The following is a 288,358-nucleotide window of genomic DNA, read 5'->3' on the forward strand; positions in this document are numbered from 1 at the left end:
GGGGACACCGGCAGCCGCTCGAGAGGGTACAGCCGAGTCCCCCGATCTCTACTCCCCGCAAAAGAAGCCCTCACTCCCCGCCCCCGCGGTAACAAGCCCAGGGGCGGGGCGAGATCGGGGCTCCCTCCTTTTCCCCCTCCCTCCCCAGGACTAGAGCAGCGGGGATCCCCCCAGTGGAGCTGGCGCCGGGGTCCCGGGCGTTGACACTTCCTGTCCCCCTCAGAGTCACCAGATGCTACCAATGCCGTCTCGTACCTCAGATCCCCATGACAAGCCTCTCGCTGGCCCCTTTCCTCCCAATCACCCTCGGTGCCTGTCAGAGAGTCTCTCACAGGACCGCCCCCGCCCCTCCGGTTGCGGCCGCCTCTGCGCTTGCGCAGGACTCCCTCCTTATAAGGCCGGGGGCCCGCCCCTACCGCCCAGCCGAAGGGTTCGCATTCTCCCGCCTTCCCTCCGCCACCCGGGCGATTGGTCTGTCAACTCTTGGCCCGCGGGGAGGGTGCGGAGGGCGGCCAAACGGTAGGTTGCGCCCCGCCCCCCCTTAAAGGGGAAGCACTGTCGGATCCGCCTCTTCGCTCAACGCCTGAATGGGACTTGAGAGGGCAGGTGGCTGACCCCTTCCTTCCGTCCTTCCCACAGGGAGGGGGAAGCTTGGCCCAGCTCCCTCGGCCCGGTGTTACCGACTTTTTCCCCATCAGATGGATGTAGCGCGGCCCCTCGCGAGCCTTAAAAGGAGCAGCAGGCGGCCACCTTACGCAGCGACCCGGAGGGAGTCCTGCGGGGACTACGCGGCGGGCGTGAGGCGAGCGTGGCTCCGGGCATGCGCGGCGGCTGTGTGCCCGCCGGGCCGGCACCGCCCTCTGGCTGTGTCTTCCTCCCGCCGCGGCCTTCGGGCTCCCGGAGCACCGGGGCTGATCGCCGAGGTAGGCGGTGCCCTCGCGGCCCCCTGCGTTTCTTTCTCCCTTAGTCCGTCCGCTTTTTGAATCTCCCTCCTGGTTTCTGCGAGCTCCCGCCCTTCCGCAGACGCGGGGGTCTCCCGCCGCACCAGGACGTGCAGGTTTTGTCCACCCTAGGGCTCCTGAGGAATCGCGTTTAGTTTAGGCTCACTCAGCCCCATACCTGTTTGTCCGACAGACAACCTTTAAAAAAAAAAAAAAAAAAGTTTTCCCCCCCCCGGGAATCAGAACGTTTAAACATTAAACGTAGGCAAGGGCTTCCTGGCGGCGTGAGGGGCACCACCACCTTAACATCTACGTAAGACTGAAAACCACTGGGGGCCGGGGTCCAGGGGTGATGGAGACGCCAGGACAGACCGAATCAGGAATCAGGCCCACGTCCTCATCTACGTGACCGGCCGACAGGGTTTAATTCCTATCTGGGGTTAAATGAAATGCCAAGCAGAGGAGTTGATTTTAATTCCAGATGGACTCAGTGTATATAACAGCGTGTATTTTTCAAAGAAATGGGTGTAAAGAGAACGAATACGCGGAGAATTTTAACGGAATGCCTATGTAAACAAGCACTATTGTGAGTAGTACATTTCAGTTAAAAAGAAAACGTGAGGGGGCGATAAATTGGGATTTCTCCTTATATCCAGTTGGTCTGCAGCGGTGGGGCACTTGTATGGTGACCTATTTAAGGCACTTTTGAAACAGCTGTTAATAGTTCGTAACCACTGACAGGGAAAGAGAAATCTAGACCTTGATCTAGAGGATATTTTAAATTTCAAACCGAAACAAACCACTCTTGGAAATTTGAGTCTTGGGAACAAGATAATATTGCTCAGGACTCAGAGATTGTCTTGTATTATTATCCTGTGACACTTGGAGGTTTTGACCACTTGAATATTAAGTCAACCCAGGCAGTCCAGTGTCTCGTATTTCTGAGAACCGTCTAGGGATTTTCTTGTTGTCATTCTTTAAATCAGATGAAGCAGCCAGGTCTTGTCAAAAAAGTCACTGTTAAGAATTGAATTTTAATCACCTTTTACTTAAACTCTACTATTTTTGTTTAGTCATAGATTTAAATCAGCTAGTTTTTATTGAAGGCCCAAAACAATGCAAGATGCCTTATTATTTATTGATTCAGATTAGACACAGGACGCACATATGGATTTTATTCAGCCTGAGAAGTGGTCTGCAGGCAGATATAACACATGGTTAGAGACTAGAAGTGAGAAAACGCAATGATTCATAATACCTCGAGCACTCCTTCCAGGAACCATGAGCAGGATGAGGAAGGAAGGATGAGTATGGAAATGAAGACCTTTTAGAGCATTATCCTGACCTTTCATAATTCTGTTGAACCGGCTGAAAGGAAGCAAAAAGTCTAAATAATGATTTTGCAGCTTGTGTTGATCTAAACCTATAAAGAACACTCTCATATGGTAATCTATGTGTGTATGTGAATTGTCAGACATGTGCTTTTTTTGCTATGTTAATTTATAAAAGTTAATCAAAGACTTACTCCTGCGGTACTTGTGAAAGCAGATTGTGTGAGGAGAGTAAAAAAAAACAATCACTGTACTCCCCAGACTCAGCCCTTTGACTTTGGTTATTTATCATGTCCTTTTCTTTTTAGTAATCACTTAACTGGAAATTTGGGACCTTTTGAAATTGGGTTCCTGTACCCTGCTAAATGCAATATTTAAAAGTCCCCAATTCTCCACAATATAGAAGTTAATTGGTGATATTTAATTATGAATAAAGCAAAAGGTCATCTTATTTGCTCTTAAGTATATTTTCTGAAGTAACCTTAAAAAAGATAAGTAACTGACACCCCCAAATTAGTAGAACTATCTGAGATTAACTTTAATTTCTAAATCAGTTACTGTGACACATCCCTGGTAGAAATGTTTAAGAGATCTCTGGTAGGCCCTTATTTATACTGTAAGGGGAGAGGGGACCACTTCAAACTCTGATGGAAAACAAACTAGCAAGTAGTTCTGAAGGTTTCCTAAAGATACCTCCTGAGAAGATTCAGCTACTGCTTGAGTCAGGACAATTAAATTTGAAGTCCTTTTTTTCTTTTTAATATTTTTTAAAACTTTATTATGGAGGGCCTCCCTGGTGGCGCAGTGGTTGAGAGTCCGCCTGCCGATGCAGGGGATGTGGGTTCGTGCCCCGGTCTGGGAGGATCCCATATGCCGCGGAGCGGCTGGGCCCGTGAGCCATGGCCGCTGGGCCTGCGCGTCCGGAGCCTGTGCTCCGCAACGGGAGAGGCCACAATAGTGAGAGGCCCGCATACCGCAAAAAGAAAAAAAAAAAAAAAAAAAAAAAAAACTTTATTATGGAAAATTTCAAGCACACACAAAAGTAGAGGTAATAGTACAATAAATCCTAATATACCATTCACCCAGCTTGAACATTTATCAATATATGGCCCTTAATATTTCACTCCCTTATCCTTGCTGGATTATTATCATTTTCTCTGTACTTTAAATATGAACGGATAAGAGAGAACTTTTTAAAAACATCCACAATACCATTATCCCATCCAAAAATTATCTTACTGTCATTTAATATCCAGACAATTGAAATTTCCCTATTGTCTCATTAATATTATTTTACACTTGGTTTGTTCAACAGGATCTAAACAAATTCCACACTGCATTTGGTTAGTGAGGTCTTTTCTAAACTAGTAAAAGGCAGTTAATTCCCTATTTAATTCAGGGAAGCAGATAGCAATGTTTTTTCTAAGGAAGATATTTGGATTGTTAAAAAGCACTGTTCAAAATGTAGGGAAATTCAAGAAAATCACTTTAAACAAAATCCTCATATTGAAAGGTCACCAATTGATAGTCCACTGTAGAAATGTAATTATACCTAATGCAAATAAATAAATCCTTTAAAAATCTAGGCATTTGCTTTAGAGTGTAATTTGTTCTAGAGAGTCCAAGTGAAGCATTTTAAATTGTACTGAAAAAACCTGAAACTTTAAATCAATTCATTAGTACAATAGGCGACAACAGTAACCACAAATACGAACAGTCTACAGCTCCACTGAGGTCAGTTTTAAAGCATTTTTGATTGCTTTATTGCATAAGTAGTACACCTTAATTGTAGAAAAAATAAAGCAAAAAAGAAGACATAAAATCACTAAAAACTGGAACTAAGTCTTCTTGGTATCTAAGTATACTCCCAAGATGATTCCATTTTAGTTTTTTGTTTTAAGGAAACACTTTGTCTAGGACTAAAGGACAAAGTTAAGAAAATACCAGATTCTCGAGATGGATTATTGCTAATATGAGTACTGTTAGCCTGTACATTTAGTTTATGAGGTAGGCAGCGCAGATGGGTGTATACAGTCAATCATCCTATGGGTTATAGTACTGTGCAGCAATTAGAATGACCACTAACAGCAAAAGAGGATCCTAAACCTTTTAATGAAGGTACTGTGAATGACTGGGTCTATAGTCATAGAATTTTCAGTATGATAAAATGTCATTCCCATAACCAAGAAGAGCAAACACATATTATCCACTTTGGTTATCGCAGAGAGAAAAATAACACGTATGGTATACTTTGCATATTGCTGACCAGAAAAACATTCAATTTTCCCTGGATGGTTACCATAGTTACATGAGCCGTTTATAACATCAAGAGGAGGAAGTAGGTCACAGTATTAAAGGAGTTTGAATTATGCAATTATGTTTCCTAAAAGCAGGGGAAAGGGTTTAAAATTTAGGGAAGAGAGATTTATACTGATGTTCAAAATTGAAATTCTAGTGTAATTTTGCTGGTGAAACAATAAATCTGTCTAAAATTAAATGGTTGATATTGTAGGTGTAAATAGTTTAACCTGTACAAATAATGAAATAGCTTGATCCATAAGTGTGATAATAGAGATGCCAGCACCTTCTGTCCTTGTGGATACCCCTTTATCTTAGTGAGCTACCTTACCTTAAAATCTTTTTGTAGATAATCAATAAACCCAACAATAGCCTAGAATCTTGGAGTAGCCAAAACATGTAAACTGAAGCTTTGACCTCTTACCTTTGCAAGTTTGAGATTAAAGCTTGGTACAAGGCCTGTCATATGCTACTCTTAATTTGTGGTAGAGATTTTCCTAGTAATTTCATCAAAGGGACAGAGAAGGGTGGTAAAGAGGGAAGGTGTTGAAAGCCATGTTAGCATAGACTTCATCCTCTTTAAATTATGTCTGGTTTTGTTTTTTTTACTAAGAACCTCAAAAAGATAATTTTATTCAAGAACTGTGTCTGTTGTATCAGAGCCCTGCACAGTGCTGAATAAAGAGAGGTTGGATGAAGGAAAAGCAAAGAAGGGGCTTCCCTGATGGCACGGTGGTTAAGAATCCGCCTGCCAATGCAGGGGACACGGGTTCAAGCCCTGGTCTGGGAAGATCCCACATGCCGTGGAGCAACTAAGCCCGTGCGCCACAACTACTAAGCCTGCGCTCTAGCGCCCATGAGCCACAGCTACTGAGCCTGCACGCCACAACTACTGAAGCCCGCGCACCTACAGCGCGTGCTCCACAACAAGAGAAGCCACCGCAATGAGAAGCCCGCGCAGCACAACGAAGAGTAGCCCCCACTGACTGCAACTAGAGAAAGCCCGTGCGCAGCAACGAAGACCCACCGCAGCCTAAATAAATAAATAAATAAATAAATTCGTTTAAAAAAAAGAAAAGCAAAGAAAAAGCTTCATCTCAAGGTTGCACAATTTCAGATGGTCATTTATAATCTTCTGATCACTATAGACTCATAGACTTTGTATAGCTAAAACTAATCTTAGTTCAGTGATTTCCCTCAAAGGAAGAGAGAGCAGGCAACAGGCAGCCTCACTGAGTAGCTGGATGAGCCACTGCTGCTGATGTTAATTCATCATAACCATCATGTCTGTAGGGAAGGATGGGGAAGAGGTTGAGAATCCCTATTATAACTCACCTCTAGACCAATTTTTTCTTTTACAGGTGATAATATGGGGACCCAGAGAAGTTAAATAACTTGCCCAGGGTCACACAGCAATTCAGGAAGTAAGTGTACACTTAAAAATTTTAAAGTAAAACAAATATTAGTTAATCTTAGCTGATAATCATTGGAAAGGAGAAAAGTACCCATAGAAAAAACAATTAAAAACTTGGGATATTATAAAATTACTTTTTCTGAGAAGTCTTGCAGCAAATTTGACAAAATTACCTCAAAGGAAAATTAGAATTTTCTGAACAATAATTTCCAAAATAATCATAAAATCAAAAGTACTAGAAATCATGTATCCTTTAGACATTTATTTTCAAGGGCAAATGCCTTATGCCTTCAGCTCTAGTTAAAATAAGAATGGCCTTTTAAAAATAAAACTCAAGCTACTGTTGAGCTTTTTGCTGAATCTTTTGTTCCTTGTAATGATTCTAATTGATTACTTAATGAGGCTTTATTGGAGCTATTGTTACATTAATTGCTCTTGGCAAGGTTAATTTAATCCAGCACTTTGGTGAATATTGATTTAGCTTCTGAGGGTAAATTTTTAAAAATTATTTATCTAATTTATTTCCGTATATTGGAGTTCTCTGACTCTTTTATCTATGGAAACCAGTATATCTTGCTTTATTCAATATATCTTTCTGGGAAATTGTGTTAAAACCTTATTTTGCTACAAGTAATTTTATAAATTTATTTATTTTATTTATTTATTTTTGGCTGCATTGGGTCTTCGTTGCTGCGCGCAGGCCTTCTCTAGTTGTGGCGAGCGGGGGCTACTCTTCGTTGCGGTGGCTTCTCTTGTTGCGGAGCTTGGGCTCTAGGCGCGCGGGCTTCAGTAGCTGTGGCTCGTGGACTTCAGAGCGCAGGCTCAGTAGTTGTGGTGCATGGGCTTAATTGCTCCGCAGCATGTGGGATCTTCCCAGACCAGGCCTCAAACCCGTGACCCCTGCATTGGGAGGCGGATTCTTGACCACTGTGCCACCAGCGAAGCCCCTACAAGTAATTTGAAATGTGCTGGTTCTATAAAATAAAAGACCCACATTTTAGAAATATTTAACAAATAATTTATCTCATTTTCTTTTGTTTTCTAGACTGCCCTCAATTGTTTTCTGCTTGAGAAAACATAGGTTGTGTTCTTCATTATCTATCTGCAGCCACGGTGTGGCATCTTTTACTTGTTCTAACTGTGGTATACATTCCAGATCCTTTAGCGTAATATCCTTTGGTCACAGAAATGACATCTTCAGAGAGACGACTTTGAAGAAATGCCTGAAAGTGACGGTAGAAATATTTTCTTCTGTTACCTGCTGAAAGTAAGTACTAGAATTAGAGAGATTAAAAAAAACAAAGATATAAAAGATATGGGGAACAAGTTCTATGGAAAGTATTAGAGGCTAAAAAGCTTACTGTTATGGGAAAATAGAAGAAACAGAGAAAGGAATGATTACTTCAGCCATTAACGGTGGTGGTACAACAGGAGAATTAAAATTTAGGGACCATGATATTTAAATTATATCTACAGAAACTATGTTACTCCTTTATGCATAACAAAAAATACAGTTCTAATACAGGGTTGGACTAATAGCCTATCTAACGTAATCTTTGAAAAGTGGCATGTTGATTCAAAAATAACTGCAAAAGAGCCTGGTGACTTCCTTACATGATGTTATTTTTATTTTTTTAAATTTATTTTATTGACATATAGTTCATTTACAATGTTGTGTTGATTTCTGCCGTACAACACAGGGACTCAGCTATACATATATATACATTATTTTTCATATTCTTTTCCATTATGGTTTATAACAGGATATTGAATATAGTTCCTTGATGTTAGCTTCAGAATATGCCTAACTTTTACTCTTCAGGTAAAATATCTCTGGAAGAATAGTCCAGTGTTATCTATGGTAGTAGTTGCCTCTGGTTTAGCGCCTGGGGATCTGGAGTTGGAGGGAGACTTAGTTTTCACAAATATCATTTTGCACATTTGATTTTTTTGATACACGTATTGCTTTAACAAAATTTAAACTTTGTTTATCTTTAATATAAAAGAGGCAAGAAGCTTTCCGTACATTCTGCAATAACAAAATGCATATGAATACTACCCACTGGGAAAGGAGCACATGAGTAAATACGCTCAGTATTTAGATTTAGTTCACTTTTTTGAGAGTTTTTCTGCTACTACTGCTAGTAATGTCTAGACTTTACATACTAGCCTTCTAATTGCAAATATATTGTTACACAAAAATAAAATTAATAAATACCATATTGTTAAGCTTGAAGCTTTTGAAGACGTCACACTTTAGAAACTGATCTAGGCAGTTTGGGCTCAGAAATACATTTTTTTGTGAAGTTTTGTAGCAGTTTAGGAGAAGTTATGTGTAGCTTTTTTCTCATTCAGTATAGCCCTCAACTTGTTAAGAGCTTTCTAAATTTTTGTGTGATCTTACTTGAATACATTAGGTTAAGATGGAATACCTCTTATCATTTTTATGAGTTAAATGTTTTAAAAATTCACATTCAGGCTAATGTTCTGTGTTCATGCCATCTATAACTTGTACCTACAACCTCAGAAGGGAACTGTGAACTGTGTCTACCCCAGAAGGAGTCCTTCCCTGATGTCTCTTACTGAGCTGTGGTCTTCTCTATAGGATTGAAATTTAGCAGAAGTATCTAATGAAGAGGAATCTGAACACAGCAGTTGAGAAAGGAAAAAGATTGGGAGAAGAGCCCAGATGTCATAAGGCAAAGGGAGGATGAGGTACAGGAAGCAGCTATTATTATTTCTGTTGCGTGGCTCAAAGAACTCCAAGAAATTGATTCCATTCCACTGGGCATAGTTTTCAATTTGGGATAGGAATTTATTTTTTAATAAAATTGATATTAGTGGAAACACACGGGAAACAGACAGGAAAACAATTGAACATAGTGACCTGAGTGGTTGCAATACCTCATGTAAGGCATCTTTTTCAGAAATTATTCTTCGGTGTGTGGTGGGTTGCTTTCTAGGTAAGAATGGGAGTGACAGCTCTGCTGTAATGAATAATGGCCTGGGTGGGGAGAGGGAAGGAGAAGCCAGGAGGGAGTAACAGGGAAATGAGGTTATGTGGAAGGAAGGAGATAGATTCCGGAAATTTCCAGGAGGCAATATCGGCTGGGTTTTGTGACTGTTTTTAGGGGACGGGGCCATAAGGAGGTGGTGGCAATGTTGTGCAGAATGGAAGATCCAGGAAGCAGAGCTGGTGTGTTGGGAAAGATCCAGATTTAAATCATACACGGTTTATAACCCTGTAGGTTTTTTTTTTTAGGCCTCCTCTTCCAAACAGCATAAACTATTGCTTCCTAGATGTATATAGCCAGCTTGTCTGTAAAGAGCAGCCAGCCATAGAAACTGGAGGCTGGGAATGTGTTGGGAAGGGTAGAGAGACTAGAGGAAATGATTTAGATGTGCAGTGGTCTTAAAAATATTTTCCCGCAAGCCAGGACTTAGCTAGCTTTGTATCACTTCTATTAGTAAGACGGGAGTCGGTAATAGGGGATAGCAAGGATGAACAGACCCTTGGGAGGAAGAGTTAATGCAGCAGGTCTGGTTGCTTATTCCTTGCATGTCTCCAAGGAAACCATGACTGACCCAGCCAACCCTGGGAATTTGGCCTGTGGAATGTTCTTTATGTTAGTGATGATTTTGTTGTGTACACCTGGAGAAATGGAACACGCCATACTGGCTTGTCAGGTTGCTTTGCACAACACGTACACCTGGTTTCATTGTTGGAGTCCTGAGTCTCAGTTGCCATAGCTGATTGTATAGCAGAATGTGTGGACGTTAATAGCTCCCCATAAAAGCCTTGGACCCTGAGACTCAAATGGGCTTCCTCGGGTAGAGCTATTCCATGCATGCCTGTAGTTTTGCTGCTAGACAGAGAGAGAGAATTCCTTGCAGCTTCAGGCCAAGAACATTGGAAGCCTGTGCTGACCTCTCTGGACTTCCCCAATGCATCTTTTTCCCGTTGCTTTTGCTCTCTCTCCTTTGCTGTAATAAGTCCTAGCCATGTTTGTAACCTGCTATTGAGGCTTGTGAGTGATTCTGGGATCACCAAAGGAAACGACCATATATAAAGTTCTGAAGAAATTTAAAACCCAATTTGTCTATTCAAGACTTGATAGGATTCACTGAAAAAAAGAATAATCAACATATGCAAGTATGTGCTATGTATGGATTTAAACCGAATCAAATCTTTGGTCCATGTCCAGGAGACATTTATAGTCTCTGTAGGGATATAGAACACATATATAGAGTGTTAGGAAAATGCCTACAGGCATAAGTATAAATAAAATCAAATTAGCAATAAATGTAGAAGCAAGGCAGAAAAAGAGAGTAAAATTTGTAGGAGTCAATCATGGTTTATGGAAGATGGTGCATATTTAAGAGGAAATATGGGACCATGTTGTCAAATAATAGCTTTTGCTTTTTTCCTTCATATGTACTTTCACAGTATGTAAAAAAAAAAGAAATGAAAAACATTTTTTTCTGGATTTTATCTGATGAGTGCTGAGTCCAACAGAACTTTGACTGAATTATTTGTGTGGAATCAAAATTTGCACTAAATCAAAATGTAAGTATTCTATGTAACCATATTTTTTGAGCCCTACAGTTATTAATTATGGCTATGAGTTAACATTCTCTTATATTATCATTCCAAAGACTCCACCCAACTCCTGTTATAATAATAAATCATATCTGGTATTTCTTCAGCTATTTAGTTAAACTGCTTACAGCCAAAGATTAAGAATGAACTTTGAAAGTTCTGCTTCTGGTACTAGCCAGTTAGGTCCTATCAAATCACCCTCCCACAAATAACACCTATAAGTTCTGGAAAATTTTTTAAAAATACCAAAAGGCACTGGAAAACAAGCAAAAGAAAGCAAATTCTGGAGGGAAGTCAATACTTGGAAGAACGAAATGGCACTTCAGGCGTTTCCTATTTTTATGTCTTTAGCCTGCAGTGCCCAGTTTTGTAGGATGACTTAAACTTAGAAACTTGCAGATGTACTGGCTCGAAGAGCCAGAGGTTGGAGACCAGGGCAACCACAGTGTGGTACAGGGCCTAGAATTAATATCATGTACTGCCTTGACATCTGGTAGAATCAGGACTGTTATGAACAGCCTAACACCAAGTTCCCTTCCCCATCTGCTCCCATGGTCCTAAGATCCCCTAGCCAAACAACCCTTCTTGTCTCGGGGACCAGGTACATTTCCTGCTTGTACCTGAGTGGCAGGTTTCATTTCCCCGCAAGCCTGTGGAATTATTCAAAGAAACCAATCCCATCCCCCCACAGGAACCAGGGACTACCTTGATACTACAAAATCTGCCTCCCTCAGTACCTGGTTGTTTACTGTGTTCTCTGGTGTAACCCTCATGTGTCCCTGAATGGTGTCTGGTGTCCTCCCCCAGGCTATGAGTATGCGTGACTAGTAAACTGCTATCAGTCTCACCTGACAAGTGCTGGGTGTCATGTATTAGGCCATTCCCATAACCCTAGGGTGGGAATCCTTGCCTCACCAAAGAGATGAAGAAGAGGCAATTAAAAGAACAAAAATGGAAAGTGGAGGAGAAATCCCAGAAAGAAGAGAGTCACAGAGAGGGACCCTTAAAGTCTGGGTGGAAACTGCCCAAATCTCAAGCTAATTCCTAAACCACACATGTGCAAGGTGGACTCCAGGCAGCCCAGATAAGGCCAAGAGCACTGCACTGAGTTAGAGTTTGAGTTCAGCCAAGTGAACAGAATGCCAAAACAAAAACATTGCTGCTCTTTAGAGAAACATAACAGAACTGAGCATCTAGAGATACTCAGTACATCATTCACTATGTCCAGGATGATATCTAAAACTACTAGACATATGGAGAAGTAGGAAAATGTATCCCCCAAACCAATCAATGGTGACTAGCCCAGGATGAATCAGTTGTAATTCGAGACAAGGATTTATTTATTTATTTATTTATTTATTTATTTATTTATTTATTTTGCGGTACGCGGGCCTCTCACTGTTGTGGCCTCTCCCGCTGCGGAGCACAGGCTCCGGACGCACAGGCTCAGCGGCCATGGCTCACAGGCCCAGCTGCTCCACGGCACGTGGGATCTTCCCAGACCGGGGCACGAACCCGTGTCCCCTGCATTGGCAGGCGGACTCCCAACCACAGCACCACCAGGGAAGCCTGGCAGTTTTGCTTTTGATACCTGTTAGCACCATTCCATTTTCTAGTAAATGTAAACTCCTTGGGTGTTTGGCACATAAAAGGACCAATACATGTTTGTTGAATAAGATGTTTATCTGCGTTTCCTGTGTTTTTGTTTATTCCCTGAAAAATCAATGCCCTAATGCTGCCTCCTGGTGGCAGAGTGTTGTGTGCAATACAGAGACTTTCTCAAGGAAGGTGGGAAAAGACTAGAGAGGTAGGCTGCTGTCAGACTCTCCTGAGATGGACTTTGCCGGAAAAAGCATAATCTTATGAGGCTGGCTCTCTCCTCTCCTAAGGAAGCAGCCCTTTTCATGAGTGTGACATCCACTGGTTTTGAGTTATATCACAAGTCATGTTTTTGGCTGATATTTCACCAAGTTTACTGATTGAATGATTTATTCTTTTTACAGGTTACATCAGAGTTTAGAGCATGTACTGTGTTTGTGATTGCCATCTCTTAACTGTTGGAATGGAACAAAACATTGGAGATTATTTTAATGAGAAAAGCTTCTCCAGGAAGTCAGTGATGACCAAAAAATTAGGGGCATAATTTTTCTTTCTGGGGCAAAATTGTTTGGGGTCTTGTTGGAAAAAAAGACTTTGAGAACGGGGAGAGGCTGTGTCCAGGACCTGGGTAACTGGGTGGCTTTAATGACCATCGTCTTACGGTGTGGGCCCTGGGAAGAACTTACTGGGGAGTCCCAGTAGCTAATTTTTCACATTGTCACTCTACAGGACGTCTATACCAGCACATCTTCCCCATTTTGTGGTTAAACATCCCTCTGGAGAATTATCCCTGAGGCACTAAGAACTTTACTGTACTTTCCCCACCCCCGCCCCCAGCCTCTTGGTCTCAATTCCGATGTCAGTCAAGGTGCCCAGCACAGGACAACCTCTTTAGCTGGTTGGAGAGCTATTGCCCACTCCTGGAAACACAAGTAACTCACCTTTGTTCTGGTCCTACAGTTTTAAACCCTTAAGTGAGGGCTTGTGAATCATCTAACCTGATGAGGATATTTGAGGCCCCATCTGATAAGTGCACTTTGTACCATAAACTCAAGTAAAAGTAAAAATCAAATCAATCGACAAAATACAAAGATTTTCTACCACTAAATCGCTAAGGCAATTCCAAAGAATATGTTTCTGGAACAAAAGGCAATTCCAAAAGAGGTGCCCTAAAAATATTTTGAAAGTGGTAGAATAATGGAATAAAGATACTCTTTCCAAATAAAGATATTTTTCTTTGAAGTACACAAAATTGGGATTTGTAACTTTGTTTTTTTTTCTTTAAACATAACTCTGATTTTAGAAGTATGCGTATTATCTGGAGCAGAACATCTGTCAGGTTCCTCATGAACACTTCCCTTTTACCCCTTTAGATACTTGCAGTGACATTTTAGATGTTTAAAGTCAATCAGTGTGATTTTTCAAATGCCTAGGATTATTTATTATATACTTATATGACTATGAAGAATGTAGAATTGAGTGCTTTAATAGTTATACATGACTTTTGACTATTTGTCCAGCTATACTTGAGAGCTATAAATTTAAGATGTATTTTGCTCAGCAGTGAGAAGCTGACATTTAACATTTGCGAGGTCAGTCAGGCAGTAAGTAAGTGAAGTCAGCCACAGAGCACTTACTTTCCATCTATTTCCACACCCTCCAGCCTCTTTAGGGCAAAGTTGTATTCGTTCTGTCTACCATGATCCAAATGAAGCCTTGAAAAACTGTCAACTTGTTGGCCATCTCAGCTTCTATGTTACTTCTGTTATTTGACCCTTAAGAGAAAGTCTCTTATTGAAGGATCCGTGGAGTAAAAAGAGGTTCCCTTATTAGACTTTAGGGATTAAATGGTTGAGGAAGTACTTGTGATCAGCCATCATTTAAAATCAGTAAGTCATCTTATAGCAATGTATCACGCTGCTCGGCAGAACTCATTTTTAAGCTGTAACACCTTCCACACACTGTCTTTCTCAGCAGTAAGGCAGTTAACACTTTGTGATTTATGAAGTTAGAAAGCCAACATTCTTAAGATAAATGTGGGTGGTGAATTCACACCTCTTTGTGGACTCCCGAAGGTATCTGTGTCCTGATCCCTAGAACCTGTGATCCCTAGAACCTGTGAATACATTACGTTACATAGCAAGGGAGAATTAACGTTGCAGACGGAGTTTAAAAAGTTGATCACATGACCATCTAACCAGATGATCTTAAAAACAGGGAGGCTATCTGTGTGAACCCAGTATAATCGCGAGGGTCCCTGTAAGTGGGAAAGGGAGGCAGAGAAGTCAGGGTCAGAAAAAGATGCGACAGCAGAAGCAGGGTCGGTGCAATGCGGCTTGAGGACTCAACCCACCCTCGCCGGCTTTGCAGATGGAGGAAGAGGATCTGAGCCAAGGAATGCAAGCGCTTCGAGAAGCTGGAAAAGATACGGGAAGCAGACTCTCCTTCAGAGCCTCCGGAGGGAAAGCAGAGCAGCCAACACCTTGATGTGAGCCCGGGGGACCTCACTGGACTTCTAACTTACAGATTTGTATTGTGTAAGCCACCAGATCTGTGGTAATTTGTTACAGTGGCAACAGAAAATCAGTATGTTGTTATTGTCATTTTAGTTTGTCTGCTCTAGGCCAAGACTCAGTAGGGAAGCTTTGCTTTGATATAGGGCAGCATAAATTCCCTTACAATAAGAAAGGATAGAATTTTGAATTCTAAAAAGCCACCAAAGGGCTTCCCTGGTGGCACAGTGGTTGAGAATCTGCCTGCCAATGCAGGGGACACGGGTTCGAGCCCTGGTCTGGGAAGATCCCACGTGCCGCGGAGCAACTAGGCCTGTGAGCCACAACTACTGAGCCTGCGCGTCTGGAGCTTGTGCTCTGCAACAAGAGAGGCCGCGATAGTGAGAGGCCCATGCACCACGATGAAGAGTGGACCCCGCTCGCCACAACTAGAGAAAGCCCACGCACAGGAACGAAGACCCAACACAGGCAAAAAATAAATAAATTAAAAAAAAAAGACACCTGACGTTAAAAAATGTATAATAAGAATAAAAAAAAAGCCACCAAAGTCTACAAAAAATTCTTGAGCTGACCTTATATTATTTCTATCTTCCAATCCTTTCCCCTCTTGCTTTATATTGACAAAGATCAAAAAGGGGTCAGCAACTGTCTTTCACGATTCTCCCAGAACCATTATTACACTGAAATTTACAGGATGTCTGACGTATGAAGTACTATCGTCCATGGTTTCAGAAAGTAAAAAGCTTAAATCTTTACTCATTTGTTAGCTCACAACAGCAAAAGGTAACAACTGAGAAAAAAAATAAATGAAGCAAAGAAAGAAATATCAAAGGGAAACTGAGCAAGAGCCATTGGGTTTACACAGAATGTTCAGAAGAAAACTTGGGGTAATTAAGGAAAGAACGCAAAGACGACCCTGTTTTATTCCATACTTGAGCCGACGTTTAGTCTTCATCTGCTTAGTTCCTGGATTTCTCCCACGGTTGTGAACAGAGAAAAAGAAATCTACCAGAACCCCAGCAGCCGTGCTTCACCTGCTATGATTTGATTTTAGGCTACTGTCTCGAAATAATTCCTCCCCTAGAAGAATGTGTCGGGCAGAGTAATGCCTGACCAAGTATCAATAGTGCCCCGAGCTTTATCAAGTACCTTTAGCATAGGTACCACCAATTAACAGTTTGTTAGAACTTTTATGCTATCCATGCTTCATAAAAATCACCAGTATTTAATTCAAATTACTTTTTTAAAGTAAGATTTTTCGAAGTTTACTCGTACAGCAATCTCAGGGATCCCCACAAGGGCCACCTTGTTCCGCAACCCCAAGGACATCAGTGCACTGAATGACATCCACGGTATCCCATGTGAGTGCTGCCCCGTGCTGTGCAGCTCAGCAGCTTTGGATTCAAGGTCTCGATGCCTTCAGGATTTCTTGCTCAAGCCCTCTTTGTTTCAATCTCTCGGACCCTCCTAAGGAAGGATGCCTTCTTTGATTATAGTCAGGGGATAGATGAGGAGGCTCATTACACGGGAACTCTCATTACTCCCACCGCTGCAATACGGACACACGCCAAGTTCATGCTGTCGAGGTCAGGACCCACTTGCCTGGAATGCCCGCTTCCCTGCTTTACCCTCCGCAGAATCTGCTAGGGCTGGAATGGTGCACTTTTCTTTCCTTGCTATCCCTGCGTGGACTTCCCTAAAGTCACATTATCCTTCTCTCCTTCCCTATATGAGCCATAACGGCAGAATGACTGCCAGAGAATGTGAATTTCAAGGTAAAGGAATGAGTATTTTCAGAATAGTATTCTTATTTACCTTTATCATATTTCTCTTGTTAATCGCATTCAATATTTTGAAATGAAAAACGAGGACAGAGGTGCACATACTTTATCCCATATTGGTTTCCAAATTGCAGGTTATTGGGCATGTGTGTAACTCCCTCGTTAAGTAATCCATGACAGTCCACACAGGTATGACAAACTAGAGATGCCTCTGTGGACCTCTATGAGTTTTTATTTCATGAGAACCATTTTTTTTTTCCTCAGCTAGTGTAGAAAAGTATTTAATAATATACAAATGGTGAAGAGTAATGAGACAGGATTCATTAGGTTTATAATTTGTTTCAACCATTGGTTACATCATTGATTATACCACTGCCTCTGCAGATTGTCCCTTTAAAATTCTACAAATAATGTCTAGAAAATATTTTCCAACGATTTTTTCAGATACATTTGAGCAACTTCCCTTAAAGTTTACTTCTTTACAAACTTCCTAATTTGTTAAATAAAATGTCTCAAATTTTCCTCCAAGTGTGATTACACTATTTTCTAGTACATAAACAAATACCATGGGCCAGCATGTCTCATTGGCATCCACATTCAGTGCCCTAAATTAGAACCAAGTCATTCTTTAGTCTTCTAGAATGCTGGATTTGAGTCCCTACGTCAACATTTACTTGTTCTGTGATTTGAGGGAAACAAGTCAAAATGGTCATGTTTTCTCATCTGTGAAACAGGATCAACAATACCAACCCACCTAAGGGTAAGGAGGCTTAAGTAAGACGTACATAAAGCATCAGTATATCGTAGGCACCCAATAAATGAGCTACCCACATGGTGAGTTCTTGTACTGCTGATATTTTGTTTTTTGACCTAGGTAATCATTATGTGGGCATTTAATAATTACTGGACTTTATATATGGACTTCTGCAATGATAGTTCACAAAAAGTAAGAAATGGTAGCTATTTTTGGTGTTATCTAAATGTTAATTTGCGTGATGGTCCCTTAAGCCCGACCTGAGTCCCTACTAATTGCAAATTCTAATATGGCATATTACTTTAAAACAGATGAATTCCATTTAGTAAATTGGTAACTTTCTGCCTTACATCGCTCTAATACCAGTTGCAGAAGGAAGCTGGCATCTACACCAGGCCTCACAGTTGCTAAACCCCCTTCTGTCCAGTCCAAGGAGGTGCCAAGGAATTGAGAAAGGAAGGTAGAGGAATTCATCGATGTGGTGTGGCTGCCCTCTTTTTTCTTTGAAGAAACATGACTAAAAGAAAGTTTGAAAACCACTGACCACATATTCAGAGTTCAGGTTTTATCATTCCCATGTCTGAGCCCTGGTAAACTGACCAACACGAAAACAGTCATAAGGAAAACACTAGGTGATGATCCTTTTGTGCCTGTCTTTACACTCCTTTTCAAGTTTTATGTGCATTATGTATAACAGTTCCACTTCCTATCATGGTACAGTTCTATAACTCCACACACTTACTGTTTATGCTGTTAGTTTGGTTGCTCCTAATGACTTCCAAGGAGGATTCTAATTCTACTCATGAGTTTCAAGATCACAAAAAGTATTTGCTTGCTTTGTGTTAAGGACTGGCACATGAAATCTCTAGCTTTTACTATAAAGAATATCCTGTATCTACACTTCCTGTTTAGTATTACCTTCCCCCCCTTCCAAGTTAGTCAATTTTGTTTGGGTCCTTGTCCACTAACTACACTACTTTCCTTGCTGTATAAACCACAAAGGAACAGATAAAGAGAACTTTAAAAATTAGGATTTTTAGATAATGATCTTCCTGCAGTAGTCTTTCTAAAGAACAGAATAGAAAAGTGGATAGAGTAAAGCTGGTAATAGGGAAGAAAAGGAAAAAGTAATGTTCTAGCTGGATAGCAACTAAGCTACATTCACTGAAATTTCTATTAATTTTTTTTTGCAGAGAGGGAGTAGGAACATTAATGGCTTGACAACCCTCAATTTATGTTTTTGTTTAAACGGTAGAAAGCTACAAAGAATTTCTTTAATCATCAACCACACAAGTTATTTTTTTTTAAGTCGTGCTTAAACAGATACCCATAGATTTGCCAGTGTCTAGGCAGTGAGTCGATATAGGGCTTCAGCACCATTTTTTAAGACAAAGCCTACAAATTCCCCTTCAACTAGTAACAACACAAATTTAAGACTGACCTGATTCCCAGTGGCTGCTTGCTTTGGTTACCTCCTCACTGACATCGCTCACGAATCCAAAGAGGAAGGAGAAATCCGTACCAAGAAAAGCTGTCCTTGGCAGGGAAAACGACGGCCCCTTTTTACCTAATTTCAAATGGAGCATGCTTTTGATAACACATACCAAAAGCCTTGGAATTACACATATCCTCATGACAATTATCCCCGCCAATGGCAGCAGTGGCAGGCCCCAAAAATTCGGGTTGAAAACTCTTAACAGTACCATTCTTTAAAGTCAACTCTCTTAACTTTATACCGTTAAAAAAAAAAAAAAATTCTGGATTTTAGCACCATCAAGAAAAATTAGTTTCACGTCATCATCTCACCTCATTGATTTAGAAGAAAAATCAGTATTTCCTCTCTCAATATCCTATTCAGTAAACTTGATTTCAAATCATTTTAACAAACTTCAACTGCACCCATATGGGATAATTCCCTAGACACGAATATTCGAGACGTGCAAATACTAAGGAGAAGCAGTACAAACATTCGATCTCCTTATGTGACTCAGTTCAAGGAAAGGAGCCTTTGGAATGATGTGGTCACTTAAAACTAGAAGGAAACCAGTCTGAGGGGTATTTTCAGAAATGTTATCACTTAGAGAAGTGAGAAAGGTAATAAGCAATAAAACATAGTAAGAGCTTGGACTCTGGAATCAGATATGGGCTTGAATTTGATCTTTGACCAAATTACTTTTTCAGTTTCTTCATCTGAAAAATGGACCGAATGACAATAGTTACTCATCAGGTTCTGAGAAAATGAGAATACATACATAAGCCGGTCCTCAACTGTGCTATGTACTTTGCATGTATTATCTTGTTTGATCCTCACAGCTGAGGCAGCTCTTCTATTTTACAGATAAAGTTAAAGGGTTAAACTTCCAGTTACATGCTTACTTAAAGAGGAAGAGCCAAGATTCTATCTCAAGATTCCAAAGCTTGTTTTCTTCTGCACTACACTATTTTGAAGAATTGTAAAATATGCATTTCTCTTAAATCAAGGGTTCTTTAAATTCTGATTATACGCTTTTAATAGTTATAGAAAATGTTTATTAATTAGATGTTTTACATTAAGCAGCTTCCTGCAATTCTACCATATAAGTTTACTGTAATTTGAAATATTTTCAGTAATTTTTATATTAACTTGAAATTTAGGAAATGTAGCCAACTCAGGAAATTACTAAACCACCTAATTAGATACATTACAGAAATTTATTCTTACTTTTCTTGCAATCGTTGTCCCACAAAATACACATTCCAAGGCTGAGGAAACTGAGGTAATTAAAACTGCTTTCACAACACTCATGTTATTTCTCCTCACAATATATTATATAAAGGCAACCCATTTACATAATATGGATTTTAAACTTTGGTATCCAATTTAACATGCTCAAAAATAAACTTTTTAAAGTTACCGAGTGAATTAAAAACAATTATTTCAATTCAAGTATATAAAGTATCCTCTATTATTTCTAGAATATAAAATAGAAATAACTTCATGACTTAAATTTTACTGCTTATGTCCAATTTTCTTACTCCAATACAACTGCCACATGCAAGGCCATTTCCTGGTTTTTCTCAGTACATTATCGCCATCACTGCTCAAAGTGCAGCAACCAGAAAGCCAGAAAAAGGCTACAAAGGATAGTACAGTCCGAATCACCTAAGACACAGAAGCAGGATTTCATTTCTTAACCAACAAATGTAATTCAACTGAACAGCCTCATTAAAGAGCTGAGCTTGGCTTCTCTTATTCTGCCCAGTGTTCTTCTATGAGGTTTTGTAAACAAAAAACCCACCCAGTTCTAGATTTGCAAACTGTTAACTTGTCTACCCATAAAAAGCTGTGTATCAGCTATGAAAAATTACCTAGTTGCAACTTAAAACGACTAGTGACAGGTGACAGGAAGCCTATTCGCAGGAATTGGTTCCGACTACGGGGAGAGGGGGATAAAAAAACCACAACTTCTTGAAAAGGTAAAATAGCTTAAAGCATTTAATATCTAAACAAATCAATCTGTTAATAGTAGTAGTCACAAAATATGCTTAATATAGAAACCCACATTTACGTCTTTAAGAAAAAGTGTAAATTGTACTTTACCTCAAAACATAAATTAACCCACTTAAAGACTCTGCAGAGGTCAAAATCATGGTGAATTTCAAACAACTTCAGAATAAAATAACCTTAAGTATTTAACACTGCTTTATATCTAAAAAATGCTTACAGCTTCTCATAAAAATAGTCTGAGGCAACTATTTTCTCTTTTATTCTTTAACAGACATGTTCAACATTATAGGCAACATTCTTAAAACCTTAAGTTTCACAGACTTTCAGACAATTACTATGGTCCCCTTTTCTCTGATGTGAAAGTTTATTCAGCTAGGAAAAAAAAAAAAAGCATGGTAGACAACTTAATACATTTTCACCAAATTCAAAGTAGTACAAAAATTTTAAGACTACAGAACTACACATCGTACCTAATGTGTCATTAAAAATAGAAGACAGTATTTTTTTCAGCAAATAAAACAGCATACTGGTATGCTGTTAATTCATAAACCTTTTAATGTATACTGTCATTCACAAATTATTTACAACTTCCACTGTGTGAAGAGAACTAGAATGTAAATTTTCTGCAAAACTGGAAAAAAGCAATACAAAATTTGTGAAAGCCTGTGTTTCATATTATACAAAAGTAAGCCAGTTTTTCTCTTCAAATACCAGATATTGTACACAGTGACATTTTAGACATATTACAGTAATTCTTGAGGATGTTTTAATGCTGGAGGCAAGTTTACAGGCCTTGACTCTTCATCGAGGAGTACTAAGTCTTCGATTTCACTGCCTCTGTATTTCCTTTTACATATTTTTACCACCACCTTTTTCTTGAGAAATAACTTCAAGGCTTCTCTTGATGCAACTGCTTTTGCGTTTTCTTTGCTTTTTCCACAGCCAGTGCCCAAATACACAGACTTACATCTCAGTTCACAAACAATACTTTCTTGAGAGCTCTTGTTTTGAGGCAGATCTGCCAGTTCCTTTAGCGGGACGAAAACCACATCCAGCGTTGCTTTCAGAGCCTCGACAGCTGCGTTTAGGAGCTCTCCGTGATTCACGCTGGGACTAAAGCCACCAACGGCCACCAACTTCCATGCCACCGTTTTGTACAGTCTATTGAAAAAAGGCTGCTTCTGTTTCACATCTTCATTGGTTAACTTGCAACAAGAGAATTTGACAGAACTCTCGCTCGCCTGCGCAGTACTCTTAGAAGGCAGCTGGGACGTGCTGGTCTGAGAGCTACTCTTAGAAGCCAGCTGGGACACACTTGCTATGGAAGTGCTTTTGGAAGCCAGAGAGCCGCTGGTCTGGGAGCTGTTCTTGGAAGCTAACAGTGATGCAGCTACCTGCGAAGTGCTTTTGGAAGTCAGCATCGTGTTTGCTGAGGTGGTGCTCTTGGGGGTTAGTAAAGATGCGCCTGATGAGGAACTGTTTTTAGGAACTGATGATGAAACACTTGCCTCTGAACTAGCTTTGGAAGTTAACCCACTTGAAGCTGTCTCTGAACTGGGTTTAGAGGACAACAGTGGCAACTCTACTTCTGAGCTTCCTGAGGAGCCCAACAAGGGCACCTCAATCTCTGAGATGCTTTGAGAGGCTGAGACTGAAGAGCCTTCCAAAGCACTCTTTTTCGGGGATCCACTTTGTTGTCTGGAATCAGTGGACTGGGTCACGTGACTATTCACACTGGATTTCAACAACGAAGAAACAAACGACGCTGAACCATGTTTATCTGGAGCTTCTGGTTCAGAAGCTTTTCCACACCCTACCGCTGTTACCTGGGAGGGAATGCTGCTGCTGCTTTGGCTGGAAACAGAGCGCTCTCCATCACCTGCGGAGCTGTTCTGACTCAGGGCGCCAGAGCTCCGAGCTGAGTTCCCACTACTCTCTGATTTGGTGGTTGACCCCGAACACGCGGAACTGCTTTCCTGCTGAGCTGACGCACGCTCTGTTTTGGCAGGAATTTTCACGTGATCTTGCTCAGCTGCAGAACTGCTTTTTCCTTCTGTGGCTCTTTTTTTTGTTGGCTCTCCTAACCCTTCTGAAAAAAACGAAAACATGTATGTGACTCAGCCTACCTCATACATATCAGATGAAGATCTACAAGACAGATACGCATATTAAAATAAAGGCACAAGGTGAAAACATTTCAGGATTTGTAGATTCTTTAAAAAGTGTGGAATAACTTCATTAATTTCTTAAAACAGCGTTGAATAACATCAATAATCTTTTTATTTTAAAAATTTTTTGTTATTTTTTTGTTTGTTTTTTGGCCGCCCCGCAGGGCATGTGGGTCTTAGTTCCCTGACTAGGGCTCGAACCCGTGCCCCCTGCAGTGGAAGCGCAGTGTCTTCATCACTGGACCGCCAGGGAAGTGCCCTCAATAATTTCTAATACTAAAAAATCAACAGCATAGACAATATTTCACACTTCAAAATCTCACAGAAGTCAAAGGAAACGATCAAATTCAAAGCCTAAAACACAGAGACACGTAATTTAGGTTTAACATTCCAATTTGATTAATAACATTATATAAATTCTAACTTGTTAAAAACTTAGTAATAACGATAATTCCTAATAACATCAAATTTAAGTTCTAAACTCCTATGTATGTTCACATCTATGATCTGCTAACCATTGCTACTCGATATCCCTCTTTTCTTCACCTTGGCAACCAGTTCGTCTCTTGTTGTATGGATTGGAGCATCTGTCACTTTGATGCCTTCAGCCATACTAAGTATTTTATCCATAACTTTTTGAGGGTACCTGAAAAAAGGAAGGGAAAGACACTTTAGGAAGTGTTTTTGCTAAGCTGCCACCTCTGGGGTACGAAAACAGGCCACAGGAACTGCATTTCCTGGTTGTAATCAAGAAACGGAATCAACCGCCAGGAACTTTCTGTTTCCTGGAACGCCGTAAACAAACGCCCGGGGTCTGGGAGGCGGGGTCCCTTCTTACAAACCTAATTTAGATTCAGTGCCCCTCTCCCCCAAGAGCGTTGTGAGCTCATCGCCAACAACTCCACCGCCAGCTCCCCACCCAACGGGGGCACCTCCAGACTGTTAACCATGGCAGAGACGCCCTTCTCGCCCTTAGAGGGCAGCCTGTCCCGCGGATTCCCGCGCTTCCACCACTTGCCCTCCCGCCGAAAGCTCCGGACAAAACCGCGAGAGCAGCTCAGGGACGCCGGCTCACTCACCGGCACCCGAGGAAGACGTGGTTGGCCCAGGCCATGGAAAAGGAGATGAGCTGCTGCAGCTGCCGACTGCGGGTCCCGCTCTCGGCGTCGGCGGCCTCCTCCGGGTGAGCGGAGGCAGCGCCGCCGGCGGGGGCCAGGTCCCCGGCGTTGCGGAGCAGGAACTCGCGGCGGTGGCGCCAGTGTTTGTCGGTCTCGCCGTCGGAGCGCAGCGTCTCCACCCAGGCGGCCACCCGCGGGTTCTGGCTCAGGTACTCCGACACCTCCTGCGCCATGTTGGGCCTGCGGCTCGCGGAAGTCGCGATCGGACGCTGCGCCGAGGCTGGGGGTTGCGGGGCGAGCGGCCCTGTCACTGCGGCCTGCACCGGCGGCCCACCAGAGAACGCCCCTCGAGAAGCGCAAACACCAAACAACAGCGCCGGGAGCAGCTAAACCACCCACTTCCGCCCGCCGCCGGCTCCTTCCCCTTTATAACCTCGCTGCCGCCGAGCGCCCGCGCGTCCTTCCGGCGCGAGCCGGCTCTCCCAGGACGCTTTGCGGCGCCCGAACCGCCGCGACGCTGCGGCCCCTGCGGCGGGGGTAGGGGAGGCGGGGCGAGAGGAGGCGGGCGAGAGGAGGGGGCGCGCGCCTGCCTTTACCGCCAGGGCGGGCCGCTAGTGGGTTTGCCCCGGGCGCCCTCGGCTTCGGCGTCGGCCCCAGCGTCCCGAGTGGGCTTTGTGACGCCACGCGCTCCGGTCGCCTCCCTCCCGCGCCGGGTCCGCTACTCCGGGGGGCGGCGGAGGACAGCGGGCTGCGGGGCGGCCGGGTGGGGCAGGCCGAGTCCTCGCGTGCCGCGCGCGTCCCCGCGGACTCGAGCCGCCTTCCGGCCGCGAGGTCTGGGCGCCTCGGCCTGAGGACGCTGGTTTCGAGCGGGGCCAAAGTAAACAAAGATCGCCTCCATTTTTTCTGATTATGCAGAAAATCGAATGTAGGCAAGCGAGGCATTCTGAGGCCGTCCGGTCTCTGGGCATTTAGGAATGTGCGGGTGTATATTAGCTTAAAAGTATTATACTAATAATAAAGGTAAATGATAACGTTTAATCCAGTTCGATGTTGCCTTGTGGAGCCCAGTCTTTGAAACTATTCCTGACCCCGCAGACTTGGGTTTGGTTTCCGCAGTTCATCCCGGGCAGTACTGCTTCCTTTAGGGTGGATTTTTGGTCAGTAACATAAACGCTGCGCCAGTACCTTCGGTCTCCGTCGTATTTCCTTAAATTAACAAACTGTAACCCCCTAGCTGGACGGATATCCAGGAGGCGGCTTGGAAAAGTGCGTTTGTTTCCGCGCCCCCAAACTTCCCCTCTTAGAGCTGTATTTTTCTTTGCATTTTTTCCATTTTAGAATGTCCACACTTAAGACATAGCTGCCGGCTTGCTTATTGTTATGTTTCCAATATTAGGTATTTGGGTATTTTATGATTAATAAAATTTAATAATAAGTTAAAAATCAGTGATACTTACAATTTATCATTCTTGTCACTTATATAAGTGACAAGAATGATAAATAAGGAAATAAAAAAATTTTCCTCTCACTAAATGTGGATTCTAATTTTAAAATAAATCAGAATAATCAAACAAGGAAAAAAAAGGAATGGTCACTTAGATGGGATTAACAAAAAGCCAGGTAATTTATATACATGCTGGAACAAGCAAAATTCAACTATTATGTGAAAATAGTAGAGCCCATTTTCCTGTCGTGCCCAATGAAAGTGCATAAAAACAGAGGCACAGAGAAATTTTTTAAGCTTAGGATTTTGCTTCTAGTTTTTCTCTTCTTTCCTCTTTTTCCCCGAAACTTTAGAGGGGTGAAAAGAAGTGGAAACCTGGCACTTTATTTATTTTTTAACATCTTTATTGGAGTATAATTGCTTTACAATGTTGTGTTAGTTTCTGCTGTATAACAGTGAATCAGCTATATTTATACAAATATCCCCATATCCCCTCCCTCTTGCGTCTCCCTCCTACCCTCCCTATCCCACCCCTCTAGGTGGTCACAAAGCACCAAGCTGATCTCCCCGTGCTATGTGGCTGCTTCCCACTAGCTATCTGTTTCACATTTGGTAGTGTATATATGTCCATGCCACTCTCTCACTTCGTCCCAGCTTACCCTTCCCCCTCCCCGTGTCCTCAAGTCCATTCTCTACATCTGCGTCTTTATTCCTGTCCTGCCCCTAGGTTTTTCAGAACCATTTTTTTTTAGATTCCATATATATGTATTAGCATACGGTATTCGTTTTTCTCTTTCTGACTTACTTCACTCTGTAGGACAGACTCTAGGTCCATCCACCTCACTACAAATAACTCAATTTCATTCCTTTTTATGGCTGAGTAATATTCCATTGTATATATGTGCCACATCTTCTTTATTCATTCATCTGTCAATGGACCCTTAGGTTGCTTCCACGTCCTAAACCTGGCACTTTAAAAGACTGGAGAAATTTCATGGTTTTTCCTTTCATGAATTCTTTGGCGAGAGAAGGGGGAGGTAGCAAGTAAAAGAATCTAAGATTACGTACCTAGATGATATTTGTACATTTTAATCCAAGAATTTTCTCACTTTTTTTCTTTTTGCCCTGTAGCCTTCCACCCACGGGCTTCACTGCCTTGAAGGGAGTGCAAAGAGAGCCTGGATTTCAAAATTAATTGTTAAAGTTATAATAAAAGCATTACGGTCTGAAAGCTGGAGTATTTGTTATTTGCAAAAGCCAGCTGCTTTACTGGAAAGATGCATGTCTTTTTTTTTTTTTTCTTTTCTTTTCTTTCTTAAAAGGTTGACTTTGCATATGAAGATTTGGGGAATAGACCACGGACCACAAAGTTAAGAATGATAGCATATATTCTACTAGGAAAAAAAAAAAAGCCTTCTCACCATATGCAGACCAATTCCTGGAATGGAGGGAGGGAGAATTCAGAGAGAAAAGGTGAGAAGGGAACTTGTGAAAACCAGTGAGGGTGGGGCTGAGTGGGGAGGAGGAAGTGTTGGCTCTGCCTGGACCTTTGGGAGAAGACAGCCCACTAGTGCCCAGTGTGGGTTGGCCTTTATAAGAGAAGAAATGAGCCTAGAGAAGGCCTTTTATAGCTCTGGTAATTAACTATACGATTCCCTCCTCCTCCCCCAACACACACACACACACACACACACACCTTGTCTCTCACAGGCCTTAGAGGAATCCAAAAAGTTCCACAAGGAGAGAGAAAGAGAGGAATGCTGAAGTGCCCCCAGCCACCATGGTCCACATGAGGCTGAAGGGGTGGACCGTTCAGTTCCAAAAGGAGGAAAGGCATCAGCTAGTTCTTAACAGACCCGTGAGATCCAGGTGGAGCCAGATCAACAGGGCAGAGCCCTCAAGCTCTCATGCAAGGACCAGTATGTGCTGGGAGAAGAGACAGTTTGCTCCCGGGGGATCCCACAGGGAAGAAAGCCCAGAAGGAAAGAAGCACAGAGACCATGTCAGAATGATACCTAAGGCTCTCCTCCCACCACTGCCCCCGTCAGAGGAGAACAGAGATCTAATCAGCTGAGAACAATCCACCACCGCTCCCCACACTGAGGTTTAGGCCACAAGTGACTGAATTCTCTTAACATCACGCGAGTAGGTTTTCCCCTCCAAGTGGAAACAAATGTATTGAAACTGCTGCTACATGTATCTCAAGAAATCCAGTAAAAATTCCATTGGCAGGCTGGCCTTTCTGGAAAATGGTTTCCCCAAGGAGCAACCTGAAGGGGGTGGCCCTGCTCCTGAAAGGGATTCTAGAAGCCCCAGAGGATCAGGGAAACACTTGGGAGGAAGGTCTGCATGTGGAGTACAGAGGTTTGTGTACAGCGAATACTCTAGTCAATGTCATGGCCAAGGTTATGGCTTGACTTGTGAGCATTATAGTGAACGGAAAATTTTTACATCAAGCAATGAATGAGGTCACAAGTCAGTCAAATCACAGTGGTGATAAGATGTGTGTCCTGTAAGTCGAAGATGAGGATGTTTTAAGAAGGGAATAGTCCCCTGTGTCACAAGCTGTTGTGAAAATTAATAAAGAGAAACTTCATTTACACTGGAGTGGGGCGGCCAGCAGGGAGCGCTCTCATGCCCTACCACTCAGGGTCAATTGTAGACCCAACAGGAAGAGAGGTACCTTTGCACCTCCAACAGGAAGAAGGCCACCACTTTACTACCCAGCAGGAGGATGAATTTCTCCTCGCCCAGCAACAGCCTAGCCAATGAGAGGCTGCCACAATCAGCCAATGAAAAACCAGTACACTTCAAACTCCCAGTTTCCTCCAATGGACTCCGTCTCCTCGTCTATGAAACAGCCCTCCTCTCCTTTTGTCTCTGGACTTGTCTATCGTTTGCATGTTCTGAATTGCAATTCTTTGCTGTTCCCGAGTAAACCCATTTTGCTGGGAAAGTAACTGGCAGTTTTATTGTTTTAGGTAAACAGTGTGGAGACATCAAGTAAGAGAAATACTAGTAATGGATTTAGAGACTGGAACCATTGGCTAGCTTAGCAAAAGTAGGTTTGGTGGTGTGATAGAGCTAGACTCAAATAGTGGAGTAACTTCAGAAGATATTTGGCTGTGAAGGAGAGAAGAGAGAGGAAGCTGGAGAGAGTCATGGGGTCCAGGCAGCTTTTAAATTTAAGATGGGAGTAGCTTGAGCATGTGTACCTGCTGATTGGGAGGTTACCCTACCCTCTTAGATTCAGTGACTCAGGCCCGTGAATTAAGCTGACAAAAGACAGGTTAACAGGAGAAAATGCATACAGCTGAAAAACGATTTCCAATTTTACGTGCCCAAGGCTTCACAGAAAAGAAGTAAAAAACCCAAAGAAGTGGTTAGATTTGGGGGCTTATATACCATTTTAACAAAGGGAGATAAATTGTGACTAGACAAAAGAAAGGGATTTGGGCTTTGAGGGATAATAAGTTGTGGGAAGGTGAACTAGGAACGAAATGGAAGATAAGGGTTTTTTTTGAGTAAGGTTGTTATGAAAACTCATCATGGTGCTGGCCCTCTGTCTCCTGTGATAAAGGCTGCTCTCCTCATCCTGGAACAGGAGAGGGGGGACATTTATGCCACCGTCACAAGGGGAAATCTACGCCCTGCTTTTGGGCAGTTAAGAGGAGGGCAAAGGACTCTTCCTGTATTTGTTGATTCTCAACTTCCTTCTGCTCAAAATAGAGTGTCATATTTTGGGGTGGCATATACTGAACCCTTCAAAGGAGTCCCTAAGGAGGCCAGACCCTACATTCAGAGGGCTGAATGACCGTCTTTAGGGACCAGGCTGGCTTGGGCACAACGTGCATCTTGGCAGTGACCCCTGATGGACAAGGGCTGGAGGCCCAACTTTGGTTTTTTGGACACTACAGATATGCCAGTGATTCTTGTGTGACCCTAGAGATGGGAGGAGACCCAAACATGACTGAGATTGAATATCTCATCACACAGGCAAGTTGACTTAATATGACTTAGTAACTTCAAAATGCATTTTTTTTTACTACTTGTTTTAGAGTAAAATTCATAACCATTAGCTATATATTATCTCATTAAAACTCACAGTTGGGCTTCCCTGGTGGCGCAGTGGTTGAGGGTCCGCCTGCCGATGCAGGGGACATGGGTTCGTGCCCCGGTTCGGGATGATCCAACATGCCGCGAAGCGGCTGGGCCCGTGAGCCATGGCCGCTGAGCCTGCGCGTCCGGAGCCTGTGCTCTGCAACGGGAGCGGCCACAACAGTGGCCCGCGTACCGCAAAAAAAACAAAAAAAAAACCTTACAATAATCCTACGAAGCTGGTATTACTGTCATCACCATGATGCAGGGGACATCAAGCCTTAAAGGGGTAAATAACTCAATTACTCACAGCTATTCAGGTGGTGCTGGGAACCACCTGGAAGGGACTGCCCCCCTCCATCCTACTTTGCATAATCATTGGTTATGGACTTTTCAGTTTTGAATTTGGCTACGCCTTTATTTTGAAGTGGTTTCTCCCGAATTCCTTTATGAGAAGTTGAATTCATTTCATAGCACTCACTGTATAGATCCACTTGGTCACCGCAGCTAGAAGGCAAGGTGCCTTGGTGGAGAACAGGGACACTGTTTCCCCTACAGGAGGGCACAGAAAGACACTCAAGTGTCACCCACTACACGCCCCGAAACCCACTTGCTCTCAACCACGCAGGGAAGGGAAATTCTGGCTCAATGTTATTAAAAAACAAAACCTTAAAGAAAAAAAGAAAAGTCAGAGGAACATCTATAAGAGAGTTCTTTGTAACGGTTTGGTAATCCGAACAGAAAAACCTTTGATAAGATCTCTGGGAGAGCGAAAGTAATTCTCCTCTCTCACTCTCTGAGTAGGGATGGCTGCGGGTCAAGCCTGAAACAAAATGACCTATTCCACCAGCATCAATGAGGCTCTAATCCTGGAGGAAGGAAGTGGGGTCCGGTTTCCACTGCTGCTATAAAAAAACTCAGGGCTTTGTTTCTCAGGGTTGCTTTTCCAGTAGTTGTGACACACGGAGGTTTGCTTTGGCAGGAAAAACGCCTTCGGAACTCAAAGGGCTGTTTTAGCCCGAGCCGCGCTGAGCTCGCGAGATGTTCCTCCCTGAGGCCACTGGGTGGCGCTCGAGGAGCCGGGATGGCGGGTCCGAAGTGGGCAACACGCAGAGGTGACTCCGAAGAACAGGAGTGAGGCCAACCCTCCTCCCAAAGCCATTTTCAGTGTGGACAGTCGCGGTTTTCTCCCTTTTCTATAAAGAAGGAATAAAAGCATATTTAGAAATGATGTTTTTACTTGGAAAATGCTATTTTTATTGGTCTGTAAAAGACCATCGGTGTCAGAGCGTGCAAACGCAACGTCAAGGCCGGCGCCGGGCTCCACCCTTCCAGCTCCTGGCCCGCAGCCCCTCCTGTACGGAAAGAACCGAGTGGGCTCGTGCACGCCCTTTCCCCCTCGGTTAGGCCCTCGGGCCCCAGCATCTCCTCGTTGCTCACCGGCACCGCCCGATGGGCTTCCCCTGCATTTTCAGTTCCGGTACCACCCCCTTGCACCTCCCCAGGGAGCAGCCAGGCCTTAGGGGTCAGCTCTTCCCCTGGTCTGCTCTCTTGAATAAACTTGCTTAGCAACTTCCCTCTTCAAAACCAAACCACGCTAGAAACAAGGGGTCCCTATAGGCCCTCCACTGCCCCTTTAGCTACATATTGCCCATCGCTTGCTTCCCCTTCTCAACAAGCGGGATGGATTTGGCTGTGAGCGCGGCCTCGACTTCCTCCCTCCTATTTACTCAAATCCACCCTGATTTAGTTTATGTTTAGTTTTTCTTTGATACTGATCACCCCTATCTCCTTCTCCCCTTGGGTCCCCCCATGGCTCCTGAGACTTACCTCCCTTGGGCTTCCTCCCAGGCTCTGCCCTCCCAGGCCCCACCCCTCCTAGACCTGCCCCCCCCCCAATGCGCCCCCCCTTTCTGGGATCCACTTGCGGGCAGCACTCTGCAGACCTGTGGAAGGGAGTCCACAAAAGGCCCCACTCCAGCAGGGGGTAAAGACTTGGGCCTGCTGGACAAGGTGACGAGTTTTTTTTTTTTAATTTATTTTGTTTATTTATTTTTGTTTGCGTTGGGTCTTCTTTGCTGCACGCGGGCTTTCTCTAATTGTGGCAAGCGGGGGCTACTCTTGGTTATGGTGCACAGGCTTCTCACTGCAGTGGCTTCTCTCATTGCGGAGCATGGGCTCTAGGCACGCAGCCTTCAGTAGTTGTGGCTCGCGGGCTCAGTAGTTGTGGCTCGCGGGCTTAATTGCTCCGCAATGGCATGTGGGATCTTCCCGGACCAGGGCTTGAACCCGTGTCCCCTGCATTGGCAGGCGGATTCTTAACCACTGCACCCCCAGGGAAGTCCAGGTGACGAGTTCTTGATCCGCATTTATTTTTACTGTTAGAAGGACCTTTGCTAAGGATCTTGAGTACTGGGTAGATTCCCAAGCTCAGAGGATACATGTATCCCCTACATGCCGCGGGGCTTGTAGGGGAGAGAGGGTTGGAAAGTGTGTGAAGGGTGTTCAGTGCTGGGCTAGCAGTTGGGACCCCATTTCACAGACCCTTAATCCTCGTGTGAGAGGCAGACCCGGGGGCCACTTGGGGAGGGCTTGGGGAGGGTCAGCATCCCTCCCTGGGCTCCCCCAAGGAAGGCTGGAACCCTGGCGCTCCAGTTATTTACCGCTGTCTGAAAAACTGATGTGGCAGATCAGGTCTGCAATTTGGACAGGAATGAGGGCATGGGAGAAGCCTCTTCTCGGCTCCACGAGGTATCAGCTGGGGCACGTCAGGGGGCTGAGGATCCACTTACAAGATGGCTTTCGCACATAGCTGGATAGTTGGCGTTGGCTGTTGGTTGAGAGCTTGGGGGCTTGGTTCCTGTCCCCACGGGCCTCTCTATCATCGGCTTGGCCTTTCTCAACCAGTCTGCTGGCTGGTTGCCAAGAGACAAGAAGTGGAAGTTACCAGTTTCTTAAGGCCTGGGCCCCAAACTGACACAGTGATTATCTTGCATCCACTGTATTCTATTGGTTAAATAGTTGTCAGGCTCAAGTTCAAGAGTAGAGGCCAGAGATGCCACCTAGTGATCGAAGGAGTATCAGAGAACTGGGGGCCATGTTTTCAAACTGCCACATGTAGGATCCTGCCTTTACCCCTCTCTCCTCCTCCATCCTTTTAGGTTGGGACTGGGTGGGGACAGTCAGTAAAGTGAAGTCCAGAAAGTTATGGCATGGATCACACCTTTCTTTCTCCACCCCAGCCTTAGGGCTGCTTCCCTCAGTGGTGGTCAAGCTTGCACATGAAAGAAAGGCCGTGGTAATTTAATGTGTCCCTTCCGGGAGGGTGAAGAGGAGGGGAGGGGAGGAAGAAGTTTCAGGGAGCTTCAAGCAAGCTGTGGCTTCCATCGGGGCAAGAGGAATTATCTGAGTGAAGGAAAGAGAGGTGAACAGAACAGCAGAAGCATTTCTCAGTGTTTCTGAGAGGCCTCGGCCCCGAGGGCCTGCTTTCAAAGTACAGAGCAGAGTTCCTGCCGTTACTGTGATGGTTATAGGTGGGTTATTATCATTAGAATGAGTTTAAGCTTCTTTTCCGTGTTCTTTCATTGTGCTTCAAAAGTAATAGAAATGAAGAGTCACGAGGCCCAGCCAGCTCAGGCATTTTCCTCTGAGGTTGGTGTTGAGGAAGTGAGGCGTCGTGCCAGTGAAGCTGGACACCTGTGATGCAGATCATCAGCTGAAGCCGCTAATTAACCTCACAAACGCTGCCAAGCAACTATGAGGGTAATGACCGTCTCCCTCCAGACCCAGCCCAGTCTTGAGCCCATGACCTTGAGCGACACTGTACCGCCCATGGCTATTCTCTAAAGGGGAGAAGGATGGCAGGCAGCGGACTGGCTCCTTGCAATCATGAAGGTAACGAAAGACATAAATATACGAAGTACCAAGGCTTGCAGGGTGAGAGTGGCTCAGTGCCGAGAACCGCAGTGACCTTTTTACACCAAGTAGGCTCGTCTTCCTGATAGAATTGTCTTCCTTTTGCAAGCACTGAATTAATGTCTCTTATGCACACACGCCCTCCTGCCTCTATCTGACCAGATTTCAGAATGGCCTTCACCAGGAAGAATTTCTAAAGTGCAGTGAATGAGGTGAACATTTATCTTTTGTTTTGTTTTTATTTTTTGGCTGTGCCGCACGGCACGTGGGATCTTAGTTCCCCAACCGGGGATTGAACCCATGCCTCATGCATTGGAAGTGCAGAGTCTTGACCTTTGGAACTCCAGGGAAGTTCCGTGAACATTCATCTTCAAGGAGTTTCCACCCAAGGGGACAAGAGATTCCAGGGATGTTGCTATAGCAATCGGTTTGGGATTCAGGAATGATTTCTCTGGGTATCCCTTCCGCCTCCATCAACACGCACCAGATGAGCTCGTGAAAAGCTGAAGCCCAGCTCCCTCTGAGACAGCTTAGCATGGGTGGATTGGGAGATTTCATGGGATTCTGATGATCTACAATTTAGATCATCAAAGATGAAGGGCAGGGGAGTCCGTGAGGGAGGCCGGGCAGCAGATGGAGAAAAAGGAGATGTTGGGAACGAGGCTGCCTGCAGCCACAAAAGAGCACATCCTCCAGGGTCCTGGGTTTAAATTTTGGCCCCATTTTTTAGGACTTTTGGAAAGACGCGTTTTTGGTTTTGTTTTTTTTGCGGTACGCGGGCCTCTCACTGTTGTGGCCTCTCCCGTTGCGGAGCACAGGCTCCGGACGCGCAGGCTCCGGACGCGCAGGCTCAGCGGCCATGGCTCACGGGCCCAGCCGCTCCGCGGCATGTGGGATCTTCCTGGACCGGGGCACGAACCCGCGTCCCCTGCATCGGCAGGCAAACTCTCAACCACTGCGCCACCAGGGAAGCCCGGCAAGAACCTTTTTAAGTTTCAGTGTCAATATCTAAACAGTGGGAATTAAAATAGCTACCTCGATAGAGTTGCTGTGAGAATTACATGAGATGATGGATATTTGGCCGTGGCTGGAGGGTAGGGGTTAAGTAATGGGCGTGAACGTGTGCATTTCGGGGGCAGGAACTGGTCTGGTTGGTGCTGCGGAGGAGAGTGAGGTCAGTGTGCAAGAGAGTGGGGTGTGATTGTGAAATCACCCAGAATATTGGTGCTAGGAGATTGGATGTACCACTTCCCAGATGAGTCATCTGAACCCCAGAGAATGAAGTAATTTATCATATGAACGCTGTGTCTGCAATACCATCTGAACATGTGGCCTCAAACATACAAGATCTTTGAGGGCAGAGGCTGTAACGTACACATCTTTGCAAAGCCCTGCAAACCCCAGCACATCATACTGGGGCTCAGTGACTACTTCTTGAATGAGGGCTGCACGAGCTCACTAAAGGAATGTGGTCAGGGGCTTCCCTGGTGGCGCAGTGGTTGAGAGTCCGCCTGCCGATGCAGGGGACACGGGTTCGTGCCCCGGTCCGGGAAGATCCCACATGCCGTGGAGCGGCTGGGCCCGTGAGCCGTGGCCGCTGAGCCTGAGCGTCCGGAGCCTGTACTCCGCCACGGGGGAGGCCACAACAGTGAGAGGCCCGCGTACCGCAAAAAAAAAAAAAAAAAAAAAAAGAATGTGGTCAGTGTACTGATGCTTTAGTGGTCCTCTACACGTCACCAACCAATCAGGTCAAAACCCATCTGTCTTAGAGTGATTAGGTTAACACATTTTTATGTGTTCAGGCCTGACAATTTTTTCTCGTAGGTTTTCGGGGTTTTGTGTCATGCTTAGAGATAGCTTTCTCTTCTCGATTCCTCTAAACCTGCACATCCGTGTTCCGGTCACACACGTTTCTGATTTCAGCTGTTCCCCTGTCAAGTCCAATCCACCTGGGTGCTCTGGTGGGAGTAAGCCCATACAGCCTTCCTCCCGCAGGGGGGAGGGGTGGGGGAGGGACTGGGGAGGGGCGTGGCTGGGGGCGTGACCCCGGAGTAGGTTGCTGTGTGAGCTTTGGCCAGTTCCTTCACCTCTCTGTGTCTCCATCCCTCAGCTGTAAAAGGGGATAACAGTAGAACCCACCTCAGAGGTATGAGGTCAGGAGTGATTGAGGTAACACATAGCGCTAACTGTGGCTGGCGCAGAGTGTATACTTAGAAAACCTTGAATATCCTGTTATCATCCACCCTGCACCATCTCTTAAGGACCTTCAAGATGATGGGCAGAAATCTGGGTCCCCACAATTCCAGCGCTTGGGCAGTGGACAGAGCCCCGGCAGCGCTGCCCCAAGGGCTGGGAAGCAGCGTCCAGCTCTGTCTGCCCCAAGGGTGACCCGGGAAGGGCCAGGCCTGCAGGAGGGCCGGCTGCACAGGGCTGGGAGAGGGCGGGTGGACGGAGCGCGGAGCCAAGGCTGGAACTGCGGGGATCCGGCTCACTCTCATCGCTAGGAGTCTCTAGAAGCGTGGTCGGCGGCTAACTCACCAGCTTACGGGCTCCTTCTCAGGGTGAAAACTCTCTTGGGTGCCCTTCCAGCCCCTTTCAGCCTTGCCGTCCCAGTAGGATCGGTGTGCTTTTTTAATAAAGGAAATTAAACGCACATACAGTTTAAATAATTAAGAAATCGAGGATTAAGGATAGAGATTTCCTGGCTTTGCCTGGGTTGAAGCCAGCCTCTTAACAAAGGGCAGCTGATGAACGGCCTCTGCAGGGCACGCAGACGCAGGTCCGCGCCAGCCTGCGAGCCCGCCTGGCGCGCGGGGAGGGCAAACCCTGTCTGGGATGCTCCTGCCCTCGCCCCCGCTCCGGAGGCCAGGTGAGGGGCGAGCCCCAGAGCAGGGCGCGCCAGGCTGCCCACGGCCCGGCGGCTGGCGTTCCCTTCTAGCTTGGGGGTTCGCTGGGTGGGCTGCAATGGGCAGAAGCCCCATGTGTTGTTTGTAAGCCCCTCCTTCTTCCTGACAGCGCGGCTTCTGCCCACCGGGGCCAGGTGTGGTCCCACAGCCAGCACTCCTCTTTACCGTCACAGCGGGCGACCCGCCCTGGCTCTTTCCTTCTCCCGCACCTGGTCTGGATGAAGCGCACCCTCCTGGAGGCAACCCGGGCTGGAAGGCTCTACCCCCGCGGGTCCCGCTCTAATTACCCTCATTCGTCATCCCTTCCTGGCTCACGCGGCTGCCAGCCGATCAGAGTGGCTCCAGCCCCCCCGCAGCACCCAAGTTCTGCTTCCTTGGGAGCCCTCACACCTGCCAAGTGCCCCCTCTCTCCTCTTTGCCAACCTGCATTCTTCCCCTGCTCGCGTTCTCCCTCTTCACTCGTCGGCCTGGCCTGCCTTGCTAGGGCACACACCCTTCATGATGCCCGAAGCGCCCTTCCCCAACTAGCCTTTCTGGTCGACTCTTCTTTCAAAACCCTGTTCCAGTAACTAAACTTTCTTTTAAAACCTGACCTTGCGCCCTCAGTTTCACTTTTGCTTCTCTGTACTTCCTTTGAAGTGCATATTATTACTACTGTATTACCATAGCAAAGTGGTAGTGAGTTACTTGACTGATCCGTTTTCTAGACTTTGAGATCCTTGAAGGCAGAGCGCACATCTTATTTATTTTATTATGTTAGTAAGATATCTTAATAACATCTTACATATCTTTGTATTTCCAGAACCAAACACAGTACCTTGGGATCCTCTTTTGTTTGTTTGTTTGTTTTCCTGAAGGAGTCTATAATGAATCACTAATTCCTTGACCCTGTTTCTTGACCTCCAGAGTATTTCTTTCATTTCTTCTATCTTATACTTCCCTTACCTCACTCAGCCTATTCCAAGATATCTGCTCACGAGAACACCAAATTTTCCTTTTTTTTTTTTTTTTTCTGTTTTGACTGCCATGCAGCTTGTGGGATCTTAGGTCCTCCATCAGGGATCGAACCCTGGGCCCTGGCAGTGAGAGTGCCGAGTCCTACTAGTGGACCAGGATTTCCAGAAAATCAAATTTCTTAAGGATTCACATTGGAATTGCTGAACTCACAGGGATTCTCCAGCTCTTTTTTTGTTTACTTGTTTCAAGGGCATGGCTCCATATTTATAAAAGAGATCTTGTCTCACTCTTGAGCATGGCAGGAGGAACACATTAAAGAAGAGTAGGTGAGGATGAAGGACAGAAGCCCATTCCATGGTCAGCCCTCAGAGCTGATGTGGTGCCTTTGATCAGTCCCAAAATGGCCCCAGGGATGTGCAGGCAATGGCTATCCTTGTTTCAGACAAGAGAAGCAGGGCGTTTCTGTAACAGAAGGAAGCCACTGGCGTGAGAATGCGGTAGCATTGTTTCCTTAAGACGAATTTTAAGGGTTTATTTTTTTATTAATTAAATTTCATTTCAAATTTATTTAATTTAGTAAATTTAAGGCTAATCTTCTAAGTAACCTAAGAAAATAGAATAATGCATGTGAGAATGAAATGTAAACTATTAGCGTAGGTAATGAAGAAGAATTGCCTGTATCATAGAATGAACCTAGACCGGGAGGCGGAGAGAACTGACTGATCGGGAAGAAGAAAGGACACAGAAAGTGGAAATAGAAACAGGAAGGAATGAGCTTCCCTGGTGGCGCAGTGGTTGAGAGTCTGCCTGCCGATGCAGGGGACACGGGTTCGTGCCCTGATCCGCGAAGATCCCCCATGCCGCGGAGTGGCTGGGCCCGTGAGCCATGGCCGCTGAGCCTGCGCGTCCGGGGCCTGTGCTCCGCAACGGGAGAGGCCACAGCAGTGAGAGGCCCGCGTACCGCAAAAAAAAAAAAAAAAAAGATATAGGAAGGAAACAGGAAGTGAAGGCTTCTTTAATCTGATATAATTGATCCAGGAGAAATCTATCCTGTGCTTCAGGTAACTCTGGAAGCCAAAATGGACACATTTTTATTTATAGGCTGCTCCCACTTGTCCTTTGAAACCCTCACCCCCGGCACATGGAAAACCCTCATTCAAGAACTCTGCGAGCTTGCCCCGGGCAGCTAGCCTGATTCATAAAATGCCAGAACATTGGACACTCCCTCTGTACGTTATTATAGTTTCAAATGATGGTTCTCATCTGGATAAAATCTCCTTTGAGCTATTGGCGTTATTGCCTTAATTACATTTGTACCTTCAAATGCAATGCTTTATGAGAATTCTCCATTTACTATGAAACCCACATAGCATTTACAACAACTAAAACCAAACCAAAACGAAATCAAATACCTGACTAATTACAGAGCTTGCTGACTGGTTACCTATGAAACATTTGCAGGCTACAGATGTTTTGTTTGTTGGCCTATACAGTGTTTTAATTTTTGCATAGTTTTCAAAAATTTTTAATGTGGAGATTTCTCATAAAAATCAGGATTTCTGACTTGTATTGAATAATTGGGAAGCCCTCTCTGGCTGTATTTTTCTTTCCAATTCTTTGTGGGCTTTTTAGCTCGTCTCCCCAGTGGTCTCCATTCCATCGTTTGTCCTCCATTAGTTCTTTTATTGGGTTCTATCTTATTTCTGAAATGTTCACTACTGAAGTGTCTCGCAGTTCTTAAAATCCCCAAAGCATTCCTAACTCGTCTCCCCTCTTGTTCCATCTTCATGAGGCACCAGGAGCATCTTTCCTGCAAGACCTTGCTTGGAGCTGACGGTGCACCCGAGAACTCCAGAAGCCTGATTAGTTTTCTTTCTACAGAACCAATCCTATTTTACCTAGACGATTTACCTAGACGATTTACCATTTACCTAGACGATTTCACATTTCAATTCTCAACATCTAAGCATGGCCAGCACTTTTAAAGTAGACGAATTCTTTGTCAGAAATAGGCTTTGCTTTTTCTCCTAGAGACATTTGCCAGAGGATATCAGTTTTTTAAAGGAAATATAAACAACCATCTAGTAAGGAAGAAAATCCCACATCTCACAGATTTCACTCACTTCTATTTTCTTCTTATTCATGCCCAGCTCATGTGAAGGGCTTGTTCAACCCATCTGATTATGGGAAAATGCCAATTATCAAAAGGGTAAATATTCCCTAAATCTTCAATAATATCTAAAAAATGTGTGATTTTATTGTACTCCTGACACATTTTGATGGTTTCATGGGTTACTGGATCTTCTTATTGAATCACTGAGCAAAAGCCTTAAATAAAAGCATCAAAGCCTTTATTTTATTCTTCCTCAGCCACAGGACAGACCAACCCTGCAGCCCACTTCCTTATTAGAATACTAGAACTGTCAGATTTCTGCCCACACACTGACCGGGCATCCCTGTGGGGTAAGGAGTCCTTTTTCTAGCCCTGAACTTAATGCTGTTCGTTCACTCACTATAGTTCTTCTGTAGTATTCTGATTCTGTTGAGAGAATCCAAAATTGGCAAATGCTTTGATTTACAAACCTTGATTTACAAACACAAAGGGTAAACATTTTCTAACTCTTCAGTAATTTTCCATAATATTCCAAAGCATGCAACTTTATTCTACACGTGTTGATGGTTTCATGGGTTAACGGATCTCCTGGCTGAACGATGGAATTATTAAGCCTTGCATAAATAGTAGAAGCTCCTCTTCAGAGGTGTTAGATAAAGTAGAAGTTTGGCAACAGTCTGGTGAAGTGGGGCTCTATAGACCACCGGCCTGGAAAATCCAGTTTTCAATTCAGTTTCTCCTTGGTCCTGTCCTAGGCTGGTTAACAGAAGCTGAAGCAGGTTGAGGATTGAAGCAACTTGGATTATGACGGCTGTAAGATTTAACTTTTGAAGTATAAGTATACGTAACGTGATCTGATATCTGTGTTTGTTCCTGGAAGGTTGTGTGTGAGTTCCATTTTGGTCACTGCATAATTTTCCCATTTCCTTACACTATACATTTTAGAATGCTTTGCCTTGGTGCCTAATTACCTTTAAAAGGTAGTTATTTCCAACATTCCTCTTTCTGTTTTTCTGCTCATAGGCTTCTGATAAGTAGCCGTTACCCTCTTAATGAATGCGTCCATTGGAAGCTGCACTGGTAAAAAGACAATGCTGCTTTAATTTATTTCTTTTAAACAAAATTTCTCACGTTGGAGTTTCTTTACGCGGAGCACACATGCTGATGAGCCTGGGCAAGTCTGACTGCTGTACAGGCGCTAGGAGTACTGACTTTGGGGTTGTCCTCTGTCTGCTTATTTATTGCTGTGTAACCAACCGTCCCCAAACTCAGTGGCTTGAAACAACAATATATTTTTCTCTCACATGGTTCAGCGGCTTGGCTGGGTTCGACTGTGTGATTCTCCCTTGCGGTCTCTCATGCAGCTTGCCATCAGATGCTGGCTGGGGCTGGAGTCACTTGAAGGCACTTGGCTGGACGTCCAGGAAGGTTTCTCTGGTCACATGTCGTGTGTAGGCTGGGATGACTGCAGGGCTGGGGACTGGCTGGGTGCCTCTCTCTCCCCAAAGCCTCTCTCCATGGCGAGCGTGGGACTCCTCACAGCATAGCGATCTCAGCGTGGTAGACCTTCTTTCTGGCAGTGGCTGCCCCGAGAGCATGCCAGCCAACGAGGATGGTAGATAGTGCGAGGTTCCTCTGACCTGGCCTTGGAACTCCGTGCCACTGAGGCTGCATTCTGTTGTTTACATGGAGGTCACAGGGCCAAACCAGATTCAAGGGGACAGGACTATACACAGGTATGGACGTCAGGCGTTGTAGCCCATCAGAGACCCATCTTTGGAGTTTAGCTACTGTGTTTAATGTATCTCAAATTTATAAAGTGGGTTAGAGTTAAAGCTACCTATTTTGGTTGTATTCCTGGGAACACTTTAATAATAATAATAATAATATCTGCCATTCATGGAGCAATTGCACTATCACCTACTGGAGACAGAGTTGGGCAAAAACAAATAAAAAATTCCCACTCTCACAGAACTAGTGGGGGAGAAAGGTAATAAAGTAAATATATGGGATATCAGACGGTGCTAAACTCTACGGAGAAAACGTAAGCAGGAAGAGGATTAGGAAATGTGTGTGCGGAAGCAATGCTAAGTAGGCTCTTAGAAAAGGCTGCCCTGTTGAGGGGACACTGAAGCAGAGATCCGAAGGAGGGGAGGGCCCTGGTGGGGCAAGAGCTTTCTAGTAAGGGGGCCCTTTGGCTGGGGTTCAGTCGGGGGGGTTAGGAGACAGGGTCAGAGTGGAGGGAGGGGTGTGGGGGGCTGTGAGGGTTACATAGGCCTTTTACTTACATGAGGCTTTTACTCTGAGTGTGAATGGAATGCCCTGGTGTGGTGCTGTCCGCTGGAAGGGAGCGCGGGTCCAGTGGGAGACAGTCAGGGGGCTACCGTGCAACCCAGGCAATGGGGTCCTGGACCTGGGTGTTGGCTGCAGAAGGGCTAGGTAGTGAGGTATCATATTATAGGTACATTTGGAAGGCAGGACCGACAAGATTTGATTACAGATTGGACCTGGAGACAGAGACAACTCTTCTGAGGAGTTTTGCCGTGAATGGAGGGAGTGGAGAACCGAGGCGCAGGCCGGGAGGGACATGTGTTTTCCTCAGTTTTGTTTTTGGTTTTGGTTATTGTTTTTGTTTGTCTGTTTAAGATGCGAAGAATGTCTGTGCATTGGTGGGAATGACTGGTCCAACAGAAAGGGAGCAGTTGGTGATGCAGGAGAGAGACGGGCTGATTGCTGGTGAGACGTCCTTGAACAAGGAGCAGGGTGGGATCAGGGTACCAACAACGGGTTGGCCCCAGGGAGGTGCACCGGCAGCTCGCCCAGAGTAACGTTGGGAAGGACCAGGTTTATGGGGAGCTGGGTGGGTGTGGGGGGCCCTTTCCGGAAGTCCTCTTTGGATGCCTCCATCAGATCCACAGAAGAGGATCTGGGGGTCTGGGAGGGAGACAATTTGCAAAACGGCCATCAAAATGAGGGAAGAGTGAACTCACAGGACAGGAGAGGCAGGATCCCTGGGCAGCGCCTGGCCCACTAGACGTTCCTGACCGGGGCTTGAAAGCCGGACGAGCGCAGGGCTGTTCTTCTCCATGTTCCCAGCTGCGTGGAGGCCAGGGTGTTGCCGGAGAACTGGGTACAGGGCAGGGGAGGAGGCAGCCAGGTCAGCTCCAAGGGAGGAAGAGGAGGGAAAGGCGCTGGAGTAGCAAGGGAGCGCCCGGACGGGGCGGGGGGGAGGGCTGTGTCGGGTGGTTACCTAAGGCCTCGGGGCTACGCAAGTGCTTCCCCACCCGGGTCAGCGGGAATTGTTTTCAGATCCTGAAGCTCTCCTAAATTGTCCACAAATATCCTCCGGACCTAACAGAGAAACAAATAACTTACGGGAAATCACAGACCCCAAACCAACTAACAGGACGATCGAACGCTCGGGATTTCCTGTCAGGTCAGCTGCCAGCCACTCCCTCCCCACGACCCCGCCGGGCCTTCGAGAAACTGGCAGCCCGGGGCCCCAGCGAGAGGAGAGGACGCCGCCTGCCGGCCGCCCCCCGCCCCGCCGCACGGGCTCTCCGCTTCCCCGGGCGGCCCTCGTCCGCCAAGTTCACCCGGCAGGGCCTCCGCCCCCCGGACCATCCCCGACCTGGGCCACCCTCCCCCTGGCCGGGCCACTCCCACCCGGACCCTCCCCCTGCCGGGCCACCCTCTCCCCAGGCCAAGTTCATCCGGCCGGGCCACCCTCCCCCGGGCCGCAGTAAAGGCGGAGCGATCCGGCCGGCAAGCAGACGGGGGCCCCGGGGGCGGCCCGGGGGCTGGGGCGCGGGGAGAAGCGGGGTGAGGCAGGAGTCGCTCGCTGGTCCGCCCTCCGCCCGCCGGGATTGCGGATTCGGGCCCGGGCACCCACGGTCCCCTCCTCTGCGCCTGCAGCACTTTCCCTGCCAACGCCAGGCCGGCCGCCCCCATCCAGCTTTTAGGCGTCAGCCTGGAAGCCTTGCTCGGGAGGGTTGTCCCGGCCCCCAATCGGTGTCGGGGCCGCGGCCTCCTGAATTTCTCCTCGGCCTTAGTTGTCACACTGTTACATTGTCTGCTCATCCTCATATCACCAACATGACCAAGAAAGCAGGGCCTCCGTCTCTGCTGCTCACAATTGTATCCACCGTGCTTAGCCCAATTCCTAGCACACGCATGGGCCCAATAAACGTGCCTTGGATGAGTGGTGAGTCCGGCCAGTCTCCCTCCGCCTTCCCAGTCCTCTTTTCTTTCAGACTGCATGGCTGGTAAGTTCCAGACTAGCTCCAGACCGGGTCCTCTGACTCCCTGTTTCTGGTCTCCGTTATTCTCTGGTACCCAGGTGAGGACTCCGGTTCCTAGCCGTCAACAGTCAACCAGCAAACTTTTGAGGACGGCTCAGCTCTCCTTTTTGCTGTACTGTAGACCCAGCTTCAGTCCAAAACTGCACTGATCCTGCCGGCCTCCCATGTCTGAGGTGTATTCTGACCTTTGGTGACAGAGAGCAAAGAATATGCATGTTTACTCTGGATTTGATCCGCGAGGAGGCCACAGTGAGATTGGTTTTGAACAATTTCGGAAGCTGGCACTCCGGCTGCCCGTTGTCAGCTTGCTGGTTGTGTAATTTTATTGCTACTGTCTGTGTGCCCGGAAGGGTTGCAATGGGAAGAGTTTTAAAGTCTAAAATAAAGTCAACAAACCAATCATGAGGACTGTCACGCTATAATAACTCACACAGGATTGAATCTTTTTCCGAATCCCCACAATTTGTTTTCAACACCAACCGACCAACTCTGGAGCCGAGGTTTGATTTGTCCCCGCTGCTCAGTCCCAGCACTGAATGGTCTGAACGGCAGAGTGTGTGCGTGCTGCCCGTCTGTCGGCAGAGCCATTACAAACCACTGGCCCGGTGTTAGGTTTATCTCTGCATTGATTGGCTTCAGGTTTGGGCGTGCTGTGTGGCTCCTGTGCAAGGGCCCAAAGCTTTCCTGTCAGAGCGAGAGTGCAAATAACCCAGTCATCCGTGAAAAATTCATTCACGGAAACACAAGGAAGATACAATAATACAGGAACCGTATTGAAATTAATCAAAAACCGGGACACTGCCCTTCAGATGTGGCTCTGGGTCCCAGTTGTCAGGGCTGCTGAGAACAGCCTCTATATTTTATCACTGGGCCCTATCGCGAAGGATTTCTTGCTTGGAAAGAACAAAGCTCTACTATAATTAAATCAAAGAATGATATTATTCTCCCATTGAACTGTAAAAATTCAGCAAGAGCTGTGATAAAAACAGTAGTCACGGGTCCCTCTCTGCACTGTCAGAGGGTGATTCCCTTTGGTGGCAGCCCTTGGGGACAGGGTCCAGCTTCCTCTCCCGTTGTGGAGCACAGGCTCCGTATGCGCAGGCTCAGTGGCCATGGCTCACGGGCCCAGCCGCTCCGCGGCATGTGGGATCTTCCAGGACCAGGGCACAAACCCATGTCCCCTGCATCGGCAGGCGGACACTCAACCACTGCACCACCAGGGAAGCCCAAGAACCTTTTAAAAAGCGCATTTCCTTTGAACCAAAATAATCTGTACCTCCCCCATGAAAACACTCATCGCACTTTATTTGAATTCCTTGTTTAATTAATACTCAAATTCTCTACCAGACTCACCCCTCTGAAGGAGGGACCTTGTCTGTCTAGATCATTGCTCTATTCTCAATGCCAATAGAGATGTGTGTTAGTAGGCGTTCAATACGTGTGTTAATGAATTAGTCACTACCTCCCACTTCTAGGATGTATCCCCAGGAAACAATAGGACAAATGTGGAAAAATATTGGTAAAAAGCCATTTATCTCTTCATTGCTTCTAAAATGTCTACAAATGAGACACTGGTTAAATAAATGAAGGGACTCTATCCAACAGAATACTATGCAGCCATTTAGAATGATGCTCCACATTTACTGACATAGAAAGATATTCACAAAACAGAGCTAGAGAGAAACGAAGCCAACTGCACAACTGTGCACCATCTATCACGGAATTTTTGTAAAATAAAAAAAGCTGTGTGGTAGGAAATCAGGTATTTTGATTTTCCTCTTTAGCTTTCTGTATTGTCTGATTTAACAAAAGCTTCTTTAAAAAGTTCCTTTTATAGTGTGAAAAGCCAAGAGAATCACTTCCATTTTGAAAAGAATGTAATTGCTCATTCCCATTTGGCCTTTCTCCATATACAGGGCAATTATGCGTTGCACTTGTGAAAGGAGGAAAAATGGCTTCGATTAGAGAACACGAGGAAATAGCACATCATTAATTGAAGGAATTAAAAGGAAGGAATTCTGTCTTCTAAAGGCGCTCTCCTTTGTAGCAGACAAAAAAAACGGAAAAGACTTTTTAAAAAGTCAGAGAAATAAAATGGCATCACAGGCTATAGGTTGAGTTGGTGCCCAATGAACACTCAGAACAGCAAATCTGGAAATGATGAATCACGAGGGCTTCTTTCCTTTTGATTCACACACATAATTATGCCAAATTGTAACCAGTGTCAGCTGCCTGGATGCTTCTAAGTCCTCCAGGCTTTTGCAAATCATCCTTTTTCTTTCATATCCAAACAGACTTGCCTGAGGCCCTATGTCAAGCTCTGGCTATAGAATGTTCATGGTTTCACCAAGATTTCTGATGACTCCCCCAGATTTGGAGGAAGGCTGTATGCACTCTATTCCCACAGTCACCTGCTGGTACAGTTTCCTACTTTTACTGAATCTGGGTGATCCATCCATCTTGTTGCTTCCTAAGGCTCCTCTGTCTACCCACACTGCTTTGCCCACCCTAAACATACCTCTCTCTCATTCCCCAAAGCATCAACAGCACTGGAACCTGATGAATGTTTAGGCCCTAAGAAGACTCTTACAGCGCTGTTCAGAATAGGCAAAGACTTGCAGCTATGCTCTGCCCTCTGTATCCACGGGTTCTGCATTAGTGGATTCAACCAACTGCAGATGGAGAATAATTTTTTTTTAATTCAGAAAGTTGCAAAAAAGCAAACCTGGCATTTGTCACACCAGCAACTATTGGCATAGTATTTACCACTGTTTATATAGAATTTACATTGTATTAGGTATTATAACTAGAGATTATTTTTTTTTAATTGGAGTATAGTTGCTTTACACTGCTGTGTCAGTTTCTGCTGTATGGCAAAGTGAATCAGCCATACGCATACATATATCCCCTCTTTTTTGGATTTCCTTCCCGTTTAGGTCACCACAGAGCACCGACTAGAGTTCCCTGTGCTATACAGTAGGTTCTCACTAGTTATCTATTTTATACATAGTAGTGTATATATGTCAATCAAAGTCTCCCAATTAATCGTCCCCTTTCCCCCTTGGCAACCATACATTTGTTCTCTACGTCTGTGTCTCTATTTCTGCTTTGCAAATAAGATCATCTATACCATTTTTCTTAAACTAGAGATGATTTAAAATAAACGGGAGGGGACTTCCCTGGTGGCGCAGTGGTTAAGAATCCACCTGCCAATGCAGGGCACACGGGTTCGAGCCCTGGTCCGGGAAGATCCCACATGCCACGGAGCAACTAAGCCCGTGTGCCACAACTACTGAGCCTGCGCTCTAGAGCCTGTGAGTCACAACTACTAAGCCCGCATGCCACAGCTACTGGAGCCCATGTGCCTAGAGCTTATGCTCCACAACAAGAGAAGCCACCGCAATGAGAAGCCCCTGCATTGCAATGAAGAGTAGCCCCCGCTCGCCACAACTAGAGAAAGCATGCACGTATCAACAAAGACCCAACGCAGCCAAAAATAAATAAATAAAAATAAAATAAATGGGAGGATGTGTGTAGTTATATGCAAATAATACACCATTTTATATAAGGGAATTGAGCATCCATGGATTTTGGTATCTGTGGGGCTCCTGGAATGAACCAACCCCCCTTGGATACTGAGGAATGACTGTGTATATCAAGTATCACAACCCTCAAGTTCCTTTGCCTTCCCGCCTATGGGGTTCTCACTGGCTGTCCCGCTGGTGTTGGTGTCTGCTGCCATGTTTTCTCTGTATGCCTCTTTTCTTCCATATCTGTTCCTCCTTCCATCATCCAGACCCACAAAGTCTTCTTCGAGTGTGCCTGCCTTCCCCTTAGTCTATTAAGCAGAGCAATTTTGTTTTCTCTCACTCCTGCCCTCACCTGCCTGCCTAATCCCAACCCATAGAGGCTGGACAGGGGATGTCACCTTTCCTTACCCAAAGGCCCATGCATCTTTTCTTATGCGTATGTGCATGCTTTGAGTACTGCTTTTTTCCTAGAATGCAAAAATTCTATAGTAATTTACTTTTTAAAAATACTAATTTCCCCTTCTCATGCATAGATATCAGGTGTCGGAGGCACCTAACTGCATGGATATTTTCTACATTTCTGTATACCCATGCTTATCCCTATACGTACACAATTAGTTTGTTAAATAAATCAAAACTGGTACATTCTTTCAGAATCTGTCCCCGTTTCTGTTGTACAAACTGTAGAGGTGGGGTAGCAAAACAAGAACATATGGAAAAGTTATTTTGGGGTTTGGCACAGACATTTCATAAGAACTCTCAAAGCAGCCATGCCGTAGAGTGTATTTGCAGGGCGGGGTGCAGAACCATGGAAGCTAAGAGTTTCCATTTGGAGGGCAGTGCCTACCCTTCCGGGGCTCAGCCTAAGACATTTTGGCCTCTTGCTTCTGGCAGATGGTCCCCTGGAAGTTACCCACTCAGCTGGGCTCTTTCTCACTAAACTCTAGTGGAGAGGGCACCCCCCACCCCCAGGTCCAGAAGAAAGATGGTATCCTTTGAAGTGGCCCCGGAGTATAGTTATGATTTTTTCTTGGCTTACTCCAAGCTATGAATAATTTAGGGTTGCATTTCAACCCCTAGACTCCATTGACTATTCAACGAATCTCTGCTCTTTCCCCTTTCTACCCTTGATTGCCCTGGAAACATTTACAAAGCATCTGGCATTGAGTTTGTGCATAAGCATTCAAGAAACACGACTGAAATTACCCAAGCACATGCATGTGCATTGACTGGAACTAGCATAAATATTGTCTCGAAGTCATGTCCGGGAAGCATGATAGACTTATTGTGGGTACCCACGTTCTGGAGGGACATTTATAGCAACAGCGAAAAGGCCAGATAATGGCCCCATTTAGAACAGCGATTTAGTACCATAAATACATTTCCTCAAATAAATCTGCTGATTACTTTCTCACTGACTTGACAGCTCAGCCAAGTGGTTTACCCTAAATGCAGCAAAAGGCCCCATCTCGTGTCCATCCACATCGGGGACCTCTGATGAAGAAATAAAATTGGTGGGCCCTTTTTGGAAATGATTGCACAAGATGAGAAAAGAAATGGGGAAAAAATCTCACGGGAGCAAGCATTTATCATCTAGCTGGTTGTCTATATGAAATCGTAACTACTGCTGCAGGAAAAATCGGCCACCATTCAAGACCCAGACAAGTGTATATAGATACTATAAAGATTAGGGTGGATGGTAGAATGCTGGTTTGTTAACCCTTCAGGGGTTCGGCTTGTTTAAAATCCTTGAGGGCCTTCCCTTGGCTTTTAGGATAAAGTTTAAATCCCTTAGGATGGCAGAAAAGACCCTTCCTGGTTAGGCTGTGTCTTCTCCGCCACCAGGAGGCCTCATGATCTGCTCTAACCTTACAGAACCACCAGCAAATATCTCTTGTTCTCTGGTGTTTTCTCCCTACTCCTGTCCCCATGTTTCTCACTGAGTGAATATTTGTAGGAATTCAATGTACAGGTCATTCCCTCTGGAAAGTCTTCCTTGAGTCTCATCCTCTGTCCCAGACTGGCTTGGATGGTCACCTGCCTTGCTCCCCTGGCACTGATGGCTGTGCTGGTCGTCTTGGGTGGCTTTCTTGTCTATTTTCCAGGAGGCTGAGGGAAGGGGCCATCTCCCTGCTGCTGAAACACGGTAGGTGTTTGATAAACATTACATGGCTCATAAGAGACAACATGTATGTATTCCTGCTATGTACCAGGCATTGACCTCAAGCCCTTTACATGCCTTACCTCCTTCAGTCCTTCCAGCAGCCTTGGGAAGCCTTGTAGCCCTGTTCCCAGAGTAGAAGAGACTCATTTTACAGGGGAGGAAAATAAAGCACAGAAATTTTGGGCGACATTCTCAAGGTCAGTCACACAGATACTCTACGTTGGGGTCAGGATTTGAACTCAGGCAGCTGGACTCCTGAGCCTGTATTTTTTTTTTAACATCTTTATTAGAGTATAGTTGCTTTACAATGGTGTGTTAGTTTCTGCTTTACAACACAGTGAATCAGCTATACATGTATATATATCCCCATATACCCTCCCTCTTGCGTCTCCCTCCCACCCTCCCTATCCGACCCCTCTAGGTGGTCACAAAGCACCAAGCTGATCTCCCTGTGCTATGCGGCTGCTTCCCACTAGCTAGCTATTTTACATTTGGTAGTGTATATATGTCCATGCCACTCTCTCACTTGGTCCCAGCTTCCCCTTCCCCGTCCCCGTGTCCTCAAGTCCATTCTCTACGTCTGCGTCTTTATTCCTGTCCTGCCCCTAGGTTCTTCAGAACCGTTTTTTTTTCTAGATTCCATATATATGTGTTAGCATACGGTATTTGTTTTTCTCTTTCTGACTTACTTCACTGTGTATGACAGTCTCTAGGTCCATCCACCTCACTACAAATAACTCAATTTCATTCCATTTTATGGCTGAGTAATATTCCATTGTATATATGTGCCACATCTTCTTTATCCATTCATCTGTCGATGGACACTTAGGTTGCTTCCATGTCCTGCTGAGCCTGTATTTTTAAACACCATGCTGGGCTGAGTGATGGATAGATACATGATGGGGAGACATCCTTCTTGATGCTATTTCTTGAGAGTGAAGGAGAGGAAGAGAAGCTAGAGTTCTATTGTCACAGACACCAGAGCCCAGCCCCTTGCTCGAATGAGCCTGATGACTCATCTGGTGCCTGTGGGGTAGGGGGAGACAGGGGTGAGGGGGGGCAGTCAGGAAGGCGTGAGGGGCATGAGGATGGGAGGACTTTTGTCACAACTCTTATCTGTACCCATCCAACATCGCATAGTTCAGATCTGTTCGTGATTCCACTTGAAACACAAAGTGACTTTACAACAGATATATTTTAATTCTAGGCAGAATTGTTTTTGGAATAGCAGAGAATGATTCTGAGATTTCAGAATAGGTTATGGAATTAGGTCACCATAATTCAGTTCCCACCATCTCACTGCAAAGGCCTCCTAATGAGATTTTATCTAAGCACTACACAGTTGCTCGTTTATTATTTTTCCTGGGTATGCCCAGATAGATGGCGTTGACAAACCCGAACTCTGATCATTTTATCACAATGAGGTCAGCTCAATGAGAGATCTCTTGGCTGAGACCCAGAAAATATCATAACTCACTCAAGATAAGGTCAATGTCATGGTGTAAATCACAAACTCTATAGTTAGAACAACCCTCCCCTATACGCTGACGTCTGTTTTCAGACGCGTTCTTAATCAGGTCTTCCAAACAATGAGTTCTTTATTTCAAGGGTTTGCTGCTTTAATCTCAGACAATAATGGCCATTCACTTACTCAAGCCAGCAGCTGCCTTCCTCTCTCCGCTAAAATTCCTTAATTGGAATCACCCTCTCATTGACCTAAACCATTCATTACAAACTATTTCAGACAAGCTCCTGATAGCCCTGAAGTAGAGGTACCGCCTGTTTTTCTGTCATCTAGGATGCTTTTCCACTCCGGGAAGCTCTAGTCACTGCTCAGAAAGCTAATTTCTTTTGCCCTCACATTCTCAATGAACAGCTTTGCATTTCTGTAGCAGCAAAATCTGAGACAACTAGATCTTTGGGTTTCCTTAATTATCCAACAAGGTTGATGAGAGCTGGTGCAAGGAAATAGGTATTCTCCTACGTTCGTGATGGGATTATAGGTTGATATAACAGTTCTAGAGAGCAATTTTATGCTATGTATCAAGAGTTTTTGGATTAAATCATTAATAAAGTAGAAATTAATATTAAATAGTAATATTAAATAAGTTGTTGATAATTTAAAATTATTTGATCAAATTAATGCATTTCTAGAAATTTATCTCAAATAATCATGGCTCCATTAAATGATTTGACTATAAGATGCTCACTGATAAAATAAATCTTGGGGATGTGATGTACAGCATGTTGACGTTATTATTTTTTTAACACTATTTTTTTAAAAAATAAATTTATTTATTTAGGGCTGCATTGGGCCTTCATTGCTGCACGGGGACTTTTTTTTTAGTCACAGTGAGTGGAGGCTACTCTTCGTTGCAGTTCGCTGGCGTCTCATTGTGGTGGCTTCTCTTGTTGCAGAGCACAGCCTCTAGGCATGTGGGCTTCAGTAGTGGTGGCACACAGGCTTAGTTGCTCTGTGGTATGTGGGATCTTCCCAGACCAGGGCTCGAACCCGTGTCCCCTGCATTGGCAGGCAGATTCTTAACCACTGCACTACCAGGGAAGCCCAGCATGGTGACTTTAGTTAACAATATTATATTTGAAAGTTGCTAAGCGAGTAGGTCTTAAAAGTTCTCATCACAATAAAAAAATTTGCAACTATGTGAGGTGATGGATGTTAACTAGACTTATTGTGGTGATCATTTCACAGTATATACAAAAGCCAAATTATTATGTTGTACACCTGAAACTAATATAATGTTATGTGTCAATTATATCTCAAGAACAAACTAATCAACAGGGTATTCCTGGACGTTTTCCTAGGTTTTTGATTACAATTTTATATAAATAAAACTCTATGGTTTTAATTTGTCTTTAATGAATAAGTTCCTTGACAGTCTTAATTAAACTTATGGATTTTTTGTTCTCATTAACCTTAAATATAGTTGAATCCAGGCAATTGGAAAAGAAGAAAAGATGCTTATGGAGACTTTTTTTTTTTTTTTTTTTTTTGCAGTACGCGGGCCTCTCACTGTTGTGGCCTCTCCCGTTGCAGAGCACAGGCTCCGGACACGCAGGCTCAGCGGCCATGGCTCACGGGCCCAGCCGCTCCGCGGCATGTGGGATCTTCCTGGACCAGGGCACGAACCTGTGTCCCCTGCATTGGCAGGCGGACTCTCAACCACTGCGCCACCAGGGAAGCCCTCCTATCCATTTTTTTGTAGGAAAACCACACATGTGTATATCGAGGTATAAAAAAATAATTGTAAGAGCACACCCAGAAGTGTTCAGAATGGCTCTTGATCTGTGGTAAGATTATGGATGATTTTTCTTTTCTTTCTTTTTTTTAAAATTAAAATATAGTTGATTTACAATATTGTTAGTTTCAGGTATACAGCAAAGTGATTGAGGGTTTTTTCAGATTATATTCCATTATAGGTTATTACAAGATATTGAATATAATTCCTTGTGCTATACGGCAAATCCTTGCTGTTTATCTATTTTATGTATAGTAGTTTGTATCTGTTAATTCCATACTCCTAATTTGTCTCTCCCTCCCTCCCTCTCCCCTTTGGTAACCATAAGTTTGCTTTCTATGTCTGTCAATCTGTTTCGGTTTTGTATATAGATTCATTCATATTATTTTTAGATTCTACATATAAATGTTAACATATAGTATTTCTCTTTCTCTGTCTGACTTACCTTGCTAAGTATAGTATTCTCTAGGTCCTGGATGATTTTTCTTTGTTTTTATTTATTTAGAGTTTCTACATTAAAAAAAAAAAAAAAGAGGGCTTCCCTGGTGGCGCAGTGGTTGAGAGTCCACCTGCAGATGCAGGGGACACGGGTTCGTGCCCCGCTCCAGGAGGATCCCATATGCCATGGAGCCGCTGGGTCCGTGAGCCATGGCTGCTGAGCCTGCGCGTCCAGAGCCTGTGCTCCGCAAGGGGAGAGGCCGCAACAGTGAGAGGCCCGCGTACCGCAAAACAAACAAACAAACAAAAAAACCCAGCAGCCGGAGGTCCTGACACTGCGGTCCCTGGCCGGGGCCGCAGGGCTCCCTCGATCCCATGTTGGGGTGGTGTTTCTTTTTTTTTCTTTTTTTTTTTTTTTTTTTGCGGTACGCGGGCCTCTCACTGTTGTGGCTTCTCCCGTTGCGGAGCACAGGCTCTGGATGCACAGGCTCAGCAGCCGTGGCTCACGGGTCCAGCTGCTCTGCGGCATGTGGGATCTTCCCGTACCGGGGCGCGAACCCGTGTCTCCTGCATCGGCAGGCGGACTCTCAACCACTGCGCCACCAGGGAAGCCCAGGGGTGGTGTTTCTTTTAAAGGGCTCCATATACATCTGATCGTCAAAACATGCTTCGTAAATGATGAACTTGAGCAACTCTACAAGGAAAGGACCCAAGGAACATTTAAATGAAACTTCCTTCCTTTTAGGTTATTTTGTAATGTTTGTAGGATACTTTAAAAAATTTTTATTTATTTATTTATTTATTTTTGGCTGCGTTGGGTCATTTTTGCTGCACGCGGGCTTTCTCTAGTTGCAGCGAGCTGGGGGCTACTCTTCATTGCGGTGTCTTCTCTTGTTGCGGAGCACGGGCTCTAGGCACACGGGCTTCAGTAGCACCATGCAGCCTCAGTAGTTGTGGCTCACGGGCTCTAGAGCGCAGGTTCAGTAGTTGTGGTGCACAGGCTTAGTTGCTTTGCAGCAACTGTGGGATCTTCCCAGACCAGGGCTCGAACCTGTGTCCCCTGCATTGGCAGGCGGATTCTTAACCACTGCGCCCCCAGGGAAGCCCTGTGGAATACTTATATACTTTAAAAAATATAGTCACCCTCAGCAGGGACATACCACTTTACATTCTATCATGGCTTAAATATCCAGATCTGATCACGCTGGCATGGTCCAGGGCACTTGTCGTTGTTAATAGCCATAGGGTATTTCACGTCAATGCATAATTTGCTTAGCGGTTTCCCCTATTGTGTGTGTCCGGCCCGTTTCCAGTTTTATACTGTGTTGAACCGCAGCTGCTGTGTATATATTTGTACATATTAGGTTGTATATTTTTTTGGAGTTATTTTCTTGTAGCATATTCCCAAAAGTGGAATTACTGGGTTAAACCGTTCTTAGCTCTTGTTAAACATTGTCCAAGTTTTCTCAAGAAAGAGAGGAACCACTATAAAGGGCCACCAGCAGGGTATGAATGTGCTTATTTCCTTAAAGTCCTGCCAGCATTGTGCTTTATTCTTTAAAAAGAAAAATTGTGCTAGCTTAATAGATGGGAGATTGTTTTAAGTGATATTTCTGTCATTGCTGGGGGTTTGAAATCCATCAGCTTGGGATTGGGCCAGGTGGCCACAGGTCTGTGTAGGGTTCCCAGCACAAAAAAAAATGCAGCCAGCTGCACCCAGGGAAGAGTCAATAGGTCACCAGGGTGGCAGCCCTGCCAGTGCCCGGTAGTCACTTCTCTTTAACGTACCACACATGTGAGGCCTGTTTTGTCCCTGAGGAAAGACTTCAAGAGTTGTTTGTATTAGTCTGGATCAGCACAATCTCCCTTACCCACCTTTACGGAAGATGGCTGGGGTTCGTGTGACACGTTGGTCTTTATGAAAGTACGGATTAAATGGAGTTCTGTTGGCCTTGGAGGGGTGCTCTGGGAAACCACGCAGGGACCGAGAGCGTGGCTCTATCTCTGCCTTTCCTCATTTGGAAAAAGAGAAAATTCCATCCTGTATGTGTGTGAAGGTTTAGGCCCCCATGCCTCCAAAACCTCCAGCAAACAACAGCTTTCCACCCAAACTGGAGCCATTCCAGGTGACTGAGCCCGGAGGTCCCTGCAGATGGAGGTACAACTGAACCCAGATGAGCTTAGTTGGGTGACCCTGGATGGGAGGCTGCTTCGTTCTGGGACATGGTCTTGCCTGTGGAGATTCTCGGGGTCAGCCCAAGATGATCCCGACTAGAGAGCCATCGGGACAACGTGGGGCTTCTTGCCTCCCAGCCCCAGACCTGCCGTTTCCTCTGCCCAGAGGCCTTCCTCCATCTTTGCTCTGTGCTTCCTCCACATTGAAATGATAGGTCATCATTTCAATGCCATCTTTTCCCAGTTCTGGGTCAGGAGCTGCCATTCTGAGCTCCCATAGCATCCTGCCCTTTTCTCCTTCATGCACTCATCACACTGCACCGTGGCAGCTGGAAATTGACCCGTCTTCAGTGCCTGGGGCAGGGCTCAATTTTGTGGAACGAGTGAATGAACATATGTGATGATGAAAGGAGGAAGTCATTAACCCTGGTACTTACAGTGGCCACCGGGGCCTATGGTTTGCAGCAATCCAGGGCTGGACCAGAAACTTGTGAGGCATCCAAGGCAAGTGAGCCCTTGAGTTCTCTTTATCTCAGAACCTGGAGATGAGGGGGACCCTGACCCACAGCTGCGGCAGCAAGGGGAGTGCTCTGGGGTCTCGTAGGCAGCTGGGTCTCTAGTTATCTCTCAGCCTTAGTAAAATTAGAAGCATTTCTTCCAAACACATTTTGGACTGTAGTTTTTGTTCTAGTGACCTCAGAATCCCTTTATGGAATGAGGCCAGAAAATGAAAAAGAAACAAAAACTATCAATCAAAACTTTGTTGTGAGGAAGCAGATTTCCTTTTCTTTTATGTTGCTCTACAAAGACCTCACAAAATATCACAATGTGTCACAACCCATTTTAGGTCCTCGAGTCCTTAGCAACGCTTCATTCTGTTTACTTGACAGACATAAATGAGCCACTGCAAAGTTCTGGACACACTGGGGGACTGGGTGTGAGGTTCCTTGCATTGGGGGTGGGTACAGAAGTTCTCATCTGAGGCAACTGCAAGGAATACAAAAACCAAAAAAAAAAATTAGGGCTGAGAATTGTGCTGAAAGCTAGGCCTAAGAACGAGGACAATACCGAGGGTGGATTGGCAGAGAAGAGAGGGCGCGGGCATCACTGGGCAAGAGGAGGCTGAGTGGTCGAAGTCGTGTTTTGAGTGGCCACAGCAAGACAGTCTCTGAAGGGCCCAATGCGCCAGGAATAGAAAGAAACTTCCAGAAAGGGATAGCATACGGCCATTGCCTTTAAGGACTTTCTCCAACATCCAACCAGCAGGCAAATCAGACAAAAAAGCAGGTCACAGCACACAGAATGCACTGGTGAAAGTGAATATTATTTCCCAACCATGACCATTTTCTCGTTGCAATGACGGTAAATATGTTAACAGTAACTTTTTATCTAATAATTTAGACAGGATGCACATTAGTCTTTGCTTAAGCAAAGAGTTTACTTTGTATGAATTTGATATGAAAGATGGTTGCATAAACCAAGCTTTTCATGTAATCTTCAAAATTTTAAAGTTGCACGTACTCTGGTGGAAAAGCGATAAATCAGTAAAACGAAAAATTCTTGCAACTGTGTTGTTGTGCAGAGTTTATAATTGTCTTTGCCATCATCAGATTCTTTAGAGAAGTAGGTTAGGTAGGATATAAATTATAAATTAATAAGTAAAAATAGAATCCCTGGATTCTACTATTTTCTATCATAGGTTGTAGCCACTTATAATTAAAATTTAATTTTTTTCCAGTATATCATGTAAAGACAACAGCAACTACTCTTTCTCAGGCACCTAGATATCCTGTTTACTTTAACTGTAATTTTCTAAAATCCAAAGTTCCTCAAACTGGGAATCACAGGTGCCTAAACATCTGCAAGATTTTAATTTTGTATTTTTGCCTTAGTGAAAAAATTTTTAAATTAACGATTATAAAGAGAAAACTTATGGTGGCAATTTACATTTGGTATTTTCATAAAAAGACTTTGATTTAAGTCATTGTTTTCTCAAACTGGGATTCATGAGCAAATTCTAAGAGGACTTAAAAATTATTTCCCTGTAAATTCCTCAAGTTTAAGAAACATTTCCTATAGTACATGTCCTTATAATTCAAAGTCCATTCTTCTCTGATTCTTTTGATTGATGATATAGTAACACTCTATCTCATATTTTCTAGTATCTCTTTGACAATAAATTAAGTCCTTGGTTGTTAAAGATTTGCTTCTACTTTTATTTCCTAAAGCAGTTTTGTTTTTCCATGACAGGTTTTAAATTTGTCAAGAAGCATGGTGTTTGGTATTTTTTTCCCCAAGACCATGATTTTCTCCATTGTTACTAAAGATTCAGTAAGAGTTGCATGAATGTCACAAGTGAAGTAAAATATCTTTGTCTTTTCCTTACAATAAAGATCATGGAACTGTTTGAAAGCTTCACCTTTATAAAAATAACTTTCAAATTATGAAGGAGTCATGACTGCTTTAGCAGTCCAATCGAACGCTGAGGGCACGTGGGATAAAATTCAGATGAGGAAGGTTTATTCACAATGTCTGATGGTTTGAGCTGGATCTTTAATAAAGAAACATCAAGGAGAAAGATAAAGAACTCCGACCTGGGATCAGTCTATACTGGCAAGGAATAAACCATTTAAAGTGAATTTTATTCAAATCCTGCCCAACTTCCTGGGCTAAACTCAAATGCCACATTTTTTAAAAAATTTAATTTGTTTTTATACAGCAGGTCCTTATTAGTCATCAATTTTATACACATCAGTGTATACATGTCAATCCCAATCTCCCAATCCATCCCACCCCCACCCCCACCCTCCCCCCGCTTTCCCCCCTTGGTGTCCATACGTTTGTTCTCTACATCTGTGTCTTTATTTCTACCCTGCAAACCGGTTCATCTGTACCATTTTCCTAGATTCCACATATATGCATTAATATACAATATCAAATGCCACTTTCTCCTCGACACCTCCCCACATCAGCCTATTTCTTCCTTTTCCTTAGCTGGCCCTCCTCTCTCCCATCGATGCATCTCCTTTAATCTGTCTCTGGCCTATGGCCCGCCCCCATCTTTACCTATGTTAGTTATTAAGTGGATGTCTTGTCTTCCCTGTAAGACTGTATGCTGTCTTTTAAGGAGGAACCACATCCAACTGCCCAGAGTGCGTTCACAGCACCGGTTATGTATGTATTCAATCAATTAACAAGTAAGTTCTTGAATGTGAAATGTTGCGTGAGGGCCATGCTCCAAACTCAACGGGACCATATCTACCCATCTTTGCGGGAGTCAGAGATCCTACAGCAATGCCTTGCATCTGATCAGTTCTCAGTAAACATTGGCTGGATGAATGGATGATAGGAGTGACAAGTTCATCACATAACCTTCAAAGGCACCAGAGTCACTGCATCCATCCTGGCTCCTCCTCTGGGCCAGAATAGATGGCGCAGCATCGGTAACACCACGGATTTTTTTTTCACACTCTGTTTGAAATCCGCAGGTAAGTCTCATCATGCCACTCCGACCCCCACCCCCAAATCCCTTTCTAAAGTCTAAAATCCTTAGGGTGGCGTGACTCATTCATTCATTCAACAAACATTGACGGAGCACCTAATATACGCAGAGACTTGCCTCTGACAGGCTCTGGGGATACAGAGGTGAAAAGACAGATGGACTTCGGCCTGCAGGAAGCTCTCATTCTAGTGAAGACAGGAAGGCAATGAACACAAACAAATACGTCAGAATCTATAGTGGCTGGAGCGGGCAGGGAAGGAGGAGGTAATCAAGCTGGACCAGGCGTTCTAATGCTTGGAGTCAATGAACTCCAAGAAAGGGGCTCTTCCAAATGGGAAAAAAATTACATTTTTACTAACTTAGCTTATTATAGGAATGCAGCATGGAGGGAGATACCTGGTGCAGGAGGGAACGAGTTGATGGACAGATGGATGGATGATGAAAAAATTCAGGGCAGATGCAGAGTAGTTCACATTTACAATGTCTTTAATCAGTTCTTCTCCTCTTGGAAATAAAATTTCCCTTTCAGCTAAGGCTGATGGAAATCTTGTGCTGGTAATATCAACAGCCCTTCTCCCAAAGCAGGATCCTGGGGAAACTTGGCAAGAAACACTGACTCTGGATTCAGCCTCCCAGGCTTGGCCACAGGTGGAGCCGCTGGGCTGGTGACCACAGGAACCACAGTCGATGACCGGGGCATCTGATCCTCCTAATCTGAAGGCAAAGGAGACAGTCACACAAAACTGTCATGGGCGGTGCCGTGTGAGAGGAGCAACCCAATGAGAGGACCATTCACGCGCATCTGAGGAGAAAGAACGGGTTTCACCGGCAGGATGGCCGAGCCAAACCCACCTGCCAAGCCTTTTCAGATGGCACAAACCCCAGTTTTAGAAGACTCCAGGTGTAGAAGGACTTTGGAGAAGGGCACCTGTCTTGGCCACTGTACAATAACCACCCAGCTGCAGAAGACACGCAGTTCCCCATCATCCTCTGAACATGGGTTTGAAAGACAAAATACAAAATAAAAATAGTAACTCCCATTTACTGAGAACCTCCTATATGCTTTTCAATTTCCATAATTATCCCCAACTGTCTCAGTCACCTTGTGAATGTTGGTGAACTGTTACTATTATCACCATTTTACAGATCAGGGGACTGAGGCTCAGAGAAGTGAAGTAAGTTGTCTCCATTACAGAAACGTAAGTAGCGGAGTTAAGGGTTTGAATCCAGGTCTTTCTGATTCCAGAGCCCAAGCTCTTGCATTTTTTTAAAATAAATCTTTGATTTATGGAGAAATCTCATGCTCTTGGATGGGGAAGGAAACTCATGCAATAATTCTGAAATAAGACCATTTTATGAGTATTGGGCGGGGATTTTCAAAAGCCCTTCCTATTGCCTTGGTGAAATGGCATCGTCTTTCGGAACTGCCCACCACAGGGTCCGGGGGTTGTTACCACCTCCTCCCTTGGAGCCAGGGAAGTGGGCTGCTACAGCTTCTGAGCAGGAACAGGTGTGTTAACAGATAACAGAGAGTTTACGAAAGAGAGGGCAAGGCCAAAAATATCACTGGGACACAAGGATTTCCTTTGCAAGGGGATTTACGAGAGAAATCTCCTTCAGACCCCTTAGCACGCTGCTCTGGGGAAACCTGAATGAAACAAGCTGTTGAGAGAACAAAGAGCCTTGTGTCTGGGAGCCAGGTACCTGGCAGCGGCAGGTGCACTGTGATGGGGGGGCCCAAGGTGCACTCCCCACCCACGGACCCTCTCTCCTCACCAGACTCGGCCCCTCCAGGCTGGGTAGTGCCTGCGTGGCTCTGGGTTGGAGTGGCCGTCGTCCAGTGCTCCAGGCTGGCTCTGAAGGCCCTGGGGCACAGCCGGCTGCTCAGATGGGTTGTCAGGTCCAGACCTTTAAACTGCTTCTGAAGGCCTGTGACTCCCAGTATAGGTCTCCAGCTCGGATCTCTGAGCACCGGACGCGTTTATCCAGCCACCCACTCGGCCCCGCTATGCGGGTGACTCATAGGATCTCGGATATGAAAAGACCCCAAAGGACTCAATTCTCCTCTCCCACACCGTCTCCCTGGGTCTGTCCCATTTCAGGACACGTTGTCACCAGCCACCCAGAGGCTCAAACGGCGATCCGCAGTGGCACCGCCGACATCCCCACGCCACCGGCCAGTCATCGGCAGGTCCTGCCCGCGCCCTCTCCAGGGGATGCACCTGAACACCTGCATCCCCGCTAGTCCCTCCCCAGGCCGAGCCGATCGCCTTCACCGCGGGAGCCCCCACCTCACCCTCTCCTTCCGACCTCGGGCCTGCGCGTGGCCCCCGCCCCCGCCCTGGCCCCGCCTCACCTTGCCCACAGGTCTCCTGCCACCGTGCCCTTTGCTTGGTTCCTCCACCACGCCAAGCGTGTTCCCATTCGGCTTCACGGCCTCGTTCCCTCGGCCTGGAATGGTTCACCCAGGCCTTCGTTCGGTTGACTTTCTCACTGGTTACTTCTTGGATCAAGTGTTGCTTTCTCAGAGAGACGGACACCACCCATCATGAATCTCACCAGCTTCTCCATCACTTGGTTTCTCCCTTTCACTCTTGGATTGTCTGTCTCCATACCTGACGGATGGTCGACGAGGACTGTGCATTTCTTCATCGCCTTCTTAACCCCGAGGCCTGGCACAGGGCCTCACACGTAGTAGCTGCTCAATAAACATTCGTGGAATAGCTGAATGATCGCGACCCCAGCCTATCTGTCCAGTGTTACTTCCTGTCACCCCACTGCCCACCTCATCCTCCCTCCAGCTGGGATCTGGGAAGAGGGGCTACTGTGGTCCCAGGCTGGGCACCACGCATGGCCCTGCCTTTGCCTGGTCCCCCCAACCTGGAGGCGTGCCACCCTCCTGGCTTCTGGCCCTCCCCCAGCTCCTAGTACTTCCCAGTGCGTGGCAGGTGCACGGTTATTGTTTGCATGGAATTTGGTCTCTCTCCCGGAGAAAGGGCAAATACCCTGATGACCAGGGCCCCAGTGAGGGCTGTGGATTCCTGCCAGAGCCTGGCAGTGTGGGAGGGTTTCAGAAAGATCCCCGGAGTACGAGTCTAGGGGCCAGGTCTTTGTCTTGACACTGGTCCTAACCAGGTGTGTTGTTTCTTCAGGCCTCAGCTTCCTATAAAATGAAGCTGCTGTGGTGTCTGAGGTGTGGGCTGACTCTGGACTCCAGGACTCTCTCGACACTCACCTCCTCAAGAGGAGGTGCCAAAGCTGTCGCTGATTTGCAACGCTTTTCCCATCTGTTAAATGGAAATCAATTTAGCCACTAGCATTGCGAGCCTAGATGAATACTTAGGAAGGATTTACGAAGAAAGAACCTAGTTAATCCCGAGATAGAAGGCTTTTCATTTCTATTTGCAAAGTGGGTGGGGACAGAGCCCCTGGCTAGGACTGTCCCCACAGTCCTCCCTGTAAAGGCCCTTTGCTGATATAGTTTCTAACTTTACAGCCACGAAGCCAGCCCCAGCTTCCCTGGCTCAGCTCCCCTGCTGTCGGATGCACTCAGCGCCCGACTCTGGTCCAAGGGGGCGACACTGTGCTAAGTGGGTGCCGAGGGAGAGCGGGTAACACTTGTAGACAAAACGGAGAGTCGATAGTGGCCAGAGGTCGCTCTTCACAGCATAAAACGATTATGACCTGGACTTCAGTGTTTGATTTGGGCTGAAATCTTCCTCGACGTAAGGCAAGCCAGTTGGCTTGTTTAAACCCCAGATTACTTATCTATTAAATGGAGGTAATAATGGCGCCTCATCACAGGGTTCTTGCGAGGATAAGCAAGATAACACAGATCAAGCCCTTCTCCTAACGTCCAGCAAGCAGTAAGTGTTCAGTAAACACTGGTTATTAATATTATACTTTCATAATAAAATAAAAAATTAAATAAATAAAAAATTAAATAAATAAATAATATTATACTTTAATATTAATATTAAACTTTATAAAGTATATAATATTATACTTTAATATTAAAGTGTCCGTCAGTCCCATCGGTCACTGCATGACAGAGTGTCTCCTTCATTCTTCAGAACTCAGATCTTACAATATCTTTTAAATATTAGTCCTTTTCAGGCTTGGAATAAAATCTCAGCTGGACCCTAAGAGGACAGAAACATCAGATAACTGGGCTTTCAGAAACACTCCACCCCCACACACCCAGCAATGAAAAGGGCGTTCAGACCCGGTGCTGGGAATCCACTTGTTCCTCCAAGGTTTCTCTACTTCTTGTAAATGCCATCACCCGAAACTGACTGAGGGCACCTGCAGCCCCTCACACACCGGTGCTTACGTGTGGGCGATGCATCCTGGTGTGGACGTTCGGACACCCCCCTCTGCTTTGGGACCTGGAGGGCAGCCCCCAGGGAAGGGTCCACATAATCCTCCCGGATCCATCCCCTAGCTGCTCCGCTGGGCTGACCGCCCTCCTGCCACCTGCTCTCAGTTCGTTCACCCCCAGAATGTCCTGAGCAAAACGTGTCAGGCCAGTGGGAATAACGTTCTGGTGCTGACCCCCCCAAGATCTTCTGACGCAGGAAGCCAGTGGCTGCAAGTGTGAAGACCCGGGCACGCATGCTAAAATTGCAGAGCATATTAGTTTATACTTGTTGATAGATGTTTCCTTACAGTCTTGTGATGTCCACCAAAGTGGGTTTTTTTTTTTTTACTCCAGTGGGCAAGGTTGGGAGCTTTTCTTTTTCTTTCTCCCCAAACCCCCCCTCCCTTTTCTTTTCCCCCAAACCCTTTGATTAAAATTTCAAGGGCCATTCAATACACTGCCTGGCAATTATAAATCAAATCAATCCAAGTAATTGATAAGTGTTCTGAATTTTAAAACATTATTTTTTTTTTTTTTTAAATTTTTTTTTTTTTCTTTTTGCGGTATGCGGGCCTCTCACTGTTGTGGCCTCTCCCGTTGCGGAGCACAGGCTCCGGATGCACAGGCTCAGAGGCCATGGCTCACGGGCCCAGCCGCTCTGCGGCATATGGGATCCTCCCAGACCGGGGCACGAACCCGTATCCCCTGCATCGGCAGGCGGACTCTCAACCACTGCGCCACGAGGGAGGCCCCTAAAACATTATTTTTTAAAATTTTAACCACCAATGTCTTAAATGTCTAGAGGCCTCACAGTCATAGAGCTGGTGGTGTTTCAGGGAACAGAAAGGCATAAGACCCTGATTTGTAAAGTCTGGGCTGGTCCCAGTGATGAGCTGGAGCTGTCTCATGCTGACTCAAGAAAGCTAAGGGTTAATTTTTCAGGAATTTGGGGAGTTGGTTGTTAAACATAGCTATCATTAACATTGAATTATAGGGCTTCCCTGGTGGCGCAGTGGTTGAGAGTCCGCCTGCCGATGCAGGGGACACGGGCTCGTGCCCCGGTTGGGGAGGATCCCACATGCTGCAGAGCGGCTGGGCCCACGAGCCATGGCCGCTGAGCCTGCGCATCTGGAGCCTGTGCTCCGCAATGGGAGAGGCCACAACAGTGAGAGGCCCGCGTACCACAAAAAAAAAAAAAAAAAAAAATTGAATTATATGATATAAACTTAAAATTAAGTTATATTAAAAACAAAATATTAATACTCAAAACATCACTTCCTGATTATTTTATTCCTTATTATTATCTATGCTCTTGAGGTTATTTACATCAATGTATCGCTATGGTAAGAATACTATATAATGGTGGGTTATGGCACGTCTTTTCCTAACTCCACATTCAGGGATTCACATTGGTAGCCTGGCGAGAGTATTTACATACTGGAAATTGGCAATGTCCATAAACCAGGGCTCCACCACCTGAGAAGAGCTGATAAACATTTACGAGCACACCACTGGGGGTGGAAGCCACAAGTCAAGCTGGAATAATCCCCTGAGGTTGTTCTGATTTAGACAGAAGCTCTTCTTGGAACAACACTGCTAAGTGTAGACACAGGGGACCCAGTGGCCTACTATCTCTGTGCTCTTGGGAGAGAATTGAGACACCTTCATCCAAAGCACTAAAATGGCTTTGAGATCCTGGGCAGGTCACTTGCCTTCCTGTGCTTTAGTTCCGTCACCTGTGAAACGGCGCTGCTCATAGGGTCTTGCCCCACTGGGTGATTGTGAGGATTAATTGAGATAATATATGTTAAAGTCCTCAGAACAGTGCCTGGTAAGTAGAAGGCACTTGATCATTGCTGCCTATTTATTATGATCTGACGAAACATGAAAAACTTAGTTCAGCAGGTTATCTTTTTTCTTTTATAATTTTTTTTTCTTCTTAGGAGAATCCTACATGGTTTGTAGAAAATTTAGAAAATCTAATGAAAATGAGAAAAAGAACTAGCTTCCCTCTCTAGAACCCTGCGATCATCTTGGTTTGCCTCCAGCCTTCTCATCGTTTCCCGAAACCTAGACTATGTCCATCTTGATATCCTTTGGCAATGGCCAACTCATGATGTTAGGGCAACATTTCCTATTCCATTATAGGTGGTTGATCAAGTTCACATCTTTGAGAGTCCGTTGGTTCTGCTCAGGCACCAGCGTGGCCTGTCGTCATGAGGACAGGTGACTGGCCAGGGGATCAGCGTTTCCAGTGCTGGCATTGTAGGCAAACATTCACTATCAGCTAGAAGGAGGCACCTCATCCATTTTTTAGACACATGCTTGTTGAGTGCCTAGTAGATACAAGGCGTGCGCTGGGGGTTGTGAAGGCTACCGGGTGGTGAGCTCATGGGGTTGGTTGTGAGGATTACGATTTAGCAGGACAAGGAATAGTAAGAAACACAAAGTAAACTCTAGGTTTCCTTTTAATCAAAAAACCTGTGTGTGGGGCTTCCTTGGTGGCGCAGTGGATGAGAGTCTGCCTGCCGATGCAGGGGACATGGGTTCGTGCCCCGGTCTGGGAAGATCCCACATGCCGTGGAGCGGCTGGGCCCATGAGCCATGGCCGCTGAGCCTGTGGGTCTGGAGCCTGTGCTCCGCAACGGGAGAGGCCACAGCGGTGAGAGGCCCGCGTACCGCAAAAACAAACAAACAAACAAACAAAAACCTGTGTGTGGCGGGAGGAACCCCCTTGCCTGAAGCTCTTGTCAGGAGAAAGGTCGATCCAACCTTGTTAGGTTCACGCTCCTTGGGGAGGTCGGGACGTTTGCTCTTTCTCTGATTAGCTGTCCCCAGGGCCCTCGTCTCTCACAGCAGTGCTGATTCTAGTGTCTTAAGATTCAGTGGGTGTTTATCCTAGAAGATCCCAAACCAAGCCAACTGCTTCATCTTGCGCTTGACCCAGGACCGGGTGGGGGGACCTGGCCCATTGCTGGAGAGGCCGGCGTGCTGGACGCTGGGAGGTGTGCTCGGATCTCCAGGGAATTTTTTAAGGGTGATTTTGACAACGTGGGATTCGTGTCTCTCCACTGGCTTTAGACTCACGCTCTCAGAGGACATCTAGTTCCCCGCCCCATCGCCTCCTTCAGCCCCTCTTCCTGGGCCCCTTCCCAAGCAGCAGGGCCACCCACACCAGACTGAAGACACAGCGCCGAGCAGGCCCTGCCCAGGGGCCACCGGCACTTCCAGCAGCAGCCAGGCTACTGTCTGGCTTCAGGTGGCCTCATCCTTGTGGCTTCTGTATCTTAGATGACACAAAGGAGCTCATCACTGGAGCCACCAGTCAGGTTTCCAAGATGCAAAAACGACCCTGTCAAATCCCTGCTTATAATCCTTCAAAGGCTTTTAATTATCTATGTCCTAAAATCCAGATGATCTGGCGTTACGTAGCCGTGCCCTGCAACCCAGCCTCGTTCCTGGAGGCTCCCTCGCTCTCTCCGGCTAACAGCTGTTCTATTTTCCCCCCACCAGCTTCCAGGAGCGACCCTTCCTTTCAAGACAACTTTGACCTACTGTATAGCACAGGGAACTCTGCTCAGTACTCTGTCATAACCTAAATGGGAAAAGAATTTGAAAAAGAGTGCATGTATATATGTCTAACTGAATCACTTTGTGGTACACCTGAAATGAACACAGCATTGCTAACCAGCTGTGCTCTGATATTAAAAACAAAATCTTCCTTCCTCTCCCGCAATAGCCACTCTCCCTTAGTGCCACGTCCAAGAGAATATTTGACACAGTCTCCTTTTATCGGGCCAGTCTCGCTTGAGGACAGATCTTTGCACCCCTGGCTCTCATGTGGTCAAAGATGCAGACAGGTGAGGCTGAATCAGTGAGCCAGCCTGGGCCCTCCTTCTCTCAGCCCTGGACCAGCAGAAAGGGCAGGACGACGGCGTGTGAACTGGCACAGGGTAGCAGAGGCAAGAGTCTGTGTAAAATGTGTCAAGGTCTTCACAGCCCAGGTAGTTAGGTTGTGACCACAAACTTAACCTGGAGCATGAAAGCAGAAAGCCAAGGAGAGAAAGAAAGGCTGGCTTTCCTATACAGTGCTTGCCATGCATCTCCTGGAATCTAGATTTGCTCAACGGTTCGTTAACAGGTCCATCTGGTTTACTTTTCATGATAGATCTGTCTTCCAAAACTGGCCACAAAAGTACTTTGAGTCTCACAAGCTCTTCCAGGACCTTGGTGTTATTTTCCCTCTCCCTGATCTGCCTCGTCTATGAAGGGATGCTCTGTGACTTCGGAGCCTTGGTCATAAAAGGAGACTCAGCCTCAGCTGACACTGCTAGGGGCAGAGACAAACCGTCCCCACCGACTGCAGATTCCTGAGCAAAATCCACATACACGCTTGTTGGTCTGAGCAGCTACACTTTGGGATGGTTCATCTGGGGACGTTTATCAACCCTTGCCCTGGACGGAGCGGTTTCCCACGATGCGTGGCTTTGGGCACACTGGGATGGTTGATAACCCTCACCTTCTGTTTGTTAAGAATGTACATAATCTGCTGACCTCTCACGTTCTGTTTATGATTGTGTGGGGTTTTTTGTTTGTTTGTCTTTGTTTTTTGTTTTTTAAGAGTAACGTTCCTGAGACAGAGAGAATGCAGACCTCCACGTGCGGAACGACCTGCTGGTAATATTTGTTTCCTGGCTGAATTTCACTCCTATCCCCCCCTGGAAACACCGTGGTCTAAGCGGCTAATCCACGAACTGAGCCGGGGAGACGGGAGCCCCAGGTCAGGGGAGGGTGGCTTTTGTGCATTCAGTCTCAGGGCGGCTGCACTAGGGTTTCCTCTGCCTGCAGTCCTCACACCCCACTCTTTTTCTTTGAATGATCGGATTTACTTATTTCCCGATGGCCTCTCCCACTGGAACATGAGCCCCCAGAGGCAGGGGCAGTGCCTGTATCCAGACTGGTCTTGGTAGTGTCTTCAGCACTTACTGCCTGGCCCAGAGGAGGTCCTCAAATATTTTATTTATTTGTTTATTTGTTTGTTTATTTGTTTGTTTTACATGCTGCAAGAATAAATGAGCTGGAGGTTATCCGGGTCCCTTCCCCACCGCAGAGGAATTTCCTCCCTGTAGCCCAGGTGAGAATCACCTTGTTAACACCTCTGAGATGGGGGGCACCTTGCCTTACAGAGCAGCCTGTCCCATTCCACCTTCTGTTAAGTTTCAATGCGATATGAAGAACCGTCTCTCCATAATTGTTCATGCTTGCTCTTGAGAGCTTCATTAACTTGACTGCTCCCTGGAAGGAAAGTTCTAGGTCACCCATATCCCACCTCCTGGGATGAGGCCCCAGGCAAGTCTCTAGCCCTTTCTGGACCTTTGTGCCTTTGTGCAAACTGGAGCAGCTTATTTCAGTACACTGAGGACAGCCATCAATCCTAAGGGATTCTGAACATTTGTCAAGCTGAGAAAGAATTCATCTTCTTGTTTCATGTACGATGCTGGAAAATGCTGCAGAAGGGACATCTAACCCGACTCCTGGGCTCACTTTGGTGTGTCGGGATTGGGGTGCTGTGTCTCTGATCCCCTGTTGAGAGACATCGTAAAGGACCTTCTCCAATCCTGGACTAGAAATGTGATGGGCAGTTGGTTCACAGATTAGCATCTTCCAGGGCAGTGGCTCCACTTTAGGAACCTGCATGTCCTTCCTGCTCCAGGTGGGCACATCAGGTCCTGCCTCTGGCTGTGGGTACAGGAGCCCAGTGGCCCTGGGGACAGGAGCAGCCCTGGGAATGGGGGGCGTGGTCTCTCCTCCTGGCCTGTGAGGCCCTGCAGAGAGGGTCCTGTTCTGCAGGAGCATGCACTCAAGTGTGGCTTCAATCAAAAACACAAACAAAGGGCTTCCCTGGTGGTGCAGCGGTTAAGAATCCGCCTGCCAATGCAGGGGACACAGGTTCAAGCCTTGGTCCGGGAAGATCCCACATGCTGCAGAGCAACTAAGCCCGTGCGCCACAACTGCTGAGCCTGTACTCTAGAGTCCGTGAGCCACAACTGCTGAGCCTGTGAGCCACCACTACTGAAGCCCACGCACCTACAGCCCGTGCTCTGCAACAAGGGAAGCCACTGCAGTGAGAAGTCTGCACACCGCAGCGAAGAGTAGCCCCCCGCTCGCCACAACTAGAGAAAGCCCCGCACAGCAACGAAGACCCAACGCAGCCAAAGATAAATAAATTAAATAAATAAATTTATTTTAAAAAAAACCACCACAAACAAGATGACACCTCGAAGGTCAGCCCCATGGTGGCTGTTTTGTCTTGGAATTGGCAGGAGTTGTCATGCCTGGTGCTGCTTTGTTTTTGTGGTTTAAATGACAGTGAAGACAGCTCAGCTCTAGACAAAAACAAAAAAACAAATGAAAACAAAAACAAAAAACAACACCTCCTGGACACTAAGAAATTGCGCTTTACCCCAAGTCCTTAACAAGGATGGAGAAAATCTCAGAATGAAATCCAGAGCTTCCTGAGATACCCCCTCTCCCCTCAGTACCTATGGGCTCAGCCTCAGCCTCGTCATTTTACTTCACCCAGTGAACCAGCCTCTACCTTGCAAAGGAATCTGAGGGAAAGTCTTCTGCCAAGTCCCACCTGAGTCCCTGTGACACTCAAGAACCTGGGCCAAGTTCTTGTGTAGGTTAAGGAAGCCCGAGAATAATAAAGATTATAGGGAAACAGTCTACCTTTCTTTACAAGGTCTTGTTTTGCATCTCTGAAATCTCAGATTCAGCTATTACAATGAGGTCCTGTTGTAGAAAGAGCTGGCCTTTTATCACCACTTAAAATCTAATTAATCCATATTGAAGCACAAAGATTTCTGTTGTATTTTAGGGTGAGGGGTCATAGAGCCCTCTTTGTTCATCCTTAGACTTATATAATCATCAAGCATTGGGGATATAATTTTACCAAGCAAATTGGAAGGTAACAGATCAAATCCTTATCAGAATGCCTAACTCATAGTTTTAACAGAGTCCTTCGTCCTTTACATGAAACATTATATTCAAGAAGAACAAAAACGCATTTCAGAGCGCCCAAAGGGTTAACGACCAAAACTTATATTCCCCAGGCAGCATCGAACCAAGATCGTCACACTACTGTCCACCACAAGACAGCAGCTCCTATAGAGGTGGCAAGGGTCCTAGGATTTGTTGCGATGGCTTTAGTCTTTAGAGTAGCAATGCAATTCGTTGGAATTTTGCTATCTCTGCTGGGATGGGTTTTATCCATTATTACGACTTTTTTGCCACACTGGAAAAACCTCAACCTGGACTTAAATGAAATGGAAAACTGGACCGTGGGACTCTGGCAGGCCTGCGTCACCCAAGAGGAAGTGGGGATGCAATGCAAGGACTTCGATTCTTTCCTGGCTTTGCCCGCTGAGCTCAGGATCTCCAGGATTTTAATGTTCCTCTCAAACGGCCTGGGATTCCTAGGCCTGCTGGTCTCGGGGTTTGGCCTGGACTGCTTGAGAATTGGAGAGGGACAGCAGGATGTCAAGAAGCAGCTGTTGATCCTGGGAGGAATTCTGGTCTGGACAGCAGGCGTCACAGCCCTTGTTCCTGTCTCTTGGGTCGCCCACGGGACAGTCCAGGAGTTCTGGGATGAGACCATCCCTGAGATTGTGCCCAGGTGGGAATTTGGGGAGGCCCTCTTTATCGGCTGGTTTGCTGGATTTTCTCTCCTGCTCGGAGGGTGTCTGCTAAACTGGGCTGCCTGCGGGACCCAGGTTCCCCTGGCTTCCGGCCACTATGCAGTGGCAGACATGCAAACTCAGTGTTCATACCTGGAAAATGGAACTGCCAATCCTTCAGTGTAAGACTTTGATGAGACCAGAGAGGTGTATCTCCCTATATCAACTGTGATGGTCTACATGATAAAGGGTTCTTTGTTATGTAACTATATTTGTGATGCTCACATTTTCTCATTAAATACATTAAATAATGACTTTTCTATCCTAGATACCCCATCCCCCCAAAACCTGGAGAAGTAAGAAAGAGGCAAATCTTATATCTAAAAGAAAATGATTGTGGTAAGCATTACATAGGTATGAACAAAATAAAATTTCATTCATCTGGCTATTTAAATCAAAATTTGGTGGCGGTTGTCCAAGAGAGCACTATGAAGCTTTACTGTGTTCATTTGATATTAGAAACATTTTTTTGGTTTTGTTGGTAGCTGAAATTGATCATTAGTTCCCGTTTCCTAAAGAAAAAAACCTAACAATCTGAAATCCTTTAAGAATTCTGCACTAGCAAAACCACATGCTAAGCCTATCCAAAGTGCTATTTCCACAACAATGATTTGGTCTTTCTTGAACAGAGGTGGTTCGTGTCTAGGAAATTGCTAGGAAGCCTGTGCTGTAGGACTTTATGAGGCTGAAGGTTTTCAGTACATTGTGAAACTCTCAGATTTAAAATACTGGCCAATCTCTTCTCGTCTCTTCCCTCAAAAGCTTCGTACTTTAAAAAGATAAACAATTCCAAACATATTTTGCTTGATATCCAGCTCATCTGCCCTAATAAAAATTTTCCTTTGTTCAGTTAAAAGTTACACGCATGGGGATGAACCAACAGAGGCGTTGATTCTAACCCACGCAGTCCTACTGCTTACTTTTTCCACGGCATAGAAAGCATATTTAAGCAAAGAAACGAAACAGAGCAAGTATTTATGTCCCTGTGTGTGAAGCTGTCAGGCGTGGAAGTAAACAGACTTGATGTTTAGTTCAGAATCGTTTCATATGTTATTGGGTATATGTAGCCTAAGAGATTTAAAAAAAAAAAAAAAAGCCTGATTTAAGGTCTACAGAAGAGATTTCTGAGATTGATTTATTTGGTTAAGAAATACTTTTCTTGAACCTGTTTTTAAAAATGGTAACACCCAGTTATAACCACAGTATGCGTATTGAAATGAGACCTCTTAACAGATGAAAATCTGATAGGTGCAATTAGTAAGATATAAAGTAGCAGGAGTTGAACCAAACTGTCAATTAAACAACTTGCACGGAGACTTCTTAATTCTTTGACTTGACAGAAAGGTTGGGAACAATGTGAAAGCCATTTATCCTTTAACAAGGAGAGGATTATTACGACTTAATGTTATTTCGGGGACAAGCTGCCTACTACAACATGCGGCCCATAGGACGTGAACGTGATCTTGGCCACACCTTGTCATTACTGGTTTGCAGAATTACTTCCCTATCCTTTTCTGAAAACTATTCAACATAGAATTAAACGATAGCAACTCTGGCAAGAATCCTCCTATATACACAATGAAAAAATAGTTCTGAGCTCTGCAGGTGATAACACAAGTGTCACACTTCTTTTCACAGCCACTGAAAGGCAGGGGTTGGTCTGGCTAAGGTCACAGGGTTTTATAATGGCTTTAGTATTTAGAGCTGTGGCACAATTAGCGAGAATTTCACTATCTTTGCTGGGATGGGTTTTATCCTGTCTTACAAACTACCTGCCACGTGGAAAAATCTCAACCTGGACTTAAATGAAATGGAAAACTTGACCATGGGACTCTGGCAGAGCTGCGTCACCCAAGAGGAAGTGGGGATGCAATGCAAGGACTTTCTTTCCTGGCTTTGCCTGCTGAGCTCAGGATCTCCAGGATTTTAATGTTCCTCTCAAACGGCCTGGGATTCCTGGGCCTGCTGGTCTCGGGGTTTGGCCTGGACTGCTTGAGAACTGGAGAGGGACAGCAGGATGTCAAGAAGCAGCTGTTGATCCTGGGAGGAAGTCTGGTCTGGACAGCAGGCGTCACAGCCCTTGTTCCTGTCTCTTGGGTTGCCCACGGGACAGTCCAGGAGTTCTGGGATGAGACCATCCCCGAGATTGTGCCCAGGTGGGAGTTTGGGGAGGCCCTCTTTATCGGCTGGTTTGCTGGATTTTCTCTCCTGCTTGGAGGGTGTCTGCTAAACTGGGCCGCCCGCAGGACCCAGGTTCCCCTGGCTTCCGGCCACTATATAGTGGCAGAAACGCCGCCACACCGTCTACACCTGGAGATGAAAACCACTCACCTGAAACTAAGCCAGAAGGGATCAGCGGTGCCCTCAGATGATTTGGTAGGATTTCCTATTACACAGTAACCCATTCACTATGCTTTCGATTTTCTAAAATGCATTTTCCCTTCGCTTCTGAAACTGTCATTTCTTTCTAAGATGGTAAACCACTTTTATCTTCTACTCCGAGACCAAAACCAATCAAGACTTAGCAGTAATCATACTCATTACTGGGGATGAGTTTTCTCAATTTTAAAATAGATTCAGCGATTGCACAGAACCGGCAGATAAAACATTTAGTACCTCCACATCTTTTGAAGGTGTTATTTAATAAAGATGAATCATCTGGCAATTGGAAATGTCACTGCTCATCATTGACTTCTTTCAAGTGTTTGAGATCACCTATTACACTGAAACTGAAGTCTGGCTGCTTATTTTTTTTAAAAGGTATGACATCTGATTATATTTAAAAAATTGCTGGCTCTCTGAAAGCTTGAGAGGTGCACATGGGGGACACATCATCTCTTTTTAAATTGGAGACTTCAGTGCCTCTATGGAGACTTTTCCATTCATTCATGTCTTCTTTATTGTGTCAGAAGCAGAGGAGGGCAGTCTTGTGTTTTAAAGATTCATGTAAAATCTACCGCACCAGCGTGCTTTTGCTTGTGTCCTGTGCTCTGCAGTAGATGGTGCAGCCACAGGGGGACTGTGGGTCGGGACTGGGGGGCGTGGGCAGATCCCCCCACCCCCTTAAAAAAAATCAGCAATATATATGGTCCAACCAAGAACTATTCACAGCAAGCTGCTGGCTTGGGGAATTCTTTTTTTTTTTTTTTAATTTGTTTATTTTATTGGTTTTTGGCTGCATTGGGTCTTGCGCGTTGCTGTGCGCGGGCTTTCTCTAGTTGCGGCGAGCGGGGGCTACTCTTCGTTGTGGTGCGTGAGCTTCTCATTGCGGTGGCTTCTCTTGTTGCGGAGCACGGGCTCTAGGCGCGTGGGCTTCAGCAGTTGTGGCACGGGGGCTTAGTAGTTGTGGCTCACGGACTCTAGAGCGCAGGCTCAGTAGTTGTGGTGCACAGGCTTAGTTGCTCCGCGGCACATGGGATCCTCCTGGACCAGGGCTCAAACCCGTGTCCCCTGCATTGGCAGGTGGATTCTTAACCACTGCGCCACCAGGGAAGCCACCAAACTTGGGGAATTCTTCATGAAAGACTTTATATTTGTTTGGTATATAGTTCAAGTAAACTTTTCTGTTTGCGCCAGTCAGGGAAATTCACTGAACAATAAATGACACTGAAATAAAATATTAGGTAATATGTATCTTTGTTTAAAAAAAAAACACTGAATTTTTTTCCACCCACAAACACATGAAAAGTGCAGAAACCAGAGTTAATCTATGTGATGTATTTGCATACTTTTACAAACAAGACAAATTAAAACAGAAACATATTCAGAATTTAACCTGATTAAATATTTAGTTCAGTCCTGAGCTTTTGATATTTAATACAATATAAAGTAATAGCAAAAAAAAGATTTTAAATTTATTTGATTTGCATGCTACAGAGATTCAGCTAAACTTTGTTCATTTGGCTAGCAATATTTTTTTGTACCTGTAACACTTAGATTCTGATATACAAAATTGTAATAACATACTGATAATTCAAACTTGAGAACTAAATATTACATTCTTTTTACCCTGTGAAGAATAAATTCTACCTTTAAAAAATAGTACTTATAATATTAAAATTCATGTTGTCCATATGGTTTTGTGAGCAAGTTATTAAAATGTTTTGTCACTGTGAATCATTTGGGTTAGTACAAATATGACAGGATTGTTAAAAGCTGCCTATAAATACATAACACTATTGCTGATTTTTAAAGAGTGAAAAAGGATTATATTAAGTTTGTCTCTCATGTTAGAAATGAGCAAATGCTGTAAAATAAAACCAAAAGCATCTTGGTCACAACTGCTAACTACCAGCCTGAGACAGATTTTATTCTTTTATGCTTGTCTGAAACTCTTTGTCGTACAAAAAGTTAACAGCTAATCTGATGGAATTTATAAAGCTGTAAATATTCCAATATAGTCTCTTCTGTGTCAAACATTTAAGATGGCCAGAACCGAACTATATATTAAACAGAACATAAATAAGACCGTAAATAAATAAATGAAGAAAATAAAATCGTACGGTACAACCACACATAATCCTATAAACATTTTCATGGTCAAACTAAGAAGCTGAAAACAGCTGACCTTCATTTAACTCTACATTAAATAAACTTCTGTTTTTCACATTTGACCTCGGCAAGGATGAACGGTGCTCTCCCTCCAGTTCTCCTTGGTCACCTAACAGGATGAACTGGGCCGCCTGCAAGGACTGTGCTCAGGCAATTCACGAGGCTGGTTTTTGTTCAAAGTAGTGTCGCGTCCAGTTATTCCTTCAAGGACTTTTGTATATAAATGGTGGGACACTTAGGAAAAAGTCATTACAGTTCTAGGCTCAGAAATGGCTTGATCTGAATTTTGATTCTGATAAAATGAACCTTCCAAAACATGTGTAATTACTTTCAAATAAATATTCTTACCAGTGAGGATTCTAGCTTAGGGATAGAACTTGTGGTTCTTTTTTTTTAAGGGGCCCATTCCTTTAAGATGATGTTTTCATCTCTAAAAAAAAATTGATTTCACTTGTTACATAAGATGGCTCACCAAACCTTGCCTCCTCCAGGATTACAGACCGAGTAATATGGATGATTTAACTTGCATAAAACTCTTTCTTTTAAAAGCCTTTTATGCTGGCAGAGCTAACCTGGGGATTTGTTTCTTTTAAGAAGTGCTTGGGTTGGGTAAGCTAAAATTCTCCACTGGAGGAAACTTTAGTCAGTTTCCATCTTGTTTGTCTGGAATATATATATATATATATATATTTTTTTTTTTACAAACGACTCAGATTTTACTTCAAATGAATAATCTCCCCAGGCACTCTCTTCTCTTTGCCTCCCAACTGCTTACCACAAGTTATAGATAGGATTCCCTAAAAATGACAGCTGCAAAGTAATTTCTAGTAAATGTTAGAAATCTGTTTACTGAAGTATTTAAAAAATTTTTGGCAACCTTGATTCAATCAAGATACCCTTTCCTCTGTTCCTGGTTTCAGCAAGTGATGCTCATGTGTTTCCCTCCACAGTACCAGCACTGTCTGTCCTCAGCACCCTGGGCCCCTACCTTCACCCACTGGGTACCATCCTCACACCTAGGACGAAGCATGACTGGCGCAAGCCAGACACTCACGTCTGAACACTGACGCACAATCAGGTTGAGTGAGAAGCAACAGCTGCTCACTGACCTGCTGATTTTAGTGTATTTGAGGGGAACTGGCTTTCTCCTTTCATCTCCCTACCCTTAAAGTCCTAAATCACGGGATCTATAGTGTGGCTGGGAGTACTGCTCCTTTGCATTCTTGCCTTCCTGCACTCAGCATTTTGTTTTTGTTTTCTTTAGACAAATGGAAAAGGACAAAAAAAGGCAGTTGTTTTAAGGAAACAAAGTGTTCCAACAGAGGTGATGGAAATGAACGCAGCACCTGTTTCAGGTGGACCCGGGACTCTGCACTGAAGTTCATGCTCAAGTTCAACCTCACGCTGAACGAGCTGCCCTCTAGCACCAAGTATCACCTGGCGCCACTGCCAGCTTCATAGTCGCCCATGGGAAAACAAAGGAAAAGCGAAAACCGCCTGCTGCTAAACTGAGTTATTTCTCAACAGTCGGTTCAACAGGACACACGCCGGGTCCCGCCTCTATTCCATTTTTACCAAATAAAGCCCATTGGCAATACACGTATACTGCACATCTGTGTACCAGATGATCCTGTTTTGGTTATCTGATTTTTTTTTCTTTTTTAAACATGTAAGAATTACATTCAAGGTACTTTACAAATTAACATGTTGAAAATCGGATGTGAAATAAAAGCTCTTTAAGAATTGACAGTTATATTACAAAAAACCCCCAAAAACAAAAAACAAAACCCCAAACAAGAAAACGTTCAGTCTTTTGCCCTCCCTAAGAAATGAAGAGGTGAAAACACGATCTCGTCAGCGATGTAATCAGACGTCATCAGCCGGCAGGGACGGGATACTGATCTTCGCTCTGGTGAAGTAGGCAATCTTCTCCCTAGAGCCGGGGTGAGAAATACACCGACTTCAATAGGATGTTGAAAATGCTCTATGCCCGTTAAAAATAGTCCCAAGAACGCCAGCGCTGTCTCCACAGGCCCGGATGGGAGATCTTGTCCTTAGCTAGAGCTCCATTTAAAATCAAGACTGTCTTCGCCTTTTTACGGAAGGACATGAAGGAGAACAGCAGCTCTGACCCACGGTATTTCCACAGCCATTTCCAACCTGAGACAGGTTTTAAACCACTGGGGCGGGGATGTGGAGGGAGCGTGTCAGTCTAGGTCTGAGCATTTCTAGACCAGGGAGTACAGGATTCTAGGGGCCAGAATCCTCACAGGGAAGTACACGATCCCGGGAGAATTCCTTAAACTCAATACCATGCTAAGCTAAGGGCAAAATAATGAGCAATGGGTACCAGGGCTCAGATGAGGCAAGAGAAGGAGCCTGAGCGTCTTAAAGGCAGATCTGCCGCATCCCGACGCGGGGATAAGTGGGAACAACCTGAAAGGGAGAGGCTGAGAAAGAAGGGGCGGGAGGGTCTTCAGAGCTTAGGAGAGTGTCAAGAAAGTAAGCTTTTAGGGTTGTAGAGCCGCCAAGGGCAGGAGCAGTACGTCTAGCCTCTAAGAAGCCTTCACACCGAACAGTCTCCCCTCAACACAGGCTGCTGAGGGGCTTCCCCACGTGGGGACACGCTGGAAGCCCTAAGGAGGAATAAAGCACTGGCCCTCCTTCGAGAAACTGGGAGTGAGATGGTGCAGGAGCGTGGAGTTATGATGCAAGAACTGAGGCGGAAAAGCTCTACGTCTAAGGAAAGGAGAGAGAGGGAGGGAAGCGTGAAAACCCCGGGCAAGGTGGAACGAGAGTTATTTTTGTGCTACAGAGTCCTTCCCGTTTGCTCAAGTCTATGAGATAAAATTAAGAATTAAAGGGGCGAGTGAAAGTAGTCACGATGTCACTGAAGGCAGAACCCAAAACTGGGGTCTTTGCTTCGACACTTCCCGCAAGCGAATTACTTTGGCTCACGCGGTACTTTTTAAACACACAAACTAGTTGTCAGTGTCTACGCTTGAGATATTTCACATACAATTCCTGATTTCTACCTTCCCCCAACAAATCGGAAGAGCAGGGAGCCCTGGGCTTTGAGAGAGCAGCTCAGGGACAGCGTCCCAGGCCCCTGCACGCTTCCAGAGCAGCTGCCGTATCCCAGTCCATCTCCCTCTCCTTCATCACCTGCCTGGTGATATGCCTGGCTTTGGGTGCTAAGGGAGTGTTTATAAACATTTATTTTGGGTTTTAGCAGCAGCTGAGGTTGGATGACTTCTCCTCTGGACAGTATTTCTTGCACCAAAGGAACGAGAGGATTCCCCGCACCACCCTGCAGTTCTAGAAATCCAAGGAGCAGCATCCTCTGAAAGTTACAAGAGCGACCCTGGAGCTGAGTGGAGACAGGAAAAAGCTGACTCTTTACTATAAGCCATCATGTTAAAGAGAGTCTGAGCCTGCCATGACCCGTCTCCTTCCCCCGCACCCGACTCACTCAGGACAGTAGGAACTCCCACTGCGTCCTCTGGCACCAAACCCATCCCTTCCTAACGAGCCCTCTCCACCCCATATCCCGTCTGCCCCGCACGTCAGACATGTTCCTTGGGCTTCTCCCACTTCAGCTCAAGAGCCTCCTACAGACTCCTCCACAGCACACACACACACACACACACACACCCCTCAGACCAATAAAACCACACCTCTCCTGTCACCCCCCTCTCACTTGACTGAAACTGTCCCTGGATGGTCACCAGTGGCCCCCAGCCTGGGGAGTGTCTTTCAGTCCTTCTTTGCTGTTGCCTTTGACAGCATCCATCAACCTCCCCCCTCAGCTCCAGGACCACGCTCCCTGGTTCTCCTCCTAGCTCGCCGGCCATTCCTTCTTAATCTCAGCGGTCTCCTGTCCTGGTCACCTTCTCACACTTTCCGGGATGTCAGACCCATGTTTGTTGTGGAACCACCACATGTGAGATGAAGACTCCCATTTTTATCTCCCATCTGATCCTTAATCCTGGCTTCAGATTTTTATTTCTACTTATCTACTGACCATGGCTTCCCAAGCTGGCCTACGGGAACTGGTAGGCTGGTATGTCCCAAAGCAGAACTCTCCCTGCCGCCCAGCGCCCCTTCGTCTGCCCACCTCCCGTCAGCCTCCTATCGCCTGCCTGGCCTCCCCTTTCCAGGGTCTGCCCGGCCGCTCTCCACAATGCCTCTAACACCCTCACTCACTCCCGCGCTTGGAGACCCCTGCTGGTCCCCCACCACTCAACACACGGGGCCTTGTGTGGTCGACAGGCTCACCCGCTGGCGCTGACCTTTAAGGCTCTGTGCCTCTGTCCCTGCGGGTCCCTCCTGCCCCGATGCCCTTTCCAAAACCACCACCCCTGGTGCCTGACACACGCGTACCCATTCTTCCACCCTGTACGGCCTCTTAGACTCCCGTGCGCTCCCGCAGGCCCAGCGTCTGCCCTCACGGGACCCCGCCTGGCCTTCAGGGGGCTCCTTCCGCATGGCACTGCCCGCCCCCCTCACACAGACCGGAGCCTCCGTAAGGCCAGGGGCGCTTGCCCTTCTCTGGGTGCCCGGGCCCAGCCCTGTGCATGGCTCACGGGGCCTGAGGAACAGTCCAGGGAGGGAACAGCAAAACCCCGAAGACAGGTGTCTTTTCTGTACCTTTTTGTTTTCTGCGTTAAGATTTCTCAATGAGATGTCTAACTGCTTCTAAGAGCTGGGGACACCCCGGGTCCCCGGGGAGCCGGGCTCAAACGGAGTCAGGACTGTGGCCGGCAGGGTCTGTGAGCGCAGGGACACACACACATCGAACCGGAAGCAGAGGGCCTGGTGTCCCACATCCTAACACGTGTCACCTGCCAGCCGCCCTGCGGTGCAGGCCTGTGTGACTCAGCCACACGGGCACAGCCCCGCACGTCCCTCGGGCGCTCACCTGAAGGACTGCACCTGCCGGGGCACCTTCCGGCTCTGCTCTCGAAGCCGGCACACGTCCTTGGAGACCTGCCTCATCAGCTTCTCTGCGTTCAGGTCCTGCTTCTGCTCTTCTTTGGACTGTTCGGCCTGGTAAGGAAGTGAAAACACAGACCCCCCCCCAGAACATTAATTAGAGATTCCCGAAGGTGTGCTCTAAGGCTTGAAAGACGCCGGGCTCAGGTCAGGAGGCCAGCCCAGCAGGACGACACCCATGCGTCCACCTCATGCCCACAGGGAGCAGATACTGGGTCGGGGCAAGTGTGGTTTTTTTTTTTTTTTTTTTTTTTTTGCAGTACGCGGGCCTCTCACTGTTGTGGCCTCTCCCCTTGCGGAGCACAGGCTCCGGATGCGCAGGCCCAGCGGCCATGGCTCACGGGCCCAGCAGCTCCGCGGCATGTGGGATCTTCCCAGACCGGGGCATGAACCCGTGTCCCCTGCATCGGCAGGCGGACTCTCAACCACTGCGCCACCAGGGAAGCCCTGGGGCAAGTGTGTTTTAATGCATTTTAAAATTCTTACCACATAGGCACTATGGGATCATCTTGTTACATCTGGAACACCTGGTAACTGCCCCCCTCTCCACCCACCAAAAAAGAAATTAAAAACTACTTACAGCACCATGTCCAAGAAATCTCTACTGTTAACATTTTGGAGAATACACTCTTTCAACCTCTTATTCCTCTTTTCAACCCTTTTCTTTCTGTCTTAGCCCTTTGAAAAGCTGTTTACTGAAGTAGAATGGACACACCAAAAAAGTGCACACGGATGCGCGTGCAGCTCCAAGAGCTTTTTACAAAGTGACACCCTTCTCGAAACTACCAGACTGTGAACACCCCAGGGAGAGGACAGAGCACGTCCCAGTCTGGAAGGTTCCACAGAGGCTTCTACTCTCGGGAGGACGCGCTGTGAGTTGCGCTCAGCCCTTGGCAGGGAGGGGCGGGTGCGTGTATTGGGAGGGGACACTATTAATTTGAGTCAGGGGTTGGGGAGACTCCACTCATTTGGGCACCTTCTCTCCATGACCTCCCAAGTGGGGCGCTACGGTAACAGAATTTCCTGCTCAGTGGAGGCCACTGGTCATGGTGGGGCAGCTGGACCTGTGAAGGAAATGGGTGAGGAAATTTAGAATACTGGTGTTTGCAGCTTCAGGTCTTACAAGAGAGATCAGCTCGGGATCAGAACTAAGCAGTCGGCACGAAGAGATGGAAGGAAAAGTGGCTTTGCTGACGGGGGTACCTGTAGCCTGCGGCAAGCTGGTGGTCCCATCACTGGGACCCTTCTGCACTTGAAAGAGCCGACTGCTGTGCTTGTGTCGTTAACACAGGCAGCTATAAACTTTAGAGTAACAAGCAAGGTCTTCCAGCTTAAGAGACAAGACAAAGACAAGAACCAGCAATTCCACTACTAGAACTCTGTTCTTGCTTTGGAAACGCTACTGAAACAAGAAACGTGTCCCAAAATGTATAGGAGTGTTCACTTCCACAGTCTATGACTGAAATGTGGGAAACTATCATTAGTAGAATAATGAAATAGTTATGATATATTTATGATTAAATAAATATGATATGATATACTCATAATGTGTATTACAAATGCCTTAAAACAATCAATTTCAGCAACATATACAAATATGGAAAGCTATTCATCTTATATGACTAGAATTAAGTGGGGAAAAAAATAAGTTGCAGAACGGTATGTCTTCAGACCCTAGTTTTCTGTAACTCTTCCAAGTAACACTGACACATATACATGGCATAAAAAAGAGCTGGAAGGACATATAACAGTCAACAGAGGTCATCCCTGGGGAGTGGGACTCAGGGGCACTTTTATCAATACTTGTTGCTTTATATACTTCTGCATTATTTGGCTTTGTTACAACATGTTAATTTTTTAACTAAAAAAAAAACTGTCTAAATTTTAAAATATTCTCAACACACAAAGCGCACTCAACTCAGTTTAAATTTTTTTTTTTTTTTTTTTTTGTGGTATGCGGGCCTCTCACTGTTGTGGCCTCTCCCATTGTGGAGCACAGGCTCCAGATGCGCAGGCTCAGCGGCCATGGCTCACGGGCCTAGCTGCTCCGCAGCATGTGGGATCTTCCCGGACCGGGGCACGAACCCGTGTCCCCTGCATCGGCAGGCAGACTCTCAACCACTGCGCCACCAGGGAAGCCCTCAGTTTAAATTTGAAAGCAAAAATGCTTGTGGCACTTTTAGGAAAGATGACATTTTACAAAAACTATTTATTCAGCCAAGTACTGATGAAGGTTCAGTTATACTCACGCCACTTTACGGAAAGCTAAATAGCCTACAATGGGGCATAACCTAGTTAGTGCTTTGCTAATAATACTCTACTGCAGTAACTTCTGATTTTTTTCACCACAAAGGATCCCTTTTCCAGATATTTTTTACTGCTCCCCTTTCCTCTCCTTGTTTTGAATGATTTTGTTTAGAAAAGTGGCCTATATTTAAGTAGCAGTTCTTTCTTGACTCTTTTGGAATTGATGAGATAGGTGAGCTGTCACTCGGAGCTTCTGAATTTGTGTAATTCAAATTCAAAGGGGACAGATGTGATATTTTAGTTACTTTGTGAAGTCTTACCTTCAGCGAATGGATGATTTTTCACTAGGTGCCAGGTTGGGAACTACTGACTTAGTAGACACAAAGAACTGACTTCTACTACCATGATGTGGTACCTCCAACTAGGAAACTAGTAATTCTACTGAAATGTTGCTGCTATTCTAATTTTGGGGAACTTATAAGATGAACAAACCAATCTTAAAATGGCCATCTCCTTACTGACTTGAACAAACGGAGAGATAAGGAAAAAACAGTGAAGGAAGGTACATGCCAGATATACTTAGGGGAGAAAACCTGGCCCGGTTTCCCCAAGAAAGCGTATTTTACCAGATCAGAGATACAACAGGCCCCCGGGATCCTGTTCAGTATTTTGTTCCCTTCCGTATGAATGGAAGTGTGGGGCCTATTTTATCCCCTGTACACACTGTTAAGATGGTCCCTCAAAGTAGCCTGCTGGCTGCTGCTGTTTCCAACTACCAGCATTTATGTGGTGGCTGCAGAGTCACTGTGAAACTTGGCTTTGTTCTGTGTGAAATAAGACTGACCACCAAGCAACACACGAAGAGCCTCTTCTGCCTGCTGAGTGAGAACACACTTCTCTGTGGTTTTTTTTTTTGTTTGTTTGTTTTGTAAGAAGATGTTGGGGGTAGGAGTTTATTTATTTATTTATTTATTTATTTATTTATGCTGTGTTGGGTCTTCGTTTCTGTGCGAGGGCTTTCTCTAGTTGTGGCAAGTGGGGGCCACCCTTCATCGCGGTGCGCGGGCCTCTCACTGTCGCGGCCTCTCTTGTTGCGGAGCAAAGGCTCCAGACGCGCAGGCTCGGTAGTTGTGGCTCACGGGCCTAGTTGCTCCACGGCATGTAGGATCTTCCCAGACCAGGGCTTGAATCCATGTCCCCTGCATTAGCAGGCAGATTCTCAACCACTGTGCCACCAGGGAAGCCCCTGTCTCTGTGTTTATGTATTTATATCTGTACCTGGGTCTATATCTTCCTCCAAAAGTCTGGGTGCTAAAATATATCATAAAATTTTCATCAGGTGTTAATCATCGATAGCCGCCAGCTTTGCAGGCAGTTGAGGCTCAGTGCTGAACACTTCACTGTAATCACTGAGTTCTTTTGTTGAATGAGCTGTATTAATGTTTCTGACATAGAATTTTCTTAGCAGATTCTAACTTTTACAAATGTTAACATCTGTATTATTTTAAGAAGCCTAGCGTCACAGAACTGGTATTTTGACAGGGAAACACTCAGAGGAAGAAAAAGAAATTTCTGCTTTGTAAGCAACCTGAGGCTCCTTTGGAAAAATACCAGCCCCTCCTCAGCACTCCTCACCCCTTCTCACCCAACAAGTCACGATAAGCTGCCCGGTTCAGGAGGATTGGAAGCCAGTTTTTATGCCCCAGATTCCAGGAGAGTGTGATTAACCTTCAGTTTACGTGATGGGGGCCTGACCTGCAGGAAGGTCCAGTGATTTATTTACTGTCACGTTAAGAAGCCTGACAGAGGAAGGAACACAATCCGTCCTAATTACAGTCCTGGGCTTCTCACTCTGCTTCCTAAGGGGGTTGTACTATCCACGAGGACACTAACTCTGATTCAGTTTTTATTCTGAGCTACAAAACAGACTTTCAGCCGCAAAGGAGGAAGGTTATGGAGAGGGACGCAGAGGCCTGACAGCTTTCCTAACAAGGCAGGCAGAGCTGGGCTCTGCTGCTGGACTCCGTTCACAGCTTCCCCGGGAGCCATTGGCAGGCTGTTTGCTCATCGTTAGGCATTTTATGGCCACGGTGCTGAAAATCTCACAAATCGCCAACTGTGGGCGGGGAGGAAGGTGGATGTGAAAGGGCAGCATGTGTGTGTATGTGCATGTGCACCAGTGTGTCCACATGTGTATAAGGAGTGGATGTGGGGCTTAAGTGCAAGCAGGAGAGAAGCCAATGGTCCTCACCAACTTCTGTGGCCAGAATGAAAGGCGCACGATTGGAAACAGTTTCTCTTTCACAGAGCGGGTGAGCACCAACTTCAGGGATGAGAAAAAAAAGGCATGTAACTCCAATAATCTATCTAGACGTACAGAGTTGGTAAAAATAAAGATGAAAAAATCTGTACTCAGGGGGATCAGATTATTCTCAAAACGGTACAAATGCACCTTGCTTTGTGGGCTCTTTCTTCACTATCATTGGATGCGAGGGCTGCCACCAGGCAGGAGGAAACACAATGGGAACAAATGTGTTCTAAGTTCTAGAAAAAGGACTTGAAGACTCGAGCAAGACTGAGGTGTAGGCTGAGGACCTTCCACCCGGCGGGCTTTAGGCAACGTGAACTCCACGTAAGCGCCCTGGAGCTCACGGCGGCACCGAGCTCTGTACCTGCTTCTCGGCCTGCCGCAGGAGCTTCTGGAACCTCTCGTCCTCCAGCACACCCGGCGGGAGGTCCGTCTCGCCCTGGGCTTTCAGGTCCTCGAGCTTCTGCCTCAGGCCCCGCAGGGCCTGCAGCTCGTCGTTCAGGCGGCTCTGCCGGGTCAGCGAGGCCTGCAGGTCCAGCTCCAGGTCCAGAGAGGTTCGCACGGGGCATTCGGGTGCTGTCCTTCTGAGCACCGGCTGGCACACCGTCTGGAGGATTAGAAACAACACGACACCCTCATTACGTCGCTGGTCACCTAACAGGAGGGCACTATCCCTGCTTCCTGCTTTGGCCGATGAGGGGCGAGTGGCAGTGATGTGGCACCTCCTGACCCCTGTTACAGGGGCAGCAAAGGCCCAGAGCGGGGAGGCCGGGGGGCTTGGTCCTGAAGGAGGACAAGCAGAGCCCCCCTCCCCCACCTGCACTGAGCATGCAGGTAAGCAACAAACGAGCCTTTATTGTTTTAAACCGCAGAGAGTTTTGAAGTTGGCACCGTGGTAGAGCCTAGCTTAGCCGGACCAATTTACCGCACGAAGCCGGCCTCTGTGAACGACAAATACATCATAAGAAACTCACATCTGCTCCGTCTCAGGCCACACACCTGCGCCCCCGCAGCTCACACCTACCTCTCTCTTATCATTTCTGCACGCACTGGCCAGGACACAGCTGCTCAGGGGAGCTAGGGTTTTGACTCCTTCCTCGGTTTCCCATCGCTTAATATCTATTCAGTACTTTCACCCCTGAATCACTGTGTTCTCTCTGGGGCCAAGCTTATCCGCTTATCAAGAAATAATTACTGAATATGTATGAATGCGTGTCCGCTGGCGGCAGCTTCTGTGTCACAGGAAGTCAGGGGAGGGAGAGCTCACTCAGGGCTGGGTCAGACTCGCTTGAGGAAAGGCCTTCAAACGAGGCTGGGCAGGACTGCCTGAGCAGAGGGAAACAAGGAGGGCATTTCTTGCCCAGACTGCTGGCAGTGGGAATGGAAAATAAGAGATTACTAATAAAAACGGGTACTATTTGATACAAGACAGAAGGACTCAGACCTGACAGGTATTCCAGCTGGAAGGTCTGGAACAATGGTGGTGCTCATGACGGATGGGAAGGAGGGGCCTGTCTGTCCCTCTTCTCATTTCAGAGCCGCAGCCCAGGTCTGAATAGCTTTCATTGTCTCCTCGGATTCCTCTTTCTCCTTGCCCAACATATCCTGCTGCAACATTCTCTAATGTTCTTATTAGTAGCTCTCCCTTTGTTCAACCTCTGCTCTAACAAACTTATTACACAGAAGAATCATCTAGACACACACTCTCTTCGACTGTACTACTCATGTTTTCAAGATCAGAAATCCTTCCCAGCTGTCAGGTACATGGAGGCTTTCTAAAGACTCCCGCGGGCACGGCCTGCTGGTAAGTGTGTAACAGCGGGCTCCCTGGTTTGTAAGATCTGCCCATTTCCTTGGCGTCAATGCTCCCCGCCATGACTGCTCTCAGGCTGTCAGTGTGGTGTCTCTGAACTGGGGAGAGATGGGGTGATGGGTCCCCCCAACCTCATGCCTCGCTGGCCGGGCTGCCGCCTTCCCAGCCAGGGAGGCTTCCACTGATCTCCGGAGATGCTTCACCTCTACACGGTTCTCATGCTATAACTCCTAAATCAGAATACACTTCCCCATTCACTTCTACCAAGCTCTATCTGCCCACTTTAAAAGCTGTTAACAGTGATCTCCTAAGCAGTGTTTCAGGATTAAACTAAGTTTATCAGTAACCCGACTGTTTTTCAGCTCCACTCAATTCATAAACACAGCTGGTTAAAAGTTCTCTGAAGAGTGCTACCACCCTCTAAAAGTATGTGCTTTTAAAACTGCAGGGGATTTAGAAAAGAGTTGAGAAGAGTTTTCATTCAAGATGATGGAAATTTAGGTGCTTTTAAAGCACAAAGTTTGGTAATCTGAAAGATCTATGTTTCAAAAGGTCCTGAAAATGCTGAGGTTAAAGAAATGCTTGCATATTTACCTTTAGAAAAAAGAAATATGCTTATGACTGTCAAGTAACTAGGAAGTTAAACCAGGAAGTTACATGTTGCCCAGTCACACATCCAGTACTTTGCCCACAGCGGCACTAAACCAGAGCCGCTGGTGAGGATAATGACTCAACTTACCCTCCAGTCTTCACTCCCACCCACGGGGCCCAAGCCTGGCCGAGCTGGGTCCCTCCTCATCCCCTGAATGTGCTTCCTTGCCCCTGTGCCATGTCAGGCCACCTAGTATCCATCCAACAGCACCCAGTATCCATCTCCATCCCTGAAACAAAGCTACCACTTTCTTTTGGAATTTTATATGGGTGTCAAGGCTAGACACCTTCCCCACGAAGCGTTTTTGATTCTCCCGACCAGGGGAGCTCACTCCGCCCTTCGATCTGCACCTGGAGTCACCTGTGTGCCCTCGGAAGACCTCCTCCAGGCAGGGAGGTCCTGCCCGTCACTGCAGAGCTCAGTGTGCACAGCGCTGCATTCTTACTGAACACCATGCTTTAAGCCGAAATAAAGCAGCTTCGGAAATTAGCACGAAACAAATTATTAGTAAACAAATAACTTTCCATCACTAGTTTAGCTGCTGGTAAATAAACAGGAATTTCTGAACAGTCCAACCTTTTAATTTATTTAAAATTCTCCCAGAGTTTCCCTTTCGAGCTCATCCAGAGACCTCTGGCTTCCAGGAAAACCTGACTTGAGCTTTTCCATCTACATTAATCTTAATCTTCTAAAAATATCTGTTTTTAAGCAAGCTACTAAAACCGTGTCCTCCTTTTCCCGGACGTCTGCCCCTCACGAAAGGCACCGGGTGTTACACTCTCCCCACAGCTGCTCAAGAGCCGGCCGTGGTGTGGAGACCAGGCGGCCGGCAGCAGAGATGCTCCCCCCGACTCGGCAGGCCCATCTCCATCCATGCTGCAAAGTGGATTTACCCTTCATTATCAGAGGTTCCACACTGGTGATGAATGAACGCTCTCCAGCACATCCTTTTCCATAACTAACACAACAGCTGTGTCTCCGTAATCCCAGTGGCTTCATCCCAGCGCCCAAGAGCACGGAGCAAGGACACCCAGCAGTACTGATGCTCGTGCTCTGATAGGCAAGACGCTGGGTGGGTCCAGGACAGCGGGATGCCGCTGAGGGAATACATACCCTTTTGACTCTCAAACTTCGCCGTTCGGTGGAGTTTCTCACAAATAGTGATTTCTTAGCCAGGGTTGAACTGTCACTGTCACTTCGATTTAACTGGCAACAAAGGATTAAAAAAAAAAAAAAAAAAAAGAAAAGGAAATCAGTGGGTACCAATGTGCTAGAGGAAGCCTGGAATTGAGAACTTTATCACAGAAAGAAGGTAGTTTATTTCTTTAAGAAAATCCTCCCCAAACAAATTTTTCCCTGTTTTCTTGCTTTTCTTAAATAACTTGATTTTCTTTCAATAATTGCCTTTTGGTTACAGTTATCATAAGTCATTTGTTAAGAAAATTATATACATTTTGAAATAAAATTATCCCTAATAATTTTAACTAATATGCACTATCCATTCTTTAAAAGAAAGGTTTGTGTAGTGCACAGAGCTCAAGGTCAGAGTGGAGTCACAGCATGTACAACTGGGAACACGCCCAGTCCAGGCAGCCCACACTCACTCCCTCACCTGCTTCAGGCCTTTGCTGAAACGTCACCTTCTCAGTGAAGTCTACTCTGAAGCTACTTAAATTTTCGACCTTCATCCTCAACATTTCCATCCCTTCTTAACTTGCTCTACTGTTTTCCAGAGCACTGGTCCCTGCCCGAGAGACTTCACAGTTTACTCCTCATGTTTACTGTTTGGCTCAACTCACAAGAAATTAAGCCCCGCAAGGACAGGGCTCCGGGTCTTTGGTTCACGGACGAATCCCAAGGATCTGGCAATGTGCTTAATAAATAGTAGGTGCTTAATAAAAATGTTTGGTGAACTGAATGAATAAGTTTAGAATTCCAGAAGTATTTTCTAACCCACTTTATAATGTTAAATCTAAATTACTATAAATCATAAATACTTATGGAACTAGAATTTGGTAAACTGATGCAAATCAAATAATATTCTCCACAGAACTAGAAATCTGATTCAGTGTCTGGAGGCATTAATAAAGGCGATTTTTGTCCTAAAACCCAATTCACAATTTTTGACTCAGCAGGACTAACATGGTTTTTTTTTTTTTTTTTTTGCATTACGCGGGCCTCTCACTGTTGTGGCCTCTCCTGTTGCAGAGCACAGGCTCCGGACGTGCAGGCTCAGCGGCCATGGCTCACGGGCCCAGGCACTCCGCGGCATGTGGGATCTTCCCGGACCGGGGCACGAACCCACGTCCCCTGCATCGGCAGGCAGACTCTCAACCACTGCGCCACCAGGGAAGCCCGACTAAGGTGGTTTGAAGTATGCATGATATACAGCAGAAATATACAAGACATCATAAATCTTGAGTCACTTTAAGTTTCTAAATACACACTGAGGTCCAGACAGACTTAGCAGCCTGGTCCTTAATGTCACTTATTTGCCAAATAAATGGCATTAGAAGCAAAGAGAGAATAAATTCGAGGAAAGAAAGGAGAGAAAAAAATTCCACAACCCAAACTAAAAAGAACGAGTAAGAGTGTGATATTTTATGTATATTTTATGGCATTTCTAGCCATTAGAATCTGTAGTCGAGTCTGAAGATCCCCTGGCACTGTCTATTGTCACTAACGGGCCACCCCCTGGCAGGGGGTGGGGAGGGGCGGCAGCCCCCTAGGAGCGCTGCGCGCCTCACCCTGCAGATGCCCGCCCCGCAGACGCCTTACCCTGCAGACGTACTGGCTCCGCTCGCCGGGGGAGAAGGTCTGCGAGCGCACGATCACGCTGCTCCGCACGAAGGGGCGCTGCCGGGCGCTCAGGCCGCTGCGGTCTTTGGGGCGGACCGCCACACTGGCACTGCCCGCCTCGTCGGTATTTGTCTCTTTATCAACCTAGAAGTCAGTAATGTGTCAGGAGCGGAGAGACGTTTCTTGCTCCCTTCTTCTAAGTATGAAAGAAATACCTAATCTTACAAGAGACTCATCTAGCACCAGGGCCACTTCTGTGAGACGGCCTTTGTCTTTCTCCTGATGGGAAGGTGGTTTTCTACTTAGTTCTTAGGAAGTTACCCTCAGGTAGGGTAGGATAATATCTGTCCAACAGGGTTACCTATAAGTGGTAGCCCCACCTCTAACAGATGAGACCTAAACAAAGGTAGCTTTAGATTTACAGACGGTAAATGTGCTTCTATAAAGAAGCTTACTTGAGAATTCTTCATCATTGAACGTTATTCAACTTTCTGATTAGTTTTTTTCAGAGTAAACGATAAAAGTAACTAAATATAAGAAAATGAAAATACACTAGTTATTTGGTTCTTAAAGCTTAAATGTGTGGTTTTCTCCATTCCATTGGATTCACAGTGGTTTGTAGCATTTAACATAACTAGTATGTTGTATTATATATGTGTATACTGATTGAAATTTTTAACAGATTTGTACTTTTTAAAAAATGAAACTTGCTAGTTCTGCTTGACCAAGTAGTACAATCATTACTTTTTTTAATATTGCTGATTTCAGAGGGATATTCACTAATAATAAATGTATGATGTATACCGAGTACTGCCCAAAAAAAAAAAAAAGGTTTACGCAGAACATGCAATTATATATACAGCCATACCTCGGTATCTGTGGGAGACTGGTTCCGGACACCAAACTCTGTGGGTGCTCAAGTCCCACAACTGGCCCTCTGTATCTGGGGCTCCACATTCTCGCATTCAGCCAATCGTGTACTGTTTACTAGGCGCGTTGGTTGAATCAGATCCACGGTTGGTTGAATCCGCGGAGGCAGAAACCGCGGATACAGAAGGCCGACTGTATGTATGTATACGTGTGTGTATATATGTATGTATATATGTACACACATGAAGTCTTCAGTCAGGGTATAACATTATTTTTCTTAGAAATAAATAACTGTTATTTTCTAAACTCCCAAGTTTGCCAGCATCCTCAAACCTTGAAAATGAGTTTCCCCCTTTGGGGATGGCAGTCTCAACATGTCGTCACTAACCAGCAAAGTTACCTGCTTAGTAACATGGCATCTGTGCCTAAACCGAGTCATTTGCCACCTTCCTGAACTGGTTTCAATCAGAGCCCCATCTAACCAAAATGAGCTTTACACGTTTACCTCATGTTTGAAATTGAAATAAACTTATAACATTTATGAGACTTAATATAATTAAGTAGGCATCCTGGTGTTATTCAGGAAATTCTGAAAATGCTTTCAGTAAATATTCACAGAACATTTACAGAGAGATAAACGTCACTATTTTTTTTTTTTTTTTTTGCGGTACGCGGGCCTCTCACTGTTGTGGCGTCTCCCGTTGCGGAGCACAGGCTCCGGACGCGCAGGCCCAGCGGCCATGGCTCACGGGCCCAGCCGCTCCGCGGCATGTGGGATCTTCCCAGACCGGGGCACGAACCCGTGTCCCCTGCATCGGCAGGTGGACTCTCAACTACTGTGCCACCAGGGAAGCCCTAAACGCCACTATTTATCTTCTTATACGAAACTTAATTGGACAATGAATACTTGCGGCCCATTTGAAAAGGTTAAGGCATTTACAATGTTTCTTATGTTCTTACTCCCACAAATGCCCATCCTGATCAGCTTTGGCACAAAATCCTAACGTGGAGTTATAGCTGAAGAGACAGAATTGGTCTGCGTGGTGCCTCTAGGAGACCAGTTTCAGGAGGGGACAGCTGAGAACACCCACCAGGGCGGGCACTCCTGCAGGTGGCTGACTCCCAGGGTCGTTGGCACAGTTGTTTTCTGTCTTACTTGTGTCCTCATTCATCTCAGGCACGCTCGGGCATGAGCTTACATCTTCTGCACAGCAACTGCCCTCTGCCAATTTCACTTCAGTCCCTTTCTCAGCCACAATTTCATCAGAGGCCTCTCTCTGCATGGTTAACCTATGGGTGAAACAACACACAATACTGTTCAGGGTCAAGCAGGTGTGCTCTGTGATCGGTGCAACCTGGGCATGTTAACCCATTATCTGGGCGATGAACAGACTCACACATCACGATTCAAGCCAGTTCTCTGGCTGGAACTTTTACTAAAATGTTCATGAGAAATAAAGTTGTCACCTTACTCTCCAGCAATCTGAAGCAAAATCATCATAATTTCGTACTGAAAAGTTAAATTCATGAAATTTGACCTAATTCCTAAATATTAAATAGAAATACGCTAAAAAATCACATATAAAGCTTAACCCACGGTTTGAAAATACTGAGACTCGCTATAATATAATTTGGTATCAGTTGTTCATTTACTGTAAAATTATTCAAACAATAGAACGCAGTGACTCTCTGCTAAGAGTGAATAAAAATATCCATTATCAACTGTGCTCATGGTCTAGCAGAGGTGGAACCCTGGGTAGAGGAGTCTTACGACTGAACTAACAGAAGACTCTGAATGGTCTATGATCTTGTCTTTAACAAAAGCCATGGCCTGGGCTTGGGTGGCACTACAAGTGAGGCTCCAGAATACAAATGCGGTTTATATTCTGTATAAACTGTGCTGACAGGAAAGCAAGAGTACCAGGATGGGTAAGAAAATCTCACTCTTTGTTGAGTTTCATATTCTCATAATGGGCACATTGTTTTCCACTGATAATGAAAAGTCAAGCTTTAATTGTGACTGGTGATATACTGACAGATTGGAACAGACTAGTTGTTAAACACCTGGTCATGAAATGAACACAGGGGGACTAGCAAAGAGGACTGTAAGTTATCAATTCCTTTAGATGACATTCTAAGTGCATTTTTTGAAATGTGGGTGAAACAAGTTGCATATTTTACATATGCAAAGAAGGCTCAGTATTTCAAGATATGATGATCCTCATAATCACTCTCATATTTACTTTTTTTTCCGGTGCTCTGAACTTTATTCATTATAAAGGACTTTTTTTTTTTTTTTTTTTCCGGTATGTGGGCCTCTCACTGTTGTGGCCTCTCCCGTTGCGGAGCACAGGCTCCGGACGCACAGGTTCAGTGGCCATGGCTCACGGGCCCAGCCGCTCCGCGGCATGTGGGATCCTCCCACACCGGGGCACGAACCCGTGTCCCCTGCATCGGCAGGCATACTCTCAACCACTGCGCCACCAGGGAAGCCCTATAAAGGACTTTTGATAAGAACAAAGTATATCTGCTTTTCACATCACTATAGTAAGCTGTTCCTTCCAAATGCCCACAATTTTGTTACTTATATCTTGTCACTGCAAGTTTGTAAGAAGTTTTACATATACACACATACACACAAATGCTGCTATATATGTATATGCATATATGTGTCAACAGTAGTTCAAACATAACAGAATAAGCAACAATACATACAAAATTAATCCAAATGACTTTACATATATACTAAAAAAGCATGCATTCGCTAAAATTTGTTTTAGAGAAAACAGTGCAAACCCGGAAAGATAGTTCTTTATACACAGATATACATGAATCTAGACAAATGCTGTAATAACCTTTTTTTCTTTTTTAAAAACAATGAGGTATGAAAAATGAGAAGGAAACAGAAAAAGAAGGTGAAAGTGGCAACAAACAGAAAAAGAGCTCTTCAGAAGCTATTCTCTAAATATCTGCTTTGACTTCCCAGAGCCTAAATGGGACTTCTGGTAGTTTGCAGAAAAAGAGTCAGTTTTTAAATTTATCTATGACTCTGAAGTAAACTACCATACCCTTCAAAATAGGTAGTTTAGACTTAAAACCAAAAAAAAAGCCCAAGAAATAGTGTCAGAATTACTGAAGCAAGAACAAAGAATCTTGCTCATGGGCTTTGTCCGCAAACTCGCCACTACCCCTTTCAACTCTCTAATGACCAAGGAAAGACTTTCCCTAGGGGCAGCCCCCTGAAGCTGCACTACTTTCCATTAATTCCAGAATAAGGTCTAAACCTATAAAGGTTTCCCTGAAAGTTTCTTCTGAGAATCTAAACACATCCTCTTTGAGATCCCAGTCGCGAAAGGAAATAGCTGTGTTACCAATGTCCATCTTACCAATGTCCATCTGGACTCCTTTGCTCTTCTTCCTGCTCTGGTTCTTCTTCTTCTTGGGCTAATTCTTGTTCCACAGCCAACAGCTCAGCTGATGTTCTTGCAAGTAAGGCTGACACTGCATCCTGGAGAAGGTAAAACACATGGCAATGAACACCATATACTTCGAGAAATGATTGAAAAACTTATCAGATGGGGACTTATGCTTCTAGTTGTGAAAAAGAAGAGGTATGAGACCCAATTCTCCTGCTGAGAATAAATATGAAGGCTGAATAAAGTAAAATAAAAAGCAAAATACAAACAAACAAAAAATTCCAGCTGTTTTAAAGCAATGAAGAGCAACAAAGGCAATTAGCACTCGAGGACCAAGATCCCAGGGAGAAGGGAAATGCAAGGAGGTGAAGGGACCATCACTGCCGCTCTTCTCCCTTGGGGGGCATGTCTCAGTTCCAGCAGTGAGGCACACAGGCTGACAGACTGTGGCTGCCCAGGGCTGTGACAGTGATGGGAGGATGCAGAGATGAAAACTGAGTTGGGGACAAGGTAGCCAGCATACAAGGGGCCAGAGAAAATGAACTGTGAAGTGAGCCCAATATTCTGCACAATATTCCTCTTGGGACTTTTGCCCTTCCTAAGCTACATACGTGCAGAGCAAGAAGCTGAGAAAGCAAAACCAGCTGCTAGGAGGCTAAACAGTAAGCAGATACCTCAGTTGTCTCATGGTCCTAGGGAGAGAAAAATTGGAATTCAGGTCCCTCAAGTGATCCAGGTGATCTGCCCATATTGTAATCTGCCTTCCAGAAGAATATTAAATCCTCTCTGGAGGAAGCTATCAGCCAGATCCTCTACAGCCCATACATAATATCCAGCATTCCACTGGAAACAGGGCCCAATGACTGAAAGCCAAGAAAAATAAGAAGCAAAAGAAGCAGACCCATAGGTGATCCATATACTACAGTTATTTAGAAAAGGAATTAAAAACTTTATAATTAATATGTTCAAGAAAACTAATGAAACAATGGAGAATTTCCCTAGGATAAACACAAAGAAAAACACATTAGCACATCAGAGTGAAATTGCTGAAAATCAAAGAAAAAGAGGAAATTTTACAAACAGTGAAAGAAAAAAGATGTAATACCTTTTAAGGATCAACAATTAGACTCCTCCATCAGCTGAACAGAATCAGTGGAAACCAGATGACATGTTATTTTTAATGTGTTCAGAGGAATAATTATTCACTTAGAATTCTGAATATGCAGGAAAAAAAGTCCTTCACAAATGAAATCAAAACAAAGATGCTGATAGACCTGTACTAAAAGAAATACTAAAGGAAATACTCCAGGCAGAAGGAAAATGACCCAAACTGGAAGCACAATAATGCAGAAAGGAAAAGAATACATCAGAAAGAGTAAAGATATAGGAAAATCTAAATAAATACTGATTGTCAATAAAACAATAATAATAATGTCTTGTGGGATTTAGAATAAATGTAACTAAAATATATGACCAATAATTGCACACAAGGAAGAAAGGGAATCATGGAGTTAAGTCTTTAAAAATCTTTGCACATCAAAAAAAAAATAATGTATTTCTTTTCTTTTTCTTTTGTTTTTTTTTTAGGGATGGAGCAAATGAAAATGTCTTGAGAAAGGTGTTTGTTTGATGGCATATCAGTGTCAATTCTTCCACACTGTTGGACCAACTGGGCAGTGTTGCTTGTTAAACACACACACACACACACACACACACACACACACACAGAGTTGTCAATGAAGCCTTCTTATTATATAGAAATTTTAAAATATCAGGCTGTTTAAATTTTTACACGTTTCAGTTTGAGTCCTAATTTGTTTTTCATTGCACCCACCTATTTTCCCTAGCACTATTTCTCTTATAAGTAATCTTACAGGAGAGAATATTATACGTCCATGAGTTTTACCTTAGGCAATCCAACAGCTGCTTTCTTTTTTTTTTTTGGAATTTTTGAATTTTATTTTATTTATTGTTTTATACAGCAGGTTCTTATTAGTTATCCATTTTATACATATTAGTGTATATATGTCAATTAAAAATACATTAATTAAAATATATTTCAATTAAAAAAAATCTTTGCGCTGTCTGAAAAAAAGCAAAAGCATTAATTTAACACAGTTTCTAAGTCAAGGATGCATGATGTAATCATCAGGGAAACAGCAAAAAAGAAAAGACTGTAATACTAATGGTCTAAGAGAAGGAAAAACCAAAATTTAAAAATACTTGATTAATCCAAAAGAAGGAAAAAAAGAAACAGAGATAGGACTAAAAGAAAACAAAGAGTAAGGTGACAGGTTCAAAGCCAAATATATCACTAATAGCATTAAGTGTAAATAAATGAAATATTTCAATTAAAAGATGAAGATTTAAAAACTGGATAAGAAATCAAAACCAACTAAGTACTGCTTACAGGTGAAACACTTTAAATATAAGAACTCAGAAAGGTTGAAAGTAAAAGAATAATAAAAGGTAAACCATGCAAATGCTAGCCAAAAAAGAACTGATACAGCTTTACTGATACCAGACAAAAAGGGTCATTAGAGATAAAGAGGGATAATTTATAATGATAAAAAGGTCAGTTGAACAGAAAGATACAACATAGTGCTAAATTTATATTCACCTAATAGCCTGGATACAAAATACATAAAGCAAAGATTAATAGAACTAAAAGGAGAAAGAGACATTTATAATCACAAATTGGAGATTTTATTATACCTCTTAATAATTGACAAAATAAGCAAATTGAAAAACCAGTAAATGCAGAAGATTTGAAAAGTAAAATAAACAAACTTGACCTGCAGAAAATACACACTTTTCAAGAGCACGTGGAACTTCTACTAAAACTGAACACATGCCAGTCTCAATATTCTCTATGATTCAATATGTATAAAAATTCATATAAAATACACCACAATGAAGTCTGTTTTATTCCAGGAATCCAAGGGCAATTTAACATTCAAAAGTCAATCAATGTATAATCCACTACATTAACAGAATAACCTTAAGAAGATAACCACGTAATCTTCTTAAGAGATACAGTAAAAATGCTTGATAAAATTCAATATCCATGTATAATAAAGCTCTTAGCAAACTGGAAAGAGAAGGAAACTTCCTTAATCTGATAGCAATTATCTGTAAACAGCCTCAGAAAAACCATTCTAAATGATGAATTATTGAAAGCCTTCACTTTGAAAAAGCACAGTACTGTCTACAGAGATAGATGACTAAGTCAACGGAACAGAATAGAAAGTTCAGGAACAGACTACACACGTAGAGGATATCTGACTTATGACAAAAGTGACAGTGCAGTGCAGCTAGGAAAGGAAGTATTTTCAACAAACAATCCTGGGTCAACTGGCTATCATATGGGTAAAAAACAATCTTGACCCCTACCTCAAACCTTGCACAAAGATTAATTTCAGATGGACTGCAGATCTAAATGTCTTAATTAGATGTGTTTCTCCAACTCTGACTCACCAAGTCTATAGAATCTACTAGCGGCTGGCTTGGTTGAAATACTGAATCCTCAGTTTCATCTTCGTTCTTTTTGCAGGGCATTTGCTTTGAAGGAAGCAAGTTATACCACAGAGTGAAAATCTCATTGGAAAAGGGTAAATCTGCCAGGCTGATCTGAGTTCCCGCCTATGTGAAACGAAAGGAAAAAAAGAAAAAACAAGAGAAAATAAAATGTTTCAATTCATATTTGCTCCCTCTGATATAATTATGATTACTGGACAAGCTTGTTTTAAGGTAAAAAAAAAAAAAAAGCAATACTCATGATTTATAGCACTGGTGGATTTTTTTTAAAACCTGGCAATGTCTTATATTTTCCAGTGTGACTAAATAAGAAATATAGCCGACCCTTGAACAGTGTGGGGTTAGGGACGCCAACAACACCCCTGATCCTGCAGTCGAAAATCCATGTCTACCTTTACAGTTGGCCCTCCACGTGTCAGGTTCCACATGCCCAGATTCAACCAACCACGGATCATGTAGTACCATAGTGTGAATTTAGTGGAAAAAAAAAAATCTGTGTATAAGTGGACCACAAAAGAATCCCAGGGTTGGTTTTTAGATTGGGATTACGGTTGACCCTAGAACTACACGGGTTTCAACTGGAGACTGCAGTGTTTCTTGAACACCTGGGCACACCTCTAGACACCTGCGTTTGAACACCTTATGAAACTCTACTGGTATGTAATGCTGCTCTGGTCATTGTGCACAATGATGTGTTAAACTTGCTATTAGTTATGTGTGAAGTCTTCTGCATTAGTATTTAAATATCCTATTGCTCTAAACAGTAGCACTTAAGACTTCCTAGAAGCTCTAACACCATGGCTGGGAGAATGAGCTGAATGAAGGAACTATACTCAGTGTCCTGCTTAAATCTGTAGCAGTCAATTAGGTGTGGAATGTCCTTTTGATATCTATCCATCATTGATGAGCTGTGTGACCTTGGATGCATTACTTCTCTAAGCAGTTCTGCATCTGAAAATAGGGGTCATCATACCCTTTTCATAAGATTGTCAAGAGGATTAAATGAGATAATGTATACAAAACACCCAGCACCAGACTTGTATTGGGAATAATAAGCATACTCCACAGTGATGGTCATAACAGAGGCCAACGTTCTTCTTTATCTAAAGGTTAGAAATAAAAAGTAGATTTTACAGGGAATCATAATTTCTAACCAAATTTGAAAGGTCTGGAATAAGAGAATGGAAACCAGAAATCACTACTTCATATAAAAAATGAAGCCACTGTTGGGTGTGTCTGAGGCACTGGGCAGATCGGTAGAAGTATGGAGGCTGGCAAAACAACAACTAGAAAATTATTCTCAGAATATCTGACAGTGTTATCTGATGATGGAGATGATGAAAAGTCCTACCAGGCACTCTTCCCTTTGGTGTTTACTGACAGAGCACAGATCCACCCTCAGTGTCTTCTGCTGCAGGGCTGTCTGGGAGATGGCCACTCTGAACACATCACTGAATAACAGGGACTCTGTGGCTGGATGGACTTTCGTTCGAAACAGGCAGCTGACATCAGTTGAGGAGGGAAGCAGAGCGACTCTAAAGTATCTGCAAAGAACGAGGATGAACTGGGTTTCACTGGGTCAATTACATTGGATTCACAGCTGGTGTCTGACATTATCTGCCTGGGAGAGAAGCACAGGGACACGGACTTCATCTCAACCCAAAGCTCTGCTGCCACCACGGTCGTCATGCTCAGGGGCACAGAGGCTCTGTTCTTAACCCGCCGGTGCTCCGGATCATGCAAGGCTGAGCCTGCCGCCCGCCCCGGGGCTGCAGCAAAGGCACGTGGTAGGGAAGTGAGAGGAACGAAGACCACGGGGCAGACGGATTTACGTCCCACGTGCCCGTGTCCTGACGATTCCACAGTGACTGCCATCTGAACCTGGGAAAGCAGGAACACACCAAGTAGACACGGGTGACTTTGTCCCAAAGAACACTCATCCTGCACATTAAACAAGAACTGCTGATGGTCATTCCCCAGGAATGGAATACATTATCCTACTAGAGGAAAAGAAACGCTAGTACACGTTGTTAAGAAAATTTAAAACAGATGAATTTTAACAGTTCAAAAAAAGCACTGCCAGGCTTCCCTGGTGGTGCAGTGGTTGAGAGTCCACCTGCTGGTGTGGGGGACGTGGGTTCGTGTCCCGGTCCGGGAGGATCCTACATGCCGCGGAGCGACTGGGCCCGTGAGCAACGAGAGAGGCCACAACAGTGAGAGGCCCGCGTACCGCAAAAAAAAAAAAAAAAAAAAAAAGCACTGCCTAGCATCTCAGGAGTCTCAGATATGACAAACTGTTTTATGCTTTGTCATATTTAGAGGAAGAGTCAGAGAAAAACAATAACTTCTAATACTACTTTATTTTATTTATTTATTTTTTTACCCTTTTTTTAAAACATCTTTATTGGAGTATAATTGTTTTACAATGGTGTGTTAGTTTCTGCTTTATAACAAAGTGAATCAGTTATACGTATACATATATCCCCATATCCCCTCCCTCTTGTGTCTCCCTCCCACCCTCCCTATACCACCCCTCTAGGTGGTCACAAAGCACCGAGCTGATCTCCCTGTACCATGGGGCTGCTTCCCACTAGCTATCTATTTTACATTTGGTAGTAATACTACTTTAAAAGTGAGTTTTCTGAGAACGCATTACATGAGGATTGGTAATTCCTGGAAACAGCATGAGGTATCTTCTTTTAAATACCAGAAAGAGAACACCCATTAAATCCCTCCCCACTCCCCCATTTCCAGGCTTTCTAATTCATATTCTAAAGAGCATCTTTCTCCAATTATAAAAACTGTAAATTCACATGAAGAACTGAGGAAGGCCATATTATTTCTATTTTGTATCAACATCGATTATGGAGATTGAGCATTAAAAACCTAGTGGACCCTGGGCCACGGTCGTTAAGGCTGGAGATGCAGCAGAAGAAATCTTCTTTCCCTGCCTTCATGGAAAAGCAACAAAGGGAGGTATTTTAGAGAGGTGGGCAGGAGGGACGGGATGTTCTGTTTCTCCAGACTCAGTTCACCTTGTCCCGGTGGCCTAACCACTCACACCATCCTCAAATGGTTCCAAGTGAAGAAAGTGAGGTTTTACAGGGTTAGGAACCAAAGGCGTTGGGGAAGGAAGGTTGGGGTGCTTTTCCTCTCATTCTGCTGCTGGGGAGGGGTTGGGGGTCACTCACAGAGACCCTGTGGCCGCCGCCAACCTGCTGATGAATCAACTCTGCTTGTCGTCATTAATAATCAAAAAAAAAGGTTTGACGTTAGGAGAAAGAAACAACGATTCTGAGGATATTTCATGCTAGTTGTCTTGAGCAGTGCCAATATTTAGGCCAAGGCTTTCGTTACGGGTTTAAGAACACGTTGCCATGCACTCAGGAAGGGTCAGGCCAGGCAGACAAGCGACCGCAGGGCAGCCGGGAGCAGAGGCCTGTCCTCGCACTCTGGAGGGCACCTGTGACTTCCTGTGTGTGCCCTGCTCTGGCTGAGGCGGGGCGTTTGCCGCCGGCCCCATCCCGACATCAGGGGCTTCATGCGAGTTCGTGTTCTTGGGGGATTCTGTAGTTTTGCCTGGACTTGCAGGTTGGCTCTCCCTGTTCACACATTCGATCCCTGGCAGATCTGTCTTTTCCCTGACAGGCCACTGGAAGATTAAAAGGCTGTCCACAGTGTGCTCCGAGATCTCAGCGTACTTATCAGGAGGGAGAAGTCATGGATAGTATCGCCAGCTGGTCCTCCCTGAATACTACCGACAAGTATCCCTAACCTCAGTGCTGGGAAGTGGGCTCTCTGGGGTGATCAAGCCACTCCCCCATATGCCCTCCCTCCTCCCTGCACGGTTCATAAAACGAAAGGAGGGGATCGGCCCATATCACCCCCTCTTCGCCTTTATCTAGTGCTGATTAAGACACAATCAGGGGGCTTCCCTGGTGGCACAGTGGTTGAGAGTCTGCCTGCCGATGCAGGGGACGCGGGTTCGTGCCCAGGTCCGGGAAGATCCCACATGCCGCGGAGCGGCTGGGTCCGTAAGCCATGGCCGCTGAGCCTGCGCGTCCAGAGCCTGTGCTCCGCAACGGGAGAGGCCACGACAATGAGAGGCCCAGGTACCGCAATAAAAAAAAAAAAAAAAAAGACACAATCAGTCCTGCTATTATGTCTTTCTCACATCTTCACTTGGATGAATTGCTACCTTATGATGCAAAATTCTCATACGGAAAATTTTAAGTTCTTTGATTTGTCCTCCACTGATTTTACTTACACTTTTGAAGTGTGAGGTATCAGGAAGGCATGAAGATTTCGGAGTTGTGCTACAATCACCATGAAACTTGACCTTTTTGCATCATATCTGTCAAAAGAAAAGCTGATGAGATAAGGAAGGGTACGGGCCACTTGTCACCGCGCGGAGTCGAGACGCGCCCCTTCCTACGCACGTCCGCACCTGAGTCCGATCTGCACCTGGGCCGTCTCCGTGACGGCGACATCCTCCTCACTGTATGGAATATCTTCGACTTCACTGGGCCTGGGGGCAGGGAAATAGCAGGTGCAGCTGAACGTTTGTGAACGGAAACACGCAGAGCTACGGCTGCTGTCTGCCACTTACTGATTCTGAATGGAAACCTGAACTAACAGAATTCCTCAGGACTTCACTAGTGGTCCAGTCGTTAAGACTCTGCACTCCCAAAGCAGGGGGCACAGGTTCCATTCCTGGGCAGGGGACTAAGACCGCACAAGCCACACGGCAGAGCTAAAAACAAAACAAAAAACAGCACTCCTCTACTAGCCAGTGGACCTGACCCCAGTGCAAGCTCACTTTTAAAAGTCTTGCTTCAGCTTGTCAAGAGGAGTCTGCGCCTGGGCCTTGAGGGGGATGACTTTCTGGTGCCTGGGCTTCCAGAGCCTCCCCGGGGTGTACGGCACCCCAGATACACAAGGCTTTTCCAAAACCTGCATACACAAAACGCTTCACGACACGCCAAACAGGCACTGGGCAAGCCCTGCAATGCTCTCATTAAAAACGAGTTTACGTCTCTAAGAGGCTCGGCTGTCTGAGCACATCGGCCTATTCCTCACTTCCCTGCTGATGGGATGTTCTGGTATCCCTTCAATTTTCAGCCTGCCACTTCTTTAATGCCTAAAGCCCTTCCCCCCGCAGAGAGTGGACTAAGGGCAGTGCGCTCCCAGTCTGTCACCCGACGCCCGGCTGCACGGAGGGGGCACCGGGCTGGGTCCTTACTGTTTCACGAAAGCTTCATAGACACCGCTGTCCCCAGCCACGGACTCATCCGAGACCGCAGCCGACACGCAAGTGGTTTTCTCCCCAAGCAAGTGGATTCCTCTCCTTTTTGGTAATGATTTTTCCACATCTAGGGAGGGGAGACAGCGCTAATTAGAAAAAGTTAAGTACAAAATGCACACATGGTTTGGTTCTGAGAAATCCAAAATAAACTTTCGACCTGAGAATCAAGGATGCTACTATTCAAATCGACAGAAGTGAAGGATTCCAGGCACTTGGACTTATAAGATTCCTGGGATGCCAGTTATTTGAGAAAGAATCGGCTATTCCTCTGTCCTGGATATTTTAAGGGAAGGGATCAATTGCACACTTTCTCCCGGACCCCTTGCCTCCCCCTTCTCAGTACTCGCTGCAGAGAACACAGTCGGGGGTGAGAAGCTGTCTGCCTCCCTCAAGTACTGGAAACGTTTCTGTAAGACAGCTTCTAGTGCTCAGTGGAGAGAAAGGTTTCTGCCTCTTTCGCTCGCCCCTTCTCTCCAGCCTCCTCCTGAGCTGCTGCTCTAATAGAAATTAAAGAGAGAGTCTTTGACTTACAGAATTCCTCACTGGCTAATACCATTAAAAACTTTGTGCTACTGAATCTTCACCAACGACCACTAAACTTTTATCTCTGACTCATATTCATACTCCGGCAAACCTGCAGAGAGCAGGGAGCCTCATTTCAAGCTCTGTTCCTGTGTAATAGGTTGCAAGCCCATAGCGTTCTCTCATCCTTAGGCAGGCTAGCAGGATCCATATTGGTACGCATTTCGCCCCCTTTCTGAGTCATGACTTTACATCTTGTTACGATGTTCACATTTTAAGGCTTCAGATTACAGGATTGATTGCTGCATTTTCCCTTTTATTTCTGGCAGTGGGAATGCTTTTTCCCCGGATGATGAAGTGCTTTCTCTCAGCCCACCCCCCTTTGTGAGGGATGAAGGTGATGACATGATTTATTGATTTCCCCCAGGAATAACCACAGCAGCCTGAAATTGACTTTGGTAATGACAGAGACTGACTGCGGAAGGCCTTCGGAGTTATTCCAACTTGATTTCTGCCATCCAGCAGGGAGCGGTGCTGGACAGCCCAATGTATATAAAAGGAACTCAACTTTAGCTGAACAAGAGTCTAAGGCACTGACGAGGTGACCAGTGTCACTATCATAAGCCACCTGCTCCCATGCCAAGGTCAGACATCCCCCCCACAGACTGAGTGTCACTGACCTGGCCTGGAGAGAATTAGTCTCTAGGGTTAAATATATGCTTCCGGTTGCTTTCACATGTGAAACTGAATATTACTTTCAGACAAAGCTCTTGGATCTATTTTCCCCTAGTGTGACTTTTTAACAGCGGTTTTCTAACGAATGTGCATTTAAAAAGTTAAAAGTTGTTTCATGGACACTCTGGAGATACCGTTCTGCAGGCACAGACCCCTCGGACAGACACGGGAGCAGGTCAAGGGTAGGGAGCGAGGAGGCGGACGCTGCGGGAAGCGCAGGGATGTCGATGCCTCAGGATGGCCGGGCGGGGCAGACCCCGGGAGGTTCTCTCCCTCGTCTCCTGCCTTGCCAGCATGCAGCCTCATTCACTGGCCCCTCCAAACGGACTGAACGTGGACAAGTGGTCACTAGAGAACAGTCCAAGTACATGAAGAGCAAAACCAGCTTTGAAATGCTCAAGAGCCGTCAGGTCCTTCCAGTCCGAAGCACAGAAGGGTGGCGTGAAAGCCACCTCGCCTTCTTCCTTCTCTCTCCCTTGCTCTGTCCTCCTTTCCTGAATGTCGCTGGTTTGTGACAGGAGCCGGGTTTAGCAGAGTTTTTGTATTCCTCAGTGTCATACAGTTAATATTAATGACTGTGACCTGAGAGCCGAGAACCAGGCACAGCTGGGTGCTTCCGATGCGTTATGAGAGCACTAATCCTGCCAGCGCCCCACAAGGTAGATCCTGCCTCGTGCCCGCTTTGCAGATAAGGAACAACAAGCCTGAGAGACCGGGTAACGTGCTCGCCGGAACACGGCCGGCCTGCGGGGCCACTGCGACGCGAGGGCGGTCCGGGCTGGCTTTAGGGGCAGCATGCACCGGGCCACACGCGAGGCCCCAAGGCAGGTTTCTGCTTTGCTGGAGCCATTAGGTAAGCAGCGCTCCTGTGCCATTTTCTTTGCGGTTATTATTCCAATAACACATCACTTGTTGGCACCTGCCAGGCAGGCAGCACACAAACCACACAGCATCTCCTGCGTTCTGTCTCTGCCCCAGGCCCCTGGCAGGCGGTGGTTCAGTCTGCAGTATTGGAAACCACACAAACGAGATGGATCCCTTTACCTCTTTAAACATTTGAAACGGCCAATCAATAGATACTTAGAATTCCTAGGACCAAGAGTACAAAATAAATATGCTTACGGAAACAGCAGGAAAATACTTCTAAAGAGCCTGTCTTCTCCTGCGCTGTGGATGCGCAGGGGCCTGTGTGGCTCTGAGCAGGCCTCCTGGGACCGGCGCTGGACTTTGTTTCTCATTTGGTTTGGGGCTGGCTCCTCGGAGCCCAACTGCGATCATGTGCCAAACAAGGTACAACCCGTTCTCTTTACAACCACATCTAGTATAGTAAAACCTTCTGCCTTGCAAAGGTAAACAATTAAAAATATTAAATTCTCCCTCTGTTTGGGTCTCTGTGAGCACAGATACAGCAGTAAGAACTCAGGCCACTGCGCTTTCTTGGGCTGCAACTAGTCCCGTGGCCAGAAGAGGGCAGGGTGACACCACGCATGGGAACCGGCTTTCTCCCCATTAACTTTCCGCAGAGAGGGAGAGTCCGGCATGAAACAAAACTCATCGTATTCATATAGAATTCCCACAGCCACCTAAACATTGAACCTTGGTACTAATTAGCTGGTATGCTAATTGCCTTGGTTTTCATCTGTTTTAGGCCATATTTGAAAAGAAGGTCCTCTTCCCTTTCTCGCTATTTCAGAACCAGAACCTATTTGGAAGCATGAAGTAGGTTCACACAATGTGTTCCCGGGCAGATGCCGTACACAGTGGGGTTCTACAAAACGGAATGGATGCTCAGTGATTAAATCTATCAAATATGGAAGGGGATTTGCATTTGATAAAGAAACAATGTGTAGGTTTATTAATAAAAATTCTTTCCCAAATGAAGCCAAAATGAAAAAAGAGCAGCAGAAAGAGAAGGGGGACATATACCCTTTGTTTCCAGGGAAAAAGTAATCTCCAATCACTCTCCTTGAAACGGTCAAGAGGGGTACGTGAGAGCAAGGGTCTCCGTTTACCTGCAGGCCCTTCATGTGGCAGCTCCCTGGCACATTCGGCGAGGTCCTTATCCTCTGAGAGAGACGGGGGCACTCCTCCCGGGTCAGAGTCCAGCAACAGCTGATCTTCTCCGAGGCCGATGTCTGCAAAGTGGCTGCTCAATTCACAGTCCTCAAAGTCAGCAGAGAACTGATGGAGAGGGCCATCGTGGGGAGACAGGGGGAACGTGCCTTCTAAGACCAAGGGAGAGCCAGGCGGGGACAGGGAGGAGAGGGAGGACCGGGAGGACAGGGACGTCACGGACTTGGGGGCCTCGGTCAGGGCGGGAGCGTGGCCCGGGGCCGCGGCCGCTGCCCCGCAGGGACCGCTCTGGCCAGGCTGGCTGGGGGACTTGGCCACTTCATGTTCGTGGATGGTGGTGATGGGTCCGGAAGGAATGTAACCACCTTTCTCCTGCAGGAGGAAGTCCAGTTTATACTGATAATCCGGGTCCAGCTGGTCGCCCTGACTGGTGTAGTAGAGCTCGCTGGAACTGAGGGAGTTGAGGGACCCTCTGCTGGACGTGTTCAGAGACCCCCGGCTGGAGGCCAGGGAGCCCAGGCTGCTCCCGGACGACATGGACAGGGTGCTGGCGGAGAGGCTGGGAGGGGAAAGCACACCTGTGAAAACCGGGACGACGCGGAAACCCCTGCCGGCTCCTCGGGCCGAGAGGGAAGAAACCCAGTGACACCAAAGAGCGGAGTCAACGACCGGGGTGAGAGGACGTGCTGTCTCCCCACACGTTTCCATGCTTATTCGTGAATGTTTCCAACCTGACTCTCTAAAAGACTCTTTAAGCAGCAATCCTACTCATTAAAAATCATCCCCCTTGTGCAAAAGTTACAAAAAATCTAAAAAGGGATCAAATACCTATTGATAAATCTATCTGCATAAATATCCAGAAGCAATTATGCAATTTAAAAATACAGAAGTGGGAGGGAGGTATAAACAGCATGAAGGGTTAATGCAGTGACTTTGCTTTTAAAGAATCAAACTTTTTATTTTGAGAAAAGAAGAGGCCAGCTTCTAAAGACAAAGGCCCCTGGGCTCACTCGCCTTCCTCCTCTATGTATATTTCAGGAATGAATCTGTGGCTGTTTTAGGGCAAATCTCCCCCACCTTCCATTCACTGATTCATTTATTTATTTATTTATTTATTTATTTAGGCTGGTCTGGGTCCCACCTTCCCTTTTTAAAAGAAGGGATGACGTGGAGAAATGTCATTTTCCTAAGTATGTCCTGATAGTTGAAATATATCTTCTTCCCAACACATTTCAAACATATTCCAAAAAGGACCTTGGGATTCATGAAACAAAAAAAACCCAAACCCAAATCCCTGCAACTTTAAATTTGGTCATCCGAGTTTTAATTGTATTAGTATAACAATTTTCCTACTTTTTTTTTTTTTTTTTTTTTTGCGGTATGTGGGCCTCTCACTGTTGTGGCCTCTCCCGCTGAGGAGCATAGGCTCCGGACGCGCAGGCCCAACGGCCACGGCTCACGGGCCCAGCCGCTCCGCGGCACGTGGGATCCTCCCAGACCGGGGCACGAACCCGCGCCCCCTGCATCGGCAGGCGGACCCCCAACCACTGCGCCACCAGGGAAGCCCCAATTTTCCTACTTTTAAGTCATTGGAAATAAAGAGAAAAGTAATCAAAGATGAACTACAACATGCCTGAATGCAGTCAAGAAAAATTTTCCCCTCAAGAACCGAACAGGCTTACTTTTTAAGTTGTGAATGCAGATACGTAGTTAATTTAGTAGTTTCTTCAAGTTTCTGTAGCAGCTCTTTCCTTCGCTCTTCCAATTTCAATCTAGACAAGAAAAAGAAATGAATTTATTTTCACATAACTATGATCAAGCAGGAAAAGAAAGATTCTGAAAGAAAAGAAAGATCCTTATTATTTTCCCCTTGTGAGATCCAAATGAACTCGACACAGAGAAAACAGAGCCACCTGCCAGAAGGAAAGTGGGCAGAGCTGTCCACGGCCACTGAGCGAACGGGGAGAGCTGTACCAAATGGCCAGCGCTACTGAGAACCTGTAAAATTTTGGTATTCTACAATTTTCTTAAATGGGTAAGAAAACCTCACGCTCTTACAAGTTAGGGAAAGACAGTGGGGAGGAAAAGAACAACAAAAAAGCCGAACAAAGATTAAAGATCCTTCTGCAGGCTTGTGACTTCAGCTTCCGTTACTAAAACATTTGACTGCAATAACAGGGAATTAGAAAAGATCATCTGAGTACTGAATTTGGTAAGGGCTGTTGCAAAATCATAGCTAGTGATAAAAATTCCAATCTTATTTTGATGAGAATTTTGGCAATTAAGAAACAAATTAGTCCATATTGCCGGTGTGAGCTAATTTGGGCTTAACTGTTTAAGCAAGAAAAAGACATAGAAGTGATTTCCTTTCCCATCAACGGCGCCTCTCATCACCTGTACTGGATTTTCATGAAATTTCATCCACATTCAGCTGAACACGTTTTTATGAGGATCTTTTAGAAAAAAAATCTGAGTATTATGGAATTGTGTACTTGAGTAAGCCATTTTTAAATACATCAAGCATACTGTCTGTGTCAGGATTTTTAGACATCATTGAAATGAGCAGAATGGGACCCAGAAAACCACCCCAGTTTCCGGTCTTACTCATCTGTCCCTAAGGGAAGTCACTTCATCGCGGGTCTCAGCTTCCTCATCTGCAAAATGGTGATTATAATCCTACTGTGTCCACCTGCTAAGGCTGTTCAAGGGATTAGATGGAGCTACGTATGTGAAAGGTCTCTGCAGACAACAAAGCCAGTCTCCCGCGTTCAAAGCCTCGGCGCGCCCTGCAAGGTGCCGATACAAAAATTAGCTACTCTTCTTTGGAGAAAAAGAAAACTTCCCTAATTTTCAACCTCTTTGAAATGTTATGTATGTTTTGGCAGGGAGGAAACATGCCCATATTTTACTTATAGTATACTTATACTATCCTTTGATGCGTCACCAACACAATTTCATTATATGTTAAAATAAAAAAGTAATTTTTGTCATTTTGTTTGTTACTTCAAAGGGTGATAAATTCTTAATACACAGCTTTCAAACGTGTATTTTGAAAAGGAGTACGGTCCCTAATTTTTTTTTTAAGCTTTTAAATTTTTATTTATTTATTTATTTAATTTTGGGCTGTGCTGGGTCTTCGTTTCTGTGCGAGGACTTTCTCTAGTTGCGGCGAGCGGGGGCCACTCTTCATCGCGGTGCGTGGGCCTCTCACTGTCGTGGCTTCTCTCGTTGTGGAGCACAGACTCCAGACGCTCAGGCTCAGTAGTTGTGGCTCACGGGCCTAGTTGCTCCGCGGCATGTGGGATGTTCCCAGACCAGGGCCCGAACCCGTGTCCCTGCACTGGCAGGCAGATTCTCAACCACTGTGTCACCAGGGAAGCCCCTTAATTTTTTAAAATCTCTTAAATATAAACTAAAACTCAACCAGGAAAAAATATGAATTCAAAGTAGACTAACTGAATTAGAAGGTACATAAAGGTCCAGAGAAAGTCCCTGAATCTACTAAAACCCATGTCTCCTGATACAGGAGCAATACTTTTTTTTTTTTTTTTTTTTGCGGTATGCGGGCCTCTCCCGTTGTGGAGCACAGGCTCTGGACACGCAGGCTAAGCGGCCATGGCTCACGGGCCCAGCCGCTCCACGGCATGTGGGATCTTCCCGGACCGGGGCACGAACCCATGTCCCCTGCATCGGCAGGCGGACTCTCAACCACCGCGCCACCAGGGAGGCCCCGGAGCAATACTTTTGAAGTAAGTTTTAAAACCAAGTCCCACACACACAAATGAAGGCTTTTCTGGTATGGTAAGGAGGCTTCAGGGCAACACAGTGTGTTTCATGCTGAAATTTAAATCCAAATCTTTCCCATTCCAGTCAGTCACATGTGATGGTCCCCCATGCCCTCCTCTGGCGATGGCTCAGGTGCTGGCCTTCCAGCCCTTTCCCGGTTGCTTTGAACTGAGGCCTGGCCTGTGTTCCCCAGTTGGACCCTAATCTCATGGAGGGCAGGCTTGGGCTCTTTCTCCCTCCTCCACCCAGGCTGCCTGGAAAGCCTGGCGCCCCTCCCCGGTCCCCTCCCTGCAGGTGTCTAGATCACATGTCATTGGAAGAAGCTTAAAGAAGGCCCTGGGGAGGCCTAGTGAATGTCAAAAATTAGGGGGCTTCCCTGGTGGCGCAGTGGTTGAGAATCTGCCTGCCAACGCACGGACACCGGTTCGGGCCCTGGTCTGGGAAGATCCCACATGCCGCGGAGCAACTATGCCCGTGAGCCACAACTACTGAGCCTGCGCGTCTGGAGCCTGTGCTCCGCAATAAGAGAGGCCGCGACAGTGAGAGGCTCGCGCACCGCGATGAAGAGTGGCCCCCGCTCACCGCAACTAGAGAAAGCCCTCGCACAGAAACGAAGACCCAGAATCTCGCCTGAGGCCACCCCTGAAATAATGAGAAGCCCACAATGTAAGTGGAAAACAGGATAATTTGGGGGAAGCAGCAAGTGCTTGTCTGACAGGTGTGTAGGTACCGAGAAGAAACGGAGGGGGTCTGGGGTCAGTGCAGCACCGTTTGCTCTGCGATGAAAGTAAGTCTGACACAGTGAATGTCAAGTTCCCAGAGATGTCTCCCTGAAACCCTGCCGGCAACCCTGTGGCTGTCCTCTGCCAAGCACTGCGCCTCCTGTCTCTGATGGAATCAGAGCCTCTCCCAGTGGGAGCTGGTTCCTGGTATCCTTTCTGGGAAATGACCTCCCCCACTTCCTCTGGACCAGGGACTAGAAGAAACTGCTGAGATGTCAGCCCCTTCAGGAAGGTGCGCCCCTGTCTCTCCCCACCCTTCTCCAGCCCCCGTCCTGCTACTCCTCCTGGGTGAGAAACCTGACCCCGAAAGACCCCTCCCACGGTCCCGCTGTTCCACACCCCTGCCCAGCTGACCTTGACAAGACAAGGGGGCCCTCGCACCCTCCACCTCTGCCCCCGGTGCCCTGAGGGGGAAAGCTCCACGTCATCTACAGAAGTAAGAAGTTCCTTTTCCATTAAAAAATAAATGACACTCATACGCCCAGCCCACTTGCTATAAGAACTTTTTTAAAATCAGCGGCAAAAACATTCATATGATTAAGAAACAAGACACTCTGGCAAGATGCAAGGCAAAACCCCTAAGATTTGTGAAAAAGGAAGGAGCAATGTTAAGATCTTATCAGTCGTAGAGAAGCACAGAGTTTAAGGAATTTCAATAACTGTAAGGAAAGAAGAGAAGGATGTGTAACAAGTCTTTTTTTCATTTGAGAGCAATTTCTCTTTCCCGATGCGCTTTATGACCACTAGGGGGCGAACTCCGTCTCCGCGGGCGGTCCCTCGAGTCGGCGACACTTAGGACTGGACTGGTGGGCACAGCTGGGGGACTCTGGGAGCTCACACAGCGCCTGAAAATTCATGTGAGTTTAGCTCCTTCAGAGACCAAAATTCAGCAATGACTCAGAATCTCGCCTGAGGCCACCCCTGAAATAATGAGAAACCCACAATGTAAGTGGAAAACAGGATAATTTGGGGGAAGCAGCAAGTGTTTGTCTGACAGGCGTGTAGGTACCGAGATGAAACGGAGGGGGTCTGGGGTCGGTGAAGCACCTTTTGCTCTGCGATGAAACTAAGTCTGACACAGTGAATGTCAAGTTCCCAGAGGTGTCTCCCTCGACCTCCTGCTGGAGCACTGAGGAAATACACTGCCTGCAGAGGGCTTCTCGGGCCTTCTGGCTGCGGGGGTGACCCTGTTTCAGCTCAACAGCAACGACAAGCGCAGCAGGAATATACACAGGCAGTGGGAAGAAACGAGGAGGCTGGTGAAGGGTAGGAAAGGGGGAGCGCATATGGGGAGTAAAGTAAAACCACCACCACCAACAAAGCCCGAAGCCACACCGTGCTGTGCCCACCGGGAAACAAAGGACTCCGGGTGCACTTCGCAGGGGGTGTGCTCTCTTGCACAGGGAATGCTGGGCCGTTTTGCAGCCAAGGATAGCAGTGAGAAAACTGCAAGCTGCTCCAGCAAGAAAGTGTGAGTCCCTCAGCCTTACCCTGCTTTATCATGGGGTTCTGCTTTTGGCTGTGGACAGCAGAGAGGGAGCTGGTGTCCATTTTCGGTAATGCTAAATGACTTGACCCTTCCAAATGACTCAGATAGCCAACATATCACAAATATGAAACATACACATTTCCCTTCCTGCTAAGATCTCAATTGTGGGACGTGGGCCCATGCGAGGATGTAAGTCAGAGGGCCATCCAAACCTGTGGACGGCCCCCATTACTCCCTGTGCGACTCAAACCCCATGGCTGGATCTCACCAGATAGAGAATTATTTTGTATAAATATTTTATAGCTCCTCTTCCGGATGAGATCAAGCCTACTGTTTCTGCTGGAATTTTGACAGTTATTATGTGTGTGCAAACAAAAGTATAAAAGCCAAAGTCTAGGCACTTAAACTATACTTTTAACGTTACTTCATTAGTCATTTTTGAAGCTCCAGCCCTAATAAAAAAGACAAACAAGGGACTTCCCTGGCAGTCCGGTGGTTAGGACTCCGCGCTCCCAGTGCAGGAGGCACGGGTTCGATCCCTGGTCGGGGAGCTAAGATCCCACATGTCACATGGCCCGGCCAAAAAAAAAAAAAAACAAAAATAGACAAGACATCATGCATGTAAAAGCTGATTCAAACAAAGAAACAAACGCCTGTTTTCTTCCTCTCCCAGAAAAAATTTAAAGTCCATTGGTAGGGCCCTTCCCGGATTCAGATACTTCAGAGCAGGACAGCTGAGGTGTCAGATGTCCGTATGTTACACAGGTATAATTATATGACATTTACTAAGGGCAACATAACACAAAAGATCACTGGTGTTTTATCTATGAGCCACACAAAGCTAACCATTTCATCATATTTGCTGATGATTATCAAATTTTTATCCTCGGAATTTAAGAAACACAAACACAAACACAGACACTCACATACAACATCAAGGTAATTCAGGAAAACAACTGAATTCTGCCTTCTGGCCCTTACTTTTTGTTCCTTGTGGTCTTGGTTGGATGGCTCCCTATCTGGCCAGCCTCGCTCACACCTTCTAGAGATGTCAGAGCGGCAGGGGAGGAGAAGCAGGGGCAGGTGGGTGATGAGAATTATTTAAGATGGTGAAAGGATGTCATGTGTAGGGGGTTCCCCCTTTGATACTTTTTCACGCTCCCTAAAGCTGTGATGCTGTAGCTATGTGTTATCTCCATCAGCATTTTAACGCACACGGTTGAACAAGTGCTCACGCTAATACCTCACCAGGAATGTCAGAGGTTCTTCCCTCCTGCATCTCCTCCACCACCACACTTTTCAAATGTTTTGATATTATGTTGACACACAACCTTAAACATTTATAGAGGACAAGGAATTAGAAGGCAAGAAGCCAAGAAGTTAAAAAAAAAAAAAGTGACTGGATTATGGGTGGGTGTTTTAAACTTATTCCCAGGTCACTTGAAGTTACGCAAATGTGAATCTCTTTCCCTTCATTCTGCTCCTTACTTTTTGGCCTAAAAGATGGATGTGCAGTGGTTCTAAAGGGCCACATGGTCTATGGCTGAAACAGGTAAACAGGTGTCTGACCATTAGTCAGCAAGGCTGGGACACAGGGCTGCTGTGCAGATGTCCTCACGGCAAACACACACAGGGTTTCCCTGCTTAAGAGTCCAGCTGATCTGCCTACAGAACTGGAGTTTTTAGATTAAATGATCAATTTATACTTTCCCACAGAAAGATGAGAAAATTGCTTAAAGCATTTTCCTTTATATTTTCTCCTGCTTCAGAGGAGGGTTTCAATTGACAAACAAAATCCAAGTGAACATTTTGTGACCTGTTGCGATATCAAAGGGAGCAAGTTGTCTTTTCCTTGTGAAATGAAAAGCAATAAACTTTTGCATTCTTGTGAGTAATAAACCCAGAATAGGAAGCTTCAGCCGCTCTAACAGTCCAGATAATCTCTCTTATCAGAGTGCAATAGTTTACAGCCACTGTTATCAACCTCGGTCAGCGATGGACTGCATTCCTGGTTTTCTGTCAACATTCCTTAGTTATTCAACATCTGTCTCAGGCATTTTCACGTTCCCCAAAAGCGTAGGGGAACCACTGGGACTAAGGAGGGTGTGCTTTACTGCTCTTCAGGAAGAAGTCCTCAGTCCACTAAGGGCTGAGGCCTCTGAGATTTCCGCAGACCAGGGAGAACAGCCTGGAGGCCCAGCTGAGCCACGGGTTAGCCACCCGAGGCCCAGGGAGGGGAACGCACCTCTCGGCCAGAGCTCGGCTGGGCGCCCCCCGGACTGACAGCAGCTCCTTCTCCAGCCGCTGCCTCTCGGCACCCAGGCTCTCCAGCTCGTCCGGGGTGCGCTTCTCTGGGGTGATGAACTGAAGCTCTTTCAGAAGTTCTTCTTTCTCATTAATCAGCATCAGCTTCTCCTTCTCAATGTCCAGCGCCCCAGGCCAGGCCTCACTGTCCAGTTTCGACAGTTCGATTTTCAAGTTGGCCATACTAAAATAAAATAAGACAAAATGAAATAACGTAGCTGTGCACGTAGTCAGAAGTCCCAAGAAAGGGAAAACACAAGGCGGGCTATGTTTGGGATTAACCCCCCAGGGACGGGCGTGATGGCTGGTGTGAGGCTCCGGTCCTGGGGCGTTGGCGGAAGCTACACTTACTTCTTATCTGCCTCATCCTCCCCACCTTTAATATCTGAGTAAGCACACCTACCTACCTGAAAAAAGGATGAAGGTCAAAGTACACAGAAGCTTAAAAAGCAGAGGGCTGTGGGCGGTCAGCCCTGACGTGTGCCTGCCTGTGTGAGGTGGCGGGAGGAACACCCGAGAGCTTCCTTTAAAGAATCCCTGGTAGGGCTTCCCTGGTGGCGCAGTGGTTAAGAATCCACCTGCCAATGCAGGGGACACGGGTTCGAGCCCTGGTCCAGGAAGATCCCACATGCTGTGAAGCAACTAAGCCCGTGCTCCACAACTACTGAGCCTGCACTCTAGAGCCCGCGTGCCACAACTACTGAGCCCACGAGCCACAACTACTGAAGCCCGTGCGCCTAGAGGCTGTGCTCCGCAACGAGAGAAGCCACCGCAGTGAGAAGCCCGCGCACCGCAACGAAGAGTAGCCCCCCTCACCGCAACTAGAGAAAGCCCGCGCGCAGCAACGAAGACCCAACGCAGCCAAAAATAAATAAATAAATAAATAAATAAATAAAATTTAAAAACAAAACAAAACAAAAAAATGTTGTCAGGGCAAAGAGGGAAGTAGTTCCACATTCTTGGGCCTGAAGTTTCTTGTTTGAGTTAAAAATAAAATTGCCATCTTAAACTGCGCTGCATACATAATGTACTTCTGATTTTCACCCATCGTCTGCACTTATGATAGATGTAACATCAGCTACTCGTCAGCTTTAACCACAAAACCATAAACAACTGTCTCAATGTACTGGAAAATTAATCATCTAAATGCTAAATAAGCATGATATTATTAGCTTCATTAAGCACATAAAACAAAGGCTGGAGGAGAAAACAGGTTTCAGAGGAACACAACCCGCCCCTTATTCAGAATTGAGGAAGAAAAAGCGTTTTCAACATATGCATAAACCCTTGAGACTTACCTTCTTGTCAGAATCGCTAGTAACTTTAAAATAAAACCCCGAATGGTAATAGAACAGCAATGCAACCAAATGGGAAAGAACTAATGTCTTAAGTTTTGATGCGACTGAATTAACCTATTGAGCTGACAGCAACGGTGCAGTGAGGAAAGAACAGCACCTATTACTTGTGGGATCAGCCGTTAGGTAGGTCTTGGAGTTTATTTGGAAATAGTTTTCTGGGCAAGAAACCATGAAGGTTTCCGGGAACACCTAGGAAGAGAAGTGCTGTGTAAGCTCCACATGGAGCCAAAGTAAAGCAGAAGCTCAAGCTGGCCCAAGGGAAGTTGAGTCAAACCCCAAGGACCCCGGGGCATGAGGCCTGGCTCCCCAAGATTAACTCTGAGTTATGGCCATTCTCCTTCAGAAAACCAGACACCAGAAAACCAGATCCTGGCTTTGTTTACGTCAGAACCTAGGAGTTCTGGCAGCTCAGGAACTGGCGTGCTTATAGCCAGAGGGCCCCAAACAGGCTTCCACATCACTGGGCCACAAAAGCACAAAGCAATTCTCAGTCCTTACTGAGGGCAAAGCAACAGCCTGGCATGTGAGAAGCAGACAATACAGTAAACAAAATGTTTCCTACCCTCAAGCCATTTATAATCTACCTGGGAAATTTTATAGGCATTAAAATTAGCCGAGTGCAATGCTGCTCGGAGAGACTAAGTGACTTGCTCAAGCTCCCAGGGTTAATGATTTATGGAACAAAGCTTAGGGTTCTTTCAGTAAATCAAAGAACCAAGTAATATTAATATTAGTAACAGAGGCTACCCAGAGGCAAATATTGTATTTAGGCAGATCAAATAACGACTCTGTTAAAGCCAGACAACCTCTAAGTTGTGACTTTTTAAATTCTCATCATCACCAGTAATAATGGATATATTTCAGTATCCATCTTATGGGCTTCCCTGTGGTGGGAAGCCACGATGCTCCAGCATGTTCTCAGCCGAACTGTTCATAGTCACGATAATGCAGGTTTGTCACCCAATGCCTTCCTAAATAATAAAACAGCAGCATTTTTACACTCTTAAAAGGAAAATAATGAAATGTATCAGTATGACCCTCTCTCTCAGAACCAATTCAGTTCCTACATTATGAAAACCAGCTGAGTCTGTCACCGAGGCAAGGACAGAGGAGTCTCCCGGGCCTTCCCCAGCAGAGTCACAAGGTAAGAAAAAGGTATCGAGGCAGGGATGAAGAAGAGTTGAGAGGGTCAAGGAGGGAAACACTCCCTGAAGTGAGTGACACAGCAGACACCTCAGCATCCCCCCGGACATCAGCAGGGGGTCTTCCCTTCAAAGCCAAGGAAGATGCTTGAAGCTATTTACCTTCAAACTCCTCAGCTGCTACCCAGCCCTGCACCTGAGCCACTGTATCACATTTCTATCTGAGAAAACAACCTCCTCACTTTTAATTGTGAGTAAGAAAGTACCGTACAAGCTCAAAGCTTCTTCCTTCCAGAATGAAGGGGAAAGTTTCATTCCCGCCCTTCTCATTAATTCTCCTTGTTCTTCAGCTTTCGGGGGAGGGGACCCCATAACCCTTATATTCTAAGATCTGAAGGGCGACCTTGGTAAGAACGGTGGTGAGCGCCCAGCAGACGTCCCTACGTGAGTAAAGATGAATTCTGGAAAAGGAAACCTGGGTGAGCCAGCTGACTACCCACTGACCGCTACCCACTGACCGCTCCCCAGCTCCCCTGCGGTTACCTTCTTTTGGCTTCTTCATACTGGAGGCTCAGCCTGACCTTTTCAGCCAAATTTGATCTACTTCTCACTCCGATCTAGTAAAAAACAAAAGGGAAAAAAGTCAATTAACTCTGCTAAGGAATGAAGTAAACTGCTTTTGTTTCTAGGAAGTGCAAGTAATTGCAAAGCTAAAGAAGATGGTACTGAAATGGGGAGCACCAGTTTGAACAGGCACTTACTTTATAGCCTCAGGAGGGACAAAACATTTCTTTTTAATTCAAGCTTGTCTGTTTTTCAAAGACTTTAACGTCCTTTCTCCACACATTAAATTCAAGATAAAAAATATCAGGTGAATGTTTCTGGTATCTAAGAGTTTATGAAGGGTGTACCGGTCAATAAAATTTATGAACTGGAACTAATGTCCTTGTCTCTATGAGCCAAAATTTCCATCATCTAACTTTCAAATGCATAAACATAAAATAAATGACTTCGAAAATTAATTTTTTAAACAGGTAAGCCCTACTGTTGATCTCTACCTGTTTTACTTTCATAGCACAGAATTCAAAGACGCATAGAGAATACAAAAATAACTGGAACTTATTGAAAAGTCAGTATCTACTAATGGTGTCCCAAAAGGTAGAATACAAACTGGTAATAATATTCAAGCCACATTAAATATTTTCAAATGCCAGGTATAAACCACCAATCAAATGTTTTAATATAATCAAGTTCAGATTTATAAAAACAATTTTTTGGGTTAGTTTTTAAAGGCATATATTTGTTTCTCATTAGCCTTAATGTTTATTTGGAAGGACCTTAATTTCTAAGACTCTAAACTTAATAGGAAAAACTCAAATTTTCATGTGTCTCTCGCCTTTCAATAGAGTCTCTGAATAAATACAGTCTGAGAAAGTTTGAACAAAGCTATTCATATGGACAAATTCTGATATGCTTTGGCACCGAGGCAGAAAAGATAAGGCTAAGAGTTTTAAATCCAATCTTATGAGTATGAAATGCTGAATGCACACAGCTGGAATTCGCACCACCTTCCTGGCCCCTGTTCCATTTGCCATCGGTATTGTAATCAGGGCCCGTCAGGACAGTGCCGGGGCCAACCCTTCCACATGGATAACTTACGTCCCCGGAAATGCTTGTTTGTGACCCGGCATCCAGGGTCTGTCTGGAGAGAGATAAATGAGAGTTCACAGGACTGGATCTCAAGTCTGGCTCAGATCTGCCAATGCTCTGGTCCAAGTGAAACCGCTCCTGCAGCTTAGCAAGGCTCTGTTCAGGAAATACAAAGTACTTCATGAAGCCGAACATTTAAGAGCGCGAAACTTCCCCACCAGGTAAAATTAAGTCGAAAGAGCTAATCTCAATGGAAAAAACAACTACTTTATCTTAGTAGGTACTTATCACTTTAAATTCTTGAAAAAAATAAGAGAATATAATTTTTGCACATACACACAGGACTTTGAAAATATGTAAGGTCATATTAAACAGGTTATCTTATCTTTCCCAAGACAGCCTGGGAATTATTCACCCTGTGACTAGTGGCATCTTTATATTTAATACATTCATTTCTTATTTTTAAAATTCTGTTAAAAAGAAGTCTATTTTAATAAGAACTACCCACTTTATGCAGTAGGAATTATGGAAGCATAGGATACCTATAACACAATCTCATTTAGATAAAGCAGGCAAACTTCCTACTTAGTTATGCCATTTGATATGTGGATAGGATCCAAGAGATTATTTAGCTCACATAGATTAGAGATTAGGAAATGGAGGCCCAGAAGCCACAGTCCATCAGTACCTGCGGTGATGTTTGGTTTGGGAAAGTGCCTAATTACAAGTGAACACGACTGGTGTCGGCACCCAGGTTTTAATAGAGTGAGTTTACTTTAGAGGGAGGATGTGAGTCAGTGAGAATATTAAAAAGGAAAAAATTTAAATTGCTACCAAAGAACCCCCGTACAAAACACTAATTAAAATGTAAGAAGCTCATTATCAATGTTAAGAAGAGCCAGGATTTAATACTGATATTTAAAATTCTCATGATAAGAAATCAGAAATATCAGAGATCTGATATTTGTTTTTTACCTAACCTTCTCTATTTTCTTTCAAAGGCATATTTATACAAAATGTATATGCATGAGGGATAAAACTTAAATGGTCACATCAAATAATATATTACAGAAAAGAACGAAGAAACCTCTTAGGGACTTTGGACAAGTCTTTTCTATTTTTTCATGTGAACGGTGAAAAGACGTATATTTTTCAAACCTATGACCATGCACTCAATCAACTTAGTAGGTCATGACTAGTATGTTTTTAAATGAAATAGAAGAGACTAGAAAGTAAAATCAAAGTATATTACTAGTATTAAAAGCAGGCATATTTCTGTGAAATTTGGTGTGTGTATCTATGGTTAAAGACAGTTGTATCACTGGGTTTTGATGTAAAATATACGTATTTCTTACTCTGGGTCACAGCCAAAGAGGTTTAAAGAAGATTAGAAGATAACTAATGTCCCTTTCTGCTCTACTGGTGATTCCTGTATTTATTTATTTTTTTATTTATTTTATTATATTTTTGCATTATGTGGGCCTCTCACTCTTGTGGCCTCTCCCGTTGCGGAGCACAGGCTCCGGACGCGCAGGCTCAGCGGCCATGGCTAACGGGCCCAGCCGCTCCGCAGCATGTGGGATCTTCCCAGACCGGGGCACGAACCCGTGTCCCCTGCATCGGCAGGCGGACTCTCAACCACTGCGCCACCAGGGAAGCCCAGATTCCTGTATTTATTAATTATTTTTTATATTTTAGTAATTAAAAAGGAATCTAATTTTTAAATTTAATGTGGCCTATGTATAAATCCAAAGTTTACAGAAAGAATCAAAGAGGACCTGAAATTGCTAAATTATGAGGTTCCAATTTAACTCTGTTCAAGTTCCATTAACTTTTTTCAAAGGACTTATTTTGTGCTTTTCAGGAATGACTGATTTAATTGGCAGGATCATTGTAGAGCAACAACAGAAAGTACATCCAAGTGAAGTTCTGTACGTGTTACACAGACGTTAGAACCGCATATTCTAGAGCAAGACTGCCTGGGTTTGAACCTCTGTGCTGCCACTCACCTGCTGTGTGACTTTAACCAAGTAACAACTTCTCCGCCCTGCTGTTTTCTTGTCTACAGGTTGAGGATAATAACAGAGCCTATCTTTAGGCTGTTGTGAGAATTAAATGAAGTATTTCTATGCAAGGCAGGCAGAAGACTGCCTGGCACCGAGTCAGTATTTTGAGTCAGTCTTTTCTATTTGATCTCTTCTTGCAAGTTATTTCAGAATTCCCCAAATGCAAAATTATATGGGTTCAAGAATATTCACCCACATTCAACCAGCGTTTTGGAAACTGACATGAAGTAGCTGAATCTGGTATTTAAATGCAGAGGTTCTGTTTACCATGGGCTCTAACATTTTTTGAAAGACACAGACTAAATCCTCACCCAGCTAGGTAAAGAACTCCAAATATCTGAAATATTACAAAGACTTCTCAGTGCTTGTGATAATTATGAGAGGGAAGGGAGGGAAGAGGAGGAAGAGATATCTCTTAAAAAAACTTGACTGTATCTGCTAAATATAGATACTCAACGTGCAGAATATTGATCGCTGAATGGTTGTTTTCTCTACACATAAGGCTGGGTCACTGGAGCTCAGACCCATAAGGTGAGAAGTGTACAGGTATAACGAGGGGGTCTACTGCCATTAGCATCTCTCCCAGGATGACTATACAGATGTCCCCCAGCTGGGTCAGCGTTCTCCCTGCCACCCCCAGCTAGCACCTCGGAATCCCCTGGGGTGGGGAGTAGCTTTTCTAAGTTCCTCACACCCCTTCCCCCTCTCCTCAAGGCATCTCATCTACTTACTGACAGCAGGTGACATACTCTTTCTGTATCCTGGGCTGAGGATCACTGAGTTAGATAACCCTGCTTATCAGGGCGCCACATGAAGTTTGCAGTGAGTTACAGGGTGCACAAAGATGCTAATCTCCTTAGATGGGCTCCAGGACCCAGCAGCCCCTGTCTCAAAGGTCATCCAAAGTCTGCCTTCAAATAAGCATATCAGAACCTTGGAACCGATCTGTTTTCTTCCAAGGCAGGCGGCTGGCTCAGTGCCTATAACAATCTCCTACGGGACCAAATTCCGTATGGATGGGGCAGAAATGGGGTTTGTGTGGTCGTAAAGGGCCTTCCAGACTCTGACGGAGAACTTCTGCCTCAAGGAAAATTTCTGAGGCCCAAGAAGGTAGCAGTGTGACTTGAAAAAATGTTCCATCACATACCTGCATCAGATCTTGTTTTTCTTTTTCTCCTGAGCTAATAGCCTTTCTGATAGACTTCAGTTCAGTTAGGATGGCTTTGGCTTCACTAAGTTCATAGCCACTCTGGCCTCCAGACATTTTTTTATCAATTCTGTTAAAAGAAGAAAGGAAAAAAGAAAAATCAAAGAATGACCGAATGTACAAGTTAAAGAGATAGGAATTGGGTTTGGGGTTGTCTTAGTTGGCTGATTTTTTTTTTTTTTTTTTTTTTTTTTTTGCGGTACGCGGGCCTCTCGCTGCTGTGGCCTCTCCCGTTGCGGAGCACAGGCTCCGGATGCGCAGGCTCAGCGGCCATGGCTCACGGGCCCAGCCGCTCCGTGGCATGTGGGATCTTCCCGGACTGGGACACGAACCCGTGTCCCCTGCATCGGCAGGCGGACTGCGCCACCAGGGAAGCCCAGTTGGCTGATTTTTACTACTTGACTCACACACATGAGTTTCAAGCTGATGGTCTTTCCTTTCTCTTCTGATCACTTGGAGCTGAGAGCCCTTCCATCCCCCATTTCATCCCCCAGTCCACTGTAATCACCTTCAGGCTCAGGCTTTTTGCTTTCGGTCTGTTTGGGTGATGCCACTGCTGGCTGAACTCAAACCTCATCTCATGCTGATCCTGACAAAGGTTAAGGACACGGGGAAGCAGGACAGAAATGCCAATAAACTGGGCGAGCACAGGAACCTCAGGATTCATCACTGTCACCTAATTTTACATGCTGCGATGTGTGTGCAAAACCTAGCACAGTGCCTACAGCTTGGTGATCTTTAATAAAGGGTAGTGATTTTTATTTATACTAGTGAGTATCCTGTAATATTTGGATTGCTTGGTTAGTTTCTTATTTCTTTTTAGATATATGAAATGTATTCTTTTTTTACGACAGTTATGAGTCTAAATAAATTGCTCGCCTTGCTGAATGAGTTCAAGTCTAGGAACAAGGGGGCGGCAGATGTGTTCATTTGTCCACTGACGTTGAATAAAGAGCTCCCCGATGAGCTTATTTACTGCCCCTGCAGATCTGCTCCCCAAATGTCCTTACAGTTCACAGGGTCACCCTGTGTCAGAGGATTTCATGTAACCTAATCTTTGTGGTCGAAGGGCCCAACCAAATTACCTAATTAAAAAAAAAACGGTTCAACATTTTCTTCACCATCACCCTCCTGGTTCTCCCCACCACCTATGCTGCCTGGGACTCACTAGGAAAGAGCCTGGGCTTCCCTTCAGGGACACATGCCACATCTCTGCCCATCAGCCAACAACGCTATTACACGCGTTCTCAGACATATCCTCGTCTTATTCACAGACTCTCCAGAGTTATGGCGCCTATTAAATCACAGAAAACTGGCTCTGACCTAATTTGGTTTAAAACACTTAATAATTTGTACTTATTTCAACATGAAGGGCATAGTCTCAAAAGTAAAAAAAAAAACTAACACAATTATTATCTTATTCACTCTTCCAAAGTTTACCCAAACAAGTGCAGTTTGTAGATAACTTGATAACTAAAATGGTACTTGCAGATAACAAGTACCATTTTAGAAAACATTTTATGATGCTGAACAAATAAGTAAAGTCTTAAAGAACCTAACAGAATAAAATTAATTTTATCATAAGGTCATTCTATAAAAAAGTATAACCAATGAAGTCACTGAATTAAACATATACACGTGCGTGTGCACACACATACACAGAGTATTTGTGATGGGAAGGGACCTTAGAGATTACCTAGTCATGTTTCTTCCAGAAGAAACTGAGACCAGAAAGTCTATGCAAATTTAGCTTCTAAATTGCATAAACACTTAGCTAAGTAGCACAACTGTCCTCAACATGAAAGACTTAGGCTTGGGGCTCTTATGACTATTACATTTAGAATATTTGATAAGAACCCCAGAAGTAGTTTGAATATTGGTTGATTATATTTATTTCAGGAGGGCTTTATCAATGAGATTGTTGACATTCTTAAGTACTATATCTACTCACTTAGTTGAGCCAAAAAGCTTATTTTAATAAGAAAAAGAATCTGTGAGATTTCATGAAACAGCTAGTAATATAGGTATCTCAAACTGTCAAAGGCAGTTTCTAAAGCCCAAGTAATTTCTTCCGATTTGTATAAAACCTTCAGAATTTAATAATAAAACAAATCTTTAATTCAGAAATCAACCTTGACATTTGAAAATAAAAGCCAGTGAGCAGTTTTCAGAAATAAACTTTAATATTTAAAAATAAAAGCAGGGCTACTTCAAGACTGCTAATTTAAATTTCAGAGACTTTTAAAAATAGATGAGAATTTCTCGGACAGCCACTGCTCAATGAAATGTTAAATACGACAAGAACCAACTCCATGCAGCATTCGCCATGGAACCCCTTTTGGTCTTTCTTTCCCTTTTTCTGAACCTTTCGACTTTACTTTAACTATTGCTTTTGCCCTCTACCTCCACGTTTTTCCTTTTTCTCCTCCACTTTTCATCTCCCCCTTTTTTCTCTCTTTTGACCCTAACTGACCATAAAATAAAATGTCAGCATAAGTTGCTGACTTTTTTAAAAAACAAAGTATGTACTGTGCTTTTTGTTCTTGAGAAATACAATTTTACTTTCATCCCTTAAAAATTAAAGAAAATTTCTTTTTGGTTTCTGGGTACCCTATAGTTAATTTTTCCCCTATATCTTACCATTTGCATGCCTTCCCTGGAAAATGTGTACCCCCTGAGCCAAACTTTCATAGATTCTGTATATACTCTTGGCTTGCTGGGTGTTTCAGCATTTTCCATTTTCCAATTCTGAGTGAACACTGGAGGTGGCAAAGCGGAAATATGCTTCTCTTCCTGGCATCCACCTACACATAAGCTACACTATCGCTTGGGCCAAAGTCAACTTTGGGACCACAGTCTGAAATGAATAACGTAAAGAATAAAACTACATTCATTCATCCAGCATAAACTATTGCATCAAGTAAAACAAAAACCGGGGTTTAAATTACATCATAATTCCAGATTCCACAAAATTATTCCATTTTATTGTGAATAAGTGAAAAGTTACAGAATCCTGCAGTGGGATTCTGTATAAATCTTTTCCTGAAATATATTTTGTCATAACTCAAATAAAAAGTCCCCTTATAGTACCAGGAATGCGGTTTCTTGAAAAGTATGGTCTCTGGGTTCAATCAATTATTATTCAATCTTCTAGTAGTATGGTGTTGAACATCTGGATGAAAACAGCTTTATTTTGTCTATAGCTTTATTTTGATCTACAGGAGGAATCTGATGTTAGATATCCTATCTTTCTGCTCTTGGTTCAGCGGATTAGAATCACTGCAAGAGAAAGCCTGAACTTCTACAACAAATGTCTATTGTTTTCTTGTGGAATGTTATTGACAGATTCTTAAACATGCCTTGGATTCCTATAAAAATTGCTTGCAAGCAAACTGCTTTGAAACAATACAGCATTGTTACATCAATATAACAAAAACAGCAAGTTTGGCTAACCTTTAATCCCAGTGGTGAATGAGTTATAATTTCATGTGCCTTAAAAGTATGCAACGTGTGGCTAAATGCTTCGTGGTGCTCCCACCACAAAGACCTCCGTTATGCTGATGTACAACTGACTAAAGAATACATTTAGGTGATTTCAGGTCTGCTGAGTTTTTCGGGGCACGCTGCAACCAGCTGAGGTTCTCTGAACAGGGCTGGACCTGAGAACCACATGGGGGTCTCACAGAATATGACTTGGGGTGGAGACAAGACACAGGGATTTTTAAGAGCTCCACAGATTATTCCAATATGCAGTCAGGTTAGAGAACCACCAGGATGGGAGCATCTGGAAGAATATCATGGTCATGATCACATGAGGTGAGTGTCAAAACCAAAACTGATCCAGTAAACCAAATGTCTGAGATGAAAGTCATGTGGCTGGTGGTCAAGAGGAGTGACTGGGGTCCCGAAATAGAACTCGTCAACCAAACATACAGAACAATCAGCTTATGTGGCCTGGCCAGCGAACACGTGGGATCTTTAACGGGGTAATGCCTTGCTGCCTTGGATACTGCTAAGGGAGACAAGGAAGAACATGAGACCCGCCGATCAGGGAAGCCGCTATGAATCCTGCATTGCTACTGGGGGCACTGAACCGGGCAGCAAGGAGGAGGGAAGAGAAAAGTAGCTGGATGCCTTTCAAGGGATGATGTCTTCAACCCTCCCTGTGGTTGTGTGCTGGATGAACCATCGCTGCTTCCCTGCATCGGAGACCCTGGGGTAGGCACTGCGGGAGCTGGAAGGTCTCGGTGTGCCTACGGGGGTTCAGTTAGGCTGGGCCTCGTCAGCAGAAGAGCAGTGGCTTCCAGGGGCTGGGAATGGGGCAGGGATTTCCAGATCCTGCTACCTTCCGTCATCTCCATTCTCATTTGACCCAGCTCAAGCTGGAGCCAGGGTCCAGCAGACTTCAGCACGGAGCAGGAAAGGGCAGAGGGAACAGGGGAGCCGAGGCACTCACTCAGCTCCTCTGCAGACACCCCTGACCGGCTCCCTGAGATCAGACAGCATTAGGTCCCCCTGGGGCTGCCAGAGGCGGACAGGCCCCGAGCCCGGGGCTCGGCGGGCGCAGGCTCACAGAGCCCACCCAGCCTCCGGAGAGAAGGGGGAGGCCCTTCCTGGGCTCGATCTCCTGGCTCCGCCTCAGACTGAGAGCAGGCTGGCGGGCCCAGAGACGAAGCTAAGTTTCTCACTTTGGTTTCCTCGGATCTCCAAAGATTAGTGAACATTTCACACCTATTCAAAGTGTATAGATTTTCCCAAGTTTTTTTGTTTTGTTCTTCAATTGATTGCTTTTGTGTTTTTTTTGGTGCAGAGCTTTGCACTTTGCATTTTACTTCTCTTTGAGAAAACCCTTATGTAATCTATACTTCTATTTTTTTTGTATTGGTTCAGAGGCTTTGGATTATTCGACAGTCAGTTTCAGTATTTTCATACTCACTGTTTCAAGGTTGCAAAGCCTTGTTCTTTATAGAGCAGTTCTTGCTTCATCTGGGACAGTTCTCGCTTCAGCTTTTTCACCTTTTGTGAGAAACCAATGTAAATATGAATGTTTGTAAATAAGCAGCAACACAGTTTAAAAAGGTAATCTATTAGTAAACATTAAACACATAAACACAGCCACTAGTTTGACATTTACTTGACTAGTTTCTCCTGGACGTAAGTTCTATGGAAGGCAGATTATCAGTGATGTGCATTAATTACTACTCAAGTTTCCTCTCATCATCGGATGTAGCAACATCGCTGTGAGCCGGACATCACGATCGTCTGCGCTCTGTGACAAACAGCCACTACAGGGGCAGGCAGGACAGTCAGCCAGGGTCTCTCGGGCTCTGTGCTTGCCCTTCCTCCTGACTCTCCAGGACCCCTGGCCACCCCTCTGTTCCCCAAACAGGCCAGGCTGTTCCAGCCTCAGGGCTTCGGCACGTGCTGTTCCCTCGGCTAAAAGGCCCTTCCCTCAGCTCTTCGCTAGGTGACTCCCTGTCACTCAGCCTCAGCTCCATGTTACCTTTGCAAACAGCACTTCTCTGGCCACTGCACCCAGGCCATTGGTCTGTTTTGTTTAGTTCGCAGCATTTTCCAGGAGCTGGAATTGTCTTTGTACTTGTTTCCTGTCTGTTCCCCATGGGAAAGTAAGCAGCCTCACCCAGCTGTATCCCAAGCTTGTAAAATAAAACCAGGTGAACAGCAGGGGATCAATAAATATTTGTTGTCAAACTGATAAAAATCGTTCTTTTCCTGTTATCTTTGGTAATAAGAATAATAAAATTTGGCAGGTCAGGAAAATGGCACAAGCCTGGTTCAGTCACAAACTGAAGGTATTCTCATGGGTGTCAGAAACTTATTTCCATATAGTGAGTTATAGCCTTAAGTTTTTGTTTGTTTGTTTGTTTGTTTGTTTTGGTTTTTTTGAGGTATGCGGGCCTCTTATTGTTGTGGCCTCTCCCGTTGTGGAGCACAGGCTCCGGACGCGCAGGTCCAGTGACCATGGCTCACAGGCCCAGCCCCTCTGCGGCATGTGGGATCTTCCCGGACCGGGGCACGAACCCGTGTCCCCTGCATCGGCAGGCAGACTCTCAACCACTGCGCTACCAGGGAAGCCCAGCCTTAAGTTGTAAGCACATCCTGTTGTATAGTTATTTCCATGTGTTTTGCACTTTTACTTCCTATTTATTCTACCCATTCCACAAACATCTATTGATTCTGCGCAATGTGTCAAGTCCTGGGTCTGAAAGTGTGAATGAAACAGACCTAATCTTTGCCCTTATGCCTCTTACAGGACAACGAGGGAGCCTGATATGGAGCAAATAACTGTCCAACGAAATAAATCTTTCCAGCTGCCACAGGTGATATAAAAGAAAAGCACAGGATACTTCACGATCTAAAAGGGGGACGGGACCTAATTTAGTCCGAGGGGTTGAGGAGATAAGAGGGTTCGTGGACTTCACTGATAGAAGGGGTCCCCACAGGGTAGAGCCTGTGGACAAACCCTAAACTGTGGGAGGAGAAACTCAGCAAGTCTCTGGGATTTAAAGAATGCCGCCACTGCTGGATTACAGAGGTGGTGTGTGGAATGGGGTGAGAATGGAAAAGGAGGCCTGATTACATGGAACCTGAAGCCATGCTGAGGATTTCTAAATCTCCTCCTAAGAACAATTAGAATCAAGGAGGGGTTGTAAAGTATGAGCTGCTTTATGCTTCTGAAAGATCACTGTGGAGACTCTATGGTGCTTGGACCAGAGGGGCCCAAAGGGGCCATCCTGCCTGGCACGCGGGCCGTGCTATAGGAAAAATCTATTTTAGAGGTAGAATCAACAGGACTTGGTGATGGACTCAAGGTGGAGGGTGAGGGAGAAGATATGTCAAAGATCACTTCCAAAATCCTGGGTATGTGAAGGTGATTTCCTGGGGAGGGGGAAAGATAAAGGGTTTTCTGTAAGACATTTATTTTTCTGACACCCATGGCACTTCAAGGCAAGTGGAATATGTGGACTTGAAGTGTCTAGACTAGAGATGTAAAATAAAGAGTCACTGACATAAGGATGCTATTTTAAATGCACGAGAATAAATGAGATCAACTAGAGAGTGTGTACGGAGAAGGGAAGGCAGCTCAGGAACACCTCGGGCACCTGCATTGCTCACAGGTCAACGAGAGAAAGAGACAAAGTACACTGCGAAGCAGAGGCCAGAGAAGTCAGAGGAAAACAGAGAGCATCGTGGAACAGACGGGAAAAAAGTAAACCGGGGGACAAGGCCCTATGAGGAACCAAATGACAAGGACAAGGGCTGTTGTGACACATTTGTAGACCATGAGGCACAATATTTTGGATACAGTAATGTTCAATAATTTATCTGTTAAGTTAATCTGAAGGCTTAACAGTTTGTGCCCTAAGGCACTTACATTTTATTAGGGAGAAGGAAATAGAAAGAATTGTGTTGCAAGGCCCAATTCATAACTAAAAGAGAGGTACAAACAATGCTACTGGAACCCAGAGGAGGGGAGGACTACTTAGGCCAGGGGAGGAGGGCTGCCCTCAGAGAGGAGGATCTTGAAGGTGCTTTAATATTCATGCATAGCAACAAGCTCACTCACAGCGTCCAGTAAAGACATTTCAGTTTTAGTATCAGACTATCATCATGTCAGGAGCCATCAGTAACAGAGAGCTCATTCCACATGTAATTCTACTTCTGACAGCACTCTCAAAAGCTTTTTACCAAAAAGACTAACATTTTTATTTAAAAATAACAACAGAAATCCAAAAATCAATAGTAACTGGGCTGAAACCTGTCTCTACCTTTGAAAACACGGTTGACAAAAAAGACACAACAATGGTACTATCAGGCCCTCTTGGAACAACTGAATTAAAACCATTAGTGTATCTCATGGTCATAAAACAGCACTCCATTTAAAATCATTGGGGCTGCGATGACATACCCATTTGCTTTCTTTCAAAAATGGTCATTGTAAATTTAACTTTTGACAATTCAGACTCTTCTCTGCTTAAGTGACGTGAGATTTTATGGTATGTTGGGTGACAATGATAAAGGAGGCTAACACCTGTGTTTTCTTCCACATTATTTACTTCACCTACAGTTGGCTGAAAGGCACTGCTTTTATTTTGGGGAGTCTTCTGAGTGGATTACCTGAATGATTTTCAGCTGCCAAATATCAATGTGCATTTTATTTTGTTAAGGATGAAAAAGTTTGATTCTATTATAATGATAAGTGAAAACAGATACTACTATTTCCAACCCAACATTATTTCTGATTGTTTCTGGTTTTAAGAGTTTGGTCTTAACGGTTCAACACCCTTTCTTCTCAGAGAACCATTTGGCATCGTTAGCTATTGGAGGATCACTGTTTCTACTCTCATTCTCCAACCCACCTTCAGATGTAGGACAAAGAACATGAAAACAAATGTCCTTAGATCCCAGCTAAGGGTTACGCTAATGCTGATTTGCCCACTTAGCACAGTGTGGACTCTACTTGGAGGCAACAGTGAGAACTAAAATGCCAAGCACTTCAGGTATTCCAGGCACTGTGCTTTCAACCCTCACAACTACTCTAGTAGATGGATACAGTTTTAATTCTTATTTTACAGATGAGGAATCTCAGACCTAAAGAGAAAAGTAAGTAATCTGCTGAAGGTTACCCTGCTACTAAGCAGCAGAGAGTGGTCTAGAACCCAGGAGAATGTTTTAAAACTACAGTTATAAAAGTTTTAGTTATTAATGGCATGATAATATATATAAGATCAAAGACAAACTAGAACTGTAGCAAAATGACCTAAATAAAACCTATGGCCCTTATTCTACCTTAGAAACGTCAGTATTCTTTTTTTTTTTTTTTTGAGGTACACGGGCCTCTCACCGTTGCGGAGCACAGGCTCCGGACGCGCAGGCTCAGCGGCCATGGCTCACGGGCCCAGCCGCTCCGTGGCATGTGGGCTCTTCCCGGACCGGGGCATGAACCCGCGTCCCCTGCATCAGCAGGCGGACTCTCAACCACTGCACCACCAGGGAAGCCCTATGTATATTTTTTGACATGGCAATTCCACTCCTAGGTGCATAACCAACAAAAATGTGTACATCTGTACACCCAAAGACATGTATAGTAGACACGTACACTAAGGCATAATTTTTAATTACCAGCAATTCGAATAAACTCTAATGTACATCGACAGTAGAAGAAATAAAGAATTCATGGTATCTATATGAAAGTGGACTGCTTTACAGCAATAAAAGCGAATGTAGATGAATCTCAAAATGTTGAACAAAAGAAACCATCAGTAATCCATGGGGTAGCATTCCAGTTTCACAAAGTTCAAAGCAGGCAGAAAATCAACTTAAGAGTACTGCCAATAAAGGTCACCTAGTGTCACCTTTAGGGAGAAGGATGATGATGAGGGGATACCATGGGGGCTTCTGGGGTCATGGCAATAATCTCTTTCATGACCTATGTATTGGTTGCATGAGTTTGTTTACTTGGTGAACAGTCTGTAAGACTCCAAAAATCAAGGGTAAACAAGCTGTGACCTTAACAGCAGTGTGGTCAAAAAGATTTAGGGTAAAGATCAGCAAACAACCCATGAGGAAGTGTGAGGCACTAGGAAAATCTGACCTAGAAAAGGAAGTGATGTGGTGATGTGAACCGTGGGCATCTTGAAATATCAGGTTGTCTGATGAAAGAGCAGCTAGGCTCAACTCTGGACGTGTATTTCAGCACAATAAGGAAAAGTAAGTTTTCCAGACTCAAATTTTGATGCAGTTTACTAACTGCAAATAATAAAACTGCCCAGAAAAGGAGCACACTCCCTCTCAATAGAAAGAATAATCTCAATCACTCACATGTTCTAACAAAAGCAGAAAGACTACCCATTGAGGAAAACTGAAAGGGTTCCTGCGCTGAATGGAGAGGGCGGATGACCACAAAGGCCCCTTCCAGATTCTAGGCATACGTTCCACAAAGAACCACAATAAAAAAGTCTTACCCTTAATCGCGTAGTGGAGATCTCAGCTTTTAAGATATCAGGGTCATATTTAGTACTGGATGAAGATCCTGAGAATACTTTCAAAGGGAAAAAAGAAAAAACAAAAAGTAACTTGTACAAGTTGCATAACTAGTTGTCAACTTGGAATTTACAAACTCTAAAAACAACAAGATTTACATGCTTCTGTGGATACTTACTTAACTTTATAACTCCTTTACTGTCATTCATCAGACACCTAAATATAAAAAGTCATCTTCAAACCTTTATAATTTTTTTCAAGAAAAAGGAATGTTATAAAGACCCCAGTGCCTCATTTTCCTCTGAATTTTATATCTATGGATAACATCTTAGAGAATCTTATTGCAGACCCAGTTTATCAGAGCTTTGCATTATCCAGAAACTTGTAATTTAAGTAGCACTTCTGGGCCCATCACAGATGCTTCTTTAAACAAGGCCAGCTCAGAGAGAGGTCGGTCAACTCAGGTGTTCAACAGAAACTTCATTCTAGTTAATAGCTCCAGTTTTAGTTTAGTCCCACTGCAAACATTGTACAAGAGTAGCACAAGGGCCAAATTACTTGCCCTGATCTGAAAAGGTAAACATGAATCCCCCAGTGAGGAGACTTTTATCTGGAATGGGGTCGAGGGGTTTTACTGAGAAATCTGATGTGTGCCCTCAGCCTCACGTGGCTCTGAGGGACTCTTCCTGCCCGGGAAGGAACAGGACTCAGAACAAAGTCCCACAGAAACCCAAGTGGCCTTCTATTACCTACTACTTGGTCCCCATTTCTCAGGTCTGAACAGCCACGCTGTACTTACAGCTGGTGCGAGAACTCGACTTTTCCTTGTAGGCGTCATTTAACCGGACGTATTCATCCAGGGCCAGGGCCAGCCTTTGCTCTTTCACGTGGTACAGCTCCTTCTGCGTCCTGAGGGCATCCTGAGCCACGGACAGATAGTCCTTGAGCATTTTCTCCTGTTCCCCCCTCCATTGTTTCCTTGGATCTTCGATCTGTGTGGTTTCTGAAAGTATATTAGGTGGGTTATTTTTCAGAATTTAATGATTTTTTTTTTTTTTTTTTTTTTTTGCGCGGTACGCAGGCCTCTCACTGTTGTGGCCTCTCCCGCTGCGGAGCACAGGCTCCGGACGCGCAGGCTCAGCGGCCATGACTCACGGGCCCAGCCGCTCTGCGGCATGTGGGATCTTCCCGGACCGGGGCACGAACCCACGTCCCCTGCATCGGCAGGCGGACTCTCAACCACTGCGCCACCAGGGAAGCTCTGTTGCCTGTTTTTAAATTGGTTTGTTTGTCCTTTTAATGTTGATTTCCAGGAGTTCTTATACATCCTGTCTATGGATATATAAGATATGTGTACAATGAACATTCATCTGTGATATTGTGTGTATCAGTAGTATATTCCTTAAAAATACCGTGAGTAAAAGATTCCGTTCACAAATTGAACACACACTCCATTTACATGAAATTCTAGAACAGGCAAAGCTAAGGTGTGATGATAGAAATCAAAACAATTTGCAGCAGTGGGGAGGGGGTGACTGGCAAGGGGCAGGAGAGAACTTTCTGGGGGTGGGGTGAGAATATCTTGTATCTTGATTGGCTGGCAACTACAAAGGCGTATACATTTGTCAAAATTCATTGAAATAAGTACTTAAAATCTGTGCATTTTCTTATATGTAAATAAGACCTTAATTACTAAAAGACAAAAAAGTTAAGGTACAACTCTGACCCTATCAAAAAGTGATTTGCGGGCTTCCCTGGTGGTGCAGTGGTTGAGAGTCCCCCTGCCAATGCAGGGGACGCGGGTTCGTGCCCTGGTCCAGGAAGATCCCACGTGCCGCGGAGCGGCTGGTCCTGTGAGCCATGGCCGCTGGGCCTGTGCGTCCGGAGCCTGTGCTCCGCAACGAGAGAGGCCACAACAGTGAGAGGCCGGCGTACCGCAAAAAAAAAAAAAAAAAAAGTGATTTGCTTCTGGTTGTAGTGATACTATCAAAACCTTACAAACAGTACTTCATAATTACCTTCTAGTTAGTTACAAACACCCCCATCAATATCTACACCCTGACTCCGCACACACAGCCACTAAAAGGTGAATTCTATCACAAAACACTTAGGGCCTAAAATAACTATCACTGTCAAGGCCAAAACTTTTACTTCTAGATATTTAACAGTGTTACACGGAAATAGTATTAAACAGCCAAGCAGTCTTAATTTCATTTTTTTTATTGAAATAAGGAGAAAATAATGCTGAAACTATACAATGTCAAGACACAATATATGTGTAGACCAGCTGTTAAGAGAAGATAATACAATTTGCTCCCTAACTACTTCATAGGAATGTCTTTAAGATTAATGAGATAACGAACCAGATCCCTTTTAGTGGGAAAACTACTTGCTGTGGGTAGTTGGGGCACTTTAGGGCACAGTAAATCCATCAGGTCACTGGGGTACCATTACTGTACCAAAGCAAAATGCGAGACTTAAATATTTATGTTCTGATAGTCAAGTGTTGTTTTTTTTTGTTTTGTTTTGTTTTTTTGCGGTATGTGGGCCTCTCACTGTTGTGGCCTCTCCCGTTGCGGAGCACAGGCTCCGGATGCTCAGGCTCAGCGGCCATGGCTCACGGGCCTAGCCGCTCCGCGGCATGTGCTATCTTTCCGGACCGGGGCACGAACCCGTGTCCCCTGCATCGGCAGGTGGGCTCTCAACCACTGCGCCACCAGGGAAGCCCGGGAGAAATTTTTAAAACCAGAAAATAACTGGTCAAGATACTACCTAGGAGAGAAGGATGGGACATAGAAGTTATTAAGCAGGGTCTTGGGGGTTGAGGTGGGTGATTCAGAAGAACACCTCTTCCCCTGAGGAAAAGCAGAGAGCCCTGGAGGTGGGTTTAGAAGCTGAAGAGACCGCTGGCAGTGGGAGGGAAGTTGAGCTAATTCATTTTCTCATTTTGGTGCCAAGAGAACTTATTTCCATTGAATCAGGAGAGGAAGGTTTGTTTCTGGTTCCCTAAATATTATTTAAGGAAAAAAAGCTAAGCTTTTATCCATATAAAATAAGTATAAAAGTGAGATTTAAATAACCATATGTCTGTTCGTTGAAAAACTGACTTACTACCTCCAAGACCTTGCTCCTTTCAAACCCTCTATCTCACCTACCTGTGAGAATTAGACAATTTCACAGCCCTTGAACCTATTCCACCACAACTAAGCTACTCACACTGTTACCTGTACGCCCCCCGCCCCAAGGCGTAAGCAACACTCAGCACGCCAGGCTTCTCAAGAGTCAGCTTCTCTGGCTCCCTGGCTGCCTCCGGGTGGGGTGAGCCTTTTATTATCCGTGCTTGGTGGTCTTCCAGGCAAAGCACCCCCTTTCAGTGTAAATTACTGGAAGTGAGTCCTTCATCTCAACTCCCTTTCACTGAAGCCTCACACTAGATCACGTGGAGGCACACATGCAGCCTTCCCACCCAACTGGCTGTCTGCCCCATGGCCTTCGGCCTCTGCAGACTTCAGAGTGGAGCAGCCCAGTCACTTCTGGAAACCCTCCCAGTCATGCTGGGAAAGGAGTATTTGCACAGGTAAAGAAAGATACTGACAGGGAATCTGTGCAAGGATACTTTCACAAATGCGATACGCGACGTGAACCTATTTCACATATTTCACATTCTTAGATTTCTAAGAGATCTCTGCTATAAACATGGGCTTTTTGTGCCTCTCACAATCTTTATCATGTATCTAGACAAGGGCAGCTGCAAGCCATCACTCGTAAATGAACATCAAATAAAACACTTTTCTATAATGATATTATTCCTGAAGATATTAACGAGTACTTATTAAATAAAATTTTAATGTAACGATAGACCTAAGAATATTAAGATAATGGAGTATAAATTCATTATGCATTCCTAAGAACCTATAAAAATAAAATAATTATTTTTAAGTGAAATAAGTAAAATGAATATCAGTGAGTATTACATTCGACCATCTGAATACATTTTTTATAGGGGTGGCTAGAGGGCTAAACAGAAATATAAACACATACACAATATGAACAAACATACAAAAAAATACTACTTCAAGTACGTGTTTTAAAAAGTGGTTTCCAGCCACAGGGATCCTCTGCCTTAGGCTCACCATGACAGGGATGTGACAGCCCTAAACGCTATTACAGTGAGAGGTGCCCCCCTTCCAACCACAAAGAAATCAGGAAACAGAAACGAGACGAGGTTCTGGTCTTTTCGCCACAGCTACAGCTGTGTCTTCCAGAGTCGCTGGTGAGTGTCAAGCCCTCCCTGGACCCCACCGGAACACACGCAGCTGCGCCATTAGACCAGGCTGCACCCGTGCCCGCCTCTTTCCATGGCAAGGACAAGAAAGGGGGACCCCCACCCTGAAGGCCCAGTGGCCACGGAAAGAAGAGACAGACAGCTCATGGTCTCCCCAGGCCCTAGACGTGCGCTGAAGAAAACTCACGCCCTGACAGGCAGGCAGACAGACAGGCAGACCAGACCCCTTTCTCCCTCTCTGCCCCCACCAGCCTAACTCTACACACGTGCCCCAACTTCCAAAATGGACATTTCAGTTAAATATTAGTCACTAGAAAGCGGGGGTTTTAAATAAAGAAATTCACTTTGTAAAACGTTTACTCTTTTGTAGGACTCTAGATTTTCCGATATGCTTGCTCGTACCAAAGAGGAAAACTTACTGTTTATGTGATCGATGTAGTAGACACCAATCTGAGGGTCAAACCCGGCTTCCCAGCCCCACGGGAGCTCATCACCAACACAGTCAGCGAACGACAAGGGCTTCGTTAGCCTGTAACAAACCAGAATCAAGGTACAGGTGATTCTTTCCGTCCTGCCGCATGTGTTTAAATCCAGCACCCTCCCCACGTGCTAAGTGGCCAGGCTGCGTTTCCTTTTTGCTCTTGATTGTCTCTAGAGTTTGCACTACTGTGTTTGAAATCCTTAAAGAAAAAAACAACAGGGCTGAAATGCAGAGATGAATATCCAAAAAAGTAGCAGCAAGTCATAATACCATTTGGAAAGTTCACAGCTTAAGATTGGGAGACAAATCTGTACAATAAATAAATAAGGCCATCTTAAATCAGGGAGAATGCCAAGCTGAGGGTCAGGAGGGCTGGAATCTAGCTTGAGCTCGGCAGCTAAATAGCCATCTCAGTGAAAAGAAAAGTTTGTCCCAGGACTCGAGCACCAGCATCGTGGAATCATCATATCAGTACCTCTAAGACAAGATATGCATCAGGCTACACTAACTTCAGATTTGGACGCTCTTCTATATATTAACTCACCTGCAAGGTGCACAGAGAGCTCTCCTTGAGAGGAGAGACAATAGATCTTATTTTTATACTTATATTTTTATACCTGTACTTAATAGTCTCTCAACAAAATATTTAACGGAATCAAACACACAAAGTATTTCTATTATATCAATGTGATCTCACCTTTTGAAACTGCCTTAAGCTTTCTCTTTAAGCCTTAAAACGAATCGGGAAACTAGTTACCTAAGCAGAGTACAGGTTTCAGAGTTAATTATGGGTTGATTTTCTCTCTCCCTTCCTTCATTTTCGCATCTGAGACTTTCCCTGGCTGTTAAAGCAGCTGCAGGCAGGCCAGCACCACAGACTGGTGACCGCCCTGCTGTGGGGTGGCCAACTTCAGGTGACATCTCTGCTAATTTAATGCACTGGCATCGCCAGTACAGTTCCTACATATGAAATCACCTGGAGTCTCCGTGATCCATGCTAGTGAATATCAATGATTTCATAGCGCAACTGAAATACAGGTCATTCCCAGAATCACACCACTCATCAGAACAATGAACTATGTCATGTACCCTTCAGGACGCTGGGAGCAAAACATGAAAAGGAGGGAAACCCTTTCTTCCCAGGTGTGGCCTGCCAACAGCCCTCCTCCAAGGACGTAAAACACCAAGGGATGAAAGAAAGAAGTGTCTCCTTTTCTCTCAACCTTCCCTAAGCATGAAATCCGCTTCTGGAGACGGCTGCAGGGATCCTGGCCTTCACGAGCACCGGCTGACAGACAGTCACCACACTGACTCACTGTGAGACCTCCTGACTGGGCAGCTCTCTCTACCTCAGTTTCCTTCTCTTCATTTTAAGTGGTGATCACACCCCCTATCTTCTCCCTGCAATTTAACTACCTGCTAAGATTAATGGGAGGGTGAAAAGGGATTAACTCAGAAAAGTGTCTAGGACATGGTTAAGCAGTCAGTAAATGTTAGTGACTATGAATCCAAGCATCACATGTGGATTCTCTCTTTTACTCTCCAGAGGAACCAAGCCTGGGAGCACAACACACAACAGTGTTTCTCAAAGTCTGGTCCTCACGACCAGCAGCGTCCACATCTGGGAACTGGTTAGAAACAAATCCTTGGGCCCTCTAGTATAGCATATGCCTACAGAATCGGAAACTCTAGGGCCCAGCAATGTATGTTTAATCGAGCTTTCCAGGTAATTCTAGAGAATTTGGCTCAGAAGTTAAGAACTTGAAATCTGAGATCAAAGGGACCTGGATTCAAATGCTTGTTCTGCCATCTTACAACATGGGGCAGGTTATTAACCCTAAAGGCCCCTGTTTTCCAATCTATTATTTTTAAAAAGGTAGGGACTGGGGGAGATCATGAAGCTTAAATGAGAACCAAACGGCGTAATGCCTGATAAGTGGAAGCTTCCACATGCAGTAGGCGAGCGAAATGAATCTCAGACATGTTAAGCAATGCATCCAAATATGGTAATTTGCCATATTCGCTTTGCAAACCTGGAGTCGATTTGAACTTAATCTGAGTCCAAAAACTGGCTCTTAGGATTATGCTCAAATCCCACTTTATATCATAAAAACTGGGCAGGAAAATTGAGTTTTCTTTTGACAAAGGAATTAGACACTATGTACATCAAAACCCCCCTGGGGGGCTTCCCTGGTGGCGCAGTGGTTGAGAGTCCGCCTGCCGATGCAGGGGACACGGGTTCATGCCCCGGTCTGGGAAGATCCCACATGCCGCGGAGCGGCTGGGCCCGTGAGCCATGGCTGCTGAGCCTGCGCGTCCGGAGCCTGTGCTTCGCAACAGGAGAGGCCACAACAATGAGAGGCCCACATACCGCAAAAAAAAAAAAAAAAAAAAAAAAACCCTGGGACTTCCCTGGTGGTGCAGTGGTTAAAGAATCCGCCTGCCAATGCAGGGAACATGGGTTCCATCCCTGGTCTGGGAAGATCCCACATGCCGCAACTAAGCCCGTGCGCCACAACTACTGAGCCTGCGCTCTAGAGCCCATGAGCCACAACTACTGAAGCCCGCGCACCTAGAGCCCGTGCTCTGCAACAAGAGAAGCCACCGCAATGTGAAGCCCACGCACTGCAACGAAGAGTAGCCCCCGCTCGCCGCAACTAGAGAAAGCCCGCACGCAGCAATGAAGACCCAATGCAGCCAAAAATAAATAAATAAATTTATTTTTAAAAACCCTCCCCACACCATGGAAAGTGGCCTTGTCTTCATACTCTGTCTGTAAGACTGAGCTTCGACCATCTGATTAGACAAAAGCCCCTTGCGTATCATTCTGCTTGACGATTCTCTTTCCTTAAACTCCTCTATCTCTGCTGTCTAAAAGGCACATGAACCCTAAAGAAATAAAGAAGAAGGAGACATGGAAATGGTACGTATAAATGACAAAAGAGAGACATTACACAAGTTTTGTCCTGGCACCAAAGCAACATGTTTAAGCATGAGTATGATATGAATATACTTATTACTTTTAGAATTAGAAGTCAAAAAAGTTTCAGAACACGCACTATGATTACAAGTTATGGTAACTGGATTACACTTGGAAATAATCCATCTTTTCCTGTTTATTGTTCAACAGATAATAAGCATTTTATTAACTGTCACTGTTCTAACACTAGAATTACATCTATAAGTGAACTCAGTTTAAAATTCAGGCGTTTCCCGTATGGACACCAAGGTGGGGAGAGTGGTGAGGTGGTGGTGGTGTGAATTAGGAGATTGGGATTGACATATATACACTAATATGTATAAAATAGATAACTAATAAGAACCTGCTGTATAAAACATTAAAAAAAAAATTCAAAAATTAAAAAAAAATTCAGATGTTTCCATTCCTGGAATTTTAACATAAGAGCTTCCTTGCAGTGTTACTGCAAAAATCAATATAATACTGTATTTTCTGTATCTGGATAAATACAGATCTTTTCTCCACAGCCTATCAATAAGTAAAACCATTAAATACATATTTATAAATTTCAGATTTTTAATTCTTATCCAAATTATAAAACATAAATAGAATAACATTCTCAGATACCAAACAAAATGAATCACTCAAATATACTGCTATCCTGATAAAGAAAACATATTACTATGATATACTAAGAAGTAACATGAAACAAAAAGAAATAACAGATGTATTCCAAAATTAGAAACAAACATGACTTAGAACAAATACGGTGAGCAGAAATGTTGATTAGCTTCTAAATTCCTTCCTCTTGTTTTGCATAAGGAATCTCTGAAACAGTCAGTCTTCCCTTGATGTTAAGGAAGTAAAAAATGGACGGAGTTTGTTGGTTCCCCACAAAGGAGCAACAGCATGCAGAAAGCCTGAAATTATGGACCTTCTTTATGCGGAATTCCAGAGATTACTCTTTGCTTAAAAAACAGTCTTCCTTTGCACCGTGACTAATGTGAAGAAAATGGCAATTTACTGCAGCGCTTTGCCACAGTTTACATACAAAATGTGAACTTTGCAAGGTATTTCCTCTCCTTGTGGGCATTATATCATTCTTTTATACAACCCGTCATTTAGTATTTATTGTCAGGCCACGGATCCCTGTCCTGTGACATGAGATGCCACACACAGATGAATTGACTCTTCCCAATTACACGACGGTGAATACTGCTGTGTGTTCAAGCACACATCCAGAAACGATGACTTTGTGCTAACTGCAACCGAGTTTATGCTTATTGCACTAAACGAAATGGCACTTGACAGAGAAAACCATTTTCAGGTTAATAAAACTCTTGCCACGGTTCCAGCCTCCCAAATGTACAGTTTAGCTTGAATGTTAAAGGTCTGAAGAGTTATTTTTCCTTCACAGCATCTGCTGCTGCCGTCGTTTCACTGAAGCTCAAGGCAGAGTTCGCATCGTCGACTAGGTCTCTGATCGCTACAGAACCGGCCCACACAAACCCGCCTGAATTGCTCCAAGAGAACGGGGAAGGAATTCAAGATGAGATTCACAAGTTGAATTTCACAGGGAGGGTAGAATACCAGAAATCTCTCCATAGTTCTGAGAGAATTTTAATTTATAATGTTGCTGATTAGTCCCCTAAAAACAACTTCTTATCTGCTTCCATCACTATTCTAGGCAGGGAAACCGGCCACGCAAAGGAAGAAAATGAGGGGAATGCCAGGGATCAGTGAACAGACGCAGCAGGAAGAAACCGGCTTTTAAGAATACAAACCTCTTCAAAGGAGGGTAACGCAGTTAGTTCTGGGTCTTTGGGGAAATTCGCTTAAGTTCTTCTCAAAGGGTCACACTAGACAGGAGAGAACTGCCAGATAGGTAGGCCTGGACCTGGGGCAATGGGTCAGGCAGGAGACTGCTGCCCTGGGTTTGAACGGCTCATGCAGGGTTACTAGGTGGTAAGTGGCTTCTAACCGGGCTCATTTCTTTAGACTAAGTCCATCATGTCCTCTTGGACCTCCTTGCGCTCAGACAGGTCTCCTCTACGTGGGCTCTAGATCTGGTCTTCCTACAGTTTATACCCACTGGAGCCAACGAGCATCAGTTTAATCCCTCTTCCACGTGATGGGCTTTCAAATATTTAAACACAACCATCTTGTTTCCCAAGTCGGCTCGCCTGGAACCCGGATGCCCCATCCCCTCACCTTTTCTCGTATCTCTCCTCCACTCAAAACCCTGCCCATCGGGCTTCCCTGGTGGCGCAGTGGTTGAGAGTCCGCCTGCCGATGCAGGGGACGCGGGTTCGTGCCCCGGTCTGGGAAGATCCCACATGCGGAGGAGCGGCTGGGCCCGTGAGCCATGGCCGCTGAGCCTGCGCGTCCGGAGCCTGTGCTCCGCAACGGGAGAGGCCACAACAGTGAGAGGCCCACGTACCGCAAAAAAAAAAAAAAAAAAAAAAAATCCTGCCCATCTCCCGCCCTTAATCCCACCCGCTTCTCCCTGCTCTGCAACTTCACTCCATCCGTTATTATCAAGGGTTAATCTCATCTCACATAGTTAATGCCTTCTCCCTCAGCCTACAGATATACAGGACTCAATCCCCCCTACCCTTCAAAACGCCTTCCCTCCGATCTCCCGGCTCCTCTTTGGACATTTGCTTCCTAACCGTTCACTCTCTCTGACCTAAGGATTTTAGATCTGGAGGACCTAAAATCTCCCTTATGCCACCTAACCTAATTCTCTAATTCCTTCATGAAGAGACTCCTGAAAGGCAACGTTTGTGAGTAATTCACCTTTGAAAGTGCACACGGCTTGTGCTGTTGCTTTGGGGACCCAGACATTACTTGTAAAAATATCAATAACAATATTCTATGTAAAAAAGGTCAATTTTTACATAATTATCCTAATAATATAAAACATTCACTGAGTGATTCCCATGTACCACACATGCTTTAATGTCTATAAATGTGTGAATTAAATCCCCATAAACCTCCGCAAAGTAGATATAATTATTATTGCCCTTTGAATACCCTGTGCAGGAAAAAAAAAACAAAACAACTTACTTGTAATGAAACAAGCCTGTGACTGTACCACACACACCTCTCTCTCTAGTCAAAGTTTGTGGTTTCCAGCCATGAAGTTTCCATTCCTGTGCAGGATGTGGCCATCACTACTGTCATTCCAGGCACGGATTTAACTATTGATATGTTACTTGGATTAACTAGCCAACAATTTCTGGAAGAAATGGTAAGAAAGGAGTCCCTTTAAAAAGTTCTGGAGGGAGGAGGTGGGAGGGGTCCTGGGCTTTAAGCCAACCCCGCAGATGAGGGACTGAGTGCTGCTGCTGCCTGAGCGCGTCCATGGCTGCGCGCACGCCATCGCAGGCCTATGTACCAGAAACCTTCGCAGAAGAGGCTCCAAAGAAGTAAAAAATAAGACCCGATCACAGGAGAGAGGAAAAATACACACCAAGGACACGCAACTCTTAAATTCTTTAGGGATCTGACCAAAGATCAAAAGTAGCTTTTAAAAAATACTCTCTTCACATGATTTGTAGACTGAATAGCAATTTCTAGGTAAAACTATATGATTTATTCATATAGTATGTAATTCTTAAACAGGAGGTTATAATATGATTCAATTTACTTGTTTATATTGTCTGCCTCCTTTAGTTAAAAAGAAAAGGTGGGGGCCTTCCCTGGTGGTCCAGTGGTAAAGAATCGCCTTCCCATGCAAGGGACTCAGGTTCCATGCCTGGTCAGGGAACTAGATCCCACACGCTGCAGGGCAACTAAGCCCGCGTGCCACAGCTATTGAGCTCACGCATCTCAACGAGAGAGCCCCTGTGCCGCAAAACTACAGAGGCCATGCGCCCTGGAGCCTGTGCGCCACAACTAGAAAAGAGAAAACCTGCACACCACAGCTAGAGAGAGGCCCGTGCGCCGCAACCAAGACCCGACACAGCCAAAAAAGAAAGAAAGAAAGAAAGAAAGAAACTAAATTAAAAAAAAAAAGAAAAGAAAAGTTGGTGCTAACAAGGCCAAAATTGTGGATGCCATCTCCCACAAGGGCTTGATACATACAGCAGTGGTTCTCAGACCTAAGAGCACATCCCACTCATCTGAAAAGCTTATTAAAACAGATTACTGGGCCCACTCCCACAGCTTGTGACTCAGCAGATCAGGGGTGGGGCCTGACCTACTAGGATTTGCATTTCTAACAGCTTCCCCAGTGACGCTCATGCTGTTGGTCCCTGGACCACACTTTGAGAACCACTGGTTAAAGGGCACAAATTACAGCCGAATACACCCAGGTGATGGAGAAAAGGAAAACAAACTGAATTTAAAAAGGAACCTGGGACTTCCCTGGTGGCGCAGTGGTTAAGAATCCACCTGCCAGTGCAGGGGACACGGGTTCGAGCCCTGGTCCGGGAAGATACCACATGCCGCAGAGCAACTAAGTCCATGCACCACAACGACTGAGCCTGCGCTCTAGAGCCCACGAGCCACAACTACTGAGCCCACGTGCCACAACTACAGAAGCCCGCGCGCCTAGAGCCCGTGCTCCGCAACGAGAGAAGCCACCGCAATGAGAAGCCCGCGCACCGCTACGAAGAGTAGCCCCCGTTCGCCGCAACTAGAGGAAGGCCTCGTGCATCAATGAAGACCCAACACAACAAAAAATAAATTTAAAATATTTATTAAAAAAAGGAACCTGGAGGCAAAAGCCTATGCTTCAGAAATATCTCTATTATGAAAACTGTGAAATGTTTAGACAAAATTAGTGGCTTAGTAATTCTCAGATTTGGGCCACTTCATTTAATTTTAAGTAAACTTTTTTTTCCCTCAAGGAACATTTAAATAATTTTAAAATAAGTTCTTAAAAAGAAAGGCTTTCTTTTTCTCTCATTTGCTCTCATATATGAAAAACACAGTAACAAGTATTCAACATCATTAGTCATGAGGGAAATGCAAATCAAAACCACAATGAAGTACCCACTAGGGTGGCTATAAGTTAAAAAACAGAAACAGCAAGTGTTGATGAGGATGTGGAGAAATGGGAATGTTGCGCATTGTTGATGGGATGTAAAACGATTCAGCCTCTATAGAAAACAGTTTGGAAGCTCCTCAAAGAGTTAAACACAGAATTACTGCATAACCCCACCATTCCACTCCGAGGCAAGTAACTAAAAGAACTGAAAAAAGGTACCCAAACAATTACACGTATGCACATGTTCATAGCAGCACCATTCACAATAGTCTAAAGGTGGAAAGAACTCAGACTGCCATCAGTGGATGAATGGATAAACGACGTGTGGTATGTTATTATTCAGCCATAAAAAGGAATGAAGTACCTATACATGCTGCAGTGTGGATGAACCTGCAAACATTATATTAGGTGAAAGAAGCCAGAACAAAGGTCACGTATTATAATTCCATGTACATGAAATATCCAGTATAGATAAATCCATGCAGATGGAAAGTAGATCAATGGTTGCCAGGGGCTAGGGAGAGGGGCAAATGGGGAGAAAGTGCTCAACGGGTACTGGAGTGATGGAAATGTTTTGGAACTAGACAGAGGTGGTGGCTGAACACCACTGCGAACGCATATATGCCACCAAATTGTTCACGTTAAAGTGGTTAATGTTGTGTTATGTGAAGTTCACCTCAATAAATTGTTTTAAAAAATTAGTAACAAGTTATAACAATGCCAAGACTCCAAGTGAATATTTGGAGTAAGTAAAATAATAAAAATATGGGAAAACGTTCAACTTCACTAATAATAAAAAGAAATGCCAAATAAAACAATAATGAGGCTTAATTTTAAGTCTATTAGGATATCAAGTTTTTGTTTTGTTTTGCTTTGTCCTAAGGATGAAATTCAGTTCTGGTGAGGATGTGGGAAATCAGTTACTTTCATTTATTGCTGGTGATTCTGTAACTTGATACATCCTTTTAAGAAACAGTTTGGCAATATTAAAAAACCATTAAAGTCTTGATTCCACGTAACCCAGGAATGCTACTCTTACACAGTGTCCCCTGAATCCTGTCCCGCCTGACCACCTCCACAGAGACTCAGGAGTCACCTCAGGCACCTTTACTACACTCTCATTTCTCGACCAGCTTCTCAAAGGCAGGGCCTCTGGACCCGTCTCTGCATCTCTAGCCCAACGCCTTCCTCGTACACAGTCAGCATAGAATCAACGTTGACTGAGTGGGTGCAGGCTAGAAAGGAAGACAGAAATGAAAACAGGGACACCATGGAAGAATTGTCATTTTAAAAAAAATGTTCAATTTACAAAGATGTAATGGTAAATGCATTTACTAAGAGAACAATATGAAGGTTGATATTAAGGTGACAGTTGACAAACATGTTTCCTGACCATGGGACAGGCAGGATACGAGAAAAAAATCGTTCAAAACTGCATTAAAATATCTGGTCCTATAATTTATTTTAGTTTACTATAATTATATTATGTATCATAAATGAATAGCTGAACAGGGAACAGATTCTTAGTTACGAAGATGTAAAAGAATTTATTTCAGGTGTTTCAATAATTCAGCAAGTTTTTTTTTAAAAAGTATCTTACCCTACAGAAGAAAACAGAGAGGTCAGCAAACACTTTAACCTGAACCTCATTTCTCTCCTAAGTGCCAAGAAATGTTTGCTTGTTGGATTATTCGGTTTTGGAAAATAGTTTGAGAATTTAAGTGGATATGCTGGCAAAGAAGGTAGGAATGTTTGAAAGAGGAAGAGGGCTTAAGAGATTATTGTCCAAACAAACAAACAAAAACCCACCAAGACTGTCTTGTCCTCCTCCCTAGACTTTAAACAACACACAACCATCAAGGATTTCATCATAGATAATAACTGCTCAAGGGCCAGGATGGGACGGGACACTCACGCAAGAGAATGTGCTCCAGTCACAACAACAAAGAACTGACACACGACCCACCCACCCACCCCTCGGCGCGGACAGGACCTTGTTAGACGCAACCTCTCTCTTAGAGAGGTCAATTAAGTGAGTTAAATGAACCAGTATTACTTTTATCAAAACTTAAGGAACTGGGAAGATGTTTTTTAATCCCTATGACCTTATAGGAGAACCCCAGTTAACAATATGTTTCATTCTAGGCTATGTTTTTCTTATATAAATATATACATACGTATACCGATGCACATAAAATATTATGCACATTTTTACAGGATTGGAATTAAACTAAATAAACTATACATATACTATAGTTTTGGGTCCTACCTTAAAAAAACACAAATAATACATTCTCATTATGAAGAATACATAAACTAGGATAAGCTATTATTAAAGTCCCTCGTTCATTTAATGTAGAATACTACATACTGCAATATTTTAGTATCTTATAGTCCACCTATAAATTCATATACTTTTGCAAAACATGCAAATAGGCTCATACTATGTGCATTTTCTATGACTTTGTTCAGTTTGCAATACAAGTAGGAAATCTTTCAATGAGCATATATATAGGTTTACCTCAATCTTTTACTATCTGAGTGTATTACAGTCCATTATTTAACTATTCATCAATTAATAGACATGAGGTGCAACTTCCTTCACGAGAAACTAATGCTTCAAAGAACTTGCTTGTAAATGTTTTCAGCTGTGCAATTTTTTAGAATAAAGCCCTTGGAAGAGTCAAAGAACATACACCCTTTTTAAATTTCAAAATTTCAACATGCATTAAAGAGATGTTAAAGACATATTAGCATTTACGTTTTTACACTCTGATAGTCTCCTCCACATGGGCTTTAGCAATTTGCACTCTCATCCACAAGGTAAGCGAGGGCTCATTTACCCACATTCCACCACGTCTCAATATGATCGTTGGAGGGGGAGCAATCTAGTAATTACTAGTAAGGTTTGTAACCTTTCTGTACGTTTATTTGCTTCTTTTGTGAACTGTCCCTTTTAAAATTGTGTTGTTTGTCCTTCTTAATGATTTGTAGCAACTTTTAACATATTTTGGTATTAATCCTTTGTCAAGTGGCAAATATTTTTTCTATGATGAGTAAAAGATTGATTATTTAAACGTGTTGGGCTAATTGGATAGCCAGTTAGGGAATAAAAGCTAGATCCTACCACTTTGTTACAACAAAATTAATTCCAGATAAATCAAAAGAGCTATACATGATACATGAAACTAACTGAAGTATGAAACCCACTAGAAGAAAAGATATAGAAGAATTCTTTAGGCCTTCTGGATTGCACTCCTTAACCCAGTGTTTCAAATTGTAGTCCCTTAAAACACTTGCCACTGAAAATGAATACAGTGACAACAAAATCATACTCTAAAATTTTAGCGAATTGCTGGCAGCGGCTTGGAGCTGATGGCTTGCTCACTTGGTTGAAAAGGCAGTTACGTGTCAGAAAGGTGCTAAAGACATAGTACCACCAAACAGACTTTCTCCTTGATCTAATCAGAAGACTTGAAAAGTAAAATAGACAAAAAAAAAAAAATGACCAGAAGTTACTTAATGGGATGTTCCTGTTCCACTGCACCTACCTTGGGAACCATGGTCCTAGGTCAATGGAAGACACCCAGCAAGGAGCGGCAGACCTGGGACAAATTTTAATTTAGGAAAGTGAACCTCAGAGTGATGCACTGAGCAGGATAAAGCAGCGGTTCTCAAAGTGTGGTCCCTGACCCAGCAGCATCAGTACCGCCTGGTAACTGGGTAGAAAAGCAAATGATCAAGCTCCTCCCCCGAAACTACTAAATTGGAAACTGGGAGGCTATGGCCAAGCTCTCCACGTGATTCTCATGCCTGTGAGAGCTGCTGGGCTGGAGAGGCTGAAACAGACCTCAACCTTCCCTTTTACCATCAGAGAGTACGCAACTGCAATGACGAGGAGAAAGGTGGCCAAGGTGGTGGCAGCGCGGAGGGCTGCGGGAAAGGAAATGAGCGGATTCGAGGCTGCCGCCGAGGAGAAAAGGCTCCTAGTGACGGCAGGCCTCCAAGTCACCGGATATTTGAAAGCAGAAGCTGGGTAACGAAAAGTTCGGGGCGTTACTGAAACAGGGCACTCACTAAACGTGAAAGCAGAAATGAGAAAGTCTACAATGCTTATGGTTTGGCAGTTTCAAAGGAGAGTAGTGATATCAGCATAGGTAAGCAGAACGAACAGGAACAATTAACTTAAAAATACGTTGTGAGGGCTTCCCCGGTGGCGCAGTGGTTGAGAGTCCGCCTGCCGATGCAGGGGACGCGGGTTAGTGCCCCGGTCCGGGAGGATCCCACATGCCGCGGAACGGCTGGGCCCGTGAGCCATGGCCGCTGGGCCTGCGCGTCCGGAGCCTGTGCTCCGCAACGGGAGAGACCACAACAGTGAGAGGCCCGCGTACCGCAAAAAAAAAAAAAAAAAAAAAAAAAATGTTGTGTGTGAGGCGCCAGAGGGACATGCAGGTAAAATGAGGACTAAAATTTCCACGTGGAGATCAGATAATGGATGAGATTAATGAGCCAGGCAAGGCCTTGGGATGTGCCCACATTTAATGGGACAGTAAGGATGCTGAGGAAACTGACTTCAACTGGAAGAGGAAAAAAAAAAAAAAAAAACAACAACCCACTCCAGCCTCTAATCTTTTCATTCCTGCCAATAGGAAGTAATAATAATAAAACTACCAACAAAGGAACATTTCATTCATGCGTCCATGAGGTCACCCGACGTTTACTGAAAGCCTCTTTCGTGTGCTGGGACACACGAGTCGTGAGAAGCGTGGTTCTCGTCCCCAGCAGCTTCTCCAGACAAACAGTGCCTGTCCTCTAGGTGGGAGCTGCGGGGTGGCATAAATCACTTCCCCAGTGGTAGCTCAGTGTTTGCTTTGGAGACAAATGCACTTGGACGGTGCCTCTTTGTGGTACCGTGGATTAATACCGGTGGGCTAGTCTTTCTGACATTGGGTGGAGGGCAGGGGAACACAAAGTCGTCCTCGTAACGACAACACAGGGCTAGACTCCCTGAACCAAAGCACCCATTTCTCTGTCTTTTAAGTGCAGAGACTCCATATTTGTTAAGAGGGAAGTAACCTTCCGAGGCCAGGAAAACCAGCTGCACAGAGCCCACAGGGACTCCATCTCTCTCCTTTCCACACACTAAGCCCATGGTTAACTACCCATCTTCACGCCCCTGATCACGCTGACCACAGGAAGCAGTTACAGGTCATGCTGGAATTCAATAATCCCAAGCCTAGCCTTTTTTTGTTTTTCATAGGATCACTGAAGTTTAATTTATATACCAGAAAATCTGCCCGTTGTACGTGTACAAATCAGAAATTTTTAGTAAATGTATCGAGTTAAAACCACCACACAGGGCCTCCCTGGTGGCGCAGTGGTTGAGAGTCCGCCTGCCGATGCAGGGGATACGGGTTCGTGCCCCGGTCTGGGAGGATCCCATATGCCGCGGAGCGGCTGGGCCCGTGAGCCATGGCCGCTGGGCCTGCGCATCCGGAGCCTGTGCTCCGCAACGGGAGAGGCCACAACAGTGAGAGGCCCGCATACCGCAAAAAAAAAAAAAAAAAAAAAAAAAAAAAAAAAAAAAAAACCACCACACAATCTAAGTGTAGCACATTCTGACCACCCCAAAGAGATCCCTTATGCCTATTTGCAGTCTCTCCCTGCCCCATCCCTACCCCCTGCCCCAGGCAACCATGAATTTACTTTCTGTCTCTATAGATTTACCTTTTCTGGAATTTCATACAAATGGAAGCATGGAAATTTGTGCTTTCTTGTGTTTGGTTTCTTTTATTTAGCATGTTTTTGTGGTACACCTATGTCGTCTAAAGACTGATTTATCTTTCTTCCTTCCTCCCTACGACCTGTCTTGTACACTTCTGGAGTCCTTGGTGCCTAGAACAATGGCTGGTACTCATCCAACACGTGCTCAATGACTGTCCTTTCCGCAGACCACTGCATCTGCACTGATGGATCCCTGGCAACCACACTCTAAATCCCTCTCAGGATACGAGGCTTTTGCACTGAAAAGCACCTCATTCTGGCTCTGAATACAACTAACACAAACCAAAAGAATCACGGTTTTGTTTTGTTTTGTTTTGTTTAAAGCTACAGGATTGGAATTCTGAGAATCAAGTATCAGAAAACTAAGAAATGTTCTTACGCAGCCCAAGGAATGGCGCTAACATGCTACAAATCAATTCCATCCCCAGCATTTGCTTTGCTAGTTAAACACGATTGGATTTTTGTAACTTATAGGAAGACTTTCTTTGGTGGTATTTCCTTGTGCCTTCCAGCCTCTGTTTTCCTCTGGCACAGCACCAGATCCTCCAAGCACTAAAAATTAGACGTATGGAATGTCAGGAATGTCTGATAACTACACTAACTTCAGAGCTCAGCCATTAGTCATAAACAGAAATGCCCTTTGAGCTCACTCAAATTCAACTCGAAGCAAACAAAAGTCATGAGGCTGAGTACTGGCAAAGTGTGCAGGCTGCTGTGGGGTGGGCTGGGAAGGCTCTAAATATAGTTCTTCATCGCAGCAAAGACAAATACTGCTTCGTTATCGAAAATGTTAACACACTGAAGGTGCAAAGCGTTGCTCGGTGACGTTTTCAACGGGTAGCACCTGGGTTAGAAACACAAACCATTAAACTTACTTTATAAAGTAAAGTTTGTCCTAGTCCCATATACTGTCACTAACATCTCCTTAACAGGGCCTCATCTTTAGTTATTAATCCAGCTCTACAGGTGCTGGTACTGCTCAAGATTAATTAAAAGAAAGAATACAAACCCCGAAAACGTTGAGGAACTATTCTAGTTCAAAAGAGAAACAAGAGACCTCCCTGGCGGTCCAGTGGTTAGGACTCGGCGCTTTCACTGCTGGGGCCCGGGTTTGCTCCCTGGTCAGGGAACTAAGATCCTGCAAGCTGCATGGTTCGCCCCCCACACAAAAAAAGAGGGAAATAACAACCAATTGTAGCATGTTTATCTCAAATGGATCCCAATTTTTAATTTTTAAAAAAGGATAAAAGAATTCTTAGAACAACTGGGTAATTTAAATATACTAGATGTTGGGCTTCCCTGGTGGCGCAGTGGTTGAGAGTCCGCCTGCCGATGCAGGGGACACGGGTTCGTGCCCCGGTCCGGGAGGATCCCACATGCCGCGGAGCAGCTGGGCCCGTGAGCCATGGCCGCTGGGCCTGCGCGTCCGGAGCCTGTGCTCCGCAGCTGGAGAGGCCACAGCAGTGAGAGGCCCGCGTACCGCAAAAAGAAAAAATAAAATAAAAAATAAATAAATAAATATACTAGATGCTATACTAGATATTGGATGATAGATGTTAGATGACATGACAGGATTTTAAAAATTTTTCCATAGTTGTAATAATTGATATTATGTATGGTGAGTAAGGGAATATTTTTTCCTTGGAAGATGCATGCTGAATTATTTAATGGTGGAGGGTCATAATATCTGTAACTTACCTTCCAATGTTACAGCAAAAAACAGTAAACGTAAATACAATACACACACACAAAATAAAAAATAAATACAATACCATACATTCATATATTTAAAGAGACAGGGAGGAGAGGATAAAAGAAATGTGGTGATAAATTATTTGTCAGATCTACAAATTTTTCATAATAAAAAGTTAGGAGGGAAAAAAATCCCTCATTAAGGAAATTCCAGTAAACACAACAGATTGTATACATGTGTTTGCCTACACTCCATCTAGAAAATTGCAGAAAAAGGATGTTAAAAAGTCATAAACACAGAGGGACAAAAGGGCAGCTCAGAGGACAAGAGCCACAAAATTTGGGATTGTGGAAAGCCGAGTGGTAACTGAGTTAGCAGACCTGAGAAACAGGAAACCTAAGTCAGCAACAGAAAGCCCAGCAGCTGATTGATTCATACTGCAAACCCTTGAAAGGCTCTGGAATTCCGGCATCAAGGACTTCAGACAGCTGGGTGTGGCTGTGGAGGACTGGCCGGAAGTCTGTTAAGAAGTAGCCAGCCCCTCAGCCTGCCTTTGCCCAATCTGGGTGAAACTGAAGGTTTCCTCTCTAGAGAGACTTAACTACAAAGATTCTGGACTTCCTGGCAGCTGGTACAGCTGAAAGAAGGCGTACCTTACTGAAAACAGGAGGATTAAGGGACTGTCCACGCACTGACCAGTGGGGTTCCCGGACCCCCTTTCCCCACTCAGTTTTCAGAACCACTGGTAGCTGGGCTTACACTTGCTAAGCAAGAGATTGGTAGCGTTTTTCCTGGGAAAACTAACAAGCTCAGAAGGGATTTATTGACTTTAATACCTGGGAGTGCCCTAATAGGAAGGGTGGGCCAGATGGCTACATGACTAAGCCTCACCCACAATATAGAGCTTCCAAACTGCTTTTTATGGCTCATTCTTAAATATGACTGATAGCTGTATCAGTCAGGACAGGCTAGGTAATGCTCTAATAAAAAACAATACCAAAGTCTCAGTGGCTGAACACAACAAACACTAATTTCCCACTCAAGCCAAGTTCAAAGTGGTTCTGGATGACTCTCCCAGGCAGCTGGCCTCCACAGTATGGCTCAGGATTCCAGGATGCATCTCGGGTGACTGGCACCTCCACTGCGATACTAGGTAGATAGGTAGGTAGATAGATAGATACACTGATAGATAGATAGAGAGATCTCAGTCAATCAATCTTGTGGGCTGGGGATACATGTACACCCATACTGTTCACATTCCACAGGCAAAACACATCACATGGAGGCAGGGAAATTAATCCCCTCATGTGCCTGGAAGGAGTGGAAGAACCAGAATGATCAGTATGAGCTATTCTAATGCATAAGTTAAGAACACTAGGTCTCTAAAATAAAAGCAGAATCTAAAACAAACACACTAAAACAATGAATCAGGTAATTTAATGCATAGAAGAAATTTTCAATTTTGTTCAGAGAAACTGAAGAAAATTTCAATAGCATCTTCAGAGAGATATAACAGACCATCAAAAAATAAATATTTGGAGAAAGAAATTTAAAACCCTTGGTAATGAACAATACAATAGAAGAAATGAACCTATCTATTGAAGTGTTAGAAGATTAACTTAAGAAAATTTCCCAGAGAGAAAGACAAATAGAAAGGAAAAGACAGGAAAACTGGAGGACCAGTCCAGGGGGGTCTACTATCTGATAGCAGCAGTTCCAGAAAGAGAGAACAAAGTATACATGAAGGTGAAGATATTATCAAAGATGTAATACAAGAAAATTTCTCTTAACTGAATGACTGGTTTCTTGAATATAAACAGCCCACCCAGAAGAATCGTTAAAAAAAAGACCTACGTCAAAGCACAATATTGTGAACTTTTAGAACGTGGAGGCAACGAAAAGAGTCTAAAAGCTTCGAGAGGAACCAGGTCACCAAAAAAAAAAAAAAAAAAAAGAAAAAGAAAAATCAAGAATCAGAAAGACTATACACTAAGAACAAATTTTCTGAAAAAGAAATAAAGAAATTGATTCCATTTACAATCAAAACCAACAAAATACCTAGGAATAAATCTAACCAAGGAGGTGACAGATCTCTACTCTGAAGACTATATAAGACATTGATGAAAGAAATTGAAGACAGCAGAAATAAACGGAAAAGTATCCTGTTTTCATGGATTGGAAGAATTAATATTGTTAAAATGTCAGGACTGCCAAAAGCCATCTACAGATTCAATGCAATCCCTATCAAGATAACAAGGGCATTTTTTAAAGAAGTAGAGAAAATACTCCTAAAATTTAATGGAACCACAAAAATACCCTGAATAGCCAAAGCAATCCTAAAAGAATAACAAAGCAGAGGCATCACACTTCCTGATTTCCAACTATACTATAGCTATAGTAATCAAAACAGTACAGTACTGGCATAAAACAGACAAACAGACAAAGGGACAGGATCGAGAGCCCAGAAATGAACCTAAGCATATACAGTGAACTAATATTTGACAATCGAGATAATAATACTCAATGGAGAAAAGACAGTCTCTTCAATAAATGGTGCTGGGATAATGGGATTCTCACATGTAATAGAATGAAATTGAACTCCTATCTTACAACACTCAGGAAAATTTACTCAAAATGGATTAAAGATTTAAATGTAAGACCTGAAACCATGAAACTCCTAGAAGAAAACAGAGGAATAAAGCTCCTTGATGTGAGTCTTGGTAATGACTTTTTTGATATGACACCAGCACAAGCAACAAAATAAAAAATAAACAGGTAGGGCTACATCAAACTAAAAGTTTCTGTAGAGCAAAAGAAACCAGGAACAAAGGGAAAAGCCAACTTATGGAATAAGAAAAATATTTGCAAACCATATATCCGATAAGGGGTTAATAATATCCAAAATATGTAAAAAACTCATAAAGCTCAGCAGCAAAAATAAACAAATAAGCCAGTTAAAAAATAGACAAAGGACCTGAATAGATCTTTTTCCAAAGAAGATATACAAAAGGCCAACACATACATGAAAAGATGCTCAACATCACGAGTCATTAGGGAATGCAAATTAAAACTGAGATGAGATATCACCTCATGAGTGTTAGAACGGCCATCATCAAAAAGACAAGGGATAACAAATATTGGCAAGGATGTGGAGAAGAGGGAACCCTTGTGCACTGGTGGTGGGACCGTACAGCCAGTATTGAAAATAGTCAAAAAAATTAAAAATAGAACTCCCATATGGTCCAGCAATTCCACTTCTGGGAATACATCCAAAGGCAACAAAACACTAACTCCAAAAGATATCTGTACCCCCATGTTCATAGCAGTATTATTTATAATGGCCAAGACATGGAAACAACCGAAGTGTCCATCAATGAATGAATGGGTAAAGAAGTGCTATCTATCTATATACAGCACAACTATATTATATATATATATATTATTCAGCCATAAAAAAAATGAGGAAATCCTACTACCTGTGCCAACATGGATGGACCCTGAAGGCATTAGGCTAAGTGAATTAAGTCAGACAGAGAAAGACAAATACATATAAATGATCTCAATTATACGCGGAATCTGCAAACAAACAAACAAACAAACAAAACACCAAAAAAACCTCATAGTAAAGAAAAAGAGGGCTTCCCTGGTGGAGCAGTGGTTGAGAGTCCGCCTGCCGATGCAGGGGACACGGGTTCGTGCCCTGGTCCGGGAGGATCCCACATGCCGCGGAGCAGCTGGGCCCGTGAGCCATGGCCGCTGAACCTGTGCGTCCGGAGCCTGTGCTCCGCAACGGGAGAGGCCACAGCGGTGAGAGGCCCAAGTACCGCAAAAAAAAAAAAAAAAAAAAAAAGAAAAAGAGATCAGACTTGTAGTTGCCAGGGGCGGAGGTGGGGGGAAGGGGGAATTGGTGGAAGGTGGTCAAAAGGTACAGACTCCCAGTTACAAGCTAAGTAAGTACTAGGGATGTCATGTACAGCACGGTGACCACACTAGCAGCTAACACTGCTGGGTGATACACAGGAAAGTTGTTAAGACAATAAGTCTTAAGAGTTCTCATCATGAGACAATTTTTGTCTTTTCTTCCTTTTCTTTTTATTGTGTCTATGAGATTCAATACCAGATAGCCGAACCTATGGTGGTCATCATTTCACAGTACGTGTAAATCAAACCATCATGCTGTATGCCTTATACAGTGCTATATGTCAATTATTTCTCAGTAAAACTGCGGAAAACAAGAATCATAAAGGCACCGGACTTCCCAAACACAAGGCTGGAGGCTACAAGTCAGTAGAGAAACATGGTCCCATTTTTCAGTACAAATTATTTCCAATCTGAGATTGTATCCCCAGGTAAAATGTCTATCAGGTGTGAGAGGAGAATAATGTGGCATTTTCTGAGATGAAGAGACTCAACAAATTTCTCTCCTATGCCCCCTTTCTAAGGCAACTCTACCAAAAGGAGAGAAGAAAGCAAGAAAACTGGAAGACATGGGATTCAAAAATTAAAGTATCTTAATTTCTAGTAAATGGAGATCCCACGCGCGTATGACCCGTGCAGCAGTTACAGTTACATGACTCACCAGGCTGAACTGGAAACCAAGAATAGAAGGAGCAGCAGGTGTAAAACTGACAGAATACCTGTTGTGTTTAAATGTACTGAAAGGAGATTTACAATTCTGGCAGCAAGTTGGTGATGGGGACATAGAAAATTAAGCCAATGGAAAAAAAAGAGACAATTATTAACTACAGAGAAAACCAAAGGGAATTCATCTGTAGTACACTAGATTGGTCATCCAGAAACAATATTTACATAGTCTGTAAATATTGAATACTGATTTATTTACAAGGTGATATAACACTCCAGGATGATGAAGGGAAGGGAGATGTGTACACGGGGAGGGCGCCCAGGAGAGCTGAATCCTCACCCCGAGTGGGAAGTCAATTCTCCAAATCTACAGCTAAGAAAATCAAGACATATACAAGTGTTATTTAAAAATACAGAGGTAAATACCAAAAGAAACCATTAAATATGTAAAAGTGGTTGACTCTGGGGAGAGAGAATCAGGTATAGGGAAGAGCAGTGGGTCGGGGACTGCCGATGTGCTTGAGAGCCTATAATGTTCATTCATCATTTACAGATAGAACTCTGGCTAAAATAAACTTGTAAAATCTCCCATAAGTTTCCAACTTTAATTCCAGAAATCAGAAAACTTTCTGTACTGTCTCTTTTTACTGATTTCAAATTTATTCTTAAAGAAATCTCACCTAAAGTTTTACTTTTTTTTTTTTTTTTTTTTTTTTTTTTGCAGTACGCGGGCCTCTCACTGTTGTGGCCTCTCCCGCTGCGGAGCACAGGCTCCGGACGCGCAGGCTCAGCGGCCATGGCTCACGGGCCCAGCCGCTCCGCGGCATGTGGGATCTTCCTGGACCGGGGCACGAACCCATGTCCCCAGCATCGGCAGGCGGACTCTCAACCGCTGCGCCACCAGGGAAGCCCAAGTTTTACATTTTTTAAGTTTTTTGAAGTTACAGTTTGTTAAAGTTACATTTGCTCAGAGCTTAAAGTATTTTTTCCCAGGCACGCTAAAGCACGTCACCTAAAAATCAGAAATTATTACCAGTGTAATCTTTTAGTAGAAACTAAGTTCTAGTGAATCAAACAAAACAGAAAATATAAATTTTTTTTTTTTTTTTTTCTTTTTGCGGTATGCGGGCCTCTCACTGTTGTGGCCTCTCCCGTTGCAGAGCACAGGCTCCGGATGCGCAGGCCCAGCGGCCATGGCTCACGGGCCCAGCCGCTCCGCGGCATATGGGATCCTCCCAGACCGGGGCACGAACCCGTATCCCCTGCATCGGCAGGCGGACTCTCAACCACTGCGCCACCAGGGAGGCCCAGAAAATATAAATATTATACCTTGTTCTTCTGGGTTTTATTTGGAAGCCCCTGTTACATTCAATACACTGTTGAGAGATACCAAATAATATATATGAAAAATATTCTGGAAAGTGCATAAATGCTTTTATTTTCATTTTGAACACTTGACCCTCCTCTCCCAGAGGCTGAGATCTAACTGGAAAGATAAGGCATATGCGGGAACATACACAACAAAAGGCAGTTTGTGCTAGGAACCATGTGAATGGTACAAAGAAGCAATGAAGGCAGTTGATTAGAAAAAGTTTCCATCCGGTTGCATCTGAAACGGTGGTTGTCACACTACGCTCTCATCAGTTACCTTCTCTCTCCATTTTATAAAGCAGAAAAACAAATTAATCTGAAGAAATGACTCTTACTATGCTCCCAAGGTGCACTTCCATATCCGCGTGTTGCACCTCCAGGACTTCCTTTTAATTCTCCCCGTGCCTGCCCCTAACCTGGCAATAGTGTCTCCTCCCTTCCCCACCCACTACCACAAGCTCCTTCCAGATGACTACAACTCCAGGACCTCAGAGCCGCAAAGTCTGCCCTGGAGCCTCTGCAGCTCTTGTCATTTACCTGAAGATCATCCTCACGAAGGTTTCTGAATGTTTAATTTCTACACCCTCCGAGCCTCAGGCTGGCTGTGACTTCAAGTGTCTGCCTCCTGAATCGGATGTTTTCAGCCCTGATGGGTCAAAAAGGACCCACTATTTTCTAGAGTGGAAATCATTCTCTGGCCAGCACAGCAACTGTTAACCTAATGTTTTTGTCTTCTTAAGCGAATAAGCATCTGGATTGTGCCATCTGGAATATTCCTCTCATCATTACTTCTGCTGTGGCTTTATGCTCTTTTTGTCCAACAAACCTACTACTGTCTTTTCTGAGTACCTTGAAAATCTATTTTCCAAAAAAAAAAAAAAATCATCCTTTTGAAGTATGCTCTTCTTTTGAAGCTCAGATTGGTGTCCATGAGAAACTATTGATTTCATAGTCACTTCCCTACTTAGGTGAACAAATACCTGATTGTTTATATTAAAGTAAGCTAGAATCGGGTTTCAAAAGTTTCTGGCGTGAAAACATATTATATTGATATTCATACTGAGTATTCAACCGTTAGATATTCAGTAATTCACTGGTTTACAAGAGAAAGTTGTAGCATTTAGCACTTTGTTTCTTTACACCAGGTCTTGAATCTTCAAAATTACTTCCTTTAATACAAAAACTACATGATATAAACAATTCTGGTTTGTATGCATCAAGATATTCACCCCATTGTTTGGGTATATGAGGGTCATTCCAAAATTGTATTTCCTCAGGATTCCTCTGATGGACATCTAAAAATATAATAATAAAAATAAAAAATATACAAAACACACTTGTCTTTCCTTCTTCAAACCTTAACAGCTTTACAGCAACTCATCTAATTTCAATGAGTATCAATAATGTGATTATGTATAATTAGAGTAAAATAAAGTTCTTTCATGCCAATGATTTGTATGCTTGTACTGGATCAATTTTGTTAATTTTAATATTTCCAAATGTTTTTAAAAATAGATATAGACTTTATAATACTTTATGCCATACAAAGATGACATTTCATATTTAAAGATAATTTTTAAAAACTCTTGTATTTCCACACATGCCATAATTTAAAATCCTATTTCAATGTGTGAAAATGGTATCTATCATCCTTGTTTTAGATTTTTGTCCTTGATGATTTCCACTGCAGCCAGCATGCACCCTGACACTCAGTGACAGACAGGGAGGATTCGAATGAATGGCTTAACAGTCTCCTCCTTAACGTTTGCTTTCTTCAAAGAATTTCTACGCACTAGACACTTAAAAAAAAAAAAAGCTTTGACACCCTTGACGTTGGAGTAGACGTTTTTACTTCATCACAACTAAGCCAAGACACAGAGACAATGATGTGACTGGGCCAAAAGTAATCGTAGAGTCCCCCGAAGACAGCTCTATAGTGAACTGAAAAACCTACTACACCAACAATCAGAGTATCTGGGTTTGACCCTATCTCTTCCAATAGCTTGCTGGGAGAGCTTTAACATTTAGCAAGTTCTTCGATTGTTAGTTTTCTTCAACTATAAAACAACAGGGTTTGATTCAAAGACCCAAAGTCAATTCATGCGCTAAAGCTTAATGATTTTTTAGATTCTGCAGTCTTTCACTGTAGAGTGTCGTAATTCATATCTTATTTTCTCACTGACTTAGAAATCTAAATGATCCTTAATTGGCAGTGGCCGCTAACAATTCTGTTTCAAACCCCTGTGCCCCCAAAAGAGCCCTTTACTATATCTGGCAGGAAATACAAGGATCTTTTTAAAACTTAAAAAAAAAAAATCATTCACTGACTTCTATTGCCAACTACATAAAATCCAAGGGATGTGGTCTGGCATTCAGGATACTCAAAATCTGACCTCAACTCACCTTCCCAACTTTTATCTCCAATGATTCCCTTTCTTGTTGCCAAAGCTACAGTCAAACCAAACATGTTTTTCTTAACCACTCCAAAGTCTTCCCGGTGCCCATGTTTTTTATTCATGGTATTATCTTTACCTAGACTGTTCTCTGTCTCCACAGAGTCAAGTTTGACCAGATCCTCAAAGCTAGGGGGACCGTATAATTTATCATCCAAACTGCGGCAATTTTGACAGTGAAAGGGGATGTTAATTGGATGGAATGCCAGGAATAAACTGGGGCTCACCCAACACACTGGGACATGTGATCGCTCTACATAAAGCCCAGCTGGAGTGCACATCTACTGGAAATAAAATCTCTCCCCTAAACCTCCATCACACTGGAAATTTGTATCCCCTTTTGATGATCACTTCTGCTGTGTATTTGAGTTATGTATACAACAGTCTGAGTCATGAAATGATTCAGCCTTATACTGCCCACAATGCCTGGCATATAGTCGGTGCTCAGTAAACATCTGATAAATGAGTGAGCTCCTAGGTATGTGAGATTTCTGTACATGACATTAGGTTCTTTCAAGTCAGTACATGCCTTTTTAAAATCAGCAGCACAGTTCACACAGAGAAGAGCCACATTCCTTGGTCACCCCCAAAGAGAGCCATTTCCCGCAGGGATGTCCCAGGTTCACACAGCAACTAGAATGAGGATTCCCGTGGCCCTGTGGAGGCACGCTTCAAACACACGCTGATTCAGGCCTGCTTCACGACGTAGCCCAACTCCTTGACGTGTAAAAACACCCCGTGAGGTAGATACAAGAAGTCCCCATTTTATGAAGCACTGTGGTTCACAGAAATAAACAGCATTGTCCAGAATGAGCTGCTAAGTGAGAAGCCAGGTCTGAAATCCAGACATTCTGACCACTAGGACTACCTTGGTCCCCACAGGACACTGCAATGAACTTGACAGATATGGCATTTACATAACAGAAAATATCATTCTCATCCCTGAATGCTGCAGGCTACAACGCACAACTGCCCCAAATGTTTTACGCAGTTCTGTTGATTTTCTGAAAATGAGAGGGAAAAAAAATCTTTCATTAGCTGCTTCTTTCAGCCACTAGTATAGATAGACCTGGCTAAGTTAGAGTAGGGGGAAGAAAAGAAAAAGAAACATAAATAAGAGAAAGAGAGAATTTAACGTATTACAAATCTTAGAAGCAGGAAGCGTGGAGTGTCATGGTATCAGCGTAGCCCTGGGTGCGCCGCAAGCAGGCATCACAATGTTGCCATGCAGATGCGTCAAGTTATTTCGGGGACTCAATAAAGGAGGCACTTTATCATCTGGAATGTCCACCTAAAGATGGAGCCTTCTACTAAAACAGAAGTCTTATGAATTAAACACAAGAATTTAAAAAAAATCAAACACACTCATTTTTTGTCCAAGTATGTTTCATTATACCGTACTCAAATGCCACACATAGGATTTGGATGAAAAAGTAAAACTTGTACTTTGTGCCAGTTTTTAAAGTTCCTTCATTACCTATACGGTTTCCACGTTCTTTCTTTGTAACAACAGTTAAATTTAAGCCTCAACAGGCTTCATTCCCATTTGCTCTGAGTCTGAAGGCATGAGAAGTATGTAGCATTTATAAAGCAGGAAATATCTAAAAGCATTCTGCTGAGATTTCCTTCCCCCACACCCCGTTCCACACCCATTCCTTAAACTCCCTTCGAAAGGCCTGCTGTGTCCCTTACAAATTAAACCCAAGCTACTAACAGAAGCAGCGTGCTATTCCTTGGTTTGTTTGGACACCACATCTCCACGAAAGTTGGATGTTGCCTGGCTTCAGCAGCTTCTTAGGCTAGCACCTGACCCCTCATGCTTAAATATTTTAATGCCACGCAGGTCAAATATGCTTTTCTGCTGTTATCAGAGTGGAATTTAGGAGGAAAAGAAGAAAGCCTACCAACTCGGCTTTCCATTCTCCACATACCAAACCCTAATCAAGAGGCCCTTCCAACGTTTGACGCGAACGTGTCTCTCTGACTCTCCAAGTCAGGAGAGGCCTTTCACCCCCCGACCCCTCCTCCCACCCTCACTCCCTGACCCACCCTCACATCAACTCTGCTCAACTGCGGTCTGAGCTCCCATGCATGTTTACCCAGTAGATGTAAGACTCTGGAACAAATGGAATGTTTGTTTATGGTCCATTAGAGGTAAAGATTGTGAATACGGTGCTTACATGAGGCTAACATTTATTAGTTCTTAATACCTCTGCAACAGTACCCAGCAACTGTTATTAATACCTCTGGTTTATTAACTGTCCAAAATGTGCCTTTTCTACAGGGTACCATTGGTCAGAATAAATCATTATGGTGATGAGCATGTGGATGTCACCACACTGGAGGCTGTCACACACAACTGGCAGCCAGCCAGCCACAACTTGCCTGGTTTTTGAAAACATCTATCCATGTCCCCAGAAGCCATTCAAGGTCAAGGAATACCCAGGAGGTCTGGCTCCACTGAGAAGCAGCCTCATGATAGGTGGGTCGAGCTGGCCTAAACCTGATCAATTCCAGGACCCATACCCACAAGAAAGGACTTACTTCTCTGCCAGCTCCAAAGCCATATGTATCATAAAGATTTCCTCCAACAGCGTAGACTGGCTTAAGAGTTTCCTAAAATATTCTCGATTTTAAAAAAAGCAGGAATCTCTTTGTCCTAATTTTCTCTGTCTTTTGAAGACCAACTCCCAATCTCTTCTTCCTTTTCCCATTACTTAAAAAGAAAAAATTGTTAAATCACATAATGCAGAGGACACTGACCTGCATTAAGTCATAATATTTTACAAGTAAAGTAACAGGTAGTTTAAGATTATGAAGTCTTACTAAGCGGAATTTAGAGCAGAAAGTGAATTTCTTATATGGATCTTCTTAATTGCTGCTCACAGAAATTATTTTGTCCACATGGCATGAGAGAATTTTAATTTCGGTTCCATTTTCTCATTACCCTCAAAAACTCTAAAAGTACCATTTTGTTAAATGGAGTCAGTGCCCATTGAATAGAGTAATTCAGTAACTTAGCTCACTTGTCCACTAGAACAATAATTTCATTTTTTTCTAAAATTAGTACAACCTGCAACATTAAAGCAAACCACTCCCATCTATCTTGCCACCTTACTCAATAATTCAATTCTCTGTGTAATTATGTTATAAAATTATAAGCTAAATCACAAATCAGTTATGAACAATGACCTAGAAAATACTCATCTCTTCACAAAACTGAAAACATCTAAATTAATTTTAACAATTTTGAGCACCATCCATATACAGCAACACAAGCAAGACAGAGGATACTTCCAAAGTAATTTGGCCATGACTTATAACTTGGGTCAATTCAAACAATCAAAATGAACAATAATAAAGGAAATAGAATACATGCTAATTTACACTGGAGTTAGGCTCCAAAAGCTCATTTGTAAATCAGCTGTTCAAGCGCTCCGGTTACTTACTGGCTTAGGCCCCCAAACCAGATCACAGAAGTCTCTTAAACTCACAGTTTATGTAAATAAAGCTCTGGCATCTTCCCTATCATACGACAAGCTTTTTTACTGGAAGAAGGATTTGTCATTCTGTTCTGATTATTTCCTTCAGCTGTGGGCTCTGGGTCTCTCCCCTGAGAGGAGAGATTTCCCAGCTCCAGTCCACCAAATCCTGCAGGCCAGGCGAGCTGGGAGCGTGGGGTGTGCATAACACAACCTCAGCACATGAGGTTCCACACGGCTCCCAAGACTCTTGTTTTCTGACCTCTCTGTGACCATGTGGATGAGTCAGCTTGCTTCCCTTTTTAGTGTCATCACTTCTTTTCACCAACCAGAGTGTTTCTCCTTTACGTTCACTGGGGAAATAGTCTCATGGCTATGTTCTGTCCTCTTTGGTCCCTAATGCAAATCACCATGATATCCTAAGGCTTTTCACTGCTACTCTCTCAAGTACAAGGGCTTCTCTTCCTTGAAGTCATCTCCTCTCACCAAGGTGCTATAGAGAAGAACAAAAATTGATGAAGAACAAAAAAATGATGCCTCTTGGAACACAAAAGAAAGATGAATACATTTGAAAAGGCAAAGGCCTTGATAAGACCTTGGGTTTAAGGATGAGACTCTAAGCACATGCTCTCAGAACCAAAGATAACCACTGGACTAGATTAACTAGGCAAGGCCAAAGGTAACCACTGGACTAGATTAACTAGGCAAGGCCAAAGATAACCACTGGACTAGATTAACTAGATTCACCAGACTTGGCAATGCTATGGGGTGGGGGGGAGGTGAGAAGAAGAGCTGGGTGTCAGAGTAGTAGAGTTGTTCCTCATGAGTCAGACAACGTAAAAGTCCCACAAAAGAAAAAAAAAAAAAAGAAAGAAAGAAAAGAGAAGAGAAAAAAAAAAAAGAAGAAAAAACAAGAAGAAGAAAAAACAGACAGCTTTTTTTCAACTCTGTAGACCAGAAACAAGGCCAGGGAGATGAGGCAATGTCAGGCCGGGGCAGCTGGAGAACAAGGCACCATGTAGACTAACGGGTAGCATGTTAATGGGAAACACCATGAAGAGGCTAAGAATATGGGAAGACACAGACAATAATACAGCTGATAATGGTTGCTGAAGTGTTGGCACTGGAAGATAAGGAATTTTTATTCTTAGTACAGGTAGTCCTCACTCGGCACAGTAGCACAGGACCATGAAAATGAATGTGCAAGCTGACATTGTGCAAAGTAATCTTAATAATTAATGGGAAAAGGCTTCAATCGTTCCATGACCTTGGAAAATTTTCATCAAAATATTAAAAGCTCTCTATTAATGAGTAGGGAAATGAAAAAATAGTAAAACTAATATTTATTTAGTATACTGTAATTTAAAACATTAGAAATAGAAAGTGTTTATTTGTAAAAAACTTATCAAGAGTAGTTTGAATAGAGCTTGTCTTCTTCACGTTGTATAACTTACGATTCGAAGAGAATCTTCTCTGTACCTTGACAAATTGCCATACTCCTTTCTAAGTCTGGATCAGCTGCCAACATTTTATCCTTTGCGCTTTCAATGTCATGAATTATCTCCAAGAGTTCCTTTAATGTTTAAGATATTTGGAGGCATCCTGGGATATCTTCATCTTTTTCATCATAGTCACTTACCTCATTTAAGCCAAAACATTTGCCTTCATTAAATTCCTATGGCTACACATCTCGTCTTTCAAATGGTGGCACTGTCAACGTTCTCATGGTCAACTATTTCTTCTATAACTCTATTTATGTTCAACTCAAATCTTGCAATGTTATTTGCACAGTGTGGTAAAAGTTTCTGCCATTCTGCACACATATTACCCACTGTTACTTCCTGATATAATGCTTGGATGTTTTCCAATTCATGCTTTATCTCATATTTCTTCCAAAATTCAGCTACAGAAAATGCACGATATCCCCTTGTAGCATCAATAACCAGTCGAAAAGTCCATTTAAGATAAGAGGCTTCAAAAGCTAGTAGAAAGCAAATTCTGACATTTTCATTTAAGTCCCTGAGAGAATCAGGGTGAACTCTACAGCATTATCTAACAATAGTGGTTGTGCTTCAGAAGTTAAATTATTTTGCATACCTCTGGACAAAAACACAATTGGAACAAGTTCTGAAACAATGATACCATGACCCGTGATCTTTTATTTGCATGCCAAATGACTGGTTGAGATGCTTTTTCATGATTGTTTAATGCTCTAGGATTCTCAGACTGATAGATCAGCACAGGTTTTAAAGTCTCCCTTTGCATCGCCTCCTACTAGAAGAGTCATCCTGTTTTTAACTCCTTTATAATCACATCGGGATCTGCCATCTTTTGTGGCACAAGTTCCTGAGGGGGCTACTTTCCAACCTGCTCCTTTAACATTAAATATTTGAGGATCATCATCACCTGCCTTAACTAATCCTTGGGACCTGGATGCAAGTTTCCCAGCAGCATCCTTACCTGTGATATAGCTTCACCTGATGGCTTAACATTAATCAATTCATGCCAACTTCTGAACGACGAAACCAGTCTTTACAGACAGTATTTCTTCAATATCCACACATTTACTATTTTCTTTCAATGTGGCAACTAACTTCAGTACTTTGGCCTGAACGTTAATCAAGCTGATTGGGATTTTAAAAATTACAGTCTTCGATCCAAAATATAAGTAAACACCCTATTTCAACCAAAAGCAACTTTCTGTTCCTAGCACAATTTAAACTAAAAGATGCTGAAACGACTTCACCTTGTTTTTACATTCACAGGATGTATTCAATATGCTTCATGCAGGCCTAGGTCTCATCCCATCTTTGCTTTGCTGTCAACATTTTCACATATTCTAATCACTTCCAATTTCACTTCTAGCACTATCACTTTTCATTTCTGTGCTTTCATTTTTATTGGCCAATTCCCTCTTTCAATTATTCATTCTTGTAAAATGATGTGTGGGTTTATCACTGGGAGATAAAGAAGCAATACAACTACACGCTTTGTTGTCTGTGTGTGAACTGAATAACAGACGCACAGGGAACAATCACTGACAGAACTGAAAAAAGTAATATGATTTATCACTGATCATCATTCACATTTGTTATCTATGCAGTGATTTGTGGACTGAAGCAAAGGATGTGCTTTGCGAAGCTACAGTTAGTACACCCTGGTAGCTGAAACCTGAACCATGCCACTGTGGGACTGGTGTTACCTACGTAAACCATACATGTGCACATGAGAACTGTACAAAGTTGCGTTCTGCCTTATTTCATTCCAATCCCTGCTTAACAATTACCTAGCCCAAATTAGGCTAAAATTTTTATAATCTTACTGAAACGATAAAACTTTAGGGAAAATAAAAAGAGCCCTAAACTCTGACCAAATATGGAGAAATTAATTATATAAATAAGGGATATGGAAGCAGAAGAGAAGGGTTACGATAACATTTCACTATAAAGTACAATTATTCACAAAATTAACTTATTGCGATGCAAGTCTTTTTAAAAAGAGAAATTCTGTCTGTAAGAAGAATGTGAGGACCAGCAATAATGGTGGCTGTGTAAAGCCAAATCTTCCAACAATTCTTCAAAATATAAAAAGACAATTTTAAAAGGCAAGAACAAATAAAACTACATAAACCCATGCCCTCAGGATAACCAGAAGACCAGGGTAACTTCAAATTACCTGTAAGTAAAGAAGGTAAATACCAAATCCTAGCGAGCGACTATCAGTTCTGCTCTAACACTTATTTTGAAAACGCAAAGTTTGGTGTTCAAATATGATTGTCACGTTAGGGAACAATGAGACCATAATGAGAATTTTGAGTTTGCTTGTGAGCATCTTCATCTGCAAGAAACACTAGGTGAATGCAGAAAACTGCACCCAGCTGAACCAAGCTGGTAGGAATAGGAAACACACTCCGCCTGCCTTGAAAATCGACCAGCTCCCTCAGTTCACCACAGGAGCCATGAGCTGCACCCACCCATCCGCACCTGGTCTTCCAACTTTCCATTCGATAAAACAACTCGAAAGCTACAGTCCTTCCTAAGGCCACCCCACAGGCAAATTTCAGGTCGTTCTCAAGGTGAAGTGCCATACTTATTGGATTGGTATTTCTAATGACTTAACATGGGTAAAAATAGTGGTACAGTTTTTATGAGGTTCCTACCTGTTTTTGTAATGAGCCATGGACGGTATTTAAGTATTGTGCCCTGTTATAGATTGTGTGTGTGTGGCCCCCATCGCCCACCCAACCTTTGTATGTTGCTGTTCTAATCCCCAGTACCTCCAAATGTGACTGGATTTGGTGATAGGTCCTCTAAAGAGGTAACTAAGATAAAGTGAGGTCATACAGGTGGGCCCTAATCCAACAGGACTGGAGTCCCTATGGAAAGAGGACAGAAGGACAAAGAGGCACACAGAGGGGAGACCCTGTGAGGACAGATGGAATAAGAGGCCGTCGACAAGCCAGGGAGAGAGGTTTCGGAAGAGACCAACCCTGCTGACTCATTGATTGCCAACTTCTAGCCTCCAGAACTGTGAGAAAATGAACCTCTGTTGAGTCACCCAGTCTGTGGTACTTTGTCATAGCAGCCCTAGCAAACTAACACACGCTCTCAAACCCATTTTCCCACAAACCCTGTGGTTTTTATTGTGCGGTTCTGCACGGCATGATGATGTTGAAGAACGCGTAGGTTGCACTGCAGGAGAACTGACTGTGCATCTCAGGTTCCTACTGTAAGTCGTCACAGAAACAATGGTATTCCGGGAAAAACTGCGTGGTAGCTGTGGTCTTAAGATGGATCTGAAATCACAGCCTAAAAGAGAAAGTCCCCCTAAATGGGAAAATACTGGTGGGGTGGGGAGAGAACTACAGGGAAGGAACTAACTTAAAAGTGCATCCGACTAGAGATAATCATACTAAGTGAAGTCAGTCAGAAAGAGAAAGACAAATATCATGTGATATCACTTATATGTGGAATCTAAAATATGACCCAAATGAACCTATCTATGAAACAGAAACAGAATCAAGGACATAGAGGACAGACTGGGGGAGGGGGGAGGAAAAGGGTTGGATTGGGAATTTGGGGTTAGCAGATGCAAACTGGTATATATAGGATGGATAAACAACAAGGTCCTACTGTATAGCACAGGGAACTATATTCAATATCCTGTGATAAACCATATGGAAAAGAATATGAAAAAGAATGTATATGTATCTACAACTGAGTCACTTTGCTGTACAGCAGTAATGAACACAACACTGTAATTCAACTATACTTCAATAAAAAATTAATTTAAAAAAAGTGCATCCAGACACCAGGAGGCAGTCTTGGAAAGGCGACTATTTGGGGGAAAACAAGGTAGAAAGGAAAGAGGAGGCACTCTGGACACCTCCTGGTAAAGAGAAAAAAGCCAAGAGGGGAAATTTAGAAAACTGCAAGAGAAAAAACTTTTCAACAATTTAGGGGCACATAAATCCTCCCCCATTCCCTCCTCCCACAAAAGCCATCCAGGAAAGCAACCACACTGTAGACACTGTCGGAAGCCCGGCAGACACCCCCTTAAACAAAAGGCCAAAGTAGACATCACCAGCAACAGGACAGACAGAATTCACATACCCCCTGATATCATGCACTGAAAAGGACACCAGATCACTTCTGGGATATTTCTAGCAAAAATGCATGACCTGAATATATCATGATTAAACACTGGACAAACACAAATTGAGGGACATTCATGACACCAAAAAGATGACCTATACTCTTCAAAAATGTTACGTTCATGGACGACCAAGAAATACTGAGAACCTATTCCAGATTAAGGGAGAATAAAGAGGCATTACAACTAAATAAAACAGGTGAGCCTGAATTATATGGGGGGCATGTCCTATAAAGGGCAATAATGGGGCACAAATTCAATTTAGCACAATTTGAATAAAGTACATAGAATAGATCATTGTACTGTGACTGTGTAAGAGAGGGTCCTTGTTTTAGGAAATGCAAACTGAAGTGTTTAAGGGTGAAGGGTAGCAAGTCTGTACTTTACTCTCAAATGGTTAACAAAAATTAATGTATATAAGGGAGTGTGTGTGTGTGTGTGTGTGTGTGTAGGGAGGGGAAAGGGGAGCGGGGGAGACAGAGAGATGATAAACTGACCATCAGAAAATGTTACCATTTGAAGAATGTGGGTAAGGGATATATGAGAATTCTTTGTACGCTTTTTGCAACTATTCTGTAAGTATGTAATGATTTCAAAATTAGAACTTAAAAAGAGAGAAAGAGATAAATTTTGCCCAGCCTTCCAATCTATACTTTCTGGTCAAGTTCGTAATTCATTCGCTAAGAACACCAAGGCCAAGAAAGAGTAGAAGGGAGTATAAGTAAAGAATGAAGACCAAAAGGGAACTAGAAATTCACAAATGATATTATCACATCATCTTAAAATCTGAATTCAGAAATTAAAAAAAAAATCTTGGCATCAGTCTCCATAATATAGGTTGCAAAAGTGTGATTTACACCACCAACCCTGTCAAGGAGCACAGGGAAAAACTCTTTCAGCCTTTCCTTGGGTGTTCCTGAGTCAACGACTCTGTAAGTTGATTCTGTATAGCAGCAGGCACTCACATAGAGAGAAGGACCAAGCAAAAAGGTTATATTATGTGACATTTTCTTAAAGTGCATCTTATTGCTTTCAAGTGCACATAGCCCAACCAACTGCTAAGAGAGGAAAGAAAAATGGAGTGACTCTTAACATGACTTCATTCCAACAGCAGCACTTGACCCAGGCGCCCTCATCATCCCTAGATCATTATAGCTTTGTCCAGATTAGTCCCCCTCCCTCCAATCACTCCTCCCTTCAATCTCTCCAGCTATACTCTTCCAGATTCTTCATTCTATACACCTTCTATGCCGTGACTCCTTTATCAAAACCCTTCGAAAGGTACTTATAAAGAATCAGGTTCAAATATCTTACCCTCAGTATTCAAGGTCTCCCACCATCTACGCTTCAGCTTCTTTTCCAAACGTGTTCTCTAATCTTCCTTCAGCCAAACTAGCCATGGTGTCTGTGCTGACCACCCCCAGCTTTCCCTGCTGATCCTCAAAGCCCCACTTGGGGGTCCACTGAACTCCATGAAGCCTGTTCTCACCAACTCAACCGCTTCCCTCTCCTTGGAAGATGTAGTCATTAGAACTTGCTGCATGTAAGTAAGTAAAAAAAGCAAAAGAAGGAAGGGAGGGAGGGAAGGAGGGAGGAAGGAAACAGAAGCCCTACAGAGTTCTGAATTTTTTGACTATCAGTTGTCTAATTTTTGCCCATAATTTCCCCCTCCTTTCATTCACTTTATTGCTTCAGCTTTGCACATACTTATTCTATAATACAATGGGACAGCAGCTGTGAGAGCACAGAGCTAGCAAAACTACTGCAGTTCTCCAAGAAGCATGAAACAAAAATGGTGCAGGAAAAACTGGTGCCGTGATCTGAGAGACGGGGCCAGGGCGCAGGGAAGGGAGCGGTGGGGGGCCGCTGCCACCGGGGAGCGTGGTGCTTCCAGCGCAGGCCATTGGCAGTACAATGCTATATATCCCAACTGGGGAGGGACCGAGGGTCAGCATACAACGCCCCCAGAGACAGAAGTGTGAACTGCATCCTAACCCGGTTCAGGTTATTAACCGTTATAATTAGGTAAATCTAAATGAAAATGAAATGTTGCCATATTTTCAAAGTACAGCAGTAACACAGGACAGATTCTCTATGGAAGATATAAGCCTTTGGTTATAAAAACAGAGATCCTGTTGGTGGATGCACTGGGGGAAACTCAAGGCTGTACCTGACCCCCTCCCTCCTCTTTATTCAGGACAAGGGCTTCAAGGTCATTTCAAGATATTCCCTGGGGGTAACCATGTGTGGGGACCAATGTCAACTAGACTTATTGTGGAGATCATTTCACTATATGTATATAAATATCAAATCATTACGTTGTGTACCTCAAACTAATAATATGATATATGTCAATTACATCTAAATGTTTAAAATCAATTAATGTTTTTGAAAGAAAAGTTCTTGTAATTGCAGTCCAGTTCCACAAAACCAAGAGCCCAGCTCAAAGGGGGAAATTTTTAAACTGTGTTCTCCTCTTTGAAAAGTCTTTAAAATAAAAAGAGACAAAAAGCATTTGAGTAATGACATTCTGCAACCCCCCAAAGAGCTCCCAAGGATAAAATTCATCCTAAACCGAGAGAGCTACACCCTTTACTTCCCATGTTTCCACGTATGAAAATCATTCATTCCCCTGCCCAGCTCCCCCAATGGACTGAGCTCTTTGACAGCAAACTGCCTTTTATTTATCCCTTTTATTTATTTATCTGCAGCTCCCAGCCCAATTATAGGCCCAATAAATGTTTGTTATGAAAATAAATATTTAGCCAGAATGGTGAGAATGTAGTAAAAGTAGTTGACCATTTTGACCACACACACACACACACACACACACACACACACACACACACACACAGATATTCCCTGGAGGCCAGAAACTTCAGGAATAGCATATAACTCAAATATTCAGTCTGCACAATTCAAGGTAATCGTAGTAATAGTTAACACATTTCCAGCAGGTATCTAATCACTTACTCTTCATTAACAAACCTTTGAGTTAGGTACTCCTATGACTTAACATAAAAGGAAACTGAGGCCCACGGAGGTTAAGTAACTTGCCCCAAATCACACAGCCAGAGAGGGGTACAGCCAGGGTTCAAACGCAGGCAATCTCCAGAGTCCACACTTTCAACCACCGTACAAATACAAATATATCAAAATAGATGAAATAAACACATTCTAAGAATTAAGCAAAAAGTATAATATTTTAATTGCATACTTTTGGGTTAATTTTTGGAATGCAGTCTAATTTAAACAGCATTAAATGATGATTAAAATTTTTTTTGTTTGCTTTGCTTTTAAAAGCTACCTAAGTTACTGTTAAAATAGAGAGCTCAGGGTGGGAGGGAGGGAGACGCAAGAGGGAAGGGATATGGGAACAGATGTATATGTATAACTGATTCACTTTGTTATAAAGCAGAAACTAATAAAAAAAAATTGAGAGCTCATTAATTATAACTACTTGTAGGGCAATCATAATTACTAAAAACGAATATTTTAATTATTAGTTTAATCAAAATAACATTAATATAGTATGGAGATTTTTCTTTAATAACAATAATCATTTTTTTAAGGTACATATTTTAAATGTTTAAATATTTTACTTATAAATATGAATTATGGTGTTAAAACCAAAATGAAATAAACACAAATGAAATAGAACATTTTAGCTGGATTACCATGAAAAAATATCTGGTATGTGACTGCATCTTCCTGTTCCTTTTCCTGAGAGGTGGTGAAAGCACAGGCTTTGGAGCACTGCTGGAATCCTGGCTGGTCCATTCTCCAGCTCTGTGACCTCAAGGGAAGGTGCTTAACCTCTGAGCTTTGTAAATAACACCGACAACCTCAAGTTATTTGGAAGACAAAAAAATGTAATATACACAAGACAGCATACCTAAAGTAAATAAATGTTAAATCCTTTTCTTTGTTGTAAGAGAAACAAGAACAGACAGATAACTTTTGTCTCTGTGCATGAGTAAGTCCAAACTATACTGATGTTCTTCCAGAGTCCAAGGGACAAGCAATGTTTCTCCATCCCCCTTTTTCCTTTCTGAAACTTTGAGGAAAACAATTGCATTAATATATCCTAAATCTAGATTCCAATTTATATGGATGGCTTACGCCAAAATAAAGTATTTCCTTTAAAATTTAACTTTTCAAATTATTTTGTTTTAAAAATCTTTTTTTTTTTTTTAAACTGACAACTTTGGCCTCTGTGAGCCTCTGTGATGACTTCAAACTGTGTAAGATGGAGATCTCTTCACCTTACCCACTGAAGGCAAGAGACAGGACCAGATGACATTTAGTGGTTTCTTTAGCAAAATAAGGTTTTAAATTTGTCAACAAACAGGAACAGATCCAGAAACATGAGTATCTCTAATGAAAAGGCAGAGTCCATTCTCCTGAAAAAGGATTCACGGTAACAAGTAGGTAACAACTAACAATTTTCAGACCAGCCACTTGCTCCTTGTCCAACCCAAGAACCAAAATGCCTATCAAATGGCCCTTTCCTGTGGTCTGTTCACCTTCTCAGGCGGTCCGGTGGGCAGAAAACTCCCATGGCTCATACAGGTCCCAGCACCCCAGAGGCCTCCCATGAACTAACAAAGGAGCAGATGAAGGAAATCCCTCTTTACAGAAATAGTTCAGTTAACAAATGAATAAGGAATGGCTGACATCATCGTTTTGCAACCCCCAGTTGTCATAGATCTAGACACTCAGCATCAACAACGCTAATTTTCTTCCCAATGTCATAGAGAAATATCTCAGACATTGTATGCTTTCTACCACTAAAATATCTATATATCTATATCTATGTATCTTGAATTTGATCAAACCTATAGATCCATTATCAATTTACAAGAAAAACAAAATCGCACAATGGGGATGCTATCAGGAGAAAAAGGATAAAGACAAGCTGTGGATTATAAAATACTTAAAGGGATTTTTTTTAAAATAAAGAATCAATCCATGGTGCATGTAGTTTTGTCAGGATAATTACTTCATAAGAAGGGGCTATAGAAGCCTTCCGGGTGGCTGGCAAAGTTCTAGTGTCCTGAGTGGTGGTAGAAGGGTATTCTATTCCCTTTACAACAATGCGTTAAGCTGTACGTTTGTTTTATCTGGTTTCTCTCTCTCTTCCTACACACGCACACACACACACACATATATACAATAAAAGAGAGCTTAAAAAGAAGAGTGAGATTCTAAAGGTAATTCCAGATCAGCCATTAGGCAGACTAAGTATGTGCTTAAGTGCTTAGAATATCAGTAATAAAATTCTCCTCTCCTGCTCCTATTCCAATTAGAAAGAATAATTTTGGATTTAATACTTAAAAAAAAAAAGAGGATGGGCTTCCCTGGTGGCGCAGTGGTTGAGAGTCCGCCTGCCGATGCAGGGGACACGGGTTCGTGCCCCGATCCCGGAGGATCCCACATGCCGCGGAGCGGCTGGGCCCGCGAGCCATGGCCGCGGAGCCTGTGTGTCCGGAGCCTGTGCTCCGCAACGGGAGAGGCCACAGCGGTGAGAGGCCCGCGTACAGCAAAAAAAAAAAAAAAAAAAAAAAGAGGAAATGAAGAGGTCACTATGAGAAACAGTCAGAACTCTGAGGAGGTCCTTAGAATTCCTCTACTATTTAGTAAAGGAGTTTAAGTAAAGGAATACTCTTTATTTTGAGTTATCCTGGAGGGACACCATATAATCTTTACAATGCCTGGGGGTCCTGAAGGTTTGTATTTGCCTTGCCTTTTCTTAAAAACTAAATCTCGGGCTTCCCTGGTGGCGCAGTGGTTGAGAGTCCGTCTGCCGATGCAGGGGACGCGGGTTCGTGTCCCGGTCCGGGAGGATCCCACGTGCTGCAGAGCGGCTGGGCCCGTGAGCCATGGCCGCTGAGTCTGGAGCCTGTGCTCCGCAACGGGAGAGGCCACAACAGTGAGAGGCCCGCGTACCGCAATAAAAAAAAAAAAAAAAAACACCTAAATCTCTCACCTTCATGTGGGGGTGAGAGGGAGGTTTGGTGGGTCTGTTCTTAATTGCTCATCTTTACTAAATGCTTTTCAGATCTTTTTTTCTAGCTCATTCAAGGCACCCTGGTTTGGGAGAGAGCTGCTTCTAGAGATTCCAACTTGAATAAGAAAGTCTCTGCTGCAAGGAGCTCAAACTGAGGGACAGAAGTTGCACAGGAACATGGATAATTCCTTGATGAGCTAAGAGCTAGAGCCAGGACACAGACAAAGGAGCAGAGATGTTCCGTCATTCCCTGAACCCTGCAGCCTATTCATGTCGTTTATCTAGTGCCAACTTTGCAGAGGAAGGGAACCACATTTAACCTATAGAGAAATGAAGAAGGCAGCAGGGAACATAAAAGCAGAGCTCGGTAAACGTTACACTAGCTTAACAAGAAAAATCAGAGATGTATCTCAATGTTCTTCATCTAATTTTAAAATGGGGAGGAGGATATAGAAGCAGCATGATAATCCTAAATATGTTCACTTAGTTAAAACTCTAAGATCTAGATATAATTTAAATAAAGTTCAACAGGCATTCTATTCCAAGTTTGTTAAATTTCACTATTCATTAGAAGTGATATAAATATGGGATATGTCATTACCAGATTAATTCTTGGATAGTTTTTATATATAAATATCCAAAAAATCACTTTATATCCAAAAAACCACTGTTTAGCCAAGACAGGTATTTTTATATGAAGGGGAAGCGTGCATACCTAAAGTACTGTGAGACAACCACCAATCTCACTTGCTACATATACTTTTTGTACTCAAGTAGGTAAACCAGAGTTTAAGGGCAGTTTTAGTAAGATCAGCTAACTGCAGAGCTATAATTTCACAGAGTTCTAAAATTTCTTATAACCTACTTTATTTTTTTAACTACTCAAAACTAAAGGACTATTCAATACAATCATTCTAAGTATTTGTTTTATAAAGGCTGTTCGCATTCATATTGAACAATGACACAGAATGAGGCATATTAGCATGTGCAAACATACACTTTACCAGAGAAAAACGTTTCACCTTTTCTTCTTATATTTGTCTTGATCTGCTTTTATGTTTGTCTTTATGATGTTTCGGAAAACAGAACTTAAAAGAAATAAATTGTTTGGACAATCCTTTGTTTTAACACCATTCAAGATCTCTTACAACAAGAATACACTGAAATCCTAAATGAAAACATGCCAGACATTTCTGTACCATTTTCAGCTTGATCCTAAACTTTTAAAATTTCATTACGCTTTCAATATCATCCTTTTACAACATTTTTAAGCAAAAGGTTGAAGAGGTTTTACCAATTAAAAATCTCTTGAGATTCACTTGGTAAAACTGCCATATTTTAGGAAGCTACAATGACACCCGAGTAATCTGAGTGTTTGTTCCTTATCACAGGTGTGAAGCTCCCTCCGCTGCCCCAAACTTTACCCTGTTGTGCAGTTACTTGTAAGTATAATAATAGGAGTTATAATAAGGATCTGGCTTTAACTCAGAAACCTTACAGAAAATAGATTATATTATGTATGTACATGTGTGAGAATTAAATAATGCTATATACATATAGCATCTGAGATAGAATAAGAACTCAAAAGTTCCTACTTCCTTCTCTTTTCTTATCAGAAGTGTTGAGAGTGGAGGGGTAAGAAAAGTTTGCCTGTGATACACTCTAGGTCTGGAATAGTGGTTCTTCTATTGTGGTCCATGACCAGTAGCACTGACGCGGCCTGTGAGCCTGTTAAAAATGCAAATTCACGGCACGGGCCCCAGCTCAACCTAACAAATTACAATCTCTCAGGATGAACCCAGGAAACTGGGTTTTAATAAGCTTTCTAGGTGTTTCTTAAGAACATTAAAGTTTGAGAACTACTGTTGTAAAAACACAGAATATTGACAGACAGCATCTCCTCGCGATTCCTTATCCCGTTTCCTGACCTCCCTCTCCTTCCCTGCTCGCCACTCCAGCTCCCTCAACTGCCCAGTTCTGGAGACTCTGCTTTTGACTTCGCTGGCTCACTTCCCAGACCACAGCTGGTTGCTACCCCTCCTGCAGTCCTCTCCTGATGACAATGAGGTAACTGTCACATCGTCACCCCAGCACCACCCTGGTGCACAGACAGACAGATATCCACCCAGGCTGTACAGTGCCCTCAGGAGCAGGCTGGACTGTGCCCATTTGAATCCCAAGTGAGTGATCCTTTCCGTCCAGAAAAAGCATCATTCTGCCAACCCAAGGTACCTGGGGCAGAGAGGAACTCCCAACAACTACGTCTCACTTTCAAGGCTTTGCTTGGAATTGACAAGTCAACTGAGGAAGGTTTTACAGATCTAGCTGGCTAGTTCCCAGAACTGAGTCCACACCCACATCCCGCCTCCCTGACCCAGCTGTGGAAAATGCTCATCCAAACCCAAGTCGCGGAGCTCATTACAATTTATGTCTTTTCAACCACTCTGTCTCAAGACAAGACATAAGGAGCAACACTCTCGCAAACAGATACTCTAAACAACAGTTATGATGGACACTTGCCAGAGGTATACATGTCAGTAGTTACTGGCCTGGACTGAGAGCATCATAACTATTTACTAGACAAATACTTCTGGACGAGAAGGCCCTCCCACACGGTATGAGAAGGCCGACTGTGCACTGTAGTGGATTTCTGTCGCTTCAGCTGCTTAGCACCCCTAATCTGCGAGAGGGAAGATGTCTTGCCCCCTCCCATGTGGCTACGGTGGGGACCACTGTGCCTGACCTGCTCCCTAGCGAGGATGTGTCCAGGAAGGGTCAGTCATATTCGGCTGCCCAGAGGGATTACTTATATACACTGTGACTTCAACAATATAAAACGTGCGTGCAAATAAACTATACTTAGAAGATAATATGCAAACATTATTTTTAAATATTGGGCATATGGGTAATTATTAGCAAATATTCTTTAATACTGCTGGTCTATCATCTTTCAACAATGATAAAAGAAAACATGCTTGCCAGGTATGTTTTCACACAGCTTGAAGATAAATATTACCCCAAATTTTCTTTATTTATGTAAAAGTCATTTATATTCATTTATATTCACTTACTTTGAGGCAGTTGTGATCCTAAATGTTTTATAACACACATTTAATCCCTAAAACAACCCTCTGAGGAAACAGGCAGAGAAGCCTACCAGAGGGTTACACAGTCAGGAATCCACAATGCCAGAATCAAAACCACTCGCAACAGCCAGGCCATTCTGCTTCTCAACTGGGGGGCTGAATTCATTAAACTTTCTCTCCATCTATGGAGTCCTCACTCTAAAGAAGCACAGAGGGTTCTATGGGAACCCTATCTCGTCTATGGCCATCCTTCCTTGAGCTGTGATTTTTGTCAGATTTCATCAGCTAAATAAAACCAAATCCAGCCAGTACTTAGAAACACAAGAAAAGCACAGTGGCTTCAAGAATGCTCTAGATGTTACTGAGGTGACACTTTTCCCCAGTATTTAAAAATAATAATGTTTGCTTGCATATTACCCTCTAATTAGAATACAACGTGTTTACAATGAATAGCGTTCCATGTACAATGAACATCATTAAACAAATCTTGTCCTGTTATAAGCAGATAGTATGAAAACAACTGAAACTGGAATAACCTCTTATTAGTGAGACATAGCATGAATGGGTAGTGACATCTGGGGTCATACATGTTCTCTCTACAAACATTTCAATTAGTCCTGGCAGCCAAGGCCTTAATTAGTACCTTCGAATATTAATTTTAACCTTCAAAAGAATGATTTAGCAATGCTCCAAAATTATGAAAGTAGACCAAGCAGTTTTCTTTGCCCTAGTACATTTGAGTACTAATCTCCTAGTAAAACAATCTCTAAATTTGTAAACTTTCTCAATTTTCAACTGAAATTCCAAAACAGGACACTCAATTAAACACTAAGGTTTCACAGTAAATAGTTAGTATTTATTCAAGTCAAAATGGTCACATTTCACCAAATTATTACCTTAAGTTATCTCTGCAGCCACTTCAACACATATATGCCAACCAGAGGAAAAGCTCCCTGATTTGGACTAATGAAATTCCTAAAAACTAAACTAATGAAGTTAATTAACCAATTATTAAAAGGTAACTTAACTTTGCTACATTTCAAATACCAGGTAACTCAAACGTGGGAAACTAATTATTCAGGAGAAGTTCTGAAGATATGCAAATGGCATATCGGTTGATATGGATTTACACAGGATTTACACAGGTTGTAAGTGGATTTACACAGGATTCTGAAATACAGGCACCTGTAAAAGATGCTTGAAAAGTTTATTACTATTTCCTTCTTTGTGGCTCTGAATCCATTATCTCAATTTCATCTTCACTAAGAGCTCACACTAAGAACATCAACCCCATACAAATTCATAACTTAAAATATGCAGCATTTTCAATTTTATTAAGAACTTTCATTAAATTTCATCTCATATTCTAGAAATAGAACTTAACCTAATTCTTATCTTAAAATGATTGTATACTATTAAAAATATATAAAACTAAAAGAATGATCACCAGATTATTTACAGCTGCTTCCCAATTATCCAAAGAGGTCCATACATACTTAACATGACAGAGACAGCAAATGAGTCTCATCTCTATGGCAACCCTAATCAATTAGTAATGACCTCCCAGAGCATGTTTTAGAGAAGGATTCTGATGCAACAGAGCCAGGACCGGGATGCAAGTGAAGAGTGCAGGAGCACGGGTGCCATGCTTAAGTCACCTATGCCCACTATTAATAAATATTCAGAGACTGCCAAGTTAGTAATTCAATAAAACATAATCTAAAAAGCAAATTAGCCTGCAAAAGTGAGTGGCACGTTATGAATTCCAAAGCCAAATAAAAGTGATTTGGGGAAAATTTCGCTTGTTGCTACATCTTCTATCTGGTGATTCTCTTCTGATGGTGCCAGAGTGAATTTCACTGTTCATTCTGACAGGAGACTGGATTTTCTTATGCTTCACTTTACATTGCTCATTCTGGGAAGAAAACTGCATTTTCTTGGTTTTCACTTTATATATAATTTATGGAAGGAAGTTGAACATTCTTGTGTTTCACTTTACAGGATACTAACAGTAAAACCACCCAGCCCACACCCTGATACCCTTGGGTAACATTAGCCTGCTGCTGAACAGGGGCCAGAACATACACCACATGGCTCTATTCCAGGGCTTCTCGACGGGTGCAGCCAGGGAATGTGCCTGGGGGCAAGGGTATTCAAATCCACAAAGCAGGCCTGGCATTTAAAATGTAATTTCAGTATTAAAGTAGGCACAAATGCATTATTTAGAAGAACACAAAATTGGCATGGATCTTTAGAAGAAAAGAGATTACAAAAAATGTTCCCTTTATGGAAAGACCTGTGCATGCACACACACACACACACACACACACACACACACAGACATACCCTCTTGGGTTCAGTCTTTGCATTCAGAACACTTTGGTGGAAAGCTCAGAGAAACACAGCACTGTGCCATTAGTGTCCATAAACTGAGGACTGACTCGGAAAATGTAACAGTTATCTTGATTTTCAAAGGTAGCAAGCTGATCTTGGTAACAGCTTCCAATAAAAAAAGTGCATTTGGGCAGAAAAAGTTTTGTTTATTACAGTTATATCTGCACCCTAATCACATTAATAATAGCGATACTTAACATCTGAGTATTTCCAGGCAATATGACCCCAGAACCTGGGGGTGTTACCCTTCCACTACTTGCCAAGAATATTCCAACTAGTAGTGGGCCTTTGTATTTCGCATGATGTCTCCTCTGTCCGCAATGTTCTTCTCTCAGGTATTTCCCTGGCTCATGCCCTCACTTTCCTACCACTTTTCTGAAACAGCACTCCACCCCATCCAGACTGCTATTCCCCCATTGCCTTGCCTTTCTTCTTCACAGCACAGACATGGTGCTATGCATTTCTCTGTTGACCTGCTAACCTGCAGTGAACACTCCAGACAGGCAGCACCTTGTTCTGTTATGCTTTTCACATATTATCAAAGCCCACGAACAGTGCTTGGCATACAGCAGAAGAATTAAATATTTGTGGAATGAATGACTACTATTTATTCAGAAATGTATCATATGAGACATGAAGATATCAGATTTGTATGCCTACAACCCACTCCAACCAGGGCAGAAAGATGTACTCCCAAGGCCTCCCCAGCAATGCCACAGTCTGCCTTATTTTAGCAACACATACCACCTGGCTGCCCACAGAAATGCCAAATATTTTGAAATAAGCTCATTGGTGATACAAATGTGAACCTAGTCACTCTGGTGATAATTTTTGCTAAAATTGACACTCACTAGAAGGTAGTAGAGAACCTATCCAGGCACAGAAGATGCCATATTTGTCCCTTGGAGTGATGGTGAGGTGCTATAGACTGTGCCCTTCCAAAATTCAAATGTTAAAGCCCCAACCCCCAATGTGACTGTATTTAGAGATGAGGTCCTTAGGAGTTAATTGAGGTTAAATAAGGTCATAAGGGTGGGGCCCTAATCTGATAGGACTAGTGGTCTTATAAGAAAAGGAAGAGAGAAAGATCCTTCTCTCTCCACCCACACTGATGGAGAAAAGCCACGTGAGGACACAATGAAAAATGGGACATCTACAAGTCAGGAAGATAGCCCTCACCAGAAATCAAATTGGCCAATGCCTTGGTCTTGGACTTCTAGCCTCCAGAACTAGTGGCGTTTCCTTATAGCAGCCCAACTAACACGTAGAGAGTCGAAAATCAGATGATGCTTAACAGCCTTGAAATCCTTCGAAACCGGCTCCTCCTCTGCTCAGTCCTCCCCATGTGGTTCACCACAAACCTGTCTCATCCTTCTGGTTAGGATCCCCCTGCTGCAGTAACACAAGTCAGCTCTGAAAGGGTTTTGTTTCTATCTCCATGTCTTTCTAAGCCTCGGTAAATCTAAATAAGGGGGTATCAATAATACACCTCATAGGGGCTTGTGAAAATTAAACTAACCTGTGGTAAAAGTTTAGAGCAGTATGTCACACAGAGTAAATGCCATATAATATTGGCTACTATTATCGGAAGCAGGACCATCCAGTCTTACTTCCAAAATAACACTATGCAGTGTGTATGACGAGTACCCTCGTTTCAGGAAACTGAAGCACAGAAAGGTCACGCAGTTTTAAGTGGAGGAGCCAAGATTTGAAAGTAGGCAGTCTGAACCCAGGGTCTAAGCTCTCAACTCAGTGACTGGCCCACAGGGAAAACCCTGTAAAGGTTATTGCTTTTATTACTAATGTCACACTATAATATTAGTAAAGAAAACAGAAGTGGGCATTAATCAAGAAAGCAATTTATTTTTCCTTTCCAATGCTGTTCTTACAAGGTCTCATCAATCATTTTATCTAACAGTAAAACAATAATTCTATCTGCTTATTAAAAAGAATGCTTCTTTGTGTGCACTAAAAATAGCTGTTATCTCAATATATTCCTCAAAGTATTGAGAAGTTCTGAGTAAGTAGTTCACGTTTATGACTATGTGAGTCACTACCTTCCACGAATAACAATGAAGCAAGTCTGCTTTGGTCTCTCTCTATTAGCAGCACTTGACCACTCTCCCCTCGGAAGAGTGGTCTCAAGTCTTGCATAGGAAAGAATCACTGCCAACAACTACATGTAGATTACACATTATTTTCAAGCACACGTGTAATATTCACTAAAATGGCAATATACATACACATTCTCTGACTCCGACTGCATCAGAAATCAAAATCAAAGACAAATCTTTGTTTTGGGTAAAAAAAAAAAAAAACAGCTAAAAACTATAAAATGTGTAAAACAGCATGATAAAACCTGACAGGTAAAAACATAAACAAATTCAAGAAAAGAACCATGTCGTTAGATTTACTATGTATGAAGTGCAATTTTTAAAGAGAAAAGACCAAAATCTTAAGCATCCCTTTTAAGAAGTTTTTAAAAAATCAGTAAAATCGGGCTTCCCTGGTGGCGCAGTGGTGGAGAGTCCGCCTGCCAATGCAGGGGACGCAGGTTCGTGCCCCGGTCCGGGAAGATCCCACATGCCGCGGAGCGGCTGGGCCCGTGAGCCATGGCCGCTGAGCCTGCGCGTCCGGAGCAACGGGAGAGGCCACAACAGTGAGAGGCCCGCGTACCATAAAAAAAAAAAAAAAAAAAAAAAAAAATCAGTACAATCGACCCAAAGTAGAAGAATGGAAATAAGTGCAGAAAGTAATGAAACAGAAAGCAAATGATAAAGAGGATGAATAATGTCAATGTCAAAACTAATTTCTTTGAAAAAAGTAATATTGACCAACCTCCTACAAAAACAGAAAAAGGCAAAAAAATTAAAATACAAATAGACAATAGCAGAAATGAAGAGGAAACACAAGTATAGATGCTACTACCTATATTAAACATATGTGAACTTCTCATGAATCACTTTACGCTAACAGATTTGGACATATGGATGAAATGAACAAATTCCTGAAAACTGAAACTTAAAAAAACTGAATAAGAAAGAGAAAACTTGAATTGTTTCATAAGCATTAAAGAAACTATATCAGCAGTTAAAATGCTACACCCATATATTATTTTATAGGCTTGCTCAACCAAACAGTCAAGAATGAAATAAGGCTGATATTACATCAACTATTCAATAGTATAGAAAAAGTGGGCACATTCCCCAACTCATTGTATCACGGGACATAACCTCAACACCAAAATTTGACAGGAAAAGAATGAGGAAAGACAATTATAGGTCAAGTTCACTTAAGAACATAGACATAAAACAGAACAATAGGACATTTAGTTGGCATCAAGACATATACATTAAAGTATTTTAACATCTCTAAAACCAAAATACATCTTACAGTGTAAGATACTTTATAATCATCATGTGCCACTTAAAAAAATTAATATCCTTGATATAGGGATGCATGTTACATAAATGTTAAATTTGAAAAAAAAAAGTATTGGCAAATCAAACCCTAACAATAATTCAGAACCAACTTGGGTTTATCCCAGGAATGCAAGGTTGGCTTAACATTAAAATATCAATTAATGTATTTAATGCAACATGCCATTCACAAAAGATAACTTAGTTGATTATCTCAAAAAGAACGGAAAACCTTTTGATAAAGTTCAACATCTTCTGGAAAACAAAACAAACAAACAAAAACCTCTTACATGCTAGGAACAGAAGGGAACTTCCTTAACCTGATAAAGGTGTCCACAAAATGCCTATTTACATTAAAAGCACTTCCTGTAGGATTTAGAACAAAACAAAGATGCCCCTTATTACTATTTCAATTCAACACTGTATTGTGATTCCAAGCTAGTACTGTATGGCAGGAAAAAGACATAAAAGGATTAAGGATAAGCAAGGAAGAATAAAAGTGTCCTTATTTGCAAATGTTATCACTGTCTTCATATAAATAACCTAGGAGACTTTCCCTACCAAATTCTGAGATTCATTATAAAACTATAATACTTAAGACAGTGTGATAATGGCAAAAGGACTGTATAAATAGACCAAAGGAACTGAAAAGCAACACAAAAGTAGAACCACACAAAGATTGACATTTGAGATAGAGAAACTGATGTGGAAGATGTATTACTGTTCAGTTGCAAAAGTTGGACTTTTCAATACATAGTACTGTGGTGACAAGTTAGACATGTAGGGAGAAAAATGAAGTTGGTCTCATCCCACCCCCCATACTCAAAAACCAAGTCCTAGTGATTTGAAGACCCAAGTGAAAAAGGCAAATCTCTAAAGCTTTGCAAAGATAATACAGTAGAATACCTTATGACCTCAGGATATAGGATACAGTTTTCTTAAACAAGAAACAAATGCACGATCATAAATAAGAAGATGGGCAGATCTGACTATACTAACTTAAGAACCGTCATTCATCAAAATCTCCAGGAAGAAAGGGAAAAATAAGCCACAAACTGGGAGAAGATACTTCCAGCACAAATAACTCACAAAAATGTGTTCCTAAAATATATAAGAAACTCTTAAGAATCAATAAAAAACTAGCAAACCATTCAGAAAAATGAGCAACCAAAAAAATCCCCACCCAGGAATTTGAAAGAAAAGGTAAACAAATGGCATCTAAACATATGAAAACATGCTCAACCTCATGCATAATTAGAGAAATAGAGAATTAAAACCACATGGAGGTACTAGGCTCAAACCCACTCAAGTGAAAAAAATCTATAAGTTAGGCAATGTCCAAATGTTGCCAAGAATGTGTGGAACCAGGAAATTTCATTTATTGCTGGAGAGTGTAAGCTGCTTTACAAAAAATTTTTTTCTTTTGAAAATTTGGCTTTACCTACTAGAGGTGTACATGCAACCATATAACCCAACAAATCCACTCCTAGATACACATTCTGGAGAATCTTCTCTTGCCTGAGAAGATGTACAAAAAATGCTTAGGGCAGCACTGTTCATAATAGGGAAAAACCGGACACAAATCCAATGCCCACCTGCTGTATCTATACAATGTAAGACCACACAGCAAAAATTATAAGTAAGTAACAGTCATCAACATGGATAAATTCTAAATTTTAATTGTGTATCGACCTTAATGTATTCTTTTTATCATAAACTATTTTAAAAAAATATTTATTTATTTACTTATTTATTTTGGCTGCGCCGGGTCTTAGTTGCAGCATGCAGACTCTTAGTTGCGGCATGCGGGATCTTTAGTTGCAGCATGCATGAGGGATTTAGTTCCCCGACTAGGGATCGAACCTGGGCACCCTGCATTGGGAGCATGGAGTCTTACCCACTGGATCACCAGGGAAGTCCCAATCATAAGCTATTTTTTAACTGACATACAGTAAAACTGACATCTTGGAGAGTGTATAATTTCTGAAATGTAACAAATGTATAGATTCAAGTTACCACCACCACAGTCAGAATACAGAAAATTCCATCACACCCAAAAACTCCCTCATTCTACCCCTTTGTAGTCACACACTCCTCCCACCATCCCCCACCCCAAACCTTGGCAAACACTAATCTGTTCTCCATCACTATAAATTCATCTTTTTAAGAAGGTTGTATAAATGGAACTATACAGTATTGAACTTTTGGAGACAGAAGTCTCTCACTAAGCATAATGCCACTGAGATTCATCCAAGCTGTTGCCATCATTGTCTCTGCTGAGCAGTGTTCAACTAGATTTAAGTGCCACAATTTGTTCATCCATTCACCCACTGAAGGACATTTGGGTTGTTTCCAGTTAGGGGGGATTACGACCAGAACTGCTATAAACATTTGTGTATAGGTTTTTGTGTGAAAGTAAGTTTTTACTTCTCTAGAAAAAGTACCAACAAGTGGGACTGTTGGGTTTTACGGTAAGTGTGTATGTAACTTCATAAGAAACTGGCCAACTTTCTTCCAGAGTAGCCGTCCCGTTTCACATTCCATCAGCAATGGACGAGAGTTCCACTTACTTCACATCCCCATCAGCACTTGGTAATGTCGCCATTTTTTCATTTTAGCCATTTGAATAGGCATGCAGTGGTATCTCATTGTGGTTTTAATTTGCATTTCCCTAAAAGCCAATGATGTGGAACATTTTTTCATTTGCTTATTTACCATTTGTATATCTTTTTTAGTGACATGTCTATTCAAATCTTTGGGGCATTTTTAAAATTGGATTTTATGTTTCTAACTGTTGAGTTTTGAGAGTAATTTATATAATATATAGTCAGATATGTGATTTGCAAATGTTTTCCCCCAGTCTATAACTTGGTTTTGCATTCTCTTACAGCATCTTTCAGAAAAGTGATGAACTTTTATGGAGTCCAGGTTATCATTTTTCCTATGAACCATGTATTTAGTATCATGTCTAAGAACTCTTTGCCTAACAGAAGGTCATGAAAATTTTCTCCATTGTTTTTTCTAAAATTTTTATCATTTTACACTTATATCTATGACCTGTTTTGAGATTTTTTCCTGTATAGAATGTGAAGTTTACAGAGGTTTTTTTTTTTGGCATATGGATGTTCAATTGTTTCAATACCATTTGTTGAAAAAAGCATCTTTTCTTCAATAAAGTATATTTGAGCCTTTTTCAAAAATCAACTGTCCATATTTGTGTGGATCGATCTCTGGATTCTCTGTTGTGTTCCACTAATCTATATGCTCACCCTTCACAAATACCACACTGTCTTAATTACTTGGTGGTTAATTTTATGTGTTAACTTGTTTAAGCCATAGCACCCAGATATTTGGTCAAACATGAGTCTACATGTTGCTGTGAAAGTACTTTCTGGAAGAGATTAACATTTAAATCGGTAGACTTTTGAGTAAAGCATACTACCTTCCATAATGTGGGTGGGCTTCTAATCAGCTGAAGCCCTTAAAACAAAAAAAGATTGCTGTCCCCTAAGAGGGAATTCTATCTCTATACTGCCTTTACACTCAAGCTGCAACATCAATTCTTCCCTGCTGGTCTACCCTGAAGATTTTGGACTTGCCAGGCTCCACAACCGTTCAAGCCAATTCTTTAAATATATCTCCTATTGTTTCTGTTTCTCTGGAAAACCCTGACTAATACAATTACTAGAGCTTCACAGTAAGTCTTACCACTGGACAGCGTGTTCCTCCAACTTCATTATTCTTTTTCAAAATCTTTTTCTCTTTTCTAACTCACTTACCTTTCCATATAAATTTTAGAATCAACTTGTCAATATCTACAAAAAATCCTGCTGAGATTTCTACTGGAACTGATTACATCAATTTGGGAAGAACCGACATCTTTACTATATTTAGTATTCCAATCTATGAATATATTTCCCCATTTATTTAGGTATTCCTTGATTCCTTTCACTGGTGTTTTAAGTACTGTAAAGATTACAGTTTTGTGAACTTTTGTAATGGTATTGTTTTAATTCTGGTTTCCAATTATCCACTGTTAGTTTATAAAAATACTGTTTTAATTTATGTACATACTGCACCCTCAAGGAGGTACAGCATTACTCCCCAGTCCTTAAGTGTGGGCTGTACATGCTGACTTCCTTCCCAAGAGGACAGTATGGAAAGAGGGAAGAAAAAAGGAACTTTATAGTTAAAAAAAAAAACCTGACACAACACTACCTCAGCCGAATTAAGGTCAACATTAACAGTGATAAGCCCTACAGAAACACCTGTGGTATCAGTGGGAGATGACAGGTTAGGGGCCAACGATACCTTAGGTTCGCTGAAAGCGTGATTTAAGTTGAAGACTCCATGTCTTCAGTTTCATTTGTATTCTCTGTGTTCCTAGAAAAAGTGCTCTCTAAACCCAGAAGGCATGCTGTAAATGTCAACTAACAGGTATTGACAAGATGCCTATCTGTGATCAGTGAAGTCAGTAACATCTTCTTCATGACTTTTCAGATCCACTAAGATACAGCCCATAAGGTGCCTCCTTAATATCTGCTATAGTTAACAGACTTTACTACAACCCTTATATCTAGTACTGTAGTATAAAGATTATGAAAGGCAGATTTTCCCTATACCACTAACTGGGAACCTCCCCAGAATATGTGACAATTCAGTAAGGGCTTTCAAAAGAAAAGAAAAATAGCTCATTTGTCACCAGACCACTTAAAATATAACATTTTGGCTCAGAATCAGATGACATACAATGATTACACATAAGAACTTTAATGGAGGAGCAAACTCCGTTTCTTGGCAACATTTAGAAATTCAAATACCTTTGTTAAAGGTATTCCAAAAGCAAAACCTGTATTTCCACCACCCCTGCTTCTCCAGGCTCTTCTTGATACAGGATGATAACATACTTCAGTTGGAGTCTACAGTTAAGGAGAAAAGTCTCAGCTTTAAATATAAAAAAGCAAATGTAGCATAAAAACATTTTCCCATATTGGATTCCACAGGAACTGGGAAACTTTCACCAAAAGTCAGACTGACAAACAGTAAGCCAGCTTCCACTAAGAAACAGAAGACAGCTTTCCTTCTGTTCTTTTTTTTTTTTTTTGCAAATTAAATCTCAACCTGGTTTTAACAAGTCCCAAGGAAAAACTAGGACTTCCAATCTTGATTAATCTAGATTAGCATCTGTGCCAAGGAGGCTGGGCCATCAACCCTCAAAAGACTCCCCAGACAACCTCCTTTTACACTATTCTTTCATTGCATCTTGGGTTTCACACTGTGTGTGTGTGTTTCCAGAAAGTTTTAAGTGTTTAAGGATATACTTCCTGGGATTATTTCTGTTCGTTACTAGAGAAGTTTCTCTAAAAATAGCCAAAGCAATCTTGAGAAAGAAGGACAAAACTGGAGGTATCATGGTTCCTGACTGTGAACTATACTACAAAGCTATCATAATCAAAACAGTATGGTACTGGCACAAAAACAGACACACAGATCAATGGAACAGAACTCCCAGAAATAAACCCATGCACATATAGTGAATGGTTATGAAAAATTATGACAATTATTATGACAAAGGAAGCAAGAATATAACAATGGGGAAAAGACAGTCTCGTCACTAAGAGATTTTGGGAAAACTGGACAGCTACACATAAAAGAATGAAACTAGACCATCTTCTCACAAAAATAAACTCAAAATGTATTAAAGACTTAAATGTAAAACCTGAAACTGCAAACCTCCTCAAAGAAAACATAGGCAGGGGCTCCCCTCGTGATGCAGTGGTTAAGAATCTGCCTGCCGGGCTTCCTTGGTGGCACAGTGGTTGAGAGTCTGCCTGCCGATGCAGGGGACACGGGTTCGTGCCCCGGTCTGGGAAGATCCCACATGCCGCGGAGCGGCTGGGCCCGTGAGCCATGGCCGCTGGGCCTGTGCGTCCGGAGCCTGTGCTCGGCAGCAGGAGAGGCCACAACAGTGAGAGGCCCGCATAACGCAAAAAAATAAAAATAAATTTAAAAAAAAAAAAAAAAAAAAAAAAAGAATCTGCCTGCCAATGCAGGGGACACGGGTTCGAGCCCTGGTCTGGGAAGATCCCACATGCCACGGAGCAACTAAGCCTGTGCGCCATAACTACTAAGCCTGAGCTCTAGAGCCTGCGAGCCACAACTACTGAGCCTGCGCACCACAACTACTGAAGCCCACACGTCTAGAGCCTGTGCTCCGCAATGAAGAGAAGCCACCGAATGAGTAGCCCACACACTGCAACAAGGAGTAGTCCCCTGCTCGCTGCAACTAGAGAAAGCCCACACGCAGCAACAAAGACCCAAGGCAGCCAAAAATAAATAAATAAATAAGTTTATTTTTTAAAAAAACGAAAAACACAGGCAGTATGTTTTATACAATGGGTGTTGGCAATATTTTTTGTATCTGTCTCCGCAGTCAACGTCAACAAAAGCAAAAACAGACAAATGGGACCACATTAAACTAAAAAAAAAAGCTTTTGCACAGTAAAGGAAACCATCAACAAAATGAAAAGGCAATCTACTGAATGGGAGAAGTTATTTGCAAGTGATATCTGATACGGGGTTAATATCCAAAATATATAAAGAACTCACACAAATCAATATCAAAAAAGCAATCTGATTAAAAAATGGGCAGCAGACCTCAATAGGCATTTTTCCAAAGAAAACATACAGGTGGCCAATAGGTACATGAAAAGATGCTCAACATCACTAATCATCACGGAAATGCAAATCAAAATCACAATGAGATAACACCTCACCTGTCAGAATGGCTATCACCAAAAAGACAAGAAATAACAAGTGTTGGAGAGGATGTGGAGAAAAGGGAACCCTTGTGCACTGTTGGTGGGAATGTAAATTGGTACAGCCACTATGGAAAAGAGAACGAAGATTCCTCAAAAAATTAAAAATAGAACTACCTAAGGTCCAGCAATGTCACTCCTGGGTATTTATATGAAGAAAACAAAAACACTAATTCGAAAAAATATCTGCATCTCAATGTTTGTTGCACCATTATTTACAACAGCCAAGATAGGTAAGTAACATAAGTATCCATTGATAGATGACTGGATAAAGTACATGTGATACAAACACACACACACACACACACATGCACACACACATACACATACATGTATATAAAACTCAGTCATGAAAAAGTGAAATCTTGACATTTGTAACAATATGGATGGATCTGGAGGGTATCATGCTTAGCAAAATAAGTCAGACAGAGAAAGATAAATACTGTATGTTTTCACCTATATGTGGAATCTAAAAAACAAAACAAACAAATATAACAGAAACATACTCACAGATACAGAGAACAAACTAGTGGCTGCCAGAGGGGAGGGAGGAGGGGGGAAGGGTGAAATAGGTGAAGGGGATTAAGAGGTACAAACTACCAGTTATAAAATAAGTCAGTCACAGGGATGTAATGTACAGCACAGGGAATAGAGTCAATAAAAATATAACTTTGTATGGTATGTAATTTATAAAAATATCAAATCACTGTTATACATCTGAGCCTAATATATATAAGTCAACTATACTTCAATTTTAAAAAGGAAAGTTTTATGGGTTTATTTATTATTTTATATGTGACTGTCAGCATACAGTCCACAATTTGTGATGGAAGATTCCAGAATGATCTGCCTCTGATACTTCCAATCTTCTCACTCCCCATAACCATTCCAGGTTCAACCCAGGCCACTATGTCTGGGAAAGTCAGGCTTATTAAGGTATAATTAAACAGCATACAATTCACCCTTTGGGGACACAATTCTATTAATTCTGACAAATGCGCAGTACTGTACAACCACCACTGCAGTCAAGAAACAGAGCATCTCCACCACCTCCAAAAGCTCTCTCTTCCCCCATATAGTCAGTCCCTCCTTGTACCCCTGGCAGCCACAGATCTGTTCTCTGATCTGATAGATTTTCCTGTTCAAGAATGTCATATAGATCAATCCACACAGTACGTAGCCACTTGAATTTGGCCTCCTTCCTAAGTCCACGCATTGTCAATGGGGGAGTGAAGGTCCCCTACTGTCCCCAAAGAGGTGAAAACTGATTCTTGGCACGTCTAAAAACCTTAGGTATTTCAATGGTCTGAGTCTGCCAAAGGGCTACAGTGCATAAACAGATAGACAATACCTCTGTGGTATTAAAATTTCATGAGGGGAATGGGCAACTAGGGAAAATATGTAAAAGGGCTGCAGGGTATAATAATTTTTTAAAGGTTGAGAATCACTGATTTTGCATAATGCATTTGAGATTCATCTATGTTGCTTCATTTATCAATACTTTGTTGCTTTTAACTATTGATAGTATTTTAGTATAAAAATGCCAGTTTGTTGGGCTTCCCTGGTGTTCCAGTGGTTAAGAATTCGCCTGCCAATGCAGGGGACACAGGTTCAAGCCCTGGTCCGGGAAGATCCCATATGCTGCAGAGTAACTAAGCCCGTGAGCCACAACTACTGAGCCTGCGCTCTAGAGCCCATGAGCCACAACTACTGGGCCCAAGTGCCACAACTACTGAAGCCCACGCGCCTGGAGCTTGTGCTCAGAAACAAAGAGAAGCCACCGCAATGAGAAGCCTGTGCACCACAACAAAGTAGCCCCCGCTCATCGCAACCAGAGAAAAGCCTGCGCACAGCAACAAAGACCCAACGCAGCCAAAAATAAAATAAATTTTAAAATTAAAAGTAAATAAATAAAACCAAAAAAATGCCAGTTTGTTTAGCCATTCATAATTGATGGTACATGCTTTCAATTCTCTTGAGCAAAAATCTAGGAGTGGGATCACTGGATTGAGAGGTAGGTTACACTGCTCACCAAAGTGGCTGTATCATATTGCTTTTCCACTAGCAACATATGAGAGTTCCAGTTGCTCCCTATCCTCACCAGCGCTTGATATTATCAAGTTTGTTTATTTATTCAGCCATTCCAATAGATGTAGTGGTTATCTCATTATGGTTTTAATTTGCAGTTCCTGAATGACTAATATTTTCTTAGCATCTTTTATGCATATAGCTTCTAAGAGCATATCTTCTTTGGTCAAGATTCTGCCTAGATCTTTTGCTCATATTTTATTAGGTTCATTGTTTTCTTATTACTGAGTTGTAAGAAAGAGGTCAGTTTTTAACATGGTCAAAATGAAGAGTTTTTTAGAAAGTTAGGACTCTGAAAAGAGAGAATATATCAATCAAATAATAAGTTTTATATCTACCATACTACTTTCCTTATAAAAATATACTTTATCATAACATTCATAGTTCATAAACAGTTATATAGTGTTTTTGTTTTCTATAATGTTTTTTATTTCTATACCATTTTGTTTCTTTTCTTTCTAGGAGAAGGACAAACTTTTTATTGATTCATAATTTTATAAATTTTATAATTATTAACTTATAATTCTTTTAAATTAATGCTTAGGTCAGAGTTGGTAGCCACTATACTAGGCCAATGGCTCTGAAATTTCTTTGTAGCCACCTTTAAAGAGCTAAATTCCTCACAAGCCACCTCCTCCATCCACCATTTCTATTCTTTTCTGGAAAATGAACTCAGGACTAACAGAAACTTGTGGCTATATAAGAAAAATCTGGGAGGATTATTATACTATATACTTCCCTGTTATAAATGTATATATGTATATATATTTTAAGCACAATTCACGTGTGTCTGAAGTTTTGTTACCAGAAAAGTATGGGTACAAAATACCACTGCTGTAAATGTGCATCACAACATTGAGTTAACAAAATAACCCAAAGGACTAAATTGAAGACAATGACACTCAGCAAACTGAAATTAATAGTTAGAAAGTAAAAGAAGCAATTGGAAACAATAACTACCTCAAGACAATGATAAATATGAATATTCTTCCTGAACACTGCCCTATGCAAGGTAGGCACTCAGTATGTGTTACATGAATAAAGGAATGGTTAGAAGAAAACTGCAAAATTCCAACTATCTATTATGCATTTGTAAATAAATAAGCTTTGCAAAGTTGTGTGGCAGTCAACTTCTAGGCAGGACACTAAATTAAATTCCTCAACAAACTTTACTAATGTGCTAACTGTTGTTATCAAACAACAAATTATAATAATCTCTACAAACTCACTCAGTAAGCTTTAATAACAACCCTGTAGAATCACTTATCATTTTCTCAAAGATTAAAAGGATATGTCTTTTTTAAGCACTTTCCACTACATCAATTTTTTTTTTTTTTTTTTTTTTTTTGCGGTACGTGGGCCTCTCACTGCTGTGGCCTCTCCCGTTGCAGAGCACAGGCTCCGGATGCGCAGGCTCAGCGGCCATGGCTCACGGGCCCAGCCACTCCGCGGCATGTGGGATCCTTCCGGACCGGGGCACGAACCCGTGTCCCCTGCATCGGCAGGCGGACTCTCAACCACTGCGCCACCAGGGAAGCCCTACATCAACATTTTGACCAGGTCACTGACTATGGTGATGTCAACCATTCCTCAAATTTCAATTACCATTGCTGTAAATGTGCATTACTGTACGATAATTCCTCTCAAATTTCTATCTTAAGACTAACCCTCTCTCCGAAGCTCTAGACTTGCAAAGTCAAATGCCTACCCCACATCTCCACCTGCGTGTCTCACGAATGCCTTAAACTCAACTTGCCCTTCCTCTAGTGTTAACCAGCCTGCTACATGACATCATCATCCACCCAACTGCTGAGCCTGAAAGGCTAGAAGTCACGGCTCTGCTTCCCCCCCAACAGCTCATCAATCAACTGACCTTAGTGTCAGAGCTCCTACGTACAGACTCATAATCGCCATCGCCACTACCACTACATGAATCCAAGTCAACATCACGCCCTGTCTCAACTACTGAAATGGTTTACTAGTTACCTTCTACCTCTGCAATACCGCCCTTACCCCATCAATCTCTTTAGAGAAATCTAATGTACCTAACAGATAAATTAATAACTTTATTATATTATTATTATATTATTTATTATTGTTAATAAATCTAATTAGATAAATTAGAGTACATATTTGCAGCGGAATACTATGCATCCCTAAAAAAGAATGAAACTGCTCTTTCTAGACTGCCATGGAATGGTATCCAGACTATGTTCAAAACTAAGGCATATAGAACCTTCAGATTTGCGTAAAAAAGGGTGAGGAAAAATAGTTATGTGTTTGCCAGTATGTGCACAGAACATCTATGGAAGGATACATGAGAAATAGAACATAATTGTCTCTAGGGAAAGGAAATGGATGGTAGGAAGATAGAGGTGGAAAGGAGACAAGACTGCTATACCCTTTGGTGCCCTTAAATATCAAATTATGTGATTACCTATTCAGAAAACAAATAAGATCAAAAAGGAAAGGACAAAATATCTTTGTCTCAGGATAAACTGCCAAGACCTTGACCCTGCCCCTGCCTAACTCTCCAGTCTTTTTTTTTTTTTTTTTAGAAGATGTTGGGGGTAGGAGTTTATGAATTTTTATTTTTATTTATTTTTGCTGTGTTGGGTCTTCGTTTCTGTGCCAGGGCTTTCTCTACTTGTGGCAAGCGGGGGCCACTCTTCATCGCAGTGCGCGGGCCTCTCACTGTCGTGGCCTCTCTTGTTGCGGAGCACAGGCTCCAGACGCGCAGGCTCAGTAGTTGTGGCTCACGGGCCTAGTTGCTCCACGGCATGTGGGATCCTCCCAGACCAGGGCTCGAACCCGTGTCCCCTGCATTAGCAGGCAGATTCTCAACCACTGCGCCACCAGGGAAGCCCCTAACTCTCCAGTCTTATATCAAGTCATCTTCTGCCCTCCACTACATGCACATACATACATGCACACATGCCCTGGATTCTTTCTGAACCTCCAAGGCATCAAGTGTCTCCCTGCTCAGAGACTTTGCACATGCTCTTTCCTCTGTGCCCCAAAATGGTCTCATCTCACCCCCCATTCTAGCTAACTCCTATCACCCTTCAGGTTTCCATTTAAATGTCACTTCCTTGGTTCCCAGAGTAAGTCAAGGGCCACACAGCACACCGCCATTTCACCCTGTGCTTCCCTTCTTAATACTCAGATGTTTAAAACAAAACTATTCTTCTAGGGACTTCCCTGTTGGTCCAGTGGTTAAGACTTCGCCTTCCAATGCAGGGCGTGCGGGTTCGATCCCTGGTCAGGGAGCTAAGATCCCATATGCCTCGTGGCCAAAAAACCAAAAGAACATAAACCAGAAGCAATATTGTAACAAATTCAATAAAGACTTAAAAAAAATGGTCCACATCAAAAAGAAATGAAAAACAAACAAACAAAAAAAAGACAAAAGAAAACTACTCTTCTATATCTGTTTACACATCTAGAATCCAAACAACAGGAGGATGGTGGTCGCATCCGTCTTTACTGACCGTGCAGGAGGAAACAGGGCACCCTGGAGGTCCAGGAGAACGAGCAGTGTGACTAGAGTGTGTATTTGCGGAGAGAGGGGAAGGTGACTCGTTACGAATCTGGAGCAGCAGACGGACCTGGCACCACGCCTGGCACCACGCAGGCGCTCAGACCCTGGCTGAATGAATAAATAAGTGGACAAATGAGGAGACCTGGGCTTGGATCCAGTTTAGACACCTACTGGATGGGTCACCTCCGGCAGATTATTTAACCTCTCTAAACCTCATTTATCAAATAGAAACAGTCACATCTGTCTCTTTTGCTGTAAAGGACTGAAGAAAGTACCAAAGACTCAAGCAGGGAATCAGTGCCCCGTGGAAGCCAAGGAATGTCCACAGCACCCACAGCAAGAAATGAGCTGACCCAAAGCTGGGGTCCCTAACACGTTAAGAGGCTGCTGGCCCATGGAAGAGGAGACATCTTTTATTTAGCATAAAAACCAAGACAAAAATAAAAAGAGAGGCATGTAGGCATCGGGAAGGCATTATAGTGAACAAAACAACAGCAGTAGAGGCCACTATGCCCTGACGCAGAACGGATGGAGTCTGTAGCTGGGACAAGAGATCAACCAACTGCAGAGCCAGGCCTCTTGTGAAAGCCATCAGAGCCACAGATCCCAACCTCCTCTAGTGGCAGGCACAGGGCTAGGGGTATACAAATGGTTACGCCACACATAATGAGAACATGGACATCTGCCGAGTACTCGGGAAGAGTAAGTACACAGGTACTTGAGGGATTGGTACAAGTTGATCCACCTGATCTGCATATTGTAAAGACTTCGAAAGGGCAGCTATACAAATTCTTGGCATCGGCGGTGATGGGAAACGCACCACCTTGTAAGGTAACCTATTCCATTCTTCAACCACTGAAGAAATCAGACAGGAGTTCATTCTGAGGAAGAAGGTGCAGGTCTTCTTGTAGTTGTATCCACTGGTCCTATCACTTGCACAGGTGAAGTCTTGTCGTTCTTTCATATAACAGACCTTCAAATATTTAAGATGATTATGATTAGGTGATCATGTTCCCATCTGCCCAGGACAGTCCTAGTGTATGCCCATCATCACTACTAATAGTACCTTCTTTCACTCTCAAAGAGTCCTGGTTTGGACAATAAATTATATGACCACTCAGTTCTGAGACACCTCCTCACCCCCCCAAAATACGCTCCTCTTCAGGCTCAGCATTCGTCTTCCCACCACTCATTTCTCCTGGGACATTATCCCCAGGCTCTTCACAGTCCCTAAGTCCTTAGCTCTGAACAAGTTCCAGGTGACTGATACCCCTAAACCAAACGCAGTATTCTATGTGTAACATCACAGGAAAAATCAGAATTTATTCTTCTGATCGTATAAGAGCACCTTAGCATTTTCAGAAATCAGGTCACACTCTTTATGCTGAGCTCAAATTACCAGTGAAAAGTTTTCTGTCCTTCCCCCACTGTGTTTCCACCAGGCAATCCTGTACTTACACAATAGATTTTTAGACCCTGGTGCAAGGCCTTTCAGTGTTGCATTAAATTTCATTTAGTTTATTACTTCAACCAAGTAGTCTACGAGACATTAGGGTCCTGATTCTCTCATGAGCCCTATGTTTCCCCACCTTGTCCTATCTGCAAGTCTGATAAACTTGTGTTTTCCTCTAAGATATTAATAAAAACGACTGAACTTGGAGCTATCGCCAAAATCCTAGAACCAGCCCAAAGAAACTTCCTCTTCAGATTCCACTGATCCCTCATGGACACCTTTGGGTAAGGTCACTCATTACTAGCATGTCTAACTAAGGGGTTAACAAGTCCATATTTCACCACGTTCTTCATAAGAATGTGACACAATATCTTGCTTAAATGTACCATGTCCACTGCATGAGACTATTTTGAGACACTGTATTCTGCAGGTAACATCTGGATGTCAATGTGGAGATATCCTGAAAATAGAGAACAAGGAGAGACGTATATTCACCCACTGATATTCACCAAGTCATACAATAAATACAGGTTCTCGTATGTGCCAAGAGCTGTGGCTGCCTTGGTCACCCAACGGTAACAAGGCACATGCCCTGCCTACACAGTATTTTGAAAAACACTCATTTTTAAGGAGTTAGAGGAAGACCCAATAAGAAAACGGAGTAGGGAGTCAATGATTAAGGTGGAGAACAAAGAGGATGTTTTATAGAAACAGCCGAGAAAGAAACTTGATGAAGGGAGAATCAAAGAAGATCCTGCGCCTGGACGGCGGTCGTCGGAAGGCAGAATTGATTACAAAGGAAAGACGGTGAGTTTGGCCTTGAACATGTTAAATAATGATGGGAAAGTGATTTGAAGATTAAATGTATAAAGGAATCCCTTTTTAAAAAAAGACTAGAAGAAAAGTAATGACTATTTTCATAATCTTCACACAGAAAAAGGCTTTCCAGGCATTTTATAAAACCCAAAAGGATAAACGCATAAAATAAAAATTCAAAACATTAAACGTCATAAAACTCTATAAAATCTAAATGGAAAATATACATGAAGCACATTAAAGCTCTGACGTCGAACTCTGTGTCACACGTCTCAGAGTCCAGGTAGGAGGAGGGCCACAAGCGAAGGGAAAGAGGACAAAATCGGAGACAAAAACTCTCATGGGAGCCAGGGCTGAAGCGTCTCAAGCAGGTGAAGGATGTGACAGTGTCACCATGAAAGCAAGCCCGGGAAGAAGGGGGGTGGGCGAGGCCCCCTGTGCCGCCTTCCCCGGGTCACCCCACCCTCAGGGACCCTGCAGAGGCCAGGGGCCACTCCTCAGAGCCCCTGGCCAGCGTGGCTCCTGGTGAGTCTGCCACAAGAGGAGACAGAAGTGAAGCAGAGGGCAGAACCCCGGGCGAGGCTGACAGCGGCTCCCTGCCCCAGAGCCTGAGAACTACCCCGTCCCCGCAGGGCAGACGGGCCACTGCGGGAGCCCGCGGAACTGCAGCCTGCCCAGGCCAGCTCCCAGCTCCGCCCCCCGGGCTCAGGCCCAGGCCTGCCAGCCTCCGCAACCCGCAGGAGCAGCTTCTCCTCACTCTTCTCTCAGGTGAGGAAGCAGCAGATTGCACGTTAGACCCTTTATCCCTTAGAATACAGAGACGAGCCTGTTTTCCTGAATGGACCCTGAGTGCCAGCCCACTGGATTTATTACGAAGACCGCTGTTTGCTTTTGCAAAGTCAGACTGTAGTAAAGCAATGGACCGGAAAACGCGATCAGAGGGCATTAAACAAGAAGTGGTCAGGGGGCTTCCCTGGTGGCGCAGTGGTTGGGAGTCTGCCTGCCGATGCAGGGGACACGGGTTCGTGCCCCGGTCCGGGAAGATCCCACATGCCGCAGAGAGGCTGGGCCCGTGAGCCATGGCCGCTGAGCCTGCACGTCTGGAGCCTGTGCTCCGCAACGGGAGAGGCCACAACAGTGAGAAGCCCATGTACTGCAAAAAAAAAAAAAAAAAAAAGAAGTGGTCAGCCATCAGTCACATCACTTACTGAGCATATGCCCAAGAAATATCGGTTGAATGTTGAGTGTGGAAGAACTACTTCAAGAAGGTGGTCGGTTAAAAGAAAGAAGGGAAATATTAAGGTATTTCAAGGGCTCACAAGTCATTTTCAGTCGTGAACCCTAAGACCAAAAGGACCCATGATCTCCTTGGACACCACCAGTGTTGCCATAGGTCTTCAGCATAGTTAGAAAATAAAAGACAGTCATATATCACAACCGCACATCATCATTAGCAAATCAGAGCTAATTCCTCATAAAAATGCATATATATTCGTCATAAAATACCTAAAAACAGAATAAAACAAAACCAGGCCTGAAAAGCATTTGTGAATTTATTAAGCCTACACACAAAATGCCTTCCCTTTCTACAGGTAATATAAATATAGCAGAGTTATACGGTATAGAACTGTAATTTAGGGGGAAAAAATAGACTGCTACAACAATAAAGCAATGGATTAAAATAAAGAAACTGAGTTTATTGGGCTGTTCCAGCCCCACTTATCTTAATCTAGCCCTGCAAGGTCTCTCACACCTGTACCATGATCTTCTCATGCAGAGGGCAGACAGAATGGAATGGCCACTGTTCCCGTGTGTTGTCTTAGAAAAAACACATATGTATAATTTCTGGGTTTTTTTTTTTTTTGGCTGCACTGGGTCTTTGTTGCTGCACGTAGGCTTTCTCTAGTTGTGACGAGCGGGGGCTTCTCTTGTTGCAGAGCACAGGCTCTAGGCGCACGGGCTTCAGTAGTTGAGGCGCGTGGGCTCAGTAGTTGTGGCTCACGGACTCTAGAGTGCAGGCGCAGGGGCCTAGTTGCCCCACGGCATGTGGGATCTTCCCGGACCAGGGATTGAACCCATGTCCTCTGCATTGGCAGGCGGATTCTTAACCACTGTGCCACCAGGGAAGTCCCATATGTATAATTTCTGAGAGAAAGTTTGGAGTAGTGAATAAGAAAAGAATAAGCTAGAAGTCAGAAATTCAGACTAGAATTCTGATTCAGGTATCTCTCAAGAAGCAAAAGAAGTTACTGACAAACTCATGAGATGGATACACTATAATTCTTTTCATGCCTCAGTGAAAATCTGATGAATAAAGGAAATGTTGATAAAGAATGTTTTTAGTTTCTCTGACATGAAGTGTTATACAAGGAAAAGAGACACTTAAGGAGTGATCCGTAAGTAAATTCTCTTCATTCTATTAATCTGGTCCCCAAAACTGGTAACAGTGCGATAGTTTACAAAACTTCCAATTCCTGGGCTTCCCTGGTGGCGCAGTGGTTGAGAGTCCGCCTGCCGAGGCAGGGGACACGGGTTCGTGCCCCGGTCCGGGAAGATCCCACATGCCGCGGAGCGACTGGGCCCGTGAGCCATGGCCGCTGAGCCTGCGCGTCCGGAGCCTGTGCTCCGCAGCGGGAGAGGCCACAGCGGTGAGAGGCCCGCGTGCCGCAAAAAACAAACAAACAAAAACTTTCAATTCCTATGAAAATGGTGATAATGAATAAAAGTGGCCAACTGTTGCAAACAGAAGCTTCTTGAAAAACACTTCTTAGTATGCCAAGTACTAGATTTTTAAAAAACTTCAGTGGTGGCACTGAGCCAAGTGGTATTGGCTCCCTACCCTCAAGGAACATGAAATTAACATCACAGGAAAGGCCAGAGATCTCAGGGAAGCGGTCACATGGCACGCACGATGAGGCACATATGCCTGAACGCTATAATTGACAGAATTGGCGAAATGTGTCATTGAATCATTCATGAGTCGGCAAATACTTATCAAGAGCCCAAAACATGCCCACCAAGCTAAGCGACGGGCACACAACAAGGAATGTGACAACGGCAACGGCGGTAATAATAACAGCGGCTATTATTGAACGATGTCTATGTAACAGGCCCTGTACTACAATGCTCTAAATTATCTCATTTAATCCTCCCAACGATCCTATGAGCTTGGCATTACACATAATATCGCCATTTTCCACATTAAACAGTGAGGCTCTGAGAAACTGGGTCAAATAGATCTGTTTTGTTTCAGGCCCTACTCACTCACAAGCTCAATTACTCTCAACCTCAGTTTTCTTCATCTATGAAATGGTAACATAAAAGGATTAACTGATAATATTATGTTGGCACCAAAACAAAGTTAAGCCCTCTCTAAGCCATAGTTAATATCACCATTGCACGAGATCACAAAGCTACCAAGTAAACAGAAGAACCAGCATTCTGATTCCGTCAGATTCCAAAACCACAACACAACACAGAGGGGCAGGGGTGAGGTTTCTGCTGCAAGTGAAAGCTTTTGGTCTGAAGCTGGTTAAACAATAAGAAAAGCTGTCATCTCGCCTCACACAAGGATGGCTGGGGACTCTAGGGTTGATGGTTTCAGTGGCTCAACAACGCCACTAAGGACCTCATCTCAGTCCATCTGTACTCCGCCGTCCTCCGTGCTGGCTTCATTCTTAGGCTGGCAGCAAGACGCGGACCATGGCTCCAGGCCACACGTCCGGGCAAAACAACATCGAGGAGAACAGGAAAAACTGTGCCCTTCTCCAGCTGTCTCCTAGCCTCAGGCGGACTTCCCCTCACCTCTCACAGGCCAGAATAGGCCACATGTCCACTCCTGAACCAGTCTTCAACAGAAGGGTCAGAATTTCCACAACTGGCATATACTAAGTATCCGAGGCAGATGAGACCGAACAAAGAATTAAAAGATGTATTTCAGGAGACTGAACACTTAAACTATCTCTTAACAAATCCACAGGACGTGGCTTATAAGGAAGAGGGATACAAGAATTCCAAGTGGAGAGAGTGGAGAGCCTGAAACATAACACAGACATTGGAAAAACCGCTCTGGCTAGAAAAACATGGTATCATACTACAAAGGAAGTCCAAGGTGAAGTAAGCATGGGAGTCACACAACGCCTTGTGTTAGTCAAGTCAGCACCCATTTAAGCCACTAAGTGTAGAGCAATAAAGACCTGAAATACTAAAAACAGGCACACACTGAACCCTGCACCTAATTCAAAATGCAACAAATCTTAGAGTGTAGAACATAATAGAGAATGTTGATACAGCTTCTGCTTCCTTCTCACAATTCTTCTCCCATTCTCACACATAAATAAAAGTAAACTAGCGTGTGCATACATAAACCATGGAAGACTTTCCAAACCACAGTTATTTTTCGCATTCACGCAACCAGGTTTGATGTAAAAGGTAAACTATCCTTTGACCTGAAAATACAGTAATATGTAAATCCTATAAAGTTCTAAAGTTTCTCTGCTATTCCTAAGAAATGTCTAGGTTTATCTGCCTTGAAAATGACAAGAGTGGGTAGAAAGAACATCACATATCAGCCACCAAGTCATATTTTGAGGCAGGTACTGGGTATTTAGAGGAGCCCCAGGATGCCTGTGGGGTTGGGAAGGTCACCAAGGTCACTGCATCTGATGCTCTTCTCTGCCACAATAGGATTCCAGAGCATTAGACGTAGGAGCAAGCTCCCAGGAGCAAGTCTTCACTACTGCACACATCACCCTGGAAGAGCAGCACTGGAATCATCTCTCAAGCAATCCAGAACAATAACCGATTCTCACCCAGTTCTGCTCTGCAGTGGACAAAAGCTATCTGAACACCTGAATGGCCAAGACGGGGGCTTCTCAGCTACTCTGAGGACAGTCAGGCTCACCTTGGCGGGGGTGTAGCCCTGGGGACATTTCCCACACTTGGGATGATTTCTTTGGCCACACGCTGCATCTGAAAAATTTAGTGCGTCTAGTAATTTTTAAGCTTTTGTGGAGAGGTTTGAGCTACCATAGATTCTAAATTCTGACGTAAAGAGGAATTCAAACTGAATGCTGATGATTAAGTACAAAAGAACCATGAAATCATAACATTTCAGAAGCTCGAATACAACTACAGCAGGGATCTGTAATCTGTAGGGGAGGACAAAGTTTTCCTCAACTCGCTTAGGGTCCCTGGTAGGGTCTAAAAATTAAACGGACAGAGATTAACAGAAGAGCACACAAATTTAGTTAGTAAGTTTTATGTGACAATGGGAGCCTTCAGAAGGAAATGAAGATCCAAAGAAACAGTCAGACCCGTTATTTTTATACTAACTTTGATGAAGAGCTGACGGTCGTGGAAGAATATGATAGGTTCAGGTGTGTGCCTGAACCCCGTCAGAGAAAAAGAACATCCAGAGCTTTAACTGCTAATACTACTAACTAAGTAATAATGACAATAAATCAAACAATCTCAAGAAGTTACAAAAAATGAAAAAAGCAGAAGGAAGGAAGGAAGGAATAAAGATAAAAAGCAGAAAGTACTGAATTGGAAAAATAAATAATAACAATAAACTCAGGTTGGTTACTTTAAAAAGATAGACGAAAAGCTGAGCAATTAGGGAACCTAAACTGAAAAGAAAAAAATGAAAAAGTACAAATACACTAGGTAATAAATGAGAACAGGAAAACAACCAGAGATACCGTAGAAAGGAAAAGAATGTTAAGGGATTATCTTGTCCAATAAATTGGAAAACACTGATGATTTTCCAGGAAAATATAAATACCAAACTGATCCCTGAAGACAGGGAAAAATCTAATCAGTCACACAGATACCAAAACAGTTATCCAAGAACTAATCCTCCAGAAAAAGTACGAGATCAAAAAAGTCATGAATGTGAACGCTACCAAACTGCAAGGAACACACAATTTCAATGATAGTTGAACTGTTCCATGGAAAACGGTGAAAGCTTCCAAATTCTTTTCAGGAAGTCAGCATAACATTAGAACAACATCTGATCAAGGGAGCACGAAAAGAGGAGAAGAAAAAAATTAGAAAATTAGACTACTCTCATGAATATTAATGTAAAAATCCTAATACTAACAAAGAGAATACAGCAATACATTTTTTTAAATGACCAAGTGGGCTGTATACCAAAATTCAAAATTAGGAAATCTATTAATAAAATTCATTATATTAATAGCTTAAAGTACAAATTATCTCTACATAGTAAAAACGTATATGAAAAAATTCAATATGTGTATTTAATATATAACAACAACACCAAAAAAACCCACAAATGAACATCCATATCTACAATACCAAGATTTAGGGAATGATATTTTACCATTCTTGCCTTCAGATTTAAAAATATAAAGAATTATAGACACCTTTCAGGACAGACCCCCTTACACCTTTCCTTCCCTAGAGGCAATTACTATCCTGATGTCAGGGTAGACCATTCCTGTGTTCATTTCATTTCATTTTTTAATTCTATTTATTTATTTACATGGCTGTGTCAGCACAGCCAAATAAATCCCTCTTAGTTGTGGCACGAGGGATCTTCGGTGCGGTGCACAGGCTCTTCTTTGCAGCTCGTGGGCTTCTCTCTAGTTGTGGCGTGTGGGCTCCAGAACGCGTGGGCTCAGTAGTTGCAGTGAGTGGGTTTAGTTGTCCCGTGTGATCTTAGTTCCCCCACCAGGGACCAAATCCAAGTCCCCTGCTTTGGAAGGCGGATGCTTAACCACTAGACCACCAGGGAAGTCCCGACCATTCCTGTTTTTAAATCTTGACCACATACATATGTATCCCTAAATGCTATACACCCTAGTTCTGCAGGTTTTTAAAAAATTTAACATGAATGCTATACCATACATATACTTCTGAAACTTGCCTTGTTTCTCTAAACCCTATCCTCAAGATTTATCTATGCTGATATATGTAGGAAGATTCTAGTTCATTTATTTTAACTGCTGTATAGCATTCCATTATATGACTAAATCATGAAAGTTGTTTAATACAGTCCCCTATTGATGCACATCTGGATTGTTAACAATTTTCTGCTTTTATAAATTATGCTACAATGAACTTGCTTGTACATAGTGCAAGAGTTTCTCTCGGATATACTAAGTAGCATCCTGGGCTTATAGGAGCGCAAATGTTTAAACTGACATACATTGCTAGTTGCTATCTTAGTAGTATTATCAATTCACACTTATATCAGCAGTGATGAAAGCTATTTCCCCACATCCTCTCCACATCTGAGTGTTATCAGGCTTATTAATTTTAGTAAATCTGATGACAATGAGTTGGTGTTTCACTGGTGTTTTCCTCTGCATTTCCCTTATTACTAGTGAAAGTGAGATTCTGCCATACATTCATTAACCAATCTGTTTTCTTCTTCTTAGAACTGGCTGTAATTTTTGGTATCTTTTCTTTTACTTACTGAATTACAGACCTTTATTCATTCAGGATACTAATTTTTGATTAGTTATGTGCAACACTGTCTCTCTTTTTATGTCTTTTTTTTTTTTTCTTTCTTTTGCGGTACGCAAAAGGCCACTGTTGTGGCCTCTCCCGTTGCGGAGCACAGGCTCCGGACGCGCAGGCTCAGCGGCCATGGCTCACGGGCCCAGCCGCTCCGCGGCATGTGGGATCTTCCGGGACCGGGGCACGAACCCGCGTCCCCTGCGTCGGCAGGCGGACTCTCAACCACGGCGCCACCAGGGAAGCCCGGCAGGTGGATTCTTAACCACTGCGCCACCAGGGAAGCCTGAGGGTGTGTGTGTTTTAACTCAAATGGAATCATAGTAGAGATCTTTGTGTCTCAGTACCCATATTTCTTTATCAATTCATAGTATTTCATTCTATGCGCCATGATTATTTAACATGAATAAAGGTGGTTTTCAATAAAATTTATATATATACGTACATACACAACCCTTCAGGCAGCTGACCCTGTGACCTTGAAAATTCTAAAATAACTAGTTTTTCAACAAACAGGACCCTTCAAGACTAGAAAAGGAAAGCCACCTTTCCTGTTTTTTTCTAAATCCCCAAATTATTAACTAACTTAGAAGGATTTAATTTTAAAGTACTATAAGTGTCCTTTCTATACTTCCAAAGGTGACTTTACCTCCATTACTAGGACATTACTTCTGATATCGTGATGAAACCAGAGGTTCAAGCGACTTCTATTTCTGTTGTGACTTTCTTTAAAACGCTTCAACAAACAAATGCAAGTTCCTTGAATGGACTGCTTAAGAACTATATAATTATCACTATGAATGACTATCTGAGTTTCTGAGTTAAATATGGAACTCTGAACAAGAATTGACAATAGTGGAAAGGAAATGAGCCTCATATACAAGAGGCATGGTTTTCCATGATTTACATATAAAAACCTTCCTTAATGAGTTAAGTGAATACCCATCTCAAATATTACATGCTCATTTAAATTCTCACTCTTATCCCAGAATATTTTAGAATTAACATCCTAACATTATATCTGTGCTTTTAAAACTGACATATTAAAAATATAAAAATCCAATTTAAATTTTCAAAATTAAAATAAAACTTTTGTTTCAAAAAAAGAAATCACTGTTTCCTAACATGCAAAGGTGCACAGGGGACTTACCTGGCGGTCCAGTGGTTAAGACTTCGCCTTACAATGCAGGGGGTGTGGGTTCGATCCCTGGCTGGGGAGCTAAGATCCCACATGCCTTGTGGCCAAAAAACCAAAACATAAAACAGAAGCAATATTGTAACAAATTCAATAAAGGCTTTAAAAATGGTCCATATCAAAAAAAAATCTTAAAAAAAAGGGCACAGATGGCGACCTAGAGATGCCTGGGAGGAGGTGCCTGATCCCCTCCTTAAGGTGCACAGGCTCCGCAGGTTCTGCTGAAATCTTAAAGAAGAAAGTTATGCCTGTGCCTGCAAACTGTGTAAAGGGCTAGTGCTTCAGGGTTTGTTCTCAAGAGTGAGCTGGGGAAGAGGCGAGAATGCAGGATGCGGACAAAGGGCGTCTCTTCACTGAGTCCTGCATTCCCCAACGGAGAATCAATTACATTATCACTATAAATCCCTAAACCGGCCCGTTCCCAGCCCTCGTGCCTCTAGCTGGGGAGCTGACTTCCGCAGTCCAGCCCGATTCCTAGCGCCCTTCCGGAGAGTGAACTCAGGGAAATCCATCCAGCAGCCTCCACTGCCGGGCCAGCTCTGGACTTCCCTTCAGATGGGCCAACCTGTGCCTTCACTACCGCTGCTAATTTAGGTAAACACTGCTCGTTTAACCAGCACAAAGGAGTATAATTGAAAAATCACACAGCAGAGTCAAATAGCAAGCAGTCACCAGGAGTCAGGAAAATTTAGGCTGAAGTAGGGTGGAGAGCAATGAAACAAATACCATCGGGACAAAAGAAGTCTTTAGGAAGGAGATAAAGTGTGGTGAGGGGAGGACGAGAGACAGCTTTTAAAAAAACGAAAGTTGGGAAATTTCAGATAAATCATGGGTTTTCTATGCAAACCACTACACACGGCTTCTTTTCGGCCACAACAGTAAACGCAGTCGGACGACTCAACGCTTGGCTACTCGGCTACAGCCTGTAGTCTTTCCTCATTTGAATAGTATTTTAGGAATGTTTTGTCAAAGTGTCGGATGATTATTCACTTCTACCGCATTCTTCCCTTCACCATGATCATTATGGTCATAGTAACTATTTTATAGGCAGAACATTCACAACGTTAAATGATGACCTTTTTTAACCTGTTCAAATTCATGTATTTATTTGCCCACAATTCCTTTAAAAAGGGAGATTAACTTTAACAACTGTTGCTCATAGCAACACAGGAACAAAAGATTTTTCACATGCATAATCTAAGCATTTAATTAAAATTCACAAACTTGGATCTCAAACGGAGTCAAAAGTAGAAATGTAAGAATACTAGATTCCCAAATAGCAGCAGTTACAGAGTATATTGTTCAGCTATCACAAATACAAAAAACGGGTAGCTTGTGACAGGGATAAGGAGTGTACAGGTTTAAAGATTCCTTTATAACCACCATTTTAGTGAAGGGCTTATATTCTTCCAGGTAAGTTTCACAGCATAAATAAATCAAACAAAAATATACCATACTCTCACTAAGTTTCTATCACTTCCCTTTTACCAAGGCCAGAGCCTGAATACAAATCTAAGTAGTGTAAAGCAAACTCTAACAAGGCAATTTACAGAAGGAGATGATTTTTCCCCTCAGGACTTAAGCTCAACTACAAGAGTCAAGGTAAAAAAGAATTCCAATCAAGGTCTGTATTTACGCATTTGTGAAACCAAGGCAATCTCAGACAACAGATTGCCCATTAGGATTTAAATCAATGGAAAAGAGAGAGAGTTCTATTAAAGAATCTGGAAGAGCTGATCTGGGGCTGAGCTGTCGAGGAAAGCTTCAAGTGTTGAAATTAAGTCCTCCAGGGGAGCTGTGACCTCCAACCCCAAACCCAAGGCCAAGGGCTCTTCTGAGTAGTACCTGGAGGTCACACACAGCAAAAAGCACAGCTTTGGAGTCAGACAGACATAGGTGAGGTCTGCCACCTCTCCTTAACAGCTTTGTGCCCTGAGACAAGACACTACCTATTAAGCTCAGTTTCCTAAAATGGGGGTGCTAATGGTTCCTGTCAAAGGTTTCATTTATTCAGTAAGTATTTATTAAGAGCTTGCACAGAACTGAAATACAACAGTGCACAAGACAGACACAGGACCTGCCATCATGGAGCCTGAAACGACATATATGAAGGCTCAACAAATGGTGCATACATCATTATCATCATCATCTTTAGCACAGTGGTGGAAAGTATAAGGTATGTTCCAGTGAGAACAAATACACCATCTCGGCTGGAACAAGGTTTCACTCCCCCCAAAACACTGGCATGCTTCAGGGCTCAGTCCTGGGACCTCTTCTTTTCCTTCTCTCCCAAGAGTCTCATCCCATCCCACAATTTAAAAATACGATCTATGTATACCCAAATTTAGCTGTCTCCCAAACTCCAGACTCTATATCCAGCTGCCTATCAGATATCTCCACGTACATGTCTTAACAGGCATCTCAGACCTATAAATCTGCAACAGAACTCTGGATCGCTGATGTAACTGGATACCAACCAACCATATTCCTTCCTTGGTCTTTTTCCCATCCGTAAATCAGTAAATCCTTCATCCCTCTCTTTTCCTTATGCCTCACATATCTAAAGCATGAGTAAGTTCTTTCACCTTCACCTAAAAAACATATCCCCAATCCATTGCCAAAGCCACCATTCCAGTTCAAGGTCTGATTGTTTCTCATTTGGATTATATCACTGAAATAGCTGCTATGATTCCGTGTCCGCAGAGCAATGATCTCTTTTTTAAAAAATGGGTAAGAACATATTTACACACACACACACACACACACACACACACACCATCATTCCTCCATTCAACTGAGAACTCTCCAATGGCTCCTGGATGCCCTTAAAATGTTGATGGTCTACAAGGCATACATACAGGCCTTTTTGACCTCTCTGCCTCCTGTCATAAGCCCTCCCACTCCCCCACCCCCATCTCTGCCCTGCAGCCACACCAGCTCCCTTTCAGTTCCTTGAACATACCAACCTCCCTGGCACTTTGGGACAGTGCAGTCCGACAGAACTTCCTGTATCGACAGAAATGCTCTATATCTGCACACGTGGCTATTGAGCACTTAACATGTGGCTAGTGAGACTGAGGAACTAAATGTTTAACTTTATTTAATTTTGATTCATTTAAAGAGCCACATACTCCTAGCAGCTATCACACGGAATACTAGACAGAGCAGGGCTAGGAACCTAACCTGCTCCTCTGCCTGGACTCTTCCCCCAGATCTTCACGTGGACGGTGCTTTCTTATCCTCATGGCTCAGCTAAATTGTCAGCTCCTCGGAAAGGCCTGACCACTCCACTCAAAGTAGCTCCCACTGACAGCATTATCACTGCACCTTGGTTATTTTCGTCAAGACACATTCAGTACTGCCTCTATAATCTGTCTCCCTCAAAGTAGAATATAAAATCCATCAAAGTAGAGACCTTGCAGATTTTATTCATTGCTATGTCCCTAAGATACATGTACTTGGCACATAGAGTTTTCAATACATGTTTGATGAATGGCTGAATGAATGAATGAGTGAGCGGATGGCTAGGAGGCCAAGTCAGTAAAAGTAGGCTGGGGACAGATTGTGGAAGCTTCTGGAAGAAGGCAAGGGTCCCTCAAAAACTTGCATTTCATTTCCATGAGTATGGGCTCTGTGTTCCTAAGTGTCCCTGGGGGGACAGGCAGGCTAAGCAGGGGGCACAAAGGAACAGTACACACGCAAAGCAGGTCTCCACCCCCAACTGACTTGAAATCAATTTATGAGAACATAACTGATGCAGACACACGGATGCTCCTTACATATGAGACATCAAGAAATCTCTCAGGAATGTATCCACATACAATCTAAAGGCATACCTTTAGAGGGGAAAAGGACTGAAGGGATATTAGAAAATCAAGTTAGCTTTGTAGTCTTCGGAGCTGCAACAGCAAAACAGGACAGTAATGTTATGTTAAACACTCAGCCAAGTTAAATACCGGTTTAGAGTCATACTGTCCTCTGAGAGCTGTCACTAGCTGTGTCACTTAGCAGAAAAGGGGGAGGGGAGGCAATGAGGGGAGGAAGTTAATGATCTGTTTCTAACAAGTTCAAACACCCTGAAAATCAGCAAAAAGGGAAAGAATAAAGTGTAGAGAGTATTACTGACCAGCCAAAAATGAGCAAACCTGGACCTAGAAGCTGGCCAAACTGACAACCCAGGGATACCACGTACAATACGGATTCCACACATTCCTTCACTGTCATAATTTCAAAGAAAAAAAAATTTATCTCTATTTAAAACCAAAACACTAAGAAAACTGCAAAGTAAATTTCGGTACTAAATGAAACTGTGTGCTCTTCAAAGTTTTGAGAGTAAACTTTTCCTACCATGCTTTAAACTTACTTTACTGAATATCAGTGCCACTTAATAAAGTTACCCTCCTGCATAAAACGGAGCAGTATCAGTAAAGTAATTCCACGGTCGCTCACTGAGTCAGAATCTTCATCAGGAGTGGATAGCACAAATCTCTTTAGGTCAACCTTTCCTACAACGTGAACTGTCACTACTCAAGTTTGAACCCCAGAGAAAACACCACGAGCAGAGAGGCACCCGTGGCTCTGAGGAAAGCCTCTCCGCCTGCTAAATCCCAACACACTCGTTTTTCCAGAAATATAATACTAGGGAGACTTATTTAGCTAAAAGTCACTATTAAGTCAAAATAATGTCTACATTTCTTCAAAACGAAATCTCCTGCCTCCACCCCCAGTGAGATCAAAGCAGGTTAAATGTACATCTCTGTGCCAATTCTCTACTGGGACCACTGTAGTTCCTCCCGTGTTACAGGAGTAAAGCAACAGCTCCCAGGGCTTAGCTCGGTTACTCTGCTGCTGGTCTACTTCCCAGTGGGCTCCGTTCTCAACGCTACTCACTGCTGTCTTCTCAGAACCATGATTTCTTGACTGACATCCGGGTTAATAGTATAGGAGAAATTATTTGCAGTGTGAAACAGTTTTAGCCCCTCAGGGCATCCTTGAAACACCTGTAACTGGGACAGGCACCAGCTTTGTAAAGACAGTACCTGGAATTATTTTCTATTTGATCACCATCACCAACTGTATGATTTTATAAATACTATCAATACGTCCCAAGAAAGTCAGTGTTTCCAACGATCAAAACAGATCACTGTTACATTTATACTGCCAAGAGTAAACTGTAAACAAACAACTATGGTACTTTCAAAAGTTTGTGGGGTTTTTTGCCTGTTTCTCTCCTGTCCCTACGTATAATTCCAGTTACATCAGAGAAGAATGGGCTTGGAAAACTTTAAGTAGCATGCTGCATGTCATTAGAAGAAAAGTAATAAGAGAAGCAAAGCAACTCCTCCAATTCGGCATCCATGTCTGATTTATTTTTATACAACAGTGCCTAGAGTCCAAGTGATTTGTGAAAGCTATGATCAATGATCACTGATCAACATGCCATTTTATCATATAAGACTAATATTTCTTTTAAATGTTTGAATAAAATATTTCAAAGACTTTATCATCTCACTTTACATCAGAGGCTCTGGAAAGGGCCAGAGAGTAAATATTTAAGGCTTTATGGGTCACATACAATCTTGGACACATATTCTTCTTTGTTTTTATTTGTTTGTTTTACAACCCTTTAATGATGTAAGACCCATTCTTAGCTGGAGGGCTGCACAAAAAGAAGGCTGCAGGCTGGGATTTGGCCCTTGGGCCATAGTTAGCCCACCCCTGCTTTTCAAGTATACCAAAAAACCATAATTATATAGTACAGCCACTTTGACTAAAGAAAAACACTTCCAACTGTTTTGTGTGTTTTTCTGTAATTTTTTTTTAAAGTAAACTAATTTTTTTAGAACAGTTTTAGATTTACAGAAAGCACGCAGTTAATACAGTTTCCATACATCCCACCCTCCGTTTCCCCTATTGCAGTGGTACATTTATTAAAATTAATGAACCAACATTGATACATTGTTATTAACCAAGATGCAGATTCCCTTATCTTTTATGTAATGTCCTTTTTCTGTCCCAGAATCCCATCAGGACACCCTGTCTCTTTAGGCTCCTCCTGGCTGTGACAGTTTCTCAGACATTCCTTGGTTTTGATGACCACGTCAGTTTTAAGGAATACTAGTCAGACAGTTTGTGAAACGCCCTCTATTGAGATTTAGTGGGTGTTTTTTCTCACGATTAGACTGGGGTTTTGATAGTTTTTTGGGAGAAAGATCGCAAAGAAAAAGTGGTCATCACATCAATGGTACATCAACACGACTTATCACTGTTGACATTTACCTTGATCACCTGGCTGAGGCTATGTTTGTTAGGTTTCCTCCAACTGCTTTAAAAAAATTAATAAAAATGGTTTTAATTCTTACTATATATTACTAGTTTAAAGCTTTTATGCAGCAAATGATCTTGAATAAGCTGGCTGTACACATACACGCACACATTATGATTCATTATCTATGTGATTCACATCTATGCCTCTTAAAATATATTATATTTGAAATGAAGACAAAAATTAATATGGACATTGCCAGTAGATTCTACTTTTAATTCACCCGAACTCTTCTTCCTTTGCCTATTAGGAGACACAAAAAAGGTGGGTAGAGCGGCAAAGGCTAAAAGGCTAGAATAAAGGAGGAAAACTTGGGTCATATTGAGGCTATCAAAACACTGCAGGAAATGCAAAGCAAAACCACAGTAAGATACTAGCTCGTCCCACCAGAAATGCTAAAAAAAGAAAAGAAAAGAAAAGAGCAAGTGTTGGTGAGGGTGTGGAGAAGCTGGAACACTCATACACTCACACACTCACAGACTCACACACACACACACTCACACACTCATACACTCATACACTGCTGGTGGGGAGGTAAGTGGTGCAGCCGCTATGGAAGTTTGGCAGTTCCTCAAAAAGTTAAACATAGAATTAACGTATGACCCAGCAACTCCACTTCTAGGTATTTTATCCAAGAGAACTGAAGACATACATTCATATAAAAATTATACATAAATGTTCATGGCAGTATTATTCATAATAGCCAAAAAGTAGAATAAACACAAATGTCCAACAGCCGATGAATGGATACACAAAGTGTGGTATAGCCATACAAGTTATTATTCAAAGTCATAAAAAGGAATGAAATACTGGTACATGCTACAGCATGAATGAACCCTGAAAACATTATGCTAAATGTCATTAAGAAGCCAGACACAAAAGGAAACATACTGTATTATTCCATTTACATGAAATGTCCAGTATAGGCAGAAACATAGAGACAAAAACATAGAGACAGAAAGTAGATTAGGGGTTGCCAAAGGCAGCAGGGGTGAGGGAAGGATGGGGAGTGAGCTCTTAATGGGTACAGGGTTTCTTTTAGGGGTAATAAAAATGTTCAGGAATTACATAATGATCATGGTTGCACAACACTGTGAATATACCAAAAAAAATCCTGTACTGTACACTTTAAAATGGCTAATTTTATGTGATGTTTTTATCTCAATAAAAAATAAATAACTGGGGAAAAAAGACACTGAAAACATTCTGAAGCTATATATTCGGGAAATCATTTTTAACCCACAACTTATACACACACTGTGCCTTTAAAAATCCCTTTCCTACTCTTTATACTTCTGTGGTGATTTTTCCAGTAACAGGAGCTTCAGAAATGGATGAAGAGGGCTTCCCTGGTGGCGCAGTGGTTAAGAATCCGCCTGCCAATGCAGGGGATTGGCATTGGTTCGAGCCCTGGCCCGGGAAGATCCCACATGCCGCGGAGCAACTAAGCCCGTGCGTCACAACTACTGAGCCTGTGTTCTAGAGCCCGCGAGCCACAACTGAGCCCATGTGCCACAACTACTGAAGCCCATGCGCCTAGAGCCCGTGCTCTGCAACAAGAGAAGCCACCGCCATGAGAAGCCCGCGCACCGCAACGAAGAGTAGCCCCCGCTCACCACAACTAGAGAAAGCCCGCGCGCAACAACGAAGACCCAGTGCAGCCAAAAATAAATAAACAAAAAGTAAATAAATTTATTTTAAAAAAAAGAAATGGATGAAGAAATTAGTCCAAAATTCTAACAAGAAATCAGTTCAACCAATTTCAGTCAAGTTCATAGGACCGGAGCACACACAAGCCTAGGGCCCCTATCTCAAGGAAGTTACATTTCATTAGGGCTAACACTGTTTCCTACATTTTGGTAACTCCCATCGGCAAAATGAGGCTGGTCACACTCCTCTAGAGTGGTGGCATCATTTTCCTACAGACAACTACTCCGAAAAACTGAGCAAGTGCCATCCACAAGGCAATATCTCCAGGCCCCAGAGGCAGGCAGCACAGAGCCTGGTCAGGCTGCAGGGCGGCTTCTACACTTTTGCCAGCCCACCAGGGCTTGCCCACAGGAAACTGAAATCCTGGCTTGCTTGAAGGCCACATGTCACAGTGGCTGATTACGTAGCTCACAACTTAGTGATTTGCTGCTAAAAAAAAAAAAAAGAAAAAATTACTTATTTATAAATAATAGTCTTTCTTGACAATGCAATTATTGTCCTGAGAGTTCCAACAAAATTAAGGTGCAAACTATGGACTAGTAAAGTCAGAGAAGAAACCTCAGTCATGGACTAGGCAACCACTGCTCACTCCAGCTAACATCACAGCAAACTGTTGAAAACAAGAAATATTCTGTCGGGAATTTTTGGAAGACAGCACAGTTTAGTTTAAATTAGGGCTTCCCATAGTGATTTTTAAAAAAAAAAACAAAACTTCTTTTAAGAACCTCTCCACACTTCAAATACCATAATCACTGAAATCATAGTAACCACTTGGCACCCAGACTTGGACAGAGCCTGGAGAGGGATGACTCCCAGCAATCTATGACAAGGGCGGTTGTGATTAAAACTATTGGGGCTGATTTTGTGTTCTCTGCTCTTATAAGTGATTCACATATTTATACTGTTAGTCAAAATGTGGCAGCTTAATTCTCTCATTATTTTTAATCTAACTGGAAAATCAATTGTCTCTGGTTGTTGGTGGTTATGGCTATAGTTATGAAAACCCAACAACAAGAAATTGGAAACAAGAGTAGCTCAACTAGTACTATTCTTTCATCAACTTCACAAACTTTCTGTATCAACTGGCCTAACCAACATTCATTTAACATCTACCAGATACAAAGGATACAGAGAGCAGGAATAAGCAATTAGGTCTTTTGAAGAATTCACACTCCAGCAGTAAGTAGGTGTAGCAGAATTACTTGCTTTGACTTTGAAAGAAAGACAGCAGAGAGTTGCATACAGCCTAACCAGGTGCCACAAACTGGGCGTGGAGAGCCAAAGTTAACTCAGACACTGGTGACACCCAGCTGACATCCTCTTCCTCCTCATTGTCCCCCAGCCCCAGCCCCCAGGATTTCTTCCCTTCAATTAGAAAGTACAGGTTGCTCAACATCTGATCCAAGCCATAAACCAGAGATTATGGTCTATCAGCCCTTTTTAATGTAAAGTCATTTTGTGTGGTGGTAACTCTTTTAAGTTCAGCTAGACAAAGTTATTGTATCCCTGGGTAACGTCCAATCCGAGGATGGAAAGCAAACAGAATTCCACTGGGAGTCCGTAAAACCACTCATCCTGTCTCTGAGCCCTGCCCACCTTAGCCACCTACTCCTCCAAGAGGCAAATAAATCCATCATCCCACCTTTTTCTCCCACATTGAATAGTTTTTTTTTTTTTTTTAAAGCACCAGGCCATTTGGCCATGATCTATAGCCCACCATAAACACCATTTGGTGCAGTCAAAGGGTGCCCATGGTGAGCAAAATAAGAGGTGAGTGAGGGAGCAGACCTGCAAAATAACAGTTGGCCTACCTAGGGTGGGGAGGATTGCCAAGGAGTCACAGACAGGAGCTTTCCCCAGGATTGAGCGGGGGCGGGGAGGAGAGGAAGGGCAAAGTCAAGACTGTTAAGAGTAAAACTGTAATCTATGCAGGTTGATACAGAGCCCCAAACTGAACTTCTAATGTGCTCAAGAGTGCACCGAACTTCCAAGTTCTACGTGGACTAGTACTGTGGTTCAATGGGGTCAGCTCGATGGGTCCCCAACCCACACTCCCAAGGCATTCACCCTACGTGGCCAGCTCAGGGATCAGAGCATCCTACCTAGTTGACAGGAACCTCTGAAGACCAAGAAAGACTGGTCAAGTGGAAACCACCTAAGTATCCATCAACAGATGAACAGATAAAGAAGCTGTGGTATACAGTATGTGATATACAATGGAATACTACTCAGCAATAAAAAAGAACAAAATTTTGCCATTTGTGGCAACATGGATGGACTTGGAGGGTATTATGCTAAGTGAAATAAGTCAGACAGAGAAAGACAAATACTGTATGATTTCACTTTTATGTGGAATTTAAAAAATACAACAAACTAGTGAATATAACATAAAAGAAGCAGACTCGCAGATACCGAGAACAAACTAGTGGTTACCAGTGGCGGGGGGCAGGGGTAACACAGGGGTGGGGAGTGGGAGGTACAAACTACTGGGTGTAAGCTGGGCTCAAAGATGTATTGTACAGGGCTTCCCTGGTGGCGCAGTGGTTGAGAGTCTGCCTGCCAATGCAGGGGACACGGGTTTGTGCCCCGGTCCGGGAGGATCCCACATGCCGCGGAGCGGCTGGGCCCGTGAGCCATGGCCGCTGGGCCTGCACGTCCAGAGCCTGTGCTCCGCAGCGGGAGAGGCCACAACAGTGAGAGGCCCACGTACTGCAAAAAAAACCAAAAACAAAACAAAAAAGATGTATTGTACAACATGGGGAATAGAGCCAATATTTTGTAATAACTGTAAATGGAAAGTAACCTTTGAAAATTGTATAAAATGAAAAAAAATTGCATAAAAGTAAAAAATTTTAAAAAAAGACTGGTCAATCAGCCTGAAAAGTCAACCCTGGGCAAAGAGGTTCTCCTCCATCTAGAGACCCCTGAGCATGCCGAGATGTCCAGGAAGACTAGAGGAATGACAAAGGACACAGGCTCCAGAGTCAGACTATCTGGCTTTGGATCCTGGCTCCACGTTTAACTACGATGGCAGTCTCCCTGAGACTCCATTTCCCCATCTGTAACTGGAAGATAATAACAGCACCTACCTCATAGGACTTCTGGGAGAAATGAGATCACAGTTAAAGAGCTTAGCAGGGTGGCTCTCACACAGAAAACACTGAGAAAATGTGTGCAGTACCTCTACTATTTTCAGGGGTAACTGGAACTATCCGTCAGTTCCTAAATTGGAATGACGACACTACAACTATTACTCTTTGGTGAGGCCGTAGTTAGGGGCCCCCAAACATCTCCATGGGGTTGGTGGTATGATCTTCACTTTAGAGTTGAAGAATGGAGCTTTAGAGGGGTTCAGACACTCATCTAAGCTTTCTCATCTAATAAAGGTGGAGCAAGGAAAGCTTTGATCACATTGCAGCAGAGTCTGCATCATGTAATGGACCTCCAAAAGCTTAAAAGCATTTTTAAATAATACTTCAATAGTCTAAAATCACTACTTATTGAATAAAATTATGTTCTTGTGAAATCTCCAAGCCTTCCCCCATGACATCTGCATAATAACCTATACAATCAGAAATACTTCACAAATTCTGATAGACCATGAAAAACACAAAATTATCTTTCTTAACATAAATATGACTGGGTAAATCATCATGCCCATCTTAATGAAATGGATTTAAAAGTTCAAAAGTACTGCAGACCCACAGTTTATCAAGTCACTTTTTTTTCAGGATTTGTAATTTGATCCTGTAAAAGAAGGGGCACATTCCAATTGGCCTGTGCAACACCTCTCTGCCCATATGTTTGGTAAGTGTGTAACAAAATTGCCTAGAGGTAACAGTTCTCCAAATATCCTCTTCCACCATCTCTTACACTAGTTAGCAAGACTTATAGACACTTCACTGCCCTAAAATAAAACACAACCAAATTTAAACTATGTCAGTGTTGACTCATCTCACAGAATGTCTTTTAAAGCTCTACTACTGAGATCCAGAAATATGTATAACCGGTCAAATTTATAAATACTTAAAGATCCAACAGCAAACTGGAATAATAACAAATCACCTTAGTCAAAACTGTTTGTCCCCATCACATGAATTGGTTACCCGGTTTCTTAAAAACAGAGCTCATGATAATTGTTAATCCATTAACAATTTTAAATAAAAGACATGCTTAACTTGTTTAAGAAGTAGTGATAAAGATAAGCCAAGCCATATAATTTTATTTCACTTTCTATTTGCTTTACCCAGGCATTACACAGTCTTGTAATCCTTGCTAGTAAACACAAATGAGATGATATTAACAAAACATGTAAATTGAAGTAAAAGAGAATCTGAAATGCCTAAATATTTCAAGAATGCATTGCAGTTTCAATAACCTGAAACTCCATGTATCAGAAAGCAGAAATAATTACCATACAACTGTAAAAGTCAAATATTTATACAGGTGCCTTAAAAGCCACTGTTGGGTGCACACTATCATCACTGAAATTTACTATCTGTTAAGTAGTTTCAAAGTGCAATAACTGGCTTGGAGCGTGAAGTTTATGACAACAACTAATACATCTGGAGAGACTGTGAAGGCGTGATGCTTGTCATAACTTTCATCAGGTCAGCAACACGCAGCCAGGCTAGAGCAAGACAGGACCTCAGCACAGGTGTCTTTTCTCATTTCAAGAGGGAAACCTAAACCGATACCTTCATGGATAATTTAACAAGGATTGTTCCATAAATTTATAATGTCACTTGTGACTTTCTTATAACTGCTCTTTAGTAGCATTCAAAAACAATATTCTTAAGATAAAAGTAACTGAGAACATAAAGTATGAAACTATTTCAGCTTCAAATTGAGAAAAGGGGGAATGTTTAATAGGAGAAGGACCTAAAAATGTTATAAACCCCTAAGGCCACATTCCATAAAAAGGGGGAAAGAAATTTCAGAAATGATAAACATCCAAAATTTGGAATTATCCCTAATGGTATATTATTTAAATTTATAAATAGGAATACCTCCTTAATAGTTTACAAATTTACAATTAGGAAAATCTCCTCTTATTCTTCCAATAATTCTAACTGTAAGAAATTTTCCTTTTCAGGGTAAAAAGAAAGATGGAAAAGAGAAACAACATTTGTGAACATTCAGCTAAACTTCAGTTCCTGAACTTCTTAGATGATGATATTGTTATGTTTCTCCTCTTCACTTCTGAGCAGGAATAAAAAGTGTGTTGAAAACTACAAGAAACCACGCTAAGCTCAAGTCAGCGTTCCTCAATAACCAAGGTTCGGTTCCACTGTTCATTTCACCACTTCTTACTTCAACACAGCATCTGCCTTTTCAAGATCTGAGAGTCAGTTCAAGTTTTCAGGTGAAGATAAACACTAAGCAGTAAACCCCCAAACAAGCGTCTCGAAACTCTGGGGGGCAAAGTCAGTTACACCCACCACCAGGGCCCAGCAAGGAAGGGTGCCCGGGGCCCCCTCAGGCCCAGGGCCTCTGGCCCGACCATGGCGCGCCCCGTCAAGAACGTGCAGGCAAGGCTGGGAGCCACGGACGGCCAGAGAGATGCCACAGGTGGCCTGGACGGCTGGCTGGCCCCGCCTGGCACTTAGGCCTCCTCCTCCGGGAGGCCCAGGGCCGGGCCCCGCCTCCCAGGCCGAATGGACCCTCCAGCCTCTTGCTGGCCAACTTCAGGCGGAGGCGAGCCCGGAGCAGGGCTCAGGGGGCCCCTCTGGGTCCGTGAACTGGACACTGTGACCGCCCAGGGCGTCAATTCCACCCTTCCCTCTGCGCCCAGAGTGTCTAAAGGTCCCGGGGCCGTCGCAGAGCGGGTGACCAAGAGGGCCCTGGAAGGGGCGGCTGCAACCGGCCCCCTTCAGGGCGCCTGGCCGGCTGACGCAGCCCGGCTCCGGCAGACGGTCCCGCGCCTCCTTCCCGGGACCCCTCCCGGCACCCTGGTCCGGTGACGCCCCACGCCCCCCGCGCCGCGGGCGCCGCCGCTCGGCCAGGTCTCCCGGACAACAGCCGCCGCCGCGCTTCCGAGGCGGGTCCCCGCGCCCACCCGCGGCTCGGCAGCCCACCTGTCCCGGGGGTCGATCCAGCTGGTTCTCCGGGTGTTGTGGTCGATGTAGAAGACCTTGCCGTCGTAGTCCCTGGCCTCCTCCCAGCCCCGGGGTAGCGGCAGCTGCCCGCTCCCGGCCCTCCTAGGCATGGTCGGCGGCCTCGCCGGCGAGCGGCGCCTCCATAGGGACCGGGCGCGGGACGCGGCGGGAACGCGACTGCCCGGCCCGATCCGGGCGCCGGCGAGGGGCTGCGGGGCGCGGGGCGCGGCGGGGCCACGCGCGGGGGCGCCTCAGGAAACCCTGCTCTCGGCCCCGCCGGGGATCAGTCCACCATGTCTGCGTCGGAGCAGGCGAGCGAACCCTCCTCCTCCTCCTCCTCGCGATCGCCGCCGCTGCCTCCGCCTCTTCCTCCTCCTCCTCCTCCCCGTCCCCCTGTGGCCGCCGAGGGTCGCGGCGCCCAGGCTGCCCGAGCCGCCGCCGTCTGGGCTCGGATCCGGGAAGCTCCGCGGAGCTGCGGCCGTGGCGGCGACGGTCTCCTCATTTGCATGCGATTAGCATGCGCCCCGCCCGGGGCCCGCCCCCACCCGCTCCTCCCCTCGCTCCGCTCATCTGCATGCACATTCCTCGCCGCCACATTCCAGGGCTTAACCCTGCCGCTCCCGCGGCACGCTGCGCCTGCCGGGGCGCCGGCCCGAGTCAGGGGCGGAAGGGAGCCGCGGGCCAGGTGGGAGGGAAGACGGAGAAGGAATGCGCTGCTCGCTGCTTCCCCTTGACCCCAAATATCTCCCTCCCTACGGCCGAACACTTGGGGTTTTAGAGTTTCGGGACGGGAAAGGCGGCTAAAGAGAAGTCCCCGCAGCCCTCTCCACCGCCTTCCGACTTCTAGGGAAACCACAAGACTTTCGAGAGGAAAGGGGTGGGGAGGCTCTCTTCGGAAGACAAGGTCCCAGCAAACCGAGAAGGCACAAAGGCTCCCCCGCGCCCCCTCGGACCCCGGGGCGTTCCGGGCGGTGGGAAAGTGTGAAAAGCAGAGCCAGCGCTCGAAAGCGCGTCAGTGGCGCGTCCGGGGCGGTGTCGCCCCCGGGGCCTCTGCAGGGCGCCCGGCCCTCCGTGACCTCAGCCTCGCGGCGGAAAGCGAAGGCGGATCCCGCGGTCCGAGGGCGCCGCGACTTGCCTGCCCCGGTGCCCCGCTGCGCGGGGGAAACTCGGGCCAGATTCGGAGAAGCCACTGCACCCCCCCTTCCTCGCCCCCCCCCGCCGCGACCGTCGTCGTCGTCGTCCGCCGCGCGCGGGCCTGGGGCGCTCCACCCGGGGGCCCCGCGCTGGACGTGCACGCGCCCGCGAGCCAGCCCCTTCCGTCCGCCCGCGCCCCGGGAAGTCCCCCGCCCGTGCCCCGGGAAGTCCCCCACCCGGAGCCCCGCCGAGGCCCAGAAGGTGTGGGCGAGCCCGCTGGCAGGAAAACGCGGCGGCCTGGCGGCCACGCTTTCCTAGCCCCTGGATGTGTCCGGGGAGGAACGTGGACTTTCTCTCCTTCCACAAGTATTTATTTATTCAGCAGCTACTACGCCCTGGTCGGCTCTGAGGAGGGTCCGGACGTCGGGCTCCGGACTGGACGGTGCCACGAGCCGCAGGCCTGGCAGGGCCCGGACACACAGCATTTGTGCCCCCAGCCCCTCGGCCTGAGAGGGAGCCTCCCAGCCCCCAGACTCCTCTCCAGCCAGGTCTACACCACCGTCCCCCATTCATATTCTTCTGTGTTACTAAGCAGCTGCTTTTAGAGTAAAAAACAAAAAACGTTGGAAGACCCGGAGATCATTCACCTTTTGGTGTGAATTCGCTTAATCCTGCCGCCTAATTTGTAAAGACTTCCCCACCTTGTGCGGGACGCAGCGCACAGCAAGGGCTTTCAGGGGTTTTGGAGCAACGTCCACCTCCCCTCCTGGGTGCACAGACCGATAAGGAAGTCAGGTGAGCTGAGATTCTCTAAGGCGCGGAGCTGGCGCTGCGCGGTTAGTGTAGCAGCTGCCCTGGAGGCTGGGGACGGCCTTTGGTTCTCCAGGCCGTCGGGGCATCTGCGGTCAATCTCGAAGGTGGAGGAGGGTGGTCCTGGAGAGGAAGGACATGGGGTCAGGCTTGGAACAGCTTCACGGTGGGGACTGGACCTGCCGTCTCGGGCGAGGGCCTTAGAAGGAGTTGTATTTGTACTTGGAGCATCTGGGCAGAAACCTTTAACTACTAGAAACTCTAGAGAGAACTCCTGGGAAGGAGCTACCAGAGGTCGCAGGAGTTGGGGAACGGAGTCGCCCAAGATGAACTCGCTTACTGTATCTTTCTAGGTCTTCCTCGTTTACACCCAGGAAACTAGGCTTCGCCCGTAACAAAGGGAAGCCCCCGCCTCCAGGTCCTGTGTTCAGCCCCACTCCATTGATCAGGAAGTGATAACACAAGGCAAGCTTCTCCTGTTCCAGGTGAGATGTGACATCCTAGTGGGTAATCTTAAGGTTGTACTTCTGAATGCTGTGAAAAAGATGAGACCTGGCTAAAACTAATCTCTCACACCACTGAGTGAACGACCCAGCCAAGCCATTCTTGTTTAAACCTTGCTTCCTGCTGTGCTTTCCCCCTACCCAAACAATTAGAAAACATGTATTATATTAAAATGTCTGCATCCTACTGTTAAAAAAAAAAAGGAGCACACTTTGCTGTTGCCACAAGTTAGTTTGTTTCACTGGGATGAACTACTGCCCAATACTTCTCGGTGTTATTTCACATTTGATAAGCTTTCAGGTAAGTATTCTTACCCAACTTCTAAAACCGATGAGGAGTCCAAAATAGCACACAGCGGTAAATGGCATTTATTGTTCTATAAATCTCAAGACTTCAAAAAGGGACCCTAAATAGACAAACAAAACTCTGAAGCATTTAAGAGACAAGCTCGCTTCTTCTCCCCCACTGGGTGGCACAGGAAACATTTGGTCACACAAAAGCAGTTAAGATGACAGAAAGGAAAATTGCTCCTCTGCAGGGTTTTTTGTCTTGATCAAGTTTTCACTCTGCTGTTCTGAGTTCACCCAGTTTACATAGTACCATCCCTTTGGAAAATTCCTAGTGGTTAAGATTATCCCTAGTTTATAGATGGATACATTTAGATTTCATTTGGTTCCAGTTGATCATTGGCAGAGAAGGATGATGCTGTCTGCTGTCCTGGATGCCAGATTACCACAGCCTATGGTACCACTAGCCACTGAAGAGTCTGTTTTCTGGCCTTCAATTCCCTTTTCTCCCAGCTTTACATTTTCTCTGGTACTAATAGTCTGTGTGTGGGGGGGTGAGCTGCCATTAAACAAAGCTCCCACGTCAACGTCCAAATCCTGCGTGGCAGGAAAATTAGCGGTATCAAAAATGGGAGTAGGCAGCGAAATTTATTTCAACAGATAATTAGTTATAACTATCCAAATTTAAAATATGTATACTTTTAATCCAGCAATCCCGGTGCTACAGGTTTACCTACGGATACTAAAGTTCCTCAGGATTTGCAAGGATGTTCATTGTAGCATGCTTTATAATAACAAAACTGGAAAAAACCACCAGCATCCATCATTAAGGGACTAAGTAAATGAATTATCCATACTCAGCAGGCATATTAAAAGCATTGCATAAAAATGTATGTGCTGATCCTGGAAAGATGTCCAGGATCTTTAAGTGAAAAAAAGCAAGGTGCAAAAACCACTTGCTTGTTAACTTCACCGGAGGTGGAGCCAATCATAAAATTTAAAGAACACAGCCTCCTATATACTTCCTTAGTGTCAAAGGGAGAATTCAGACAGTAAATTAAGAGAATGGGGACTGTCAGAAAGGTCTCGTCAAAGCAGTATACATAAGGAAAACGATCATTAAAAGGGATGGGGTCGAGATGAGTGGACATGATTCCAAGATGGACCGGCGTGGCAGGGCATGCTTGTAGAAGGAAATGGATATTGGAAACTCCAAGGTGAATCTGGCGTGCAAGAGCCCAAGACTGGCTGGAGCCATCTAGTTAGGAGGCTGGCGTGATAATATAGGTATGAGAGAGATAAAGGTCTGGATTAGAAATAAAGTGAGGAAGGCATGAAAAGGAATGATCCGGCAAGAATTTGCTACTGATTAGATTAAGCAGTAAGTCGACCACAAGGAGGAATCTGGTATGAGTCCAAGATTTTAGGCCATCAAGAGAAACTCAAATAGCTGAAATAAATGAGGAAGTCCAAAGGGGGATCTGATATGGGGTTTGATTTTAGAAATTAGAGATACCCAGCAGAAAGTTAAAGGTCGGGACTCGAGCTCAAACAAAAGGTCAGAACTGGAAATATATGGTCGAATGTCACCCATCTGAAATTCTGTAAAGGGCTAAGGATTCAGGATTGAATCTTGGGAAAGAAACATCAGTACAAGTCTAATAGCATTAAGTAACCCATCTATAGTCCTGTATTTGGCCTGTAATTCTTCAGTAATTTGATGTGATTTAATTTATTTCTTTGTAAAATGTGGTCTCCATTTTCAGCGATGTGTGTAAGAATTCGTTACTAGCGTGTAATCCATCTCTGAATGAATTATTGTTATAAACTAAGCTTAAGCTATTGAGTCAGCTCATGTGTAGGACAAGATGAACTGGTTTTCAATATTTTAATATCCCCTGTCTCCTCAAGGAGATCAGGGATTATATAAACTGGAACATCTAAATAAGGATAACTTTTTCTTTCCTGAGTCAAACTAGTGACTTTTTTGTTTTTGTTTTTGCTCTTCTGCAACCGAAATGTTAAAATAAATAACATCTCTAGGTATTAGGAATCAGTAGCCCTAATCCACAATTCCTAAATTTTATTGTCTAGACAGTCCTGAAAAAGATAGGCATATGAGCGTTAAGAATTGCCAGTGCCAGGCCAGACCAGAAACCTCGATAACCGCAGCCACTTCCCTGCCAGTTACTCATTATAGCAACACCTTGGGCAACAGTGATCATTTCAGTTCAGCAGTAAGCAACATCAAACAGGTTAGATTTTACCTTTCTCACTGCAGAGGGAGACCCACACTGAGCGAATGCTGTGGTTGCTAAAGAGATAGAAAACATTTAATAGCTGTCTTATTAACTAAAAGGAACAAAAGTTCCAATGCCATGCTTGTATGTGTGAGGCTCTCAGAGGGTGCCTCTTGTATACTCTGTGGGGTAGACTCTTAGAATAAGTATTCACTGACATTCTTTCTTACATATGAAAAAATATAAGGTTCCATTTTCCTTTTACCATGTTTAATTTGCATTTTTCCCCATTCCAACTTTATAATCCACGAAAAACAGCTTCTTTAAAAGATGGGATGGTATTCCCTCATCCCTATCTTTTAAAACTATTTTATATCTCCTTTCCTATCCCTCTGAATTTTCCATTAAAATCTTTATTTCTACTTATTATTTCTCAGTCTTTCTCTCTCCACTTCATCCTCTCTCTTTCTCTTAGTTCTTGATTTCCTGATGTTGACTCAATGCTGTGAATTTGGCTTTAAGAAATTTAACTGCAATATAATCTCCCAAATTTGTCTGATTTAGGGATATTCAAATTGAATAAGGAGAAAAAACTGTCTGTGTAATAAAACATGTTCAAAGAAGTGTATTTTGCCAATAGACGTATGGAAAGTTGCTCAACGTCATTAAGAACCAGTGAAATGAAAACTAAAACCACAGTGAGATACTCATGTAGCCGCTACACTGGCAAAAACTTAAGTTTAAAAATATCAGCTGTTGGGCTTCCCTGGTGGCGCAGTGGTTGAGAGTCCGCCTGCCGATGCAGGGGACACGGGTTCGTGCCCCGGTCTGGGAGGATCCCACATGCCGCAGAGCGGCTGGGCCCGTGAGCCATGGCTGCTGAGCCTGCGCGTCCGGAGCCTGTGCTCCGCAACGGGAGAGGCCACAGCAGTGAGAGGCCCACGTACCGGAAAAACAAAAAAAAAATCAGGTGTTGGTAAGGATGTGGAGCAACAGGTGTTGTCATCAGTGACGGGTGGCAATACAGATTGGTACAGACACAATTGGGCCATATCTACGAAAACTGAGGATACCCACATCCTGTGACCTAGTGATTCCATTCCTAGGTATATCCCCTAGAGAAATTCACACATATCTGCTCCAGATCCACATACAAGAAATGTTTAGGGTGTATTATTATTATTACTTTAATTTTTATTTATTTATTTATGGCTGTGTTGGGTCTTCGTTTCTGTGCAAGGGCTTTCTCTAATTGCAGCAAGTGGGGGCCACTCCTCATTGCGGTGCGCGGGCCTCTCACTATTGCGGCCTCTCTTGTTGCGGAGCACAGGCTCCAGACGCGCAGGCTCAGTAGTTGTGGCCCACGGGGCTAGTTGCTCTGCGGCATGTGGGATCTTCCCAGACCAGGGCTCGAACCCGTGTCCCCTGCATTGGTAGGCAGATTCTCAACCACTGCACCACCAGGGAAGCCCGAGGGTGTATTATTTACAGTAGCCTAAAAGTGAAGCATGCAAATGTCTGATAAAGAATGTAGTGGATAAATATATTGTGGTTTATTTATGCAATACAATAGAGCAGTGATAAACGGATGAACTACACAAAACCCCTTCGGTAAATCTTTAAAAATATAATGTTGGATAAAAAAAGCAAGAAACAAAAGAATTTGTACAGAGAGATTTCATTCACATAAAGTTCACAAAAACAGGTAAAACCAAACTATATTGATTAGAGATGTGTATGTAAGAGGTGAAAGTATAAAGAAAAACAAGGAAATAAGTACCGCAGAGGTCAACATAGTGCTTACGTCTAAAGGGAGGGATAATGTTGAACTTGGGGAGAAGGACATGGGGAGAGGAATTCTGTGAATGTTCTGAGGTTTTTTTAACCTGTTTGCTTTATATTTTTTGTTAAACTATATGCACATGTTTATACACTTTTCTGTATGTATGTTACATTTCTCTTTCTCTCTCTCTCTCTCTCTCTCTCTCTCACACACACACACGGAAATACTATAGTTTTATCTTGAAGCATGGGGAATACCCAAGACCTGGGAAACCTGCTTTAATGAACAGATGAAAATTGTACTTGTAATTAGCACATTCAGTGTGTGAATGCAAATGCCCCACTAAAGATTATTCTTTCTAAAATAGAGTAAGCTCCCTTATTTGTTTATTTACAGATGTTGAGACATATATACAAATAAGATCCAATTACAATAATTCTGTAAAACGAAGCTATATCCTTCAAATTCATATCCTGTACCAGAACTTCTTAAAACCATAATAAATTATGCACAACAGTAATTCTACACAACCAATATTCTGTCTGGCTACTAAACACTTTCAGTTTTAAAATGGCCTGACTACTGTTCCACTGGTGTCCTGGGGGGAGGGGGAGGGGCAGCGGGTAGGCCAGCGGGGGCCCGACTTTACTGAACTGTGCTGTGCACGCCAGTTTTTTTTAGCTCTTACCCTTCAGCTCACTCAACTCTTTTTGTAGAAAACATCCAAATCACCTCTTCTAGAATTTACCTAGACCACCAAATCACAAAATAAGACAAGTCCCTCACTCATCCATTCAACTTCTATTGCACACTTAATATGAACAGAGTTCTGAAAACTAGAGGCTGAGTAAGAACAAGGTCCCTGCTCGATTGCAACAGTACTGATTCTCAGTATTTGGGTATTCCCATGCATTGTGCTGTTTTTGTGTCTTTAAATATCTGTAATTTTGTTGGTATAATACTGTTATTTTAATATTTAAAAAATAAAAAATTGGAGCCATTTACTTCTTGAGACACACCCAAGAAATTTAGATTCTTTTTATTTTGAAAAATGTGAAAACTACAGAAAAATTGAAAGAATAATAAAATGAATACCTGTGTAAGCATCTTCCAGATTCACCAGGCGATATTAACATGTTGCCATGTTACTATCTCTTTTATATCTCTGTTTGTAGATAAAGGCTTTTTTTATTCAACCATTTGAAAGTAAAAATAAGGACATTCTCTGATATAACCATAGTATTATTATCAACCCCCCAAATTAAAATTGATAGAATAAATACTACTTAATATACAGTCCATATCCACATTTCCCCAATTACCCTAAAGGGTCCTGTACAGCTGTTTGTTGTTTTTTAAACAGGATGCCGTCAAGGACACCACGTGGCACTTAATTGTCCTGTCTCTTTAGTCTCCTCCAATCTTGAACATCCCCCTGCTTTTTATTTTTTTTAAATCTTTCATGACAATGATGAAGAGTCTAGGCTGGCAGTTTTGCAAAATATCCCACAATCTGGGTTTAGATGATTTCCTCAAGATTCAGATGAAAATCCTTGTCCAGAAAGCTCCATGGTTAGGTTATACTTCTCACCTCATCACATCAGGAGGCCTGTGATGTCAGTTTTGTCCCGTCGTCGGTCCCATGCACCACTGAATGATGCAACGTGGCATCTGACAGGTGTATCTGATACCACTGCAAAGGTCTCTTTTCTCCTCTGTACTAATAGCTATCTGTGGGGTTATACTTTAAGACCATATGAATGTCCTTTTCCCAAACAAATCTTTCACCCACTGCATTTGGCATTTATTCAAGAGCCATGCTTACATACATCAATTATTACATTCATGGTTCCAAAATGGTGGGTTTTTTCCTTACATTTACCAGCCAGCATTTTTATGTGAAGGACTTTCCCTATCTCTTTCTGCCATGATGGTTGTTATTTTTTTTTATCACTAGGGACACATGGATTATTTTTTAGTGTGTTATAATCCATTCCAGCATTTTTTATTGCAGTAAAATAAATGTAATACCTACCATTTTAATCATTTTTAAGTGTACAGTTTAGGGGCCTTAAGTACATTCACACTGTTGTGCAACCATCACCACCATCCGTCTCCAGGACTCCATCTTCCCCACGTGAACTCTGTGCCCCTTAGACACTAAGTCCCCATGCTCCCCTCTCCCCCATTCCTGGCAACTGCACCATCGTTTTTTTTATGCTCAAATTGTCTTAGATTTGGCCTATGGGAGCTCCTTCATTCTATTTCCTGTGTTCTCTGACATGTCCCCATCATTCTTTTTTATTACTATAAATTTATTTATTTATTTATCTCTGGCTGTGTTGGGTCTTCGTTGCTGCACGCGGGCTTTCTCTAGTTGTGGCCAACGGGGGCTACTCTTCGTTGTGGTGCGTGGGCTTCTCATTGCAGTGGCTTCTCTTGTTGCAGAGCACGGGCTCTAGGCGCGCGGGCTTCAGTAGTTGTGTCTCGGAGGCTCAGTAGTTGTGGCTCGCAGGCTCTAGAGCGCAGGCTCAGTAGTTGTGGCGCGTGAGCTTAGTTGCTCTGCAGCATGTGGGATCTTCCCGGACCAAGGCTCAAACCCATGTCCCCTGCGTTGGCAGGCAGATTCTTAACCACTGCACCACCCGAGAAGTCGCATATCCCCATCATTCTTTGAGCATTTCCTTGTTTTCTGGCACAAGAAGATTTTCCAGTCTCCCTTTAATCCTTTCCCTGTCCCAGAGCTTGACTCAGCCATTTCTCCAAGGACCCCAGGTCCTTTTAGTGGGCAGTGAATGGTATTTAGAAACTAACATCTGGGCATCTAGGTGAAGTCATCGATATTGGAGGGTCACGCAGGCCCTCTTAGTAGATACATTTACATGCTTATCTATTTCTCTGTCAAAACCACGAGTTCATGTGAATTCCTTCAGTTCAAACTCAACATCGCAGCACTCACCCCAGTTTTGTTTCCGTTCCGTGTTTGTAACGCCCTTCTCGAACAGGGAGAAAACTGACTCTCCTTCTCCTCAGTGTATTTATGTACTTAATCGATACCCCGGAACGTAACCAGCCTCCCAAGGCTGCCACTGTGCCTTCCCCGATGATACCACCCCCAACCCACCCCCGTGGCCTGCACACCTCGCGTTTGGCCCACGCCCTCCCAGAAGCCTCTCCTACCCTCTGTGGGCTCCCGCACCCGGTGCCGGGCCGCTCTGCCGTGCAGGGGCCCTCCTCACCCCACTCAAGCTCCCACACCCCACACCAGGGCACCCGACGCCCTCAAAGGACTCATTTGCTCCGGCTCTGACACCCCACGCTGGGCTGCACCTGCACGAGGACACCATCTCTGTGCTGCTTGTTTTACTGCCCTTACAAGCACACACTCTTCTTACCCCTCTTGGTTAAGTCCCACATCCCATACCAAGGGGACTGCCCCTCTGCTTGGATGTCCCCCCAGCTAGGGCTCTGACTCTCACACTCGTAAGAGCAGCATTTCTCACAGCTTCAGTAGAACCTTGGTAACCTCTTGGTAACCTCTTGGTAACCTTGTTAAAAGTGCAGATGGGGCTTCCCTGGTGGCGCAGTGGTTGAGAGTCCGCCTGCCGATGCAGGGGACACGGGTTCGTGCTCCGGTCTGGGAAGATCCCACATGCCGCGGAGCGGCTGGGCCCGTGAGCCATGGCCGCTGAGCCTGCGCGTCCGGAGCCTGTGCTCCGCAACGGGAGAGGCCACAGCAGTGAGAGGCCCGCGTACCGCAAAAAAAAAAAATGCAAGTTGCTGGGATCCACTCCCAGATATTATGATTCAGTCAATTGAAATGAGATGGTGAGATCCACATCCTCAACAGGTGCTTCTGATGCAAGTGGTCTGAGTGACAATTTAAGAAATTCTGTTTTCATCTGGAATAACAGCATCAAAAGATAAGCACGTTTAATATCTTAACAAGTATTGCCAAACCGTCTGCCTGAAGGGCTGTACCACGTTGTGGTTCCACTGGCCATGCATAGCAGTGCACTGTCCCAGACCTTTCAACATACCCCTCTAAGAGGAGGTGCTTCACGAGCACTGGGTGGGGGGTGGAGCAGGGGATCCTCTTCCCTGGGCCTCAGTTTCCTTATAAAATCAGGATCTTGGATTAAATCAGTGCTTCCAAACTTTCCTGATGATGAACATCACTTGGATGTCTTGTTAAAAATCCAGATTTGCAGGATCAGGTCTACTGCATCAGACTCTCTAGGGGAAGGGAGTGGGCATCTGTGTGTTTAACAATAATCCCGAGCTTCTCTTGAATAAGTTCCACATTACTCCTTTGACTAAGTGAGTTTTGTAAATATTGCTCTGATCGACTTTGAATGTTCCCTCTGGTTCTATAGTATTTTAATTTCACCTGACTGTACAAGACCTTGTTTAATTATGAACCAATCGCCGTGAACTTTAGAGGGAAAAGTACAAGCTGTCTGCAGAGCAGCTATAATGCTCAAATAAGATATACGTGGATGATAAATTCAAGACATGTCTTTTACATCTTTGTGAAGGCTAAATATTTCAGAGAATTTTACATTTTTAAAGAAACTGCCACTGCAAAGATTTAAAATATCCCTAAACTGTCAAGGTGGCACCACTAATACTCCTGTGCTGCTTTCCCCTCGGGATTATTAAAGAGATGGACCTACTACGTAATAAAAGAAAAGCTTCAAACCCAAAGGAAGATCAGACTTCACGTAAAAGGAAGTTCTGAAGTTCTCAAGTTTCTCAGTGAAAAGGAAATTAGCCCAGTTGAAAACAGTAATAATGATAAAAGGGGATTGAAAGTAGATCTTATGACACCACGCTAAATGAATGATGTGTAATTTGGAGAAGTTATGGTTAAAGAGGTTGCTGCAGAGGAATGCACTGATTCATCTAAAACAAATATTAAACTGAAGATTTTCCATATTGAAGTGATTTTTCTTTATGTATTATATTGATTTGTGAATCATATTTACAGACACTCTTAAAATTGGAAGTCATCAGGTCACTGTTGGCTGTTGGATATTTTGGGCAAATAAATCTTCTGTTATAGACATTTTAAAAAAAGTTACTTATTGGGACCTCCCAGGTGGTACAGTGGTTAAGAATCCGCCTGCCAGTGCAGGGGACACAGGTTCGAGCCCTGGTCCACGAAGGTCCCACATGCCACGGAGCAACTAAAGCTGTGTGCCACAACTACTGAGTCTGCGCTCTAGAGCCCGTGAGCCACAACTACTGAAGCCCGCGTGCCACAACTACTGAAGCCCGCGTGCCTAGAGTCTGTGCTCTGCAACAAGAGAAGCCACCGCGATGAGAAGCCTGTGCACCACAACCAAGAGTAGCCCCTACTCGCTGCAACTAGAGAAAGCCTGCTCGCAGCAACAAAGACCCAGTGCAGCCAAAAATAAATAAATAAATATTTTTTAAAAAGTTAATTATTTAGCACTTACCATGAGCCACCGTCCCAAGTGCTTTGCTTCTGTAAACTCATTTTCTCTTCCATCAGCTCTATGGAGTATGTATTTTCATGACTCCTTTTTGAGAGGAGGGAAACTGAGGCACAGATCACTTGACTTGTTTGCCCACAAACACATGGCTATTAAGTGATGAAGCTGGAACTCAAACCCAAGGGGACTGACTTTGAGACCTGTGTTCTTGGCCACATCACAGCAGAGTGGTGGTTAGTGTGGACAATTGTTATGAAGAGCACATTGCTTCCTTTACTTTCTGTCTTCATTCAAAATTGAGTCATTATTATTAGCAAACGTTTAAGTAGACCCGAGCCAGGTTTCTCACTGTCCAAAAAAAAAAAAAAGTTACAAATAAGCAAGGGGGAAATCTAGAGTGAACCCTGTGGTACTAGAATAGTGTTGGAGACATCAGTATGAACTCAAGTTTTCATGTTTAGTTTAATATAGGTAGATAGGGAAGTAGATAGATAGAAATATGAGTGCATCCATGGGTTTATCTACGCACATGTATTTCCTGGTTTGTATCATTAGAGGACCTAGAAACAATGGCACCTCAGTAGCAAGAACTTGCTACTAAGGATGCAGTACCAAGGACAAGCATCCACGTCTTGGTTTCTAACACCATTTTCCAATAAAAGGAACCAGGGATCCTTGGAGAAGTGCCTGATTCTAGGGAGAGAGCAGGGAAAATACAAGATGTGCCTGGAGCATCTTGTAGTACAAGAAAGTAAAGAAGTTCCCAGAGAGCAAAACAATGGGATGTATCAAAGGGACATAGGAGGCAACTGTTACGATTGTATTTTCTTAGATTCTGTATTTGTCCACTTGGCATTCAATCATCACAGGGCCAAACTAAACAGCCAAGGTTGTTTTCATCTCCCGTATCATCCAGCTTTTGTGGGTGTGTGAAAAATCGTATTACAAACCCTCCAACCAATCCCAGATCCATATCCCCCACCACTTCTTTTTTTTTTTTTTTTTTTTTTTTTTCCAGTACGTGGGCCTCTCACTGTTGTGGCCTCTCCCGTTGCGGAGCACAGGCTCCAGACGCGCAGGCTCAGCGGCCATGGCTCACGGGCCCAGCTGCTCCGCGGCATGTGGGATCTTCCTGGACCGGGGCACGAACCCGTGTTCTGTGCATCGGCAGGCGGACTCTCAACCACTGCGCCACCAGGGAAGCCCCACCACCACCTCTTTTATTTAATTCTCACACACCAAGGCAATATTTCCCCAGCTCTATATCAACCCAGGGCCAGGTACCAGACAACCAAGGACATCCCCTAGGCTTCAAAGCCCATACTAAAGGACTTCCCTGGTGGTGCAGTGGTTAAGAATCCGCCTGCCAATGCACGGGACATGGGTTCAATCCCTGGCCTGGGAAGATCCCACGTGCCGCGGAGCAACTAAGCCCGTGCGCCACAACTACTGAAGCCCACGTGCTCCGCAACAAGAGAAGCCACTGCAATAAGAAGCCCACGAAGAGTAGCGCCCGCTCACCACAACTAGAGAAAGCCCACGTGCAGCAACAAAGACCCAATGCAGCCAAAAGTAAATACATAAATAAATAAATTAAAAACAAAGCACATGCTAGAATTATTCAGACTAATCCTAAGCTTTGCCTTTCCCAGGGAAACCCCAGTAAATTCTGTAGCCTGTGCTCTCCCCATGCTCCTGCTTCTGCCCTGACCAAACCTAATGCTTCCCCATGTGGCCCCGTGTGCTGTAGTGTGTTCCCTTCTTTTGGAAAATGTAAGTAACAAATTCTTTCAATGGCATTAGCCTCTCCGTGTTCACTTAGTTACCTCCATGAGTTAAAATACCACAGGTATATTTTAACACAATTGGCACGATGAGCAGGGTGACTCAGTGTTCTATAGAGGGACATGCCTCTAGATGTCTCTTGGCTTGCAAACTGGATTCACCCAAGAGCCAGTTCTGCCTGGGAAGACACGCTGGCTGCTGGTGTGCATGTGCTCTAGCTGTCACCACTGTATGCTGTGTCTGCTGTATGCTGCCGTGGTATTCCAACCTAGATTGTAAGAGGACTTCAAAGGCACACACCTTTGCAGTCAACCTCATTAGTCTTAGGTGCTGAAGTCTAGGTTGGCAGTTGCCCTCATTCCCTAGTTGCTGCCTTACACTGGACAGCTTGGTCCACTGGGCCAAACCTGGTTTCCCCCATTCAATAAACGTAGGTTCCAGGCAGTGACCCCAGGCTGGTTAGGATAAGGCAAAAATTCCCCCACAAAAGGAGCAAGGACAGGCTTCCTCCAATGAGACTGTGTTGGGGGCAAGTCCAACCTACGCAACAGCCTTGAAGACAGCCGTGGGCAATCAGCCTCCCTGTTGGAGTCTCCCCTCCCTTCAGTGATTCACCACATTGGCAGCCCTTCTAGAGGGTGTCTTTATGGAGATATCTCTAAATGTGCAAAGACCATCATTGCCTTTTACAGGAGGTTGGTTGGTCTACCTATATGGGAGGAGGCTGCACTGTTTGCTGTCTTGAGATTTCTTCCAGATCTATGATTCCAACTTGATAGGAATTTTATTTAATTCAATTCACACAACGTTGGCTAGTAATCTATGAATACCAAGAAATATATGTCATATGGGCTGTTTTGAAATATTGTATATTTCGTATGTAACAACCTTTATTGTATGATACAATCAAACCCCATGAAATAACATTTTTTAGTACAAACAAGGGTGATTACTGTAAAGCAGTTATACTCCAATAAAGATGTTATTTAAAAAAAAGAATGATTAGAATTTTTAAACACCAGACAAAAATCTTTAAGTAGTGCTAATTATAAACAATTTTGCTTGCTTTTCCAGTTTATGTGGGCTGATTATGCCTTTCAAACATCCAGTATTCTTGAATCACTATTTTGTGCTAGACATTGAACTGGGAGGTTAAATGCTCAAAGAAATAGGATTCTAAAGACCAAATACAATAAATTATTTAAGATATATAAAGGAGGTGCACATAAAGCCTATTTCAATACATAATGCAACACATCTGTGCCCAATCTTTGGCTAAAAGTTTTTGTTTGTTTAACACTCTATGACATAAATCACAGCAAGATCCCTTTTGACCCACCTCCTAGGGAAATGGAAATAAAAACAAAAATAAACAAATGGGACCTAATGAAACTTAAAAGCTTTTGCACGGCAAAGGAAACCATAAACAAGATGAAAAGACAACCCTCAGAATGGGAGAAAATATTTGCAAACGAAGCTACTGACAAACAATCTCCAAAATTTACAAGCAGCTCATGCAGCTCAATATCAAAAAAACAAACAACCCAATCCAAAAATGGGCAGAAGACCTAAATAGACATTTCTCCAAAGAAGATATACAGACTGCCAACAAACACATGAAAGAATGCTCAACATCACTAATCATTAGAGAAATGCAAATCAAAACTACAATGAGGTATCCCCTCACACCAGTCAGAATGGCCATCATCAAAAAATCTAGAAACAATAAATGCTGGAAAGGGTGTGGAGAAAAGGGAACCCTCCTGCACTGTTGGTGGGAATGTAAATTGATACAGCCACTATGGAGAACAGTATGGAGGTTCCTCAAAAAACTAAAAACTACCATATGACCCAGCAATCCCACTACTGGGCATATACCCTGAGAAAACCATAATTCAAATAGAGTCATGTACCACAATGTTCACTGAAGCTCTATTTACAACAGCCAGGACATGGAAACAACCTAAGTGTCCATCGACAGATGAATGGATAAAAAAGATGTGGCACATACATACAGCGGAATATTACTCAGCCATAAAAAGAAACAAAATTAAGTTATTTGTAGTGAGGTGGATGGACCTAGAGACTGTCATACAGAGTGAAGTAAGTCAGAAAGAGAAAGACAAATACCATATGCTAACACATATATATAGAATCTAAAAAAAAAAAAAAAAGGTTCTGAAGAACCTAGGGGCAGGACTGGAATAAAGACTCAGATGTAGAGAATGGACTTGAGGACACGGGGATGGGGAAGGGTAAGCTGGGACGAAGTGAGAGAGTGGCATGGACATATATACACTACCAAATGTAAAATAGCTAGCTAGTGGGAAGCAGCCGCATAGCACAGGGAGATCAGCTTGGTGCTTTGTGACCACCTAGAAGGGTGGGATAGGGAGGGAGGGAGGGAGACGCAAGAGGGAGAGGATATGGGGATATATGTATATGTATAGCTGATTCACTTTGTTATACAGCAGAAACTAACACAACAATGTAAAGCAATTATACTCCAATAAAGATTTTTTTAAAAAGATAAGCTGATTCAAAATTGTGATGCTAGGAGATGGACTAAGTTAAGGTTACCTTTTAGATGGCTAAAGCTTTCTACTAATGTTTTTTTATTTTTTCCATTATAAAGATTCTTTTAGTGGAAAAAAAAAAAGTTCAGTATGATGTAGAGGAAATAAAGTCCAACCGTTCTCACAGCCAAATAGCAGATGAAACAGATGGACTCTGAGCTGCCATAAAGCCCAGAAAATTCTCCTGACTCTTTTGGCTCTTATTTTGTAGCTGGCATGAAAAGTCCGTTTTTCTGCCATTGTGGTTGTAAGTTGCACAGCCTTCTGCTTTTTCACTCTTATATATTGATGCTTCAAAGTTTATATCATGGATAATAGAATAATAATTTATAAAGCATTTACTTAAAAATAAATATGGGAGATGAAGCTCCATGAAACTAATTTGGGCTCAATGCCCAGAGAAATGTTATATTGAGAATTTCTTGACTTAAATATATTCTGTACAGCCACATATTAGCTAAACCCCCTGATGGATTTCTGTTTAACTCCGTGAAGGCCGAAAAATATATCACAGGGCCAGTACTGGTTAATGTTGAACTGTAGAAAGGTTGTGTGTACTACAGTGATTTTGCACGTGAATATACACAAAGCAATATATGCGTGTGTTTGCAAACACGCAGCTAAAAGTCATGGTCATCTGATCACTGTTGGCTTCTAAACAGTCTGGCTGGTTTTTGAGTTAAACAGCTACAAAGTTCACTTCTATGTTTTGCTCTGGTTTCTCAATGCAAAAAAAAAGAAAAAAGTGTGTTGACAAGTGACAACAAAAAGTGTGTTGAGAAAGGGGACTTTTCTTTTTAGCAGAGAGCACTCTTGGCCTCTTTTGAAAAGTCCAAGGTGCAAGCTGCAAGACTCTCCCTACAAACAGGTGAAGCAGCCTTGTACCTATTTGATTAAGTCCTGTTCTTGGCTCCATTCAAGGATTCCTGGGGTGTGAATGCCTTTGCTACCCTGGCTTCATTAAGAATCAGTCACTCCCTGGGCTGTAAGTTTCTGAAAGTGTCCAGGAAGAGGAACAGGAGGGGTGACCCTGGTATATGGAATGATATACCTAGAGAGTTTGACTGCTGTTTCAGAATCTGCTGTCTTGTCCCTTCTTACTTTCTCTTTCAGTGAACATGGAGATAATGGACATGTGCATAAATACGGAGGCACATGTGTGTATTCATTTTTCTCTTCTTTTTCTGACTGTGTTTTGTGTGTGTGTGTACATACGCCCAGCAGCTTCTCCTAGGAGCACTAGATGAAGCTACAGTAGCCTTGGGGAAAAACCTGAATGTTGGGGGGTCAGGAAGATCTTGGCTGCATTCCTGGCTGCACCACATATTAGCTGGGTGACCCTAACAACCACTTTACTCTGAGCTCAGATTTTCTTTTGTTACGTGGGGACTCAAGCACCCACCGCAGGAAACTGCAGGGAGCATTGAAACAACAGGGCAGCACCAGAGTTGGTTCACTTTTTCTTCTCTGGCCTCTAACAGTCTTGTCTCTCTTTGCCATCCCTCCGCATTTAACTCCTTACCCCAAAAAGTAATTTGCATTACCTTGGAAAGAAAGTATGTTTTAAAGGACTTGGTCCTTACTGAATACGTTAAGAATTTTTAGGTTTCTAATTTAGACATCTCATGATTTCAAACTTGTCAGTGTCTCCAACAAGTGTTTAAAAATTGTAGTGGACTTTCTTTTTTCCCAACCTCTGAACCCTCTTCCTAAGCTTGGATGCAGCCCCACTCTGGGAGCCTTGATGGAAGGCAGGGAATTCTGCCTTCCGCTAGGGGAACCAGGAGGGAAGTACAGGCGGTACGTCAACTTAGCGCAGCCAGTCAGACGTTCCCAATGGGGTACTGAACTGGGCTCAGCCAGTCAGACGTTCCCAATGGGGTACTGAACTGGGCTCAGCCAGTCAGACGTTCCCAATGGGGTACTGAACTGGGCTCAGCCAGTCAGACGTTCCCAATGGGGTACTGAACTGGGCGCAGCCAGTCAGACGTTCCCAATGGGGTACTGAACTGGGCGCAGCCAGTCAGACGTTCCCAATGGGGTACTGAACTGGGCTCAGCCCATCAGATGCTCCCAATGGAACGTGACTGTGGTTCAAAGAAGCAAGGAGGGCTAGAGCAGCAGCAACACCCTTCTGCAGGTACTGCTGAGATCTGGTATAGTAAAGGGTTTGTTGTGCCAGTGATGGGTCAGGCATTCAACAGGGGCGGTAGGTCTCGGTCTTCGCAGAAGACTTTTACTCTCAGGCAATTTCATCCAGGCTCTTTTGCCTTCTCTGTTCAGGCAGCTCTTCTGGAGAGGGGTCTAAGAAGGGACTTGTGTCTGAGACATTTCTAGAGCCATTTCCCATCTTTTGAGCCATTGCCTGGGGAATCTCTCTCCTAGATTAAAGTGACAGGCTACCTACCACCTTCTCTTAGGAACCCTCACTGGTGGGTGCTGCTTGAAATTTCATTTTAGTAACCTGATTTTTTTCCTTTTTTAAATTGAAGTATAGTTGATTTAATGTTGTGTTAATTTCTGCTTACAGCAAACTAATTCACTTACATATATATATATACATTTTTTTCATATTCTTTTCCATTATGGTTTATCACAGGATATTGAATATAGTTCCCTGTGCTTTACAGTAGGACCCTGTTGTTTATCCATTCTGTATATAATAGCTCACATATGCTGACCCCAACCGTCCACTCCATCCCTCCCCCAACGCCCTCCCCCTTGGCAACCACCAGTCTGTTCTTTATGTTCATGATTCTGTTTCTGTTTCATAGATAGGTTCATATTTTAGATTCCACATATAAGTGATATCATATGGTATTTGGCTTCCTCTTTCTGACTTACTTCACTTAGTATGGTCCATCCATGTTGCTGCAAATGGCATTATTTCATTCTTTTTTTTTTTTTTTTTTTTTTTTTTTTGCGGTATGCGGGCCTCTCCCGTTGCGGAGCACAGGCTCCGGACGCGCAGGCTCAGCGGCCATGGCTCACGGGCCCAGCTGCTCGGCGGCATGTGGGATCTTCCCGGACCGGGGCACGAACCTGCGTCCCCTGCATCGGCAGGCAGACTCTCAACCACTGCGCCACCAGGGAAGCCCCTATTTCATTCCTTTTTATGGCTGAGTAGTATCCCATTGTTTACATGTACCACATCTTCTTCATGCATTCATCTGGCGATGGACATTTAGGTTGTTTCCATGTCTTAGCTATTGTGAATAGGGCTGCTATGAACATAGGGGTGCATGTATCTTTCTGAATTACAGTTTTGTCAGGGTATATGCCCAGGAGTGGGATTGCTGGATCATATGGTAATTCAATTTTTAGTTTTCTGAGGAACGTGCATACTGTGCTCCACAGTGGCTGCATCAACTTACGTTCCCACCAGCAGTGCAGGAGGGCTCCCTTTTCTCCACACCCTCTCCAGCATCTGTTATTTGTAGACTTTTTAGTGACGGCCATTCTGACCAATGTGAGGTGGTACCTCATTGTAGTTTTGGTTTGCATTTCTCTTTTAGTGACCTGATTTTATTTCTTCTCCTCTCACTTCTTTACTTCCAAGTGTACATGTTTGACTGTGTATGTGTGTGTATCTTAGTGTGTGTTTCTTTCTCCTCGGCCTTCCCACATTATAGTCTAATCTGGAGTCAAAAAGAGTTGACCCAGTTCTCTCTGATTAAAAACCAATAAAGTCCAAATCACTAGAAAATCCAGGATTAAAAGCAGTTTGCACATACCACAATTTTTAAATACCCTTATTTGTAGACATGTTAGTGCAATGTTGAATATTTGCTCCCCGCATTTTACAGTACTTTCTTGGATTGCAGCCCCACCAGTAAGAAGCACAATTTAAATAAGTGTGAAGTCATAATAGATGTAATACATTTGAAGTCATAATAGGGTTACTTTCTTTGAGCTTTTCAATCAGAGGCATTTTGATCAGAACCATCTGTTAGTTATCGTTTCTTTTCCTTTCTCCTCAAACTGCTGCATCTAGCCACCAGAATTCACCTCACTCCAAAGAAAGCCTGCAATCAGTGTCAGCTGATGGGAAAATTCTTCTGTTTTACTTAGTATTCAGAAACATCACTACTTCTGCAGATCTCTGCTGCTGATAGTGAACTAAGAAATCATTGACCAAAATTCACTGCATAGAAACTGAGCTGAGGGGCTCTACCAGCTGTGTGACCTTGGGCAAGTTACCTCTCGGTACCTCTGTTTCTTGCTCTGGAGAAAGAGGTGATGATTATACTATCACCTTCCTCATAGGGTGGTTATGAGTCTAAAATGAGTTAACACACGTGAGATGCTCCCGATGTGGCCCAGCGTGTAGTTTGTGCTCAGTAAGGGTTAACTCTGGCCATTACAATCCATATCCCTTAGTTGGCCAGTGAGCAATGTTCAGTTCTCCCAGCCTGTTATGGGCTGGATTGTGTCCCGCTCTAGTTCATATGCTGAAGTCCTAGCCTCCAGTGTCTCAGAATGTGACTGTATTTGAAAGTAGTAGATCCTTTAAAGAGATAATTAAGGTGAAGTGTGCTCGTGGGGATGAGCCCTAACCCAATGTGTCTTTATAAGAAGAGGTGATTAGGATGCAGACACACACAGAGGAAGGACCCTGTGCAGACACAGGGAGAAGGTGGCTTTCTACAAGCCAAGGAGAGAGGGCTTCAGGAGAAAACAGTGCTGTCCACGCCTTAATCTTGGACTTGCAGACTTCAGAAAATAAATTTCTGTCATTTAAGCCACTTGGTCTGTGGTAAGTACTAATGTTTTGGTGCTTTGTTATGGCAGCCTTAGCAAACGAATCCACAGCCCAGTCTCAAGCTTTGTCCTTGAAACTGGCTGCGGTCTTGGGTTTCCTGTCCTTGAACCCTGCTGCTTCTCCCCTTTCTCTGGCTACTCAGTGCTCCCCACTGGCTCCTCTGCCATCTCTGCACCCCAGAATAGAAATGCTCCCCAGGTTCCTTCTCAGCACCCTTCTCTTTCTTTCTACGTTTTCTCACAAGGTGATGATCCATTTTCCCGGCTCCACCTCTGGCCTTCACACAGAAGAATTCCAAGTCTATAGCTCTAGCTTCACTCTTCCCGAGATTTACACAGACTCTTCAGATGCCTGTTAGACATCTTCACGGCCGTGTCTTACTAATAAATCCTCCAGCCAAACCCACTGTCTTTTCATACTTCTTCCTCCTCTTCTGCCCTGCCCCCTCCCTTAATGACTTCATTATCTTCTTAGAGACCCAAAATATGAAACCACCCAACCATCACTTATTTCCTTCCCTCACCACTCCCTTGTCCCCAGGTCCCATAAACTCAATTCCCACAAAGTTTTCCATGCTTCTCACCTGTCCCAGTCACCTCACAAATCCAGGACTCATCAGCAGTCACCCAATATTTTGCAATCACTCCTCACTTCCCCTGACTTCAGCTGTGGATCTACATCCTTCAAGGAGTTATTTTCCTAAAACACAGATGCTAGTATTTTCTTCTCAAGATATCTTAGTGGCCCTTTGTTGCCTAATTTAACAAATAAAGCCCAAATTACTTCCATTGGCATTCATGATTTTCTATGATCTATTAAATAGCCTTCCTTTTCAACTTTAAAGGATATTTTTAAAAATATCCACAAAATCAGCAAATATACTTTACACTGCTGCCTTATCAGACTACTTCAGAATCAGTGTAGGTTGTCGAACCTGCAGAAAGCAAGTGTTTATATTCTGCAAATATATTGCCCTTGTCTTCTGTATATTACAAGACTTCCCTTCAAAGTAGGTCCTACATGGTAAATGGAACAAAGGGGAATTCTGATATTTTTTATAAATGCTATTTTTAATTTCATGGACTCCCATCACACCTTTTGATATTGTTGTCGTTTTCCACTTTGATTGAAATATAATTGACCCACATCATTGTATATGTTTAAGGTGTACAGCTTAATGATTTGACTTCCATGCGTTGAGAAACAATCATCGGAGAAAGTTTAGGTATCTTGCACCATCTCATGTAGATACAAAAAAAAAGAAAAAGAAAAAAAATTTCTCCTTGTGATGAGAACTCTTAGGGTTTACTCTCTCAGCTTCCCTACGTATCACACAGTAGTCCTCATGTTGTACATGACATCTCTAGTACTTACTTACCTTACGAATGGAAATTTGTTCCTTTGACCACCTTCCTCTAATTTCCCCTTCCCCTACCCTCCGCCTCTGGTAACCACAAGTCAGATTTCTTTTCTTATGAGGTTGTTGGGTTTTTTGTTTTGTTTTGTCTTTTAGATTCCACATATAAGGGAGATGATGCAGTATTTGTCTTTCTCTGTCTGACTTATTTCACTTAGCATAATACCCTCAAGGTCTATCCATGTTGCTGCAAATCCTTGTTTTTTATGGCTGAAATACATGTATATGTATATGTGTGTGTGTGTGTATATATACCCACACACACACATACCACAACTTCTTTCTCTATTCATCTGTAAATGGCCACTTACAAATAATGCTGCGGTGAACCTGGGGGTTCAGATATCTCTTTGACATAGTGTCTTCATTTACTTCAGATATATTCCTAGAAGTGGAATTGCTGGATCATGTGGTAGTTATAACGTAGTTAACGTTTTGAAGAGCCTCCATACGGTTAGTGGCTGCACCAATTTACAATCTTTCCAACGGTGCACAAGGGTTCCCATTTCTCCTCATCCTCGCCCACATCGGTCCTCTTGGCTTCTTGATGATGGCCGTCCTAACAGGCCTGAGGTGATATCTCATTGTGGTTTTGCCCTCATCACATTTATCCACATTAAACTGTAGACCTGAGGATAATAATTTGGGTGTATGCATCCATCATTCATCCTAGGTCGATGTATAAAACTTCAAGGATACCATGGCCCTGCACCCACTACTGCAAATGGTCAAGGCCCAGAAGCACTCCTTGGAAAGTGTCAAGAGTCCAAGACTCAAGTCCCTTGCAATCAAATGCATTTCCAGTGAGCCTTGCATAAATGTTCTGAAGGACCCTTGCATAAATGTTAGAATTCATATGTGAAATCCTGCCTAGTAAGGGAAAAGAAATGAAACCTCAGTTCAGTCTTGTTCATGGGGCAATCCAAGATTCACAGATTCCCAGTAGCAGGTGTTCAGCAGATAAAGGATGGAGTCTTGGCAGGGAAAGGGAGATCTGTGTGAGGGCTAGAATTTTGGAGTTTTCCCCCAGGAGATAAACAGAACTGTGCTGAAGGATGGATCATCAGCCAGGGAGTACAGAAGGAGAAGAGAGGCGTGAACCTTCAGTGTGCACATGGAGAAAGGAGAATTCATGAAAAGTGATCCTAATCTAGCAGTCAGTGCTTAGGTAAATGAGAAAAAAAAAGAGGGGAAAAAAAGAGAAAAAGAAAAACATGTTATCTCTCAGTTATGTTTTCTATCTTCTTAAGGATTTATCCAAATCTTCGTCAACACGTTCTAAGAACATTTTGTTATTCTTTTTGCTTAGCTTGCTTTAAACTTTTAAACTATCTTGGTATCATTCTCTAGCATGGGCAGAGAGAAGGTTTTTTAAAAAAGGGGTTCTTTGGGGATCATTAAATATAGTTTTAAATCTGTTTCACTTGATTTTTATTTTAGTAATACCCAGAGGAATATTCATATATGAATCAGTCTGAAATAATGGAGCTTGGAATAATTGTATTTTGGAGAAATAGGTCAGTTCACAGCTGCCACTAAAAAGGTAACATCTTGTAGCAATAGTTCTTTCTGAAGGTCGGTCATCAACACTATTGCTAAGTCACCCAGTCCATGTGTTTTAAACTTGATATGAATGGTTAGAAATGTACACATGTAGTTTTTTGGGGGGGACAGTGCAAATTTTTGAAGAACAATGACTTTAGGTTAAGTTAGGGAGTTTGGGGCCAAAATTCCATCAATAATATTACTCCAGTGCACTTCACCTGATTTGAGAAAGGTCATATAGGTTCTTCCCCAATTATGAACACTTGACTGATGAACTTTCATACACACAATTCAGAACCTGTAGACGGACCCCTCTTCCTGCCCTCCGGGTTTTTCCTGGGACACTGGAGAGGTTATGAGATGCTGCTGCCACCTGGTGGTCAACAGGGGTAACTAACATTTACCCCCAAGCTGTTCTCTCCCGGGCATCCTCCATCCAGTTCAGTCCAGGTCTGCTGTGTTCAGTAAACATTTATTGAGTTTACATGAGGGCCAGGGATTGTGATCATTCCTCAGGGGACATGCCTGTCCCTGTCTACTTTTCCTTTTTTACCATTTACAATTTAGTTTATTTAATCTCATGCAATTGCTTTCTTGGGGACGGACTCATTCTCTTTTACCCTCTCTGTCCCCCTATCCTCTCTCAGTTCTTTCTCTGTTCCTTTAGAAATGTTTAGCTCTCCTCTTCTTTCTTAGCTTCCATTTGGGACCACCAATGACACTAACCATGACTTAAAGCGAAAATGTTATGCTGTTAGACATTGTTCCAAGGAAAAAGGAAATCATACAATTTATAAGTTTTCCACAGACTTCTAAAGGCTTCAGAAGGGCCCAGAGTTTCACAAAAGACACTTTTTGTCTTCCTGTCTAATTGCATCTACACTATTTTTACTCATTTTTCCTGAGGCACCAACGTTGAAGAAAAATATTTCTAATTCTTTTCATCGATTTTCTATTTTCTAGCCATAGTAAATTTTCCTTTTTCTATTTTCCAGCTAATTGTGGGTTATATCAGCTTGCTTAAGATTGTTTGTAAGCATAATCATCATTGATAAAACTGCTTTTAGGGAAAATTCATCTGAACTCAAACAAATAGTTAAAAGCTTTTGAAATGTAGTCTGCTTCAACAAGAGGCTTTTCTGCAATTAAAAAACATAAATTAGGGGCTATTTTGTTTATAATATTAAAAAGATTTATAACTTCATAGATTAACTTATCACGGAATCTCTAAATAACATGATCACCTGAATGCATTTAAATTGTGATTCGATTGTAAAACATTCAGAAATAGAAGTTGCTATAAATCCAGTGGGGGTAAACACAGAGCCAGTAAGAATCAAAGAATTTGGGAAGAATCACACAATTTCAGGATTCTGTTAGTTCCACTAAGTGTGCACATATCTGAAATAGTCTTATTATAATCAAAACATTTGGGAAGACTAATTATAATAAGAACTATGTAACCTTCAAGTAAATTCCTAGAATTCTTGGTGGGATTGCTAAATCAGAGGGCATGTATATTTGTAATTTTGATAGATATTGCCAAGTTTCCCTCCATAGAGATTATACCAATTACCTTTGTATCAATTTTTAAATCCCCAAAGATGTCATTATTATTGGTTTATACAGTCAGTGTTTATTAAATTTTTTGTTTGTTTGTTTGTGGGTTTTTTTGGCAGTATGTGGGCCTCTCACTGTTGTGGCCTCTCCCGTTGCAGAGCACAGGCTCTGGACGCGCAGGCTCAGCGGCCAAGGCACACAGGCCTAGCCGCTCCGTGGCATGTGGGATCTTCCCGGATCGGGGCACGAATCCGTGTCCCCTGCATCGGCAGGCAGACGCTCAACCACTGCGCCACCAGGGAAGCCCAGTGTTTCTTAACTTTATCCAAACATTTATGGTTTCCTTTGCTATTCATTCCTTCCTCATCTCTGGCCCTCCATATGGGATTATTTTCCTTTTTAAAAGTATATCCCTGGACTTCCTTGTTGGCGCAGTTGTTAAGAAACCGCCAGCCAATGCATGGAACACGGGTTCGAGTCCTGTAAAGGGAAGATCCCACATGCTGCAGAGTAACGAAGCCCGTGCACCACAACTACTGAGCCCGCGTGCCTAAAGCCCGTGCTCCGCAATAAGAGAAGCCACCGCAATGAGAAGCCCGCACACCGCAAGGAAGAGTAGCCCCCCCGCCGCTCGCCGCAACTAGAAAAAGCCTGTGCGCAGCAACGAAGACCCAACACAGCCAAAAATAAATAAATAAAATAAATTTAAAAGTATATCCCTTAGAATTTCCTTTAGTGAGTTTCTGCTGTGGTGAACTCTCTGTTTTGTTTGAATGAAAATGTCTTTATTTGCCCTCCTCCCTGAAATAATTCTAGGCTGACAATTATGGTCTCTTAGCACATTGAAAAATCTCGTCCTTTAAGCTTCCTTTGTTGCTGTTAGGGACTTAGGTCTCAGTCTGACTGTAACCCTTTCCAAGGTAATTCATGTTTCCCCCTCTGGCTGGTTTTAAGGTCTTTCTCTTTGGATTTTAAAATAATTGATATTGTTTTAGGGTTTTTCAGAAATTTGTTTTGCTTTGTTTTAGTTTCCTTTGATGTGTCTAGATGTGGATTTTCTTTTTTCCTGCTTAAGATTTGATGAACTTCTTAAATCTGTGGATTTGTCTCTTTTATTAGTCATTAGTTATTATCCTTTTAAATATAGTCTTTTACTTATTTATTTCATCCTCTCTAGACTCTCAATAAATGTATATCAGACCCTCCTCTTCTATCTTCTATGCCTTTAATCCTCTCTTCTGTATTTTTTGTCTTCTGTGCTGCGTTCTAGATAATTTCTTCTGACCAACGTCAACATCCAGTTCAGTAATGTTCTCTTTAGCTCTGTCTAGCCTGCTGTTAAACTCTTTTTGACTAATTAATTTCAGTTACAAGAGTTTTTCAGTTTTAGAAGTTCTATTTGTTTCTTTGTTAATGTAATGTTTCTAGTTTCTGGTTTCCTGGAGATATTTTCAAGCTAGTTTTTTACTCCTTAATGCATAAAAGCAGTCGCTTCATAGCATATGCCTGGGCATCCCTGTGTCTGAGGTGTCTCTCTGGTGGCCATGAACATGCACCTCTCAGATATCTGGCGATTAAGAGCATAAATAGCTGATGGCACCAGCTGCTGTGCTCTGGTACCCATGACCACATTCATGCAGAGGACATGTCCAGGCACAGCAAGGACCTGGAGGAAAACCTATTTATGGGAGACACGAGACTCCTTTGACAGGTGACTTTGGCTCAAGCACTCCCCTCCAGCCTTACTGAACTTTCTTAGTGCTGCATTGCAGTTCAAGACTCTCCCACCTACCCTTCCATCCTTCTCTGTCTCCTTCACAGGGGCCTGAACTGCAGTGTGGTAGGTCCCTAAGCCCCTGCCCTTCCCTTTATGCCTCTTCATTTTCCTTCACGGGCATTTCCCCTCATAAATTCTTGCATGTCTAGTCTCGTCTTGGTGTCTGCTTCCTGGAGCACCCCAACTAGCCCGAGTGGTACCAGGAATAACCCAAGACAGTAGATGAGAAATGTGCATTTGAGATTACCCCATGCACTGCTAAGTGGACCAGGAGGACGCCAACCCAGTTGGTCGGTGGGGCACGAAGCGTCTTGGCACAGGGTGGAGGCTTAATTACTAACGATTTCACCAGTGGTGATGTGAAGAAATGCCTCAGTGCCAGGGCTACAGCAACGATGCAGGCACTCAGGCTGTATGGGGGAGCCATACCTACAAAAACAGAGTTGACTGGTTACTGTTAAATTGTACTGATGCCCCGCAGAGGGATAAGGAGAAACTGAGGGCAGTTAATGGCTAAGTGTGAGAGCCTCCGTGGTACCTTACAGAGGGGCCCTTCTCTCCTGCAGTGGAAGAGCAGACGCAGTGGAGAGTAGACTGAAGACAGCTGTTAGAGACGTCTGCAGGCTTAGCCAAGGCAGGCCTGTAACACAAAAATTTGAGCGCTGTTGGGGAAAACCTGAGACTCTGAAACATACGATGGGGTCACCTGAATGGATGCCCTGCGCGTGTCAGCTCTGTGACCAGCAGCCACCTCCATCCTCCAGGCCTACAGAGGTGTCCACCCTTCCCCAGTCAGAGCTAGCACTTGTGTTAGATGGGAAGACACTGCAGAGACCTTGCCTACGAGGCAACGGTTGTCCCCTCTTGGGTGTCCCCACCCCTTCTCCTGGCAGCCAGACTGATCACTAGGGTTACATCCCAGTGCAACCCAGCTGAAGATGCACTGGGCATGATAAGGGAGGAAAGAGACCATACAGCAAAAGAATGACAGGAAGCATCCAGCATCTGCTGGCAGGAGCCAGGGGGGCAGCCCTGGAATTAAATTTTAAAGATGCTCAATCAAGACTAGTGTAATGTGGGACTGGATAACTAATTTCTTGGGAGATGGGATTTAATATCCTGGCAAGGACCCCAGGGGATGGGGAGAATTCCTTGCTGGGGTGGCTCCTGGAAGCCTGGAGAAAGGGATGACCAGTACGCAGCTAAGTGGAAAGGCCTGAGGTACCCAGGCCAACGGTAGAGTCAGGAGATGCTGGGATGGACGGATGGTCTCACTTCAATGAGACAGGATGACCAAGAAGTCTCTGTGAGACACACATACTCTAGAGGGTGGGAAATGAACCCTGTGAAGACTCAGAACCCTGCCGTTGGATAGAAGACTTTAGAGCTCAGAGACCTGGCACATCCTGGGACATCTCCTCTAAAATAACATCCTTACCACAGGGAAGGAAGCACTGCCCCGGTGGGATACCCTTGGGTTCTGGAAGCAGTGCATTCCACAGCTGAGAAGACTGTTGCCTCCATCTACTGGATGGCGTGAGGGCTGCCAGCTTTGAGTGGAGCAGAAAGGGCTCTGGCACATGTTCAGGCTCTGGTGGTGCAAGCAGCCTTACTTGGGCCATATGATGCAGCAGACCCTGTGGGGTTGGAGGTGTCAGTGGTGAGAAAAGATGCGGCGTGCAGCTTGCTGCAAGCCCCAGTGGGAGAATCACAGGGCAGGCCCCTGAGATTCCAGAGCAGGGCCGTGCCATTCCTAGCAGAGAATTATATGCTCCTTGAGAAAGTCCCTAGCACGTTACTGGGTCCTGGTAGAGATGTTTACCATCTTTAGGAATTGTCTAACCTTTGGGAGGGGAACAGTCTCGCCAAGGTCAGCCGGGCCCCAGAGGTCAAAATCATCAGAACGCAGCAAATAAAAGATGTGGTTGAGGGCTTCCCTCGTGGCGCAGTGGTTGAGAATCTGCCTGCTAATGCAAGGGGACATGGGTTCGAACCCTGGTCTGGGAGGATCCCACATGCCGCGGAGCAACTAGGCCCGAGAGCCACAACTACTGAGCCTGCGCGTCTGGAGCCTGTGCTCCGCAACAAGAGAGGCCGCGATAGTGAGAGGCCCGCGCACCACGATGAAGAGTGGCCCCCGCTTGCCACAACTAGAGAAAGCCCTTGCACAGAAATGAAGACCCAACACAGCAAAAATGAATAAAATTAATTAATAAACTCCTACCCCCAACATCTTCTTTAAAAAAAAAAAAAAAAGATGTGGTTGATAGAAGGTTCAGGAACAAGTTGCTTCCACCTCCTTGCAGGAGCCGGTGGTGTCACAGCTTCGGCCCCGAGCCTGGCTTAGCCCTTGGCCTGGCTTAGCATCCTTCCACCTCATCACCCTCATCTGGATCTGGAGCCCAGCTGGCCTATTGCTTTGCGGTTCTGTTCTGTTTTGGGTCCATAGTGATGTTTTCTTGTTTTTGAGCTCAGTTTGCATTTCTGGTTTCTGTTTTTATATTTTCTCTCTCGTTACTATACGTTTCAAGAAAAAGAGTGCGTCAGAGCACGAACACGCTGCACCGTCTTAACCAGATGTCCAGTTCATCCTCTGTCTATCTGTTTGTTAAGGTGGGGGCTACCAGAGCAGGACTATACGCTTACGGGAGAGGCTGAATGGAGAAGAATTGGAAGGAGAGGGGATCATCGGTGCATGGGGCTTCCTGAGAGAGCGGGAAGTGATGGGTGGAGAGCACGGCGGGCTGAGGGGACCTTTGCTACAGGGAGAGATGCTCTCTGCTGTGGAAGGAGGAGGGGAGGGCAGCAGATTGGGGAGCTTCTACTTTAGAGGACAGGAAGTTGGGGTGGTGCCCACATGGTGGCTATTGCCTGTCTTTATGAAGCAGGACATGAGGCCATCAGCTGAGAAGACGAGACGATGGGGTGAAAAGGAAGGGATATTGGCAGACAGAGAGGATTTCTAAAACAGGAGTTGGTAGCTCTTCCAATTTCTTTTTTTTCTTTTTTTCTTTTGGCTGCATTAGGTCATCGTTGCTGCGCGCGGGCTTTCTCTAGTTGTGGCGAGCGGGGGCTACTCTTTGTTGCGGTGTGCGGGCTTCTCATTGCGGTGGCTTCTCTTGTTGCGGAGCACGGACTCTAGGTGCGTGGGCTTCAGTAGTTGTGGCACATGGGCTTAGTAGTTGTGGCTTGCAGGCTCTAGAGCGCAGGCTCAGTAGTTGTGGTGCACGGGCTTAGTTGCTCCGTGGCATGTGGGATCTTCCCGGGCCAGGGCTTGAACCCGTGTCCCCTGCATTGGCAGGCGGATTCCCAACCACTGCGCCACCAGGAAAGTCCTCTTCCAGTTTCTAAAAACTACTTACATGTTGGAGCTGATTGACAAAGCGTAAATGTATTACATTTTGAGTATTTTGCAAACAAAAAGGATTTTGAATGGCCCTGTTGTTAGGCATGAGAAATATATTTCCAGTGTTATTTTGACTTTTAGTAACTCTTCGAATGACATAACCCTTTTGATTGTGCCTCAAAGAGTGGCCATGGAGGAAAATTTGTATTTCTTTTTGTGAGCTTCAGTGAAAAGAAATCCACAGAATTGCATATAAAGGTTAGGTAGCCTGAAGACTAAAGGGATTTGCTTATTTCTGGGTTTTTTGATTACTTTTGTTAGATTTTAAAATTTTATTTTGGACCATTTTATAACAGCTATGGAGTCGGTTTGCCTTGGAATGAATCCTGGCCTCTATTTATGAGCTACGTGAAATTGGGCGAGCAATTTTTTATCCTTGTGTCTCAGTTTCTTCTCCTGTAACAAGGGTAACATAATAATATTTACTTCATGGAGCTGTTGTAAGGAACAAATTAGATGATGTATGTAAAATGCCTAGCTCAATAAAGCTTAGCTGTCCTTGTCATTTTTAATGGTTGAAAAATATCCTACTCTATAACTATCATAATTTATCTAGCCAACTGCCCATTGATAGATATTTAAATTGCTTCTAATATTTTTGCTGTAATAAACAAAATTTGGTAAATATATGAAGATGGGGAGCAATGGGATTTCTTACATACTGTTAGTGGGAGCGTAAATAGGTATCAACCCTTTAGGAAATAGTTTGACACTACTCTGTAAAGTTGAATATGAACATACCATGTGACTCACTAATTCCATGCCTAGGCATACATCCTACAGAAACTGTTACATATCTGTGCCAGGAGATTTGTGTAAGAACGTGCATAGCAGCCTTGTTCTTGGTAGCCCTAATGGAAAGGACCCAAATGTCCAATAACAGTAGACTGGATAAAGGTGGCCTTAGAAACAAATGAACTACCACTATGTGCAACCCAGGAGAAACTCACAAGCATTTGACATTTGACGAAATAAGCAGGTCATAGCCTAAAATTCATATGGAATCCCAAGGGACCCTGAATACTCAAAATAATCTTGAAAAAGAAGAAAAAGTTGGAGGTCTCACACATCCTGGTTTCAAAACTTACTAAAAACCTCTAGTAATCACAAAAGTTTAGTGCTGGCAGAAAGACAGACTTATAGACCAATGGAATAGAATAGACAGCCAAGAAATAAACCCTTATATGTACAGTCAAGTGATTGTCAACAACCGTTCAATGAGAAAAGGACAGGTGTATTACCTTATACCATACACAAAAATTAACTCAAAATGAATCAAAGACCTAAAACTATAAAACTAAGATCTAAAACTATAAAACTCTTCGAAGAAAACATAGGGGGAAAGCTTCTTGAACTCTGGACTTGACAAAGATTTCTTGGATATGTTACCAAAAACACAGACAAAAAATTAGATCAAAATTAAAGACTTCTGTGCATCAAATGACAAAATTAGAGAGAAAAAATACCAACCTACAGAATGGGAGAAACATTTGCAAATTATATATCTGATAAGGGGTTAATATCCAATCTATATAAAGAACTTCTGCAACACAACAACAAAAAAACAAGCAACCCAATTAAAACATGGAGAAAGGACTTGAATAAACATTTATCCAAAAAAGATACACAAACGGCAAGAGGCACATGAAAAAAATGCTCAACATTATTAATCATTAGTGCAAATCAACACTAGTGAGATGCCACCTTACATCCAGCAGTATGGCCACTATTAAAAAAAAAACCAACAGAAAATAACAAGTGTTGATGAGAACGTGGAGAGATTGGAACCTTTGTGCACTGTTGGTGGGAATGTAAAGCAGTGCTCCTGCTGTGGAAGACAGTGTGGCAGTGCCTCCAACAATTAAGACTAGAACTACCGTGTGATCCAGCAATTCCTCTTTTGCATATATGCGCAAAAGAATTGAAAGCAAGGACTCGAAGAGATATTTGTACATCCATGTTCATAGCAGCATCATTCACAACAGCCAAAATGTGGAAGAACCCAAGTATCCATCAATGGGTAAATAGGTAATCAAAATGCAGTATACATATATACAATGGAAACTTTTTCAGCTTTAAAAAGTAATGAAATTCTGCTACAGGCTACAGCATGGAGACCTTGAGGACATTATGCTAAGCGAAATAAGCCAGTCAATAAAGGACAAATATTGTATGACTCCCCTTATTTGAGGTACTTAGATTAGTAAAATTCATAGAGACAGAAGTAGAATGGTGGTTGCTAGGAGCCTGTGGGGAGTGGGGAACGAGGGATTATTGTGTAACAGGTACAGAGTTTCACTTTGTGAGACAAAAAGAGTTCTGTGGATGGACAGTGGTGATGATAGCATAATAATGTGACTGTACTTAATGCCACAAACTGTACACGTAAATATGGTTAAGGTGGTAAATTTTATACTATGTGTATTTTACCACAATTAAAAAAAAGAAGCAGGTCACAAAATAATACATACAATAACATTCCACTTACCTAAAATTCAAAAACAGGCAAAACTATGCTTTCATAGATGGTGAAACTGCAAAAAAAAAAAAAAAAAAGCAAGGAAATGATTCTTAGAAACGTCAAAATAAATGGCAGTCGTTTCTACTGGGGACAGGAGGGGATGAGGGAGGGACTTTTGGGTGCCGCCTACGTTCTGTTTCTTGGTTCAGGTTATATACGGATGTTTGCCTTATTCCTCTCTTGACCTGTACAGATATTTTAGGTATCATTTATATTTGATATATTTTCATAGTTAAGAAGGAAAAGAAAGAGTTAAAAACACTTTACTGCTATAGATTATTCAATCAGACAATACTGTGGAAAAAGCAACTAATGGTTTGCTGGAAACCTCACAGCCTCCCACCAAAATAGCTGTAAGATTTCTCCTGTCCGTTGGCCCTGGTGGATTTGGAGTTGGCAGCAAGTGACACCACACAAGCTGCCGGGCGTTGTGGGGGAAGGTGACAGAGCTAAAGAGACCCCAACAGACGGGGCTTCAAAGTGGATCTGGAGCCTCATTTTTCCTTCATTCCTCTTCATGACACTGCTACGTTCACCATTTTTCAGTTGTTAAAAAGCGTCGGGTGGGGAGTTCCCTGGTGGCCTAGTGGTTAGGGTTCAGGGCTTTCCCTGCTGTGGCCTGGGTTCAGAACCTGGCTGGGGAACTGAGATCCCGCAAGCTGCAAGGTGCAGCAAAAAATAAAAATAAAATAAAAATAATACATACATACATAAATAAATAACAATTTTAAAAGTATCGGGTGAATTTCTTTTAACCTAAATAATTTCAGTTCAGCGTGGAAAGGAAAGATGTGCTTAACAAATATCTAGCTCAAAACTCTGCTTGAAAGTGTTTCTGGTGACCAACCAGGCAGGTGTCATCAGTATTATCACCCACAAGAAGTTGCTGGCCACTCACCATGTGCCTTATCTGAGATGAATGCTGTGATTTCTGGTGAAAAACAACCTTGAAAAATATTATTCACTAGTAACCAAGCAACTTTTTGCATTCCAAGAACTTCAAATAAAATATAAACAACTTCAGATTCTCTTGAGTGTGAAAGACCAAAATAATCCATGCCATGCCCACAGCATCTAAAGAGCTGGATGCTGTCCCCTGGGGTGAGGAGTTGGGAAGCACATGGTCAACATCAAGGATTTGGAGGAGGTTATCGCCATAAAATATGATGGATCAACAATAGAATAAGGAAGTAAATCCTGGTAGAGTCAGAGGGCGATTACTATATTGCAACGCTAATGAATGAATTACAGTTACACGTGACAACCTGGACGAACCAATGCTAAGGGGGAAACATGTCACAAAAGAATATAAACATCATGATTTTATTTAAAAGTCCATATGATGTTCATAAATAGGCAAAGCTATTTTGTATTGTTGGGAATGTATATTTGGGGGGAAATAATGAGAGCGTGACCTGCATAAGGAGGAAGGGGCGGGGGGGGCGCGACCAGGAAATGATGGTGAAGGAGCTGCTGACAACCATCCTTTGCTGTTTCTTGACTTGGGTCATTGTTACACTTGTGCTCGTGTTAAACTCTACGTTTGTATCTGTTATATGGCTCAAAGCGTCAATAAAAAGCACGATGGCATCTTACTCATTGTGAGAAACGTGAAGATGGAGCCTATAATGTTTTGCCGTGGTGATTTTCCCCTTGAGCCGCCCAGACCTTTCTAAGATACTGACTTTCATGAACTAGAAAAGTCATTTCTTTCTCTTGATCAGAGCAGGGGCACATCAATGGCGGGGAGGGAGGGTTGGTTTTTCTTTCTCTTTCTATTGCTATTTCTCCTTCCTTGGCCATAAGGAGAGAATTGAGACCAACAAGAGTCTTTTCCATCTGCCTGTCAATGTAGGGGACACAAGTTCGAGCCCTGGTCCGGGAAGATCCCACGTGCCACGGAGCAACTAAGCCCGTGCACCACAACTACTGAACCCGCGCATCACAACAAAGAGTAGCTCCCCACTCACCGCAACTAGAGAAAGCCCGTGCGCAGCAACAAAGACCCAACACGGCCAAAAATAAATAAATAAAATAAATTTTTTTAAAAAGAGTCTTTTCCAGAGACTTTGATTTTTTTTTAGAAACATGAGTGTGCATATGTCTGACCCGTGAAAGGATAAAATTAGACCCTTGGGGACAGCCACTGTACATAACTTAGTGCTAAAGAACAGGTCTTCTGAAGAGCAATTGACATCTCCAGTGTCAGGAGTTTGTAATAAATATTCCACACAAGGAACACCTGGTTCATAGGGTCTTGGGAAAGGGGTTTGCTGGAACCTATTCTTTTTTTTTTAAGTTTTTTTTTCTAATTTATTTATTATTGTCTGCGTTGGGTCTTCGTTGCTGCTTGCGGGCTTTCTCTAGTTGCGGCGAGCGGGGGCTACTCTTTGTTATGGTGCGCGGGCTTCTCATTGCAGTGGCTTCTCTTGTTGCGGAGCACAGGCTCTATGTGCGCAGTCTCAGTAGTTGTGGCTCCGGGGCTCTAGAGCGCAGGCTCAGTAGTTGTGGCGTATGGGCTTAGTTGCTCTGCGGCATGTGGGATCTTCCTGGACCAGGGCTCGAACCCATGTCCCCTGCATTGGCAGGCGGATTCTTAACCACTGCGCCACCAAGGAAGTCCGGAACCTATTCTTGTAAACTGTTGGCAGTCTGCCTCTCTAGTGCAGAAACATTTCATTTCTGTGAACCATTTTGTACTTTAAATGTTCAAAGTGAATCCGTAACTCACAGTAGCATCAATAAACCTGTCTCAGAAACTGTCTACATAATAAAAGGAAAGGTGTAAGAGGAGCCCATCCATAAAAAACGATCTTCTCCCCCCCCCCTTTTTTTTTTCGGTACGCAGGCCTCTCACTGTTGTGGCCTCTCCCGTTGCGGAGCACAGGCTCCGGACTTGCAGGCTCAGCGGCCGTGGCTCATGGGCCCAGCCGCTCCGCGGCATGTGGGATCCTCCCGGACAGGGGCATGAACCCGCCCCTGCATCGGCAGGCACTCTCAACCACTGCGCCACCAGGGAAACACCCTGACTTACTTCACTCTTGATCGTTAACATTTACACACCAGCTGTAGCAGCAACACGTTACATTCATTTGCAAATTAGCTTCCAATCTAGTATATCTCCAGAAAAGGGAATAAAATCCTATTAAAGAACACAAGACAGCTCTCATAAGCCAGAATATTCTGTTTTTGACAGAAACTAAAGGGAACAGGGAGAGAGGAAAACTCAAGATTTGCTAAGCATTTAACGTGATGGGCGCTCGCTGCTGTAATATTGGTACATATTTCCTCCTGTAATTCTCACTACAGCGCTGAAGGTAGAAAAGATCCCCATTCTATAGATGAGGAGTCTGAGCCTTGAGAAAATATGGGAATTTCCTAAATTCAGCCAGCTGTTCTCACTAGGGAAGGGTGGCGCTTGCTTGCAGATCCTGGTGAGTTTCACTCCAGAGCTGGCTCGCTTTGCCAATCTGCCAGACCGGCCACAGGGAGATGCCACATCACAGCTCTGTCTTCAAGTCACATCTAGTCCAACTGGCTCTCCAAAGGTGTGAGGGCGTGCATCTTCAACAGGGACCATATTGCCCCCAAGGATGCAGCAGTTGGTTTTTGGGAACAATAACCTCATAGTTATTATAAAGTACGTGTATACATATAGTACAGAAATAGATATCTAGTACACCTATACTATTAAAATTTCATGGAGGGGAATGATTAGGAAAAAAATGTCTAAAAAACTCCTTATGATAATGATGAAAAGGGTTGTGAACACGGGGCAAAGGGAAAGACTAGAGACATGGGTGGCTGTTAGACCTGCCGTTGTGCACTTGATGGTCTGGGGCCTCCACAGGGGAGGGATCTGGAACCCCAGGGTCCTCCAGCTCCTTCTCCCCATTCTGAACATGGAAGCCCAGAGGAGGCACAGGCCACGGCTGTATAGAGAGTCTGGTGCTAGATGCAACCCAGACCTTTCACTCTTTAGCTCTTGTTGGGAACATTGCTGGTGGATTCATCCCACACACAGCAATGGCAAAATGTCTTGGAGGAGATGAACAGGTGCTGCTTTCCTTAAGCAGCGTGGGGACGCCTGAAGTGGGAACACTCCCTGGGGCAAAGACTCAAAGACCCTCACATCCATCCAGTTCACAGAACCTCTGGATCAGGCCACATGTGGAGGTGTCCAACTGCTTTGGTGTAGTGGGCACCAAGGGTGAGGTAGGTGGAAGGCTTTTCAGAGAACGAAATGTATCTTTAGGTCCACCTAAAGCTTCCTCCACCCAAGTGGGATTTGAAGCTTTTCCCCTGTGAGCTCAGGGGTTTACCCTCTCACTCCTACAGGGGACAGCGGAAGTGGCTGCAAAGATGGAATTCTTTTGTGTCACTTCCCTGTCCTTGACAGAGCAGAATTTATGGCAGGCATCCTCTGCATTATGGTCCTGCTCAACCGTCATTTCAAAAATGACATTAGCTGTAGTCCTAGGATCAGTTAAAAAAAATGGTGAAATATGAAAACTAAAGAACAGGGCTCCAGTGCCTGCGCCTTCTCTGCATTGTGATGGGGTACGACGTGGTTTCACAAACTTCTGTCTTAGTCTTGAGGAAGGGACAGGACTGTTTAAGATTTTTAAATACAAGACACAGGAAGACTCTGTCAAGGGTAGGAGGAAAACTATACGTTTAGGTCACTCACTAACACACTTAAAAGAAAATGTCTCCAGTGACCATAAATTACTGGATATCTTACAGGGGGCACACATGCGTCAGATAACTCCCTTCCCCTTTATCTGTGTTTTTTGATACCTGGTAGGAGGGAGTGGGGGAGAGACACTTCACAGTGAACGGAGGTGGATAAAAGGAGAAGATCTGACAGTTGCTGTTATTACCGTGCCGTATCATTTACCTCAGCCAGGAGTCACTAATGCACCAGGTCACCCCCGAGGTCGAGGGCAATTCGGGGAGTTTCCATAGCCAAACAGGGTAGCTTGCTGGCTGGGGGGCACACATCAAAGTGTGACAACAAACATGAGAAGAAGATTTGTTCAGGTACAGAGATCAAGATAACAGTGCTTTCCTTGCAATATTCTACCACTGTGGTGGAAGGGATGCTTTAAATTTCAACATCTGTTCTTTCTGATCTTTTGAGAAGGAGCAAACACAATTAAGGGTTTAGTGAAATATCCTGTTTCTTTAGAAGTGGGCTCTTGCTAATAATGTATTGTTTCACTAATGTCTTCCTCTGCACCAACTCCAAATGTGAAGTAGAAATCTCCCCCTTTTTTACGGTGGCAAAATACACATAACGTAAAGTTTACCAATTTTAAGTGTACAGTTCAGTGGCATCAAGTACATTCCTATTGTTGTACAACCATCTCTACCATCCGCCTCCAGAACTTTTTGTTTCCTTCAACTGAAACTCTGTACCCATTAAGTACCAACTCCCCATTCTTCCCATAACCTCATAACCCCCAGCCCCTGATAACCACTACTCTTTCAATTTCTATACATTTGACTAATCTAGGTAACTCATCAAAGTGGAATCACACAACATGTATCCTTTTGCGTCTGACTTACTTCACTTAGCACAATGCCTGCCGGGTTCTTCCATGTTGTAGCATGTATCAGAATTGCATTCCTTTTTAAGAGTGACTGATATTCCATTGTATGTATAGACCACATTTTGTTTATCCAGACATCTGTTGACGGGCATCTGGATTGTTTCCATCCTTTGGCTATTGTGAATAATGCTGCTATGAACATGGGTGTATAAGTATCTGTTTGAGTCTCTGCTTTCAATTCTTTTGTATACCCAGAAGTGGAAAGCTAGATCACATGGCAATTCTGTGTTTAATTTTCTGAGGAACTACCATGCTGTTTTTCTCCCCCCTCCCCATATTTTTTGTACCTTAAACCTATGTGGCTTTTTTATTGGCATTATATGAAATTGGTTCTGTACACTGAATAGTTTGAAATAGGTTATAGTTTCCACAGTGGCATTGGTTGCCGTTTATAGTCTCCGAACAGTAGGTATCTGGACAGTCAGGTAGCAGGTGAGAGATACCCAGTGAGCATTGTTTCCCATGAGACATTATTTCAGTGAGATCAAGCGTGCAGTCCTTAATGTCAAGCCAAAGACAGTAACAAAGTAGATGTCACTAACCCAGGGTGGCTGTTCTCCACTTGGGACATGGGACTTGCAGCCACATAAGAACTCCTATGTGTTCTGAATTCAGTTCACCAGTGCAGAGTTCCCTGAGACCTTGGAGTAGTGGCAGTACAGGAAGATTTGGGAGACCTGGGTGCTAATCCTAATCTTGCCATAAATAATGTGTGATATTGAAAAATACCTTTAGCCTCTCAGACACATAGCTTCCCTAAGGACATTTGAGTTCAGTGTTCTCTAAATTACTTAGAGCTTTGTAATCCTGTGAAGTAACAGTTACCTTGATACTATGCTATTGTTAAACACTGATGACTCCTTTTTAATCTGGCCCCTTTAATGAATCCAGTAATTTTCAAAAAACCTGAAATAATTCTTCACTTTTTGTTCCCAGTTACTGAACATCTAGTAACATTTCAGCAGCTCCACTGGGTGTTTTTGGTTTTGCTTATTTGCTTAGCACTTGTGAGTTTCCGTGGTTTCACCTCTCTCAACATTATGAGGTCTGAAAAGCACCCTTGGAAAGAGAAAGACATTGGGGGCCTCCCAAAGGCTGGGCAGGTCCAGTGAGTGTCTGTAATTGACTGTACGAAGATACCAATTTCCCTGCAGTTGAAATAAAATTAAGTGCAGAAAATAAGATTTTATGTCTGTACAGAGTCATAGGTTATTTTCCTCTCAAAGGCTACTGTGAGATAAATATGATTTCTCAGGTTTTCATGAAAAAGTGATTTGAATATTGGGCCTAGAGTTCCAAGTTCAAACTATATGTTTATCATAGTTCTTGGTATAACAGTGCTTGAAGGCTGACCAAAATTTCTAGGGCCATTGGGAAAACCCATTGATGGGAATTTTTGATTTGCAAGAAAGACAATACCAACTTAAAGTATACTTTCTTATTAGCTAAAATCTTGGCCAAGCTTATGTTAGAAAAGGCTGATCCTGTGAAATGTGCCATCCGGGTCCTCTGATTCTGCGAGGGGTTCATTTGTTCTAAATGGTAGGCACAGATGTTTGTGTTTTGTTTCTGATGTTGCTTAACTTTGTGTGACGAGTGGTAGGATTTCAAGCAGTCTCAAATTGCGATGATTAGGAAAACCAGCAAATGACTGTGTCACAGCATTAGAGAGATCATGATATGATTAAATAATGAAACTTTTGCACCGCCACTACTGGTAAGGGGGTATTTGTGTTACACTGAAATCTAAAATACAGCAAAGAATATAAAAGATATATGTATGACAAAGACCAGTGTTCCAAAGAATCTATCACCCAAAGGAAAAATAGAACATTTCTAGTGCCCACGTGTCCTTCCTCCAGTACCTCCTACTGTTTTCCCCTGGAGGAGTGGTTTATAGCCCTCATTACACATTAGCATCACCTGAGGGGCTTTTGAACCATACTGATGCCAGTGCTGGTTACACATTAGAATGGGGAATTAGTCTAATCTAATCTAATCTAATCTAATCTAATAGTTTTGATTCTATTATACTGCATATAGCTAAGGGTAAAAACCACTGTACTAAAGAGTTCTTCTCAAACTTCAATGTGTGTTCAAATCCCCTAAAGATCTTGTTAAAACATAGCCCCTCAAGTCTTGTACATCCTCTGTAAGATTTCTTCCTAGGTACTTTATATTTTTCTTACTATTGTAAATGGTATTTTAACTGATTGTTACCAATGTGTTAAAATATATTGGCTTTTGTAGATTGATACTGTCCAGCAAACATGCTGTATCCTGTTATTAATTATGGTAATTTATCTATGGATTATTTGGAGTTTTCTATGTAGACAGTTGTATCGTCTTGCAAGTAATAACAATCTTGTTTCTTTCTGCCCAATCCTTCTATATTTTCCTGTTTTTTCTGCTTTTCTTCCCACATGGCTAGGCCTTCAAAACAATCTTTTTTGGTTTTTTTTTTTGCAGTATGCGGGCCTCCCACCGCCGTGGCCTTTCCCGTTGCGGAGCACAGGCTCCGGACACGCAGGCTCAGCGGCCACGGCTCACGGGCCTAGCCACTCCGCGGCTTGTGGGATCCTCCCGGACCGGGGCATGAACCCATGTCCCCTGCATCGGCAGGCGGACTCTCAACCACTGCGCCACCAGGGAAGCCCCCTTCAAAATGATCTTAAAGAGGAAGAGTGATGGCAGGTATTCATGTTAGTTTCTGATCTTAAAGGGAGTGTTTTTAATATTTCATAATTGAATATGGTATTTTCTCAGGTGTTTTTTTTCTTTTTATGAGGATGTGTTTTATCAAGGTTAAGGAAGTTGTTTTCTCAGCTTGCTGGATTTTTATTATGAAGAACATTGAATGTTATCAAATGATTTTTCTCCATTATTTTGTTTTTCTGATTTAAAGCTACATTATTGTGAATTACATTAATTGGCCTTGAATTCTTAGGATCAACCCAATAAGATAATCAGGTACTGTATTTTTTATATATCACTATATTTGGTTTGTCTACATTTTATTTAAAGCTTTTATATGTATGTCAGGCTAGTTTTACAACCTCTTTTTCTATTCTCTGGAAGAGAAATTATCTGAATAGAATATAATATTTGAATATTTGGTAGAACTAGAAGTAGTCATTTGAGGCTGCTGTCTTCTTTGTGACAAGATTTCTAAACTATAAATTTAGTTTTATTAATGGTTGAGACTTTTTCTAGGGATGTGTTATAGTTTGCTAGAACTGCCATAACTAAGTACCACCGAGTAGGTGGCTTTAACAACAGAAATTTATTTTCTCACTGTTCTGGAGGCTGGAGTCCCAAGATCAAAGTGTGGACAGGGTTGTTTTCTTCTGAGACCTCTCTCCTTAGCTCGTAGATGGCTGTCGTCTCCCTGTGTCTTCACATGGTCTTTCCTCTGTGTCTGTCTGCGTCCTAACATCCTCTTCGTATAAGGACACTAGTCCAAATGGTTTAGGGCCCATCCTAAAGATCCCATTTATACTTACTTCTTTAAAGATACTACCTTTAGATCCAGTCACATTCCAAAGTATTGGGTGTTAGGACTTCAGCAAATGAACGCAATTCAGCCCATAAAATGATGTATCCATTTCCTCTAGGTTTTCAAATTAATTGGCCCAAATTTGTTTATATCTTGTTTACTGTCTCCAGCCTCATTTAATATGTCCACACATTAATTCTTGATTAGTTTAGTTGTCTCCCCCTCTGTCTTTCTCTTTTATTAATCTTACTGCTATCGATTTTTCAGTCTTGTCAATTGTAGGAGTTCTTTATATATTCTGTGTATAATCTCACTGTCATATAAATATATCAAAAATATTTTCCCCAGTCTGCAGTCATCTTCTTAGCTGTGTCTTTTGAAGTACAGAATTTTAAAGTTTTCATAAAGTCCAATGTGTCAACTTTTTCTTTTCTGTTTAGTGTATTTTGTGTTCTGGCTACAAAAGCTCTGCCTACCCCCAGATTATAAAGTTTGTCTCCTATGTTTTCTTCTGGAAAATTTATAATTTTAGCTTTTACAATTAGGTCTATGATTCATTTAGAGCTAATTTTTGTGTGTTGTGAGGGAAGGATTTATTTTTTTATTTTTATTTTTTTTGCGGTACACGGGCCTCTCACTGTTGTGGCCTCTCCCGTTGCAGAGCACAGGCTCCGGACACACAGGCTCAGCAGCCATGGCTCACCGGCCTAGCCGCTCTGTGGCATGTGGGATCTTCCCAGACCGGGGCACGAACCCGTGTTTTGTGCATCGGCAGGCGGACTCCCAACCACTGTGCCACCAGGGAAGCCTGAGGGAAGGATTTTTATATTGTTTTCCATGTAAATAATTAGCTGTTCCAACACCACTTGTTGAAAAGATTGTTTTCTTCCCTCATTGAATTACCTTGGCATATTTGTCAAAAATCTGTTGATTATATATATATATATAAAATATGTATATATATAATATGTATATATACATATAATATGTATATATGGCTGTTTTTGGACTCTATATCTGTAACATTGATCTAATGTTTATCTTTATACTAAAACCACACTATCTTAATTAGTGTAGCTTTTTTGTGTGTGTGTGGTATGCGGGCCTCTCACTGCTGTGAGATGACAATCTGTAGACATTTCCATTTACCACCAAGGGTTCTGGGCATGGAAATTACAGATGGCTAGAATCCCATTACAGTGAGCTTCACTGGCATTTTCTATTGACCAATTAGCCCTTGTCTGACTGAAAAGGCTTCTTGCCATGTCCGGAAGAGAATGCCTAAGGCAATGTTGGTTTTTATTTATTCCAGAAAAACAAATATTTTTTATTTTTAGCTTCTTTAAATTCCAGATAAATGTATTCTTTTGCCAAAGAGGATGATTTTCCACATCGAAGGCTAAGACTCTGTGTGTGTGTTTGTGTACATAGTATGTATCCCTTATCTTGTGACTGGAATATAAATGTGACTAAATAAAAGGTGTAGTAGAGGTACTATTTGTTCCATTAATTTGTTTTACAAATTATTTAAAACCCAATTAATTTAATCTAAGTTTCAATATAGTAGAAGCTACATGCCAGAAGCTTGCATGACAAAAATGCTATAAATGATATAGTAACTCATATTAAACAAGATTTTCTTAAAGTAGCACACAGTAAAAACCACCAGGTGTCTCTTATTTGAGTATATGCTGTCATTAGTCAAAAGTAAGTACACATGCAAGGAAAAATACTAAGAAAGACTTTTTTTTTTTTTTTCCGGTACGCGGGCCTCTCACTGTTGTGGCCTCTCCCATTGTGGAGCACAGGCTCCGGACGCGCAGGCTCAGCAGCCATGGCTCACGGGCCCAGCCGCTCCGTGGCATGTGGGATCCTCCCGGACCAGGGCACAAACCCGTGTCCCCTGCATTGGCAGGCGGACTCCCAACCACTGCGCCACCAGGGAAGCCCGAAAGACTTGTTTTATAAAACTGACCAAAATATTGATGGATACTCTCCTTTTTGTGGACACTCTCAGACCTTTAGAATAAAGCATATTGAAATGCTACCAGTTATTCTGTGTACTTCTGTCACTAGTTTTTCCTAGTCTCTGAAAGGCTATATACTACGACTCAGACATGCCAAGAACACATGGTTTATTCCTATAATTGTTATAATCTTGTTTCAAACTTCCGGCCTATGTGTATAGTAGGCTTGTGGGAGAGAAGGAGGAAGGACTTGCCAATTAATGCTTTCTTTTCCTGTTCAAATACACTCCTTCAGGTAACTGCTCAGGTGTTCAGAGTTTTTCCCCCTTGCTTTTTCCTCCTCCAGATGTTGGGTATAGAGACAAGCTTCAGTGTCCTCTTGGTGGTCAGGAGAGGAGGCCTCAGGTCCTCAAGTTCAGGTCCTGTGCTGTCCTCTGAGCCTTTGCTGGTTTGGGGGTTGAAGTCCCCATCGCCTGCTGCCTGCGCACCGCTGGCAGTCACTGTTGACACCTGTGGCTGATGAGCTTGTGGTCTGTCCTCTGGGCTGGTCAGGGCCCTGTGATCGTCCTGTGCCGTCTCAATCCTACCTCAGCTCTTGCTGTTTCTGAAGCTGTGACTCTTAATGGTTCCCACTTTCTGCCTTTGCTTCCTCCTTCACTCCTTCCTTTCTGCCTTTCTCCCTCCTTGCTCCCTTCCTCCATGTCTCTCTCCCTCCCTTCTGTCTTCTCCTCCACTAATTTTTTTTTTTTTTTTTTTTTTTTTTTTGCGGTACGTGGGCCTCTCACTGTTGTGGCCTCTCCCGTTGCGGAGCACAGGCTCCGGACGCGCAGGCTCAGCGGCCATGGCTCACGGGCCCAGCCACTCTGCGCGGCATGTGGGATCTTCCCGGACCGGGGCACAAACCCGTGTCCCCTGCATCGGCAGGCGGACTCTCAACCACTGCGCCACCAGGGAAGCCCTTGACTCATCTTTGAACCAGCCCATATTTTCTTCTGGTGAACTGGCCACAGGTGTGAGATGAGAGAGAGGTGATGGTGCATGAATTCATTTTCTAGGACTGCTGTAACAGAATATCACAGACCGAGTGGCTTAAAACAACAGAAATTGTGCACTGTACATTGGTGTCTGGCCAATGGTGAGAATGGAGACTGAAATGCACACAGTGATTTTCAGGGCTGCATCTACACAAAGGGAGGACTTTTTCTAGTTGCACAAAGGCTAGCAGAGGTTCTGTGGGAGAAGTCTAAGGTGCACTGGTGTCAGGTAGTTTAGCCCTACTTTATCATGGGCAGAGCCAAGGTTAAGGTGATTTGAATGATACCCAAAGATTTTATACCTTAAACATCCCAATTACTTTGTATCTTTGGAGTCACAGTGGGGTCCAAGAAACAGAAAGCAACATATCTGAGTCAAAAATCAGAAAGAAATTTGGAGGATAAGACTCAACAGCAAAAAAGAATTTGTTTATTATGCATTTGTCCAACAAAAAATAAAAACAAATTTCAAGGCACGTCTTGAAAATGGGAGAGGAAGTACCTGAAAAGTTCCCAGTATATTATAGCTGGCAAATGAAAATAACTTATAGTAATTATTATTAGCAGTTACATATATATGTACATTTTATTGATATTTCCTTAATTGATTGCTGTTTCTTAACTAATATTTATTACTTATTTTGTGGATACAAAACTACTCAGAAGGGTCTCAGTATTTATTATTTTATTTTTCTGAACATAAAAATTCATACAGCTTTCACAAGTTTGGGTACAATCCTTGCCCCACAATTCTGTTTTTTTCCTATAAGGTTTTAAGTTATTCAACTATGTATCTCCTACTATGGGCTTTTTCAGGATCTTAACTCTCCTGTTCAAGAAGATAATACTGTAGATTCTGCATTATTTATGTGGGCCTTTTTGTCAGTGGCAATTACAGTGTGGTTCACATCTCATAACTGATTCCCCTTGTTTCTTCCCAGCCAGCCTAGCTCAAAACTTCCACTTATTCTTTGACATTTTTTCATTCCTAATACTTAAGATTCTTCTTTTACAACATCTCTTGCAAGTATGGCTTTCTGCTTCCCCCTTGGCACCACCCTAGTTGATATTTAGATTCTTGCAATAGCCTCCTAACTAGTCTTTCTAACTTCAACATCTTCTCTTTCCAATCTAACCCCTATACTGCTTTTAGATGGTTTTTCCCCAGATTCTCCTGTCATCATGTCATTTCCCTGGCCAAAATTTTCAGTGGTGCCCCATCATCTCTAGTAATCTCAAAACTCATTTGATTGTATACATATCAGTAAAAGTATTTTGAGCATGCACCCCTAATATATATATATATATAGTATATATGTATTTATTTATAAATTATACATGTATACTCCTATCTCTACATATACTTAATATTAATTAAGCTTAACTTTAAACTTTTTTAGATAAAAATAATTATAAATGGAAATTCTTCTGCCATCCCAAAGGAACATTTAGTGCAACTCATTTTGGGTAATTACATGTAGGCAGAATATTTTTAAAGATCAGAGAGGGGGCAGTGGAGTGCTGTTCCACTGTCTGTGGTGCTGAACTGTGATTGCACATTACCACATCATTGTATCTCCTGACCTTTGGATACTGGGGATTCCTGTCTAACTATCCCCCATATTAAAAACAAAAAACAAAAAAACAACTCCTGTTTATTTTGTTTGTTTGTTTGTTTGTTTTTGGCCACGCTGAGCAGCTTGTGGGATCTTAGTTCCCCAACCAGGGATTGAAACCGGGCGCTCGGCAGTGAAAGTGCCACATCCAAACGACCTGGACCTCCAGGGAAGTCCCTCCTCCATATTTTTTCAACAAAAGGAAATGCTATAGACTATACTCTCAATGGGATTCTAGCTCCTAATATGGAATTCCAGAGGAGTAAAGATTCTTTGTCCTCCATCCTGAAGAACAAAGTATCTCTTTTCCTTGGAAAGAAGCAGACTGAGAATAAAAAGAAATGGAGGGTTTAAGAAAGTCTCCATATTAGCTGAATCATTTCATTTCTCTGTTGAAAAAACACAGTCAAGGAAGAAGTTAAAAGAAGATTCTACTACTCATGTGTTCTTAATTGTATAGCTTCATAACCAAGAATGATTGAAAATAGGTGAAGGCAGTCCTGTCAAAGATAATCCAGTACAATGAAGTTGTACAGTGAGGCTCAAGAATATCAGTGTTAGCAGCTACATGAATACTTCTGTGACTATTGGCTGTTAGAAACAAGACTGTAAATTTCTGCCTTGAGGAAGACTCTGATGATCTATAAAATGTCAACTGACGTTGTCACAAATCAGTGGTTCACATGAATCTCATAGAGACTGTAGAACCTGCAGCACGTGTTATATACATGATGAAAGAGTGTTTCCTCCTTAAATCTCCAGCTAGCTGCGGTTCAACTGAATGCAAAGTAGAAAGCTTAAGGGACATCCAGAGTGTTGGAAAAGAGTTAGGTTTCTCATATACGTAAAGATATATGGAGAACTTAGAAAAACAGAACAATACCTTGTTATCAATGGTTCTTCTGTAATGCCATTAGAGAATGTACAACCATTATAGCAAATTCCAGTAGGTCATTTAAAAACTTACCTTTTCCTTTCTATGGCAACACATCTCTGGTCACTTGACACTGAGAAAAACTAGTGTTTGTGGATCTCACCCCCAGTGTTCAACTTCAGTATTAACTGTAACACTTGAACCACTCAGTGCACTGAAAGTCTTCTTTGATGCAAGTGTTTAACATAGATTTCCATTTCATAAATGTTTGTTTGCAAATGTTATATGCCAGGCCATGCAGATACAGAGATTAAAAAGACAGAGTCTGGGGGCTTCCCTTGTGGTGCAGTGGTTAGGAGTCCACCTGCCAGTGCAGGGAACACAGGTTCCAGCCCTGGTCCGGGAAGATCCCACATGCCGCAGAGCAACTAAGCCTGTGCGCCACAACGACTGAGCCCTCGTGCCACAACTTCTGAAGCCCACATGCCTAGAGCCCGTGCTCCACAACAAGAGAAGCCACCGCAATGAGAAGCACATACACCACAACAAAGAGTAGCCCCCGCTCGCTGCAACTTAAGAAAGCCTGCGTGGGGCAACAAAGACCCAACGCAGCCAAAAATAAATAAATAAATTTATTAAAAAATAAAAATAAAGAGCTTCCCTGGTGGCGCAGTGGTTGAGAGTCTGCCTGCCGATGCAGGGGACACGGGTTTGTGCCCCGGTCCGGGAGGATCCCACATGCCGCGGAGCGGCTGGGCCCATGAGCCACGGCCACTGGGCCTGCGCGTCCGGAGCCTGTGCTCCGCAACGGGAGAGGCCACAACAGTGAGAGGCCCGCGTACCGCAAAAAAATAAAAAAATAAAAAAATAAAAATAAAAAAGACAGACTCTGACTTTAGGAATTTCATGATCCAGTGAAGGACACAGACAAGAAGATAAACTAATATCACTATATTATATTGCATGATAGACGTATAAACAGAATAGCATGTCAACACATAGAGAAGTACCTAATCAGACTGGGACAGTCTTCCCAGATGAGCTGATGCTTCAGCTCACTCTTTCAAGGACAGTAGGAGTCAGCTAGGAAAGCAAATGGAAGAAAGTCATTGCAGAGAAAGAAAGCAGTGTGTGCAGGGGCAAAGAGGTGTGAGATGGCAGAGCAAGATTTGGAAATTAAATGCAGTTCATTATCGTGACATAACAGGGATGAATGGGCAAAACTCAAAATCAGAAAGAGCTATGTAGGGGACTCTAAGGAGTTTGGATGCTCCCTGAGAATAAAGGGGAGGTATTATTAAAGGACTCTGAGCAGTGAGGGGACGTGATATTATTTGCATATTAAGAAAGTCCTTCTGACAATAATGTGAGGAGTAGATTCACAAATAGTCGCAAAAAAGGGAGATGATTCTGGAATATTACAGAAATATTGAGTCATCAGTCAAGTCATTGAAAGTGAAGGTGGAGAATAAGAGATTTAAAAGATATTTACGCTATAGTTTCAATAGACATAATGAACAATTAATTTTGGGGCAAGGAAGAGAGAAAAGTCTCAGATAATCCCAAAGTTTTGTGTGGGAAAAAGATATCACTTGCTGAGCATGGGGATGCAGAAGGAGGAACGTAGCGGGGGGACAGGTAATATGAGTTTTGGACATGCTGTGCTTGAGTACCTATGGGTCATATAAGCAGAGATGTCCAGCAGGAAGAAACATACTTGATTTTGAAGCTCTGAAGAGCAATGTTGGCTCAAAGGAAATATTTGGGTGTCGTCAGTGGTAGGTGGAACCATGTGTAGGATCCTCAGAGAGAATGTGTAGAATGAAGAGAGAAACAGGTAAAGTCTCCAGGGAAAGATAATATTTAAGCAGTGATTGGAGGAAGAGGAACCATCAAAGGAAGAATAAACTTGAGTAAACAGAGAGGTCAGAAGAAAACAAAGAGAATGTGTATCATGGAAGCCAGTGAAGGAGGAGTTTCCAAAAGTGGAAACAGTCAACAGTGACTAGGAAGACAGAGGCTGTACCTGACTCACCCTCATTGGTCATTTTTTGACCAATTGAAATTTATATTCTATTCATATTAGATACTAAGTATAAAAATATTATGTTTAAATAAATTACTTAAAATATACATGGTCAAATTACAGACATTACAGCTAACAATTATGACCAGACCAGTACATCTTCACTCTTGTATTCTTATGGTTATGCCAGAGGCGTTGTTTCTTATTGTGCTTGAAGCAAAGCCTGGAACCACATAGAGCAGCTATTTCTGAGATTCCCCGGTGTAAAAATGAAATTCCATGTTCTAGAAATGAACTCTAATATATGACTGAAAGGATCCTTTTCACAGATTCTTTATAATGCCATAATATAACTACTTTGCACTCACAAATTCAGCCATTCGGGTTTTTATATTTGTCATAATGTCAGAAATTACCCTGAGGTGTCCAGAGAGTAGAAGTACTTTGAATATGATGGAAACATATTCAGAGTTCTCAACACTGTCACCTAAATGTTGAATCTAAATAATTGAATGAGAAAAACACATTTTAAAAGGTTTATTCCATGAGTTAAGGTCACAGCATTTCATAATAACCTCAAAAAGAATGTTGAAATCTAAAACTGGGATACTAGTCTTTCAGGGCTGAAATACAAGTTAGTTGAAATTCAAAAAATTACTTGCTAGATGTGGTGCTTGCATGTGTGTGTATGGGTGTGCGTCGGTTTTATGGGATGTCTGCCCAATGACATATCTAGAGTCTAGATTGCCTAAGAGGCAGGATGGCATATATGAGCAGGAAATGGTACACACTTCCCAAAGGGGTATAAGTTTTAGAAGATCTGCTCAGTTTCCTTCTGGTTTCTCAAAGGGGATGCATTCTTTTTTTTTTTTTTTTTTTTTTTAGCCATGCAGTATGCAGGATCTCAGTTCCCTGACCAGGGATCGAACCCGTGCCCCCTGCAGTGGAAGCGTGGAGTCCCAACCATTGGACCACCAGGGAAGTCCCGGGGATGCATTCTTATATCCCATATAGCCACCCACTTAAACAAGATGTGGATTGAACAAAAGTCAACCAGTTTTTTACAACTAGTTAATTTGTTAGAAAATACGTGTAAGCATCATATCTGTGAAAGTTTATGGTGGTTGCCATAAACCACCACCCACAAAAAATATACTAGCTCCTTCAACGTATTATCTTGAAAATTTACAAAACTAAAGAAAAGTTGAAAGAGTAGTGTATTTATGTACCTTTATCACCAGTTGTTTAGCCACATTTGCTTGATCAGTCTGTATGTGGGGACTTTTTAAAAAATAGTTTTCTTGGAACCATTTGAAAATAAGTTGTAGTCATCATGACACATATTCCTAAGAATGAGGAAATCTCCTGTATAACTACAGCAGCATTAGCAAACCCAAGAAGCATACATATTGGTATAGTAATCTCATCTATCCATATTTAGGTCTCCCCAGTTGTCCCTTTAATAGCCAGGATCTAATCAAGAGTCACACACTACATTTAATTATCATGTCTCCTTAGTCTCCTTCAACCTAGAACAGTCCCCACCTATTTTTGTGTTGGTGCTGTTTATGACATGGATATGTTTAAAGAATCAAACTAGTTGTCTTGTAGACTATCCTACTATCTGAATTTGGGTGTCAGCAGTTTACTAGGGCTACTGTAATAAAGTACCACAAACCAGGTGGCTTGAAACAACAGAAATTTGTTGATTCACAGTTCTAGAGGCTAGAAGTCCAAGATCAAGGAGTTGACAGGGCCACACTCCCTCCAAAGGCTCGAGGGGAGAATGCTTTCTTGCTTCTGCCAGCTTCTGGTGGCTCTGGGTGTTCCTTGGCCTTGGATAAAATAACTCCAATCTCTGCCTTTGTGTCTTCACATGGTATTCTTATAAGGACACCACTTGTTGGATTTAGGGTCCACCCTACTCTAGTATGACCTTATTTTGACCTAACTAATTATATCTGCAAAGACCCTATTTCCAAATAAGGTCACATTGTGAGGTACTGGGGGTTAGGGCCTCAACATATGAATTTTGAGGAAAACACACTTCAACCTGTAATATAATAGTGTGATTGTTTCTTATGATTGAATTGAGCTGGAAGATTTTTGTCGAGAATATTTCATACGTGATGTGGGGTACTTCCAACTGAATCAGTTTTGTCCCATTATTGGCAATGCTAAATTTGTTCACTTAGGGTGGGGTCTGCCAGATTTCTTTTGTTATTAATAAGTAATCTGTGAGGGTGGGGAAAAAACGAAGACAAGGTGCGAAGCAAGTCATTATTTGGAAGCTGCTACACAGGTAGGAGAGGGGAGCGAGACGGGGCAGGAAAGCAGCCTGTGTGGGGTGGAGCATCAGGCTAATCAGCACCGTGGTTGCAGAGCTTAATCCCACTGGGAGCCAGTGTGGAACAGAATACTTTCTCAGTCTCCAGTTGGGGGCCACTGGGGTGGGGCTGAGTTGCTTAAATCTCTGGAATTTCCACCCTCCTCTGCCTGAACGGAGCCCGCGTTTCCGCAGAACTGGAAATCCCGGCTCGGGCTCTCTTCCCCCCGCCGTCACGGAACTGCCCCGGAGCCCGAGGGGAGGGTGGCCTCACTGAGGCTGCCGGCTCTGGAGGGGCCCCCGCGGCCGAAGCCGCGACAGTCGTGGGGACGGCGGGCCGGGTAAGCGGGCGCCGACCCTCCGCCTGGTCCGGTGCCCGTGTGGCAGCGCAAGACCAGCTTCTGAGGGGCAGGGGTTCGCTGCCACCCGCCGCTGCTGTGCAGGACGAGCGGCCCCCAGCGTCTGGTCCGGGGAATTTCGGTCCCTCCTCTCGCCCCTGCCCTCGGCCTGGCTCTTGGGGCCTGGGGGGCGTGGGGAGGGGGTTGGCCTGAGCGTCCTGAGGGGAAACGGGGCAAGCGAGGCGCAGGGTCGGGCTGCAGCGTCAGCGCCCCTCCTCCCGACTGCGGGGAAAGCGGCTCAACACTCCTCCCGAGGCTCGCAGGCGCCTTGTTCAGCCGAGTCCCTCCGCGCTCCTTCCTCCCTGACAGGGCAGGGGACTGGCGCAGGTAATGGGGACCATCAACAGGTGATTGTTAACTAAGGAAAACCAGCTCTTCCGACGTGAGGAATGTAGCGCTTTTCTTTGGAGGCGAAGATGCCAGAGTCTGGGCTCCCTGAATTCCTTCCTTCCATACGCACCTCAGCGCTCTGGGGCCTGCATTCTGTGTTTGCATATCCTGAGTTCCTCAGGGCCCGCGGCTCACACTGGAGGGCTGCAAGGGCTGATGACTGTGACCTCCTTTGTTTACTGAGATGGCAAGAAATATTCCATTTCTCACAGGCTCGAGAGGCAGACAGTGAAAAAGAGTCGGAGAATCTCACTCAGCATCATCACCCCACGAGCAGACTAGGAAGCTGAGGCTCCAAGAAGCCAAGTAATCCAGCTGGAAGCACAGACGTGGGACCACGGAGTGGGGTCTGCACCCGCCGCCCGCCCAGGGGGACTGCCCACTCTCCGCAGCTTCCACACCTGTTCCCTTCACCCACCTCCCGGGACCAGCTCACAGAGCCTCCTCTTGGGGGGATTCACTTACCTTCTTCTAACAGGATCCGTCTCACTATCCTGTTTTGGGATTATCTGGAAGGTTTTTCACTCTGAAGCAGGTTCAGCCTCACGTCACCAGGGCAGCTTTCCTGGATCACACTCACCACCTGCACCTCCACTCTCAGCTCAGACCCAAAAAGGCCCCCTCGGCCCCGAGCCCCATGGCTCTGCCTGGGCTCCCACCCCCTCCTGCCTGGTCCGTCCCTCTCATGTCCCCTGCAGGGTCACCAGGAGCTCCCACCTGCCCCAGGTAGGCTGTCTGCTCTGTCCTGGGGAGGCCTCCGTGGTGTCAGGTGGAAGACACAAGAGGTACCTGTGGGGTCTCCCTCATGCAGCACAGTGGCCAGCACCCGCCTACTGACCTCATCACTCTAGACGGACGGGGGTTCAAGGGGTCCATGGCATCTCCTGGTTCTCATTTCATCCCAGCACTGCCCACAGGGAAGTTGCTAAGCAACTTCTGTGCCGGCTGCACAGAGAGGACGCTCATACATACGCCCCCCTCCCAGCACACGGGGCTTTTGTGGTCAGGCCCCTCCCGGCATATGGAGCTCACCTGAGCAGGTACCCAGCAGCCCCCAGGGCTCTCGTGGTCAGGCCCCTCCCAGGGTATGGAGGTTACCTGGGCAGGCACCCAGCAAGGCCTGGCACACAGGAGCCGTGCACGTAGCCCTCATTGCAGGGCACCCCCAGCCCACGTGTTGGTCAGAGCTGACACAAAGCACCTCAGAGCAGGACCTGAACTAACAAACAGCAGCTCCTGCACAGATCTGTGACCCTGGGCTTCACTCTGTGCGGCCTCCTTCCACTGGGTCTTCCAGAGGCTTCCACTGCAGCTGGGGCACCAGGGCTCTGTCTCCACCCACCACCTCTCCTCTCCCTTACTCCTGGCTTCTTCTCATTAGGAGAGGGTCTTCTTGAAGTTATCTCCCACTCATGGACCAAACAAAATGTTGAGAAAACAAGCAGAGTTGCAACCCCATGTCTTTCCTAACCCTCAGGACCCAATACCTGTTCCTTGGACCTAGCCGGTGCAGCAAGGAAAATTTTCTGCACCTCTGAGTTCCTGATGGGCAAGGATTGGCTGACCTGGGCAGCCTGACCCGGCCGGCCAGCCCTCCCCAGGTGTGCCTGAGGTCTATATAAATACCCCTCCAGGCAGCAAGTACCTGTGCTCGACGCCATATTCTCTGCCCTGTCAGCAGTCTCGGGGCTGGGCTGCTGGGAGGGAGGGAGTGACCACGGCTTTGTGGGTGGCCTGGCGTGAGTGGGGCTCTGCTGGACTTTCTGCAGGAGTTGCCAGTCTGCTGCCTGCTAAAGAAGAGGATGTGTCACCCATACCTGCCGCTGGAATTTCTGCCCTGGTAGAGGTGAGGAAGGAAAAAAGCAGTGGGGGCCGGGACAGGAGGGGTACCTCAGGCAGGGAAATGGAAAGCTTCCAGAAGAGCGCCTGGGGCCAGGACCATCCTGGCTGGCCTGCAGGCACCAAGTCGGCCTGCGTGCTGTCGCTGATGTGGCTCCACGGCCCTTCCTCTAGCCTTTCAAGTCCTTGCACACAGCTGGCCTGGGGCTCAGCTCACGTTTACTCAGAGACGCCTTGGCACGGTCCCCCAGCTTTGCAGTGAGGACACTCCTTGCGGTGGGGGGGCGCTGCATGGGAGACGATTCCCCACCTCTGACCAACTTCAGAATTGTTTATCACTGGAGCAAGTATTATGATAGGGTTTTCATCTGTGTAACTAGTGGGTTCTTAGCAACGTGAAGGGTGACATCAGAAGTCCTGATTCAGAATGGAAATACTCATCCCCAACAGGTACAGGCGTAAAAACCTGGGGAGGCCGTGTGCAGCCGGCACCCTTAGGAATGGGCTTCTGACTGACCCCTCAACATTCTGGTGTCTAGCCACTGCTTTAGGATTTCTGGGGCCCAGTGCTGACTCTAAGGGTTCTGCAATCCAGCCTCTGTCAGCCTTTAATGAGACCCGCACTTCCAGGATCCTACAGAGTAGGGTCTGTGTGACTGTTCTGTGGCTTCTGTAACAAATGACCAGAAGTTGGGTGGTTTAAAACAACAGGAATTCATTCTCCCCCAGTCCTGGAGACCAGACATCTGAGATTAAGGTGTTGCAGGATGGAAGTCTCTCCAAAGGCTCCAGGATAGGGTTCTTCCTGCCTTTTCCAGCTTCTGGGGGCTCCAGGCGTCCCCAGGCTTAAGGCTTCATCCCTACCATCTCTGCCTGTGTCTTCACGTGGCTTCTCCTCTATGTCTGTGTTGCTCCTCTTTTGTCTTTCATAAGGACTCTCTCAGTTGGATTGAGGGCCACCCTAACCCAAGATGACCTCACCTCTAGATCTTTAACTACATCTACAAAGACCCTTTTCCCAGATATGGTCCTGTTCACATGTTCTTGGGGGGCACATCTTTTGGGGCCAGCATTCAACCCATTACCTATGTATAAAATAACCCTCATTTTAGGAGATTACCAAGGTCCCATATAGACTGGCACAGACGGCAGCCTTGTGGGTGAGAGTCTGGGGAGAGTGAGGACCCTGGAATCACCTGGAAAGGATGAAGTCCTGGCTGCATTAGGTGAGTGCTCCCACCCCGGGGCCCGTGGAAACAGCCACTCCACTCTGCCCGTGGAAAGGGACCCAGTGCCGAGTCCAGAAATGGTTATGTTGCAAAGCTGGCTCTTCTGGGATTTCATCATCAATAGCATCACGTAACCGGTAACTACGGGCTTGGAGGAGTCACTCTCTGGCACATGATGACAGCACTGTCACTTTAGGCTCATCAAGCCTAGAATAGGAATGTTTGAAGGAGAAGAGTTTGGGAGATTGTGAAGCTTGGTTGTCAAGGAAACTGAGCAGGTTTGTCAAGGAAACTTCTCCCTTAAACTGAAGGCAGGGCTGGGAGAGCTGAACTCCAGATATCTTTTAAAGTGGCTGCTCTGAAGCACCATCACCTGAGAGGTGGTCTCACCTTGAGCTGGGGTTTGAGAAAAGTGTGATGAGATTAAGCCTGACTTTCTGTGACAGCTGGGGAGGGGTTTGTAAAGCACCTTGGCTTTTAAGGCAAAGTTTGTTGCTGGAACAAAGTGTCTCCTCAAACTGGGCTGAAGCTCAAGATGTCTCTGTCCCCTTCTTGTGAGAGTCCAGGGCAGGTGGGTGTCAGGTGCCAGGCTCTGTCCCCCTTGTTTCTCCTCCTTGCTTCCAGGTGAGGGCTCCAACCAGCAGGGTGGGTGACCAGGCGGGCATCATGCCCTCCGTCCTAGGATGCAGGCTGGCCAAGGCCCTCACCACCTCCACCCCTTCCCCTTGGTAACACGAGACACTGTGCCCCAGCTGTAAGGGGTGTGAAGGCTGGGAGGTGCAGGGTAGCTGTGAACAGGAAAAAGGGAAATGGGTTCTGATGGGCAGCTGCACGGCTCTCCTGTGAGGGTCACCTGGACGCTAGCGCACAAACTCTGGGCCCTGTGAAGCTTCGATGCTTTGTGGTTCTGGAAATCCTATAGGAGACGGTCCACAGCAGGTGAAGCTAATGACCTCAGTGGAGCTGGTGAAGCCAAAGATCTGCAGTTCAGACTGAAGGTGCCGATGTGGGTGTACATACAGGATGAAACCATCTCGCGTGAATGGACTTCAGGCACGTTTAACATGAATGCAGTCATGTTAATGCCTAGCATCTTCTAGTGCCTCCCATCAGGGACCCTCTCCTCAGTTCCTGGGGCTCCTGTAACTCACGTACAGGGGGATGGAGAGTGGGATCTGTCCAGTGTGAGCCCTGAGTTACCCTGTGTGTCAGTCTGCTCGGGGCCGCCGTAACAAATACCACAGAATGGGCAGCTTGAATAACAGACCTATCTCCCAGTCCTGGATGCTGTCTGAGATCAAGGTGTGTGCAGGCTGGCTTCTCCTGAGGCCTCTCTACTTGGTGCTTAGACAGCCATCTTCTCCCCAGGTCCTCACATGGTCTCCCCCTGTGCCTATCTGTGTCCTAATCTCTTCTTGTAGGACATCAATCCTATTGGATTAGGATCCAGCCTAGTGACCTCATTTTTACCTTGATCACGTCTTTAAAAATCCCATCTCCAAATACAGCCACATCCTGGGGTCCTGGGGGTTAGGGATTCAGCATGTGAATTTGGGGGGACATGACTGAGCCTGTATCATCCTCCTTAGGAGCCAAGTGTACCTCGGTCCTTCCGTCTCTCAAGTCACACGAGGTGATGTAATGGCTCAAGGAGAGGCCACTCGTGCAGAGTTTGCGTCCCAGCAGGGGAGCCCTTCCCTGCTCTCTTTGATCAGGCTGTGGCAGTGCCAGTCCCCTCCTGAGGTGAGCAGTTCTGGGGTTTCCTGCCGTGTCTCCTGGCCTGCTGAGGTGCCCATTGTCAGGGAACTCAGGAGCCAGCAGCCTAGTGGGGATGCCGGGGACTCTCAGGGCCTTGGCAGATGCCTCTCCCGGCAGATACCCTAGCGAAAGTGGGGAAACATTTGGGGGACTACAGGTGGGAGAGAGTCACAGTCTCGTTTATGCTTCAGAAAGACCACGTTGGGGTGGGATGTGAGATGCACCGTGCGGGCAGGGAGCTTTGCCAGGGCCTGATGGAGGAACCAGGCACAAGATCAGGCTTGGGCCAGGGCTGTGGGTGTAGAGGGGAATTAGTGTGGGAACTGGCCACAGACTGATGTCAAAATATCGGCTTCCCTGTGCGCCGAGGCCAACCAGAAATACGGAGACAGGGATTTTGGAGGAAGAGAGATGGCTTTATTTTTCTGCCAGGCAGTAGGGAAGACATAGCCGGCTAGCGCCTCAAGAACTGGGCACCCCTCCTTGAGAATCAGGGAAGATTTTATATGTGGGGCTCTCGCAGTCCGGGGTATAGGATGAGGATCAAAGTAGTGAAGGTCTTGCATTCCTCCTTTCCTTTGCATTATTTCAAAAGTCATAGTTGGCATCAGGCTGCCCGGTAATTGGGGTCCCGCAGTCTGGTAATTGCGTCCGTTTGCCTCTGGTTTATCGACCGGTGACCTTGTTTCTGAAATGAAAAACTATAGGGGGTGACTTGTTATGAGGGGCGTATAGAATGTAAGTGCTGGACATAATAAGGTTAGGGAGTGAGAGGCAGGGGATGTAACTCACACAGAGTCAGGGGTGATGGGTGCCAAAGGTAAATTACATAGTGTCAGGGAGTGAGGTTAGCTTTGTAAAGTACAAATCTAGTTACTACAAATGAGTGAGAAAGGAAAACAAGGAGTGACGAACTCTTTTAGGCCAGGTTATGTTTCTTCTCTAGCCTGTTCGCTGTTCCCTTTGTTTTCCTTGTTCTCAGGGGAGGGAAAACTTCATTTCTATTTTTGCTGCAACAAGACTCTGGAGGAGCAGATGACAGTCAGTGGGACACAAGGCGAGTGGGAGCCTGGGAGACCCCAGTGTTACCGAACAAAACGTGGGTCCGCTTGCCCGAGTGCAGTAAAGCCAGTCTAGTGACACGGGGTGTGGTGAAGCAAAGTGCAGCTCTAATTGTACAAGTGCCGATACAAGGAGGCCAGGTGGCCTGTGCTCTAAAACCCCGAACTCCCTGAAGGATTTCAGCAAAGCAATTTCAAAGGCCAAGTGAAGGAGGGGGTTCGCAGGGTATGTGATCAGCTGGTGCACAATTCCCTGGTTGATGGTGAGGTAACAGAGCAGTTAACGTTGTAAATTCTTGGGCACCAGAAGCTCCGGGGCTACCGGTTCATGATCATCAAGTAGTTAATTTCTTCCACTTGGTGGTGGTTTTAGCATCTGTAACACAACTCAGGAAGCATGCATCAGATACTATGATCCAGGTACTTCAGAGAGGACCTACAGCAGAGGATGTGGGGGAGGGCTCTGTCCTGGAAAGGCCCCGTAGGGTCCTGCTCGGTTACACCCAGTGCCTGGGCTCAGCAGCCTGGGAAGGTGGGGCTGCTCCTGGGTGTGGGGAGCTGCAGGATCACAGTCCTCTGAGGGGCCTGTTAGCCCCCAAGGTGAGATGGGGATGCAGTGGCTGGACAGAGGTGTCTGGCCTGAGAGAGGGGTCCAGGCTGGGAATGTCACTGGAGTCATCACAGGGAGGGAGAGGAAAGGCAAAGTGGGGGCAGATGGGTCACAGCAGACTACATGCAGGTGACTGCAGTCCTGTTGGAAGCAACTCAGAGCCAGAAAGGAGTGGCCGTCAGGGGCTCAGCTCCATTCTCTTGTTCCTTTGTAAAACCGCTGTGTCAGAGTTTGAGACACGCCAGGAGACGTCTGGGCCCAGTGCTGCCGTGGCTTCATCAAAGGGGCCCAGGGGGAACACAGAACCACTGCAGGCCCCACCCATGTCCTCACTGGGAATGAATCCCATCGGGGCTCCTGGGCTCACAGACTCGAGGGAACCTCTGTCCTCAGGACTGGTCTTCCTCCTTCCTCTCACCTGCTGGTCAGAGGCCCAGGAACCCCCATCCTGGGTTCACCCCCCAGGGCCTGGATTCTGGGACAGCTTAGGGGTAAGCAAGACCCTCATGCTCTTTTATCTGCCTGGGGGTGAGAATGTCTTAAATGCTGCAGTTGACTGATTATGGAGGGCTGAGTGTTTCCAGCAGGTATGGGTGGAAAGATGGGGTGTGAAGTTCCTATGTCTGCAGGGTCTTTCCAGCGTGAGGATCTGTGCGTTTCCCCCGGCCAGTCAGCGTCCTCCCAGGAAGCCCAGATCCGGGATTACGAGAGCAGAGGCTCTCCCCTTCCTTACTTGTAACTACCCACTCCCACAGCAAGGAGCCTGGCTCCCACCATCTGCCATTTATCTGCATTGCTCCTTTCCAGGTTACATGTGCAGAGGTTTCAGAATTGTTAGCTACTACACCCTGGAAAGAACTTCGTAAAATAAAGCCCACTGTTTATATACGGTCCATTTTGCCTTTAGTCTACAGATTCCATTCATTTCCAAAGGTAACTTAGGTCAGCACCTTTTATCCCATCCCCTACAGTGAGTTGTTTTCATATATTTCTAATACAGTTAGATTCTGTCACATTATGTATTCCATCCTGCAACACTCCTACATTCTAAATAACTAAATTTGAATAGATTATGATTGGCCCCTTGGACTATACACATCTGTTGGCTTAGACAACTGCATAGTGACAGGTATCCATCCTAGAGTATTACATGGACTACTTCAAAACCCCACCCCATGATCTGCTTATCATCTATGTAGCTTTGCCTTTCCCAGAATGTCATCAATGGGGTGATACTGTGTGCAGCCTCCGCAGACTGGATTCTTTCACTTAGCAGTATATACTGAGGATATATCCATGTCTTTCCATAGGTTGATGGTGCATTCCTTTCTGCTGAGTAGTATTCCACTGCATGTGGATAGGAGGAAAAACAATTTTCCCTCTACTTTTCTAGGTTCTTGGTTGAGGCCCCCCTGCCCCTGTAATAAAAGACAGATTACCAGGAGAAAAGCAGAAGTTTAATAACGTGTATAACTTCTGAATACAGGGGGGATGCCACGGAAAACTGAGTCGCTCCCTGAAATGACCAAAAACGTCCCCTTAAATACCGTCTTCAGCTAAAAACAGAAGAAAGATGCTGGGGAAGGGGGGAAGACCAGTTATGGCAGGTTATCATGCAAAGCACAGTAAACAAGGGTATGATTGTTTGCACATTTAAGTCAGGACTTCTCCATTGAAAAGAGTTACTTAAGACTTAATTATCCTTCTATTTTTGGTGCAAAGAGGGACATACCCTTATAAATGGAGATTTCTCTATTGTAAATGTCCTTCATAAAATGGCAATCTCAGTTTTCTGAGATTTTAAAAAATTTATTATTTTATTTTTGGCTACATATGGTCTTCTTTGCTGCAGGCTTTTCTCTGGTTGTGGCGAGCAGGGGCTACTCTTCATTGCGGTGCGTGGGCTTCTCATTGTGGTGGCTTTACTTGTCGTGGAGCACAGGCTCTAGGCATGCAAGCTTCAGTAACTGTGGCACACAGGCTCAGTAGTTGTGGCTCGCGGGCTCTAGAGCGCAGGCTCAGTAGTTGTGACGCACAGGCTTAGTTGCTTGGCGGCATGTGGGATCTTCCCGGACCAGGGCTCGAACCCGTGTTCCCTGCATTGGCAGGTGGACTCTTAACCACTGAGCCACCAGGGAAGCCCCCCTCTTTTTTTTTTTTAAAGCAGACCAATAATCCTTATGCCAGAGAGACATTTTGGGGTGGTATATTCTTCTCGCCTTGACATGGATGTACCAATTTGCTTATGCATTCATCTTTTGAAGGATATCCTGATTTCTTCAAGTTTTTAGCCATTATGAAAGTGCTGCTGTGCATAATTGCATCCTTGTTTGCATTTGGACATAGATTTTCAAAGCAGTTGCCTAAATACTGTAAGCATGATTGTCGGATCCCAACATGAGACTTGTTTACCTTTGGAAAAAACTGCCATATTGTCTTACAAAGTGGCTGCACATGCATCCCCCCAGCGATGAGGGAGAGTTCCTTTTGTTCCTCACCCTCTAGCAATTGTCCTATTTTTGGAGCTTAGCAGTCCTAATAGGTGTGCTGTGATATCTCATGATTTTAATTTGTGATTCCCTAATGGTATATGATGTTGAGCTTGTTTCTGTATGACTTTACTGTCTGTGTATCTTTTTTGGCGGGATGTCTGTTCAGATCATGCTGTCATGTTCATGCTGAGAGGGGCCCTGTCTCCTCAGGACCCGCTGGGGCTTTGGCTTCTGGAACACGCGGGGCAGAGTCCACGCTGACGGCCGGGCTTCGGGACAAGCCGGGGTCGAGTCCACACTCACAGAAGCCGGGTCTCCTCAGGACCCGCTGGGGCTTCAGCTTTGGCACACTGGGGGGTCCAGTTCATGCTGACAGGAGCCTGGTCTCCATAGGACCTGCCAGGAGGTGATGCCACTGAGGGAGAAGGTGAGGAAAAGTGGGGAGAAGTTTCCCGTGCGTGGCTGACCGCTGAGGGGGTCTGTCTTCAGAGGACCCAGGAGAGGAAGGGCTTGAGGTGGAAAACTGGGTTTTTGGCCCCTTTTGTGTGTGGTGTAGACAGAGTGCAGTGTTGTTCTTTGGCATGTGGCATCCGGTTTTCCCAGCACCGTTTATTGAGGGGACTGTCCTTTCCCTGGTGTATGTTCTTGGCTCCTTTCTTGTGAATTAACTGATCACATACTTGTAGGTTGATTCCTGGGCTCTCTGCTCTGTTCCTCTGGTCCGTGTGCCTGTTTTTGTGCCGATTCCACACTTTTTTGGGACTGGAGCTTCGTAATGAAGTGTGAAGTCAGGGAGCGAGATGCCTCCAGCCCGTTCTCCCTCCTCAGGGTCGCTTTGGCTCTTCTGGGTCCTTTGTGGTTCCACACACATCTTAAGATTGTTTGTTCTGTTTCTATGGAAAATGTCATTGGACTTTTGGTAGGGATTGCATTGAATGTGTACATTAATTTGGCTAGAATGCATATATATTTTTTAAATTAAAAAAAATTTTTGGGCCACACCATGTGGCATGCAGGATGCGGGATCTTAGTTCCCCAACCAGGGATGGAACCTGCACCCCCTGCAGTGGGAGCGCAGAGTCCCAACCCCTGGACCGCCATGGAAGTCCCACCTTAGAATGCATATTTTCACAATATTCTTTTTACCCATGAGCACGGGGTATCTTTCCATTTATTTTTGTCTGTTCAGTTTCCTTTATCAGTGTCTTCCAGTTTTCAGTGTGCAGGTCCTTCACGTCCTTGGTTAAATTTACTCCTAGTTATCTTTTTGGATGCAATTGTAAGTGGGATTTTTCTTAAAATTCTTTTTCTGATGGTTCATTATCAGTGTATAGAATTACAAATGATTTTTGTGCATTGATTTTTTTTTGTATCCTGCAGCTTTAGCGAATTCATTTTTTAGTTGTAACAGTTTTTTGGTGGTTGAATGTGGAAAACTAGAATTCAGAAATCCCACTGTTTCAACTACATCCAGGTCATCCACAGCACCCAAGACATAGTGGCTCCCTATATAATCTTCCCACCGTTCCTCTTGTAGTATGTGGACTCCTACAAGGGTGATTAGCATCACCACTGTGGGTGAACTGAATCTGGGTAGGGCTTGGCCTCTATAACAAAGTTTGATGTCTGTATTTCTGGCTTGGTATGACATGGTTGTTTTGATAAGTACTTTATTTTCTAGTAAATTTCAAGTGTATAAAAACTTTAAATAGCAGTATAAAGTTTTCCACATTCACAAAATACTCCAGTTTGTTTTACCCTGTGAGAGTGGGAGGGCCACTGTCCCAGGGAACCAGCACATAACCCCAAAATGAGGAATAATGATGGTTTCCGCATTATAATCCTATCCACAGACCTGCTTCAACTTTCACCAGCTGCCCCAGCTTTGTGGAAATGTATTTTTCCATTCGAATCCAGTTTTCTTTTCTTGGAACCATCACTGGGGCTTTTCCTCACTTTAAAAACCTTGTTGGATTTAAAGTGTGCAAGATGAGCATGATCTGGGTGGTTTTTCTGTATGGCTCCTTTCACTTAAGATGTTTTCAGTGTTTATCCACATTGTAACATTGATCATTATTGCATTCATTTTTTCCATTGTGATTAAAAACACATAACATTTACCGTTTAAACCATTTTTTAAAGCTTTTTTTAAAAATTTGTTTTTTATTTTTGGCCTGTGTCGGGTCTTTCTTGCTGTGTGCAGGCTTTCTCTAGTTGCGGTGAGCAGGGGCTACTCTTCGTTGCCATGTGCAGGCTTCTCATTGCGATGGCTTCTCTTGTTGCAGAGCACAGGCTCTAGGCACACGGGCTTCCGTAGTTGTGGCTTGCAGGCTCTAGAGCGCAGGCTCAGTAGTTGTGGCCCACGGGCTTAGTTTCTCCGTGGCATGTGGGATCTTCCAGGACCAGTGCTTGCACCCGTGTCCCCTGTATTGGTGGGCGGATTCTTAACCACTGTGCCACAAGGGAAGCCCCATTTAAACCTTTTTAAGTATACAGTTCCATGGCATTAACTACATTCACATTGTTGTAAAAATATCCTCACCATCCATCTCCAGAACTTTGTTTTCCCCATGTGAAAACGTAGCCATTAAACACTAACTCCCCTCAACCCCTGGCAACCTTATTCTACTTTGTCTTTGAATTTGACTTACCTGGATACCTCATACTAGTGGAATTATAGAACGTTTGTCCTTTTTGTGTCTGGCTTGTTTCACTTAGCATAATGACTTCAAGGTTCATCCATATTGTAGCATGTGTGAGAATTACCTTAGTTTTAAAGATTGAATCATATTCCATTGTGTATATACTACACTGTACTTATCCATTCATCTGTTGAAGGATGTGTTGTGTTGCTTCCACCCTTTGGCTATTGTGAATAACGTTGCTATGAATATGGGGTACAAATGTCTGTTCCAGTCCTTGCTTTCTAATATTCTGGGTGTACACCCTGGAGCGGAATCAAGGGATCATACATTTTCCATGTTTTTGCAGAGCCACCATACAGTTTTCCACAGCGGCTGATAATTTTACTTTATTCCTTTATATGACAGAATAATGCATCTTATGTATCTACCTTATTTTGCTTATCCATTTACCTGCTGATGGACATTTAAATCTTTTCTACCTTGGGCTATTGTGAACAGTGCTGCTATGAATAATTGGTGTACAAGTTTTTGTTTGAGCACCTGTTTTCCATTTTTTGGGTATGTATCTAGGAGTGGAGCTGCTGAACCACATGGTAATTATATTTTATATTTTTGAGTAAATGCTAAAGTTTTATACCCATAGAGCGCACCATTGTACATCTCCACAAGTAACTTTTAAGGGTTCCAATTTCTCTACATTGTGGCCAACCTTTGTTATTTTTA

At 43.8% G+C, this 288,358-nt stretch overlaps 5 protein-coding genes and 1 long non-coding RNA gene across 7 annotated transcripts in view; 3 read left to right on the forward strand and 3 right to left on the reverse strand.

Moving 5' to 3' along the window:
• Nucleotides 1–346, reverse strand: part of ING2 (inhibitor of growth family member 2) — an 8,372-nt gene extending 8,026 nt beyond the window's left edge. The window contains exon 1 of the mRNA XM_082608548.1: nucleotides 1–346. This exon is cut by the window's left edge and continues 286 nt beyond it. The gene's annotated coding sequence lies outside the window, so the exon portion shown is untranslated.
• A 20,615-nt stretch (nucleotides 347–20,961) lies between these two features.
• CDKN2AIP (CDKN2A interacting protein) lies at nucleotides 20,962–24,367 on the reverse strand. 2 transcript variants are annotated; one of them, XM_082608489.1, is made up of 3 exons: nucleotides 23,966–24,367; nucleotides 23,402–23,532; nucleotides 20,962–22,807 (listed from the first exon to the last, which is right to left on the reverse strand). In XM_082608489.1, the coding sequence occupies exons 1-3, from the start codon at nucleotides 24,235–24,237 to the stop codon at nucleotides 21,462–21,464; spliced, it is 1,749 nt and encodes a 582-aa protein (XP_082464615.1). In that variant the 5' UTR covers nucleotides 24,238–24,367; the 3' UTR covers nucleotides 20,962–21,461. The 2 variants fall into 2 exon arrangements, with proteins under 2 accessions (XP_082464615.1, XP_082464616.1); XM_082608490.1 differs by having other exon boundaries at nucleotides 22,675–22,807; nucleotides 23,433–23,532.
• Nucleotides 24,368–70,237: 45,870 nt separating this feature from the next.
• Nucleotides 70,238–71,029, forward strand: LOC309795911 (putative claudin-24; the record flags this gene model as incomplete). Its single annotated transcript, XM_082608715.1, has 1 exon — nucleotides 70,238–71,029. The coding sequence occupies exon 1, from the start codon at nucleotides 70,367–70,369 to the stop codon at nucleotides 71,027–71,029; it is 663 nt and encodes a 220-aa protein (XP_082464841.1). The 5' UTR covers nucleotides 70,238–70,366.
• Nucleotides 71,030–72,588: 1,559 nt separating this feature from the next.
• LOC309795973 (claudin-22-like) lies at nucleotides 72,589–73,303 on the forward strand (the record flags this gene model as incomplete). The annotated part of the gene is given in 3 exon segments (XM_082608798.1): nucleotides 72,589–72,679; nucleotides 72,682–72,786; nucleotides 72,789–73,303. Coding segments are annotated over 3 exon segments (711 nt in total).
• A 1,795-nt stretch (nucleotides 73,304–75,098) lies between these two features.
• WWC2 (WW and C2 domain containing 2) lies at nucleotides 75,099–223,174 on the reverse strand. The gene is made up of 23 exons (XM_082608391.1): nucleotides 222,673–223,174; nucleotides 137,220–137,329; nucleotides 133,315–133,518; nucleotides 132,497–132,573; nucleotides 127,447–127,526; nucleotides 122,451–122,580; nucleotides 119,247–119,393; nucleotides 118,131–118,204; nucleotides 115,029–115,271; nucleotides 108,409–108,498; nucleotides 106,666–107,285; nucleotides 103,334–103,463; nucleotides 102,539–102,619; nucleotides 102,359–102,445; nucleotides 99,443–99,635; nucleotides 98,032–98,196; nucleotides 94,525–94,646; nucleotides 92,230–92,428; nucleotides 90,248–90,412; nucleotides 88,583–88,675; nucleotides 85,369–85,611; nucleotides 80,376–80,503; nucleotides 75,099–77,387 (listed from the first exon to the last, which is right to left on the reverse strand). Exons 1-23 carry the CDS (start codon nucleotides 222,801–222,803, stop codon nucleotides 77,321–77,323), a joined length of 3,579 nt encoding a protein of 1,192 aa, XP_082464517.1. The 5' UTR covers nucleotides 222,804–223,174; the 3' UTR covers nucleotides 75,099–77,320.
• A 55,826-nt stretch (nucleotides 223,175–279,000) lies between these two features.
• The window catches only part of LOC309795864, a 20,080-nt gene continuing 10,722 nt past the window's right edge, over nucleotides 279,001–288,358 (forward strand). The window contains exon 1 of the long non-coding RNA XR_014292382.1: nucleotides 279,001–279,066. This is a non-coding gene — a long non-coding RNA (uncharacterized lncRNA). The remainder of the gene's footprint in view (nucleotides 279,067–288,358) is intronic.

This window comes from Mesoplodon mirus (assembly GCF_964341445.2).
Source record: "Mesoplodon mirus genome assembly, chromosome: 20".
In the NCBI taxonomy this organism is placed as follows: Eukaryota; Metazoa; Chordata; class Mammalia; order Artiodactyla; family Ziphiidae; genus Mesoplodon; species Mesoplodon mirus.

What these genes read in the sequence shown, in the direction of transcription:
- CDKN2AIP (XM_082608489.1), bottom strand. Translation starts at nt 24,237, where the DNA reads ATGGCGCAGGAGGTGTCGGAGTACCTGAGCCAGAACCCGCGGGTGGCC. An exon ending in CACGTCTTCCTCGGGTGCCG is followed by an intron (nt 23,533 to 23,965) that starts GTGAGTGAGCCG and finishes TCCTTTTTTCAG; the next exon opens with GTACCCTCAAAAAGTTATGG. An exon ending in AGGGATATCGAGTAGCAATG is followed by an intron (nt 22,808 to 23,401) that starts GTTAGCAGATCA and finishes CGTTTTTTTCAG; the next exon opens with AAGGGTTAGGAGAGCCAACA.
- WWC2 (XM_082608391.1), bottom strand. Translation starts at nt 222,803, where the DNA reads ATGCCTAGGAGGGCCGGGAGCGGGCAGCTGCCGCTACCCCGGGGCTGG. An exon ending in CAGGTGCAGATCGGACTCAG is followed by an intron (nt 102,446 to 102,538) that starts GTGCGGACGTGC and finishes TTCTTTTGACAG; the next exon opens with ATATGATGCAAAAAGGTCAA. An exon ending in GGAGCCAGTACGTCTGCAGG is followed by an intron (nt 88,676 to 90,247) that starts GTAAGGCGTCTG and finishes CTTTGTTGCCAG; the next exon opens with TTAAATCGAAGTGACAGTGA.